Source organism: Amphibalanus amphitrite, unplaced genomic scaffold (genome assembly GCF_019059575.1).
Source record: "Amphibalanus amphitrite isolate SeventyFive unplaced genomic scaffold, NRLGWU_Aamphi_draft 000167F_arrow, whole genome shotgun sequence".
Classification (NCBI taxonomy): Eukaryota; Metazoa; Arthropoda; class Thecostraca; order Balanomorpha; family Balanidae; genus Amphibalanus; species Amphibalanus amphitrite.
In genome coordinates this window covers 656,071-908,996 of record NW_024881662.1, presented here as the reverse complement: position 1 = coordinate 908,996, position 252,926 = coordinate 656,071, and the positions used below count along the sequence as shown (strand labels likewise).

Below are 252,926 nucleotides of genomic sequence, written 5' to 3'. Positions count from 1 at the left end.
ACTGGGTGAGCCTCAGCAGTGCCAGTTGGCTACAATTACGAGTCATTTCAGACGGGAGATCTCGCCGCGCGTGCGGCCAGTCCAGGCACCGATTAGTACTGATGCAGGTGGACCACGGTGACCATATTGGTGATAAACGTGTAAAATTGGTGTGACAATATGTGATTCAAATTTGGAATGCCTATGTTTACAAATTTCTTAGCTACGGCGTTCAAAATGAAAATATGTATTTTGTCCCAATTTATCTGCCCAACCCTGTATACTCGTATTCCCAGCGTAATCCCTGTCCACGGTTGCAACGCTATAAAGTAAACAAATAAATGCATCAGTAGGCAATGTACGTGACAGCACTCTTTGTGGAAAGATAATTGATAACGTTTGATCATTTAACAATCGGCACAATTGAAAGGTACTTTTTAATGAACTACTTCGAAAAGTTATTGAGTGAGGAATGTTGCCCTGTATGAGTCACTGTCACGCATTAGACGAGTGACTGCATTGTGGATTGCATTGGTGCAATATGTGGCAGGAATGCAAGGCCGACAATCAATGACACCATTAAATTCCGTTGTCTCTTGAAAGGCCAACCAAAGGCATGACAGTCAGCAAAACTTTTTGGTAGTTGTTGCTTTTGTGCAAATACAAAGACCACAGCAGTGCTCAACTGCTCAATGCTCGTTGCCACTTTATATAGGACAACAGAGAGCTATCCTAACTTATTAACGAGGAGCATGCATGTCCCTCATGAATACATAGGGTGTATCATCCTTTAAGAATGAACACTGGATATGGGCGGCACAATTGCACATACCTAACATACGTGTAAAATTGGTGTGACAATATGTGATTCAAATTTGGAATGCCTATGTTTACAAATTTCTTAGCTACGGCGTTCAAAATGAAAATATGTATTTTGTCCCAATTTATCTGCCCAACCCTGTATACTCGTATTCCCAGCGTAATCCCTGTCCACGGTTGCAACGCTATAAAGTAAACAAATAAATGCATCAGTAGGCAATGTACGTGACAGCACTCTTTGTGGAAAGATAATTGATAACGTTTGATCATTTAACAATCGGCACAATTGAAAGGTACTTTTTAATGAACTACTTCGAAAAGTTATTGAGTGAGGAATGTTGCCCTGTATGAGTCACTGTCACGCATTAGACGAGTGACTGCATTGTGGATTGCATTGGTGCAATATGTGGCAAGAATGCAAGGCCGACAATCAATGACACCATTAAATTCCGTTGTCTCTTGAAAGGCCAACCAAAGGCATGACAGTCAGCAAAACTTTTTGGTAGTTGTTGCTTTTGTGCAAATACAAAGACCACAGCAGTGCTCAACTGCTCAATGCTCGTTGCCACTTTATATAGGACAACAGAGAGCTATCCTAACTTATTAACGAGGAGCATGCATGTCCCCTCATGAATACATAGGGTGTATCATCCTTTAAGAATGAACACTGGATATGGGCGGCACAATTGCACATACACCTAACATAAAATATAGTGCGTAGGACCGGGATTAATTGTTTGCGCATGTCTGTCTTGCATTGCGCATGCTCATCACTTAGACTGCTGGTCAGAAATACCCACGAATCAAGCAGCATCCATCCACAAGACAGCGGATCACCAGTACCACCCCTCACACCGAGTAAAAGCTGTAGTTACCGTAGTATACCGTGACGGGTAACGCTGCAAATAAATCCTCATTTTTTAACCCGCGAGTTGCTGGGGGTGGGGGGCGTTAAACGCCCCCACTTTTTTCGCCGGGCCATAGCATAAAAACGGGGCACCGCAGGCGCGCCAAATTTTGGGTACCTGTAGGGAATTGATTGAAGTTTATTGTGACAAAGTTTCAAAAAAATCGGTCGGAAATTTTTGAGATATCGAAGTTTTAGTGACGTCACGATTTCTGAGTTTTCGACCAAAAACGGCATATGTTCAAAAACTCATATAAAATCACAGAATAGACATACAGACATGCCGTAAACGCCATTAGACTGCCAATACCATGAACAATCAAATGGCTATCTTCGATTATGATTATCATTCCGCATTTTCCAAAATCTTGAATGAATCTTGGCAATTTCTCGTGACTTCTTCACGACCATGATACACGCATTTCTTAAATTGAACTTTTTTAGCCAAACACGTACACATATGGTAAAATGAATGTCACCATCGTGTTCTACGCCCCAAATTACCCATAAAACATGTGTCACAGGCTGGAATATCAGTTTTCATTTTCGGGGATATGTGCCTGCCCGGTTGACCTGACCTTGACCTGACCTATGCTTGACTGACCCCTATATGGAGCTGACACTCTTGCAGGCCTTATATGGTGATTGTGCACCGTTTTGACAGAGTTTATGACGAGAGGCGCCCATGCGAAGTCCTGAAGTCCATGCTACTGAAAGCCCGATTTCAGGTGTTTGACCTGACCTTGACCTGACCTGTGACCTCAAAATTCAACTTTAAAGTACTCATCTGAAGCGTCTCATCGCGTTCTTTCGTTTGCCGCCTCGTGCGTTTCGCTGCGCCTATTGGTTCTCGAGTTATCGGCTGGGGGCGTTTAACGCCCCCCCCCCCCCCCCAGCAAACGGTGGGTGGCGAAATACCCAGCAACTGCCGGGTTAAGAAACTGACCGTACAATAAGAAATGTATGTATGTAGAGAAGAGAGCAAAATAATATACAATCCGCTTCGAAAAAAGTTAAGCGCGCTCACCTACACTCACTCCCTCGACAGTCCATAGTCCACAGTCCACAGTCCTCAGTCCACAGTCCAGTCCACAGCCCACAGTCCACAGTACGCATGTCCACACTCCGCAGCGCCCCTCCTTTCCTCCCCCGCACCGACGACTTGTGCCGACCTCTCTACGTCCTTGCCTTGGGTAGGTTATCTAACAGGCTGATGGCAAAAGAGGTTAATGCATCTGCTTTACAGTATGCAAATGTTAATATAGCAATATGTAATGACGTTGAATTCACGGCCGCAGCTGTTATCAGCTACTGAGCATTCAGTTCCGGAATATCTTGACTTTGTAAAGCGCTCACTCTGGTTGTTTATGACGACACTCACCATTCAGCATCGCAAGGAGATATACCTGATCACCAGTAGGCATTTAAATTTCAATAAAAATGACAGCATTCAATTTATCACCGTTTTAAATCGAGTTAAAACATGTGAATGGGATTCGGATGACTCGAGGTAGATCGGAACATGCCGACGTAACAATTTGTCCGTGAAGCTGTACCGAGTGCGGCTGGGACTGAATATGTCATTACCTGTTAACATATTATGTAAGAGATAAGAAACGTATGCAAAGTGTCTACAAGGTTGTAGCTCTTCTTAGGACACGTCACATGCTGTATTAAGCGACGCGTATTTCAGGAGCGCAATACATGCATTGTTTCCTGCAGTGAAAGTAATATGTTTTGCTTTTCCACATAGTATCTTCGCTTTATGTCTAGCCGTCATTAAACAACATCGATCTAAAAACAAATCCTGCATTTTACGAGCAGCACAAAGCAAGCCAAGATCTCTCATGATTTAGGTATTTTGAATAGCGTCTACAAGACGTGATTTTGTCTAATAATTATTCGAGGAATCGCGTATGCATTAATCAGCAGTAGTATCATTCAGGTTCGTTCCATGCGGCGTACTTTCGGCCGCAATCCAGCCAACTATTGCTAATGTGAAATGTTTCGTGAACATGTCTCCGGTGGAGCAGTTTTCTTATAAAAGAACAGAGCTCCCGGACATCCCCTACGGGGCACTACCACTCCCCGGGAGTTAATTACATCTTTATTGACATCCGGCTCGTTGGCTGTATTGAACCCAGTCCGGCTGTGCGCGTCTCCCAGCGGACGCGCCGCCCTAGTGTGGCTCTCCTCCCCGTGAGCCCTCCCCGCGCCTTTCCTGAGTGTGAGTGCGCCTTATTGTGACCGAATGACTGAGACACAGAAGTGATCCAACCACCGTCGGTTAGTGAGCGAGAGTGAGCGAGTGCCGCTGCTTCATATTACTGTCACCATGCATCAGGACATCTTACGGTACGTGACGCTCCTCGCCGTGGTGCGGCTGCTGACCATCGTCGCCTGTCCGGCTCCGAACCCATGGACTAAACATCGCTCCGACAACCACCCGGCTCTGCAACCACCGGATGTTCAACTCTGCAGAGGCGTCCTGTCTCGTCCGTCGACACGACTAAGGGATGGCGGGGCGCGTGCAGCTGCACCCGGTGACCTTAACTGTGATCTGTTGTCTGACTCCCAGTCCAAACGGCGCTTGCTTGAGTTCATCTCTAGCTACTCTTTGAATCAGCCCATCACCACAGCGACTTTTAGATCTGGCTCGTTACTCGACGTTCTCATGTCAAACCGTGACTTTAAACACTCAGGTACCCGCGTTTGTCATTTTAGCACTCACCGTTTTATTCGTGCCGTTCTTTGTATACCTCGTCCGCGTTTTAAGCCATCAGTCATTACCTGCCGCTCTTTCAAACGTTTCGACCTACTTGGTTTCGAATCCGCGCTCTTAGCAACCGACTGGTCATCTGTGTTTTCCTCCACGAATGTGACTGATGCCTGGTCTGCCTTTCTGGAGCGCATGTCACCCATTGTTTCTAGATATGCTCCTGTGAAATCTGTCACTGTGCGAAATCCGTCAGCACCACCTATATCAGACAACACTCGACAACTCATCATGCAGCGTGCGCAGGCGCTCAGAATGTCAGGTCACGGATCGGAATCTTACCGTTCTGTGAATCGTCTCGCTCGAGCCGCTTTAGAGCTGACAGGCGACAGTACTTCGGCGCTCGCATACTCGAGAGCGGCCGTGCCAGCTGCTGGAAAACTACCAAGGACATTATCGGCAGTAAGCGTTCTTCCAGTGCTCAGGTGCTGCCTACAGTGTCACCGAACGATATAAATTTTTTCGTCAACGTCGGCTCGAGCGTCGCGAATGAACTGAGAGCGTTAGGTCAGCCCCTTCGCTCCCCACCGCCTACCGAGGGGGGTACATGTTCGTTTGCCCTGCACCCTATCAGCCTGAATGCTCTGCACCGCATCGTGTCAAGCATGCGAAACTCCCCGGCTCGTGGTGCGGACGGCCTTTGTATCCGCTCCTGAAGCTCTCCTTTAACTCCATAGGTCACGTTCTTTTATTCCTCGTCAACTCCTGCATCACATCCAACGAAATCCCTGCCTCCTGGAACATTCCCTCGTGTACCCCATTCACAAAACCGGTGATCCTAACAATCCTTCAAACTTCCGTCCCATCTCCATCGTCCCAGTCATCGCCAAAATAGTGGAGAGGCGGTCCAGCGCCAACTCTACTATTACCTATCATCCAACCATCTCCTTTCCCCCACCCAGCACGGCTCCGCCCGCGGCACTCTACGGAGACGGCGCTCACCCTCATCAGTGATCACTTGCTTTCGGCGATCGATTCCGGTAAAATCTCTCTCCTCTGTTTGATCGACCTCAGTAAATGCTTCGAGTAATTAACCATGGGAAACTTTTGGAAAAACTTCGGACTCTAATATCGACATCTCATGGTTTCAAAATTACTTGCGGTCACACACAGAGTGTCAGCTTCACTGGCTCTGATGGCAAGGTGAAAACTTCCACTCCACGTCCCTAAATCAAGGAGTCTTTCAAGGTTCTTCTCTCGGACCGATCCTTTTCTGCGCGTTTGCAAATGACCTGAGTCTTCATGCGGCGGATGCACTCGTCGTGCAATACGCCGATGATACTCAGGTCATGTTTCGGAACCAAAATCTGCTCTTTCAACACTTATCGTTCGCATGGAATCCGCTCTTGCCTCACTTGGAGATTATTTTCTTAGCACGGTTTTAAAAGTTAACGTAACCAAGTTTGAACTTCTTACCATTGGCTCACGACAAAATCTGCGCTCACTCCCAAAATTCACTGTCAAGTTTCGCGACACCTCCCTGACCCCTCGTCCTGAGGCGCGAAACTTGGGAGTTATCTTTGACCAACAACTGACCTGGGACGCTCACGTGTCTGCCGTCTCCCGAAAGTGCTGCGGTATCCTTGTCAGCCTTTCCCACATACGTCACTACCTCCCGCCTGAAATCCTTCCTCAAATCATCACATCCCTAGTGTTCTCGCACATCCGCTACTGCCTTGTCGTGTACGGTTCTGGCGCAGCCGGAAACCTGCACCGCCTTCAAAAACTCATCAACTTTGCGGCTCGGATTGTTTCCGGAAAACGTAAATTCGACCACGTTTCAAGTGTGCGGGAGGCGCTGGGATGGTTGACGCTCCTGACCTCTTCCTTTTCCAGACCCTCTGCCTTCTCCACAAAGTCCGCCGCACCAGTAGGCCGGAGAGTCTTGCCGACCTTTTTACCACAAACCGCGACATTCCCGATCGTTTGCGACACACCAGACAGGACAATCTTTTATCTCTACCAAGAGTCAGAACGGAAACCGGGAAGAGGCGTTTCGCGTACCGCGCAGCTCTGGAAATGAACAGACTTCCATACGACTGCGAGAATATGTCAGTCGGGAAGTTAAGAGACAGCTGCAGCGGCGGCTCCTCTCTCAGGTCACTTGAAGCTGATTTTAGTAGGAATAGGCGCGTATGTATGTTTTTTTTTTTGTATGTGTCGCGTTTTACCCTCGCTTTATGTACCTCATATGACTAAGAACTGTAAAAACCACATCCGTGTGGATAGTTCGTGCCTTTACAAATACAAATACAAATACAACCCGACGACATATTGATTTATATGGTGCTTGGTACGGGGACCCGCAGTTGCTGCTGTACAGCGACCCTGAGTAAATTTTCCCAGCACCCTCACAGGAACGACGATAAGCTGTCAGAGGGCACGCACAGAAAACCTCAGCTGCTCTTGTACAGGGACTGGCACTCGATATCAATGTTATCGGCTGTTACTGGACAGGACAGACGGTTAGACTTGGGGTTCGTATACGGCAACTGCGGGTCCCCGTACCGTGGTAGTTGTGGCGTTCCATATCCCGCGCCCCGCTGGGGGGGGGGCAGAATCTGCCCCCCTCCCGTTTTTCGCCAATAACTTCTAAACGCGTTACGCCAGCGACGTCAAACTTTCAGTACCTTATCATACATCAATTTGACACGCTTCCTGAAAATTTGAGCGAAATCCGTCGGACAATTTTTGAGAAATTGACGTTTTAGTGACGTCATGTTCGCCATTTTCGCCTCAAAAACGGCAAAATTTCAAACGCCGCTAACATCTTCATTTTTAAAGGAATCAAGACGTAACAAAAAAGGTTATACGTGATTCTACTTTGTCTATCAAATGGCTATCTCAGTTTTTTGAAAATTTTGGATTTTGGCCAAAAATTTTCCAAAAAACTGACTTTTTGGGAAAATATTTATAAAATCCAACATTTTGGGTTTATCGAAAAACCGGAATATATGTCAAAGAACTGGTCTATGTGCACCTACATACCAATTTTTAGAAGAATCGTTTCAAAAATGTGGGAGTTATTCAAAATTTTATGATGTCACGACACACAAATTTTTTGAAAAATAATTTTTTTGGAAGTTCTAGACCTCGTACGGAAACAAAAATAGCACCATTCGATTCGCCGTGAAAAACTGCATCGGATAGACAACTTTTTAGGCCTTAACAACCAACTTCAAAATTTGACCTCACTTGACCTGACCTTGACCTGACCTCGACCTGAAATTCATCCAGAGGTGGTCCATATCACTTATTGAGTGTGCCTATTGAATTCCATGAGTAAAATGACCCATAAAACATGTGTCGCACATGCCCTTTTCTATATTTTGTTTTTGGTGACCTGACCTGACCTGACCTGACCTTGACCTTGACCTTTGAATGACATTGTGTGCAACGAATATTGTCTTGGTAGTCTAAGAACACGTTTTGGGTAATCAGTCTCAGTCCATTCTTCGGCAACTACGGTGCAAGGCCGATACTGTAGAAACTTGCATTTTGTACCCTTGACCTGACCTTGACCTGACCTCTGACCTACTTAAGCAAAAAAATTTGGGCTCCTAAGATCCGCCTTGTTGAGAGCTTTCGATTGCCGTTTTCCCCGTCTTTCTACGACCATCGGTTCGGAAGTTAGACAGGGGGGGGGGGCAGAATCTGCCCCCCCCCCCCAGCAGGGCGCGTATGGCTGAATAGCCCAGCGGGGCGCGGGATATCATTCCGGTTTTTTATCCATCAAGAGGTGTGGTACCTTCATTTTAGAACTGAAAAAGGATTTTCACCCACATAGCTCCTAGAATATCAATCCACATCAACAATTGCAATGCAGAAGAAAACGCTAGAAGGAAACAAGCCTCACCCAGATCATAATAACCACCTCCTTTGGCCGAGCTCGACCTGACATAGTCATAGCTCAGTGACCTGACCTGGCTCATAAAATGCAAACGTTTCGCGGCATATGTCCGAAAAGTGAGCACAAAACTATGATAAATATTCTTGGCATGCTCATGCTTGCTTGCTTGCTGGGTTAGAACGCGCAGCCTTGAGACCCAGGCGTACAACTTCACTGTTCGTCTTGTTTTTTATCTTGTTCTTGTTTATAGCTTTTAACTTCAGTCTTGTTCTTGTTGATAGCGTTTGACTTTCTTAACTTCCAATGAATATTCGCAAAAAAAGGTGTCATACTGTGCATCAATCCCAAAGTGCCGGGAAATTTAAATCTCGTAAAAACTTGCCTTCCACTAACTTTAAGGATCTTCATAGAACTCAATGCATCCCATATGTTAACCCTCGCATGTGTGCGGCGTTTGCCAGCTTCTAATGTGTAGGGGAGGGGGGTCGGTTGGACCCCCCCTTGCCGTTTGGCCCCTGATTGAGCTAGAGCTTCGCGGAAAAAACGAGCGTGTTGCCCGTGACGAGAGAAAGCCGATGATACCCAATTTTAAGGTCCTAGGTCATTGGTTGACCTTCCAGGTCAGGTCAATGACCCAAAGTCGGGAAAATCGGGACCTGTTAGAAAGTCGTAAAGTGTGGCTGCTAAGGGGTTTTTTTCGGGGTGCTGATCACGAATATCGTGTTAGTTTTGATCACAGATGATGTCTTTAAGCATTTAGACCAAGTCGGGTCAGGTCAGGTCAGGTCAACCAGTAGGCGTCGTGACGGGTATTCGTAGTACGTGTCAACCGCCTCTGACAGCTTCGTAACATGTTACGAAGACACCAAAACTACTTCGTAAATGTTCAAATGGTTGCTAAATTCGAATTCAGCTCCAAAAACTAGCCTAGAAACATGTACAGCACGAAAAAGTGAACCGAGGTCACCCGAGGTCACCAAAGGTCAATGACCTGACCTGACCTTCAGGTGACCTTGACACCCACCCTAATGCATGGAAGCAACATCAAATCACATGTTTGAACGTTTGAAACCACGAAAAGCTTGCAAACGCGCGGCTAATGCGAGCCGACATACGCAGAATCGCGATTCCGGCCAAACATGGTCTCGGAAAAGAGGTCACAGGTCAAAGGTCATTTGGGTCAGGGTCATGAAATTTTCAGGGTAGGTGTAAAATTGATCAATGTGAGGGTACTGAAAGTTTCGTCGCAATCGGCCGCTTTTTACGCGAGTTATTTGCGAAAAACCATGGGGGTCCATCCGACCCCCCCTACACATGCGAGGGTTAACCCTATTAGTGGCAGGCTCCTGGCTACCCCTATTAGTGGCAGGGGGGCTGTTTACGACCCCCCTGCTATCTCGAGATCTAACGGGCCGATTTTCAACATTCAAACGGCATTCGATTTCGCTCAACGGGATCTACATTTCTAAAAAAAATTAAAAATTATAAAATGTCAATAGGGGGGTAGAGGGGGGAACGGGCAAATTGCAGATACATTTTAGACTGTTTATCACGGCCAGGTTTCTGAACCAATCTTAACGCAACTTTTGCCGATCGATAGAGAATGAACCAGGAATTCACATGGATCCTAAAAATATGCATTTTCAAAAATCATAGACGGATACAGATCATTGAGATTGGGGGTACACAAAAAGTATGGTAAATAAGGTTTTTGTTGGTACTGTTTCTAAAAAGGGTGGCAATGGTCTTGTTATGTTACAATTTTCTTATGAGAGAACGACTTCAATTGTATTGGTCATGCATAGGCGGTGACAGGTCACCTATGTTGGGAGGTAAAACATAACCCCCCTTTTTGGACGCCTGGATCCGCCTATTATAGCAAAAACGTGTCAAAAGAGGATGCACAATAACTTTGCATATGTTATCACACGATACCTTTCATTCACTGTTCGTAACACTGGTGCATACAGTTATAATACATCAGCATCGTGATCTTCGCCCAAATGACTCGCTTCATGAATAGGACCCCCTAATTCCCAGTGCTCTGGAGCCGCCCCTGGAAAAGTTATGAACTTGAAATTTTCAGGGAATGTGCCCAATTTAGTTTAAGGAAAAGTCAGAAAATTTCAGCATCGTAGCTTCAGCGGTTTCGGAGATATTCCCGAAAAACCCGAGGGGTGGATGAAAACAACTAATGCCACTAATGAAAACAACCCCCTGCCACTAATAGGGTTAAGGATATCCCTTTTTAGCAGCTTATAGGTAAGTGATGCTTTTTTCTTTTCAGCTTTATTCTTATAATACACAATCATTCATTTCTAGCGTCACGCTGAAGCGTTTTCTCCATCAGAAACCCCCGAATGCATCTATGGCAAATTTCATACCCAAAAGTGACCCACCGGGCACCGGTGACGGCTGTCCGGAGCGCGCGGCGCGCTCTGCCGCGGCCCTGGAGTCGCGCGGCGGCGCGGCGCGCGACCAGAGACTCGCACGCCCGACTGGCGACTAGCACCAGTCGCGCGCGGGACTGCGACGAGTGAGCGTGCAGCTAGCACCGCGCGGCGGGCGACGGCGGCGCGCAGAGTGGATGTCGCGCGCCCATGAACCCCGAGTTGAGGCGCAACTGTCATTCAGTAACAGGTGAGAATGTAGCTAGATAACTAGCAGTAGCAATGAACTGACGGTGGTTGTTAAAAATAGCTGCTCACTTCTTCCATTATTTGGAAAAATCTGCAATGTGTCAACATTCAACTGCTCACAAGTGACTGTTAAAGCCTCACTGAAATAATGTAGTTTTTTTTTTACAAAACTTGGCTTGAAGAGGATAATGATGTCTGTGTTTCATTTTTAATGTTTCCATTTTCACCAAAAGAGGTAACAATTTTGCTTTGACCAATGATGATCAAATAAAAGCTCGTTAACGGTTTAACTATGAACGGTTGCGTGCTGTTCATGCAAGGAGCGTCACTTTATTATTTATTTGGTGTCCGATAGGATCAAATAAACCATGGCCGCACATTGGAAACCGTCTGGTTCTTGGAAGGGAGTGTCTGTAAAGCCCTCATTATCCGCTGCATTCCTTCTCAATCCGCTGCTAACCCAGACTGGTTGCTGAATGCATGTCTGCCTCCGGACACCTGGGTCCACTGTGGGCACTCCTATGTTCGGAACGATATGGCTAGAGGCGAACTCCTTATCCCCATCCCTTCAAACCCATTCTGCCGCTCGACGAGTCACATTGAAAGGGCAGACAGCTTGGGAAATCTTTCACTATGTCTCTGCATCCGTCAAACCATCCAAATCGATCTCAACTTAGTGATCTCTCCCACACGAGAGCAACGAAAGCCATCGCACGGACTCCACTAGTCAGGTTCCCGCATTGAGCCGACAGTTCTTCCTCGGAGACCCGACCATGACCCTTCCCATAGACCCGGCTGATCTTCCTCAGACCTGACTAGTCTTCCCCAAAGACCTGATTGCTCTAGGGCGGGGCGGACATGTTCGTCTTGTACTCCGATGTAGGTGATCTCACTTTGGGAGGAGCGCAGTGCTCGTAGAAGGGCGTTTGAAAGATGAGCGGTGTGTTCCTCAAAGACATCGGTACTGATTTTGAATGGTATTGTTCTGTAGCCGGACAGGCGAGGGTACACTGTAATCCATTAGGATCGTTTAGTCAGTTGGCCGATTCATGTGAACATGAATGGTTTTCCGCCCGGACACAACGGAATGGTCAATAGCCGTATACGCTTTCCTCTAATAGCACTGTCCCAAGCCCGTGTATGAACACTGGCGCCTGTAGCGATTACGATTTTTGTGTCTTCATTCACCAGATTTGGCGCCATAACGTGTGAAGTTGTGCTAGTTTGTAGTGGCACAATCACACATTACATATTGGTCTGGTTTAGAAACGGTGAGTGAAACATCACAGCTGGCTGTAGCATGACATTCTTATCGCCAACGATGCAGCAATTTACCGTAGGTTGCACAGGTACCCAGGAGTAGACATCGATATGCAAAAAAGAAACGGATCGATTGGCGAGGCAGGGTTGATTTAATGCAAAATACCGGTTTCCGAGGGCTGCATTTGCACAAAGGAAATGATTTCCTAGGGTTAGGTAAGCATTAAACAATGCACCAAACATAAAAGAGCGGGAAGTGAAGCTTGTGAAGACATGTAAAACTAACGTTAAGTTGTGTGATCGTTCATATCCCATTCATTTATTAACAATCAAGACGCGCCATTGAGACGTGGTATTCAACCGATAAGTGTTTTTTTTCCAGGCACAGTTGTTTGTGATTTCTTATTTGTATTTTCATCCAACGATTCCTTTGAAATTTTGCCTTGCATGGTGCTCTACGAAGGCAAAGCGCATCGTTTATTTATTGCAATAGTTGGCTTTACTCCTTCCTACTAAATGCTGGACAGTAGCGGCGGAACACCTTCAAGGGGGGGGGAGGCACTGCCGCCTTTTGGTCCCATTCTTTCCATGCAACGCCCATAGGGCTAATGTTAAAATGCCAAAATCAAAGGGGGGCACGGTGCCCTCCCCGTTCCGCCGCCTATGATGCTGGATGCCATTGACATATATGAGAAACCACTAACGTTGTAGGGGAGAGTGGGACAAAGCGGCCACTCTAACGCTTGTCACGATGCCAACGCTTGATTTTTAAACTTGGAAAGATTCTTTCTATACCAATGTGATCCCCATTAAGTTGCCTTTTATTTCAACTGCGTTTTATTTCCAAAGGTGTTCACATATGGAAGATATTGACAAAACTTTAAACCTATGCATATTGGCCACTTTGCCCCATACCCTGGGGCAAAGCGGCCACCGGCGTCTTCTCAAGTCCCGATGTGAGAAACAAAATAGTTGCCTCATGTACGGCTAGGGTATTTGATGGTGGCAAGGTTTAAGCGAGGATGGATGTTTACTTTATCATCTTCCACCTGTAGGTAAACAAAGAAAGGATTTTCATGAAAAAACATTTAATTGCATTGTTTGGTAACTCATGCAACTGAAAAGTGGCCAAGATGAATGCATGACGACACATGTGAATATAAATAATGCTTTTTATCCAGATGGAAACAACTGATGGCCAATTGGGGGGTGGCCACTTTGCCCCGGCCACTTTGCCCCTCGTGTACCGTCCGAGACAAAAATATTCCAGCTTAGCTATTAGTGGGGTAAAAAACATTAAAATTGGTAGAATACATGTACGATAACCATGCAATGCATGGACAAGAACGCTTATAAAAATTTCAAACGGTTATGGAATAGCATAATATTTAAAAATTGTAAACATGGTTGGTAACCTGGCAAGAAATGCTTTTCCGTGTTTCACAGAACAATGGTGATGGGCCTGAAACCCCGGTCTGGCTCATTCGAACGACCGTGAAGAGAAGTATAAATGGAAACCATAAATTGGAACTGACGCCAGCTATGAAGGGCTAAAACGATGGGTGGCCGCTTTGCCCCGGGTGGCCGCTTTGCCCCACTCTCCCCTACTGTCGCCAGTGTAAGTACACCAACTCACTGTTATTCTAAAAATATACATCAGATCAGCAATCGAGTTCATAATTATAGCTATACGTGTTATGGGCTTACGAGTGAGTACTGGACCAAGAAGGCGTCCATTGTCTAACACCAGCGGCACCGGTCAACAACACCGGATACCAATTCATGAGGTAGAACAGCACTGCTTTGTGAAAAGACAATGCCGTGCAATGACCTTAAATAAGAAAATGGCATGCCCATTGCCCATTGCTCATGTACCATTCACATGGGTGTGTCACTGTTTTCGTGCAGGTTACATTATTCCGAACAAGAAATACAGGAAAGGACCATATTTGTAGGCAATAAAATGCATTTTCTCATTGCAACTAGAATAGCTCCATCCAAATATTCCTTAATCTAGATACCCAAAAGTTGAAGCAACTGGAAATGCAGTTTAGGAACAGTGGGGACAATACGAGAGTCGAGAGGCCGGAAGTTGAATCCTTCGGTATTCATTATAAAGGCCATTATAGCCAACAAGTTGTCTGCTGTAAAAACCTGACACCTGTTGCGCGATTTCTGTCAGATTCCTCACCAGTGACCAAAGAGAATCTATCACCAGTCATTGGATTCCTAGTGAGGATCGTGAAGCGGGTCTCCTCTTTTCTTACGTCACCGGAATGAGGGTTTCACATTCCTGACGATCCAGCGCGGGAGCTCCCTTCAGTCCCATGAGTTTAACACAAATTCCTCTAACTATGACATTGGTGAGGTTTTGCACTTTTGCAGGCTCTGGCTTACATTTACTCCCATCGTACTCACCACAAAACACGTAAAACACTGTGTATAATCTGTTATGGGCCATCAGGGATCACCCTGACAAAAATGTGCTAGTATGAAGATTGCAAAATCACATCCGTGTAGGAGTGGTGCTACCCGTTTTGCAAACACGCGCCGTTGCGCTGTGGAGTTTGTGGCACACCCTGAATCACAAATAATGATAATCAGCGGCTTAGGAATGTCGCTATAGTAAGCTTACAATCCATTGGTTCGAAAAAAGCACTGATGATGGTCGGACGTAGTTTATATACAAAAGAATTTCACACTCTAAAATAGCAGCTCAAAAACTTAAACTTAAACTTTGCTCTAAGAATGCAGCGTTCGAAAATGTTCGAGGTTTTACAGGATAATTTTTAGGCGAAGCATGAGCACCGGTGTTGCAAATGGTCAATACCCGTTATTTTGCTTATTGGGCAAACGAAACATTTCCGTTTCTCCGATAGCTCTATTCGATATCATCAAAACATCATCAATCTTCAAAATAAAGGATGACATTTTGATATGTTCACTTTGTTCTGATCATGTTTGCAAGCGTTCTTTTAGTGTCCAATCTATGAAGTTAGCGGCCGCATTTAGATGCATTGTAAGAGGATGCCTGGCTCTTGCAACATTTACAGATCCCGAATGAAAATTGTTTAAGCGCAAATACATGAGTATCTTAAATTGCTGACAACTATTTCTCCTTAAAGTTTCACCAAGCCTCGGACGCACCTTCTGCCATGCACAGTCACTTGTTATCGGCTTTGGAGATTAGCCCGTGCACGGGTCGTATAAGAGGTCGCCGGAGGTCACTTCGGGTCGTATCGTGGCAGTAGCGTGCAGGGCTGATAGCGGACGTCTACCACCTCTCAGGTCCGGCTGAAGGTTAAAGAGGGGTGAGCTATGAAGTAGGCAGAATGACGCCGAAATTGTTTCCTTCTGTTTAGCTAATAGACCAAATGGTCTGCGACTCTGCATATTGATGAGCAGCACAATGCTCAAGAAACCAGGAATAACGGCAGAGTGAATGTACGAACAGGCCCGTGTTTTTATAAAAAAAGTATGTTCATCTGGAAAAGATTCCGTTCGAAAAAAAAACTTTGAACGAAAAACATGGAATACATTTATTTAATAGAAATTATTGTATTTTATCAAAGTAACAGTACATCACCATAAAAAAAATGTTTGGCCACATCACGTTTATGTATTTTCAAACAGTATCATCACCCGTAGCAGACAATTTGATCTGCAATAACTCGTTGCAACACCTTCCCACCGTCCGCATCAAGTTCACCTCCTTCGTAATAGTCATCTCCCCAGACCTGCATGACATAACCCGAACTGCAGAGTTCACCACTGATAGCTAACCGACCGGCGGGCCCGGCTGCCGCGTGTCAGCCATCATCTCTGCCATCTCCGCCTGAGCGCCAATCCCTGTCAAGGCCGCGGCGGGCCGCCTCGCAGCCGCGGAAACCGAGCTAGGCCATTGCACCTGTGGGAGCCTTGAGAATGAGTCGGCTACGGTAGTGTTGCGACGCGATTGATGAGCGTCAATCCATCATCGGCGCGGCACGCACCTGTCAGTGCAAACGGGTTTGGTATTTAATTAAGAGTTCGCTCGCCATACCTAACGCACGTGACTTAGGCCTTGCACGTACAGACCTTCCTCAACCTGGACTGGCGCATTCAGCGCAATGCGGCCCCCTCCGCGTCACTGATTTCTTCTCCCCCCGTTCCTCCCTCCCCATTAGATATCGACCCGTGTTTGATATTGACATATAGATATTGACACTCTTCTTCTGCCGGTCAGACCTGACTTTTGTCCCACATCAGCCGAGGCTTGGCGGTGTCTGACATGTCAGTCGTGACTCGACGGTGCCTGACTACCTATTTCACCTATTTCAGCCGCGACTGGGCAATGTCTGACCCGTCAGACGTCTCCTACTATTGCAGCCGTGTCTGGACGATGTCTGACCGGTCTCCCACTATTTCAGCCGTGTCTGAACGATCTCTGACCGGTCTCCCACTATTTCAGCCGTGTCTGAGCGGTGCCATGCCGGCGGCCCACCTGCTGCACGCTGTCATTGACGGCGTGGTGGTGCTTCTGTTTCTGCTCGTGTTCCTCGTGGCCACCGTAGCCAACACGCTCATATTGGCCGTCCTCTACCGGCGACCCAGTCTGCGCTCAACATCCAACAGGTTTGTTAAGGTAGTAATGTGTCATGTGGGGGGATGCTCTTGTGCGCACTTGAATAGATGTTTTAGGCTTTTTACTTTGTTGTCTCTGTCAATTGTGTAATGTGTACTTGGTGTAACAGACAAAATCAAGCTAACAAATCAAGTATCAGCGCCGCATCTAGTTGGTGCATCTGCATTCGTAAAGCGCATCCCTTATGAGAATTATGCAACTGATAGGCGTACTTACCGCAGCATGCCTTGTGCCAGGGCAAAGGGTCCTAACTGGAATCAAAACATGCCTCTTCCCAGAAGCAGAAGCAGGACTGCATAGATTGCATCTCCTAGCAACTTCAGCATTCCTGAGACATTTCTTCACGAACACATAGCGAGATCAGCAGAAATTTTTGTTTCGGATTTAGCAAAAGCCGTCTTACCATTAGCATTTCCGCAATCGCGAATATCTAGCCTTGAATGGCGGGGCGCATTAGAATAAGCCCGCGGTACTTGTATGGCTAAGCCTCAGGTGCATGATGCCATGATTTAACTGCAGTCTGAGTTACAGTCATTCAGATAGTTGATCGCTCGCTTGCAGAGACTCAAAGTGAATGGAGACGCATCATTTAGCAATCATCGTTTGCAAGTAACCGGAGTCAAAATAAGGGTGATACATATAGATTAGCTTGACTGTTTTTTTAAGGACGTTACCTATTATAATTCCTCTTTTTACATGGCCATATTTAACTATTTAACCGATAATCCACTGCGTTCATTCGAGGTTTTCGTTAAGGCGTTTGCACCACCTACATCGGTGCCTGTTGGATTCACGAGGCGTAGACTGTGCAATGAGTTTGCAATAGGCTGTATTTTTAGGTGTACGACCCGCTGAGCTGCATGGAGTGGCTTTCACCGTGTTTTCCAGCCAGCAAAGCAGCTTTGGCAGCGCGGGAAGGAATGCGCCGGCCAAACACGCTGCCTCCAGCTCAAAGCGCAGCCGGGTTATGTGCTCCCAACCGCCCGGAGCCGGTCGAGACCGGGACCTCGATTTCAGATGCAACGAGGTCTCCTAATCAGCCTCGCGCCTTATATCTTATGTAGGTATCCAAATTTGATACAAATAGCCCGTGCCGGTGATGACTCAATAAGTAGGTCGATAGCACGCAGACATTGTCTAGTCATGAACGACATCTCGGCTATTAAAATACCGATCCCAGTGATGTGTCCTGCCCAGAATACATCCATCTCAATATGCGGCTGTCATCGTTGCTAGCTTATTTGCCATAATATAAGGCACCTCTGTTTAGTACGACGGGCACCTGCGGCCTGCGCTATAGATGACCCTTTTATAACAGTGGCTGACCAGCCAAATACAGAATGTGGCGCAATCAAACAAGGTTAATTTGTATGAAACCTATAGTTGACAGACCTTTTCTTAGTAGGTGATAATAGAACTAATGAAGAATGCAGATGTTGGTAACACCAGGAGAAAGAGCGATGGATGATACAATATCACGCGGAGGAGGCGAGTAACATTGATAATTCAAGCGCACCCTTGTCTGGAAGAGAAAGCAGCTAGATAAATTGAGAGGCGACGGAGCCTGAAGCCTGGTATTGAATATCATCGATATTACTTCTACCTATCCAGGAAATGCAGTGAGGAGTCATTCGTCTCTGCCCACGCGTTCCAGTGATAAGTTCAGTAGACGGGTGCCAAGCCAGACCCGCTGACCAGATTTGCCCAACACAAGCCTACCAGTCTCATGTCGTAAGTCGGGATATAATGAAGTTTTCATCGACAATAAAAATGAATGATAGGAGCTGAAGGAATGCAGCAATGGGATAAGGTCCAAGGATTTCAGCAGTAAAACAAGATGTACGATTTCAGAGACTCTACGCCGACTGTACTGAAAGAACTTGGCTGCGTTGCCAAGTAGGCACTCTTTTCTGAATTATCTGATTATAGTTCGTTTTTTCTAAGTTCGACCCTCACTGTAAACATCTTTTTGAACAAAGCACGAGAATTGCTAGCTGAATTACTTAAAAAACTAGTTAGCGCACATTGTACTGGAGATACAAATAATATTTTCCAAATAAGTTTTTAACACCGATAATATACCCTTCTGTTAAACGCCATACGATTTATTGACTAGTCAAATTATAATTTCTGACAAGTCGTCTTTCCCTGTGGGGTTGTAAATATAGGCAAATACGAGCTAGGAGTCTGGGAAGTAAGAGCCAGGAAGAAATACTTTTGAATGAAATTAATCGTCTGTGAAACCAATGTGCGTCAATCAGTTTTCTCAGTAATTCAGCTAGCGATTCTCGTGCTTTGTTCAAAGAGACGATTACAGTGAGGGTCGAACTTAAGAAAAACGAACTATATCTGAATCTGTTCGCTTTTTTCCTGAGTTCTCTGAATCTAAATACTTTTTTATGTCGCACAATTTGACCAGTCAATCGAAACACCACTACCAGTAAGATTCGTATTTAAAAACTCGCGTTTGGGAATCTGACTTCCAGTTCCATTTTGCATCTAATCGTCTTTCTTTTTGGTCTTTTCACGACCTTCAAAGCCTGACATTTGCAAGTGATGCGGTTCAGTTGATTTGAAGCGGGCGCGAAACTCGTGCAGCTTCAGTCAATGTAGGTAGTCTACTTTCTACGTAGGCAAGTGCGCAATCTGTGACGTAGCTGTCAATAAACAACCAATATGATGGTGTGTGCTGAACGTGCTTGACATTTCCCCTCGGATAAATTTAGCTGAATATAGGAGATACATAGGAGAACCTCATAGAATGAAGTTTTTTCTTGCCATGTGGCACTTGGATGTGGCACTTGGTCATTCACCGGACATTTTCCTCCATCATTCCACGACCCAGCACGATAGCACGACCTGGCACTGCTTTTAAGCGTGGAATAGTGTGGCTTACCCTACGGAGTTTCCATGTCCACATCGGGAGCTGACATGATACAAAATTCGTATAATGAAATAGCGGTAAGAGAGGCTCTTCGCTGAACTGATCACACAAAACTTCTGAATGCCGCTGTTATGGGAGACGAAAATAGACTGGCTCCCAGGGAAGTTGTTTGAACTGACCACACTTCACGCCCGGTGAAGAGGCGACCAGAACCTGTCGAGCCAGTTCATCAAACAATCGGGTGTCCAGCGGGGAGTGAAAAGCGTGCCGAATGACTAAAACCAGACACCGCTGTAACCACCATGCCCCTGCCGATGGCACGCAAGAAAGGAAAGCCGGTGTTGTGGCGGCATGTTTGTTCAATGTGATCCAAGGTAATCTGCTAGGACGATGTCCTTCATCGAGTCATCTGGGTGAGGCCCTGCGAGACAAATAGAGACGCAGTTGAGAGCCAGACGTTCTTTTCCACTGCGTTGTTGCAATGGATGGTATGAAAACGAAATAACATGGTATTTGAGCATTGGAAAACTGCAAAACCGCCAATGCTTTCGTTCCTAGCCCTTAGTCATGAATCATTCAAATATCTCCGACCCATCGTTCATAACATTTCCATGTTATCCGGCTGTATGCAATACGATCCCATATTTCGCAAAGCTAAGGACGTCGGCCTCATTTGCGCCTTCTCGGGACTGTGATATTCCCCGTCTCAGGTGATGCTGCGCCCGCTGCGGTGATATCCCAGACCGTAATGAGTACCGTCGTCGTAAAGCGTCCCACGAAATGTCTCATGACCGGCGCGGCATTTAAAGGGACCCTCCCACCTTCAAAAAAGTTAATGAATTGGCATGAAAGTGATGTCCCTTGGTTCAGAAAGAGCGAAAACGAATATCTACCAAATTTCACCAAAAAATATTCACTGGTTTTCAAGATATTAGACTTTTACTTTTGTTTACTTTTTGGGATCTCCCCTGTTACTAGCGACTTTAGTTGGAAGCAATAATTTGGCAGCCCTAAAGTGCGGCAGACGTTGCGCGCAAAGCAGCGTATACCACCACGTGTTAACGATGGTTTTAGTCTAAGATTTAAAAATCGTTAGATCTCCGCTGACGTCACAAATTCTAAGGGGGCATTCCAATGCATTAGCCCCTTAGAATCCGAAAACTGCAAGTTTGAAATTCCATATCTTCGAATTAAAGCATTTTTCGATGTTGTGAGTGCCCAAACCGGTATTTGCAGGCCATGGCCACCAATTTGGCTATCTCAACTCAAAACTAATGTTAAGGTGGGAGGGTCCCTTTAAGCCTAAATCACCATCATCAGCATCCATCCCACTCCGGGCAGGCGAGCGGAGAGCGGTGACGAACTGGTGATGGAAATGGACTTGGTCGGTTCGGGCAGCGGTGGAAGCTGTGCCTGGAGCCCGCGGGCTCCAGGCACAGCTTCCACCGCTCCCAGCGGTGACGGTGGTGGCCGTGGCTGGTGTCGTGCTCAGTGGTATGGCAGTGGCCTTGGCACGTCGTAACATGACCCGCCTGCCCAGCAGCGTCGTGCTTCGACTTTTACAGCAGCGCCCTGCCGTGGGTGGTAGGCCAGGCACGGAGACAAACAGGGTTCAGCCGGCCGCACAACATGTCTCGGTCGCCCTCACCGCCGTGAAGTCCGTCTGGAATTGTGGCGACTCAGTCTATCGCGCTTGATATACTTCGACTCCCCCCGCGTACAGAAGACGACCGGGGGGGGGGAGCGTTGTATCGCATCCTTTGCCAACAGATCTATACGCTGGCATCGATAGTACACATTAGCCTGGTGAATGGTGGCATTCGCAGGTAGCATTCAGGCGGGCGATATGCCAGCCAGAAGACAATCGAGCCGACCTCTATGAAGAATTGATTCACCACAACAACCCTGAAATGTTTATGGTATTCCTCCTAGCCATTACCTTACGCCACACGGTAACTGTCAATGCCTTATCGAAGCCTTTGGCCAGCCAGAGCCACACTACCTAATGCAATATTCATAGCGCGACAGTGCAGCGCCTATGTCCTTTGTGTTCCATTTGATGCTGCGTCGATGGGACGATGGGACCCGACACTGCACCGGTAAGAAATGCGCCCGCCGTCGCAGACATCAGGAAATCGGTACAGGCGACTGGACGTTTTCCTGGCGCTAACGCTGCATGGCCATTCCTGAGTCATGCAGCGATCGAGGAGCACGCAGCGGCAGTGTTGGCCATGCCAGCAGCGGGACGGACAGACGACTGCACGCGGAATGCACGGGGCTGCACGGAGTACACACTGGGCCTGTCAGCTGTACCCGTGCCGCTGCAGGTTGACCGTTACATTATATCAACCGTGCTTGTAACGCAGTCTGATGTAAGGAATCGTCATGGATCATCGGCTTGTGAGTTTTATGTGTCTGGGCTTGTCAATAAAGATATGATGTCAGTTGAAGTACGCTGGCACAAACGTGAGAAAATGCTGAAATGCTACCAGGAATGCTGACGTGATACATTCTGTTAGAAACAGCAGGGCAAGATACCAGAGAATGAAATATGGACACTTCACGATCTGGTGACAGTTTTCAGGCTATAGTAAACGGCTTATGAGTGATCCCATAACAGATGGATACTCCGGCGCATGAGGATTGTTGACAGCATCCTGGTTAATGGATGATTGTCCTTGAAACCAGGCCTTGAGATGTCGGTGCTCAACATTCACCAAACAAACAGCGCTGCGCGTTCCGAATACAATTGACGCAAACAAATGTTTACAGACTACAGATGGCCCGCTTTCTGTTGCCAGGCCATGATTGCATGTGAAATATTGGCGTATAAGTCGCTGAGCTTACGTAAGCGCTTGCTCAGATGCATGAAAGCATCTGCTAATCGCTCAAGTCATCGTTGGGTGCGCAGGGTCGCTGGCACACAGCTCTGGGTCCACTGAGAGGGGCGCAGGGACCACCCATCCGGCAGAGCGGCGCTCCATTGAGGAGCGGGCCGGTCGCGCTCCGCGCGCTGACCGCTCACGCCGCGGGGGTGTAATCCGTGAATTGATGGTCAGCTCTGCGGGCCAGGTGTGCGCCCGTCAGCGCTGACTGCCACCCCCGGCCTGCCGTCAGCGCTGACCATTGGGCTGCCACCCCCCCCCCCCCCCCCGCCCCGCCGGCGGCGCTCGGACGATGTCCCGGTCCGGTCCGGCCCGGGGTGCGCTGACGTCACTCACAGGCTCAGACAGCCCGCGCGACCACCGGTGACGTCAGAGCAGTGACGTCATGGTTAGTTGCTGGCCAACGTCAGCAGTAATGAGATGGTGGCGTTTGAGAAATCGGTGGTTGGATTTGTGAAGTTAATTAAAGTTTTTTTTTTCTTTACAAAAATTACGGTGCGCTGCCGAGAAAAGGCTTGCATGACGTAAATGGAAATCCAATATTAATTGCCTCTTGGTACTAAGTTTAGTTTCCCCTGGTTAATGGTACCCGTTGGCTGGAAATGCTCATTAGAATGTCGGCTACAGACAGCCAGCACAGATGTTATATCTGCAGACTGATCTTGCACGGATAACTGCAAATTAATTACGTCAAACATGTAGTAATTTCAGGAAGTTTTCCGACTACTTGCTAGCAAATGCAATGCATTTAGTTTATTGTATAAGCAATGTTTCCTGTCATTCTTTCTGGGGTGGAAATATGAGTAATCAATAAAGGTGCACTTCAGTAACAAAATATTGCTCGTAAGAAAGCGTCCGTTATATTGCATATCAATGTTTATGTTGTTACACTTTGTGCTCTTTCACCCGCACACAGGAAAGTCTAATCCTGGGATATCACCGCATGATGTTTATTGTTTTCCTGAACTCTGATAAATTTGGCTCAACTATATTTAGTGACCTGAGAAATCACAAAGTAATAACCCAAGGGTTGTTTACATTAGTAAATGTCAACTGGGACAAAACATTATTTCACAGACGAATGAGACCTGCCGTTCTATCGGTTACAACCAGGGTGGGATGGACAAATTGAGACAAGTTTCTACGCGGTTGTACGTCTCGGCTATAACCGCAATCTGATTGGTCGCATCGCTGGCACGGCCCTCAGATGCTATAAAAGCGAGGGTGACCCAAGGTCAGGTCAAATCATGTCTGGTCGCGGAGCCGAGTACGATCGCCGAGCCGCCGTGCTCCAGGCGCTGCGCGCAGGGAGGAGCCCGGCGGAGATCAGCGAGTTCCTGCGTGTCCCACGGAGCACGGTGTACCGCATTGCCAAGCGTGTGCGGGCACAGGAGGGCGGTGGAGATGGCGAGGATGAAGGAGAGGTGACTCCCGAGCGTAAAAAGCGTAAATCAGGGCCTGGGAAGAAGAGAACGCCGGCGTTTCTGCAGCAACTCCAGGCTCTGATCGAGGAGGAAGTCACGAGAGGAAGTCTCTCAGGATCAAGGAAGTCTCGTGACTTCCTTGATCCTGCCCTGGATCAAGGAAGGCACGAGAGGAGCTGGATATGTCTTCCAGCAAGACTCAGCACCCGCACACGCAGCAAAGAAGACGCAGGAGTGGTGCCGGCAGAACATGCACCTGACGTGGACCAAGGAGTTCTGGCCTCCCAACTCTCCGGACCTCAACCCCCTGGACTACTTTGTCTGGGGCGAAGTTGAGAGGGTCTCCAACAAGAACCCCCACCCCTCCAGGGAGGCTCTGAAGCGGACCATCGAGGAGACGATGGCGGCCATGGGCCGAGCTGTCGTGAAGCGCGCGTGCGGCAGGTTCAGGAGCCGGCTGGAGAGGATGGTGGCGGCAGAGGGAGGGTTTATCGAGTGAGAATGCTTTACAACGATGCCAGTGTCACGAAATAAATATATTTCTGACTGATTGTTTTTTCGTTAACCGGCAAACTGCATTTGAATTGATAAACACAATGTGTCTCAATTTGTCCATCCCACCCTGTAATAGGACGTCACCACATACTTTTTAGGTTGACAAAGATATGACAAACAAAACATCGCAAAGGGCACGTCCAGCAAACTATCAATCAGACTCAAAACCGCACAAAAAAAAACTTGCTAATTGATTGCGGCTGGATATGTCAACAATAGGTTCTCAAATGAAGGAATGAATGGAGAATGTATAGGTACATACATAATAAAGCATGGCTTTACACCAGTAAAATAGACTGAGACATGCCTGGAAACTGGCAACATGAGTGTGGCGTTAACGAAGACGGACAAAGCCAAACACACAAAATAAATGGGACTTTTTATTTGCATTACAAATTTCTAGGCTACCGATTTGGTAAGCCAAGACAGCCCCAAGCCGAGCTTATCTCTAATGGAGTCCAATCGCAGGTCACCCCTAAGTCGTCCCAAGGTGCACCTAAAATAGCCCCCCAAGACAAATAGCGCACTATCCATGGCCGCTCCGGCCTTCTCTAAAGCCGGTGCCGAGCGTGTAGCGTAATTCGAATGGCTTTATCTGCGACCAACGGGTCGTCAAGGCACATGTTTATTGCATCCGGGTTCGGGCAAGTCGCGGCGCTGACCACTCCCGCCTGGATACTGCTGCGCTTCGATCGCAGCTGTAGTCAACGCCTGATAGAGAGATGCAGCTCATGGCTCCTGACCATGAATGAGTATGACCGCATTTGGTCGGTCAGTTTTGTTGTGAATTCAGCTGAAAGTGTAGCCCCACTAATCACTATGTTCCATCATGAGACGTAGTACTGGTTCAGATAGTCCATCATTGTATCTGAGACGGACATAATTCTAGCTCCCTACATAGATGCGGTTCGGTTCGGTTGAGTGGATTGGAGAGAGCTCCGATGGACTGCTAAGGTGTCCGGCAGGCCCAGTGAGTTTTAGAGCCTCCTTCTCTCAGCGACAGGGTTGCGAGACTCCAGGGCGTATCTGAGAGAGAGATCAGTGTTGCAACTGCTGTCCATTGCTCAGATAACCAGTTGTGGGAGCGACTGGATGGTCCCAGGCAACGGAACGTAGAGACGGGCGCGGAACAGCGGGATTGAAAAGAACTGTTACCAGGCCGCCCCAGTAACTTAGTTATCTGATAGCTTATGTTCGTGAAATAACCAAGGTCTGACAAAGTATTTGATTAATATAAAACAAGAATATGATTGAATGTCACAATGGATTCTGCCGATGCCTATTTATCAAAAACGGTAATGAGCACACCAGCTTATCTTACATAATTACCATAATATGATTGTTCGACAAATCTGTTGGTTTTGCGGAAGCATGTATCCCAAATTCCTCAGCCTAATTCTCCTTCCGTGCACGATGATCCCTACATCTGGCAGCATGCTGCTATCCCGCGATCCGTTGTGAAGGTTTCGCCACACACGTCTGTCAAGATTTCACAGATCTCACGCGGCCCGTTCCTGTGTCTGTTGCAGTTTGATCTGCAGTCTGAGCGGCACCAACCTGCTCTCCGTCTCCGTGCTGCTGCCTCTGGTCGTCATCGACACTGCCAAGCCGGAGCTGCTCCACGATGACGTCTGCCGGCCCATGGACGCCGTCGCCATGTTTGTCATCACGTCATCCGTCATCGCCACCGTCATCATCGCCGTGGACAAGTTCTGCGCCATCGAGGAGCCACTGCGTTACCACTCGGTGATGACGCCGGGCCGCGCGGCGCTGCTGGCCGGCGTCGGCTGGACGGCCAGCCTGGCCTCGGCGGCGGCATCCACCATCGGCGAGCTTCGCACGCGCGGCTGGGCCGTCTGCCAGCCGCGCGAGCAGGCCGCCGACCCGCACGACCACAGCGACGAGTTCCGTGACAACCGCTCGTGGACCAGCCGCCGGCAGCTGGTCATCATCGTCCAGACGGCGGTCGTGTTCTTCCTGCCGCTGGTACTCCTCACCTGGATCTACTTCTGCATCTCGCGTGCGGCGCGCCGGAGCAGCGCTCGCGCCCGCTCGTGCGCGCAGCTGCCGCACCGGCCGCCGCCGGAGGCTCCGCAGGGCGAGGAGCTGCCTCCTCCCGAACAGGACCCGGTGACCAGCTGCCTGCGGCGGGTGCTGTCGCGGCTGGTGGCGCTGTGGAACAGCGAGGAGGCGCGCGCCGTCAAGGTATCCGTGATGGTGGTGGTGCTGTTCGCCTGCTGCTACGTGCCGTTCTTCGCGATCGAGCTGGTGCGCGTGTCGCTCGCACGCTCGCTACCGCCCGTCTACACGCACGTCAGTCTGATTTTCGTGGTGAGTAACGCGGCACTGGCTCCATTCCTCTACAGCCTGCGCTCGCAGACGATGCAGGCTGAGGTGCGACGACTGTTTCTCGGTCGGCTGGCCGACAATCGGCGCTCGGACGCGGCGGGGCGGCGCGCGCGAGCCCGGAGCACGCAGAGCGCCAGTGTAACGCCGTCGGGGGACGGCGAGGAGCCCCCGGAGCCGCCGGGGACTCCCCGGACACGATTCAACGTGCTAGGTCATCCGACCTATATCCGAGACTCGTCGATGGATTCGGACTCGTCGGGCATGACGGGCGTGACGGCCATCTCTGTGGAGAGCACAGAGCTCGAGGTGGCACCGATTCACCGTGTCTGAGCGAGGCGGCCGGCCCGGCGGCGCCGGCGCCGCACGCGCGCTGGAGCGCCTCCGACACAGACGCTGGCGCAGTGGTAGTCATGCTCGACTCAGAGAAGGAGATGTGCCTGGACTCGGAAAGGGAGGTGTGAGTCAATTGGCGTACAAAAGTGACTTACGGGGGTGATCGTGAACAAACGTGTGTGTTGTGCAGCTGTTTTTTTTTCTTAGATTGTTCGAATATGAGCGGCATGTAATCGTATCTCTCCCTAAACACAACTCATCATGCGTTGCAACTTCTGCTTTGTTTGATTCCTTGCATCCCTTTGTGTTCGCGTGCGTCGATATTGCTTCGTATTTATTTTGATCAAGTGTTTCACCTGATTTGTGTGCTCAACATTCGTGTCGCAGAGCTTCTACAAATGTTTGTGGGGCATAGGGAAGCCATATTGGATAAACGGACGGGTTATATCCGTACCTTTGAATATGATAGTGGTATTGTTCGCATTTCATTAACCATTTTCGCTGTGCTCATCGCTCTACAACCGACCATGTTTGTCTACAAAAATATGCTGTCGATGTAAATACATCGTTTTGTACTGCCATATACATCCATTCATGTATGAACGACATATTGGCCAACATAATGAAGAAAACACTTGGAAATGTTTTCTTTCCCGGTGAGTCCAACATGTCACTGTTCAAATGGCCAGCCTTAAGTCAGGTTCACTCACACCAAATAAGGGCTCCGAAGGCCACTGCTGGTCAGTGCCCAGTGCGCCGTGCAAAACCTCCGGATAAAGAGAGACACGCTCAATGGCCTCGCGAACCGTTGGCAAGGGATTCCAGTTAGAGAGACGGCTCAATTTACCTTTTATAGACGGCTCTTATACGGATCGCAGCGAATTTTACCCCTTAAATGGTAACAATTAGCGATGGCTAACAAGTGATTCTTCATATTCTTAGCGGAAGTTTGGTAGACAATCACTTAGTGGCATAGGTCAAGGCGCGGTACTGTTGGCCATTGGCTTTTCAATATCTGCACGGTACAATTTTGCTGTGGGACATGTGACTACCATACCTACATTGTGCGGCGTTAATAGCATACCCCCTTAATGTTCCTCCGCGCTTGAAACTGAAACGCATCTTATAATTAAGAGGATATATCCAAACGGTGAAAACATTCCATCAAGCATATTTTAGAAGTCATTTTACAGCCCATCTGTGTGCTAATTTTCAGTCGTCCCGGCCTTGAGTGCTTTCTGGTTAATGGCCTTAGGCCATAATTCATTGGTTGCCGTTTTATATATATAGTTCCCCAATCAATGGCTATATAGCATTTGTCATTTACACGTTAGCACAACAATAACCTTCAGATCTCATTCATATATCCAGCCGCGCTTGTACAATTCAGGTCCTCTTCACAGGATCAGAACATTCTGGGACCCGCATGTCACGTTGTACGTGTATCATTTAAAGAGGAGAACATTTTTCTCTGATAAGTTTAGCTTAATTACCGAGACCACTGAAACGATACACACTTAAAAAATTGATACAGCAAGTCAACCTAAGCCTTTCAATCGAAGACTTCACAACCAAGCACTAGCCGCAGTAGGTACGACCAATTCTGGAAAGCCCATTTGCAATATTAGTTAGATGAATACAGCAGGGGAGCTGTAAGGGTGGGTTTGGCCTTGTCGAGACATCACACACTCGTCAAACATGACGTTTTGGAAAGGATAAGCGTCTCATAGACACCATGGTCGATACAACGTGTATAAATCAAATACTGTTGAGCCGTCAGGCGTGTAACGCCAGGCTGAAGTTCATACTCGGTCCTTTTATTCATTGCGTATAAAACAGCAAACTCTCATACACATCTTATGCAAAGCATCTAATCCAGAGCAAGGGGTAAATAATGTAGATAATGATGAAAATAAGTGCTTAGTACAATTCTTTTCAAAGTTATAAAGTAAAATTCTCACACCCAAAGTCTACACATGGCCAAATCTAGGCAGCCGCATGACACTAGTAAGGACCAAAACCACACGCAGCTCTCATGCACAACCTCATCCCACCGACCAGGAAGCCAGCGCATAATCTTTGCCGCAACTTATCTCCCTCCTATATCTCACAGCAGCACGGCTTAGGGGCGAGTCCGGTTGGCGCACACGGTCCGGGGGTGCCGGGAGGACAGGCTGAGCCAGCGGCGGACTGAGCCGATCAGCCCGTCTGTGGCCTGATCCAGCGACCGGCTCACACCTGAGCACACCGCGGCGACCGGATCTCCTGAACCCTGAATGGCCCGCCGAGCTGCGCGTAGGTGTCACAGACAGGTGCCGAGCGCCGTAAAACGCGCATAATCAGTCCACAGAGTGACGACAAAGGTGAGAGCCGGGCCTTTGGCAGTCAAATCAGAGGTGCAGGACAAAGCTGCACTTGTACGGACTTGGGGAGGGAATGTGCGTACGCTTCCAGCATCCGGGAGAAGAGTCGTGGGGCGTACTTACATAGAGTCTCAGAGGTTGAGATAGGTCCTCAGGGTTTATTGCCTTTGAAACATCTGGGTCCGTGATTAATATCAAATGCATTGTTTTAGTTGCGCTCAATTTGACGTTCAAATTTGAGGAAAATTCAAAAAGCTCATTAAATTAAAAATGTCAAAGTAACTAACTGACAAAGGATGACATGCTTTGGAGTTCGTAAAATTGGGTACCTAACTACTCAATAGTCAATGGAGTAGTAATCAGGCACTGATGCAGATTGCAGGACAAATCGACTGCACCCAACAAAGAGGCTTAACCCGCGCCCCAGTGCAGTGGCGGTCTCAGCCAACTTCGCCCTAGTGGGGGGAGGCATATACCTATTACCACCCACCTCTAACTCAAAAACTAAGAGGGCTAGAAAGACGCAGTAAAAAGCAGTCGATAGCTCTCAATACGTACGTTTGAAAGTATTTCAGTCATTTTTCATCTTAGAGCAATATTGGGGTCACCAGAGGTCATTAAAGGTAAAAATTTGCGAATTGTCATTATACTTTTAAAGGAAGACTGCCACCTTCAAAAAGTTTTCTCAGATCGGCCTATGATTTATTCCCTGGACAAAACAAAATTTTAGAATTCACCTGACAAAGTATCATCACGTGAATCGCGAAAAAAATTGTCGATTTTCATACAATTATCAATCGGTTAATGTCTAGCGACAATGTTTACACATCACTAGACTTCAAGGTCATAAGATTATTACATTTTATTTGAAAAAGTAAGGTATTTTATAATTTACTAATATATGATTTCATGAGAAATTGGCCATGTTTAATTTATTTTGCATTTAAGTTCGTAAAACATTAAAAAAATAATGGCTCATTTGGAATGGGTCTGGCCCATGTTAAACCCCATTTCCCACACTTTTTTGGAAAAAATGAACTACTGAATATATAAGTTTAACTTTTATTTTGACACTCCAAAATTCTTCTCTGATCTTGAAACAATCAAAGTTTTGGCATATATTTACCAAAAGATAAGAAAATTCATGTTTCAAAGTTATCGATAAACAGTAGAGATGTCGGTTTTCTTGGACTAAAAAAAATGGCATCAAACTGAACTTTGGTCTCCGATTTCTCGCAAACGGGTTCGAATTTCGGAAAAGCGACTTCAGTCTGGGACATAGGTGGCTCAGCTCTAGTGAAAACCGTTTTGTGGAAAAAAGGTGGCAGTCTACCTTTAAGAAAACATGCCGTTTTCTCAGCAACTATGGTAGCTAGAAAAACGCATGGAAAAGCAATCGATAGCTTTTGAACTCTTCTTTTTTATAAGGTTATCACCAAAATTGACCTCAGGTCAACGGTTTAGCCTCCAGAGGGCAAAAACTTTAAAAATAGCTGATTTAGTACGGAAAGCGTTTTTCGACAATAACTTTCTACTTAAAAAATCCACAATTCTATTGCCAAAATCATGTTCCTCTCGCCGAGACGCATCGAATGAACTATAATTTGACCTTGAAAGGTCAACTTGAAAATTTGACCTCAGGTCAAGGTCATGACCTGACCGGAAAAGGTCATGTTGCATCTCAATCAATGCGCCTCAACAAGACAAACACAACGAGGTCATCCCCAGCGTTCTATCTCTTTCCAATCGCGAGTTATCTGCAAAAATCTGTTTGTAGCCTCAAATGACCTCGGATGACCTTTCTAGAGGCTATCAGCAAAACAGACACCTTGGTCGTCACGGGTGGTCCAAATCATTGTGATTCGGAAATATTTGGACTGTTCCTATGCGTACACACGGATCTAGAGGCATTTTCATTTTTCTCCATTGACTTATGATGGAAAGGTCACGCCACTGGCCTGACCTTAGGTCACGAATATAAAAAATCCGAGATATACAAATTGTAGCCTGTAGGAGCCCATAAAATCATGCAATCCACCAACTTTAAAACCCCTCTGACAACCACTGCAGGCTGGACATGATTGCAAACTTTTTTAGGCTTGGTCAGTAAACTTGACCTGGTGACCTGACCTGACATGACATGGGGTCAAAAATTTAACACATTGTCCAAAATTAATGTACGGAAAGCTACTCCAAGCAGCGCGGCGCTGCGCCGCGTTTATTTATTTACACGCAAAAAAACGCGACAGGTTGGTAACATGCTCCCACCCCCTGCACTGGGGCGAAGGTTAAGATTAGTAATCGAGTATAGTAGGTCAGTATAATGAGGAAGGTAATCTCTGAAAACCAGATCAAGATCCGACAAAGCAATCACTTCTCACTTACCTTGGATAGCTGAGCAGAGCATCGGTAACAATGATCGACATTTCAAAATTACGCGTCAACGTCACTCCGTCAGCGGTTCAGTGGTCAGCGGTCACCGTCACCACTGATTCACCGTCAACGCCTCACGGTCACCACTCCTAACCTCTTTAGGTTGCCTGTAAAACTGTGTATCACTGACCGACACTTCAACACTCGCGAAAACAAACAACCACCGCCCACCGTCCACCACGCGCCACCCCACGCACGACGCGAGCGACGCAGCTCGTAAACAGCTGACTGCCGTCTCGTTCCGCTCGGTCACGTGACCGGCACTCGGCACAGTCACGTGATACCCGTCTCGGTGGCAGCCAATCACAAAACAGAACACGGGACTGACGATCGCGATCGCCGTCTCGGTTCAAGGCCGTGGACCACATGGGAATGCAGCAACCGGCCGCCGGCGGTATGGGATGAAAAGTGTCGCTCTGTTTTGTCGTTTTTTTTCTGTTCAGTTGATTTAGTTGCAGGCTGCTCTGAGGCGATATTTCATTCGATAACTGCAGTTAGAATAAGAAAGTCGTATGCAGAAAAAAAAAAACAGAAAGAGCATTTCGTAGAATGGCGTAATCGTCAATTCTGTTACTGACTCGATCATTCACTTACTATGCCTATGGGCCCGAGGCCGCCAGAATATGGTGGTGCCGTTGAAGTTTCGTGTTGTGAGATCCACTCAGAACATTGGTAGCAGACACTAACCCTCCTCAGCTCTATGTAGGTAGGCAATCATATGTGACAGTCTGTGACGACATAAGCGTCCACGGCTCGGTAAACAATGTTAAGAAGTTAGAATCAACAGAGTTCGACTATATATACCTGGCGCTTTAAGATCGCATGCGCTCAAAACATCGAACAGAGCACCGATTGAACTGACATCATCGCGTGGGCCCCGGCTATTCTGAGGTTCCACAATATCCCGGTTTGTTGGGCTGGTAGCGTCTGATGACAATAAATGCCAGACTAAAGTGGCAATATATTACTGCCGCGTCGAGTGGTCGCCTGTGAAGACCCGGACGCGAATCATCGTCCTAAGTGATGCCTGAGATAGCCTAAGTCCCAGAAAATGGGCCTCCCTTCGTGATACGAGTTTTGAGGCCATGCGGCCAATTTCATTTTGCCTTGAAAGGAGATTGATATTTAGAGTAGTCTTCAAACACTTACATTATCTTCCTCTCCCATGTTTTTGTGCAATTACCTTGGAAGTGTTAGGTCATTATAATGCCTATATCGAATGAGCATCATTTGTCTTTCCGAAAAAAAAGATACACTTAGCCGTAATGTAAAATTCTTTTTTTTTAACCCGCGCACCGACGGGGGTCTGCGCCAACTTAGTACCGACGGGGGGGGGGGGGGCGGATGACCGCCCCCCCCCCCCCTGAGATCTCGAGAACGAAGCAAGATAGCGACAAGCGGTAAACGGCATCGGATACGCACGGTCAAGATCTACAATTTTTACTAAAGTCATTTTCAGGTCAGGTCAAAGATGACGTCACAGGGGTCGAAAAAGCCAAAATGGCGACGCTAAATATGGAGAGAGTTTTTCTCGAATAACTTTCGAATTAGTCAAGATAGGAACAAACTAAGGGCATCATCGTGATCCTCTCGTCAATCCGCATCGAATGATATATATGTTGACCTCGAAAGGTCAAGGTCAAAGGTTGACCTCAGGTCACGTGACCTCGAGGTCATCATGTATATCATTCGATGCGTCTTGACGAGCTGAACACAATGAGACCATCCACGCGTCTGTATCTTGTTCCTGTACGGAGTTATTGGCCAAAAACCTTTGGTGACCTTTGATGACGTCACATGACCTCACAGCTGCCCAACAGCAAAACAGACCTCAAGGTAGTGAAGGTTGATCGTATATGAAGTCATGTATGGTATATGGGGCCATTCCGACCCGTTTTAGTGGTAAAAACAGGGAGTTTATTTTTCCCCCATTGACTTATAATGGGGAGGTCGCGAAATTGACCTGACCTTAGGTCACCGATATCAAAATTCCGAGATATACAAATTGTAGCTACTAATGACCTAATAACATCCTGCGACTTTCAAAGGCCTCCGACATCTACTGTAGCTCTGGCACGGTGACAAAGTTGCAAAAAAGTGACTTGAGGTTGGGTCATTCAAAGTGACCTGGTGACCTGACCTTGAAAGGTAGGAGGTTCAAACTTGCACACCATGTGTGAAATTGATAAGGGAATAGTTATACCAAATTTTGCGGCGCTACGCGCCGCGGTTTTCCCGCTATTCGCGAAAAACCTCAGGGGGGGGCGGATATCCGCCCCCCGTCGGTGCGCGGGTTAAGTTGAATGGCAGCATCCTAGTAGTCGATGGCGGTGGCCGATCTCACTATATGTAGGTATATTGAGCATCAAAGGGGCTGTGAAGATTTTATTTTGGGTAAAAAAGAAATAAATTAATGGACTTCACCAACACATAGGGGAAGTTGGGGGAACGCCGAATACTTTTTTTTCTGACGCCCGTAGCACGCAAGGCAGACAACATAAGCTATTCTTGTTGGCGTCATTCGAGAGGCCAGTCTTTTGCCTTTCAAACATACCAGTCGCATTTGATGAATTCGCATACCGTTAAGCGCACAAACTAAAAATATCAAAGAAGTGACTTTTTCGGCGTTGCCCCGGACTGCGGGGAAAGCCGAAAATGGGAGAAATGATCTACGGGGAATGCCGACATTGATGTTTTGCCACTTTATCTCAAACTTTATCCAGAATTTATCAAAGCTGACACGCGTTTTAAGAGCTTGAGGACGCTTGGTGCACACTGGAAGTTATAATTGTGTGATATAATAAGAAAATGCCAGGTAAATAATTCCTTATAGGTAACAGGCCGTTGTGTCGGTTGAAAGTGTAATTTGTGTGACTAAAAATTCGCGTTGCTATTCTACAGCAGTAAAGTCCACGTAGCGTGCTTTAACGTGCGTAATTGCACGTTTTCGGCATTACCCCAGCCAGCCATACTTTCATTTGCAGGCCCATACAAGGGCGCACACAAGGGGGGGCACACGGGCCCGTGCCCCCCCCCCCCCATTCGAGTTGGGGGGCCCAACTCGAAGGAAGGGGCCCATTTGAGGCGGCCGAAGGCCGCCTCAAATGGGCCTCTAACTAATCCTTAGACCACCGAAGACCGTGTACAACGGGCCCTCAAACGGCCTTAAAGGGCCCTCAGATGGTCTCAAAAGGCCCTCAGATGGCCTCGAAGGGCCCTCAGTTAGCGTCATAGGGCCCTCAGATGGTGTCAAAGGGCCCTCAGATGGCCTTAAGGAGCCCTCAGATGACCTCAAAGGACTCTCAGATGGCCTTAAAGGGCCCTCAGATAGCCTCAAAGGGCCCTCAGCTAACGTCAAACGGACGTCAGAAGGCCTTAAAGGGTGTCAAAGGTCCCTGAGCTGGCGTCATAGGGCCATGCCCTTGCGTCAAATGGCTCTCCGAAGGCTCTAAAGGGTCCTTAGCTGGTGACAGAGGGCCCCCCAGCTAATGTCAGAGGGCCCTGAGCTAGCGTCAAACTTAAAGTGCCCTTAGCTGGTGTCAGAGGGCCCCAGTTGGTGTCAGAGGGTCATCCATTGGCGTCTAATGGCCATCAGAAGGCCCAAAAACGATCCTCAGCTGGCGTCCAACGGTCCTCAGCTGACGTCAAGAGACCCTCAAAAGGCCTCAAAGGCCCCTCGACTGCTCAAAGGGCCCTTAGAAGGCCTCAATGGGAACTCCAGTGACGTTAAACGGCCCTCAAAAGGCTTGAAAGGGCCCTCTGCTGATGGCAAAGGGCTCGCACCTGAGTCAATAAGAGCCTTGTCAAAAAACGGACCTGAGAAACTTTGCCGGCCCTGGTTATCTGCGGGACTCCTACACTTACCTGAGTGGCCCCCGTTTACTGAGGGGCCCTGGTTATTGATGGGGTCCCTGGTTACTTAACCCGCGCCCCGCTGGGCTATTCAACCATACGCGCCCTGCTGGGGGGGGGGGGGGGGCAGATTCTGCCCCCCCCCCCTGTCTAACTTCCGAACCGATGGTCGTAGAAAGACGGGGAAAACGGCAATCGAAAGCTCTCAACAAGGCGGATCTTAAGAGCCCAAATTTTTTTGCTTAAGTAGGTCAGAGGTCAGGTCAAGGTCAGGTCAAGGGTACAAAATGCAAGTTTCTACAGTATCGGCCTTGCACCGTAGTTGCCGAAGAATGGACTGAGACTGATTGCCCAAAACGTGTTCTTAGACTACCAAGACAATATTCGTTGCACACAATGTCATTCAAAGGTCAAGGTCAAGGTCAGGTCAGGTCAGGTCAGGTCACCAAAAACAAAATATAGAAAAGGGCATGTGCGACACATGTTTTATGGGTCATTTTACTCATGGAATTCAATAGGCACACTCAATAAGTGATATGGACCACCTCTGGATGAATTTTAGGTCGAGGTCAGGTCAAGGTCAGGTCAAGTGAGGTCAAATTTTGAAGTTGGTTGTTAAGGCCTAAAAAGGTGTCTATCCGATGCAGTTTTTCATGGCGAATCGAATGGTGCTATTTTTGTTTCCGTACGAGGTCTAGAACTTCCAAAAAAATCATTTTTCAAAAAAATTGTGTGTCGTGACGTCATAAAATTTTGAATAACTCCCACATTTTTGAACCGATTCTTCTAAAAATTGGTATGTAGGTGCACATAGACCACTTCTTTGACATATATTCCGTTTTTTTTTTCGATAAACTCAAAATTTTGGATTTTATAAATATTTTCCCAAAAAAGTCAGTTTTTTGGAAAAATTTTGGCCAAAATCCAAAATTTTCAAAAAACCGAGATAGCCATTTGATAGACAAAGAAGAATCACGTATAACCTTTTTGTTACGTCTTGATTCCTTTAAACATGAAGATATTAGCGGCGTTTGAAATTTTGCCGTTTTTGAGGCGAAAATGGCGAACATGACGTCACTAAAACGTCAATTTCTCAAAACTTTTCAGACGGATTTCGCTCAAATTTTCAGGGAACGTGTCAAATTGATGTATGATAAGGTACTGAAAGTTTGACGTCGCTGGCGTAACGCGTTTAGAAGTTATTGGCGAAAAACGGGAGGGGGGGCAGATTCTGCCCCCCCCCCAGCGGGGCGCGGGTTAAGGGGCGCCTGGTTACCAGAGGGGCCCATGGTCACCTGGTGGGCCCCTGATCAATTGAAAACCCCTGGTCATCTGAAACGCCCCTGATTACCTAAAGGGTCCCATCACTTGCATTCAGTGACATAGCAAGGGAGCGAGGGGGTACGTGCCCGTTCTCGGGTTTAGGGTTCCTTCGAAACCGAGGGGCCCTGCGGCGCCAGTTGGTAGCAGAGGGTTCGCGCTGGCCGCACTTCAACTCGGAAGGACACCACAGGACTTGTGGGGGGACGTTATTGGCTCCTATGTAGCCACAATTTTCTTCATAAAGGCCCAATGCCGGTTTCTGAGAGACCTCGCCGGCCGCTCAGGGCCCTAAGTAGTAACGGCCAACGAGGGATTGGCTGTTATGGCTCCACATCCGTCTGTGATAGACACACGGTCCACACCAGTGTTTCTAAAGGCACCCACAACGGCAACTGCGAGGCCCCTCGCCCCACCTCCAAGGGACCCCCACCAGCGCATCTTAAGGGCCTACATCGGCGGCTCTGAAAGTCCCCACACCGACGCCTCTGAGGGCCACGTACCAGTGACTCTGAGGGCCTCTTACCAGCCTCCGAGTGTCCTTGCCAGCCTATGACGGGCCACTTTCCACTTGCAGACCATTTTGCAGGGCCACACACATGCCAATGATGGCCCCACCAGTGTCTCTAAGCCCTAAGACCCCGCAACGGCGCCTGTGAGGACCCAACACCAGCGCATCTGACGGCCTTTCACTGGCACCTCTGAACGCGCCACACACCGGTGACTCTGAGGAGCTCGCTCGCTTCGCTCGCTCGTAAGATACCATGTAAACTAGGCATTAGTGTACATTAGGCACACTCCTCGGGCATAAATGATACTTTTGCTTGCCAATTTTCCACATTTTCTCATGCAAAGACCGTTTTAAAGAGACCCGTCTGCCAGTGAGACTGGACCCACCGTGCCTCCCTCCTCCCATCGAAAGGTCCTGGGTACATCCTTGCCTGAGCTGACCCCGGGCGCCCGGGTGACTCGCGGGCCCGGGGTCAGGTGACCAGCAGGTGACCTCCTCTTGGGCGAAATTCTGGGTACGTGTCCGACATGCATCGTACATAGTCCTGTTGATTTGATTCATTGGTTAAGCATTAAATATAAGTTATAAGCTGGATCTCTAGTCTGTGATCCCGCATCGTATCAGATATAATGACATTTCATGTCGATGTGCCTAAAAAATATGCGAATATACGTGAAAAAGGAGTGCTGCTCCCGCTCCTACACATCTGGGCCAAACAGTGACCGGCCCCTGCTTCTAGCCACCCGGGGCCGGTCGGCCGGCCGGCAGTCAGTCGCTGCCCGGGGCTGATTTCTGAGGGACCTGCAAAAATGTTTATTTATGAAATGTTTTACGTAATAAATTAGATGATTAGGTATATGTACCGGCTCTGAGTCGCATTTGAGAAAAAAACAGCCTAGCGTAAAAATATATATGTTTTGAAAACTAAGCTGGTACCGAAATAATTGTTTTACCATGCATTGACAAACCAATTGCTCAAGCTTCAAACCAACCGAAATATAGCCCGGTGGGCCGTATTTTTTTTTTTTTTTTTTGGGGGGGGCCCTTCGGCATGGGGGGCCCAGTTCGAAGGTCGTGCCCCCCCATTCAAAAATCCTGTGTGCGCGCCTGGGCCCATAACTTTTCAACTTGCCGTATAAATTTCAAATAGGCAGCACACTTATGCAAAGACATGCTGAAGATTAGGACCTACTTGACCGAATTGGCCAGACAAACGGTAGCATAATGAGTAAGAAATGCAGCTTCAAAGGCGCATGTAGTACAAGGAACGCGTACCTTGAAAACGCTCTTGGCGCCCTCACAGCCGAAGTATTCCGAATGACGACTCGCAACAAACATGCGATAATTGTAGTCACTTAAGCTTCAGAGAATCACTGACAGGTGGCATCCATGTCCTACGGTTTTCGAAATATCTCGAATTTCGGCTTTGCCCCAACTCCGGCATTGCCCCAACTTCCCCTAATGGAGATGTCAAAACTGGGTTATTAGAAACCGATGTCAAATCAATAAAAAGAAATAATTTGAATGTGCCAAAACGACCAAACTAACTTTAAAAATTTAGAAAACTAAACTTAAGACTACATTCAAAGAAACTCAAGACATGAATTCAAAAAATATGTGTTAAAATGTTTTGTTTTATGAAGCCAATACAATGAAAATACATTAAAGGTAGTGTGCCACCTTTGAAAGATTTCCCATTTTATTTTTCCTAGGATAAGAAGCTTCTGTTTTTACCTAATATCGCAAAAAAAAATCAAAAATGGGCCTGGAATAGTGCCTTTTTCGCCTAAAAGTTTTTCGGTTTTTAGATATGTATAACAACTGTAGTGGGCTCACCTGCAAACAGGCGTCGGGCAACAATCGCGAATGCGGCGCACTTGTGACAATAAGCAAAGGTCATTATCACAGGGGAGCAATGCCGCTTGAACCCTATTGGCCGTAGTGTCTGACGGTGGCGGCCATATTGCGCAGACCAAGAAACGGCTGCCGCCTGTGTTGAGGAATAGGGAATTCGGGACCTCGATTTACGTTTGCGGCCGCCGCATCCGTTACGTTCAAGTTACGCAGATACGGAACCCGGCATCTTACGCAGAATTGAGTGGGGAACACGATCGTATCTTCAGAATTCCTCAAATTCGCTCGCCGGACCTACATTTGCCCCGGCCGAGGGGGTTGATTGAACCCACCTCGCTAATGCGCCGCTAATTAAACTAGAATTAAGCGGTAAATTGGTCGTTTGCGACAAAAGATAATGCAGAGTGACTGGTAGGAACCCACTGTTAAGGTCCCGGGTCAACCGGTGACCTCTGAGGTCAGGTCAAGTGATCTAAGGCACGGGTTCGGTTTTTGGTAAATAACTTCGCCAAAAATGGCCGTAGAGCCGCGATTTTGACATCATCGTGTTCAGCTAGCTCAGGCGCATCGAGTGATATACTTTTTGTTCGGGTCAGGTCAACTTAGGGTGTTGACCTCAGGTCAAGGTCAGGTCAGCACCCCCAGGTCACGAAGTTGGTCGAAAGAGGTCATGTCGCATATCATTCGATTCGGCAGGTCTTCCTGAGTTCATTGGTGGCTTTCCCGACTCGCTAGCTCAATTTGATCGGGAGTTATTGAAGAAAAACTGTGACCCTTGTGACGTCACAAATGACGTCACGCAAGGGCAACAATGCAAATATGAAGCATAGAACCTTGCAAGGAGTGCATGAAATCATGATTTTATATGCTTGAGATAGTTTCAGATCATTCTCGGCGCCAAAATAGCAATTTTCATATTTCCCCATTGACTTATAAGGGCTTAACGTATTAGTTCCTTGTATCTGAGAAGTTTTTAGGATTTCATCTTATTCTCCACTCAATTCTGCGTAAGATGCCGGGTTCCGTGTCCACATAGCTTGAACGTAACGGATGCAGCGACCGCAAACGTAAATCGATGTCCCGAATTCCCTATTCCCCAACACAGGCGGCGGCCGCTTCCTGGTCTGCGCAACATGGCGGCACCGTTGGACACCATCTGGCGGCCGATGCGCATTCCACATTATATATCGGGGTTACATGAGCACAGTAAATACGTATTTAGCCGCTAATTCGAATTAGGAACGCATTACCGACTCATGTAGCCACCTGCTAGTACGAATCGGCGATCCGATCCGCGGTTACATGAGCAAAGCAAATACGTATCACGATCGGATTCACCGCTAATGCGAATCAGGAGCGTACTACCGACTCATGTATCCACCTGCTAATACGAATCGGCGGTCCGAACAAAATCCGCTGGGAAAGAGGCTTAGAAGCGAATAGGACCAAGATACGTATTACAGGAACTATTTCTTCGCAAAAAGAAACATTAAAATGCAAAATAATAGGTATTGTTTTCATTTTCTTCTTTTGAAATAATATTTAAAAAAATATTTCGGTATTTTGTCAAGTTTTCAACAATAAATATAGTGAAAACCAAATAGTAAATATCCACATAATTTCAGTTGAAACATTTTTCTGACAGCACTACAGACGAATTAAGAGAGGCAATTGCCCAATGAGTCAAAGCAAGACAACTTTATGTTCAACTTTTTTTTGTTAAGTTAATTGAGAATGTTTTTAGCAGATTAAATGCAAAAAAGACATAAGAAAATAAATTTTTAATTTAGTCACCTCTATTGCTACGGAAGTGCGCCACATTTGTATGCTATTCCGTTTGTAATGCGCATCGGGCCGAGAGCCAAACTAGATCCGTTTGACGTCACTGATACGAATTTGCTCATGTAGTCGGTGCACTGAATGCGTTCTTGGGGAGCTGATACGAATTAGCGTAGTGCGTATTTGGAACGGATCGCTCATGTAACCGAAACGTCCGAGGCACACGATTCGGGCCGTATTTCACAAGAACTATTCTTTGCTGACTGGAAGCGTCAAAATGCAAAATACTAAGCATTTTTTTTTTATTGGCTGCCTCGTAGAAAATAGCAAAAAAATGTTGGTATTTTGGTTTAGTCTTTGCATGTGAAATAAAATGAATGAAATATTTTGATAGATAATTTTTTCTGACCACCCTGCTGTCGCTGCATGGCGAATCAGTGCCCACTGACTTAAAACAAGAAAACTTTGTTTTCATTTTTTGATTTCATGTTAATTCTAAATGTTTTTGAGCCTATCAAATGATATAAGTATTTAAAATTTAGCTCAGTCGTCCCGGTAAATGCCGCAACTGCGCCATGACTGTACGCTAATCCTATTCCGTTTGTGATGCGAATTACCGGCCGTCGAGGAGTCAGCCCGGGTGAGCCAAACAAGATCCGTTTGACGTAGATAAAACGAATTAGTCTCATGTAACCGGTGCCGTAGATCCGTTTGTGGGGAGCTGATGCGCATTAGCGTAGTGCGTATTTGGAACGGATCGCTCATGTAACCCCGGTAATAGAGTTCAGTGGTCATTATAGTGTTACGACCATACGACGTACGGGAATGAGTTATCAGCTGTCTAATCGTAGACAACACAATGTCGAGCCTTAAACTGTAAGCCCGTATTGGTATTGTTTCTTTTATTTGGCTGTCGAACATTATTTATGGCTTAAAATATGATTTTATGTAAAATAATTGATATGAAAAAGCCGTCTTATAAGTTATGACCCCATTTCACCACACGCAAGTGGCAGAAATGACAATGATCAGCTGACGCATTTTTCTTGGCCGAAGTCAGAGCGCGCGGCCCGACGCACCACGCGTATTTGGAAATTCCGACCTCGACGAGCATCAGAAGCCACCTAACAGGCGTGTTCGAAACCGCAGGAGATGATGAATGAACGGGTTTATCGAAACTTGATTGGATGAGCATATCGGTAATAGCGATTTCAGTGTGTGCATTTATTGTTCATAGTGGTGTGAAATGTGGTTGGGGTACGACCGACAACCCGTCGGGGCGAATTTCGCACTGGGGTACTCAAAATTTGAAGAATTTAAGACGTTTCCATAAGTTTTGAAGGTATGGATAAGTTCTAAAAATCCGGTTCTCCTTATCTGGGCCATTAACTCCATACGGTCCAAGAAAGCTGGCACACTACCTTTAAACTTCAACGACCAAATACCTAATCGATATTAGTTAAGTATTAGTATGCCAAAGAGCAGCAAGTTAGCATCCAATTGATGTATCATCTTTAGCACCTCAGCCCTAGCTCAAAGAAATGCTGATAAATGAAATGGTGTGTTCAAAGTTGGTATAATTCAGAGCATACCGAAGCCTTCCTTCAGAACAGATCGATCATGAAAGGTCTGGAAAATCCAGACGTCTTGCTTCGGGGGCGCCGGCAGCCAAACTATGCATGGATTATTTCACAAATCGCGTGCAAGAATAGGACCAGGTAAGATTGCACGAGTGGTTCATGACATCCTAATTTGATTGATGCGTAATAAGACGGCATTGCTTTTGGGGCCCTTCATGCTGTAAACGCCATTTTTCATCAAGTACACATACCTCGACGAAAACCGGTTTTTGTAACAGCCTTAACTAGCGTTAGATCTTGACCAGTGCAAAACAACTGAGTTCGTATAATGCAGCATGTCAATACCGTGAACACTAGAAGCGTCTACTGAGGTCAGCCTTGATCCACCGTCATTAAACAGAAACATTTAACATGTGTTTTATGCTTGGCTGCTATTTTAGACAAAAATATACAAATATAGCCTATAGCATTTATTGAAATTCGTTAACTTTCCACTTAATAAAATTTGATCTTTTTAGGTGTATCGGACCGTGTCCGCCTTTGATGGGCACGGTAAACTTGCAGCTTCAGATTCTCTGGGGCCCATCCGACAGTGTCTGGCCGTCGATCGGACGATAGGGGTCGGAGTCAATGCAAGAAGTTCAGATTTGCGAGCTTCGGGTCTGTTAATCCGTCCATTCAAACAATTGCTCTTAATTTATCGGAAAAAATATAAACTAACGATTGACTAATGGCCTGAGAGATGTATGATTTATATTTGCTAATATGATGTTGCAAATGTAATATTGCAACTATTGGTAACAGCAGACCATCACATTTGAGCATCGCTGTTTATGGTGCGATATGTCAATTTCTTTTCATCTCCCTTTCAAAGCTTAGCAGGTATGAGAAAAAAGGTTGAAATATGTCCATCCACGCGTCACAGTAACAACAGATTTAGCGAAGAATACGCTCGAAGACAAATTCACCATTTTATTTTATTAATAAATAAAACACACTGCCGCCATCGCGCCGACTGGGCTGCGGTGATGCCAGACACGCAATCCAGCCGTGGCAGCTTGGTGCAGGCTCGATCACGGAACCAACACCACGCCAGCAGCAGTATCGTGGCCAGTGGTGCAGAACAGGACACCATGAACCAGCCCTGGCAGACTGCAGGGAGATGTCGCCCAGACGCGAGACAAAGGAAGAAGACTAGAAATTCCGGCTTTCCAGACACGTAAGACGTCACCCTAGCCCCTTCCCTTGCCTCCGAGACACTCGGAGACATCCCCAGCCTCCGAGACACGGGAGACATCCCCAGCCCCCGAGACATGGCCGTGAGACATCCCTAGCCTCCGAGACACGGGAGACATCCCCATCCCCCGAGACACGGGAAACATCACCCCCAGCCTCCGAGACACGGGAGACGTCACCCCCAGCCTCCGAGACACGGGAGACGTCACCCCTAGCCTCCGAGACACTCGGAGACATCCCCAGCCTTCGAGACACGGGAGATATCCCCCAGCCTCGGAGACACCTTTCCAAGAGTCGCCGACGGCACCGGACCTCGTCTCGGAGACGCGGCGACGGCAAAATTAATCGCCAGAGTTTATAAGTCACGCTGGCGGCCCGACGAGCGGAGACTGTTCCGGGAATGGGACCCGGAGGCGGTCGACTGGAACTGCTCCTGTGGACAGCGGAGGTGGCTCAGCCCGGGGACCTGTCTGAAGTGGGCGGTTCTGGTCACTGCCGCAGCGGCGGGGCGGCGTTCGAGGACTTCCTCTCCAGTATGGAGACCGGTCTTAGTGGTGGTAAGGTAGACGGAAGGGAACATATTGAATTGTGTGGGAGGATGAGTGGGATATTAATTTATGAATAGAAAGAAAACCGTGCATGCAGATTTGATGACTAATGACCTGTATCGACGGCCACATATGCACTTAAAACATGGCACCGTAGCGTTTTTAAACTTTTGTTTATCCAGGGTTTTATGCAAAGTCGGTTTTCACACCTGTGTCTACTAAATTCGAATTAGGATGTGTCATGGGACACTTGTCGCCTACTCACCGTTAATACAATCTACCTATGGAGCTTAACAGCATAATTCGTGATTGGCTTGGCTGCAGCAAGTGTTACCTGCCTGTACTCAGTGAATAGGCACCGCTATCACCGGCCCATCGGCGCCGCGGCCGGCTTTCGGCGAACGGCAGCCGCCCGACAAATAAGGAAGGCACGCAAACCAGGCCCTCTTGGTCCTGTGAAGATTCCCCAGGAGGGGCCAGCGGCGGCCGAAAAATGTCACTCAACCGCACGCGAGCCTGTGTTGACAGTGACGGGCCGTCTACTTTCGCTGCAGGCCCCGCTGAGTGAAGGACAAGCTGCCGGCGGTCCGATTAACAACTAACTGTGATCGTTTGCATACAGCGCGTATTTACCGCTGGGAAATACTGCCGGTCGCAGCTTTGTCTTCCTTAGATCAACGAACCCGTAATGCATCACAAGCTTTGTCATGATTTTGTCCTTTGTTTTGCGGATAATCACAGTGGCTTCTGATTCCAAACATGCATGAAGACCCTTCATGGAATCATTTGTATACGTGCAATCCCATGATGAGGTGGCAGCACGGATGCTCCCCGTCACAAACAAGAAAAATCAATTTGCGGAGACGACAATGAGCGGTCGGTAGTCGGGGCAGTCGTGGATGGATGTCGGCGACAGTCATCCCGCAGCCACACAGGCTTATCGTGGAGTGGCGCAGCATGGCCAATGTGGCAGCGGTGGCCCAAACAAGACGCCGGCCACTGGTAAGCTAGTGGCAGTCGCATCTCATCCGACTTCCAGCTCACGGATGAGCTCATCATCCCACGTTGGAGCCGGCGAGGTGGTGGCGGCTGTTTTTGGTGCAAGCCGAGTGGTCTCAGAGTCCAGAGACCCATGACAGAGTTGATCATCTGTACTACGGTCTATGGGGTCTATATACCTACTTCCTAACCGTACTTACATAAAGGAAGGGGTGCGAGTGCTTTTATTGTGCTTCCTTTTATCGGAGTAGACGAATGAGTGCTTATGTCCGTATTTGATTTTGAAGCACACAAAGAAAAGCTGTGAGTATGACCTATGTGACATCAATCAAGTTACTATCGGCTTGTGTTTAGCCTAATGATGCGGCTCGGCTTGTTTGGGGCCTTTTTCCTGTCGTATTTTCCTTCGCCCACCAATTCAGGTATCACGGTGTTTCGCTCTCTACCTTCCGGAGGATATCCGATATCGCCGTCCACAACGGGACTTGATCGCCTAACACACGGACAAATATTCATCACTCAATCCGGCAAACTGTTATATTTACGTTATTTATAGTCACCGTGATAATTAACTAATAAGCCGCCTCCAAACTTATAACACTTGTCCTGCCGGCGAAAATTATAAAATCTTACAACAAACCGGCAACCCTCAGTGCACTGTCATGGGACCTGCTGCACATTTGTTCCGCGGCGTTAGCTGGACAAATCACCTGCTAAAGGATCCCTCAGCGCCCCCCCTCCCCCTCCTAACGACCTCCCAGTGCCTCATCCCCCCCTGGTGACCCGAATCCGGTGACCTCCGCGTCTGCCACCTGCCTCAGGAAGTGCCGACGCCGCCCGTCACCGAGGCGCCTTGCAGACACCTTGAGGCGGCATTAGTGTCCTCAGTACGCCCGTCACACGGGAGGGATGGACGGCTCGGACCATTTCTCATGGCGCTCTCGTCACCCATGGAGCAGCTGAGTATATCCGGCAGATGTCCGAGAAATGTTAAACACACCTCCCACCGCCGCTGCCCAGACCTCTGGCAGTGGGATGTGCAGAGAAGGATGGTCTTCACCTCGAGTATTCACCGGGTTTGCCTTTTGAGAGTTAACCAGGTCAGCCGCGGCTTGCACTGCTACCTGCTTCGTGTGCCACCCACTTGGTGTGGCATTGTTCAATACAAGTGTCGTTAATCCACGACGGAAGGCACCATGGCCGTTTTTAGCATCTGCTAGCTTCCTCTGAGCTGAATAAAAGACACGGCACACGGCCTAGACCTGGCATTGGACTCCACCCCGGTACATGGCAGCGACGGTGGGCGTCGGTCGCCCCACGGCCCAAAACCTGCGCGCTCAGGGGCGGGTCGGGCAGGCTTCAACTGTCGGCCAGTTGAGGCGTAGCGGCGCCTTTGAAACTCGCCCCGCTGACACCGACTCCGATTACGGCATGCGCAGAGCAGCTGGAGAGATGTCCCTATCGCATTTGCATCCACCCTACCCTCCGCCCTCTGGGAATCCGCCCCCCCCCCCCTGTCCTGCCCCCGCCCCTGCCGACAGGACACGCAGGACTGTCCCAGGACAGGACATGACAGGGCCGCGTGACAGGCGCGTCGAGGTCGTCCATGACACCCCTTTTCCCTGCAGCCACGTCTGTCACACGCAACCACCCGTCTGAATATGGTGCTCGGCTGCTGATTTAGGACTGGAGCAGGCCATTGTGGCGAATTTTGCGTCCTATACCCAAGGCCGTATAGGTGGGAGGGGTAAATACCAGAGCATGAAATTGAGCAATGGTTATGCTTGTGAAACATGCATCGTATGTTGCTGATGAGCGGAATGAACGTTAACTAACGTTTTGCTCGGATTAATTCATAACTCCGAATGTCATGTTTAATTTGTTCAGGAAATCTCCCATGGGCCTGGCAACGGCCGTGCACCCACTGAGGAATCTCCCCAATGCTCTCACCGACGTGAAACGTGGACGACGGTGGACTGGGGTCGTGAATGGCCGCTGTGTCGACCACCTGCACCTGCGCGGACTATATGCAGCTGGACGTCCAGCGTCACGGGCGCTTACAGAAACATTCTTCAGGGACCGACGCTAGTCTGTATTGTGAATACAAATCGGCAAAACCAGCGGTGCTCGGTCTAGAGGATTATGCTGTCGCCTTTTGTGGGAGAAGGGAGTTTTTGATATGCATGTATTTATGCCGATACCATAAGTGAAGGTACTTTCTTTATTTTTCAACTAGTCTTCGATGATGAATGGTGGAAAAATTTAATTAAGGTTACTTGCTGCAGTCATCATTGACGTAACAGCGGTTAGTTGGCGGTAAATCAGTGTCTAGACAGCATTCTCGATAAAAACAGCCTACTTTTATCAACAATATTTTGTCTTATATGTAATCCTCATCGATGAATTTCAATTAACCAAATGATTACTTTAGCCTTGTCCCTGTCCAGTCCTGATGCCCACAACCACCCTATCTTTATTGATGAGCGCTGGTTGATCCGTCCTGTACTCTGCCATTTAGTGTTTACTAAAGGCTGCGCTATTCTATGCGGCGTCATTTTCGCAGAATTTCTGGAGAACCCCAGTGGCGGTCGCAGGGGGGGGGGGCCATCAGGGCCATGGCCCCCCCCAAAGGCAAATCAGGGGGGGCCATCATATCATTTGGCCCCCCCCCCAAACAACCGATGGGCCCCCATGGACGTATGGGGCCCTGGCCCGTATTCGATTGTCACGAGGCTCGAGAAACCCACGCCAGCTATTAACAGCTCCCATACCAGTTTTTGAGGGTCCTACACTGACCTCTGAGGGCCCTCCACTGGCCTTTGAGGGCCCCTAAACCGGCCTCAGGGGCCCAACCGGCGTCTGAGAGCCTCTCACCGGCCTCTGGTGGCCTCATTTCTGTCTCTCGAGTCCCAAGACTAGCCTTTAAATGCCTCTGAGGGCCCCGCACTGGATTCTGAAGACCCGATGTCGGCCTCTAAGAGCCCGCATCGGCCTCTGGGGGCCCAGCTTGGCCTTTGAGGGCCCTCCGCTGGTCTCTGGGGTCCAACGCCGGCCCATGCCGGTCTTTTAGGGCCCACACTGACCCCTAAGGGCCCCATGCTGGCCTGTAAGGACCCACATTAGCCTCTGAGGGCCCCGCACTGGATTCTGAAGACCCAATGCCGGCCTCTAAGGGCCCGCATCGGCCTCTGAGGGCCCATCTTGGCCTTTGAGGGCCCTCCACTGGCCTCTGGGGTCCAACGCCGGCCCATGCCGGTCTTTTAGGGCCCCACTCTGACCTCTGAGGGCCCCATGCTGGCCTGTAAGGACACACATTAGCCTCTATGGGCCCCGCACTGGATTCTGAAGACCCGATGCCGGCCTCTAAGGGCCCGCATCGGCCTCTGAGGGCCCATCTTGGCCTTTGAGGGCCCTCTGCTGGCCTCTGGGATCCAACACCGGCCAATGCCAGTCTTTTAGGGTCCCATTCTGACTTCTGAGGGCCCAGGCTGGCCTGTAAGGGCCCACATTAGCCTCTGAGGGACCCCGCACTGGATTTTGAAGACCCGATGCCGGCCTCTAAGGGTCAGCATCGGCTTCTGAGGGCCCATCTTGGCATTTGAGGGCCTTCTGTTGGTCTCTGGGGTCCAACGCCGGTCCATGCCGGTCTTTTAGGGCCCCACACTGATCTCTGAGGGCCCGTGCTGGCCTGTAAGGACCCACATTAGCCTCTGAGGGCCCCGCACGGGCTTCTGAAGACCTAATACCGGCCTCTAAGCCCCCGCATCGGCCTCTGAGGGTCCATCTTGGCCTTTGAGGGCCCTCTACTGGCCTCTGGGGTCCAGCGCCGGCCCATGCCGGTCTTTTAGGGCCCCACACTAACCTCTGAGGGCTCCATGCTGGCCTGTAAGGACCCACATCAGCCTCTGAGTGCCCAAGTCGGTCTCTGATGGTCTCAAACTGCCCTTTGCAGGCCCTGTACTGGTCTCTGAGGGCCCAAACCTGGCCTCTAAGGGCCCAAACCAGCCTCCTAAGGTCCCACACCGGCCTCTGATTGTCCCATTTCTGTCTCTGGGACCCAAACTGACCCTCATGTGCCTCTGGGGGCCCCGTACTAGCTTCTGAAGGATCGATGCCGGCTTCTGAGGACCCATAACGGTCTTTAAGGGCCTCATACCGACACCTGAGGCCCCACACTAGCCTCTGAGGGGGCCCCAAACTGGCCTATGAGGTCTCTACACCGGCCACTGATGGCCCTATTATGTTCTCTGGGGGCTCAATGACCTTTGGGCGTCACGCACTTGCCTCTGAGGGCCCACATCAGCCTCTGGGGCCCTATCTGGGGCCTTTGAGGCCCTTCGCTGACCCTTGGGTCCAACACCGACCCCTGGGGGGTCTGACACCGTACTCAAAGGGCCCCATTGCAGCCTCTACGCGATAAGTATCGCCGAAGCGCCATCGATGGGCCCATAAGTGTAGGTACCATGGGTGCAGTGGGCGCAGTTGCACCAACAATAATTCTGCAGTGGGTGCAGACAATGTATTCTGCATCCACAATAATCTGGAACAAAACCCCTTTTCTCAGCAACACTACTTTCCATGCAGCACGACAAATTTATGATATTTTGCCCACTATCCATCTTTCGAAGCATTTGCTGCTGTAATGGTCTTCAAAACTTACATTTGTGCTCCAGTAAAAAAAAAAGAGGAAACGGAACACATGTGATTGAACGAACACATACCGATGACCCACTGTCAAAAGTTTTAGCACGATATCTTCGAAAATGGCAAAGTTAGCCGCCGTTACTTTTGCGGTAGTCAGTTCACAGTTGCGTGAATTATTGACATTATCAATGCTTCAAAATGCACTTATCGGTACCTTTTCGACATGGTACACCCTCAAAGTTCGCATTGAGCCTCCACTCGGGTGTCGCTCCCTACCCCCCCCCCCCCCCGCTTCACCGGCCATGGCTGGATTTCTGCACCCGTGCACTACGCCCGTGGGCCCCTTTAAGCTAGCACCGGGCCCCCCGGGTCAGCGCAGGGGCCCCTTTGCCAAGTTGGCCCCCCCCCCAAACTCCAAGTCTGCGACCGCCCCTGGAGAACCCGGAGACAGTGACCACCTGTGTTGCTGTGAGAATGTCAGTTACCGCCGCGTCTCGGCTGTGATGGATGCCCTTTGGTCATCAGGATATTCACTGCGTACCTACATGAGAGTCTCTTAAAGGGACCCTCCCACCTTCAAAAAAGTTAATGAATTGGCATGAAAGTGATGTCGCTCGGTTCAGAAAGAGCAAAAACGAATATCTACCAAATTTCATCGAAAAATATTCACCGGTTTTCAAGATATTAGACTTTTACTTTTGTTTACTTTTTGGGATCTCCGCTGTTCCTATAAGCGACTTTATTTGAAAGTGCGGCATTTGTTGCGCGCAAAGCAGCATATAACACCGCGTGCTACAAAACGTTTTAGTCAAACATTTAACGGACGTTCGAAAGCCTGATGACGTCATCAGACTCCCGTAATGGTTAAGAGATAGGGACCACGCTGGTCCCACCCTGCAGGTAAAGGGAAGAAATTTCTTGAACACCATAAAGCTGCGGGGGTTGCGACCAGGATAAATGGTGGTTTCTGAGCCTGGCCGCAAACTTGGCTATCTCAACTCAAAACTAATGTTAAGGTGGGAGGTCCCTTTAAAGAATATCGTAAGCATTACAAATTACGACCGCATAAACGTAATACGTTACCTCAGCTAGAAATAGAAAACACGTTTGCTGATAAATCTACAAATGGATTGTTCAAATGGTATTGTTGTATTGCTTCAATGTAGCAAAGCTTACGAGTTGCATTTGTTGGAACAGTCGTTAAGTTTGTTTATATTTTGCATACAAAACGTGTATTACGTAAGTATGTTTCAGGTTTCATGCAGTGCGGTAAGTGCACAAAATTGGACAGTGATGTCTGCAAGGCAATGCTGCATAAAAATATACACTTCTTTTACAAAACGAAATGAACTGAGACTTTTTGTTGATGCCGTAGGCTTCGTTCCAACAGTAGATGAGACATTGAAACCGATTCTCGCAGTTTCTTCCATCATGACGTCAGTAACGTACTCCAGAACTCGGAACACACTGGAGCCGGCGTGACCTGACTTTCAGTGTGTGCCGACACGCCACCCCACGACATCGCGTATACGCCATCCGCGCCATCACGTATTCTAGACGTCACTCTCGCGTGTCTTCCGAGGTCCATGAGGACGCGGTAGAGGTTCACAGGAGCTGCGTCACAACTGTGCCCAAAAACGGCGAAACACTTGCTGTTTGACTCATTTCAGTTTTGCTTACCTTGCCTGATATCGGTACCATTAAGAGACTGAGAGAGTGGTGACATTTCCTGTACCCAAGCCAGTCTGGTGATGCTTGATATAAATGAAAATGTCTAGTGACGTCATTATGGCATGCTGTTATGATGAACTTGGTTTGTTGCGCCATTTATAAACTAAGTAGTTGATGCCAAAATGACCGGTATTTGACGATATAGTATTCTATCCGTGCGTAAAATGTTAATAGTTTGCACATGCCGCTGGTTAGAATCAATGCTAACCATAAAACAATCGCCTGGCTTTTCCGAACACTAAGTGCATATCTCTTCCTCGAACAACAAAAACCTACAATAATGGAAAGAGACAAATAAGGAAGTGTTGCAAAGAGGGTTCAGTATTTTCTCAATTGTAAACCTTACCTTTCATTAACCGCTTACTTTTGAAAACCAAAGCACGACATTTTGTGTTTACCGGATCATTAACAATTTCCTAAATTTGGTTAGTCCTTACTATACTACCGTCCAAATGAAGAATATCATCACTTATCATCACTCGTGAACATCATTTGAAAAAAAAAAACACAACTGGTAGGTATGTCTTGACAGGAATTCATCAAATATACGTAGAAGCAAAACTCGTTTATTTTTGTGCACCCAAAGACTTGTGTGAGGTGTGATGTCAATTGTGTGAACCCTACGACGTTTTATATTTTATTCGGACACTAACTCCACTGCTGTGAAAAACTCTTAATCGTTTGCGTGACGGTTATAAATATAAAAAGTAAGGACAAAAGTCAAAAGTAAGGTCAAAAGTAAGGACTGCACCTTAGAGGTGCAGTCCGCGAAAGGGATAGCGATTCTGTCTCCGCACTTCTGCCATTTTATCCTACAATTTGCTCTAAAGAACGCCTCTCGACCTAAACCGATCGACCTGATCCTAAATAGATAAGTGAATCATATAACGATAAAAGATATTTTCAAGGAAGCTTCGATTTATTTCACATTTCCACAGATTTCTGATTGATGGGATAACCGATCATTAGCACAGTAAGCTCACTCGTATTTTCTAATAAATTTGACTTCTGTCGCTCAAGCAATGCAGAATCCGCGGGCTTCAGGACCAGGCACCGAATACGGTCAATGTCCTTCCAGTCGCAATGTTTCCACATGCTTCACATTCCTGCCACCGGTTTTTGGACGTTTGACATTTGCTCCGTCACCCAGTGCATCATGAAAATTAATGACGTGGGCTGAAAACGGCATGGTTTATTCATGCAATGTGATGGTCCAATGATATTAATAGACTTGTTAAAATACCTATCGTATGCCAGTTAATTAACAAAAGGATGATTTGACCGAGCATAGATAACAGACGAAACGTATTTCCCGTATACTTTAAGCCGTCACAGATTATGAATTGTGCATTGGCATAGTCTGTCAATCGTATGTTCTGCTAGGCAAAATGAAACTAATGACTCTGATAGCTTGTAAAAAAGAATTGTTTTACATGATTCCACATATTTAGATTTAGAAATTAGTAGGTCCCTCAACACAAGTAGAGCCAAAGTATTGATTTCAGAACTTATTATGCCAGCCATTTGTCTGCTGCATGTGTTATCAATGTTCAAACACGACTAATGGAGTCAGTGACATTGGTACGTCATGCTACGCACACATCTTCACATGCATGCCTTCTTTTCTTCGATGGCGAAACATAATTGTTTCAGATTGTTCAGATCGCTTCGATACGGATGTGTGACGAAAGATATAACTGCAAACATGCGGAACTTACCGCGAAACTTGCAGCAGTGCACTGTGCGTGTGAGTGACAAGGTTACATAGTTGCATTGCATAGTTGCACGTGCAGCGCAATCCTGTGCGTATAGGGTGTGCGGCAACGGGTGTGTAATGACGTCAGTGCTCGCATAACGGACTCAGGTGTCAATGCTCGAAGCAAAGTGCATCTGTCACGTTCTCTCAACGGCGTGAAGGTAGAGACATGGCATTAGATGCCTACCATGGGAGCCTTTTTCCAATGTGGCCGTATTGGACGGAGTTCTAAGAACTTGTGCTGTGGATGCAAATTGAGATAACTTTCGTGGTTATATAAAACGTGGGTAAAATATAAAATACAGATACCCCATGACACATCAAACACTTCTATATTTCTCTATGTGCCACTACCCATAACTACTATTTCTATTAATCCGTCCCGACTTCCGAGTGAAATCTTGCGAGCTGATTGGATCTACATATTATCTCAGTTCCTTTTTCAACGTGTATTCAGTAATATATGTGTAAAAAAAAACATATCCTTGGCGCCCACCTAACTACAATTTAAAGACACTATCCCTTGCAAATTGCAATAGCTGAAAAAAATAGCTCTAGGTATAGACTTATGACCGGTATTGCTAAAAAACTGACTCAGCAGTGAGCAGCATCCCAAATATCATAAACGGTAAATAACTTATCGTGAAACGTGATAATCTGGTTGAGTAGTGAGTACGCTCGCAAGGTTGACAGCTGGCTCTGAACCGTATTGTCAATACGAGCACACCAGTAGTGTCGTGTGACCGCCGCCTGAATGGACTACTAAAGAACGTCAGCGTCGAAAACATCCGGAGCAAAAACAGACGTCCTTCACCCAAATATGTAACAGCGCGGAATGCCCCACCGAAGTGATTGACTCTCTGCAGCGATTGTCTGGTTTTGGACCGTAAAACGTCATTGTTCCACGTCATTCAGTTCAACTGGAGCCCCGAGTACCCAACAAATCAGGTCACAGTATCGACCGAGAAGCACAACAACAATGACCGTGAGAATCGCCGGGCAGAGTGACGGGTACGGAAGGCGCTCCAGCTATGCAGGGCGACGTTAGTCTGACCGCTGACGTTTGCGTTAGTCAAGAATCTGCCCGCTACCCTGCACGCACGGAGCACCTAATACGTTTATTCGACACAACTAGAAGCATCAAGTGGTTGATTTGCCAACAACGTATACAACATCAAGGATTTTTCGTTACAAGTAATGATCAATTTGCATTGAAACTAATAAGCATTGTCGCACGACTTGGCACCGACCTGGCCAATGCAGGGACGGTGCCCGTGTCCAGCCACCCCAGCCGGACCTTCCTTGGGTAATTTCCCAGCCTTACGGCATTCTTGGCTGGGCTGGATTGGGACAGAAAAAAGTGGATCTACTCGTTAACTTGTTTAGTGAATCGACGTGACCTTTTGCTCTTACACCTAGTGATACCATAGCAATCCGAATGTGTCTTGATTGTAAACAACAGCTAACAGTAAACATTCATCAAAAGCCTCGGATGAACGGGTCTGAATACTGGTAGATATGCATGTGAAATCAAGGTGACCCCAAGCAGCAAGCACGGCTCACCCCGGGCCGGAGTCCCCCAGCGCTTTTGAGTACCTATATCTATCGCCTGCCGGCCCACGCCTGTCATTCACCGCTGCATGCCCCAAACAGTTCCTCAGTTTCACATTTCATTCATGCCACACTCAGCTCAAGCTGTGTCATTATTCCGCGATACCCGTCCACGTCCTCTTTTTGTTTTCCGATCCAAATCATCCTAACCACAATTGTCACTTACCTTTAGACCACGGAGCAGTCATCGTCGCAGACCCCAGCGGGCGGCGTGAGCCTACCGATACCTCAGTCCCCAGACCCCGCTCTCTGCAGCGGCCGGCCGCCCGGCAGACGGTCTCCACGGCCGGTACGTGTGGCTCAAGCTCGACCACCGTGCAGATCCGGCTACTTACTGATTGATGGCCCTCTCCAGCCACCTCCGCACCTCACCGCCGACACCAGATTAACGATTTTTGTCCGCATGACGGATATTGAGTTGCATCAGACAGCTTAGCGGTTTCGTTCAAACCCGTTGTCGGCTATTTGGCGCTTTGGCTTCTGGTCGGCCGTGTTCCTCCATCACACTGAGTGATTTACGAGCGTTTTTTGTCAGAAGCGTGCTGACCATGGGTGAGAAGGGTGGCTATCAAAGCATACAAAATCTTAGCATACAATCATCAAAACATACAAAATCGTAACATACAACGCGCAAAACCTACAAAACAGGTCGGTAAGGGGCCAGTCAAAACATACAAAAGTGCAGCGTACAAAATCGTAGCGTACAAAAGTTTAACGTTCAATGTGTAAAGCGTACAAGGGCGAATCATACAATGATCTTAACGTACAAAATTAGAACGTACAATTCAGATCATACAAGCGCGCAGCATACAAAATTGCAACATACAAAAAGAGATGATCGTATCGTACAAAATCGCTTTGTCTAAAATCGCAAGGTACAAAATGCTTCTGGTTGACGCCGGTTGAACTGATATTTAACAAGTCAGCCGCTAGATGGGGTAGTGGTACTATGGCATTGTGTTTTTTGAAAGGCACCAGGAAGTACAGTGGAATACCACCAAGTCCCTAAGAAACACGATGCCTCTGGTCGCTGCACCGGCCGGCTATCGACGCTGCGGGTGGTCAGAGGGAGCCGAGGGGACCGACGTCGAGCAGGCGAAGAGGAGAGGCGGGCATTAACTCGCGCACCGACGTGGGTCTGCGCCAGCTTCGTACCGACGGGGGGCGGATGACCGCCCCTTGAGATCTCGAGAACAAAGCAAGATAGCGACAAGCGGTAAACAGCATCGGATACGCACGCATAAGGTCTACAATTTTTACAAGGGTCATTTTCAGGTCAGGTCAAAGATGACGTCACAGGGGTCAAAAAAGTCAAAATGGTGGCGCAAGATATGACGAGTTTTTCTCGAATAATTTTCGAATTCGTCAAGATAGGAACAAACAAAGGGCATCATCGTGATCCTCTCGTCAATCCGCATCGAAAGATATATGTTGACCTCAAAAGGTCAAGGTCAAAGGTTGACCTCAGGTCACGTGACCTCGAGGTCATCATGTATATCATTCGATGCGTCTTGACAAGCTGAACATAATGAGACCATCCGCGCGGCTGTATCTTGTTCCTGTACGGAGCTATTGGCAAAAAAACCTTTGGTGACCTTTGATGACGTCACATGACCTTACAGCTGCCCAACAGCAAAACAGACCTCAAGGTAGTGAAGGTTGATCGTATATGAAGTCATGTATGGCATATGGGGTCATTCCGACCCGTTTTAGTGGTAAAGACAGGGAGTTGATTTTTCCCCCATTGACTTATAATGGGGAGGTCGAGAAATTGACCTGACCTTAGGTCATCGATATCAAAATTCCGAGATAAACAAATTGTAGCTAATAATGACCTAATAACATCCTGCGACTTTCAAATGAGGCCTCCGACATCTACCTGTAGCTCTGGCACGGTGACAAAGTTGCAAAAAAGTGACTTGAGGTTGGGTCATTCAAAGTGACCTGGTGACCTGACCTTAAAAGTTAGGAGGATAAAACTTGCACACCATGTGTAAATTTTATAAGAAAATAGTCGTACTAAATTTCGTTGCGAAAAACCTCAGGGCGGGCGGATATCCGCCCCCCGTCGGTGCGCGTGCTAAGGCCATGTTTTTTCGCGATAGCTCGAGACACGCTGACGATAGAGAGCAGCTGAAACGTGGCATACCTACCCTTTGATTCAAGCCGGATCTAGTGACACCAACCGCATTTTCCGGTCAGGTCAGGTCACTGACCTATGACGTCATAAGTGAACCTCTGCACGGTCCTCAGATGCCGTAACTTTGCAACGCCCTCAGTGCCAGAGAAGCTTTCACAGGGAGATGAAACCTTCAGGACCTAGTATCCTCCAGAGGTTTCACAACTTGTTTATCTCGGATTTTTCCTAACGGTCACATGAGGTCAGGTCGGTCACTTTACCTCACCGCCTTTAAGTCAACAGGGAAAAATCAAAGCTGCTATTTTAGCGCCGGGAACGATTTCAAACTATATCAAGCACACGAAATCGCGATTTCATGCACTCCTCGCAAGGTCTGATGCTTCACTTTTGCATTCATTTATGACGTCACTTGGGTCATAAGAGTTTTTCGTCAATAACTCCCGATCAAATTGAGCTAGCGGGTCCGGAAAGCCACCAATGGACTCAGGAAGTCCTGCCGAATCGAGTGATATGCAACACGACCTCCTTCGACCAATTTCGTGACCTGGGGGGCGCTGACCTGACCTTGATCCGAGATCCACACCACAAGTTGTCCTCACCCGAACAAAAATTAGGTATACCATTCGACGTGCCTGAGCGAGGCGAACACGATGATGCCAAAATCGCGTCTCTGGTGGCCGTTTTTTGCGGTTATTTATGAAAAACTGAACCTGTGCCCTGGGTCACTTGAACTGACCTCAGAGGTCACCGGTTGACCTGAGACCTTAACCCTAGAACGCCTAGGGGGGGGGGGGGGTTGTATCAACCCCCCCCCCTGACGTTTTTCGGAAATAATGCAAAAACGGCGGCGCGCAGCGCCGCCAAATTTTGGGTACCTTATGGGGCAACCTTTGCGCATCTTTTGCCGAAAAAAAATTGATCGGGTCATGTCAGGTCACGGAGTTATGACGTCATAAGAGGTACAGCCTCCGGCCGGATTTTCACAAACTGAGTGCCAACGCCCGAGGTTTCCTGCCGGTGGTACGGACATCGGTTGATGGATCGTGATGAAACTTCCCATGCATGTTGGGGCAAGTATTGGCTATCATATGGTATAAGAAATTTGACCGGGTCAGGTCAGGTCACGGAGCTATGACGTCACAACAGGAACAGCGTCCGGTACTATTTTTGAAAAGCGCCCGAACCACTATTTTGCTAATTCTTGTCACCTCAATGGGAATATGCAGCAATATTAGCTTATACAGGGAGCAAATGGACCTCCCAAATCCAAAAATACAATCAGATTTCAAAAATTTAAATTTTGATTTTTCGAATTTCTGCCGCCGACTGTGACCTTGCCGACTTCCGGCGCTCCCAACGCGCCATTTTTAGAGCTAGGGAAACGAAATACATACCAAACGATAGAGAATTGATCAAGGAACACGATAGTGAAGGTTTCAAGTCGATATCTCCCACCGTTTTGCCGCAATCGCCGCCGAAAGTTGAAAAAAGTCTATTTTTCCGAAAATTTGACCTTTGACCGGTCAAAAGTAGGTCAAATGTTGACCTAGGACCAAAAAATATACCACCAATCGCGAGATCTCGGCGAGAGCAATCCGTTGGTCTTTTCCGCTAAGCTCTACGACCTTCCGTTTCGAAACGCCAGGGGGGGGGTCGTAACAACCCCCCCCTGGTCGTTCGTGTTATGAGAAATGGCCTGGTCGTGCGAGGGTTAACCCTCGCCCGTAAACGGCGATCTGCCACCTTCGCCCATGCAGGGGGGGGGGTTGGTGCGACCCCCCCCTTGGCGTTTGAAAACGGAGCGTCGTAGAGCTTAGCGGAAAAGACCAACGGATTGCTCTCGCCGAGATCTCGCGATTGGTGGTATATTTTTTGGTCCTAGGTCAACATTTGACCTACTTTTGACCGGTCAAAGGTCAAATTTTCGGAAAAATAGACTTTTTTCAACTTTCGGCGGCGATTGCGGCAAAATGGTGGGAGATATCGACTTGAAACCTTCACTATCGTGTTCCTTGATCAATTCTCTATCGTTTGGTATGTATTTCGTTTCCCTAGCTCTAAAAATGGCGCGTTGGGAGCGCCGGAAGTCGGCAAGGTCACAGTCGGCGGCAGAAATTCGAAAAATCAAAATTTAAATTTTTGAAATCTGATTGTATTTTTGGATTTGGGAGGTCCATTTGCTCCCTATAGAAGCTAATATTGCTGCATATTCCCATTGAGGTGACAAGAAATAGCAAAATAGTGGTACGGGCGCTTTTCAAAAATAGTACCGGACGCTGTTCCTCTTGTGACGTCATAGCTCCGTGACCTGACCTGACCCGGTCAAGTTTCTTATACCATATGATAGCCAATACTTGCCCCAACATGCATGGGAAGTTTCATCACGATCCATCACCCGATGTCCGTACCACCGGCAGGAAACCTCGGGCGTTGGCACTCAGTTTGTGAAAATCCGGCCGGAGGCTGTTCCCTTTGTGACGTCATAACTCCGTGACCTGACATGACCCGGTCAAATTTTTTTTATCAAAAGATGCGCAAGGTTTGCCCCATAAGGTACCCAAAATTTGGCGGCGCTGCGCGCCGCCGTTTTTGCACTATTTCCGAAAAACCTCAGGGGGGGGTTGCACCAACCCCCCCCCTACATGGGCGAGGGTTAAAATCGGGTACCAGTCGCTGTGTCGCGTAACGGCGCACAAACTCAACTCATAGCGGCGACGCGGCTATGGAAGGTTAGGACCCTGCCCGGGCGCCACTGAACGTGACCGGAGCAAAGGGAGACGGGGGTCGGAGACAGATAAATCACCCCGCCGACAGACGCGGGGCAGACCCTGACTAGGGGTGGTGCGAAGGGGAGTGTAGGAACGGGCGCGCCGCTGGCAGCAGAGCCGAGAGGCGCGAACGGCAGTCGTCGACTGCGACGGACGGCGAGTGGAGCAGAGAGTGGGCGAGAAGTGAGCTAAGGAATCCGTGCGGAGTGCCAACGGCTACGAGGATTATCCGATCACGCACTCCTTAACGCCGACATGGCCGCCGGCGAGTGGAGCGGAGAGCGAGCGAGAAGGGAGCCAGGGAAGCTGTGGGGAGTACCAACGGCTGCAAGGATTCTATGGTCAGGCACACTAACGCCGGCACGGCAGGTGAGGCGTATCGAGCACGGCTCGGGGGTACGTACAGCGGAGTGCGGTTCCTTGGCGGCGACACCACGAGGATGGTTGCCCGGCGACTGACGCGGCGCCACCATGAGGATGGTTCCCCGGCGACTGACGCGCATCTATTCAGAGGCATATTAAGCGCACACACAATCGTAAAGGAAACCGGGGAGCCTGGTAGGCACGCTTTGAAGGGTCGTGCAACGCGGCACCCCAACCTGCGACGCGATACACACAAAACACCTGGTTCCGGCCACCCTACAACTCATGCACACACATCAGGTCCGCCGCCGACCCCTCGGCTACTCTGCAACTGCAATGCGTCCGACGCCCCGGCTACTCCGCACTGCACATACATCAAGCCCGCTGCCGACGCCTCGGCTACTCTGCAACTCACGCACATACATACTCATGCACATGCATCAGGTCCGCCGCCGACGCCTCGGCACGCACATACATCAGGTCCGCCGCCGACGCCTCGGCACGCACATGCATCAGGTCCGCCGCCGACGCCTCGGCACGCACATGCATCAGGTCCGCCGCCGACGCCTCGGCACGCACATGCACCAGGTCCGCCGCCGACGCCTCGGCTACTCTGCAGTAGAGATGTCCTCGGATACAACTTTTCGGTATACCGATACCATACTGATACCAATTCGGTACTTGCTGTTTGATTCCTAATGTGTTCGGTATTTTGTTGGTATAATGCACCCTAGGTTGGTACTTGGTTTAGTATCGGTATTCCGATTTTCCGTAGTTGACGTCACTACTCTGCACCGCACATACATCAGGTCCGCCGCCGACGCCTCGGCACCCACATGCATCAGGTCCGCCGCCGACGCCTCGGCTACTCTGCAGTAGAGATGTCCTCGGATACAACTTTTCGGTATACCGATACCATACTGATACCAAATCGGTACTTGCTATTTGATTCCTAATGTGTTCGGTATTTTGTTGGTATAATGCACCCTAGGTTGGTACTTGGTTTTGTATCGGTATTCCGATTTTCCGTAGTCGACGTCCTACTCTGCACCGCACATACATCAGGTCCGCCGCCGACGCCTCGGCACCCACATGCATCAGGTCCGCCGCCGACGCCTCGGCTACTCTGCAGTAGAGATGTCCTCGGATACAACTTTTCGGTATACCGATACCATACTGATACCAACTCGGTACTTGCTATTTGATTCCTAATGTGTTCGGTATTTTGTTGGTATAATGTACCCTAGGTTGGTACTTGGTTTGGTATCGGTATTCCGATTTTCCGTAGTCGACGTCCTACTCTGCACCGCACATACATCAGGTCCGCCACCGACGCCTCGGCTACTCTGCAACCCACGCACACACATCAGGTTCGCCGACAACGCCCCGGCCACTCTGCAAATCACGCACATACATCAGGTCCGCCGCCGACGCCTCGGCTACTCTGCAAATCACGCACATACATCAGGTCCGCCGCCGACGCCTCGGCTACTCTGCAACTCATGCACATGCATCAGGTCCGCCGCCGACGCCTCGGCTCCTCTGCTACTCATGCACACACATCAGGCCCGCCGTCGTATAGCCTCAGCCACCCCATAAACTCTGCACTGGCATGGGTCGAGAATATGGTATGGCAGGCATGGCACGCGCCACACCAACTTAAATGATGGTATGGCAGCTACGAAATTTAAGGATTTCAGTTTGATAAGAATAAAACACGATAGTATTGTTTCAAGCAACTGGCGCCATACCAACTTGAAAACAATTCTCCACCCATGTTCGGACGTACATGAGGTCCGCCGCCGACGCCTCGGCTACTCTGCAACTCACACACATGCATCAGGTCCGCCCCCGACGCCTCGGTTACTCTGCAACGGCACATACATCAGGTCCGCCGCCGACGCCTCGGCTACTCTGCAACTGCACATGCATCAGGTCCGCCGCCGACGCCTCGGCTACTCTGCAACTCACGCACATGCATCAGGTCCGCCGCCGACGCCTCGGCTACTCTGCAACGGCACATACATCAGGCCCGCCGCCGACGCCTCGGCTACTCGGCAACTCACGCACACGCATCAGGTCCGCCACTGACGCCTCGGCTACGCTGCAACCCTTGCACGTAAGTACATCAGGACCGCCGCCGACGCCTCAGCTACTCTGCAACTTATGCACATACATCGGGCCCGCCGCCGACGCCTGGGCTGCACTGTAACCCCTGCACACATCGGGTCCGCCACCGGCGCCTCGGCTAATCTGCAACCCATGCACACGCATCAGGCCCGCCGCCGACGCCTCGGCAACTCTGCAACTTACAGGCGCCAGGTGCGCCGCCGTCACCTCGGCCCTCTGCAACACGGTAGGCACTTAGCTTACTAAAGCGCATTTTAGTGACATCAGAGCCTGAGTCGATCGCCGGCGACCTGGTCACTCGTGGAGACGTTCACCGCCGTACCGTACAACACGGAACGCAGACCATTTAGTCACGCCGGCGATTCGATCGGAGTCTGGCAGGCGTAGTTCAGACACGCTATTGTCATCGCATATAACATCTTGCTAAGCGTGACACGAAACCTGCCTGGGAGCCGCTTCAATAGCGAGATAAAGCAGCACTTGTTGACGAGGCAACGTGGGGGGCTGGTTAGATGTGTGCATGTGGGTGCATGTGTGTGTCTGTGTATGTATGCCGACCCAACTGATCGTCTGGTTTATATTAACGACTCCAGGGTACAGGAAAGCCTCAATTACGTGGATGTGCCCTATGACGTGAATACATACATACATACATACATACATACATACATACATACATACGTAGATACATATACAACAGGTTCGCCGCCGACGCCTCGGCTGCTCTGCAACTCGACATTCTTTTTTTTCTTCTTCGCCGGGACTGGAAAACAGCATCTCTTTTTTTGTCTCAAAGACCAGGTTTAGGATAATGCCCCTTGTCAAAACAGACCACGCATTTCGAGAAGCGCTTCCGAACGCAACTTGATGGACATACGCTGCCGCAAAAACACATCGTGGTTTCGGCCGCTGACAGCCAACTGAGGCGAACGCTTGGTGATAGTGGCGCGGGCAACGGGGGCCTAATCAACTCATAGCGGCGACGCGGCTATGGAAGGTTAGGACCCTGCCCGGGCGCCACTGAACGTGACCGGAGCAAAGGGAGACGGGGGTCGGAGACAGATAAATCACCCCGCCGACAGACGCGGGGCAGACCCTGACTAGGGGTGGTGCGAAGGGGAGTGTAGGAACGGGCGCGCCGCTGGCAGCAGAGCCGAGAGGCGCGAACGGCAGTCGTCGACTGCGACGGACGGCGAGTGGAGCAGAGAGTGGGCGAGAAGTTTCCCACCCACCCTCACCTATTTAATAGATGCGACTTCGAGATTCGTCAAACCTGCATATCCTTAATCCCGACCATATACCTCGTCGTTATCACTCCGTCCGCGTCGGTGCGTTTTTTAGGGGCCGTCCTACCCTACAAACGAGCCGACGCGAGTGGTTTCGGCCGCTGACAGCCAACTGAGGCGAACGCTTGGTGATAGTGGCGCGGGCAACGGGGGCCTAATCGTTCTTTCTGCGACGCTCTAGCTCCATCAGGGACGAAACGGCGAAGGGGGTCGTACCAATGACCCCCCTCCCCCCTCCTCGGCCGGCGCGTATGTAGAAAACTAATAGGTCCAGCGAGGGTTAATTTGAATCTCGGCCTGACCGCCGTACCCTCGCTTTTCTGGCTACATTTCGGTGAGTTGATAGCTTTCCCTGTTTCTGGTGTCAAGTGGCAGGCTGCGCGCCAAGTTAATGGGGCGTGGAGGTCCACGCCAGCCCATAAATCTGCAGCTAGCGGCAGCGGCGATCTTTGAAGCCGGCGTAACCGCAAAACTCCGCTCGGTGAGGGGCATGACTGGAAGGAGCCCTGACGCGGTGCTCTAGTTCACTGAGTCGCTTGAGCCGCCAGTTTGGCGGACGATGGACAGACATTCTTTTACCGTGTTTGGTAAAAGAATGTCTGTCAATTTATGACTATTACCAGGCATGATCTGATACAGTTACTGACCTAACAAACATTTAATCTAACTTGGACGGGGGTCGGCTCCACAGAGGTCATTATGAGTATAGGTGAGCGTACGGCATTTAGCTGTCATATACGAGGACTGCTCCGTTTGTTTTTCAAAAGAAAAACAATTCTATCGAATAGTGTTTCGTTTGTCTATTTCAAGCAGCCTTCGGTTATGTATGTAGGTATGTACAGTCTGTCTTAAAAGTACCGCGCAAAGTGACGGTGGATCCATCGAGCCTGACTGAAGAAGGGCCTACTAAATTTGGGTCACCGAAGCAATTAACATCCTCGTCCATTTCCTAGGTCAATTGGTCGGTGACTTTCAAATTAAAGCAGGCCCTTTCTCCGTCAGGCTTGGTGGATCCACCGTCACTTTGCGCGGTACTTTTAAGACAGACTGTACTATGTAGCGACTAGCCACTGTACTATGTAGTGTCGCATCGACCCCCCCCCCTGCCAGGGCGAGGATTAACCCTCGCCTGTGTGCGGCGTTTTCCAGCTTCTAATGTGTAGGGGGGAGGGGGTCGGTTGGACCCCCCCCCCTGCCGTTCGGCCCTGCCCTGCCGTTCGGTTTTTCACGAATAATTCGCGCAAAAGGCGACCGATCACAACGAAACTTTCAGTACCATCGATTTGATCAATGTTGCACATATTCTGAAAATTTCATGACCCTGACCCAAATGACCTTTGACCTCTAACCTGTTTCTCGAGACCATGTTTAGCTGGGAACGCGATTCAGCGCATGTCGGCTCACATTATCCGCGCACTTCCAGTCTTTTTTGTGGTTTTAAACGTTCAGACATGTGAAATGATGTTGGTCCCATGCAATATGGTTGGTTTCAAGGTCACGTGAAGGTCAGGTCAAGGTCATTGACCTTTGATGACCACGATTCACTGTTTTGAGTGTTACATGTTTCTAAGGCAGTTCTTTGAGCTTATTGCGAATCTGGCACCTACTTGAACATTTACGAAGTAGTTTTGATGCCTTCGTAACATGTTACGAAGCTGTCAGTGGTGATTGGGACCTACTATGGATAGCCGGCAGGGCGCCTACTGGTTGCCCTGACCTGACCTGACCCGATCTGGCTTAACCCTCGCCGGCCGAGGGGGGGCGGGTGCCGCCCCCCCCCATAGGTTTTTTTTCGGATAGCTCCGAACACGCTGGCGATAGAGAGCTGAAACTTGGCATACCTGACCTTTGATCCAAGCCGGATCTTTTGACACTAACCGCATTTTTGGGTCAGGTCAGATCACTGACCTATGACGTCATAAGTGAACCTCTGCACGGTCTTCAGATGTCGCAACTTCGCAACGCCCTCACTGCCAGAGGAGATGTCACAGGGAAATGAAACTTGCAGGATCTAGTATCCAGTATGAGTCCCACAACTTGTATATCTCGGATTTTTCCTAAAGGTCATATGAGGTCAGGTCATTTTCGTGACCTCACCATTATAAGTCAATGGGGAAACATGAAAACTGCTATTCTGGCGCCGGGAACGATCTCCAACTATCTCAAACACACAGAATCGTGATTTGATACACTCCTTGCAAGGTTAGATGCGTCACTTTTGCAATGTTGACCTTGCGTGACGTCATTTATGACGTCATCAAGGTCATATTAGTTTTTCGTCCATAACTCTTGATCAAATTGAGCTAGCGAGTCGGGAAAGCCACCAATGGATTCAGGAAGGCCTGCCGAATCGAATGCTATGCGACATGACCTCTTTCGACCAACTTCGTGACCTGGGGGTGCTGACCTGACCTTGACCTGAGGTCAACACCCCAAGTTGACCTGACCCGGACAAAAAGTATATCATTCGACGCGCCTGAGCGAGGCGAACACGATACTGCCAAAATCGGCGCTCTGCGGCCGTTTTTTTTTGCGAAGTTATTCACCAAAAACTGAACCGTACCTTGGGGCACTTGACCTGACCTCAGAGGTCACCGGTTGACCTAGGACCTTAAAATCGGGTACCAATCTCTGCGTCTCGTAACGGCGCACACGCTCGTTTTTTCCGCGACGCGCTAGCTCCACCAGGGGCGAAACGGCGAGGGGGGTCGTACCCGCCCCCCCCCCCTCGGCCGGCGCGTATGTAGAAAACCAATAGGTCCGGCGAGGGTTAAATGCATGAAGACATTATCTGTGATCAAAACTAACATGAAATTCGTGATAAGCACCCCGTAAAATCCCATAGCAACCTCACTTTACGAAATTATAACAAGTCCCCATTTTCCCGACTTTTGAGTCATTGACCTGAGGTCAAAACCAATGACCTAGAACCTTGAAACTGGGTATCATATCATCGGCTTCCTCTCGTCACGGGCAACACGCTCGTTTTTTTTTCGGCGAAGCTCTAGCTCAATCAGGGGCCGAACGGCAAGGGAGGGGGTCCAACGGACTCACTATACGTTAGACGCTGGCAAAACACCTATACGAGCGAGGGTTAAATCATCTGTGAACCAACCAGTTTCGAGTGGTTAACCCGCGCCAAGCCGGGGGGGGGGTGTTTGAACACATACACACCCTGCGGTTTTTCGCAGATATTTCAAAAACGGCGGCGCGGAGCGGCCGCCGTTTTTCGCACACCTGTTTGTGCATCGTTTCCGCACATGTTAAAATTTCAGACCCAGGTCGCCTTAGGTCAGGTCACCAGGTCACGCCAAGTGATCTAGCCTCAGAAAAAAAAGAATGCTCGTCATAGCTACACCGACTGATCAATTGCCTTCAAACTTTCAGCGATTGATTAGAGCAACATTAGGTATCTATAAATGTTTATCTCGGAATTTTGATATCGGTGACCTAACGTCAGGTCAATTTTGCGGCCTCTCCGTTATAAGTCAATGGGAGAAAATTGAAAAGCGTCTGTTTTGCACGAACGCTATTCTAGACACTCTCAAACATCGAGATGTAGGTAAAATTGACATACTGAACCGGAAAATGACAACTGTGACCCCTCGTTATGTCTCCGAGGTCATCTCAGGTCACGAACAGAATCTAACAGTTTTTCGCTAATAACTTCTGAAAGAGGCGTACTAGAGCGCTGAAAACGCCTTAGCCCTCGCCCCGTAGGGGGGGGGGGGGGTGAAACGCCCCCTGTCCTTTTCCGTCGATATCTCCTAAACCCACGGGGTGGCGGTGTTCCCCAATAAGTGATCACAAGCAAAAATCGCCAGCGGCAAGAATGTACTACACGGTTCAAGCAAACCTATCTTACTGGACAAAGCCGATCAGTTATTTTTCGATGTAATCAAGTAAATCAAAATGAGTCTCTACTTAAAGACATTCAGAAGTGCTCCCAACTCATCGAATGTTTATAAGAGAATGTGCATTTTTCTTTAAATGCCCACATTGAGCTTCGATTACACTGAAACACCGGAGCACAAATCAGAAGACGCTTACCTTCGTGCGGTTAATAGGAAATAACGTATTTTTACACTTCACATTTCATACTTTCGCCGCCAGATGAGGTGGCGGTGTTTCCCACAGTGGCGGTGTTCCCCCCGCCTCCCCTAAATGCTCAAATGGTTGCTAAATTCGAAATCAGCTCCTAAAACTAGCATAGAAACATGTAAAACTCGAAGAAGGGAACTAAGGTCATCAAAGGTCAGTGACCTGACCTGACTTTCAGGTGACCTTGACACCCACCATAATGCATGGGACCGGTATCATATCACATGGCTGAACGCTTGAAACCGCAAAAAGACTGCAAACGCGCGGTTAATACGAGCCGACATACGCCGGATCGCGATTCCGGCCAAACATGGTCCCGATAAATAGGCCACAGGTCAACGTTCATTTGGGAAAGGGTCATGAAATATTAAGGGTAGGTGTAAAATTGATTGACTCGAGGGTACTGAAAGTTTCATCGGTCCGTTCGATCCCCACCCCTCCCCCAATACGGGCGAGGGTTAAGTCATTCGAATTTCATTTGCAGTTATCAATTTGATTTACGAATTATGTTCCGGCAGCTATTGTCAAAATAAGCAGAATGCAACTCAATGTACCAAGCGCCACTTCGTTCCCCGGCCCGCAGGGAGCGGGGATGTAACTAGTCAGGCACGGCCTTGGCCGTTTCCTCTGGGGCCGCGCCGTCTGCCGAGAGAGGGGAGACCTTGCCCAGTCTGAGGGAGGGGGACGACGGCGCCACCGGGACGCCCCGTCGCTCCGAGACCAGCGCTCACTGTATAAACAAGCAAAAAACGCTGGCCGTGCAAAGCTTGTCTGTGCTTTGACAGAGGAGGCATCTAGCGGAATATTTCGTTAGTACAAAAACTTCTAACAAAGATGTCGCTTGAAGCGCAGTTGAGATTGTAGGTTTTGATCCAACTGAAAATTGACATCTCAAGGACGACGAAATAATAAAAACTTATATGAAATGGTTTTGTATGATGCGTACTTTGATTAATGCCATTAATTTTCCACTGCCTTTTGTGTGAAACAATTTTGTACCTTGCGATTTTGTATGCCACGATTTTGTATGCTGCGCTCTTGTATGTTTTGACTGTCCCCTACCCGGCCTGTTTTGTAGGTTTTGCGCGTTGTATGTTACGATTTTGTATGTTTGGATGATTGTATGATAAGATTTTGTATGCTTTGATATGGAGCCGGGTGAGAATCCGCACGCGTCGGTACTTTTCCGAATCCTGATGAGATGTGCCTGATAATGGCTGCTTAGGTTACGTTATACGAAGAGCGCGTCAAGCATGTGCTGGGAGGATATTATTGCATTCATGGGACAATGCACGCTGGTGGCGTCATCTATAGCAGTCATCATTTGGCACTGAGCCTTGTCAGCTCAAGCCTGTCCAACGCTGGGATCACTGGCTCCGTAACTAGCGCCATCAGGCACCTTGCGACTCAACTCTTGTAGCTATAGTTGCCAAAACACTCTCTAGGTGGCAGAACATGTATAACTCATTCCCACGCCGCCTGGGGGCACAGCTGCGGTGAGTCGGCCGGTGCGGCGGCGGCGGCGGCGGCGGCGGGGCCGCGGGCCGAGTACGGTTAGTATCGCAGCCGGTGGGATCGTAGGTGGGTGCGTGCGGCGCGTGGTGAAGGGGGACACGACGCGCCCGTCAGTGTTGATTGGACCGTCGTGGTAGACAGTGGGCGCGTGTCCTGTGAGAGCAGTGCTGTGTGACTGTGATTGTGATCGGGGTGTTTTGGTGGAGCGGTGGACGACAGACACACGCCAAGGTGACACAGGTGTGCCACGGAGCACGGTGCCGAGATACGCTGCCGCACCGGCCGCGCGCCGACAGAAGTGTGACCTTGACCTGTCTCGGCGGCCAGAACTGAGTCTCGCCTGCGTTCAGTCATCGTACGTGACATGACCTAATCGCCGGTCTCTCCGATAACATGGGCGACTCGAGTGAGCTGAGTTCGGTGCCGGGCCCGGCCGCCGAGCTCCCGGAGGCATGGGAGGAGGATTTGGAGGCGAATATTGCCAAGCATCGCGAGCGTGCCGAGCAGCTGAAGGCGCAGCTCAACAAGGAGAACGCCTACGTCCAGTCGCTGGAGAGGCTTCTGGCCGACGCCAAGAAGAGGAAGGCCAGCCGCGATGAGACGGTGGACTTTGCGGACAGCCCTGTGACGGCCGAGTCGCAGATGACTCTGGACTCTGAGTCGGCTTCGGATAGTGACTCGAGAGACTCTGACCCGGTCTCGCCGACTGAATCGACCGACGGTAAGCCGCCGGCGGAGACTAACAAACCTGGCTTCGTGACGGTAATTTCCGTGACGGCGGCTGTTACAGAGCAGCGTCGTGACGTGGCTCCTTCCGCGCCCGCCGCCGAGGAGTCCCCACAACCGGAACCGGACACAGCCGAGGACAGCGAACTGCCTACTAATGACAAACCCGAGTCAAAGTCACCTGAAGCCCATACGCCTGAAGCTGCAGCACCGGAGTCTGTAGCCTCAGATCCGTCTCCGCCGGAGGCTGACGCCGTGGACGACTCGTCCCTCATCCGTAAGAAGGTGCCGCCCAAGCCTCCGCCCAAGACTTTCCGTCCCCGGCCCCGCTCCTTCCAGCCGGAGCCACCGTCTGTTCCTCGGGTCGCCAAATCTCAGAGCTTCGGCTCCGGACCGGCGCGGCCAGAGTTGATTGTTGAGAAGCCTGAGAGGAAGAGTCACACGGCTCCAGGCGTGCCCAAGTACTGGCGCACGGCATCTCTGGCTGAGGCGCTGGAGGCTGTGGAAGGACCCGAGACACCATCACCGACCACGGAGAAGCCGTCACCAACCACGGAGAGGCCGAGCTTGCTTCAGAAGCTGCGGGAGGATCCTGAGACGTCCGCAGAGCCGCCAGCGCCGGCGGCAGGGGATGGGGTCGACTCTCCACCCTCGGCGTCGGCGGGGGCGGCGGCGCGAGAGGATGACGGCACAGACATTGACGCCGTGCCCGATGACGGGTACGGCAGCAAGGACCGGCCGACCCGTTCGAGCGACCGACGGCAGCGAGTGCCGCGGCGCATCGAGCCGCCCGTGGTGCCCGTGCAAAAGTCGTTCTCGCGCGATAGTATCGGCGTGCAGAAATCACACTCGCGAGAGAGTTTGGACCGCTTTGTGTCGACCAAGGACAATCTGGGCAAGTTCTCGTCTCGTGAGAGCCTCACCAACTTCCCCTCGAGGGAAAACCTGGGCAAGTATGCGTCCAAGGAGAGCCTCAAAGACTCGGGCACATCCAGTCCGAGGAACGCCAGTCCCAAGTTCTTCGAGACGAAGATCAGCAGGTCTGCGTCTCAGAGCTCGTCGGGATCGCTGCCCGCCGCTAGCACACCGCACCGGGATTACATGGAGGGTATTGAGGAGCCGCTGTATGACACGGTAGCTCCCGATCCTGACGGAGATGCTGATGCCGATGCTGATGCTGAACCGGACCTCAGCTCGGCCTCCGAGTATAACGGAGACACGTTCAAGTCTGCCAGCTCTGGCGAGTTAGAGCTGAAGTCGGCTGCCAACGACACGATGCGTTCGGAGATGTCCCTGCGCTCGCAGGTGTCGCAAACGTCGGTGGCGTCGGCGGCGTCTCTGGCGTCGGTGGGCAGCGTCGAGAGCGGCAGGGGCGAGGGCAAGTCAGCGCGCTTCCAGCCGGCCGGCCGGCCGCCCAACTATGTCAACATCGACTTCTTCATCAAGTGAGTACGGAGCTGAATGACATTTCACAATACACACACTGACGGCCGGCGCGCAGTTCGCCCGCAAATGTGCAGTTGCAGTTGTTCCTTCCTCCCCGCATTCCTAACTCAGTGGTCAGTCATCGGCCGGGTTGTGGTGTGGCCCCTGGAGCCCTGCGCTGCAGCCTCCGCCGCCGCGGTCAGCCTCAGTACAGTATAGCGGAGCTGGGTGTAGCGCCGACTGCGTGACCGCGGCCCGTGCATTACAATCGGTCGAGCCACAGCACAACGGGACCGAACCGGACCGAGACGGAGGCCGGACCGTGGGTGGTGGGTGGTGCGTGGCACGCTAGGCATGCCACCGCCCGTCTCGGCACCGAGCGCCCAGCCGCGGCCGCCTCCCCGATCAGAGGTCAACGGTCGGCGACTTTTTGTCCACTCCGATGGGGCGTAGCTCATCCCAAGTCGCGCCCCGTTTTTATAACGTCCCTCATCGACGCCGATCGCGACAGGAGAACGGTTTTAGAGCCGGTTAATTACGCCCAAAGTGTCCCGGTCACGACTGTGAGATCGCGGCGGTGTTCAGTTCTGTATCGGCGGCACGGCGTGAGAAGCGGTCGGTGAGATATTGACGTCACGCATTGCCGTGACCGTGCCAAAACTGACCAGAATGGCCGGCCAGATGACTTTCTCCCGATTTTTGTTGTGGAATCGAGGCATATCGGTTAGCAGATCACTCGACAGTGACAAAAATGATTGCGTTGGGGCGCTGGTGATGTAGAAATGAACCACACGGCGGTCGACTCGGTTTGCAGCAGCGTTGCAGCGCTGCGGTAAAATTCCCCGTGTGTCGCTGCGGCTGCGTCACGGTCGGGATTTCGGAGCTGTGACGGTCCGAGAGCTGGACGGTGCTGCCGAGCTACTGGCTAGTCACCCAGGAAACTGACTGACCAGTCTTGTGTCACACATCCTTCTCCGGTCATAGAGCGGGCTGTCCTGGATCCGTGTCTCAGCTGGAAACGGGACGGTCAGCTGTGTCAGACGTGTCATCAGCTGTGTTAGTCGTGATATCAACTGTGTCGTCATTGGGCTAGCCAAATTGGTTCAAACGCTTCACACGATCGTCTACGCTTCTAGCTATCTGATAGCACAGTTTCCAGTTCCTTTTATGCCTACCGCAATCCCATGTCGCTCGTGTCCCTCACCGTTGGCCGACTTCAGGCACCCCGCTCCTTCTTCACACCCTCTGTCATTCTACGACCTCCGCTCCTACATGCGAGTCTCCCCGCAGTCTCACGCAGCGAGGAAGTGGGGTCGTACGGTCGACCGAACGCCTAGCACCCAGAACCGAGGCCGCTCGCGCTGGGCTGGCCCAAGAAGGCCGCTTTGTCCCGGACACCAGAACGGCCGCGGGCTCTCAGCAGGGTGTGGGTGGACGAGGTCGTAGCGAGGTCGCCCCGACCGCCCCGGCCGCCCCTCTCGGCCACCTGGAGAGTGGGCGTGGCTGGTCGGAATTCCGGCCTGTCAGCGGCAGTTGAATCCGTGAGATTGGTATTCGTGATCCGTGATTTTACGATGCCTCACGGTAGTGAGTAGTCTGTATGCTGTGCGGTATAGTCTCTTGTCGATGCTGGTTTCTGCGAAAATGATATGATGCCTGTTCTCACCGTGATATTTACCAAGCTCTCATAAGCATAATAGCATTGGTGATGGCACATCATCACTAACTGTGACCCACCTACGATCAATCGCTCATTACCACTCGTCTGTCAGCTCGTTTGTCTTTCTGCAACGCTTCTCGACCCATTCCGTGAACAGCCGTCCGCGCGAAGCGCAGACAAACGTCACTGTTCTACGAACACGTTATATTTGCACTCTGATCTCTATCAGTCACTGCCCAGCAGGTAGCTACCAGTGGCGGCGGATTCGATTTTGGCGTGGGGGGGCAAGATCCCAGTCGAGATGATGTCATAGGCGGATCCAGAAAGGCGTTTTCGACACTGTAGGGGACATACCCCCCCCCCCAAAAAAAAATGTCCCAAATCCAAAAACTCCTCGGATTTCGATTCCTTACGGACCTGCTGCTGAACAGTATAAAGCAAAAAATTACTGATGAAAGTTTTATTATTAGGAAACATAAGGTACCTACGTTTTGTCTATTTCGGGCGATGCAGGGGGGGGGGGTATTTGCTTTAAATGCCCGCTCCCTGGATCCGCCAGTGGACTATGTAACGATTTTCGTATTGCTGTATTAGAAAAAAGCTCCAATGGGAAAAAATATGCCATAACCCGATCGCATATCAGATGTTGAAGAACGGTGCCAAACCTTTTGAAGTAGGCGAGCGCTATTCTTCAATGAGGTAACTCCTTACCTCATTGTTCGTTCCTCATTTCCTCTGCTCCTTTTACGTTCGATTTCCGTTTAACGTTCCCTTAAAAAGTATTTCTGAGACAGATATCAACTGAAACCTGCCCATGCCCCAATTAAGCGTGTGTCTATCCGTAACCCGACTGCTCCTCCCGTCTCCGTCGCCACTCGAGATCTCATGTCCCAACGTCGCGCTGCGCTCCGCCATTTAGGCCGCAACTCGAGCGAGTACAAAACCCTTAACCGCTCTGTCCGGGCGGCTTTGCGTCGCGACCGGCGGGTGGAACTACAGAGGGAAATCGGGGAACGGGGCCCCAACAAAGTTTGGCAATGTATCAGGTCGGTGGTTGCCGGTAAGAAGGATGGTCCTGATGTTCAGCCTGACCTATCTGCCAATGACTTAAATTCTTTCTTTGTATCCGTCGGTCCTCGTGTCGCTGCCGAGATCCGAGCCCAAAACGCACCTACCGATTTGAATGTACGTCTTACCCGTGTTGGCGCATGCAGTTTTCAACTTCGAGAAATCACACTTGCCGAGCTTGAGCGGACGATTTTCAGTATGCGTAGCTCGGGTGCTTGCGGTACCGACAGTGTCTGCGTTCGCATGCTGAAAGCCGGATTCCGAGCTATTGGTGGCGTCATCCTGCATATTATCAATACCTGCTTAATTCAATCCGACATCCCCGATTCATGGAAACATTCCATAGTTCACCCTCTGTTCAAATCCGGCAATCCTTCAGACCCCGCAAACTTCCGGCCCATTTCCCTGGTTCCTGTAATCATGAAAGTGGTTGAGCGCATTGTCCATCAGCAGCTCTACATCTACCTCTCTCACAATCACCTGCTGGCATCCTCACAGCACGGCTTCCGCCCCCGGCACTCTACTGAAACCGCGTTGTTGTCCGTCACTGAACGCATCCTGGCCGCCACCGACAGGGGGGAGATCTCAATGCTATGCCTTCTCGACCTTAGTAAATGTTTTGACGTGATAGACCACGAGCTTCTGATGCAAAAACTTATGCTGCACGGTATCGAAATTTCCTGGTTCGCCGCCTATCTTCATGGACACACCCAGAGCGTGTCGTTGAAAAATGGGTCCGGAAGTAGAGTGCTGTCTCGGCCTCTTCCTAATACCATGGGTGTCTTCCAGGGCTCTGCGTTAGGTCCGTTACTTTTCACCATCTTCTCTAACAACCTATCGCTGTACGCGGGTGATGCAGTAGTCTTTCAATATGCCGACGACACCCAAGTATTGGTTAGCGGTCCTGCCAGGGACCTTGGAGTTCTCATCTCGCGCATGGAGGTTTCGCTCGCGTCACTCAACGAATGGTTCTGCGCTAACGCCCTGAAGGTCAACGCCAGTAAAACACAGCTCATTGTCTTCGGCAGTCGTCAAAATTTACGCAAATTGCCAGATTTCAGGGTATCGTTCCGTGACGCAGCGTTGCAGCCGTGCGCGCAGGTGGGGAACCTGGGCGTCACTTTTGACAGTACTCTATCCTGGGACGCTCACGTCTCCGAACTCAGTCGCCGGTGTACGGGACTGTTGATCGGTCTCTCCCATGCGCGCCACAGTCTCCCGGATGGCATCATTAGAACGCTCGTGACAGCACTCGTTATCTCACGCATCCAGTACTGCCTCTCAGTTTATGGCAATGGGTCCCAAAAAAATTTCGATCGTCTCCAAAAAATTTTGAACTTCGCTGCTAGAGTCATTTTCGGTCGCCGTAAATTTGCCCATGTCTCTGACCTGCGAAAAAAGCTCGGGTGGCTGTCCCCGCGTCATATGGCTGATTACCAAACCCTTGTTATCGCCCACAAAGCCATTCAGCGCGGCGAACCCGAGGAATTGGCAACCATGTTCGTCACAAACAGCGCTGTCCGGGAGAGACACTCCAGGCAAGACCACCTCTTTCACCTTCCGCGACCACGGCTGGAAACGGGTAGGCGGCGGTTCGGCTATCGAGCCGCTGCTCTACTCAACAGTCTCCCAACTCAGCTGTCGCAGCTGTCTCCCGCCCGCTTTGCCCGATCTGTTAAAGCCGCGATAGTGGACGGGGCATCAACTGATCGTCGCTGACCAACGGGTTGGTGGGTGGGTGAGTTGTACCTGTGGCACTACGAAAGTGTCTCAGTCCGTGCTTTGACGTGAGTGAATGTGTGAATGCTGTGAATGTTTAGATTAGTAACCGCGGATACGGATTCTGAGCAGTAATCGCCACGCACTTTTAGAATGTGGATCGCTCATGATTGTTCAATACAATACAATACAATACAAAACCAGCTCACAGCGGGAGGAGACCGCTTACCAAACATTCAGAGACAGTCAGTCGCATCTAAACCTATTTGGACAGCGATCCGCCAGAAACCCACCCCAAGGCAGTAGTTCGCCAACTAAGCTCACCGAGACGGGCTGTCTCGATGGGTTTATACAGTAAGCCTACAGCAAGGCTTAACTAAGGCCCAAACGCCCGTCAAGCTGGGAACGGCGGGCTGAGGCTAGGGTGAAGGAACGGTGGACTGGAACGAGGATCCAGAAGCTCTGGGTGGGGCATTTCTTTAGTAGGGCTTTATAGGTGCGCTGACTGCGGTAAGGTCCAAATTATCACACCAAATTTTGCCACGACATCTGCCGGTTCTGGCACTCAAGAATCACTGGGCCTAATGTGGGCCTACAATGCCGAATGACCTCATCCATTGACTTTACAACCAGGACTTTGGTGTGACCCAGGGAAGATTGAAACCTATAGAGGGCGTCTGTTTGTCGCATGATCGCGGAACGGTGAGCGTTTGATCTACAGATTGCAATCTGTAGATCAAACTGAAGCATGCTTCAGGAAAAGCGATCACGAGATCCATTCGTGTTTCCGAATGAGAGGGAGACCCACTAATGATCAGTGCCCTAACCCTCCAAAGTTTCCAACTTTAATTTTTACTTATTTAATAGTGAAAACTGAAATAAATCGGATACTGAACTGTGAACATCCAGTTTTTACACTGGCCCCACACAAGCCTCCGAATGCCCAAAGCAGATCTCTGATGACTGGCCTTTGGGTGTCATACCCGTGCATTGGTCAATGTGGTCAATGTGTACGACCTCGGCGTTTACCATTTTATGCATTGGAAACTGTTGCGCTCGAAAAAAAAATCAGGGGTGTGGCTTATTATGAACGCTCATCAGTCCTAACTACCCGCAAGCGAATGGCTAGCCCTTCCGTCTCCGCTCGCTTGCGATTTGGCATTTATGTAGGTACAAAATCGCGGCAAACGACCAACTGAAGGTATGAGTTGGGTCTCTTGCACACTTAAAATATCTCTAAATCGAATCTGAAAAGACAAAAAAATGTTATAAAGCGGAAATGGTTAGCATTTACACATATTCAAAAGGCACCGTTGGACAAACTGTACGAGCGCATAGCTGCAATATCAGGTTATGAAAAAATTTCCCCATGTTTAGGGCACAAATTATGGAGGGGCAAGAATATACGTTTGCCCCTCCTCCAAAAGTTTATTAGGGGACGATGCCTCCTCTGCCGCCCCTGTAAGCGGTCACTGAAGGCCTGGGTTGCCGCTGCGTCACGTTGACGCTTATAATGCCTCCAAAACTAGGTTGAAGAGAGGAAAACTCCAATTGAACGCGAACGCTTGTCATTTAAGAAAGGCAACGTATGATAAAGTACATGGGCATCTGGTTACATCTTCAGATGATCGAACAGAATAATTAGGTATATGGTTTCTTGTCTAACTTTTATGTCACAAATTATGGGGGGCAAAAAGATACTTTTGCCCCCCCACGAGTTTGCCAGGGGGGGCAGCTGCCCCCCCTGCCCCCCCGAATCCGCCGCCCCTGAGCTAACCCGTGGTGTATGTGGTGTCAAGCGTCACTTTATAGCGGACTTCAGGAAATACCACGTGATATCCTGGGTCGGTTTAGTTAACAATCGATACAGCGTGCTTATTATTCTGCTTAATATTTCACAAGATTTTAACTATGTGATTTTTGTGTTTCAAAATTCCAGCTTACACTTCAAGTCATCCGACAGTGCAGCGTCACTCATTCCCCTCCTCGCCCTACCCCTCAGCCCCACCACCGTCATCTCACGTGGGGCCTCAGCCAGCGCGGCGCGGCGCGTCGGTCGTTGGCACGGTGCCTGTTTGACCAGTCCACAGCACGGTTCACCTGCGTCCGACCAGCACGGCCGTCCGGCCAGCGCGACTCGGCACGGCCCGACCCGGCCCGATCCAGTGACCTATATCGCCCAGCGCCGTCCTCCGGTGTGTCGTGGAGACATCTGCGAGACGGGTGACGCCGCGGAAGGGACGAGATGATAGAGTTGAGAGGAGGAGAGGGGAGGTAGCTGAGAGTGGACGAGAAGATGGGAGTCGTGGCTCGACTGGTACTGTTTGCTACATGGTGAATCGTTCCGTCGTTTTGTCGTTCCTCGCCGAATGTAAGCGCCTTCCCGTCAGCATTGTAAACCACCCTCTCTGCCTTATGCGGCTCTTTTGCCTGCCGTTTGCCATCCACCCGTCCATCGGCCAGTGGATGGTGGATGTGGTGGCCAGGCCACCATCCACCGCTCATCCCGCCGTCCACCGTCCACCGTCCACCGCCCATCACCCACCTCTCGTCCACCGCCCATCATCCACCATCCACCGCCCTCACCTCAGCGTCAGAAGCGGACCGACCGCTATCTCGCCCGTTCCTGAATGTAACACGGTCGGACATCTATTCACGCGTCGTCACCCAACATATGCCGTAGGGTTGTTCAAAAAAACCGAATTTTGGAAAAGTATATGGGCTCATGGCTCATGTGGTGCGATATTCTTTTCTGAGACCAATGATGCCCTTTTTACTGAAAAGTATTAACTGTTAGGGGCTCCTCAAACGGCTTAAAGAGGACCATGTTACGCCCGCCGACCGGCCGGTGTCAATAAGGGCGAGAGTTCGACGCCGCACGGCGGCGGCAGCGCCTTATCGGCACCGCGCGCCACGACATCTGCCGGGCGGCCGGCCGGGCGGTGGGAAGTTATAAGTGCGTGGTCTTATTGCACACGATCGGGGTGAGCTATCCCATGTTTTCGGGGCGGAAAGTTTCAGTGCAGCATCGGTGCGTCTGCCACGGTGGTCTGTGTCGATGGTATAGAAAATAACTCAAGCAGAGCTCAGAAAAGAATGAATGATTCCGGGTAGTTGCCTCGAAATAATCCGTTTCAAGAATACGCTGCCTTCTTAACGTACCGTATCACTTGTTAATTCTTCAAAAAGCAAACTCTGAGCAATTACACACCTCTTTGCATTGCTGTTGACAATTTACGTTAGTTTTTGACGGTGGCTCGCACCCCCAATATGCTGCCGCGCAACTTTATTCCAACGGCGAAACGGCAACTTCGCGAGAATCGAAAATTCACGATATACGTACAGCAGGGGCTGGCAATGCAGTATGCACAAGGACAGAATATGGAGGAGACCCGACAGTCATCGGCCCAAGTTTGGGGGTGGCTTTGACGAGCATATGCGTCACCAATGTCATTATTCAGATACGTTGATGTCAGATGCTGGGGCAACAGAATCGACGCCAGGTGTAACTTAGATTAGCGGGTCGAAAGAAAACATAACATGTTTGGGGATGACAGAGTGGCCACCCTGACAGTGTGACGAAGTGAGACATGAGTAGAGACATTAGCCGGAGTACCTACTCATATAAATCAAGCGCCGTTTATCCAATCCTTCGAGCATAAGCGACGCCGGCAGTCCGGCCAGGGCGGCCGTGCCCACCGATGCCGATCAAGACCCGAATCCAGACCCGGCATAGAACACAGCTCTGCCCTGACGTGACACATTACCCCGGTGTGTCACTCATGACGGATAGACCAATGCAGGAGCCTTGCCAGCTCCTGTTGTACCTACTTCGTTAAATTTTCGATTCTCGCTAAGTTGCCGTTTCGTCGTTGGAATAGAGTTACGCGGCAGCATATTGGGGCTGCGAGCCACCGTCCAAAAGCAACTTAAATGGTCAACAGCAATGCAAAGAGGTCTGTTATTGCTCAGAGCTTGCTTTTTGAAGAATCAACAAGTGATACAGTACGTTAAGAGGGCAGCTGTATTCTTGAAACGGGTTATTTCGAGGCAACTACCCGGAATCATTCATTCTTTTCTGAGTTCTGCTTGAGTTATTTTCTATACCATCGACACAGACCACCGTAGCAGACGCACCGATGCTGCACTGAAACTTTCCGCCCCGAAAACATGGGATAGCTCACCCCGATCGTGTGCAATAAGACCACGCACTTATAACTTCCCACCGCCCAGCCGGCCGCCCGGCAGATGTCGTGGCGCGCGGTGCCGATAAGGCGCTGCCGCCGCCGTGCGGCGTCGAATTCTCGCCCTTATTGACACCGGCCGGTCGGCGGGCGTAACATGGTCCTCTTTAAGCCGTTTGAGCAGCGCCTAGCAGTAATACTTTTCGGAAAAAAGGGTATCATTGGACTCAGAAAAGAATACCGCACCACATGAGCCATGAGCCCATATACTTTTCCGAAATTCGGTTTTTTTGAACAACCCTAATATGCCGGCATATGGCCGCGCTGACCACCAGTCCCGCTATGCTGATGGCACTCGTGTGGCGAATACAGCGGATCCGCCGCCGCATAGCGGCTAGTCGCAGCGGTTCTGCGGTAGGGCTAACCAGCTCGGTTCTAAGGATAACTCGCCGATATATGCGCCGATCGATTGCGAATTAGGAGGGTGGTGGTTTTGCGGAGTACCGCTGTCACGACGATTTTGCCATGATGTTGTCAGTGGTCAGTAGTTGGCGACCGATGGTCAGTAGGCAGTGGTCACTGGTCAGCGCACACTGCACACTGGACACTGGTCAGTGGTTAGCGCTAAGTGTTCAGTGGTCATTGACCGATGGTCCGTGGGCGGCGGTCAGTAGCTGGTAGTCACTGGACGGTCATCAGCGCCGCGCTGGTCAGTTGGTCAGTAGTCAGCACCACATGACTCTCAGCCGTTTATGCTTGTCACCCCATTCCATTCCATCCGCATCCCATCTGCTCCACCACCCGTTCCTCCGAGCGGCCGCCGGGCGATCCAGCCTACTTTTCACGCCGGCCGCCCGGCCCGACCCGGCACTGGTGCATAAAGGAAGCATGCGCCGGCCTCCTCGTACGTAACGGCCCGGCCGCCGCTCGGCTCTGCAGCGCCAGCGCTACCGCTGCTGCTGTGCCCGTCACCCTGTCCAACCTGGGGCCCGTCTCACACAGACCGATCGACAAAAGTACGCGGCCGAAATGGATGTGGTGGCGTTTCGCGCACGGGATTGCATGTGGTGATGTGTAGATTCTAAAGAGTGGAAGATTCGTATGCGATACACGGTTTCAGGTCGACGGATTTCATATTTCGTGTATTTGTTGATCCAGCTTTATTAGACTGACTCGCCTCCGTATGACAAATGGGCTGTCTGAGCACTCAGTGGTCGTGCAACTCGGACGGCTTTTGGCAGGACGCGCAATCTGACATCTCCGCCCTTAGACCTGTCATCCAGACGGGTACGCCTGCCGAGACTGCCGCCCTGCAAATATACTACTTCTCAGATGCGTGAACAAACCGGTATTTCGGGTGGGGGTCGGCACCTGTCGTGTGGCGTTTTGGTCTTCAGTGTCGAGGAGTAGAACGCTGTTGTTTTATCGGTGATTTGAGTTGAACGGACTCCACCTACGATGGCAGGGTTCCAGGAGTTGCTGCTGTCATAACTCCAGTTTTGGCGATGGTTTTCCTAAATAAACCCTTCCTTCTTCCCTGGGTGATTCAGTGAATGTCGAAAGTGAGTGGAGAAAGGAACCTTGTGTCACTTTACATAGGAATTAAAACGCAACTGTGAGCATTACGCACCATTTCATTTGAACGGCAAAGTACAATCGTGCATTCAAACATTTGAAAGTGCATCGTAGTGCCCAGAGATAAGATACGACATAGACCACTATATATATAGTGGTCTATGGATACGAGTATCTACGCTACAGGGCTACTTATGAGCCTTTCGAGTGAGTTACCGCTATCAAAACTAGGGACATTTACTCACCGCTTTTCTGTTGAAGGCATTACGTAATAGGAAATATGAGCGATGAATGTCATGCTTCCATTGAATGCTGTCACATTTTGTTTTATAGTCCTATATTTCAGGATTGAATATTCATTGTTCAACTCCGAGCTCATCATAAGTATTTCGATACCACGACCAGCACTGCACCATACAAATTGCAAACCGTATCGGTAATCTTTTTCTTTCTTTCTTTTTTTTTGCTGTAGGTAATCTGCTGTTTCCTAGAGCCAGCTCCTCTCTCCTCTCTCCCTTCGTCTCGTCTCGTCTCGACTCAAGTCATCTCGCCTCCTCCCCTCTCCTCTCCTTTCCTCTCCCCTCCTCTCCTCTCCTCGCCTCTCCTCTCCTCTCCTCTCCACTCCTCTCCTCTCCTCTCCTCTCCTCTCCTCTCCTCTCCCTTTCCCTCCCCTCCCCTCCCCTCCCCTCCCCTCCCCTCCCTCTCCTCTCCTCTCCTCTCCTCGCCTCTCCTCCCATCTCCTCTCCTCTCCTCTCCGTCGCCCGGCAGTCGCTCCGACAGCACCCTGCGCGACTCGGTCGGGGAGCCATCAGTCGTCTCAGACATGTTTGTCACATGGACCGACTGTAAATAAACACCCGGCATCCATTGTGTTTTCGTTGCACCAATACTGGCGAGGCTGGCCGGTGCCATTGTTGCCTCAGCTCACCCCAACAGATTCTTCTTCTTTCATCTTGGCTGTTGTGAATGTAAGCGTTTCTTATTTTTGCATCCCTGCACTGTGCATGTTGCGATTGGTGCTGAACAAGCTTTGCAGCCCTCTGGGCTTGTCTTCCTGCGAAGCTCTCCGAGTGTTGAGTTGTTGACACAGGTGCCCACCCGACCAGTCTCCTTGACCGGCTGGTCTGACCGTTCTGACCGTCTGACCGTTCGCTGGGCCGGCGGGCTGTGGTGACTGGGCCGGCCCAGACCGCAACCAGCCTCAAACACAAACAATGGAACATCGCCAGCGCTGCAGCGTTGACCGCAAAGCTGCCACCGAGGCATTCGTCGGACTGCAGAGGTCGCTAAGACAGTCGGTGTGGGCGCCGAGGCGGGTTCTGAACGGGCTGTCTAGGCTGTCGAGCTGTCGGGTGTCGAGGCTGTCGAGCTATGGAGCTGTCGAGGCTGCCGAGTGTCGAGTCTGAGGTTCAGGGGGTAGGGTTTGATGTGGGCGGGGGCTGACAGCTTGACGGGGCACTATGCCGGCGAACGCTGCCACGCACGCCGGCCGCATGACAGCGGGCCGGGCGGTATGCAATCTCAGGGTCACCGGTGGCAGGTGAAGCCGCGGCGGCGTGGCAAAAGTGCCCAACTGCAGTGCGCGGCAGCGGGCAGCTTGGCGTCGTGTTTTCCTCGCCGGCCGCCGACCGGTCCGACGGGGCGAGCAGCAACGCACCGAGGAAATGTCGCCACTAACTGGCGCAGAGGCGGCGTCAGTGGCGCAGAGCCGGCCTGCCGACTCGGTACGGGTTTGTTGTTCCAAACGGATGACTGATGGCGTGTGTGGTGGGTGACGAGCGCTGTGTTTAAGCACCTGTCGGTTAGCGTGTCGAGGGTGACGGCTGACGGCCGAGCCGGCGCTGACAGTGGCGGGCTCATGGCCTGACGCATGACTCGGTACACCATTTCCTTGTTTCTCTCGCGGTGATAAGGTTGCCTCGTTAAGCGGCTTACCGAGTGCTCGAGATTCGATCTGCAGTCTTGGCAGCCTGTCTTGGCAGCCGACCTCCCCGTGGCATTGTCTGTGGCCGCCGCTGGCCGTCCAAAAGTCCAGCGCGGCGGAGGCCCAGTGACTCAGTGCCGCCGCCGGCGCCACGCCGCCCGCAGTGCGATGACGCCCGGTGACGCTCGGCGCCTGCACCTCACCGGCGTCATCACACCGCCTCGACCGCCCGACGGCTTCCTCGACGAGCTCCGGTCAGTGTCAGCCCTCTCCCTGTCCCCACACCGCCCCTGCCCCGCCGCCGCGCCCCGCCCCGGCTCGGCCCGGCTCCGTCCGCCGCCCCGTGCCGTCGGCTGGATCCCAGTGCTCTGAATCAGCGATACCCCGTATCCGCGTCCGCCGCTGGCACAGGAAATCCACAGCGCCTCGAGTGGCGCCACTGCTCGCGGTCGGCTGGCAGTCCTGGCGTCAGCGCTGGCGAGTAATCCAGTGCACGTCGCGCCCTCCGCGCCTTCGTCGTTCGTGGAGCTGCGTGTGTGCGTGTCGTTCTCAGTACTGATCTCTCCGAGTCTGCGGACTGTGTTTGATGGTGTTCCGGCGCGCCGCCATGTCCGAGGGCTCGTCAGCCTCTGTGAGTGCGCCGCTGCGCCACTCGCTTGGCTCCGTGGTGGACGTTACGGTGCGTCCTCTGTTCGTGGCCAGCCAGTCGTCGGTGGAGGACCATGGGGAGGAGGAGGTGGCGCTCTGGCTGGACGCCATCATCAGCCCCACCAGCAGGTAGACGGCGTACAGGCTCTTATCTATTCTTCTCCTTTCTCTTGTCGCTTTATTCCCTCTTTCATCCTTGGCTAGCCGGATTGACGCTCTTTCCCACTTCCTTTCCCAATTCACGTATTTCCCCTCACTTCTCATCAAAAGGTAGGCAGTGCGGCGTTTTGCGCCCCTCCCCTCCCTTTGAAGTAGCTTCTCCCTTTTCCCTTTCCTCCCTTGCTAGCCTGCACGGCGCCTCCCGACCTCCCCTCCCGACTTCCCTGGAGCGCTCTGCCGCTCCAGAGAGAGAGGCACGACAGCCCGAGTACTGGAGCGTGCAGCGGCCGGACGGCCCTCGGAGCCCGGCACGGTCTTGTTGACGTGATCAGGTCAAATGTCCGTGTCGAACAGAGCACGGGCCGGCTCGACTGTCGGCCGACCGGCCTGGAGTCTGGTGTGATTGACTGACACGCCCCGCTGGAGATTCAAAGCAGGAACGTAGTTTGTATGCCGGCCTGGCAGATCGGTGATAGGTGCATTAACATGCATTTGTATCGGGTTTTACATGGATAATAAGGTTTGGTCATGATTACCATCTGGCCGCAATTCGGGGCCGAATGGTCAATCATGCTAATTATTTGACTTGAGTTCAGTACGCGTGTCATTGCTTCGTTTGTTTGCATACAGGATGTGCCTCAAGGTTTTCAACGCAGCGGTTTTGTTCACGTTTCCAGTGTGTGTGGGAGTTGGCCAGTCAATGCCACGGGAGTATGAGTTAATTACGTATTGTCCGCAATGCCGGTGAAGGCTGCCGAACAAGTGAACCTGATTCGTCAAGTCTGCCGTGACCTAGCTTTTTCCTCTCACGCGTTGTCACCAAAGCGTTCCGTCTATACCCCAACTGCGACCTTGCTCTTATTTTAACCCCGACTCTGTGGACCTAGACGGTGCCGAGTTCACAAACTTTCCGGAGTTTTGGTATAGCCCGACCGCAGTTGCTCCCCGCGGAGTGAACTCTGACGCGCTGCAGCTCTGTGCCCTGCCTGACCCTGGTCGTCCGGGCTGCACGGAGAAGGAAGCTCCGAGTGCGATAATCTCGCATCCGGGTGGCAGGGCGAGCGAATTTGCCGTGTGCATGGTGGTGAGATGTTTCCGTGACAGTCAAGAGTTTTTGGAAGAGCTTAATTTCATGCCGTGAACTTTTTTTTGTCCGATGCGAATGTGCTGGTAGATGACATACGCATTCAGTAGCAGATTGGTATACTCGTAATCAGCCTCACACACATGCACTGTCGTTAACCTTGAGCGGTTGTTTCACAACCCGAGTTGTGACGTCATGGCGGGCACTCGCTCCTGCTTTGTTCACCAGTGCCGGCTGGTACCACCCGTGGCTCCATACAGTCATTCCGCCTTGTCGAGCATTCCACCCCTGGTGATGTGGTCACAGGTCCTTGGTGCTGAATCAGCGCGTCGGAGCGCTGCCTTACCATCAGTGGCGTCACGGTACGACCCGAACCTGTGGCCGTTTTCCTGCGAAACAGCTCGGCGCTAGGCCATGGCCTAGCGCCGAGCTAGGCCATGGCCTAGCTCGGCTAGCTGGGCCGCCCAGCTGGCCGGCCCAGCTGGCCGGCCAGCTGGGCGGGCGGGCGCTACGCGCTACGCGCTGAGTTGCTGGTGTGCCTGAGTTAGGCATGCATGACAGGTGCACTTTCCTGGTAGTCAGGAAGACTTACCTACTATGTGGAGTCTCTGTCTCAAGATATGAGTGTAGATATTGGATACTATCATACTACCACTGCATTTGCGTGTGTATAATCATCAGTGGTTTATTTTTATCACATACTTTTTATGACATCTATCCTCCTTTGCTTTATTTCGTCTCTGTTGTGTCCGTCTCTTCTCGCCTCCTCGCTTTTCCTCCTCCCTCTCGCCCTCCTCTTCCGTCTCCCCTCCTCTGCCGTGCCTGACGCCGCCTATTCCCAGCCTTACGCAGAGAGCGGACAATGACTCTGGCAGACAGTGCGTATCGCCCGCTGTCTCTGCAATGTGTCTCCTGCTGTCAACACTGCCGGCTGTCACTGTCAGCATCGCTCCGCTGTCCGTCGCAGCAGGCACACAGACGTACCAGCCAGCCACGCCCGCATAAACACTGCGAGGCAGTTGGTCTGGAAATAATGACCCGCATTGGGCTGGTGTGGATGACAGGACCCGTAGTACCTTGCAATGACGCTTATTCAAAAGCTCTCAGTCTCAGCTCGCCATTCGCTCGGTGTATTCTGTCCTTGACCTCTATCGATCAGTTCTCACATGCCCCTCAGTTTAACAGTTTCATCGCTGCCGTCTAGTGTGCCTGAAAGTGTATCAGATTCTCTTGAAGTTCTGTTGCAACGATCACTCAGTCTCTCAGCATCTTATCTCGTAGTAACCGTCATCCCTCAGCCCGAAGTCTGGATACTGATGAGTCGGAACCATCTCCAGCCCTCCAGTCAATTCACACCCTACTGCACGATCCCTAATCACCTCAGTCCCTGAATCCCTCAGCCCCTAACTCCCTCAGACCTACATGGAAGGGTATCACATAACCCGTGCCGTCTCGTCGGATGGGCGGTGCTGACGGCTGCGTCCCAGTGGACTGGGAAGACACGCGGCCCCGGCGCCGCGCCTGTCAACATCACTGGCAGGGAGACACGCAGACAGAAGCGGTACGCGGGGATGACTCCCAAGAGACCTCTCCTTCTCCTGCCTTTGTGTGGGCGGACTTGAAGTGCTTTGTTATGTGTGTTTTCTAGACAAGTGATGAGCTTTCGTTTGAATGTGATTCCTGCTTCTGAGCCAGGCTTCTTTAAATCTGAAGCGTCGCTATTCCTTTCTAGAAAATCGCGTTAAGTAATTATTCTTGTTTCCTCGCGCGTGTCAGCCTCATTCACGGTATTAAGCCTTGCGGCACAGCATACCTTACGGCGCGTACTACTTGTGTCATCTACCGGATAAAAGTTGAATGCTGCCTTTGCCCCCAAGCCAGCGCTCACAGGTCGTTGCGCGCGGAGTGCGAACAGAGCAGGCTGTGTTTCTGTTCTGTGCACCCCTACACCAGCGCCCGCATGTGTTGCAGGCTGCAGTGGGATGTGTGCTTCGCAAATCCACGAGTTGTCGATTGACGACTGTACTGGACTGCTGCTGTGGATTGATGACGGTCCTGCTTCCGTCGGTGACATTCGTCTGTCCTCAGCCGTGATAGTAGCCTCCAAATATCACATCTGGCTGGTGACAGATTGGGGTTCTTTTATCATGTATGTTAACTTCACCGTCTGATCCTGGTCTCTTATTACAAGCGCCGTTTGGAATGGTATACCATCCATCCTAAGCCTCTCAAACCAGGATTTTGTCCAGATGTTTTTTTGGGAGCGTTGCAGCTTGGAAACCCCTTGTTGCATGTCGGCTGCTTTTCTCCCCTTCTGAATCCCAAAGCTGCTGGAGCAGGGGCGAGATCTCTCAACCACAGCTTGACAGCAGATACAGCTGCCCTGTTGGTCACCCTAGAGCTGGCGTCTCCCCGTCCCCATCTCTGGCTCCCCAGTTCCCAGCTCTTCCCCTGCCCCAGTGTCGCTGGCGGAGACGGATGTCATAGTCGCCACCCCAGCTCTGGCGTCTCTCCCTGTCCCCGGCCCGCGGGGTCGCCGGATATGGCATACGTCCGGTGCGACGTCTGTGGCGCGCTGCTGACGCCTGCGGCGCAGGTGGCGACAAACGCGGCGCAGTGGCGGTGCCGGCCGGGGAGTGGAGTTCAGGGGTCAGGCCCGGAGGCGGGTGCCGCCGCTGACGACTCACCTGCACGGGCTCAAGTGCGCCCGGTGAGTGGCAGAGGGTGTTTGACGTTATGGCCGGCCATCACGCAGCGCTGAGGCGGGCCATCGCGGAAACGAAACTGAGCCGTGCGGCACAGATTGCCTCGCGGAACTGGAGGCAAGGTCAATGGGCCAACTTTTACTATGGCAAAGAGAGACGTGAATTGGTCCGGTTGTAAACGCATTTTATGTGCGTGATAGCCTCTAACAAACCACAACGAGGAGGCTTCAGCCATTAGTTCGTTACTGAGGAAAGAAAACTTGTCAAGTCACCGTCTTACCTGACTTACTTAATGAAATGAAGGATATTTGAGCTTCCGCTAGTAATTACTAATTAGGTCTAAATTACATATTATTTAACGACATCCTATAGAAAGCTGGCCACAAGCCTTTGACTCTGACGTTGTTATGTCTAGCTGGCTTCAGCTAGGCAGGACGCTACAATTCAAGCTGCTAGTCAGATTTTACGTACCGAGGCAGTTATGATTCATCCAGCACAATCCGGCCTCCGGGCTAACTTGCCTATCGACGAAGGATCATGGGATGACCTCAGCACCAGTAGCCGGGTGTTGCTTTACTCGCTAGTGACGTCATTTTATTCATATCCGTTAAAGAACATGCGATAGCGTGCCTCCCTTATTGAAGCTTGTGTATTCCCGTTAGGGAAGTCATATCAGTTATCTTTTCCAGGCTGATAGCTAAAAATGTGCTCCTCAGTAGCGGCGGAAAACCTTTAATTAAGGGGGGCACTGGCGACTTTTGGTCCCATTCTTTCCATGCAACGTCCATAGGGCTAATGTTAAAATGCCCAAATCAAAGGTGGGCACGGTGCCCCGGTGCCCTCCCCATTCCGCCGCCTATGGTGCTCCTGATTTTATTTATTCAAAGAAGTATCGGCATTCTGTATGCGTGGGACTTTCTGTGTTTCTTCGTCATCAATCAGTCTCGATTACATCGCCATCTGGTGGCGTCGTGTCTCCGCCCTGCGGCAGGAACTGTGCGTTCCGGTGCTACCATTTGTGACACCACCCCTCCTATCTCCCCCTCTCCCCTCCCCTCCATGCACGGTGGTCTGACTCAGCCCTTTGGCACGTGCGGCGTCCCCCTCCCCTCCCTCATAAATCAGTTGCTGGCAGATGCGTGCCCCGACGCACCGCCGGAGGGGGATGGGGGGGGGTCTGGTGGTGACGGGGTCGCACCTTCTCCCCTCCCCACTCCCACTTCCCGTCACAGTGGTGCCAGCTGTCGCTTCAGAAAGTCATATGACAGCGCGCAGTCGCTTCCTTTCAAGCTCACTCACACGCGCGTGTGCTGTCGTATCTCGCTGCCACTGCCGCGGGGCATGACATCAGCTGATTGCGGGTCGCCCGATCAGCTGATCGTACTGGACCCGCTGACCCATTGAAGCGGACATGACCCGGATCGTGTCCGGATGTGAAAGGCGTGAGCGGGGCTGCGTGGCGACATGCAATCAGAGACTAGGAGGGATTTATGGCGCTAGTTATGACATAATGAATCACCACGGCTGTGTGTTGGGGGTAAAGGTCTCGCTAGTGCTCTATTTATAGATCTTGTCATCGGTGAAACGTTGAAGGCTGATGGATGTCTCGTGCGTAGGATGTGCCATAGCAATTAGATCTGAACGCTGCACGCTAATGTTGGGGTTAATTCCATTGCGAAGCTACCCCAAGTTTCTTTGGAAGGCTTTGCTTGGAACTTGGAAGGCTCATTGTGTTTGGTGTCTGGCAGAATGTAGATGACAGGCCTCTTACCACCGGCCTTCGCTGTAACGTATTGCGTGTAATTACACGTTAATTGTCCGCTATATGCGGGTTCGTATCTAGGTCGGCAGCGGCCCTCCCGGGCCACTGTATGGCCTGTCACGCCCATACCAGCATTGGCGTTGTTTTCCGGCTCCGGCTGCGGCTCCGTTTTCAATTAGAGCTGCGTCGGCCGGCCTCCGGCGCTAGCGGCGGTGGCTGCGTCTCGTTAGGCTGGACCGCGTGCTGCGCGCGCTGCGCTGAGGCACGCGGCTGGCCCCGCCCTCTGCTCGGCTGCTGATGACTGACTGACCCTTCGTTACCCCCCCCCCCCCCCCACCTGACCTGGCCCCGGCTGCCACCCCACTGACCGGGCCAGCTCTGGCCGATCCGACCCGGCAGTTGCCGCTCGACTGTTTGGAGCCCGACGTCATGTTTAATTCAGTGGGGTCGTAGCCGGGGTTTGGAGGGTGTTAGTCTAGCGGCTGCCGGAGGAGCAGAGTCTGGGCGGTTCCTGGCACCCTCGGTTGGCTGGAGGGTGGGGACTGGGGAGGGTGGAATGGGGACATAGGATGTTCCAGGAATTTGTGGAGCTCCAGGGCGTTATGCTTTCCTCCATTTTACTGCATATTTGTGGCTCCCCGGAACGTCCTTGTTCGTCCTTCAGCGTGTCCTTTGCCGACCTCCTCAGTATTCTGTTTCCCATCCTCCATTTTTCACTGTCTTCCCTCCGATCCGCCGCCCGCTCTGTCCCTCCTGTCCCTGCCATGTGTCGTCCCATGTCTCATGGTTGGTTAGCCGCCAGCCACGTGTCCCGCTGTCAGGGGAGGCGAGGAACTGATGAGCTTGGTGGGACCGACGGATCTGGGACAGAGGGAGACAGTTGATATCAGCTCCTCGCGCTGTGATGATAGATGACGTCTCCAATCTTTTGTCGTGAGCTAGGACCTGTTGGACTCGTTCTGCAGCTGGTGGGAACCCAAGGACCCATTTCTCATGACTTTATTTTATATTACTACTACCATCAGGCTGCTTTCTCTTTCTCAAGAGGCTTCCTTTGGTTTGATTGTGGTCATCTATGAACAATAAGAGTGTGTTGACTTTCACGACGGCGTTCACGGCTCACGGTTTGATTGGGACGTGACCGTGACTCTGTGGGCTCGCCGTGCCGTCGCCGCCGGGGTGTGCGGAGTACAATCGGTCGGGACGGCGCCGCCGGATCCGGCCCGGCGACTGGGCGGGTGTTTTCTCTTCCTGCGCTCACGGACTTCCGTTGCCGGCACCGTCTGGTACCGCCGCGCCGCCCCTGTGCCGGCCGGGGTTCCCACGCCGGTTAGGTGCGTGGTAGCGGGTCACTGCGGGTCAGCACTAACGGCAGTCCTGAGCCGACCTTCACCGGAATCCAGCGGCGCCGGCCTAGTTCTCCCGGCCGGACGTGCCCCGCTCTGCCGAGAAATGTCCGCCTCAGTCCGAACTGTGGCATTGTTAGCTCCCAGCCGACTCACAGAGGCATGGGTACGGTTGACGAATGAATGGATGCCTGATGTGGGTGATGTCGGCAAGGTTGTTCCCCTTCTTGATCATCCGTTTTATCGCTATCTAACGCTACGATGCATCAGTACTGTACGTCGAAGAAGCACTTAATCACTATCTTACCCTCTTGATTGCCTCGTTGCCTATGACATCATGAATTTCATGGCAATAGTGCCTACCGGCATCCTTCACTGCGTGGAATCGGTTGAATAACAGGAGGTCTGACGTCACGAACTCGGCTTCTGGTCTATTCCCATGGCGCTCAACACAAGAGCAATGATGTTTTCCTCGTCCGTGAACGTTCTGAGTAGGTATCCCTCCCGTATCGGTGGATTGAATATCCAGCTTGGGTCAGAGTCAATCAGAGGACATGTGATGTCATGAGTCAAAAATAGACATAACTGCGTATATTATTCATCAGTTGAGTTTAACCCTCGCCGGACCTATTGGTTTTCTACATACGCGCCGGCCGAGGGGGGGGGGGGGGCGGGTACGACCCCCCTCGCCGTTTCGCCCCTGGTGGAGCTAGCGCGTCGCGGAAAAAACGAGCGTGTGCGCCGTTACGAGAGGCAGAGATTGGTACCCGATTTTAAGGTCCTAGGTCAACCGGTGACCTCTGAGGTCAGGTCAAGTGCCCCAAGGTACGGTTCAGTTTTTGGTGAATAACTTCGCAAAAAACGGCCGCAGAGCGCCGATTTTGGCAGCATCGTGTTCGTCTCGCTCAGGCGCGTCGAATGATATACTTTTTGTCCGGGTCAGGTCAACTTGGGGTGTTGACCTCAGGTCAAGGTCAGGTCAGCACCCCCAGGTCACGAAGTTGGTCGAAAGAGGTCATGTCGCATATCATTCGATTCGGCAGGTCTTCCTGAGTCCATTGGTGGCTTTCCCGACCCGCTAGCTCAATTTCATCAAGAGTTATTGACGAAAAACTAATATGACCTTGATGACGTCATAAATGACGTCACGCAAGGTCAACATTGCAAAAGTGACGCATCTAACCTTGCAAGGAGTGCATCAAATCACGATTCTGTGTGCTTGAGATAGTTGGAGATCGTTCCCGGTGCCAGAATAGCAGTTTGAATTTTTCCCCATTGACTTATAATGGTGAGGTCACGAAAATGACCTGACCTCATATGACCTTTAGGAAAAATCCGAGATATACAAATTGTGGGACTCATAATGGATACTAGATCCTGCAAGTTTCATTTCCCTGTGACATCTCCTCTGGCAGTGAGGGCGTTGTGAAGTTGCGACATCTGAAGACCGTGCAGAGGTTCACTTATGACGTCATAGGTCAGTGACCTGACCTGACCCAAAAATGCGGTTGGTGTCAAAAGATCCGGCTTGGATCAAAGGTCAGGTATGCCAAGTTTCAGCTCTCTATCGCCAGCGTGTTCGGAGCTATCGCGAAAAAACCCTATGGGGGGGCGGCACCCGCCCCCCCCCCCCCTCGGCCGGCGAGGGTTAAGTAGTTCCATTGTATAGTGGATAACGTTGAACTAACGCACGCATAACTTTGGCCTTGGTTATATTGAATAGCCACATGCCTACGTATGTCTCCGATTTCGGTAAACATGTACTCTTACTTTGTCATTCATTGATTGTTGCTCTCGCTGGGTGGATCCGATCCATATCGCCCCTCCCATCTCCGACTTCTTTGAATCGTCCGGAAGTGCCCGGCGAAATGATATCAGCAGTCTTTCCGGATGGCTGCTGTCGGTCTCGAGTCTCGACGCCACCTTGCTATCGCCCTGGTGTGTTATCGATCGTTTCTAGGACGTACCGAGCTCGCTGGCGGAGCTGCGCAGGTGACTCTCCGTCTGCAGGCTCGGTGTTCGCTCCCTCCATGTGTTTACAGTTCGGACACGGCAGGTTTGTTTGAGCTGTACCCAGAAGGTCGGGTTTATTTTCGGCCACAGAGCTTTGTCTAACAAGTCACCGTCATATCTAGGATTGAGGTGTGCCGCGGGGATTTCACTGCCATGGTGGAAATGCATGTGAAACTGCCCAGATGTCATGTTTCTAATAAGGATCGTGGGGAACATGCTCCACCGTCGTTGAAAAATTTCGCACTGGTTTTCTGATTGTGGTGCGCTGTGACAGACAGCTGACTGAACAGAGTATTCCTGAAGTTGTTCTGAGCATACTCTCTAAGTTAACTCCTGGGACTTGGGGCTGAATTTCCCTGGCATTAAGAACTTCGAATCAGCTAATGCATCTGCCAGTTCAATTTATGTGATGGCTTAGTGCTAACAAGCTTCTGTCAGAGAAATCCATTTTACCACCGCGCCCTGCCTCATCACTTTAACTTTGTCTATTTTTATCAATCAACCTCTCCCCAAATCCCGATGCAGTCGCCATGGTAGCGCATATTTCCCGCGTCAATACGCCGTATGTTCGATCGGTCCTTCCGTCCTTCCGTCACTTTTTGCCGCCGCAGCGGCGCGTCATTGTGCGTCGGTCGCCGCGCGTGCGCTGTGCTTGTCACGCCCGTCACGCCTGACCCGGCGTCACGCTGAATCACGCTCTGTGACCCTCTTCTGCGCGCGCTGCGCCTGCCTACCTCTAACGGGAGGCGGGCCGAGTCACTGGTATATCCGCTTCGCTTCCTCGGTTGTGAAATGGATAGGATACCCGAGTGCGTGGCCGATGCTGACTGGTCTGCCGTGTGGTTTGCGGGAGTTTGCGGGAGTGTGGCGGCTGTCACGGACCGACTGTGCCACAAAATAACGGGAGCTTTTTGTTGTGCAGTGACGGGCCGTTTTCCTGATTTTTGGCTTGTGGTGTCAGAGGAAGCTGAATAACTCGCTAATCGCGTAATCACGGATTGATTCATCCACCGAGTAGCGTCGTGCGTCTCGTTCGCATTGTTCTTTTGTCAGTTTATTTATCTTCATCATATCGGCTAACGGGAATGTCTTTAAAAATGATCAATGATCATTGATCAATGATCATCCTTATTTGAAAACAACATCTTAAGATATATTTTGGTCACTTTTCACCCATTACCCCTGATCTAACCGGTGATTATCCTCTCCGCAGACGGAAGACCCGTGAGAAGACTCGCGAGTCGTCGGGCGGCGACTCGGACGAAGATGTGGTGCCCCTGCTACGCACCATCTCTGTCGACGACACCCCTGAGCGTGAGCTCGACCCGCGGGCTCGCACCAACAGCATCGATCCAGACGAGGTGTTCACGGCCAGCTCAGGTCAGTTCCAGGGCGGGGATACCAGCAAAACAGGGGAAGCATTGCGCACATGGCACATAAACAGGCATAGATAGTCCGTTATGGAGAGGTTGTAAGCTAGTTATATGCATACCTACATTGCACCCTAACCATGTGGACGATTGAATGATACAGGTGCGCCTGCAACGCAAGTGCGGCCCATGTGCTACAATCGTCGCATTCTAACGCAGTTTGATTGTTCGTGGTATGTCATGGTTGATCAGTACGGTATTTTAAAGATGCTAATTGTTTAGCCTGACTTGATGATCAAAATTGTCAATGTCTGTCGTTCCAAAAGACCGACATCGAAATCGAGAACTTTGTTTAGTGCCTGAACGGACACTTAAAATGTTCTGCGTAGGATAGATTTCAACGCCAGTTAATTATCGTGAGAGAAACTCGAGCTGCGGTTTTCTGTGGCGCGTTAATGGCTCTCTACCTGTCCTGTCGTGCCGTGCCGTAGCCATTACCGCGTTGTTTAGGGATGTCGACGTCCTCTCCAATGAGCTATGTGGACCAAAACGCGATCATTACGTAATGGAGAGATAATTCGTTTTTAGAAATGTGCCCCTTGGTGAGTAAATATCTTGGTAACACAGATACCGTAGTAACGCAAGATGACCCAACCGTCCAAAGTCTCCTTCTGCTCCGTTTCGTCAGACTTCGACCGTTGTTTCCGTCGCCTTCGCTTCCCTTCTGAGGACTTATCTCCCTTGCGGTCTTTTCCAACTCAGCAGCATCCCACTCCCCGTGGTAATCCCTGGCCATACCCGTCATCGTTCACCCCCCCCCCCCCCCCCCCGACACACTACATCCACTGATAGCAGCCTCAGTACACAGATGACTGTCGCACAGTGACGTCACGATGACGTCACTGAGTCGGCTGCTGTGCGGGCGCCAGCTGCTGTTCCCCGATGTTTCCCGTCACGAGGCCAGATTAGATATAGACAGACAGACCGCAGCTCTGTGGAGAGGCAGCTGACGGTGGACTCGCTGTATGGGAGAGGCAGTAGATGGTCGCTTTGGCTTTCGGCATATAGTTAGTTTTAGAAAAAGTCAGGGATTGGTTTTTAAAGATCACTTTGTGGTAGTCAGAGGATATTTTCCTGAGGATATGCTAGTACGCCTATTCATGGTATGAGATGACGGAAAGTGTTAGATATAGGGAACTACATAGAACGGAAAGAAAGGTCAACGTCATAGATACTTATCACCGCGATACGACATAATTCTAGTGATTTGGAGTTATTGTATGTGGGTGTGGAATGCTGGTTAAGCCTTTAGGCTCTCGGATTAGGAGGAAATGACCAGAAGTTTACTCGGCTCGAAGTTCACGGCCATTAGATAACAAGAGAACACGTCCAGTAGGTTGCTGCCACATGCTGGCTAGTAATCAATGGCCTGCGCCCTTTATCCCATACAATGGAGCTGATTGCTTCAGTGCACTCCTGGCATGCCAGCCTGCATGGACTGTGCACTGTGCGGTGCACGCACCTTGCACGCTCGCCGCTCCAAGCACCGGGCAGTCGTGCACGGCATATCGTGCGGATAAGTGGATTACATAAGGTCACGACGCAAGAGCCGGCTCAACACTCGATCCCGGCCGCCGCACCCCTTCGCTTCTTCGGCTGCCGGCTACCATTCGGTGATCTCATCTCGTGCAACTCCCAGCCCATCCCACGCCCCAATCGCACCGACCGTTCTTCCTCGTGGGCTCATCGCTCGTGCCGCGCCCTTCCCAATTGGTCCGTCTCGACCGCCGCTGGGTCCAAAATCAGTCCTTATTTGCGGAGCACGCCGGTCCGCCTTGCACAATGCTGTTTTGGTCGGCGTTGGCTGGTGCTGAGTTGCCGGTGTTGTCGGTCGGTGTTTGTCGCTGTTTTTGCCTGCCAGCCGTCACTTCCCTGTTGACGGGTCTCATTTGCACGCTAATTTGGCTCTCGGTCGGGTGCCTGGTAGACTGTGTGCACGTGCGGACCTTGGCGGCCGGTGAGTGTGGGGGTGGTACAGGGCGGAGGACCTGCGGTCTGCCCGGCCGGTCGGCGCTGTCGGACGCCCCAGGTGCTCGCTGCTGGGCAAGGCTTGGGAGCAGCTGTCCGCCAGTCCGTGCCCCGCGCGTGCTCGCCGGTCACCACCTGCACACCATGGTGCAGTGTGCACGGTGCGCGGTGCAGAGAGTGCAGAGAGTGCAGCCACCCGCTGCCCGGTGACCGGCTGAGGCGGACCTTGGGCGGCGGCTCGTCAGCCATGCGTTACCTCCGGCGCCCCCGGCCTCGCCGCTGTCAGCCCCCTCTGCCCCCGCCCCGTCTTGCTCAACTGGACAGCTTGACCGCGATCCGACCCCGGCCCCGTCCCGACGGCGGCGGCGGGCTGGAGTACTTTCACAAGTGTTGGTCAGCTCGCCGGCTCGCTCGGCCCGCGGCACACTGGGTCGCAGCCCCTGACCTTGGCTCGGGTGTCGGTGTGGGCGCTCGGCGCCGCTGGGAGTCATCCACCACTCGAGTCCCGCCCACGATCGCGCCCACGGAGGGAGGATCGGAGAGATGATGGACCCCATGTGGGCTTCAGGCGAATGCCGTATAGGGGCACGGCGTGTTAAATGGCTGCTTGCTGGAGCCTCCAGTAAGGCTGGTTGGGAAACAATGCGTTCTGTCGTTCGAATGCTGTGTGAAATTGGCTGTTTGCATGCAGGGCGGCCACTAGTGTTGAATAATGGAGTATGCGGGGCCGTTTTGACCCGACTCAGGAAGAGAAGGGCGTGATTTTTACCCGGTCGCGTGTTTCGGTCACGGGCGATTGGACCGACCCCCGACTCTGACTCCTTTCACTTCCCAAAGCGGGAGAGCGTGGCGACCAACGAGCTGGTTATCAGCTGATCGAAAACGCTCGAAATGCGAGGCACGGCGGACCGGACAAATGCCCAAAGACATATATTTCTCAATTCTCCCTAGTGCCGCAATAGGCACGCCACTAGGCAGGTCTGAAGCACCGTTATCTTTGTGGGATTTGTCAGTGGGCGGACCCATTCAAGCTGTATTGAGAGTGGATAGGTTCTCGTTTGATATAATCTTCCCCGTTTATTAGTGGATGTTTAAGGTTTATCCATTCCACGCACGGCTTCGATCAGTGTCATAGGCAGGTCGTCTTTCGGAAATAGGAAACATCAGCGGAACGAGCTGCAATTCCCTATCCTGCCTTCATTGCTACTCAAGAGCGATTGAAATCGCGCCTCGAATGCGATCATCACAATTGCAAAGCTGCGGTATCTGATCCTAGGTAAAGCGGGCGTTAGAGCCATTTGCCTTGGTATTGTGCTATGGTTTGGTCGAACTTGTCCATGACAATACCGGTAGTTTTGGCGTCAAATGGTTTCAAGGAATAGTCTGCTCAATCGGATGGCGAAGGTCGAATGCATACGTGCTATGAAGCGTAGGCCGATTCGTAATGCGATTTGTAGTTTGTTCACTTGATCTTTCGAAGTTCGCGTGCTTAGGTGATAAATATGTACATATGTGTGCTGTTTAATATCTGCTGAAATCATGGGTCATTTTCAATGGTGGGTTCGAGTTGACGTATTTTTCCAGGCATTGCATGTTTTCAAGTATCGGGTATTATTAATAATTCACCTGCGAAGGACATGCTGATTTTTTCTTAAGGATAAGGTATAGCTGGCTTTAATTTATGATCCACGGCGTATCAGCCACCGCCACCAGATCAAAATGCAAATGAACCAGATGCTCCGTATACCTTACCTCTGGAGCTGATTTGCAGTGGACGAGCCGTGCTTTAATGTGAGTGGATCTCGGCTTTAATCAAACCAGTAAGGCGTTATCATTTTCCTGGGAAGGCTGGATTAACCCGGGCGGCGCGGCGGTCTGACAGCTCTCAGCTGCCAGAGCCGCTGCTCAGGCGTCCGAGCTCGCTGCTAGGGAGTCCTAGGCGCTGCCGGGTAGTTCGCTGACACGACGGCACTCGTCACTGAAAAGGGGTCAGAACGGCAGAGCACCATTCTGAGTGTGAAAAAATGTGCTCAGCAGAGGGCTATCTACCCTTCGACATCCGATGCAGGCATAAGACGCGGGGGCATGGTAACAGTTATCGCACGGAGACGCTGTCACCGTTCATCGATGCCACCTCGCTGGCCGCCTAGCCGCTGATAGTCCATCTGTCGGGCCAGCCGGCGCGGCGTCTCCGGTACCGTCACCGTTACGTGACGTTCACGTGACGTGATGTGACGTGACGTGACGCCATGTCCGACGCGAGTAACGCTGATAAACAAAACGCCGCGCTGTTGGTGTTCGTCACATACCTACAGGATCAGCGGCACCGGCAGCGCACGGCTGGTATTGGAACGTGTGACTTGTCAAACTCAGACAGCCGGTGTTCATACAGGTAGCTACGTGTCAGCTGGTTGATTTTGGCTCTGAATCAGAGTCACCGCACAGGCTCAGATGCCCGCAGTTCAGCAAGCGTCACTCCTGGCGTCCGTATCTTGCTCTGGCTGGACCTGGCAGGACATTTGTTCGGTGTTTGACTGTGGGCAGACGGCTGGCCGGCCGGCTGGCGAGCTCCAGCCGCCAGCCGCCGCCGCCTCAGCCGCGTTACCAGCACATTCCAGCGTGGTGCTCCCGGCGGTGGTGCGGTGGTGACCGAGCACCAGCCTCCGATAGTCGGTCGGCCGGCGCCGTGGGAGCAGTCACGATTCTGACCGACTGGGGTCAGCGAGCGTCGAGCGGGCCAGCGGGCTGGTCGGTGGGTGGGGCTGGTCGGCATGGCGGGCTTGGTGAGAAGGAATTCGTCGCCGAACTCGTAGCTGACTGAACACTTAAATTTGGCTGCACTGGGCGGGTTCGCTTGAACTCTGCGATGCATGGTTGTCCGTCGTTCCGTCCGTCCCGAGGTCCCAGGCTCCGTATGATCATTTCTCCCATGCCTATCAAGCATGTGGGAGATGGGCGGGAGAAGGGACGGAGTACGAGAGCTGAGAAAATTAGGGCTGTCGGTCTGACAAGCGAGGGGGTTATAGAGCGTCCCTCCCGAACAAACACCTCACCTTCTCACCAACCGGCCGCAGTGACGTCACCAACAACATGACGTCACCCGCCAGCTGACGGCGATGGATGTGTTGTGGTCGCCTCAGCCGCCCGCGGGGTGCACTGTGTGTCCCTGCTGACGGCTGAGGTGGATCGGTGACAGCGCGAGCTACCCTCCTCCAGTGCATCGCTCAGCTGAGAGGGACGGGTGACACGGGTCGGGTCAGGTGTCGGAGGGGAGAGGATGGGTCGGAAGATGGTGTGAGAAAGAGTTACGGTGTTCCGCACGCTGCGCTATGAAAAATGTGGAACTATGAATGGCGCTTAAAAAAATGGGCTTACTGAATTGCAAGCAATCTGTACATATCTTATGATCAAAAGCATGCCTGCCAAGCATCTGCCTTTTATCTTAGTGTCGTGGTTAGTGCGTATGCGGTCTTACTCTTCAGCTTTCCATTTCCTTTCTGTCCAAACAATATAATTCGCTGTTTGGATGCTATGCCCGCCCAACTTACCATCTACTATATGATCATTACTGTACCATCATCCGCATACATTTCGGGATAGCATTCCGGGCTCAGTTGAGTCAGAACTCGAGTCACGCACGGGTCGTTAGTGCCGTGGGCTCACCTCCGAAGCTCGCCGGGGGCCGGGCCGAACGGGGACGCCCTGCTGAACTCTCACGGGGGATCGGGACAGCGACGAAAACAGTAATTTAGCGGTAATGAGAGCGTGGGCCGAATTCAGCGGATGGAGGGCAGAATGCTGCCTCTGGTACTCGAACGAAGAAGGGTTAAGCTGTGCTACTGAGAGTCAGCGAGAATCGACAGATGAATGACAAGCTGAACGAAATGTTGCATTAGGTAGGCCAATCCGCTCGTTTGGTACTCTAATAGGATTGCTCGTGAAGTGGTGCTGTTTTGAAGGCTTAAAACTCTTTTCAGCTGCAGTCGTTGGATTGTAGGCGATTTGGTGTTCGCTTAGCAGGAAGGTGACTGTTGACGTAAGCTGCTCATCGACCATTTCCCTCAATATTAAATAATGCTACTATTAATAACATAATGGTCTGTGTACATTGACCTCAATGGTGCGGACGATCGAAGATGGGCTTTGAACACCGTTTGTCGCTGGAATGGATCGGTAATGGTTACTTAGTCGCTAATGGAGCCGTTCCTTTAATGGCAATCGATGTGTACTTTGAAATCGTTTGAGCGTCGCTCGTGTCGAAATGAACTGCTCTTCGTGTGGCCTAATTTCAATGGAGCGCGCGCGACTCTGTTCGACTCTGTTAGGCAACGCATGCGAAGTCTTGGGGACTCTTTTTTGTCATTTTCGCAACGCGTGATGGCTCGCAAGGACGCACTCGACGGTCTTGCTTTGTGTTTGATTTCTCATCGTCACCTTCGTTCACCTTTCGCTCATGGCTCAAAATCCATTCTCAATGGCTTTTTGTCACCAGGCCTGAGGTTTATTGGCTCCAAGGCTACTTGGAGCCTGTTTAACCTCTTAGCAAGCTGGAAAGTTCAATGATGATCCGATAGCTTTTTAATCCTGGGAACCCTAGAAACAATATTCTCATGTAATATTTCTGTCCCTTGATTTCATTGTGATAGGCTTGGACTTCTCAAAGCCCACACCCATCATTGTTTCGCCTTTCTTTTCGGAACATGCATTTTATCTCGCTTTCTTTAGTTGTGTGCATCGAACTGCCCATTATTCCGTAAAAGAAACATGCTATACCACTTGTAATTTGCATATCAGCCTGCTAAGGTAAAAGCGTGACTGCTGACGAGGTGGAATACCAACACAAAGACAGCGACTATTTTCACTTTCGGATCCCTCTTGAAATGTGCCTGTCAGCCTCGGTGTGACAGTTCATAAAATTCCAGAGGCATTGGGAATTATCTTGGGGCGACGCATTTCGATTTACCAATCAATCCTGGCGCGCTGAAGCGTATCATTATGGGACATGTCTTCTCGCTTTCATCCCGGGTCTAGTTCGGGGCGACTTTCCCGCCTGACCGGGTCTGTTGGGACGGGGTACAAGTCACCTAGCGATACGGGAGAGAGAGAGAGGACCAAAGGCCGCAGAGGCGTCACGGTTCGGGGAATAAGTGAGAGTAAGCTGCACCCAGCGGTGGCTGCGGTCAAATGCTCTTACGTGGTCCTGTCGAACCCAAGCTTTAGCGCTGGTCTGCTGCACGTGACCGGAACGATCTCTCGTCCGCGACCCGACACCTTTGCGCTGCATCAACCCGGGACTGACGGCGGGTCGACCGCAACAGCACCGCGTCACATGCACTCGGTGTCACACTGTCACCGGCCGGGCGTCACGGCGCCCGTCACACTGTCAGTTGTCACCGACCGGGCGTCACGGGACCGCGTCACACCGAGATCCGCGCTGCCAGAGCGTCACAGTGTTACGCTGGGCCGTCATAGTGGCCTGCCGAGCCGTCACAGCGTTACGTCGATGGTCACGATCCGTTACGCGGTGGTGTAACAGAAGCCCGGCCAGAAAGCTGTCCGATTTCAAGCTGTCTTCATGACCTGCTCGATCGCTCACCAAGCTGACGGTCGGGACGAGGTGGTGGAGAAAAGAACCGAAACAAAGCCTCTTCATTTACGGTGGAATATTTAACTATAGCTAAGTGGCTTTCACCGTACTTCATTGCCTGTTGACCTATTTCGGCGCTACCTGGCTTGTTAGCCGGTCGCGGACATGTTCTTATGGAAGCCTCCACCTGCTCCAAACACTGATCCAGCCTGTTTTGTCTTCGGTCGGCTCCTCGCAAGGCGTTGATCGGCCGGGTGCAGAGGAGAGCGCGGCGTTTTTGCCTTGGAGCTGGGAGCGCCGCCCGCATCCTTGGCATATGCTAAACGAGCGGCCGGGTCTGTTTGCTGGCCCAGGCTCGGGACGGATGATGGGATGAAAAATGGAAATTCTCGGATGTTTGGGATGGCCGACTGGGACTGTACGCATAAGAGTCAGCTCTGGCATCGCGTCGGGTGGACGACCTTCGAAGTGCGGCTGTAGAAAAACCAACAAATTGATATGCGTTCCATGTTATGGAAGCGCATCAAGACTTCTTCAGACGGGCATGGCTTCACTGAAAGGCATGTTACCATGGGTTACAAGGCCATGCGTTGTTTTGTCAGTCCACAGTTCTGTGATTTGCCCTGCGTCGTGACGGTCCCATTGCTGTGATTTGACTGGGCTTGGACAGAGAATCGTGACTCTGTTATGCTAGTGTAGCTCGGATATAACCTGGAACCTGCAGAGCTGAGTCGGAGCTCTGCCATCTGCCTGGTTTCACCCAGAGCTACTGTGTGCTGAGTAGACTCACAACTCGTGGTTCAGGTTCATTACGACGAAAAGATGCCGGTCTCACGCTATGCGAACTGGTATCAGCTGTGGTTGGGAAACATGAGACTGAGAGGAATGTGCGGCCTCTAGACCAGTTCTTAGCGTAGGAATGAACAATGTGAAAACGATTTCGGTGGCGACTTTGTGCTGCTATTGGTCCACAAGAAGTTGTTACATACGAACACCGTTCTAATTGTAGCGTGGAATAATACGCTCGGCTCGAGCCCGGGCGATTTCTCAGCTACATTTGGGTGCGCACGCTGATGGTCGTGGTCCCCATTTTATTGGTAATTTATTCAGTTCCGTGTGAGTTTGCGGCTCACCACAGGAAGTCGTTGCGGTCAGTCGGGCAAGTCGAACCGAGTGTCGGCCTCAGCGCTGAACGACGGAAGCAAAAACCGGTAATCGCCCCTCAGTTTATTTGTAACCAGTTATAATGTAATTGCTTATGGGCTATCGTGTGTTGTTCCATAGCAAAAACGAATGCTAGCTTAATTGATGTTAAATGAGCTATCGCTTTATGTTTCTGAAAGCGTGATACCTTTTTTTACAGTCATCAACTCACCTTTTTTTGCCATTGCAATGCCCAAAGCTCTTGACAACCACACTTCTCGAGTATGCTCCTAAATAAGCACAGCTCTATTACCGCATACATTCCCGTCGCTTGACGGACGAGCAATTATGGTCCTACGATCAGTCTCTGAGACAGTTTGCCCGGTGACCGGTCACCTCAGCCTAGAGCTGCCATTAATTTCGCCCCACGAGCACGCCGTCGCGCGCAGAGCTCGGAGCTAGACAGTCACCTCTAGCCAGCGGGCCGGGGTGCGACCTGTGACCCCAGAACAGGAACTGTTGGCCGCATAATTAATGACGTGCCCTGCCAGTAGGCTTCTTCGGGTCATTGCGCTAGATGGTCGGATGGACGGAGGGTGGAATGGAGGTGGCGGTGACGGTAACGTAAGTGACGGTAATGTTGATGGTGACAGTAAATGATAGTATGGATGGCTGTGGTCGCCGTGAATTCCTGGATGATGAATGAAGACCGCACCATTTAAATACAAAGCTCCACTGTTACGTCTTGGTCTGTGTCGGCTCGGCCCGCGGCCGTAGGGTCCCGTTCCTCCACTGCACGTCAGCATGGCAGATGGCTCCGTATGCGAGTCGTGTTCAGTGACTGTGGTCGCGCCCCTCATTCCTCCATCTCTCCATGGACCGGTCACGAGCGCTTACATCTTCTTTCCACGCGTCGTACTCGTGAGCACTTCTCCGACCTCTCCACGCACGCCACCGAGCGCTTTGTGTGGAAAGGTGAGAAATTGAAGGGCCCTGGAACACCCTCTTCCATGTCGGATTATCTTGATGGGCTACTTGTTACCGGCGGTTGTGTTGTGAGGCGGCAGATGGTCTGAATAGAAGCGGCGAGTGTCTGTAAGTACGCAGCAGGCCAGACTGGGGATTGAGGCAGACGAACTACGTGTAATCTTCTGACCCATCGCGGACGGTGAACTGTGCTAAAGGCTTTCATGACGTGGCCTAAAATGTGTCAGAGATTGTGGCCTTCTTTTAGGGTGAATTGATGGATATTATTTTGACGGCGTCAGTCACCAACAATTGTGACCCCGCCACGCTGTGTGTAGCTGTCTCGGCAGCTCATGTCTGTAGTAGTCTGACTCGACCCGCTCTGGTCTGTCGCCAGCTGATCCCTCCCGCTCTGATCTGTCACTATCTGACCTTCCCCCTCTCAACTGTCGGCGCCTGTCAGCTGATCCTACCGCCCCTGCAGTCAGCAGCAAGCCGAGTACCGAACACTGAGCAGGTTAGCACAGCACTAGCTGAATCAGCTCCTCAGCAGCTCAGCACTCAGCAGCCCCTGCACGCTGCCGGCGCGTCCCTCCCCGGCCCTCCAGATTTGGCCGACCTCAGCGCCGTACAATGCTCCCTAATGGCGCCTGTCATCAGCGCTGTAGCACTGCAACTGGCTCGATGCAGCGTTGCAGAGAGCTCCGCCGGCTCGGAGGGCTACCGAGCGTACCGAGCGTGCGTCATGTGCACCGTGATCCTTGCAACAACGGTAGGCCGTCCTTGCAACAACTGGTGGTGTTTGGAAGTCGGGTGTCGATCCCAGACTTCCTGGGACTCGAAATAGACTCAGTTGTACTCGGGTGATGAGACTAGTAAATAAATTCAGACACAGACTCCGGATGGCGACCCTTTCCCAGCTTGAATACCATGCTTCCTGCACTTCCGAGCGTCGAGGAAAACAAACGGCGCTATTGAGGTCATTGAGCTATGGGCCGGGGTCACTGAGCCTTCGAGCCGAGGTTGAGACTCAGACGTGGCGACCCGGCGCCACTCGTGTGACCTTTGGTGGCATGCCGAGAATGTTTGTCCCAGCGCGACTTGTGCCACTTGACACGCTGCAGCGATTGGAGAACGCGTGTGTTCGTGTGTTTGCGTGTGTTTTTTCACCCTCCAGCTGTTAGCTTCCTTCGCTCACTTCCGTTTTGAGTAGGACGAATAGTTAAAGGTTGAACGTCCCGAACGCCCTTTGATTGGGATTGGCTCGATCGAATCGTTCCCGATAAGTCATTCGAGTCTTGTACTGTGTCGATCGAATGGAGGCTAGCCGACAGAACTTTTTCAGTGAAATCGTAAGCTTCTTCCGAATTAATGAAACACTTATTAAGATTTATATTGTTCCTATGCTAAACGGAACATGAAAATGATATATTGATACGGCTCTCACATAAAAACACGAAACTATTTTGTTGTTTCCTTTGAGATGCGGAGCATATTCCTCGACCGCGAAGCTCGGCGGGTGCGCTCCATAAGCTTCTGTTAGCTCCTATCTTGTGGTTCGTGCTTACCAGACGTCTATCGCTCTCACACTATCTCTTTTCGGCAGAATGTGGCTGTTTGTGGATTATGAACGTTGTGTGTGAGTAGTGACTCATTCCGACCACACTACGTTCTTGCTGGTGATGTGCCCATGACGAGGCCTCGCGCGGTTATTGCTCAATGCTCATGATAAGGTATAAGGAAATGTGAAGTTGCCTGTGCTTTATAACGAGTGACTCCTACGAAAGATAAGATCCATTTTATGAAGGATTTCTACAAGAAAGGCTTTCGTTACGTATCATGCTCTATGTTATCGATCAGCCATTTTGATGATGATCAAAGCCTTGGACTCGTCAGACGTAATAGTCCTCAGTCGAACCTACTGTCATGTTCCTCGAAGTCAAGTCATTGGTAGCTTCAGTTATTATAACTTATAGGTCAACACCGCTGATGTTCTTCGCTCCAGCACTACTCTTACGCTGGCATAGATAACGACAACGTCATACCCTACCGAGGTCAATTCAGACCACATCAGGCGGCGATGTGATCCATTCAGGTCACATTTAGCAGTGATACGGCCGTCTGAGGTCACGCCAGGCGGGTCTGTCGGCTCGGGTGACGCCGGATCGTGACCGGTGCTCTACCGCTGGTCAATGTAGTAAGGTTCGTGATTCAGGTAGTCACCGCTCTGACTAATGTGTGATTGATGACGTGAAAGCGTGCCGTGACATAATACATGGCTCGTGTTCCGGGCATGGCCGATCAACTGACTCAGCCAGGACGGAAGATGGATGGCGGGGCTAGGTTTGTGAGGCTTTTGGTGCAAGAGTATGTGGAATAAAAGGCTCACTAAATCCACATGGGTCAGAAAGTACACACTGAAGCCGTTAGAGCTATCGTGCGAGTGATAATCAACAGCAGAGCTGAGTTCTTTCTCCCCATCTAACTATCGCAAAAAGTCGGGCTACCTGTGCATAGTGCCTGCAGTTGTTTGACTTCGGAAGCCGAAGTGTTATCGTGTATGCTGGATTGTCAAAGTTTGACGACCGGTTGACGGGCGGGCGGACATTGCCCCGTGGGCGGCGATATGTATTATTATTGCGTGACTGGGCGCTGGCGTGTGTGTTTGCGGACCGCTCTGCCTGTCGGCGGTATCTATAGTGGTGTTATCGCGGTGGACAAACGGCCTCTGTTCGTGTGGCCCCGCAGCAACACCCGACCATATGGCTCCCCGAGTGTGCTGTGTGCAGAACAAGGGTCACGTCACACCGAGCGGGGAACGCTGCAAGGGGAAGCTGCAGCCCCCTCACAGTGACGCTGCAGCCTCCCCCTCCAGTGAGGCCGCAGGATGTGTCCGGAAACTCCGGAGACACACAACTGGCAGTTGGAACAAGATGTTCGTACAGACACAGACAGCTGTCGAGGCATCCTGCAAGTCTGATTGGGTATGTCTGAGTTTGAGTTGTTAGCTCCAGTTGTTTAGTAAGTTGGTACCTCCGTGGAGATCTTGAGATGTCATTGGGTGGCTACTAGCTGCTGGTGCCTGGTTCAGTTAGATTAAGATACCTGGGTGGGAGTTATTGGATGCAAATAGTCACGTAGCTCGCTGTCCGTACCTGACAGGGCCTTCAGTCGACCGGCAGCGGCCTCCACCGCCCCTAAAATCGATTGCCAGGTGCATTCAACTGTGCTGGACAGAGATCACCCGAGATAAGGCACGGGCTACTGGGGTAGCACCTGGTTTGCACAGCGCCAAACTAATATGCATCGCCACTCTGGACTTCCCACGTTCGACGAAACCCTCTGTGAATGAAGACAGATTGAAGGGAAACATCGCTGCCGCTAAAATGCAAGAGTGAACTGGCAAACTGAATGGACCTTTCCCATCGTCGTTGGCACCTGAGCGTTTCTTGTCACCAGCAGGCGAGGCGCCCATGAAGCCAGTTACGATCAGGCACGCGACAACCAGGAAGTGGTTGTCGGGACGTCGGTGGTTTTCAGCATATTAGCTAACATTTGCTGGTGGTTACTCTGGTGGTAACCAGTGGCCACTGGTGGTTTCTCAAGATGAGCCACCTGTCGTCGCCGTGTGCAGTCGCCGACCACCTCCCCAGCCACCACGGCATCCAGCACGTTTTCCTCCTCCTCTCGGCTTCCGTGCGGCGGCGCAGACCACGTCCTGACGCTTTTTGGCGTGTTTTTGGACACAGTGCGGCTGTCCGTTTTTCTTCTTCACACGCGGTAGCGGGTTTCCGCCACCATGAAACGGAGAACGTGCGAGTGTGCAGGCTGGGCACCCCGCAGCCGCCGTGGGAACGTCTCCCTGTCGCCGGCTAACCGACCGCGGCGCGTTGCATCACGGCTCTGCGAGTTAGGCGCCTGTCCGTGACGAACGAGCACGTCACATTAGTCCCATTCACTGGGCGCAACTTGCTGACTGCGGGTGGACTTGGGGTCCCACGGATGGACAAAGATCGAGGAGGGATTCGCGAACGGGCGAACAGTTGGATGGACTAGCGGTGGTCGTGGTGGCGATGTGAAGTTCAGTGAAGACGATTTCTTTGTCGTGGACTCGGGGGGCTGAATGTGTTGTGCTGCTGTTACTTGATTGCGGTACGTCAGTGGTAGCGCCCAGTAGAGTTGTGAATGGCTGTATCAGTATTTGGCTGTGTGAGGTACGGACAGGTGATGGTGCCAGGCATGTTATGCTTCGCCGACCAGGGGCCCGGCTGTGTTACAACCGGTGTCAATGAATGCGGTGTGTCAAACGGTGTGACAGGGTGTGTCTGAGAGCCCATTATGTTGCAAAACTCTGCCGGAACTCTCGCACTCTTCGCCACTCGTGATTGCAGCAGCACGGTAGAGCTCCTCTGCAATCACGGCGCGTTTTTAGAGCGCCCTGTGACAGTCACGACTGTGGCCCGGCGACGCCGGGGGTCGGCACTTTATGGCGACGACGCCTCCTGCTAGTGTCGTCAGTGCACGGTGCGCCCTGGAGGGTCGGAGGGGAGACGTTTGAAGGATACTGCAGCAGATGTCGGCAGTGGAGGGAAGGTTTTGTTTGTTAGTTCAGTAGCGGGATTCTCCAAGGCATGGTGTTGTCTTGTAATAGCGTCTTAGAGGATGTCGCGGTCGCGAAACTTTACGAGTGGTAGGAGCATAGCTGCTTTGTTCTCCGATGCCGATAGGTGTTAGTACTTTGCAACTGATTGGTTTTGCACCTCTTATTCCAATGTCGCCCCTCAAACGTAGTTCTGATGACGGCACGCTCATCGGCCCCCAAGCCACCCTCGTTTCTGGTCTGAAACTAGAGGGCTGATGGCAGCTGCTCGCCCTCCGTCGGAAGTCTTCTCATATGCTAATGAAGTGCAAATATTGGGGAAGAACCGCTTGAATGACTACTGTTGGCTTTCCCCTTTTCTTTGGTAGTCTTTAACCTTGAAGATTTGAAATACCGCAGCGGATGCTCTTTCGTTTGCCTTTTTCTCGGTAGGTACTACAGAGTCTCCCTCGTTGGAGGGCGATCCCAAGCGACGTATAATCGCCCCAAGTTCTCGATGCACTTGTCGGAACTAACAGATACGTTAGTAAACCATGAACTCTGCGTAGGAGGAGTAAATTGGATGTGTGTTTGCACACATTTCATAACTTCGGTTCGTTAGTTATTCATGACTGAAATTACCTCCCTGTCACTCCAAACTGTTGAGATAATAACTCCTGTTTCGCAAGCCGTCTGTTCCCATGACAGTTTGCACGAAGTTAAAGCACCGTTCCACTTTTCTCCACGGCATTGTCACGAGATGGACGCGCAGGTTTGCGTCATCGTTTCATTTGGACCTAAGTGGTTAAGTTATCAGCCTTTTCTTGATCGAGGCTAAAGGGTGCAGTTAACCATCTTATGTGCTCAGGCGCTGGCCTGCGGCAGTGCGTTGCTTCGTTGCGTTGATCATAAGAGCCTGATTTGGAGCGGTGCAGTGTTTTTTTTTCCGCATATGTTTCTATTGTGCCGGTCCGGCCGGCTGAAGAAGTGCGCTGAGCCGTGGGGTGGCCTAATTCTGCCCATCAGCTTTCGCGGTAGTGATGTTTTCATGCTCACGCACTATATCCCCCGAAAGTGAACACGCTGCATTACACGCCACCGTGATGACCGGGTGTGCGGCGGTGTTCTACGTAAATGCCGTGAACATGATGACATAATGGGAGGCGAGAATAGTGGCCTTTACTCAATCGGTCATTAGTCGCAATCGTGACCGTTGTCATAACGTTTGTAAGTGATAATGTTATGAAACACCGGAAAATTATATTGTTTTCTTTTTTATTACACAATGTGATGTGACGCAAGCCAATCACAAAAAGGAAAAAGACTTGCATGCGGCTTCAGTTGGTTGTTAGGTATAACTTATATGGAAGCATATATATGTACTTTCTCGTCGTAATCATAGCAGTTTCCTAATGCTGATGCTTTCGATTAATGTTTTGTGACTGATGTGAAAATTTCAGGACCGGCAAGTTGTATCCATACAAGGAGTTAGTTCAACCGAATGATATTTGCGGTAACGGATGGACAGAATAAAATTCTTATGAATCATCGCATTCGAGAAGCAGCGTTCATGTACGGTCACTTCTCCGAAATGTTAACATACAATAACAATCAAAGCCGGTTGTATGACACCGCCTGAACCTAGTAGTGGTGTAATCTTGGCCTGAACCCTCCGTCCCCTGGCATGGACACTGAAGGCGAATCCGTAACGAGTTCTCGGTACACCGTTTTAGTACCGGCCAGGTGTCACCTCTCTCCCTGCCGGCCTCGTGTGTAGCCACAAATCACAACGGCCGCCTTTTCATCTGGCGCAGTCCCGTCATCATCATTCTGACCACGTCCCGTCTCTGCGTCCTGCCCTCCCTCCGGCGGCCTGCCCTCGTCTGGGCCAGTCACTGGGGACAGTGGACACCTGCCCCCTTGGCGACATCTGGCGTCGCCCCACACGCGCTGCGAAACCCGAGCCGCGTACGGTGCGCGCCGCTCGGCTTTATTGTCCAATTAGAGAGGTGGCAGTTGTAGGCGGGTGCCCCGCGGCGGTGGCGTATATGCTGGGGGCAGCTGGAAGGCAGCCGGTGGGGAAAGAGAGAGAGAGAGAGAGAGAGAGAGAGAGAGAGAGAGAGAGAGAGAGAGAGAGAGAGAGAGAGAGAGAGAGAGAGAGAGAGAGAGAGAGAGAGAAGAGAGAGAGAGAGAGAGAGAGAGAGAGAGAGAGAGAGAGAGAAGAGAGAGAGAGAGAGAGAGAGAGAGAGAGAGAGAGAGAGAGAGAGAGAGAGGGGTGCCGAGAGCTTCCGTCACAGCTGTGTCTTGCCACCCCTTCAGGGACGGTCTGGTTCCGGCCCTCACACGGGCCCGTCGCACGCTCAGTGGCAGCGCTGGTGTCACCTTACGGAGGGCCTGTCGGTGGGAATATTTACACCGGAGATGGTCGGCAGGGGGACGGGTGTGCCGCCCTCCGTGCCGGTCCGCCCTTCCCTCTCGGTCGAACGCTCGCCGAGGTGCGTCCTCAGAGCGATCCGGCGACCCGACGGTGGTTTTTGCGCCGTGGGACGATCGTTTTTGCGCCGGTAAAGATACGCCCGACAGCGGGACGGACGATGGCGGCGGACGCTGGCTAGAGAGTCCCTGAGATACCAACCTTCAGACTGCACGTCCGGCCCGCCCAGTTAGTGGACAGACTCGTGAGTCAGGCGAGTCATGGCTCTGACTCTGCGACGCCTTGGACAAATGACGCCCACGCCCAGACCAGGTGGCAAGGGAGCGTATCCGCTCACGTCTGTTACATGAACTGTAACATGGAGGAAAATCCGGGAGGGCACTGGAGGCGTGGGCGCTGAAACCGGTGATGGTGCGCCGGTGATGGTGCGCCGCTCCAGCTCAGGGCGTGCCTGCGTTTGGGGAGTGTTGCGTGCGTGCTGGGTGGTTTCCGGAAGCGTGCAGCAATGTTGCAGGAACTGGTGGCGTGAGGCTACGTTGACAGGTGCAGGCAGTCGCATCAGCTCGCAGGAGCATGGGCGACAGGGCCATCGTCACCGCACACCATCGTCATGTAGATTTGTGAGTTTTTCTCGCCCAGCACTCCTCAGTGGCACGCTGGGACACATTCCTGTTCGGCCCATCCTCCCCCTCCGACGTTCTCGGCAGGCTCGGTCTCCACCGTCCCATGGTCCGCCCGACCGTCCTACACGCGTCCTCCCCTGTCTGGCGCCGACTGCTCAGTAATGGCCCGTGAAATGGACAGCTCCGGCGACCCAGCGGATCGCTCACCGTCCTCCTGGAACAGATCGGACCAGATCTACCCGTCCTAGCCGTCTGATCCCGGTCGGATGGGGACGGGGGACGGCAAACAATAGCCTTGGAGAGACGCGAAGAATCCAGCGGTGATCGAGAAGCCCACTTGATAGTTCAGTCTGCGTGGCGGTTAGAAAATGGATGAGGGAAGTGTCTCCACGTTTCTTGCGGGGACGCTCGTGACCTTTTCGACTTTTTGATGAATACTGAGTTCTGTCTTATTTTTTGTGGAATAAAATAGGGTGTCTCACAATTTCCAGTGATTTTCCAAAGTGACCACCGGCCGGTGATTTCTAGCGATCCCGTTATGGTTTCATGATGATGGTGATATAAGTCTATTTTCCTCTGCTCAGTCTCGGTAGCAGTGGACGTCAGTTCCGCTCCGTGACTTCTGATAAGGGCGTGTGGTTTCTGCACCCATGTGGGTTTCGGTACGGTAATATACCGCCAACGCCTGGTCCATGGAGTTTCCGTCATTCACACTGATTCACACCATCACTGATAACTGTCCCACACTCGCCTATCTGCTGGAAATAGTACCTATCTCAAACCTGACCAGTCTCGCTGCGATGGGTTTCTCCCACCGTTTGGAAGTTTGTGCGGAACCAGACTCATTCAACCGGGCTTGCTTCTGGCCTTCTGGGCATGGATGGCGATTAGCTGAAGCCTTACCACACATGGAACGAAATGGATCGGATTCAGACGAAGATAAGTTCGCCATTTGTCCATGATATACCTGTCTGTCTGCCTCGATACGCAGGTCACGCCAACCGCTCGTCTGTTCTGATACAGAAGTCACGTCATGAATCCGGCATCAACGCAGAGTCGCGACATGAATTTCTTCACTACTCGTCCTTGCCTGTAGTTCAGGCCGCGTCTGTCCCTCCCCGTCCCCCTTCTGTCGCGTCTCTTCCCATCTCACCCCCATTACCACTCCGAGCCAGCGTCGTCGGCCGGGTGGTGACGCCAGCTGGAACTCGGTCACCGGTGGAGGCCGTCGTGTCTGGTGTGCGGGGAGTGGGACACAGCTGTGCGCCGCGGACACCTCTCAGCGGACACTCAGCGGACACACTGGCGTCCACCGCCTGCTGTCCGGCTCTCAGAAATGGATGGACTGGCGCAGGGTGTCATTAGGAGGCCCAGATGGAACTCTAGAGGCGGTGAATTGAATCGGCACCGCGCCCTGAGCGACTGCTTTGGCGGAGAGACGATGTGTTTTGGTGTGTGGAGCTCCTGTGTCGCGATCGATCAGATTTCTTTTCAACGCTCTGGAGATTGTCCTTAGTATTCGGAGACGTACGCTCGTCAGAGCGGCGACGCTCGGAACGTTCTGAAGGTAACGAGAAAATGGTGGAGGCGAATTGGGAATTTAGGACCAATAACGCATCGAAGCGAGGGGGAATTTGTTGGCTTTTGATCGCTTTGTGTTTTGAAACGCCTTGTGAATTTTTCTTTGTTTATGCATGAAGGTTTGCTTAAAAAAAAAACAGAACGCTTTCTGTGGATATTTTGTTTTTCAATTTCGAATCGCAGACGGTGCAGCGTAGAAGAAAGATGCTACGCTACCGGAAAGTTCCTCCGAGTACATGGGTATTGGGCACTAAACATCGGCGCTGTCGGACCAGGAGTGGATATAGCAACTAGCAAGCGCCCTCCACAATCGTCCCGGCGCCTTCTCAGCATTATTTGCTGCGGTCTAATCAGCAACAATCAGTGACACGGCTATGGCGGCCCTGGGGAGCGGCAATCTACACTCGTCGATAAATGCCGTCCATACGTGATCTCAGACCGGAAATAGGGTGGTGCTGGATCAGATGGACCGAGGCGTGAGGTGACGGGAAAGGACAGGACAGGATGGGGTGGGGTGAGTGGTTCTGCAGGGCCTGATCGGTTCGATGGAGAAACGAGAGGGCTCTTGGGACGAATAGGCTTAGCGCTAAAGAAGCATCAGCACTGCTTGTGCCTGCGTCCAGTGGCGATGTGATTGGGACGAAAGAGTGCTTGCGAGTGGGATTAGACCGGGTGAAGTGCGGCACCAATCTATTGGGAGCGTGGAGAACCCAATCATGCGTGCTCGTCACCTCATTAGACCTCTCTCTCCCTCCCACGGCTGCCACGCTCCGTCGCCCTGGTCGCACCGTCACGCTGCAGTCACACCGTCACATCGTCACGCCGGGCCAGCTGAGCCGACAGCCGACACCGTCTCCTCGCCGCAGAACGGTCTCCGCGCCTTCTGTCGCATGGAGAGTAGCGCTGGGTGGCTGTCTGAAAGCCACAAACGGTCGGCTCGCAGCTGCCGGCCGGTCTTGGAGGAATGAAGTCGGTCGTTCGGTGGGCGTGGACGGAGCTTCTGTTTCTCCTCATTCTCGTGTTTCTCGGCCTCAATATTCCGGCGGTAGAGGCTGCGGGGGCAGCGGTGCGGGGGTGGGGGACTGTTCCTTTGTGCGGGCTGATCAGTAACGGGACCGGTCCGCTCCGACCGTCCTGCCATGGCTCAGCTGCGCGCGCGCGTTGACTGATGAGCGACAAATGTGGCGCTGCGGCACGCCAACCGCGACGGGCGCACACCTGGGCCGTCGGTGCAGATAAAGGAAAACCCGGCCCGGCCCGGCTCGGCCAGCGGTGGAGGTTCTGGTCGGCTTTGTTCTGAGACCGGTCGGCCAGGACCGGGCGCCGGATGGCCGCCGGCCCGCTACCGGGTCCTGGCAGCGGCTTCTGACGCCGCCGGCGCCGCGACCACCGCCTGCGCCGGAACACTGCGCCAGATTCGCCGCCATTAGTGCGTCGTTTTGGACGTCATTGAGGCCGCACAGATCGTACGCCCACTTTCCTCTTGTTACGCAGGTTACATGCTGTCGTTAGCGGCACAGACGGGTCGCGATGTCACGACTGAACAGGGGTGATGGTACACGCATGAACCCATCGAGGGCCGAGCTGGGGTGTGTGCTTCCTTCCTGTTGTCTCTATGATTGACAGAAAGCGTTAATTGAGGTCTAAAATGACCCAGCCCGGCGTAATACGGTCAGTAGCTGCTTGTTTTTCTTGTCATGTCGCCTGCCTCTGGCTTGTGTCGCGGCGGTGAGGCTGAGCTCTTATCTCACGACAAATTGGCCTCCTGTTGGGCAATGGCCGCGGTCGCACGTGCGGTAAACACTAAACAGGCACCTGCTCTCACCGCCCGCTGGAGGTCTCTATCGGATCGGCTGCGGTCGCGGACGGCGGGCTCTGTCGTGACGGCGGCGGTGGGAGCTGCGTTCACGCGGTGTGACAAATGACTGGTCAGTCAGCCACTGTGTCTGTCTGTCGACTCACGGTGCCTGTCCGTGTCTGACAGCCACTCGCTGCAGTGGCGGCCTTGGCGGCCCGTCAGCGGCTCTGATCTGGCAGTGATCGCATGACAATGGTCGGCTGGGACGACTGCTGAGCAGAGCTGCAGCCAGACTTGTGGCTGCTGTCAGCCAGAGACTATCATCTGGGCTGCGTCTATCCCGCTGGGGTAGCATGTGAGGCTCCTAGTCTGTCAGGAACATCGGGCTTCAGCGCAGAGTGATACGGTAACTGGTAATGTACGGTCGCGGTCGCAGGAGAAAGATAATCTGTTCAGTGAGCGGTGACCGCGTCGAATTTTTAGTCACGAACGACTGGGTTGAGCTGCGCTCAGTCAGGATTCTGGCAGTAGCGGATGGATCGGAACAACCGCCAGACATAGTGAAAGCGACAGTGACGCGCTGCTCACGCGAGTGACGGAACCGTAACGCGAACCTGACCCGGATGCTGACCGCGGCTCTCGTCGTGTTCGGCGCAGGTGTCGGCTGAGCTCCGCCCCAGTTCCTGCATGTGGATGTATGTAGCAGGCAGTTTCCGGTTGGGTTCTGGGATAGGCTTACATCGATAGCGTAGGTGTCTTCTTCCATACATTGTCCCACCTATCCTCACCACTCCTCTTCCTGATGTTGGCGTCTGACGCCTCTCTAGCCTGTCCGCTACCAGCCGGCAATGGGTGGTGCTGGTGGCGACTCCTCTATTTGGCTCAGATTGACGTCATTGTGCCCGGTATAGCGGGCTCACCACTCCGCCCCGACCGGTCCAGGCCGGTCCAACTTCAGTTCAGCCGAGCACGGCTCAGCACTGAGCAGCCAGAGTTGGGTCGCTGCGCCTCGTCCCGACCTGCCGTGTACCGTTTCAGACGACCGCAGCGCGGGCCCGGCTAGGGCCAGTCCAAAAATGGGCTAGTCGTGGGTGCAGAGATTACTGTATGAGGGATTGAAGATGCAGGACGTAGCGGAGCTTGTCTAACTGATATTTGGATACGGATGTTATTAACGTCTCGTTTGAAAAGCTCATTGCAATGCGATGGAAATACGAACGTCGCTTCTTTTACCCGGACGCTGGCTATGGCGATGGTAGCCTCCATTGCCTTGCTATTACCCTGCATGTTCCATCAGAACGGATGCTAATCAAGCCACCCCTTCTCGGGGGACGCGGCCCGCCCTTTCCTCCCTCCGCTGCACCTCCGGTTCTGACCGCCAGTCACCTCTGCGGCGGCCTCTGAGGATCGGTGAGTCGAGGTGTGGCCATTGTGGCGCTCCGGACCGGTTCTGCAGCGCGCCGGAAGCCCGGCCTGCCGCCCCATCTGGGAGTGGTACGGCCGGTATAGCTGTGGTGCCGGTGAGGGTCCGTCCAAGGCTCTAGACTAGGCGGGGTAGCGGGGTGTCTCGACAGGTTCTACATAGATGGAGCTGTGGATGGTCTGATTGCAGTTGCACGCAGAAGTGTGAGGCGATAGATGATGGATTTGGTGAGCATACTGCTCACTCCTCGTGCATGAGTGAGCAAGATTGAGGAGAGGCTGTCTTGTTGTTTGTATTTGAAACTGATGATAACCTCTCGTTCGTGCTGCGCTCTGCAGCACGGATTGCATGAATCACTGACGTCAGTCATGCACATCGTAGTCACTATTGTTACCTCCGGAAGGTTTTTAGATTCTTTTCCAGACAAGCCGTCTGGACAAACACACCGCAAGCCAAACACGGGACATTGTGTTCTCGGAATGCAGCGCCATTCAGTCGGCTACATCTCTGTTTGGTCGCCGGTGGCATTTCCTGCGCGGAACGTAAACACGGCTGCCGTACACAGTCAATGTCAGACGGCATACACCATATCTCGGAGCCGCTCCTAGAGCACTAACACTGAAGCTCGGCGCCACTGCTAGAGCATCTACTAACACAGAACTGCGCCGCGCCATGCCGGTGGATGGTGCGGACAGGCTCGGTGGTCTCTACGGCACGCCAGGCGGCGCCTCGCAAGCTCTGTTTATCCACTGTCACCTTGAGATGCACGGAGGAAATAGACCTGTGTTGTCGCTCTGCCTCTGGGGAGGTTAGCCCCGGGAGGCGTGTGTGCTCGCGGGGAGGTGGTGGGCCGAGCTGGCACGGCTAGGTGCCAGATCTGGTGCAAAAACTGTGCGTTGGGTGTGGACTGAAGGAGCTGCAGTGAATGTGTACACTGTTCGTTGTTGATGTAGCACTGAGGTTCCAAGGTCTATTGAAAAGACTGAAATCGCCGAGTGTCTCTCATGTATGCGTGTGTGTTCACTGTTCAGTGACGGCGAGCCGACCCGGTTCGATCCGCCGGCCGACAGTGAACCGTTAGCTGAAGGAGGATCGGTCTGATGGGTGATAAACGCACCGCAGCCCAGTGACGAACACATGTGCTACAAATGGTGATGAGATGTTGATGATGCTCTTCACGTTAAAGGGACACTCCCACCTTAACATTAGTTTTGAGTTGAGATAGCCAAATTGGTGGCCATGGCCTGCAAATACCGGTTTGGGCACTCACAACATCGACAAATGCTTTAATTCGGAGATATGGAATTTCAAACTTGCAGTTTTCGGATTCTAAGGGGCTAGTGCATTGGTATGCCCCCTTAGAATTTGTGACGTCAGCGGAGATCTAACGATTTTTAAATCTTTTACTAAAACGTTTGGTAGCACGCGGTGGTATATGCTGCTTTGCGCGCAACAAATGCCGCACTTTCAAATAAAGTCGCTAGGAACAGCGGAGATCCCAAAAAGTAAACAAAAGTAAAAGTCTAATATCTTGAAAACCGGTGAATATTTTTCGATGAAATTTGGTAGATATTCGTTTTCGCTCTTTCTGAACCGAGCGACATCACTTTCGTGCCAATTCATTAACTTTTTTGAAGGTGGGAGGGTCCCTTTAAGTAATGGCCGGTCAGGATGACGAAAGTCTCGCAGAACATCGCTGTTCAGACCGCTAGCAGCCATCGGAGCGATCTGAACCGGCGCTGGTCTGTATAGATTCAGGACCGGCGGAGGTGATCTATCATCGTAATGACAGGAATCTTACCGGGTCCATCACGACACCGTCGACCGCGGGCAGTGCAGTCTAGCCTAACCGTTATAAATGTTTGATCGGGTCGAGCCCGTGCGTGGATTCCTTGAACGTGATACCCGATCAGCCGGTCTTGATGCCCAAGTTACGCGTATCTATAGAAACTGGTGAGCCTGCTGATGATGCTGATTCTAATCACCTCAACTTGCTAATGTCTTAGCCTGAGCTGGTCCCGCTGGCATCACGTCATGGCGTGACTGCTGTCTACCGTTCCCCTTCCAGTCCCCTGTGCGCTGCACGTGTCGTCTGCGGGTCCCAGGCGATCAGACCCACCCTGCATTGTTCCTTAGCTCCCATCATCGACCGCGCCGTACCCCGCACCCCGCTCTAATCATCACCCCGCATCCCGCTCAACTGAACTGGTCGGGAGGGGATGTGTGCGACCCTGTGCCCCATCTCCCGTAATCAGACTCGTGAGGCCCGTCCGCGCTACTCTCCCGAGAGGAGCTGCTGCCGGTGGAAAGGGGAGTGCAGATTGTCTATCTCGGGTGGAAGTCGTTTGCTCTGAATGTTGGCGTTTACGATGTTGCCCTGGCGGCGCGCGGGCACCACGCGGCGCGGTTCATTGTAACTCTTTGTGGGGGCCGCCCCGCGCCGTGCTCCCCGCTGTAGCGTCATCTCCGCGGTCGGGATGGCCGAGTCACGTACGCCGGGCACGCCCACCTCTGCCGGGCAGGGCTGCCGATCGTCGACCCGTGGATAGACCTCTGGTATCGAAGGTCTCGCCAAGGTCAGAGCGAGCGCGACGAATCGTCGACAGCGCCGTACCCCGTATTCAGCCGGTGATTACGTGCGCTTTGATTTAGCGGCGGCGTCTCTCCGATCTACCCCGGGAGCCCCGGTGCCAGTTAACTCGCTGATGACTCGCAGAATAGCGGTGTGGGGGAGCATAAGCGTAGGAACCATGGGTGCAAGGGTGCAGCTGCACCCACAATATTTATCCAGTGGGTGCAGACAATGTATTCTGCACCCACAATAATCTGAACCAAAAACCCCTTTTTCATCAACACTACTTCCCATGCAGCACGGCAAATTCAGGATATGTTGCCTACTATCCATCTTTCGAAGCATTTGCTACTGTGATCAGTGATGGTCTTCAAAATTTACATTTGTGCTGAAAAAAGGGAAATGGAGCATGTGATTGAACACATACCGAACCGATGACCCACTGTCAAAAATGTTAGCCCGATATCTTCGAAAATGGCTAAGTTGGCCGCTTTTACTTTTTGCGGTAGTCAATATTGACAATATAAGCCCTCGAATGTGTGCAGCGTTTTCCAGCTTCTAATGTGTAGGGGGAGGGGGAGGGGGGTCGGTCGGACCCCCTGCCGTTCGGCCCCTGATCGAGCTAGAGCTTCGCGGAAAAAACGAGTGTGTTGCCCGTGACGAGAGGAAGCCGATGATACCCAATTTTAAGGTCCTACTTCATTGGTTGACCTTCCAGGTCAGGTCAATATTCCAAAAGTCGGGAAAATCGGGACCTGCTAGAACTGCGTAAAGTGAAGCTGTTATCGGGTTTTTCGGGGTGCTGATCACAAATATCTGATGTTAGTTTTGATCACAGATGATTTCTTCATGCATTTAGGCCAGATCGGGTCAGGTCAGGTCAGGTCAACCATTAGGCGTCCTACCGGCTATCCATAGTAGGTGTCAACTACCACTGACGGCGTCGTAGCACGTCACGAAAGCACTAAAACTACTTCGTAAACGTTCAAATGGATGCTAAATTTGAAATCAGCCCTATAAACTACCCTAGAAACATGTGAAACTCGAAAAAGTGAACCGATGTCATCAAAGGTCAATGACCTGACCTGACCTTCAGGTTATCTTCACACCCACCGTGATGCATGGGAAGAACATCATTTCACATGTTTGGACGTCTACAATCACAAAAAGACTGGAAACGCGCGGATAATGTGAGCTGACATACGCCAAATCGCGATTCCTGCCGAACATGGTCTCGAGAATCAGGTCACAGGTCAAAGGTCTTTTGGGCCAGGGTCATGAAATTTTTAGAGTAGGTGTAAAACTGATCAACTCGAGGGTACTAAAAGTTTCGTCGCGATCGGCCGCTTTTTGCGCGAGTTATTTGCGAACAACCATGGGGGGGGGGTTCATCCGACCCCCCTACACATGCGAGGGTCAATTCTTCCAAATGCACTTATCGGTTGGTACCTAAACCTTTTCGACATGGTACACCCTCAAGCTCGTAACGAGCCTTCGCTCGGGTGTCGCCCCCCCCCCCCCCCCGCTTCACCGGCCATGGCTGGATTTCTGCACCCATGCACCCACAATGTTCCAGCCGTTCCTACGCCCATGTGGAGGAGGGTGAGTCGGGTACTCCTCAATCTTACCTTCCGCCCGACGACCGTTTGCCCAGAGTGCTGAACCTTGTCCCTGAATGTCGGGGTTGTAATACACCCATGTCTTCCAAATCAAGAGAAGATGTGCAAGCGATACAGGGCCGTCAGTGCACGCAGCTGGACACGTGAAAAGCGCGGCGTGACCCGTGGCTCGGGTCAGCCGAGGCAGGGATGCTCTAAATGCACCGTCAATGAGGACTGAATGCGGGTCGCATACGGAATGAGTCGAGTTTGCCGACACGACCGCGTCCAAGCGGTGCGCGGTGGGCCAGCTGGTCGGCCGGTACCCAATACCAGTCCGGTGACCTTGTTTAGTTTGTTTGCCAGTCGGAGAGAGAGGTCTTTCTGCCGGACGTATCCTAATGCTGTCCTCTCTGCTTTGCATTTGTCTTTGGGAACGGCGAGCAGCCAATGATAATTCTGTTCTCTACAGAATCAATAAATTCGGTAGACTGTTGGGTACCTCCAAGGGACACAGCTTCCTTTTTACGGGCACTAGCCTAGACTCTGCTCGGTCCCGGGACAGCTGTGCTCCGTTATGTCTTCATTTAGGAGTTACGACCCCGTTTTACCCCATGACCTGTCGTTTTTAGTGCCGCGCTGGTGACCTTGTTCTGGGGACAGGCTAGTCGGACGGTCTGACTGTCCAGCGATCGTTACGTCTGAAAATGACTGGAACAAAACTCGGTGGCCCCTCAAGCTGTCAAATAGTGTGTGAAATACTTGGATTGATGTGAGAGTTGTGTATGGGAATTTCGTGACGGGCTTGGAAGCTTGTAATTCCTGCCGGTCAGAAAACTTACACATCATACAGGTCGTATTCCCTTAGCCTAGCGGCCGTCTGGATATTTAGCTGTGTCGTTATACGAGCTTTTAGACTGGTTTGTTTGGGCTGTGACCTGTCGCTGAGTCGCTAATTTTTGTCTTCCTGTGTCCGTTATACTGACCCAGTTTCTCCTCTCTGTGTTTCCAGGTGTTTATAGGAGCCCGTCGGACAGTCCCTCTGCGCCGCCGCTACCGTCGCCGTCACGGCGAGAGTCGAACGTCGGTCAGGGACAGGTGAGAATGCGCCGACGTCGGAAGCATTGTCACGGATCACGGATCACGGTCACGGACCACATGGTTAGGTGTTATATATCATTGGTCACAGGAGACGTTCATGGATCAAACTCCCGCCCTGGGTCACAAATCACGAATTATAGTCCTGGGTCCTGGGTCACGTGTCACGCTTATGGAACAGAAATCACGGCTCACGAATTATGGATTACGAGTCACGGATCTCTGTTTCGCATGGTTTGGCTCCTCCCAGACGGGTAGAATCCCATGGCGCAGCGCTACGACCGCCCCAAGCCGCTCTGCAGTGACATTTGAGTCGCAGTGGTGCAGTGCGGCGCTAGAGCTGACACTCGGTCAATGTGAGACTACTGCGGGCCGAGGCGGGCGGGGTCGTCCGCGCGGCAGCAGCGGCGGGGTCACTGGCCCCGTGAGCGGCCGGCGAGCGACTCAGAGCCGTCAGTGCCGGCGGGCGACGTCGCCAGAGCTGACGTCGTGTCCAGAGATAGCATCAGACCGACTGGACGCCCAGTGAAGTTATTCAGTCCGCCTGCAACACTGTGCACTGTTCAGCTTCATAATAACAGCGATAAATAGGGTCGCTACCCAAAACAATGTCTTACCTGCTCGCCGGATAGGATTTCAGGAAAAATACTTATCTCCCATAATATTTCCCCTTTTTGTCACCCGCTGTGCTCAACTCCAAGCGACCAACACACTAAACCGGACCAACCCCCTCCCACCTCTCCCGCCCCACCCCCACTCACCCCGCGGTCGGCCTCATGAGATAGCTGCTATTGTCGGTCAGTGAGGGCCTGTCAGACGGGTTGTCCTCCTGGAGTCGTGTCTGGGCACCTGGTGGTGCAGCCGGACCAGCCCGTCAAGGTGCACCGAGGCGCGGGCGGGACACTCGAGCTGGTGATGGTGTCCGCATCGGATCCGATGAGTTTACTGGCGAAGGTGAAATCTGATTCTTATTAAATATGAACATTTTTTAGGCGAAAAGTAGCTATGCTAATTACTCTTTCGGTACGAAATAATGATTTTTCTTTAATTGCGCACTCCCATATTATCGCACATGGGCTGATCTAACCACTCTGCACGTTTAGCAACAACCGGTAATCGACGCTTCCATTCGGGGAACCCTTATAAGCATGACCAATATTTGAACAGCGATATGCGCGGATTACGTAGAACTGCGTCCGGTGACGTTGTCCCTATTGACAATGCATGGTTATCAGCGGATACTCGACTAGACTTTGTCACACTGACGCGGGTTACAGCCGACCCTGGGGCCACCCCATCACCCATGTGTGCTTTCACGGGAGAGCTGGGCCGAAATGAAATCGACCACAAACAGGCGGGCTTCCCCGGCAGTCTTTGGTCGGGTGGCGTTCGTTTAGCTGCGGTTAATCGTGGGTATCGCGTGTCCTGCTGTCCCATTTCAAAATCACAATTAAAGGGACAGTATCACCATTTTGATGAAATTTGACATTGCATAGGCCCCACCTTTCTGGTCCGGGAACTGAAGACCGATCATCGAAGCTCCACACCGTTATCCCACTATCGCCGCTCAAAGTACGAAAGGTGTACCACACTTTGAATCGTGCTTCACTATCTTCACTGTTTAAATGTTTGCGCCGTTTTGAATTGACCGCCAGTAATAAAACTTTTACCCTGGTCATTTCATCAAATTTTATAAAGCCAAAACGTTTTTCGCACTTATTCATCACCGTTAAATTCATTAAATAGTCGTAGGCAATTTCCGCTGTTTCCTTCGGATTCTAGCGGCTCAACAAAGGAATTCCTCTAGCTTGAATCACAATCTCCCTCCAATGTATGACGTTTATCACGTGATTGTCACGTGATATTTTCTCCCATTGTCAATTGTCACGTCCAATTGTCACTCCCTCCAATTGTCACGTAATATTTTTATAGGCAATACTTAAGGCTACCTCTCCCTAAGGACAACTCAATCAGAACTTGAACTTGAACTTGACGGTTTTGAGGAATTGCCTTTGCAACGGCTCCTCCTTTTCTTTTTAAACTTTAACTTAAACTATCGCGCTATGAGTTGGTACGGGGTGCTTAACAAGTATTGAGCTCTTTTTGCCTTTTAGTTCTTAGGGTCCACATGCTGTACAAAATCTGTTTCTTTTCTTCCATATTCCTTCTTTCCTTATCAAATAGAAATCTCATTATAACTTCTTCTTTTTGTCTTCCAAGTATGGCTGTTGTAATTCACGATGCTTCACCCTAACTTCATTTAATATTGGACATTCTAGTAAGAAATGATTAATATCTTCATTTTCCGCTTCACACAAGGCACAGTTCGTTCTTTCTTTTGTAAACTTCTTCCTTGCGTTCAGAGGGAGAGTATCCGTCCTCGCTTGAAAGAGGATTCTTGATTGCGGGGTGTTGTCATAAACATCATCCTCTTTTATCTTCAGCTTCCATCTCTTGTATACCTTCAAACTTGTTTTAGTCTCTACTTCCTCTTTCCATCTTTTATCGTCCCAACTAATCATCTTCTTATTTAGTTCTTCTTTCTTCATGTTTCTAAGGTCGCCTTGGTTTAGATTTAGGGTTTCTAAGTGTGTGATAATCATCCTCGCCCATTTCGTACCCTTTTCTTCCAATTGAGTTTCTATCACTTCCTTCAATAGTTGGTTATTTCCTTGTAGAGTGCTTCTTACATACTGTAGATGTCCTTTGATTACTCTTGTTTTCATCGCCGAAGCTCCAATTTCACCTCGGAGGGCACAGTTGGCTGTGTATTTCGGTGCACCAAGTATCTGCCGATATACTCCGTTTTCTATAACTTCCAGCTTCTTGACCTCTTCTTCTGTTACGTGGAATATATTGACACCATATAATATGGATGGCAGAGCAAGGCTCTTCCAGAAAGTTTTCCCTATCAGCAGTTTGTTGCAGCTTCTTGCGACCACCCCATACGTCATATTTGCCATTCTTTGAGCTTTTTGTATCATCTGCCTTTTCTGCTCTTTGAACATATTCCTCTGATTTCCGATCTTCACACCAAGATACTTCAACTTGTCTGCCGTGGGTATTCCTTCTACTTCCTCCGGCTGTTCTTTACAGTTAAATATCAATACAGCACTTTTGTCTTTGTTTATATCTAGACCACACTTCTTACTCACTTCATTTAAAACTTTTATCAGTAGCTGTGTTTCTTGCAGTGAAGCTGCCAGTATCAATCCATCATCCGCAAAGAACAGTATTGGAATGTAAAACTTCTCGTTTCTGAAACCAAGAGTTGTCTTTTGTATTTCTCTGGTGATTATATATGTGACAATCTTGAATAAGGCTGTGGAGCCGGTACACCCTTGTCGGATTCCGCTTGTCACGTCCAACTTTTCTGTTGTGTCATCATTCAAGCTGATAAGTGTTGAGTCGCCTTGGTAAATATCTGCTACGGCATCGATAACTTTAGGATGAATCTTATATGTCATCAAAGCACTTATCATCTCACTTCTTTTCACTGAATCGAATGCTTTTCTGTAATCGATAGATGTAACATAGAGTGGAGTCTTTCTTTTGTAGCTTTCTTCTACACAATAGTTCAGTATGAAGAGGTTGTCTTCAATCTTTCCCCCTTTCGTGAATCCAGCTTGGGTTTCAATTACAGCATCATTTTCTCTCAAGTGTTCTTCAATTTCATTCTTCATCAGGGTCATGAACATTTTGTACGCTACATTTGTAAGTGCTATGGGCCTTAAATCCTTCGCTGTTGGGCGTGGCACCTTCTTTATCATTCTTGTCTTTGATGTCTTCCAATCACTCATTTTCCTGTTTTCTCCCACTTCTCTCTTCAGACAGCTTGTTAGTATCTTCACTCCATTCCTTGTTTTAAGGAGTGCTTTGTACATCTCTGTTTTCAGTCCATCTGGGCCTGCTGATGTCTTGCCTTTCATGTTTTGCACACATCTCTGAACTTTTTCTTCACTTATGATTGGTTCAGTCATTGGCTCCAGGCCTCTGGTAGCAGTTTGGGCCATCTCTTCATGATCTTGTAGTGGTCTTCTGACATTGCTAGATTGCTCCTCATTCTCTAATGCTCTGATATATTCATTTTTGCTTTCTTCATTCCATATCTGACTTGTATCATTTGCATGCTTTTGGTATACAGTCTTCCAATATCTTATAAGTTCTTCCTTTTCTGCTTCTTTCCCCAGCTTTTGTCCATCTGAGGTGAACAGGTTTGTTTCCTCATTCTTTTTTAAATCCCTTCTCCTTAGGCTATCAATGTTCTTCCATAGAGCTTTGCTTTTGTTTGTGCTGCATTTTATTTCATTGGTTATCTTCTTCTCATGTATACCCATCTGCTCCTTGATCAGGGATTGTACATGTCTTTTCTGTTTCAGATACACTATTTCCAATGCCTCGACTTCTTCCTGAGATTGGGCATTTCGCTTTTTCCTGTTTATTTCTTTTCTTTTCTTGATTTCTTTTTTTTATTTCTTTTGTTATCCATGGAGGTTCTTTCACTTGTACTTGTGAGTTCAGAACTCTCCTTATATATCTGGCTTTTAGCTTGTCTTCTGCAGTATTTTGCATAGTTCTATTTAACATCTCCATTGTTTGCATCTCTTCATCTTGTACCCTTCTGCATACTTCCTCTGCAAACTCTTTCAGTGCCTCTTCATCAGTCTTGTAGTATTCTACTGTCTTTTCTTTCCCCTGGGAGAAATTGAGATTCTTACCATCTGGTAGCCTCATGCTCACAGTGATCATATTGTGATCTGAGAGATCAAACTTTTCTCTGTCTTCATCTATGTTCATTTCTTCAAACCATTTGTAACATTTATCATTTACTATTACAAAATCAATCACACTTTGCTGTTCTTTTCTCTGCCATGTTATCTGTCCCTTGCATCTTTCATCCATGTTTAGTAAAATTAGTGCATGATCATTCATCCATTCAAGAACTGTTTTTCCATTGTCATCTTCTTTTTGCTTTCCCAGTCCACTAATGTGTCCGTTGAAGTCACCTAGTATCATAAGTGCTTCCTGCTCTTCTCTGGTTTTCATAATTATTTTCTCCACTTCCTTTTTCATTCTGTCATTTCGTACTTTATCTTCGTGTTTGCTAACAACAGAGAAATAAACTATCACTATATACATTGTTTCTCTAGCTATATCCACCTTTGCACAGAGAATATCACTGCTTGTAGTTTGTACCTTCGTTACATTGAAGAGATCTTTGGATTTGTACATAAGGAGCAAACCGCCTCCTTTCTTGTCTTTCATGTCTCGCATACTATCAACTTTATTTATGCCCTTTGATAATTGGACTTTTTCATATTTTTGTTGAGTTTCCGTAAGGCATATGAAATCACAGTCTGTTTGTAGGAGCTGTTCTAGCTCTATCACCTTTGGTTTTGTTAAACCTTGCACATTGACTAAATTTATAATGATCCTTTTCACATCTCTATCTTCTTACTCTTTTGATCTATCTGTTTTTTTTTATCTATCAGAAGAACGACCGCGTAAGCGTAGCGTCAATAATGTATTATCTGCGCCAGTTCTGTAGTAATTTTGCATGCTTCCAAACTGGCGGCCATGCTTGTATAGTGGTGGTTCGCTCATGAAAATGAATCATGAAAATGAAATGTGGTTGCAATATTTTTCACCGAGTTCGGTCCTCAAACTATGTTTTTCTGATTTAGAAAAATAAGAAATGCTAGTAAAAAAAAATCAGCTCCATACATGGATTTTTTTTCGATGATACTGTCCCTTTAAGTTACCTGGAAGATGCAACTTGCCTATGCGATACAGATTCATTGGAATTTGTTGTTTTAAATATGTCTGAACGTTCAGTCTTCAACTACCATGGTTTAGCTTCGTTTACTTTAACTTAAATATTATCGTATCTTTCAAGGATGAACGTTGAATGCTGGCACGGCACATGTCGCGCGCCGAGTCGCCAACCACTGTGGTATCTCGGGCTTTTCCGATTTTCGTCACTAGATGTCACTACGAACAAACGCCTGGATGTATGCTGTACCGCAAGACGCTCGATTACCTTGTGCGCTTGTATTGATGATATAGGATATTGATTGCGGTACATGAAACCTTGAAAAGTGCTTACTAAAGACTAGAGAAAAGAACTCGAGTAGAAATAATGTGTGACTGCGTGATTTTACGGGTAAAGTGCTGGGCTTGAGGTTATTTAAATCTACAGAAAGCGTTTCTATTCAGTTCATAAATGGCTTCGTTGATAACCCATTTTAGGGAATATCCGAGAGTTTTGTGGCTTAGCATGTTGATTGTTAATGGAATGAAATATCAGAATGTTATTTGTTTTTTATCATAGGCGAAAGCTCATTCCCAGTATAAACGCCAGATGGTAATCATTAGACTGTCAACGTTTCTATGCATAAAATAGGCACATATGTGCTACCAGCTGCGTTCCAGTGGACCTTTCATCGGCCTATTTCGCTTCTTGCGCGGCAACTTCAGTGAAAGGAGGGATTATCTTTTAGCTTTGAGCAGAGGATTGTGACATTGATTTGCATATTGGTTCGGTCTAAAAGTGAGCGGTGTTAAATCCATAGGTCAGTAAGTACGTAACCTTGAGTGTAACAAAAGGTGTGCTATTTTAATATTATTTCGCTGCATAAATGGGCTCGTGTTCCAAATGACTGTAGCGAAATATACCATTTTCTAAGGTTATCAGTTATTAAGTTCACGGCAGCATCCGTTTTTAGTTTTGTGATTGAGCTTTGCTACTCAGGAAAGTCAGGACTGGGGCCCGGCACGTGCCTCCCCTTCCCCCACACACAAACATCCACCTTTATCACTATTCGTCCCCCAGTGAGACCTTCTCACCCATTCCGTGCACGACCCAGTGCACTCCGGCCGATCACCGTCGAGTGCCTGAGTGCACAGCGCACGGCGCACGCACAGTCAAACCGTGCACAGTACAGTTAGACCGGTACCTAGTTATAAAACCGGCCGGCACGGCGGCGACCTAGCCGCGCAGCTTCCGGCTTACCCACGCGCGGCGGTGCGTCGTTTGATCTCTCCGGGTAGGGGCGTCACTCCGGGGGGAGGGGGAGTGTGCTCAGAGCTGAGTTTGCAGTCAGAAGAGTGCTGATCTGAGGGGTGAGTCACTGAATCGACCGCCTCGGGTCGCAGCAGAGAGGCTCCGGTTCTGGGCCCCTGCCTTTGTGGCGGCCGCAAATCTGTGACTTCCCGACCACTCCTGAAGCTTAGCTCTGCTTAGTGATGTGGCTAAACCGACTATTGTTTTGTGAGAATAAAATTAATCACTGGACTGCTCTGAGGAGGCTTGAAAGTAGAAGTGAACTGTTGGTAATGTTTCTACTTGCCTCCGGCGCGAAACCAGCTTCATAACATTTTCCCAGTGCATTTACTTCATACATTGTGAAGTGCATTCTCACATATCTTTGCCTCTTATCACCTGTAACAAAGGTCGGACTAATCACATTGGTCACATTGTTGTTGGGCCCAAATGAATTGTTCTGCCTCACCAGCCGTGAAATGGCGGCTGCTCCGATGATTGCCTCACTGTCGGCACGCATGTTTCGTAATAAATGCCTCGGCCACGCCCTCTCCCTGCTGACCTGATTACCCTTTCTCCTTCCCCTCGTACCTATGAGTCGTGCGCGTCAGTAATAACTCCCGATGACGTCACTGTAGTGCCCAGGCGATGACGTCACTGTACGTTATGTTTGCAGTCGGAGAGTCAGAGGATCAGCACGTACAGGCGGGTGGTGAAGAACGTGCTGGACTCGGAAACCATGTACGTCGAGTGCCTCAACGTCACAACGCAGGTAAGACCTCAACATATCCCTCAGAGCTGGGTCTGGATAAAAAAGGTCAGTATTTGATGTTGCGAAGTACCTTTGCACTGTACCAAGGCGTAATATGGGGCGTTCCACGACAAATCGACAAGTGCCCTGCACCCTCATATTTTATTTTTTGCTTAAAATTGGTCTAATGGGTTGTGATGGGCGGGGAAGCCAGCTGTGGCAAGGATTTTTGTCTTCGAACAACGGTTTCCGAGATATAGCCTCGGGCAATTCTTGGAGTTTGCGCTGCAGCCCTATGTTTGGCGGCCTATAACTCAGAAACTATTAGTTTTTTCATGATAAAACTTCATGTGGCTCAGCTCACAATCAACCAACAAACATTTTGGCTATCTCGGATTTTCAATTTTTGAAAATTTTGATCACGTGACCTTTTGTCCTATTTTTCAAAGAGTGACCTTGATATTTTCCCCACTGAAAGTTGCAATTTTGTCTGATGACGATTAAAGCCTTATCAATTGTCATTCATATGCGATAATAAAAAAAGTGGTTATCGCCCTGCGTTGACCTCAGGTCAGGTCATTTTTATGACCTGTCCATTATTACGAGCGGGAGCGACAGCAAGATCTCGAGAATAAAGCAAGATAGCGACAAGCGGTAAACGGTAAAGGGTACACACGGATAAGGTCTATAACTTTTACTGAGGTCATTTTCAGGTCAGGTCAAAGATGACGTCACAGGAGCTATAAGGAAGTCAAAATAGCGGCACTATACATATATATGAAGCTTTTCTCGAGTAACTTTCAAGGTATCCCAGCTAGGAACAAACTAATAGCACCATCGTGATCCTCTCGTCGATCCGCATCGAAACATATGTATGTTGACCACGAAAGGTCGAAAGGTCAAAAGTTGACCCTAGGTCACGTGATCTAAGGTCAACTTTTGACCTTTCGACCTTTTGAGGTCAACATACATATGTTTCGATGCGGATCGACGAGAGGATCACGATGGTGCTATTAGTTTGTTCCTAGCTGGGATACCTGGAAAGTTATTCGAGAAAAACTTCATATATATGTATAGTGCCGCTATTTTGACTTCCTTTTAGCTCCTGTGACGTCATCTTTGACCTGACCTGAAAATGACCTCAGTAAAAATTATAGACCTTATCCGTGTGTACCCTTTACCGTTTACCGCTTGTCGCTATCTTGCTTTATTCTCGAGATCTCGCTGTCGCTCCAGCTCGTAATAATGGACAGGTCATAAAAATGACCTGACCTGAGGTCAATGCAGGGCGATAACCACTTTTTTTATTATCGCATATGAATGACAATCGATAAGGCTTTAATCGTCATCAGACAAAATTGCAACATTCAGTGGGGAAAATATCAAGGTCACTCTTCGAAAAATAGGACAAAAGGTCACGTGATCAACATTTTCAAAAATTGAAAATCCGAGATAGCCAAAATGTTTGTTGGTTGATTGTGAGTTGAACCATATAAAGTTTTTATCGTAAAAAACCAATAGTTTCTGAGTTATAGGCCGCCAAACATAGGGCTGCAGCGCGAACTCCAGGAATTGCCCGAGGCTATATCTCGGAAACTGTTGTTCGAAGAAAAAAATCCTTGCCACAGCTGGCTTCCCCGCCCATCACAACCCCTTACACCAGTTTTCAACGAATAATAAAATATGAGGGTGCAAATTTAATTTTTTATTTGTCGATTTGTCGTGGAACGCCCCATATGCGGGTATGTTTACTATGTCAAATAGTTTGTGCAAATTTAACGGTATTAGTTTTTTTAAATACTTTACATGATACATAGTATAGTTATAAAATTGGTAATAATATAATACTTGATTATAATAGTTTCATATTTTTTTGTCATATACTTGCTATAAATGGTCTCACAATCGATTCGAAGTACCAGTACTTGCCGCTTATACCCTGATATTTGAAGACAAACGTCATATTCGAAGGTGCCCAATGACCATTGCCCATTGCCCATTGCCGATGTCAATGTGATTCCCAGGCCATGAACACTTTCCCTTGCAATGTCGCACTCGCCGGCGTCATATGATCGTTGCGTGCAGATTACCTCGACACCGTTACGCCGTAGATTGGTCGGTGATATCATAATGACTTCCCATTCTGCTGTGATTACGTCCTAAGATATCCGCTTTTTTATCGGTTACGATGCAAGCAGGGCAGCGTTTTTCACTCCGGATCCTCAATTCAGACTTGATTTTTCCTGGTCGATCTCAAAGTGTGTTATTGTGTCTAGCCTTCCCATTACCGACATATCCGCGTAATTTTCAGTGTTTTGTTTTATCATAACCTTCAGCACTAAGCAGTTAATCCAACTGATGGGCGACATGCTGGGATTACCGTTCTGACCCTTAACCGTGTCCTGTCCGCAGTATATGAAGGTGCTGAATGCGACGATTGGCACATCGCGGCCGGTCATATCCCAGGACGACTTCAACTCCATCTTCTTCAAGATCCCCGAGCTGTACAAACTCCATTCGGACTTCCTGGATGGTCTCAGGGCGGCCACGACCAACTGGGACGGATACGCACCCATTGGACCACGGTTCAAACAACTGGTAAATATCGTAACGGAGAGATCAGGACGGTCCATGTGGGTAAACGGCGGGTTGCGTGATGCGGCTGTACTAAATACCAGTTAGTATTCTTGAAAGGAGAGCGATTGCAATGCATTGTGTGTGATACTTGAACGGGAGAAAGAAAGAGAAGAGAAGGGACAGAGAAAGTCGATTATTCCGAAGGACAGAAAGTGAGATACGATTATGGAAAATGGAAAGAGACAGGAGAGGAGAGGCGATTATTCCGGACTATGAGTTATTGTCGGCTTCTGCCTTTGGTTCCCTATTTAAGCCGTTCGAGTGTCATCCACGTCACTATCCGGCTCTCAGCTGGGATCGGGCGCCGCCCACTGGGCCTCGGCCTCCTCTGTAGTCGAGTGGAGACCTCTCATCACCACCCCAGACTGACGGAGAAGACTCTTTAGATCAAAGACCGTCTGTGAGCGAAGGATGGCCTTCAGTCACCGGTGGGCAGCTCTCGGCGCAGATTAAAGCCGCCCCTGAGCTTCACTGAGGAACGGATTAGAGCCGCGGCAGCTGTGTACACATCACAGCCCTGGGAAAGGAAAGGCTGTGGTGGATGAACATTCAACTCGCGGTTGGAACTGCAAGACTTGCATTTGAGAAAAAACTGTCAGCCTGATGGTCGCCTTTAATCGCCGATGGCACAATGGCGTCTGATGTTTGCTGGCGAAAATGCGGTTTGTTGTCGTGGTGATCACATCATGCTGCGACTGAGGTCCATTTGTGGAATTTAGGTTAGCTGGCATTAGTAAATGACATTCCCTTTCACATTTTGCGACAAGGTCAATTCGGAAATGTTTCGCATTTGAACGACAAAGCCATTCGGAACTCGTTCCTACGATCTAGTCCATCGTGTTCTTGGCTTTTGGTGGATTCGAGCACGTGCCACTCCCGCGCTGCCTTTTCCACAAAGGAGCACTTCTCTGTTTCCGCTCTCCTCATCTTTCTCCCGCTGAACCGAGAAATAACTTACCGACGCCGTCGACCTCGTCCATTTCTGCGTACTCGTGTCGGCTACGAACGGCCGATGTCGACCTAGCCCGAGCAGCTCAGACCATCACAGTGCCTCGACTCAGCATAGCCACTGCCCATCTCTGGCCTCGGTAGCTCGGCATGGTGAAGGACCGGTTTATCGTGCCGCCCTGTCGACCATTGGTGGCGGCGGCGGCGGCGGCGCGTGCGGGGCTGGGGTAACGAACGCGACGAGCCGCCTCGGGATCGATCTCTCCTTGTCCGCGCGCTGCGATGGAGCTGTTTGTCCCCCAGCCGAGGACAAGGGACGCTGGCCCAGTCGGATGCGTGGTGTTTGAATTGACCGCTGGGTTGAGAAATTAGAGGATACTGTGAAGAGATAAATTTCTTCAGCTGGGTTTGTTTTGGTCTGTTTGGATTTTGATATAATGGTATCAGTTGCACACACGTGTGTACTTGTTCAATTAATTGCACGGTGATCGTGGTGTGCAAACCCACCCCTCTGTGAGCATTGCAGGCTTTGTAGATCGTTCGGTTCCATATTGCCCTCCCGGACCGGCCGAGGAGAACCTCCACTGCGCTGGCGTCCGTCCAGGCCGGTCCGAGTGACCCCCTCCCGAGCCGCGCGTGCCGTCCGGTGTGGCAAAAACGGCCGGCGACACAGCGGGGGTGCGCTGGACCGCCCGCGGCGGGGGTGTGCCGAGGACTGTGTGAACGGGCCTCTGAGCGCTTTACCCCGAACCGGAGACAGGGTGAACCATCAGTGCATGGCTGGCCCTGAGGAGCGCTGCTGCGGTTTGCGCTGATTGTCAAGACGTGACTGGCATCTGAGCGACCACGAGCATGGTGCTTCAGCGAGTAACGACCCCACCATGAGCTGACTGCTAGCTGCTCGTGGAGGCCACTGTCGAGCCGCGCCGCTTGGTATTTGAGTTTAGATCGTAGTCCTTTACCGACGACTGGGTGGGCAATCAGCATATCGTCAATCGTGTGGACTTTGGTGTTGATTGCAATCTACTCACCGTAACTCAACCACTTCGACAAACCAGTCGCGGCATTCAACGCCCAAGCAATCACCGGTCAGTGATAAATGCGCATTGCGATGGACGAACATATATGTGACGGCTTGATTTGTTTATCTAGCCCCGTGTTGTCATTTCACGGCGTCTGTCACTCGGCACATCTCTCTGCACACTGGACCGTAGTTGTTTCGCAGTGTCCCCGCGGGGCGGCGCTGGCGGCTGCTTTTGATCTGGATGCGCGAAATGCCACAAAGCTGCGCTATGACAAATCGTATAGCGCCCGTTATAAACAGAGGGCGACGGGTCGTGCCGTGTGAAGGCACCGCAGCGGCCGTCTTTAGTGTCGGCGGTGCAATCTTTCCGAGAGGAGCGTTTGTGACCGCGGCACTGGTCGAAGGGGTGTTCGTGCCGCGAGTATGGCACGCTGGTGTAAACGGCCTGGTTAGCAGTCCTATACTCATATCTAGATCCATCTTAGGGATTGGAGGTCAGTCGTAACCCCAACCGCTTAATAACGGAAGTGGTGCTTACAAGATGAGACGCAATTGGAGGCAAGTACTGAAAGTATCCAGGCTAAGAGAGGAAGAAGCGGTTCCCAGGTCGAGGAAGGTCATGCGCTTGTGTTTTCGGCTGCTGGATAACTGTATGGACAAGAATGTGGTTCAGTTAGTTGGTCATATCAGTCCATCGCAACTGTATACTTTGCTCTTGGCTACACTGCGTAGTGCGTACAGCCGCCACGAATTCCTGTCTGGCATTGTCTTCCCGGGAACAATTAGATTGTTCACGGTAGCCGCAGCAATGCGTGTAAAAACTGTCCGGTGTACAGCGGGGCGGTCCAGGGGCAGGGGACCAGTGGCCATCGCTCCTCCAACTCACCCTCTGAGAACAATGGCTGCCTGACACTGAGAGGACGCTAACGACTGGTGTCGGGTACCTGGGGGCCGGCGGCCGCGCGAGCCACCCCGGTGGTCACTGAGTCACCGCTGAGTCACCGAGTCACTGGCCGGGAGTCACTGGATCCGTGAGTCACCGGCCGCTGTAGGACCGGGCCGAGTCGCCGGTCTGGCGAGGGTGACCAGAGTGGCGTGACGGTCGGGTGCAGGGACCGTGTCGCCGTGGGCACTCGGGGCCCGCGTCGCGCGGCTCAGGGGTCCGGTCGTGCTTCACTGAGTGTGTCGCCTGGCCGTGACGGTAAACGGACATGGAACAGTGAGGCGTGAGCTACAGGAAGGGGGGGGCTGACTGACATGGACTGTCACAGTCTACTGATGTGGTTAACAGTCACGGTATGCCGATATACAACTGTGACAGAGTGTGTTGTGTTTGGTTATGAAAATGCAGATTTTTCTAGTTTTCTCTTCCAAGTGTGCCGAGTGGAGTAGGTATATTCACGGCGCTGCTTGTGCATTGCTTCTGTTCTCTGCGAGTATGGCGCATGGTTGGCAATCTCTTTTCACTCGTATGTTCTTGTACTCTCATGTCCCATTTTCTCAAAACAGTGCACACCTACAACCCACCAACTCTTCTGACCCCACCGTCTCCCTTTCAGGCGGAGAACATGGGTGTGTACGGCGCCTACCTCCAAAACTACCAGCACGCACTGGAGACGGTGCGCCGGTGTTCGGCCAACAGTGCCGAGTTTGCCGAGATCACGCGCTGCATCAAACTGCGCTCGCTGCAGGGACAGACGCCCTCGCTCGAGGAGCTGTTGCACAAACCAGTGGCGCGCGTACAGCAGAATGCGCCCGTGCTACATGTGAGTAGGGAGACTGTGGGGTGCCTACATCCTGGTGTTTTAGATGTAAAGTTGATGATTTGTTGTTAGAGTTTGCTACGATTTGTGAGTGTAAATGCTTAAAAGCTGAGACTGGTTTTTGGTTCTAGTAAGGGTTAAAATACAGCAAGGCCTATAGGTTGCAATTGCTGATAGTACCGATTCACTGCCCTTATCTTCCGCATTACCTAGATCTTTTTGAATTGACCTCAAACTGCTATGACATTACACATTCACTGTAGTATTTCTGATTGCACTGGTGTGATAACTGAAGCGGAACTGATGGTCGGCATTGCAGGCACTTTCCGCCGAGTAAGGAAGCCCCGACTGCTATCACTAATGTCCTGCCGGTTGAGAGGCCTCCTGCTCAGGATGATAAACTGCCTCACGGTACCCGACTTTTGAGTGCTATCGTATCATTATAGTGGGTCTGAGTCGTGCGGAGCGCTCGTTAAGAGCCGTCACCGGCGGCACGACGGGAGATCAGGGCATGGTTCGGCTGCAGCGCGGCGTTATTAATGTCTCCGTGGCCTTGTGTCGTTGCAGGATTTGCTCAAATACCTGCCGCCCAGCCATCCGGACCACCGCACCATGGGGCTGGCGCACGCGCTCACTATGACTCAGTCGTTCATCAGCAAGTACAACGTGGCCGCCTCCAACCAGCCGGTGAGCCGGGAGATCTTCTCACTTTTTCCATAATCCATATATCGTCTGTTCCCTCCAGCTCACCAATCCGCGACGGTGCTGACCGCTGTCGCCCTGCTTAATGCTGTATCAACTCCCCGTTTTCTTACATTCCCACTTCTTTTGAGAACTGTCCTGAGATGCAATAGAAGTCTGAGGGTGCTCGAGGTCGTTTTAGTGGTATGGTTGGCAGTCAGGCCTCTTCTGAGTATCCTAGTCCACCTTGCTAACTCTTTCGGTCTCCTACCACGTCATATGTCGGTCACGTACCTGAGTGAGGTACCGTATGTTGACCGGACGTGCCTGCTGCCGTCCGTCAACACAACTACTGAGTGACAGCTCGTGTCAGCTCGTGTCAGCTTTTGTAGTTGCCCTGTGTGGGTCTGTGCAGCCCGGTGGCTTGTGTCAGCCCGTGTCCCTCCGTAGCCGAGCTATAGTGACTATAGTTCCTAGTCCGATAGTGAGCTATGTCGGACTAGGAATCCGCTATGTGCTGATTTCTGTTGTTTCCCGACCTGCCCACCACCTAATGAAGCCTCTGTAATGCCTCAGCGCGTCTCTGCGCTGACACCCGCACTAATACTTCCCCCTCCCTCCCCTCCCTCCGCGGGCGAGGTCGGACTAGCGGTCAGGAGGGAGAACCGAGAGGAGCCCGCAGTGTGACCGACCGCTCTGTGTCGTTTCAGCGTGCTGACAGGATGCAGCGACACGTGGTCAAAAACTCCTTCATCGTCGAGCTGGTGGATAATCACAGGAAGCTGCGACACCTGTTTCTGTTCAATGATGTCATAGTGTGCGCGAAGTATAAGGTGAGTCATACGCGGTAATAGTGGCTTATCGGTAGGTTTGATGATAATGCGTCAACAGAGTGGAATGTGGATAGCCAACGTTCATGGTTTAGGTGCTATTCGCTAGTCACATATCTGTAGTTGCTTTTGAGATTTTTTTCATGAATGAGCTCCGGTTTTTTTTTTTGCAAAGACACAACCTATAACACAATCAGTACCACTACCCAACCCTGTCAGTTACTACTTCTGTTCATCTAAACTGTGATCGCAAGCATGCACTGAACGCAATGCGACACACTGCTCTACAGTACTGTTCTTAGACTCACCCGCATAGCTTTAGAGTTTTACCCTCACTTCTCATCCCCTATCCCTTCCAGGCGTCGGGCCGGGGCGACAAATTCACATTCGAAGTCAAGTGGCTGATCCCGCTGGCGGAAATAGTGTGCAGCTGTGACGACCTTCCGGCCGACCCGCGCGCCGACCCGGCCGGCAACTCCAGCCTTGTGACGCTGAAGTCACAGGCCAGCACCGTGAGGGACCAGATCCGGGCACAGGAGCGCTACTACGGCCTCCAGGGGGTGAGTGAGCGGGCGTGCTGACCGGGCGGTGGGGAAAGACGAGCCTGGGCTGGTACTGTGACACGTGAGCAGCGTGTACCACTATGCAAAAGCGTGTACCGGCGAGTGCAAGCGTGTACCAGCTGGCGCAGAAGGTGTAGTGGGTAGTGCAACTGAATTGTGATCTTAGAATGGTTATAGTTAGGTCAATGCATGTGGTAAGATCAAGGATACGGCTGGTCCTTATCAAATGAGATTGCTATGCTTGTAATGCGTATGTGGCGATTCCTGTAAGACCGTAGACTGATGAATCACGGGTGTATTTATAGCTCTTCGTGTGATCCGTATATGTTGTGGTGCAGCTTGTCGAAAGTCACCTCCTCCCTGACCCTGATTGGCGGCGAATTTCATGAGCTGAGTCACGTGTTGTGTCGCACCAAACTGGTTTGCGGAGACAGTGCTGCCTCGCGTGACTGTTCAAGGTTCGACTTTACATACGGTCATCGTCTGCAAGTCAACAGCATGTTATCTGAGAACCATTTGCCTATCGAGCATCGGCTGCCCGCCAATGTAGGTCGTAAAGCTGCATTTGCAAATAGGTTATCGGATAGCAGCATTGCAGTATTTTTCACAGACTTCAGACTAGTTTGCTGGCCTGTTGGCGCTGATCTCACGATGCAAAATGAAACCAGTTCACGTATAGATGAGTGCACTAAGAGGACACTTTTATCGGAAATGTACTTAGTCTGAAATCTTAGTCATCGTCTTTCTGATGTGGTCCACTCCTTGTAACGGTTTGTGGCTAGAGAAGCATATGTCTGTAGCGGTTCACATTCAGCCTGGATAGATGATGTTGCGCTGTGCAGTCCATTCATAATGTGAGACCGGCATTAGACCAATGGCATTTCCTGGCCATCCAGTTCCGATTTTAATTATCATGTCTTTCGGCTCACTCATGGGATCAGAGCGCAGCGTTGCTATGCATGAAATGCGTTTGAATGTATCTGAATGTGTCTCTAACCACGCCCCGCTCATGATGTTTATTAGATAACTGTGGGAAGAACTGAATGTTGTCAGTTCTTGGCAGTAACAATTTCTTAGGAAAAGAGTTGTCCTTCTACATTACTGTTTGGTATCTCTGCCGCACTCTCAGCTGCTGCTGAAGCTGAGTCACCTACTTCTTCTCCACCTCGGTTCATTCAGTTGACAAGAATCATTTCCTTGACACTCCACCCTCTGATCTCGGTTCCCTCAGAAGCGGTCCGACCAGAAGACGGAGAAGCAGCGGAAGAAGCTGGCAGAGCTGGAGTCGCAGCTGGTGACGGCCTCGCCGAACCTGCCGTTCCGCGTCTACAGCAGGAACGGCAAGCAGAACGCGCTCTTCTTCCTCTCCTCGGACTTTGACCGCACCCAGTGGCAGGAGGCCATCCACGTCCTGCAGGTATGGAATAGGGAGAGAGGGAGAAAGAGAGAGAGAGAGAGAGAGAGAGAGAGAGAGAGAGAGAGAGAGAGAGAGAGAGAGGGAGGGAGGGAAGGGAGCCACGCTCTCTAGAGTACCAACTTGAACCGTGTGGACTCACTGACACGAAGCTTTGGGCACTAGCACAAAAGCTCTGCTTGTTCACCGTTGTAGTTACTCGAAGGCTGTCATAACCCAGTGGCCGCCATTTTTTACTGACATTTACGGATCCAGCTACCGTTGTGCCATTCGATCTATTGGTCAAAAACGGTAATAGTCTCGCTCAGTTTTGTGTCTGTGCGGCGGTGCTAGGTCTGGCCTCGGTATAATGTCTGACACTGAGTGTCCCTAATTGGCCGCCGTAAATACTTGGTGGGGCCCCGCGGCGGGTTTCTATTCTCGGTGTGGCCATCGTTACCTGGAATTAATGGTCCGAGCTGTGAGAGAGCCGAGTGGTCGACTCGTTAGCAGGTGTGGTGTTAAGGGAGAGGCGACGATGGTTGGGGGCGAGGGGAGTGTTTTGCTGGTGCGGTGGGGTTAATGAGGTAGATGCGGTTGTCTGTCTCGGCTAATGATGTTTGTCCTTGTAATGTAAATGAGAATTACCTTTCAGAATCGAGACCATTTATTGTCATTTTGCTCCCCTGTTGTATGTTATATAATACTGTTTATGTATTTATAACGTCATATTCTCCCCAAAAAATGTCCCAAATTACCACCGTTACACACTCCGCCGTTATGCTGTCCCCCTTATGACGTCACGGCCTCCCACCTCTGACGTCACGCGGTATCTCCGTTCACAGACGAACACTCCGCCGAGTCTGCAGGCGCAGCCAGTGTCGTTTGACGAGGTTCAGTCGTGGATCACGACATGCAGGAAGGACCTGCAGACCAACATGGGCTCGTACCTGATGCGAACCGGGAGGGATGAATCCCTTCTGGTGGGCGATCTGCACATCAAGGTGCAGCAGCTGAGCGGGCTCGCGGAGGAGGCAGGTCAGTGATCTGGGAGGACTGGTCAGGTGCGGTAGACGAAGAAATCGGTGAAAGTCGGGTCCGATCACCCTGATAACATGGTAATATTGACTGTTAAGTCAGGTAACTAGTAGCGGCAGCGCGCTGAGTTGATGGTGTTAGTTGGGCTGCAAACGCATATATTGTGACCCTTTTAAAGGGACCCTCCCACCTTCAAAAAAGTTTAGGAATTGGCATGAAAGTGATGTCGCTCGGTTCAGAAAGAGCGAAAACGAATATCTACCAAATTTCACCGAAAAATATTCACCGGTTTTCAAGATATTAGACTTTTACTTTTGTTTACTTTTTTGGGATCTCCGCTGTTTCTAGCGACTTTATTTTAGAAGTGCGGCGTTTGCGGCAGATGTTGCGCGCAAATAGCATATACCACCGCGTGCTACAAAACGTTTTAGTCAAACATTTAAAAATCGCTAGATATTTCCGCTGACGTCACACATTCAGAGGGGTATTCCTAAGCATTAGCCCCTCTGAATCAAAATGCTGCAATTTTGAAGTTCAATATTTCCGATTTAAGGCATTTCTCGATGTTGTGAGTGCCGAAACCGGTAATTGTGAGCCAGGGACCCCATTTTGGCTATCTCAACTCAAATCTAATGTTAAGGTGGGAGGGTCCCTTTAATACTCGCGGCTCGTATGAGGTGGACGTATATAAAAATGGTAGCGCGGTCGAGCTCACTTCCAGGCTAGGTATACTATCTAACCGTGCAAATAGCGATTGTCACGGTATTATAACTGAACACCTCCGGTTTAACTACAACACTAACAAATGCTGCAACGGAAATCATTGTTTCATTGTTCTGAAAATCCGGACATTCTTCTCTTAACCTTGACTGGGCATTGTGCACAATCGCTTCCATTCACGTATTCTGAGCACGGTTTTGCCGGAACAAGTGCGCCTTTAAAAATATCACTGATGTTCGCTGTGATGTCATGTTATGCAAACGACCATTATGCATTCACGCGAACACGTTTTCGACAAACGATACCATTGTTATGGTATCCATCACGTCATGATTGTCACCAAATATGTATCATAATACAAGCCCACCGCACGCTCCCTGCTACTCGGCTTAGCTCATCCCATAACTTTCCTGCTCCGCCTTTTTTCAGATATGTTCATCTGCTTCGAGATCGACTCGTACGGCCACTTCTTCCGCAAGGCCAAGACGAAGCCGATGCGCGGCATAGCACCGCAGTGGAACGAGGACTTTATTCTGGAGCTGGATGGATCTCACAGCCTGCGGATTCTCTGCTACGAAAACTGCCCGAGGGACGGACCCGTTCTGCGAGGGAGATCCCGAACAGAGGTGAGAGGGAGAGAGAGGGAGAGAGGGAGGGAGGGAAGGAGAGAGAGAGAGAGAGAGAGAGAGAGAGAGAGAGAGAGAGAGAGAGAGAGAGAGAGAGAGAGAGAGAGAGAGAGAGAGAGAGAGAGAGAGAGAGAGAGAGAGAGTCGTGCCGTGACCTCGAGTTAGCTCGAGTTACATTGCGTGGATTTGTAATGTCCTCTGCATGCTGTGCTTATCACCGACCCGTGTCAATTTGTCTCTCCAGGCTTTCTCACTTCGATTCCCACCTCTGACGACTATTCTTTACATCCGCAGCTGAGCCGGACCTGGCTGACGACCAGTATGCAGGAGCGGACCATCAGTCTGGAGGGCCTCAGCCTCACCGTCTCCGTCAAATACGCCTCCTACGAGATGACCAAGCGGCGGCCGCCGGCTGGGAAGAGCAACCGGCTCTTCGGCAGCAAAATCCAGGACGTGTGCAGGTGAGACGCTTCATCCCTCTGCGGCTCGTCACCTCAGGCGTGCTTTTCTTTAGTGTTGCTATTCACACGTGTAGGGTATGTATGCTTTATTGGAGCACGTTAATCAACTTCCATTCGATCTTGTGTATATTCTTTGACCTGTGGTAGGATGATACCTATCCCTCAAGACTCCGTCCAGCTCCACTTCACCGTGTCACCTAACCCCTCACCACAGACGAGGGGCCGCTCGGTGTGGCTCTGTACTCTCTACCCTCCCTGTAACTCTCTCACCCCTCGCCCGCAGACGGGAGGACCGCTCTGTGCCGTTCATCATCACCAGCTGTCTGCGGGAGGTGGAGCGGCGCGGCACCAACGAAACGGGCGTCTATCGGGTCTCCGGGTCGGCCACCGACATCAACCGGCTCAAAAAGCTGTATGAGACCAGTGAGTGTCCACTGCGGCTAGTGATGAATCAGGTGACTCATTGACATTTCAAGAGATCAGCTGTGTCTGCCTTCATTACTTCAGAACACAGACTGCTACAAGCGTGATGTATCCCGATAAAAAGCCTGAGATTGAACGAAACACTTTTTTCTTGTAGGTATTCTTGTCGAATACGGATCAAATACATGTATTCTCAAAAAGCAGCTTTCACGATCACGTTCCTTGTAATTATACGTGTTTCACGCTATGTATGTACCTTGAAGGTCCCTAACGTTTCTTCTGTTTGTGTCCTGCAGACATCTACGAGGCCGAGCAGCTGATCAAAGAGGTGGACATCCACTCGGTGACCGGACTGCTGAAGCTCTACCTGCGCGAGCTCCCAGAGGCGCTCTTCACCGACGGGCTCTACGGCATGTTTTTCGACGCGTTCAGCAGCCCGGACCTGCCTCTGCGCCGGCGGCGGCTGCTGCAGCTGTTCTCGCAGCTGCCGCAGCTTAACCAGAGCATCATTGTCTACCTGATTGAGCACCTCATCAAGTGAGTGCGGAAAAGACAGCCTTTGTTTGGGGTGGAGATTGGAGTGAATGAAACGGTTTCAACCCTATGGACATAACGTCGAGATGTTTTGTAGAATGATGTATGTAATGAGGTAAATTTTTAGGAGAGGGATGAAGCCCTGTCTCGCTAACCTTTCCGTGTTATGAGGCTTGAGAGTGAGGAGTCCTCACTCTCAAGCCTCATAACTAAACTCCTCTCAGACCAGGTTAACACGCTTCCCTTTCGTCGCCCACACTCTGATTATCCCCCCCCCCTCCCCTCTCCTCCCTGGTCCCATGACCGCCACTATCGGCGACTGGCTCGTTATCGCAGTCGGACTGGCGCCAGCACCGGCGCCGCCGGACGGAACACAACAGCCCTGACCTTGGCCGTCGGCGCTGCGTCCGGCGAGTGAAATCGCCGGAACAAACTCCCGGCCCCCTTCGTGTGGGCCGTGGGAGCGGGGTAGTGTTGCGAGCAGTATCAATGGGGTGCGGTGTGGGAGCGATTGGCTGGGACCTGCTATTGAATGCGGAGTGCACACCACACACTGCACATTTTTGGCAAAAAGCGAAAAGGAGCCATTTAGTCGTTCATTAGGGGAGAAGGGAGCTGGTTATGTCTGAGTCAGCTCCCTGGAGCGGTTACATAGCATGGTTTATACTGAAAGCTAGCGAAGCGAGGTGGCATATCGACTTTTGTCATTTTTTTCCAAACATTGCCAGCTCGTTTGTCCCCTATCTTTTATCTGTCACTGACCGACCGTTCCTTCTGCAGGGTGAACAAGGCCGAGGTGTTCAACAAGATGTCCCTGCACAACCTGGCCACGGTGTTCGGTCCAACTCTGCTGCGGCCGGGTCCGCAGGCCGACTCTGCCGTCCAGCCGGACCTCCTGGCTGCCGGCACGGTGGACGTCATGGCTCAGGCCGGCATCCTCTACTTCTTCCTGCAGCGCCGCAGTAACGGCGAGCCCATCCAAGTGGGGGTGGATGGAGCAGACAGCTGACTGCAGCCGGAGCAGGACAGAGGGTGGGAGGGACGGGGAGAGGGTGGGAGCGCGCCAGGGACCAACACCGGCCGCCAGAGGGCCCGGCAAATGTGAAACTGCGAGTGAAAACGGCCCGAGAGTATTTTGAATGGACGAGTGTGTGTGTGATGATGCCAATTGAAGAAAATGTCGCAATTTGAGCTGAGGGTTGAACCAAGAGTCGATTGGAGTACCGTATCTGTTGCGCTGGTGTCTGTAGTGTATAGATGGCTCGTGTCGAGCGCTGCTCCGATCACGCAAACAGCGGCCCAGCGATCGACGTCACCTGGCGCTTCCTCTGCGGCTGGCCAGCCGGCTTCCCGAGTGTTTATTTTCTACGTTTGTGTTTGCAATGTGACTCTCCCGCTGGGATTCGCTGGGGTCTGTCGAGGAGCTCCTGGGGCCCTGGTAGGGGGAGCACGGGCCGTGCGTCCCTCCGGGGGGATTCTTGGCGTACTCCGTGCTGCCGGAGCTGGGTCTAAGACGGGACCACGCGGGCAGGGGTGGGCCAGCGAACAACGAGGGCGGACTGCCGCCGCCGGCCGGCCGGCCTGCTCGGTCGGATTGGTTTAAGCGTTTAAACTAGTCACCGCTTGTGATGGGGGTCACCAAGATGTCGGCCCGCATAATGTGTATCAATTGCATTTGTTACCCGTGTGCCAAGTGTATACCGATCAGTGTGTACTGTGCTCTGTGCGGTTCGTGAGTACAGTGTGAACTGTGTTCTACGTGGCTTGAGCTCAGAAAGCCCGAGAGGAGCCGTGTTGCGTCTCTCCTCGTTTTACATACGAATTGCGATGATGAAGAATAGGTTGTGTATTTCGAACAGGATTCGTTTGAAAGTGCTTCTGTGCGCATTGTTGTGCATACGTTAGCCATGCTACGGTTATCCGCAAATAAACCTTTGCATGGCACTGTTATTTTTTCGTGGAATGAAAAGAAACCAAAGGCACTTTTCTGTTGCACCAACGTAGCTTGTTAGCTTTGTGAGCAGACGCCCACACATTGCTTTTAAGGGGGAGGGGGTGACATTCGGCTTCTTTGCCAATGTCCCAGATGGAAAGGGCTCTCAGCGCTGTTAAATTTTGCTCCGTCCGAGCTTTTGTTTATAAATGCTATGAAATGACAAACACTGATTTACGTTCAAGGTCTCTGCGTAGAGACCCTCAAAAACGGTGAGGGGCTCCAGGATATGGAGACCCATGAATCGAGGGGACAGGAGCTACTGTGAGAACCTTCAAGAGGCCAGCGTAGGGGCCTCAAATTTCAGGGTGAGGACTGTCACTGTTAAGCAGATGTTGAGCCCAGGAGCCTGCTTGTCAGCTCAGATAACCCTGCATAAGGGGCGGGTCTTAAGAGCTTAGGTGGGGTCCTCCGAGGCCCCTTTGACCCTATAAGATGGTATTGAGCACTAGGAATCTGCGCGATGCCACCAAAGGCCGGCTTGGGGCCCCTAAGAGCCGGTGTAGGTTCCCAATTTCCTGGGTGGGGCCTTCTGATGTCGGCGAGGGGCCTTAAGATGTCGACGAGGGAACCCCAGGAGCAGGTTGGTGCATCGTGTAGCCGGCGTGGGGGCCCAGGAGTCCGCATGGGACCCTCTGTTATCTGTGGGTCCCTCAGAGACCGCCGCGAGGGTTGCCAGAGGCCGTCGTGAGGACCTTCAGAAGCCAGGGTGGGCCACTGGTGCCGGCGAGGGGCCCTTAGCGATCAACGAGTGGGCTCCAACAACAGACAATAGACATGGTGCATCGAGAAGCCTGAGTGGAGAGGGCCCAAGAAACTGTGGGCCCCAGGAGCATGCATGGGCCAAGATAGATCTGCGTGGGTCCGCAGAGGTCATCGCGAGGGGCCTCAAAAGCCGGCATGTCCCTCAAGCTTCTTGTTGCACGGACCCGTCTGCCCCATCCCCACCCCTTTCCGTGTGCGTCTTGGCTGCGAGATAAGTTCGCAGGAGCTCCCAACCCTGTGCAACTCATTCCCTCACAGTCACACTAGAACGTCCACATATATTCGTTAATTCAAAGCACTCCTAGTTTAAGTACAACGGCAATATATGGCCAAGCTGTTTTGGGAGCCGTCACAACTGCCCGACAGTCAACAAAACCGCCGTGAGGGGTCTGGCCGGTCCCGGGCAGACGTCCTGTCCCCTGGCGGCGACACTGACATCAATACAGCGCCGCCGCCCTCCGTTCGGCACATTGCACACGAAAAGCTACTCACCTAGCACGACCTAACACGGAAAGCTGGGAGGGTCGCCGGCCGACTGACCGTCGCCAGCGGTCTGCACAGTACAAATGGATGACGGCGACCACGCAGCGATGCCACGTCGAGCGTTGAACACAGATGACTGTTGAAGGATGGGTGCGCGAGCGACCGTGAGAAGATGACGTGTGACGTCGGACGCACAGTAACGCCTCAGAGTGGCGTCAATGAGCGTAGAGAACGAGATGAGATTGGCCTCGGCGGCGCCGGGGGGCCGGGCAGCCGCCGGTGCCGGCACACAGTAAACGCACACATGCATAGACACGATAGCGCGCGGATCCGCCACGCACGCCAAATGACCCGAGAATGACACGATTAAGAATCTCGAAGTGACGCGCGACGACGCGTTGAACAGTCAACACTTCTGTCATGAACGTTGTCTTGGGGCCACCGCCACCACCGCCGCCGCCGCCGCCGTTTGACGTCGATGAGATGTAATGCCCAGTGTGGCGGCCGGGCTGAGTGGGGCGGCGCCTGGATTTCTACTCTACAGCAGGTAACAAACGGAGTCCTAGAGTGGCCGGCCTCAATCGCCGCTGGGTGCTGACTTGACTACGACCGGCTTCACGTCCTGGGAGCACGCCTCCTCCGCCACGTGGACCGGGGAGCACCCGGAGGACACCTGCCGGCGAACGGAGAGACGTTAGTTTTACGAGCTGCACGCTGGGGGCAGACAGGAGTGATGAGCTGGGACTAGCAGGTTTAATAGCAGGACTAAGAGCAGGACTAGCAGGTTTAATGGGACATGAGACACCAGTCAGAGACTTCAGCAGTCATTAGAGAGCAATCCCCCGCGCCAATTACACATGATAAGCGGCGATTAGATGATAGTTCTGGTAAATTGTGTCCTGCAACAGTTTTAGCTTCTAACATCAACACCTGAACTTCTTTCCACATATCTTCGGCGACCTACATGCAGTGTGAAGAATAATTACAAAATGCACATTCGGTGAAACACTCTGGGGCCGGGCGTCGCCGGCATTTTCAAACATTTAGGAAGGGCTTCGTCAAGTGCTTGCATAAAATGAATCAACACCGAAGATTTTACGAAAACAGCCTGTAGCGACGAACTGTGAAAAGTAGACGAATTCTGAACATAAAACATTGAAGAACAAAACACGATGAAAGTGCAAATAAGATACAGGCAGTACAGCTGAATGCGAAACGCGTAAACTCAGACATGAGAAATGATGGTTTGATTACGATGGCTTGCGCAGCATCGTACACAAGAGTATGACAAAACGAAGTAAACAATATGCTGTAAACAAAACGGTGATCAACCAATAAATCAACACCATACAATATGACGAAACGGACAAACGTGAAACAACCATGCATGACGAAGTTGCCGCCACTTCTGAACATCTGAAGCTTTCCTGAAAAATGAAAACACCAGCCTCTGCGGCATGCCTGGACTGCGACCACTACCTTGCCGCAAACCACAGCAGCCATCACAGCTCGACATCGAAAGCATGCAGTGGCGGCGTGAGCCGGGCGGGCGGGCGGCCGCAGCGGTGCCAGGGGCGGGGGCGGCAGACAGGCAGCTCACTGCCGCCTGACCTGACTGATCTCGTCGATTTCATCCGACTCGGCGATCATTTCGACCGTGATGGGCTCGGCATCGCCCTCCTCGGCCTCGGCCGTCTCAGAGGTCTCGTCTGACTCCAGTTTTGGTAGGTGCACCACTGGATGCACCACCTAGCAGCGGTGGTGGTGGGCGGTAGCGGAGGGCTGGTTAGTCCCATCCCTCTGGTACCCGAGGGTGCAGGAGAGAGGGTCGGACCGGCCGCGCACGGGTCACCCAAGGCCATCACCGAGACACTAACACACGGCAGCGAGGAAACGGAAGAGACTGGCCACACTGCTCATTATAGTTGATTAGGCATCAAATTTCTGAAAATTGTTCCCTAATTCACCTGGGTGAGGCGGCACGCTGACTAGTGACCAGCCATTTTTATCTTCCACCAAGAGAGCATATAGCCAGTTTCTCAGTGTTTCATTGCCTCCCAAACAAAACCACCACAAACATAAGGAAAAAGTTAACAACCCAAAGCACCAACGGCAGCAACCGGCTTCTGGTTAGTGTAGGAAACGCCACCGTGCGGTGTGCTACCCCACAAACACACACCCGCAAAAGCCAGCGTTCCACTGGAACTGGCACTGGTTCTGTTAGTGAAGGCAGACGTTCCATGGTAACTAATGCACGTCCCATTAGAAGACACACGCGTCCCGTTAGTAAACAAGCAACAGGTTAGTAAACAATAAACATAACACCAGAACCCACCACTACTATCAGCCGCGCAGTTTTCATCACCGGACTCTGGCTGGTAGCCTGTCAAGTAAAGGACCGGGTCAGGTCAGGTCAGGGTGGCGGGTCGGCGAGCCGTCCTACCTGCAGAGTCTGGCCGTCGGCGCTCTGAACGTGTTGTACGTTGGCCACCACCGTGTGGTACATGGACGAGCTGATCGGGATCGTCACCATGTTGCCCGCCGAGAACGCTGCCAAAGGGGAAACATGAGGGGTCAGCAAGCACACGGGCAAACGACTAGCTGGTCTGTGAAAACAAACAGGCAAGTCTCGAAAAGGAATACCCACGCATTTCCGTAAAGACGCAGCCAACGAAGCAACGATCATGCTACTAATGAACTGAAGCATGTTGACGGGAAATGGCTCTAGTACACAATCAGACATAGGCCAGTAAAATTGGCTTCACTTATTCCACACCCAACCAAACCTGCACCCTGCAACAACCACCAAACGAGCTTCACTGTCCCTCACACGTCCACTCCTACGTCCCGTCGTCCACCACACCCTTCGTCATCCACACGCTTCCGTGTCCCCTCCCTTCACTCCATCCCCATCCATCCGTACCACTCCTCTCACCTGCGTCATCTCCGACACCGTTGAGTACCAGATGTCCCTCGGCATTGATGGTAGCCTCGGTGACAGAGCTCAGGTCGATGTTCATCGTCTGGCCACCGTCTCCGTCCAGGCCGTCCGCCTGAAGCATAGACGAAGGCTAGACACGGCCCGCGCAGCCGGTCAGGGTCAGGTCGGGGTGGGGTCAGACGTGGACACGGGAGTGTGACCCGCAGTTGCGGTACAGGTGACGCACTGATGCCGGGTAATCTGTGAAGGAAATGCGCTAAAAACCAAAACACTCAAATAAAGCGTCGTCTTATGATGACTTCCTCCTGGAGATCAGAGCGAAAGTTTGGTGGGGGCCTACGAATACATTGTTGCACACAACACATTTTAATCGACCTTGACAACAGTATCTGGTCATTGGGCGGCTGGTGGCGGTCTGACGTGAATTTCAAACGATGGTTAGCGAGGCGTCTGCTCGACGAAAGTTCGAAGACAACAGCCGAGGATTACATGACGAAGCATCTGGTATTCTACGGACTGGCCAACAGTCATCTCATGTGGGACTAGCTGCAGCCAACTACACTCTAGCTTTCAACATATAATTCTCTCTATATTCTAGCCATTCTGTAGTCTAGTTCTAGCAGCACCAACTAAACCACCTCACTACCGTCCCCTACCCCTACCTCCCCAAAATCGAGTCATACGACCCAAGATAACTATTATGCCAGCAAGACAGCGCCGCTGGCAGCTGTTCCCTCACCGTGGTGACGCCCTGCACGTGCGCCTGTGTTCCGTCTGGCAGTGTGATGACAGGGTTGTTGGGGTCCACGTGGATGATGCTGACGGTGCCGTCGGGGTTGCTGATGGTCTGTACCACCGTATGGGAGTACTGGGAGGGCACGTTCTGCGGCAGACAGGTCAGCGAGCGAGTTGATAGTGTGGTCAGCGGGAGAGGTGGTGGTCGCAGCGACTGGCGGATGTCCTTCTGGGACAGCAATCAAAGGCAGGTTAGATACATGACAGTGGTTGGCATGAGAGAGCGTCTAGATAAGCTTATGTCAACACAGGATAGACAACTCGGCGGTTATTAGATAGAACTCTACCAATCGGCAATATTCATCGACAGAAGCAAGCGCTTGCGAGGTTCTTCCCCAGAACAGCAGGACGTAGTGGCTGACTACACTACTGCAAACTTTCATCACTACTCACTACTCCTATTACTGAACTACAGCTGCGCCACTCACCAGTCCCTGCAGGTTGAGTTTGGGCGGCGCGGTGCGTATGACGCCTCCCGGCGCGCCGCCTCCCCCTCCTCCCGCACTGCCGCCGGTGCCGCTGCCACTCCCCGGCAGTGATTTGACCTCGTCATCGTCAGAGAAGGCCGGCAGCAAGTCGTCCCGGCCGTGGTACCGGTAGCAGTTGATGACGATCTGCCGCAGCGCGTGCGTCCACGACACCTGGTGTCCGCAGAGACGGGGTGGCGCTGGGTCAGCGGTGGCAGGGCTGAGAGCTGGGAGAGGGAGCGAAACAGGGGAGGAGAGGAGGGGAGATGAGAGATGAGAGGAGAGGAGAGGAGAGGAGAGGAGAGGAGAGGAGAGGAGAGGAGAGGAGAGGAGAGGAGAGGAGAGAAGAGGAGAGGAGAGCAGAGGAGAGGAGAGCAGAGCAGAGGAGAGCAGAGGAAAGGAAAGGAGAGAAGAGGCGAGAAGAGGTAAGCAGAGGACAGGGAAAAGGGAAAGTGATAAAGAGTGGAGGACACTGATCAAGAAGATGGAGAGGGAGATGTCATTACCTACGATGGACTGCTAAAGGGATTACACGGACAGAAAATCAAAACAGAAGGGAGATTTGAAGCAGAGGTAAAGAGTGGTCACGTAAAGGGGAACACATAAACTGGAATAACACCAATTATTGTACCAAACCGATGAGGGCTTACTCTCTCTTTGGCCCGAAGTTGGCACGTTTAACGGATTAATTGAGTGAAGGACAATCAAAGCGACATCACATTAAGGCGGACATATATAATGGCGTTGCAGTAGAGTTAATGAGGCCGGCTGAACTGAATGCAGAACTATGTAAATGTAACGGTAACCGCTGCATGCCGGTAGAACGATAAACATCACGCTAAGTGCACGTCACAACAACCAGACTAGTCAAAGGCAAACGGCAACGCTAAAACCAACAAAGCGCGGCGCAAAACCAAAGAAACAAAAAAGGGGTGCGTACTTTGGCCTTATCCTCCTCGTTGCGGTTGTCCATTCTGACATTAGCCCACGGCACGCCTTTGGGCCACCAGTCGGGACGCGCCGACAGCTTGCCCCAGCCGGGCTTACCCTTGCCTAATGGGAACACATGCAAACGTAAGCCAATAAGTACAGAGAACGACACAGAGCCATGCGCGGTGCGCCGCCCCGGTCGGGGCCGGTGGGCCGGTCGTCCGGCCGGGGCGGGTGAGTGAGTGATGCCGCCTCCCGCCGGCCCGTCACCTTCTGCTTCTGTTCGTCAGTGCGCGCGTCCATGCGCACATTGGCCCAGGGCACGTCCTTGGGCCACCAGGGCGGCCGCGTGGCGTCCTTACCCCAGCCGGGCTTGCCGCGGCCTGGGGGTGAGCGGCGGCGGCCGCCGTGAGCCCGAGACAACACGACACGACATGGTGCTAACAGAGGAACATCCTTCGGAAAGGTGGGATAATACGTCGCAAACAACCAGCACGGCATAGCATAACAAGCCACAGCCACGGCACAGCTGCTCAGTGCATGTACCATACGAGAGACGTGACTGAAGGGTATGGCACAGCACAGCCTGCAGGGCACGGCACGAATGGACTGACGTCACGGTGGATACTAGGCACAAATGATGGAAAAGTGTGTCTTCTGCGACATTAGGAACGATACGGCCGGGACGCATATCTCGGACACGCGCTGTATGATACCAGGCACCAGACACTGCACAGACGCGTACAAATAGAGCACGATATCAGATATGGTCCTCAGTCTATGCACACGACAGTGCAGTCCCCCAAACAGAGCGTAGAGCCAGGCACACCAGTAAAGACGCGCACAACAGCTGGTGCACGGCATTACACACAGCCTCTCCCCACCCGCACTGCATAATACAGGACACAGAACCAGATACACTGGAGCTGCACCGTTCACCACCCCTACATCACCAACGCATTCCCACGCAGGACACAGTGAATTTGGTAACGAAAAAGGGCTTTAATGGAGCAGCCAAAGTGTGAACAATCTTCAGACCACGAACCACGAACGTGGGAAAGCGAACAAGGTACTGACTGCATGGCCCAGACTGGGGCCAACGGCTGTCGGACGCAACATCCATCCATGAAAACTGGCCTCCCCTTACGTAAAATACACCAACACATTTTTGATTAGACAGCAGACAAGCGACGGCAGCGGTTTTCCTGTAGCGTTACCCACACAGACTAAACCTGGCACCCCTCCTTCGCCACACGCACGTCGGGGACCCAGGGCAACGAGGGCTCAGCCGTGCACGCAACTGGCTCTCCCCCCCCCCCCCCTCCGTTTAGCGGGATCGTTACGTTAAAACACCCACTTCCCCTCTCCCCTCCCCCCGAATACGATCGACATATTCAATACCACAATTACCCTAATTCCCCGGCCCTGTAACATGTAGCACGATCAATATCCACGCACGTCGCACACTAACTAAATCCGCGTCCCGACCACATGCCGGCCCTGCCCGTACCGGCCTCCCTGTCCCCTTCCACTCGTCCGACTACGGCATTTTGTAACATATTCCGCGAGTCATGCACGGCACGAGTTATAGAGCCAATCAGTGTTTCTATCTTGTCAACACAGAGCAGGCCCGGCAAGCTTACACAATACACGGGGCAGGGTACGGTGAGAATAGAAACAGGCCTGCCATCATTGGCAGTCGTCTGGCACGGAATATATAGTCTGTCGTAGACTATATATTCCGTGCGTCTGGTCAGAGACTCAAAAGTCACCATCAACAAAGCGTCAGTACGAAAAGTACTTCGTTTCAATTACGGTAAGTGGTGATGGAAATATGTAGAGCTTAATTCGCTAAAACACCTCTCAACACACAGGGTGCGCACTGATAAGGTTTGAAATCAAACACAGCTTTTTTCTTGTTTTTGAATGGCCAATAGGTGGCTACATAAGTAAAGATAGTGAATCTGCCTATGAGATGCAATGACTTGAAGTTCGATTTATACAACCGAATCAACAAAACCTATTCGAACACTGAGTTGAGCAACACCATACCTTGTCTGGACTGAGGGTAAAAATTTAACTTAACTGCAGCTGATCTATTTCACAGCACAGGGGGGGGGGGGGGGGTGGCATCTCCACATCCAGTGTCGACCTACCTGTCGAATACTTTAGCATGAGTGGTATGAACGCCCTCAGTTGTGCCTGGGTCATCTTTTCGACCGGCGTGGGGATGCCATCGATGACGAGAGGAGGCAGCTCGTGCCGCGACGGGTCGTCCTGGACGGGCGGCGGCGCGTGCCTCGACAGCGCCGCCTCCAGCTCCTGCATTACCGGTACACGCAGCGCGCGCATCTGAAAGGGGACGGAGAGGGGGAGGAGATCAGCCTGGTGGGAGAGAGGGGACCAGAAACACAGGCAGTTCTTCACTAGATCTTTAACTCTGATCAGATGTTGTTCGTCGGATCTATCCAGTAGTTAAGTGCGCATATGCTTATTGATTAACAGTAGCTCATGTTATCAGATGATATTTACGCTTAGATTCGCAGCTTCAGTAGATTTAACAGAGGGCGCCAACAAGCCCACAGCCGAGCTGCTTCACGCATATCGCTCGCCGTAATTCAATTCCGCCACTTCCCCAGTGACCAGTCACTCACCACATCTTCCAGCGGTTTGGCACCGAACACCTTGTAGCTGTTGTTGGGTTTTCCGGGCGTGACAAACATGACCACTGCCTGCTGGCCGACCCGTGTCGTGTACTCGTCGATCGTTTGCTGCGGCACGACGGGCGGTCAGCGGTCAGGGGGAGGCACGACGAGAGGTCATTGGTAGGGGGTCGGGGGGGGGGGCACGACGGAAGGGGGTCAACAAAGATCGGAAAGGGGATACGGCGAGCGATCACCGGTCAGGGGGGGGGGCATGACGAGAGGTCTTTGATAGAGGGTCGACGGGGGGGGGGGGGCACGACGGAGAGGTCAACAATCGGGGAGAGGGGTCACGGCGAGCGGTCACCGGTCGGGGGGAGGCACGATGGACGGTCACTGATAGGGGAGCGAAGGAGCGTCCAAGGGGACACAGTGGTGATTGGCGACGAAAGTGCGGCGGTTGGGTCAGGGACATTAGGTCAGACGGTACATGGCAATCGAACACAGGGCTGAATAGTTGTTCACAAGCATCGGACTCGTGCCCATTCGTGATTTCCAACAGATTGAGGAAAAGTGAGAGAAGCTCTACGAAAAAAAAAAATACAGTCGAAGTTCAGGTGTTGCAAATTTAACTTTTTGACGGCAAACGCCACTTCAGCCTCCACCAGTCGATAAGTAAGGGTTTATGGAGCCTTCAGCGCAAAGCGCCGTTTCTATTTTTCACATACAGTTGTCCGACTACCACACTACGATAAACAATATCGTCCTTGACAGAGAATTAAAACAGCATTCGAGCATTTGTAATAACATAAAAATGCCTACATCAAAAACGTCGCACTAAACTGCATCATCAGGTAACCAGCCCACCTTCAATTTTCGAATCAGCCGCGTCTGCTGTCGTTTTCGTATTGACGGATTAGTCTCGAAGGCGTGCGGCCGTTTCCGTTTTTTCGCCGACGCGATGGCGGCGGCTGCGGCCACCCCGACGGGGCCTGCGGCAGGGCGGGGCGGGGCGGGGCGGGGTATGTTATTGGCCGTGAGCCAGAGCGCGGAGGAGTCGCAACCGGATACCAGCCGGCCGCCGGGGGACGGGTCTCGCGACTTCCTGCCGCTCGGAGAGGGTCACTGCGGGGCAGCGCCGGAGGCACCCGAGGCGGCAGAGGGTGACCTTGAATCGGACACCAGTCACTCAGAGGATGTCACAGCTGTTGTCGGGGCGTCCGAGCGAGCCAGGCCGGGGCCTGCGCGGCGCAGAATCTCTGACAGGGGCACGCGTCCAGTGCACATTGCACATTATACCTATACCACTTCACAGCTCCGACAGCAGTGCAGCATCGTCGGCTTACATCAATCCCCCCCCCCCCCACACACACACACACCGATCAGCCGTCAACGCACACGTGCGCATCTGCACGACACAGTTGGCGGCTGGCCAGCGGGGATGATCCACCCCTCCCCCCTCCCACGAGCCCCACCTGCGGCGGCCAGCTGCGCCGTGACCTCGTCCTGGGTCATGCCCGAGGTCATCAGGCCGTCGTCGTCGTCGTACGATCCTGCCGATGAGAGCATGTCGTCGTCGTCGTCCTCGGAATCCATCCTGATGTCCTGGTGAATCGTCTCGGCAGCAATGTTCAGCGGGTTGTCAGAGTTCATGGCGATGCGCGGCCCGCCGCACGCCGCCGATCTGAAACGGTCAGAGCGATACAGTTAGACTGGACGATTCAAATTGTACACTGACTTGTCCTCCAAGCGGGCACATGCGGTCAGACGAGTTGTAATGTTGGACAAAGGGCTTATCTGACACCCCACGTGATGACATAAGATACCCTCAGACGTCATGTACCGGAGAGGGCTCACTGAGCGGCACACGCGCGCACACAGCTCACCCACTCCAGACCGCCGCACACAAGTGAAACGGATCTCCGCAGCTGGCTGAGAACTCCTCCCCCCCCCCCCCCCCGAGCAGTCAGTCCAACAACACCGATGGGGGTACGCGCCGACTGATACCCCCTTCCCTCCCCCCGCCCAGCCGTGGTGTGGAACCGTCGTGCGGCCGACCTAGAGAAATGCCCCTCTCCTCAACAGCCAGTCGGGCGTCACACGACCCCCCCCCCACACACACACACACACAAGGTCCAGCATGTTCCAGAACCGTCATCTGATCTGATCCATGCCGACAGAGGTCAGCCTGGAACCCTTCCCCCACCACACAAACATACATTTGTCCGATCCGAAGACCGAAGAATGTGTTCCGATCCGAGCAGACTGAGACGGTCAAACCGAATCACCGGAGCTAAGCCATCCGACGGTACCTACGACTCAAGTTCCAAATGTCCCAAATCTCTAATCTTTTAAATAAAACTAGGCTCCGCTCCGGTTCTCTGCACCAAATGACAACAAAAACGAGTGACGTGAGCTCCATACGAACTGATCCGCTATCCCCCCCCCCCCCCCAAATGCACTATTTTTACCCTCCCAAATACTACGAGTACCGCATCTTATGGTTGGAACTTCTCATCGACCCGTTACCATAGTAACGAGAACGGCCCACGATTGGTGGCGGAGATGTCTGGAAAATCAATAATTCCAGCCAGTTTCCTTCACCGTGCGTTCAACCGTCGTAAACCATATGCTAAAATTGTGTCCTGAACATAAATGGATTATATGCATCGAAACCCTCGTCAAATGTTGGATGAACTCCGATCACATCTTAAGACCATCAGGAATTGCCCAAAGAGCTCTACGTCCACATCGTATCTCCGCCGACTGCGGCGGACAACAAAACCGGGGACGAGATTCGTCGCCCTCCCAACCCCGAAGGGCATCGGGGCCCACTGGTCAGCAGGCCGCCCCCGACGGCGCCCCCGGATCGGGCACGGTTCCTCACATGCGTAGTACGATTTGCCGAGGAACGCAGGCCCAGCGAATTTTGGCTGTGTACGGCTGCGTGTGCACCTGCGTCCCGTCCTCATTTTGGTTCAGTTGGTGACCGACAGTCGCCCAGTGATCACTGTGACTTTGGTGGCAAAAGTAGCTCACTTTGACTTAATAACGCAGCAGTGCCCATTTGAAAACTTGTGCAACCACTCTGAGCAAGAAGATGTCCCGAAATTCCATAAAAATCGGTTCCGGGCGCGCGGACGCCATCAATCGCCCGAGGCGTTATGGCGGCCTGACACCATTTTTACTGAGTCTGCGCAGTAGAGTTCAGCAGAAGGCTTTACAAAAGCGACCACCGTGCGGAACGAAGACATCCAGGTATGGGCCCATACTGTATGCTATTCCAGTAACAACTATTCTACTTACCAACTTAATAGCTCCAGGCAGCCCCAGCACGTTTTCACCACTCGGTACCAAACTCCCAACGCAAATAAAGGCAATTGTCGACCGTGTTTTATCTGCTGCCATCTATCGGGATTCCGAATAACTGAGTGATACAGCAAAGAATCTAAAATATTGCTTGATAAGATTAACAAAACTGTTATGTCTCTTACTGATACGTAATAAATTTGAAAACTGTATTATAAAATTTCAGTTTTATTGCCTATTTTGACCTTTTTAGTAAATAGTAAACCATAAAGTTGTCACCGTCATGTACGGTTTATTTTGTACTCGACTGCGACCGCATTCCGTTTTCGCCGGTGGAGAAAGGCAAGGTGGGCGGTGGGCGATTTTTGTTTTGTTTATTCAATATTTTTGTTGCAATTATTGACTGTGCTGCTATAATTCGTTTTCCGCGCCTTTTGGTGTTCTTGCCGTTGTCTGTTCCACTGCTTCTTGCTGCTTTTTGTGACTTTGATATGACTGGGGAATTTTATATTTATATATTTATAATTTTATATTACAGTGTACTATACATAATTAATTATAACTCTTTTATAATTGTTTTCATGTGTATCAGTTTTACCCAGGGCTGTGGAGTCAATAGGTTTTTGGTGGTTCGGACTCTCACTCCATCTCCGTCTTTTAAAAATCAACTCTGACTCAACTCCTGTCCTGGCTGAACTGTATACTGTGACCAACTCCAACCCTGACTCCACAGCCCTGCCACAATAGATTTTCAGTTATTTACTCTGGAGTCTGGCTCCAGTTTCTAACATTGATGACTGTGACTATTATTTTTGACTCCAACCAACTGTTGACTCTGCAGTCCTGGTTTATGCCCTATGCCTTTTTGGATTTTTGTATTTGTTTTGATTGTCAAAATTTTAAAGCTTTCTTGCCACCCTGGCAGATCCAGAGGGGGGCTTTGGAGCTGGAGATGGGTGTAGGCATAGTCCCTCAGGCCTGAAGTGGTCCAATTTGTAGAACTTTTCATGTTTTAGGCACTTAATGTGTGGCTGTACCACAGTAAAAAGCTAGCTTTTTTGCATAAAGTTCATTCGATTTTCTTTTCAGGTAAAAAACTGTACATATGCTATATTTATCAATTTTGGACCAATTGCAAGAGGGGAAAATCCCTATAGGTACCACCTTGACCTTGGCTTTGAGTGTCAGTAAATTTACAGGAACCAAAATATGTGCAGCCCATAACATTTACCATGATGTGAGGATGCACTAAGCCTGAAAAGGTAGGTGCCTACCTGCTACAATTGGATTGCCAAACACTGTTTAAGCTGATTGATGAAGCTATCAATTTTCCCATTTCATGCTTAGTTTTGTGTTTATTGGCAGGGTAGGTGTCTGAATTTGATATCATATAAGTTCTGACTCCCCACCTCGATGGCTTCCTTACCTATTTGCATTGCAGCTCAATTCCCATGCATTAGATGAGTTTAGTTAGGGTCTTAGTGCTCACTGCTCATCTTGAAGGGCAACTCCTACATTAATCCTTGCTTGAGGTTGGGCTTTGTTGATTTGTGTTCTCATTACTTTTGAACTAACTCCAAAATTTCCCTTTTAGGAATTAGGGTCTCATGGAATGCATAGAGTCATATGAATTGACGGTGTCAACACAGCATTTACTCATATCACAGTGTGAGAGGCATGTGCCATGTGTGGTTTAATATCAAATCTTCAGGCTTCCTATTCGATAACTAGCTAGGATCTTCTCTGCATCATAGGTAGGTACTAAGTGACTGCCTGTGAGCGGCAGCTGAGCAGTAATTAGTCATCCCTCCCCGTGTCTCCCCATCAGCGTCCATGGTAATGGCCGACAAATGGCTACTTGTCGACGATCAGGGTGTCGCCAGGTGCGCGTGCCGTATCGCTCGGCACACTTGTCCGGCTCTGATGGCCGCGTTAGGGACATATCCTCCGCCGGTGAGGCTGCTGGGCGGTGCTGTGGACTGTGGACTCCACGACAGACGGCAGGAAGCGGCCGGTGTGTGAACCTCGTGTGCTCTGTCGCAGGTACTACCATCGGTGGAGGACTGAGAGCGGCGAACAGCGACTGTTCGGAGGGACGACCGGGTGCCGATCGTGCGGCCGACGCCCGGTGGGGTCTGCTCAGTGGTCGACACAGCTGTGTTAAGGGTAAGTTGTTGTCTCAGTTGCATCGGGCTGGTGGTGGGTGAGTGGTGCATGATGCACCAGGCTGAGTGGTATTCAACTCTTCAGTACTATGTTAGACTGTGAGGTGTTGTCCGTGCTGATCTGAATTCCCTAGCTGTGCGAGACTGAGTGCATACTCGACCTGCCGATAGGCCTCTGTCTGCCTCTGTATATCGAGGTCTATACAGCTTACGCCGGTATACAGAGGTCTATGCCATGACATATTGATGGTATTTGGTCGCCGCTAGGTTACGTTAGACGGTGAGGAACATTTATCGTTGATGAACTGTCACCGAGTGGCATTCGTGGCTTGTCTCGTCTGTTGTTGCGAGGTCGACCTATGTAGGTTTTTGTGGGCTTGGTAACAACACTTCGACCGGACTGCACGGGATATCGACCTGCAGCTTCTGAAATGTTAACGACTTTTGACCGTCAACGATTTAGTATGTATATTTTCCCGCGTCGCTTTTCTATTACGTTCCCAAATTCAATAGATCTGAATTCTTCAGCAGCTTTGCGTGTAAAATGTTGCATCTCTAGTGTCAACTTTGGCCTGTTTGCTGCACCACGGTAATTGGACCCAGTTGAGACCAGTTAGTAGGGCTGTAAATGCGCCGGCCGACGTACCGTCTCGGCGGCCCGACTCGTCAGTGTGGGGCAGAGTTCGTCTCTCCACGGAGCTGGGCTCGTCTCTCCGATCGGTGGGTGTGGAAGAATAGTGACAGAACTTATATAATAGGGTGTCTCGAAAGTGGGGTCAAAAAAAATAATTCACTTCCTATAGCAAAAACCACTTGCATCTAGCCTTATTATGACATGAAATGATGATTAAAAAATTCTCATTTAATGTTAAGAACCAGCGCACCTCGTCTATCGTAACCCTTTCCTGACAATTTCAGGCGTTGCAGTCTCCATAGACTTTCTTCGGTGTTATTTTCACGTAAACCGTATAAATGCGTTCTCGCTTCAGCTTGCGATCTTTCAACGAATCAATACATTTGTTGCATAAACATTTACTAAAACACTTTCCTAGCGCAACATATCCAAAAATTGCTACCTGAGTGATACTCATCCTGCTGACAGTAGGTTATGCTAAAAGCTAATATCCATGTCGCTGACTAGGTAAAATGCAGTAAAAATGCCAACACACATGATATACGGCGTTTTCTACGTTTCTGTCTTGCTCTTGAGCGCACTCCATTCCATTTTTTTTTTTTTTTTTGTCCGGATAAGTGGGAGGTCGAGCCTTGACTTCGCACGGCTGACATTGATATCGGCCGTCATGGCCGACACGCTTCTGCGACACTATTTTGCGCTAGCAGCATTCCTCTGCTTCAGGAATCATCGGAGAACATCGCTTCTCCACGGAAGCTGCGTGCGAGGAAGACTAGCAAATCCGGATTTGCGTTTTTTGGGGGGCAACTCATGCAGGAGCCAAACCTACGTACCCCCAAATCCTATTTTCTCATCGGATTTAGGCCACTTATTTTTCGTCACAGCCCTGACACGATGAGCATTTTTTTTAACTAAAAAGAAAAAATATAGAAATGGTAACCCACCCGACCATTGCCTTTATATATCACTTTGTAAACACTTCACATTGCTTTTGTCGACCAGTTAACCCGCTCCGGGTCGGTGCTTGGCGCAACCTTTGCGGGCCGGGAGGTGGTAAAACATCCCCTGTTTAACTCGGCTCCTGGGCCACGCACTGATTGAACTATGTTTCATTATCGTTTGGGGGGGGGGGGCAAATAGGCCACTTTACCTTTGAGGGGGCATAGCCCAAAATGCCCCCTCCCTGCAGATCCGCCAGTGTAAGAGACCATTGGAGCTGGAGGAAGGTCTGCTAGGTGGACATTCAGGACCAGGACCACGGTCTGGTTACGGGTACTTGGACCGGGCTTTGCCATGGCCACCACCAATGCATACATCGACAGTCGACACCATCACGAGAGTTCAATCCACTGCAGGGGGCCCCAGCCCCTCGAGGTAAAACTCGTCAAGCCTCCAGGCGGCAGCGGGCGTCGTTCTCGTCCTCGCCAAGTGGCAAGTAGGCTCTGGACACGAGACGGCTCACAGTTGTGGCTTGGGTACTATGATTATGGTTAGAGCAGACGAAAGTTATCACTGTGCTGCTACCGCGGTTGGGCTCGAGGGGCTCGAGTGTCGACTAGGCGTCTGTGGCGCTAGCGTGTCTGGTCCGAGTTCCGACTGAGATTATGGGCTGGTGCCGGACGTGGTTTGTCCAGAGTTTAGCTGCGCTGAAGCGAAGTTCGCATTACAGACGTGACTTTAAAAAGTGTATCGACAACGTCTACACTATGTAAATAAAGTCAATTAACTACCGACCTGAAACTACGCTTAAACTCTTCGCCCACGAACTCTGCCTGAGACTTTCGTGAAAACCACCGTACTATTACTGCCACTAACACCAAGCAAAACCAATGGAGACTGCAACGCCCGAAAAGTAGGTGCAAGCTTTTGGAAATCGCGACTGCGCTTGTTGAAGACAATGGCTCATAATTTTTTTATTGCGATTTTCGAAACCAGCAGACTCGATTGCAAATGTTTTGGACTATAGGCATGTCAACTTTATTTTTCGAGACACCCTATTATATAATTCTGGCGTTAATTTTTGTCATTTTGTCCTGGAACTTTTTGTGCTTTGCTCTTAGCCAGTTGTTCGTGATTTTGTTGAGCGAAGCTCATAATAAGCCGAGTTTTCAAAACTCGGCTTATTATGCGTTTGACAACCATTTCACCTACTAGGTTGACTGTATGTTCTAGGCTAGCATGCACGTTAGGTCGTATATGGTGTTTCTGATTGTTGCTTACATATGTTGATCCCCTCCAGGTCCAACGGTCTCCCTTGAAGATTGCTGAGCTGAGCTCCAAAATATGGTGAGTTCGATATGCGTTGCAAATTGTGCAATGCTGTCACAACTCCAAACCTAAACATTCAGACTGTTTTGCATGATATCAGACGTTCAATACGTCAAGTTTTATCTTGATATCGGTTGATCTGATGGCTCGTTTCCATCCCAGTTTTCCCTCATTCCGCCTCTCACCCCTTCACGCTCGCCTCTCTTCCTTTTCATATTTCTCTATTCTCCTCGCCCTTTCCCGTTCTCCTTCCTATTCCTCATTCTCACTCACCCTCACCATCTCTCCTCTTCTCCCTCTCTCCCTTCCTCTCTTTCCCGCCCTCATCTATCCGCTCACTCTCGCCATCCACCACCGTCAACTGTCCCTTACTCCCTTATCTCTCGCCAGGACTCTGACGTCCGTCGGCGCGCCGGCCGGCGGGCGCCCGCCGACAGTGGCGCCTCTCGCGGCGCGGCGGAGAAGCAGTCTCGCTCGGCGGCCGGCGGCGGCGGCGGGTCGGCGCGACCTTACGGCTGGGGTCTGGCGCTGCTGCTGGCGGCGCTGTTCGCCGGTCTGTACGTGCTCGGCCACCAGGTGGAGGAGCGGCACCCGGAGCCGGCGGAACTGGAGGTGAACGCGCGCCGCTTCCTGCGCCGCCTGGTGGCGCTCGGGCCGCGCATCTGCGGGTCGGAGGAGAATGAGAGACATGCTGTGAAGGTGAGCCTGGGAGGGGTCCGGAAAGGAAAGCGAGGTCCCAGTCCTGGGGTGAGAAGAAGTGCTTATTACTCAGCCAACACAGAACGCAGCCCTGGGATCACATGTATAGCGAGGGTTCTTCGAGTCGCATTGATAGACTAGATCATCATTCAAGATAGAATTGCCACAGTCTTTAAGTGCATTGCCTTTCATCAACTGGTCACATGCTACCCAGCAGGTGTTTGCGCCGCGGAGTATCCAAGGCCCTCCTCCCCCTAACCACTTCAATTGTGGATCGAGCTGACTGACACTCCCTGTTCGACGTCACCGGCAGATTCTGTTGGACGAGCTAGAGGCGATCCAAAAGACAGTGCCGAGCCATCACCAGCTCACCATTGACCGTCAGGTGAGACTGAGCGCGGGCAGAGCGATGAATCAGCTGTGACTGGGTGCTGATTAAGCCCTGGCTTGGTAGGTACTAAAGAAGTGCTGACTAATCGCTGACTGAGCACTGAATGAATGAGCGGATACTAAGCGCTGACTGAATGCCAACTGAATCTGGTCGCTGGATGAAAATACAATGTGCCACGCGTGGACTTCTTAGCCCGGATGATTGTGGTCTGTTATCATTGGTTTTGTTTGACTTTAAAAACCGCGTGACCATCCGAGCATATACTCAGCTAGAATTGACCCAAACTGTTGTTTTCCTCGTGGTCTGATAGCCTCTGGTCACTGTCAATATTATCAAAACAGAATGTACCTGATCACACACCCTATTTCTCGTTTATTAGTACCGTGCGACCTCCACAACCTCAAACGATCCCTCCCCCTTTCTTCCACAGGTGGTGTCCGGCTCGTTCAAGATGCAAAGTCTAGACGGGGTGACCAGCGAGTACGCTAACGTACAGAACATTGTGGCCCGCCTGGGGCCGGCCGAGCCGTCCGAACACAGCGTGCTAGTCAACTGTCACTTTGACACGGCCATCGGCAGCCCAGGTGGGTGACATAAAAACCCTGTCACTTTGACACAGCCATCAGTGGTCCAGATGGGTGACACAGTGGTCAACTGTCACTTTGACACGGCCATCGGCAGCCCAGGTGGGTGACATATTACAAAATCCTACGTCACTTTGACACAGCCATCAGTGGTCCAGATGGGTGACACAGTGGTCAAACTGTCACTTTGACACGGCCATCGGCAGCCCAGGTACGTATTATAACTGAACTCCTGGCAAGGCAGCTAACATCCCTGATATACAGTGGTCAAACTGTCACTTTGACACGGCCATCGGCAGCCCAGGTGGGTGACATAAAAAACTGCTGTCACTTTGACACAGCCGTCAGTAGTCCAGATGGCTGACACAGTGGTCAACTGCCACTTTGATACGGCCATCGGTAGTCCAGGTAAGTGACTTCGATTTTTCAAACAGCCTTGTGCACATGTCTGGACGTGTTTTCACGTTGCACCAAGTGATGCCTGTCGGAATTAGCACCGTCGTGAAGCTGAATCAGTGAGTCCATAAATCAGTAAATGAAAAGGGCATTGCCGAAGTTCCCTGGATATTGTCAGTAAGATCAATAAGTACTAGATGATAAGTACTAGACAATAAGTACTAGACTAACCTCACTGGCGTCGGTTTATGTTCATCACAGGCGCCAGCGACGACGGCGTCAGTTGCGCCGTCATGATGGAGGTCCTGCGACGTATCGCGCGGAGTGACGTCAAACTGCAGCACAACATCATCTTCCTCTTCAATGGAGCAGAGGAGAACATGCTACAGGTAGGAACTAGGAGCATCCTGACGCTGTTCGGCGTTCGCATCTCAGCTGACGTTTTAATCGGGGCTACTTAATTACTCTTATCGACTATTCAAAACACATATCCTAGCGTCATAACATCGGTGCGTCTCATCTCTGCTATAACGCGCTCATCACCGGCTGACTTTGTCCCTCACCCGTTACCTGGCCAGGCCGCTCACGGGTTCATCACGCAGCACAGCTGGGCGTGGTCGGTACGAGCCCACGTCAACCTGGAGGCGTGTGGCGCCGGCGGCCGCGAGATCGTCTTTCAGACCGGGCCCGGCCACCCCTGGCTAGTCAAGGTGGGTCACAGAGAGTGGCTGGTAGGGGTCGCTATAGCAGCCTGGGGGGGGGGAGGGGGAGGCCGCTTATTATTATGGATGGCTTGTGGAGGACGATATTTCAGTCATCAGTTAACACTTACATCTGTGTGTCATAAGAATCTAAATACGGGTTGACGTTCTAAGGTTTCGTTTCAAAAGTGTTCATTTGTCATTGGCCGCTTTAATAAGGCGTGCCAGGATTCTGCCGATATTTTAGCCGATATTTTATATATTTAGTCTGTGCATCTGACAGACCTCTTCTGTCTCGCTGACTGGCCACTGTATCCATCAGACTGTGTCCACCGTAATTCTTGCCAGTCTGCCCATCTGCGTGACCATTTCTCTCACCTACCTGACAACGCTCCGCCCGCCCCCACCAGGCGTACGCCGAGTCTGTGCCCCACCCGTTCGCTCACATCATTGGCCAGGAGGTGTTCCAGTCGGGCATTATACCGTCCGACACCGACTTCCGCATCTTCAGGGACTACGGACGCATACCAGGTACTGTGATGGCGAGCTGAAAATGGGAAAAGGCTCGAACGTTGTGAACGTGGCAGCGTTCTTAGGTGGAAGTTAATGCCATTTTTAGCCTGCTATTCGCTTGCATTCTATGTTGCGTACAAGTGATGTGTTCGCGTAAGAAAATGCTATGTTTTTAACCGTCATTTTTCATATGATAAGCTGTGAATTGCTGCATGGACTATATGGGGTAGCATGCGTCCTGACTAGCACCAGTGTGATTCATGTCCTTGCCCCTCGATGCCTATTTCCCCAAATTTGCCCCTCCCTCCACCCATCTTACCCCCATCATTTTGCCCATCACTGTCTTCAGATATGCCCATGCCCCCATGCCACGCACATTCTCACTTCCCACCCCGCTCTCCATCCGCCAGGTCTGGACACTGCCTTTATCCGTAACGGGTACGTGTACCACACACCATATGACGACGAGAGACAGATCACGGCCGGCAGCGTGCAGCGGGCCGGGGAGAACGTGGAGGCCATTCTGCTGCGGCTAGCCACGGAGAATGACATCATCGACGCGCATGTGAGGCCCTGGGAGTGGAGGGGTGGGAGGTGGGATCAGGCGGCGGGAGGGTGGTTGTTGGCTGTATGCTTGCACTCTCAGGCAGTCGCTGAGATAGTTGATGATTATTATTCATCATTTCCTGGACTCACTAATCTAATCATTCAGTGTGGCTCTTAGATGCGCAATGAAAGGCAAAAATGGCTTGATTGGAAGACGTGACATGTGACTTGAAGGAACGTACCTATACTGGATCGGAACTGACCTATTGCGATGATCTGTTGAACTCGGCACGTGGAATCGTCCCCAATCCGCCCTACATTTCTGTCCACTGACTGAACTGTCGCTGTCTCTTCAGAAACAAGAGGTGGGCACAATGGTGTTCCTCGACTACATGGGTCTGTTCATGCTCATCTACCCGGACTGGCTGAGTGAGCTGATCTGCCTGGCCGTCGCCCTGCTGGCCGGATACACCATCTTCGACACGCTCAGGATCAGAGGTGGGTAGCTGCTAACGTGTTAGACATGTTCTATACCGACCGCTGGTGATTGGTGAACAATGTTCACCAATCAATGATGTTCACTGAACATAATATCAAAGCCGATGTCACTGTTTCTGTTCCCCTGCTTGGCATTGCATGATGTCACTGGCATCACTGATTGGTCGGCAGCTGGTGTGACATCATCTGCAATACCTAATTATCATGTTATTGGCAGGTCTGAGGTCACTGTCACGCTCTGTCATTATGTCCGGTGTCTCCGACGCGCTGTCGGCAGGCCTGACGGTGTCCCAGACTCCAGTGCTGCTCTCTATCGATAGGTTTGACATTACTGACCCGCTGTCGGCAGGTCTGACAGTGTCCCAGTGCTGCCCTCTGTCGGCAGGTCTGCCACTCTGTCGGCAGGTCTTACGTCACTACTATATTCTCTATGTCGCCAGGTCTGATGATATCTCAGCTGCTGCTCTACTGGCATGTCTGGTGTCACTGCCCTGTTTGTCGGCAAGCCTGATGGCGTCTCAGCTGGGGCATTCCACGATAGATCGTACCACTTTTTTTCCAATTTGACACCCTCATCTCTCGGATTTTAACGATAATTGGTCTAAGGGGCTCTGAATCCTCCTGTAACAATTTCAGGCTTATCAGATGAGTGGTTTTTGAGTTATAGTGTATAACATGTTTTGGATCTTGCGTTGCAGCCCTAAGTTTGGCGGGCTGTAACTCTAAGACGGATAATCCAAATGCCAAATGCTATACGGCATTGAACTTGCATTGAAACAAAGAATAATATGCATTTTTAAAATTTTGAAATTTATATTATTTTTGATATATAACACCTCGAGTTTCCTTTCATTTGCATTCTTATGCCTTTGGGACCAAATTTTTTTGAATTTTTATTTACCTAAAAACATTTTTGGATCATTTTTAAGTAGTATGCAAAAAATTAGGAAGGTGTTCTTTCTATAAATGTACTTATTTTGCGTCACCGTAATGGTCTCGAATTGTGATTTCGAAAGAGAGCCTACAAATGGTCTGATAAAGCTGCCTAGTGACATCACTGGTTACTGAAAGTTCAATTGAAGTCATTTTTGCCTCACTTTTGCATTGTTGGCCTTGCGTGACGTCATTCGGACGTCACTAGGGTCATAAGAGTTTTTCGTCAATAACTCTCGATCAAATTGAGCTAGAGAGACGGGAAAGCTACCACTGGACTCGGGAAGACGTTGCGAATCGAATGATGTGCAATATGATCTCATTCACCCAGCTTCGTGACCTGACCGGACTGTTAACCATCTCTGTAGCGGCGCTGTTTGTCCAGCGCTGCGCTGGTTGGCTTTGCCGCGGACTCGGGGCGGTCACGTGATGCCCGGCGGCTGGCTGCCGGCTGGGCCGCCCGGTCGGGGAGCGGAGCCAAATACACGGCAGTGTGCTGACCCGAGGTCAGCGACTTAAGCTGACCTCACCAGAACAAACAGTATACCATTCGACGCGCCGGAGCTAGGCAAACACAAAGATGCTAAAATCGCGGCTCTGCGACCATTTGTTGCGAAGTTATCTATCAAAAACCGGACCCGTAATTTGGGTCACTTGAAATGACCTCAGGGGTCACCAATGAACCCGAGACCTTAAAATGTGGTATCATTCGATGCATCTTGTAACGGCGCACATGCTCGTTTTTTCCGCAAGGTTCTAGCTCCATTAGAGGCGAAACGGCGAGCTGGGGTCGTACCGAACCCCCGGAAACCCATTTTGTATACATTTAAATGAGGAACTTATAGAAAGAACACCTTTCTAATTTTTTGCATGTCGATTTTAAAGGACCTGAGGTTTATTTTGAAGAAATAAAAATGGCAAAAATTTTGGTCCCAAGGGCCATTATAGACAATCTAAAAAAATACTACGACTTTTTTTAATATGTAAAGCTTTTCTTTCCAATTTTAAAAATACTGTAGTAATCTTTGATTCATCGTTAGTTCAAAGCTGTTTACCGTTTGTTGCTTGCTTAGCTCGTTTTTGAGTTATAGCTCATCAAACTCACCCTTACAATCTGAAGTTTAGAAAATATTTTGCAATGTAACTCAAAAAGTGTTCATCTGAGAAGTCTGATATTTTGGCAGGTGTTTTTGGAGCCTATGATTACCCCTTGTACCAATTTTCATTCAAATCTGAGAGATGAGGGTGACGGGCCTGGTACGATCTATCGTGGAATGCCCCAGCTGCTACTCTCCGCCGGCAGGTCTGACGGTTCTAACTCTGTCGCCAGGTCTGACGGTGTCCCAGCTGCTGCTCTCCGCCGGCGTCCAGCTGTTCTCGTGGCTGGTGGCCGCGGCCGTGGTGGCTGTCATAGCCATCGGGCTGGACTCGTGGAATGCCACCATGTCATGGTAAGGGAATGCTACCATGACAGAGACGAAATCGTTAACTGATGTTACCGTGTTCATGGAGCTAACTGATAAGTCCTGTTATGGCCGACGATTCTCCTCCCTCCGCTTTCATATCCGTCTCATTCTAGCACGGATCTCTGAATGCTGAATACTCTAATACTGGAAGACCCATTGGCTGCAGCTTGATATCATTGTCATTTGAATGCCTCAGTTTGTCATATTTTCTACATTGAACCATAAATGAATACGCTCCAGGCTCCCATCCCCTCCCATCTCAATGAGCTACCAACTGGATGCTCATCTCCCGCCTATCCACGGCAGGTACGCTGCCCGGGGCTAGATCGTCGACCTGTACACTCTCTAGACTCATATGTCCTCCTTCCCTTGGCAGGTACGCTGCCCGGGGATGGATCGTCGGGCTGTACACGGCGCCCGTGCTGGGCACCCTCATCTTGGTGCAGCAGGGCCTCTCCGGTCTCCTCTTTCCCAAGGTAGGTGGCAGGTAATTCTCCACCAGCGGTAGTGCCGCAGTGGAAGCTAGCAGTCGAATGGTGGTCTTGGCAGCATTCTGGAATGAACTGGGTGTAATGCTTGGGGATGCTCGATTAGATAAATTATCAGCGCTGCCATCCATACAGGTGAGGAGGATGGAAGAGTGAGAGGCAGACACGCACAGGCAGACAGGCAGACCGACCGAGAGAGTTTACTTTAATGTGTGTATCCAAAGGTTGGGAGATTTCAATTAAGAACAATCACTATTCTTTAGAATTGTGATTTTCTATTGAAAATCCCAACCTTTAGGAAGCTTTGAATTGTAGTTTGTATTTCTGGAAATTTTGCAGCTTCCCTCTTCGTCTCTTGTCTTACCTCCCCCCCCCCCCCCCCCATCCACACACACATACACACACTGACCGGATTCGTTCCCCTCTTACGCCTCGGTGACCTCTGATCGTTGCTCTCCCGTCAGCTGCGCGCTGACCCGGCGCGCCTCGAGGCGCTGCTGTACGAGTCGCAGCGTCTGCTGCTGTCTGCGCTGATGATCGGACTGGCGCTGGTCCGACTCTACTCGTCTGTGGCGTTCATGCTGCTGCTGCTGGTTCCCACGCTGTTGCGGAGTGTCGTCACGGAGAGGGTTTGTGGAGTCTCCTCAGGTGGGCGGCCGTTGGAGGAACGGGGCTGGTCTAGTAGACGTGATCACTGATCAGGGTATGTGTCTAAACAGCTGAGAAGAGGCCTGGAGCTAGCATCTAAGCTGCAGTAACGAGGTTCGCAAAATACCAACCAAATTTAGATAATTTAAAGTCCGAGTAATGTGCGCTGATGACCTCTGAAGTCCCCCGGACGCCCTTAAATCACAGGTCACCGACATTATACGTCCCCAATAAACATAAACGCAGTCTTAGTCGCCCCAGCAGCTCCCTCTGTGCCTCTGTGGTATCCGTCTTATCGATAGACCCTAACCACCCTTCTCTCTCCTGTGTGTCCCTCGCAGGTCCGGTGCACCTGGCCACCTACGTTCTCAGTCAGCTGGCGCCGGCTGGCTTCCTGCTTAACTTGGTGGCCATCTCTCTGGAGCTCTTCATTCCAATCACTGGTCGGATGGGCAACTCACTCAACCCAGAGCTGATCATAGGCGTTCTGATGACCGGCTACACGATACTCTGCAGTCTGTATGCGGTGAGTCCGCTTCCCTTCCCCGCTGTCAGTTACCAGGCTGTGAGGTTTGGTCAGTGCTTGTCTTGGCAAGCACTGAAATCGTTGATTTGGCTATCCATGATCAGTTTTGTAGGTGGTTGGCGAGGGTTATGAATAATTTCACCGATTTTCTGTATGCGCTTTAATTCATGCATAGTTTGTTCTTTCCATTATAAAGGACGTGTATGTGTGCATTTCTGCCTGTCTGCCGAGACTGTCATCCCATGTGTGCTGAGCTGACCGCCGCGGCTCTCCCTCCCCACCGCCAGATGACCTCTCTGTCCCTGCTGGGCTGCTACCGCTGACCGGCCGTGGGTGCTGAGCTAACCGCTGATCAGCCGCGAGAGTTGACCGCCCCTCCCGTCCCCAGATGACCTCTCTGTCGCTGGTGGGCTGCCACCGTCAGCTGTCTCGCCTTCTGCTGCTCGTCGGCCTCCTCTCGGTGACACTGGTGACGCTGACACCGCTGGGCTTCCCCTACAGCTCAGACCGGCCCCACATCCGTGCTCAGCGCGTCTGGGTTCAGGTGAGTCATCCAGGGAGTCCCGTCTGACTCAGATAACAGCCGTCGAGCGCGGTCTGACCGCCCAGGCCCGACCGCTGGTTTGAGTTCCTATTGCCTATGCCATCGCCTGCCGTGTAACAACTCACTGTTTTCGGTGCACTGCGTAGTGGGCTCAGGGCTGTTAACAAAATTTTCTGAGTGTGACCCTTGGCAGATCAGGTTGCGGTGAACCCGTTACATAGAAACGACTCAGTTTGTATACAGTTAACGGTACGGACTGAGTCGGTAACTAACGGCACAGTAAATGTTTGTTCATTGCTCATTTATATATTTTATTTTGGTCGCACGCAGGTCTCAAGTTGCCTGAGATGCGCCTTTGTCGCGGAATTATCCTCTCTTAGGTCTTCCTATCTGCATTAACGCTTACACTTGTGCGGGCAGACGGTCGATCCCAGCGCCTCCACTCTGAGACATTCCCCGTCTTCCCCCAGCACGTGGATCGCACATTCCGGGAGACGGACGGGTCGGTGCGCCGACACGACTCTGGCTTCATGTTGATGAACATGGACCGTAACAGCCCCCGCTCGCTGTCGGACGCGCTGCCGGAGCTGGCCACGGCCGCTAACACGGGCGACGACTGTGATAAAGAGCTCTACTGCGGCGCGCCCTACTACTACCCGTTCCGGCGCCGAGTCTAGTGAGTGACGGACAGACGTCCTGATTAGCCGGGGTGTAGGGGGGAAAGGACTTTGGTGGGGCGAGAACCTCATTGTTACTCGTCTCTTTTGATAAACATCGAGACTAGGGATGAATTGCGCTGAGGGTATGCTACATGCTACACAGCTTATTCAGTTTCCTGTTTTTTTCAGGTTTGATAGTTATGTAAGAAAATATGTTTGGTCGCTGGCCTGTTTCTCACCACTCACCAGCGTCTTCAAATTGCGTTGCTGTGAAAGTGACATACATACTCTGAAAGTGACTAAATGATGCTGACTGGATTGAACAATGGATGTGTCTACTACCGGTACAACCGTATATGAATACAGAGTGCGACTGTGTGCGAATTCAGTTCCCCGGTCTGCGGCCCTGTCGGTGTCCCAGTGTGATACGGCTGCCCTTGTGTATAACACCGGGACTGACTGTGTGTGTCCCCGACTGACTGGCTGTTTATTTATGACCGCAGTGAAAACAGCTACATCGCCGGGCCGGCGCCGGAGCTGGCCGTCCCGCTCGAGTACCGAACCGGAGTCGAGAAGCGGCCGGACGGCGTGCGTCGGGTTCACTTCAACATCACAGGTGGGCCCCCACCCATCGCACCCCCACCTGAACCCCCCTGAGGGATAAGTGCGCCGTAAGTGCAGACCTGAGGCTGCTACTTGACTCTATCTGTGGGGGCTCACGGGACTCGAGAGAAGCTTTCTGAAGTAGAATGTTTTCGATTGGACGGGTGAAATCACACAGCAGCTCATCTGTTAATGTCATGTGACGTTTCGATAGCTACGCCCGCGTTCTCTGGTCGACCGGGGAACCCGTATCAACACGTTTCCCGGTGCCGACTCCGGCAGGTCCCGATCACATGACCATGCAGCTGTCACCGCGACCCGGTGTGCAGCTGCTTGGCTGGAACCTGGCCGACGGCGTGCCTCTGACGGGCCAGGAATTCCAGGGCCGGCCCACCTACTTTCTGTACTTCTCCTGGGGCCGCAGCAGCGCCCCCTGGACCATCTGGGCTGACTTCAAGGTACGGTCCGCGCTTCGCGGTTTGGAGTTGTGACGCTGAAACGAACGAATCGATCGTGTTTGTTTGCGAGGAATTTCGCCAAAATTGTTAATTGCTACCGCTCATGGGCTCGGTCCACGTAGGTAGTGTCAAGATTATTAGGTAGTGTCTTATGAATGAATATCGCCTGTTCACGGTTCACAACCATCGGCCTCTTCTGAATAAACCTCCGTCGAACTAACACCCCCCCCCCCCCCCTCCCCGTCAGGTCTCTGAGCAGCACGAGACGAACGACTACCTGACCGACGCTGTGATAAACGGTCACCACATCCACGGGCCGGCGATGAAGAGCGCCTCACTGCGCGAGTTTCTCGCCCGGCTGCCCGACTGGACGGTGGCGGTCGGGTTTAGCTCGGCTCTGGAGGCCATTCGAGTGTAGCAGTGAGTCTCCTATCCAATGCTCATGCCAGGCCGTATCTGCAGGCCGGGGGTGCCTGGCGCGGGTCCACAGGGTGTGTGTTTGCTAGTCCACAGTCCACGCATCTCAGAATGTGGGGACTGGTAGCGTCAGCGTTTCGTTAAAATTAGACCTGCCAAGTCTCCAATGTTGTTGATGTCAATAGCTGCTAGGCACCTCCAGACCAAGGATAGGCACAGATTGAATTGGATGATAGTGTGCTGTTTTAGCGGCGGAACGTCGTGGTTTTAGGTCTGCTGTATGCGAGTCACGTCATCCTAGAAGCGCTCCACACGTCTCGGCTTGTGCCCATTTCCTTGGGCAGCTTCGGCCCAGCTCAGGGCGGGTCCGTAGTCTTGGGCGCCTCTTGGTGGTCGGCTGACGGTTGCAGTGCGCTGCGCGATGTTGGGCCAGTCTCGGCCCGATTCGTGCGCTTTGGGTACACGCTCAGGTACGCAACGGCGACTTCGTGTGGTCAGTTTGCAACTCTGCAGCTCAATGGGAGTGGTGCCAGGGGTCGGGTGTTAGAACAACACTGCGTTGGGGACTTCGCATTGCCGTCAGTCGAGTACCAGCTTATGCAAACAAGCATTTTCTCACGTATGTGTCAGATGGATTGGTTGTTGTTTATTTTTAGCTAGCCAAGTGAGTTTTTAGGTATGCTAGCTCAATTTGCATCATCCCGTTCCAAACAGAGTGTGATTTTAATTTTGGTGTGTGCACGGTAAGGTCAGGCTACTGTTAACAGACTGGACTTGTGTGAAACACCAGGTACATTTAATTCTGGTCACCATCTGAAGCGTATGTATTGCCTCCCTTGCCATCTATTTTTTAGTTTCCGTTTCGTTGATGAGTTCGCCGTTGTGATGATTGAGGCAGCTGATATTCTCCTATATATGTCTCAATAATGTCAGTGACTGCCCAGTTAAAGCGTATGTTGCCAAAACTCGGAGAAAACATTCCTCGATAATGTTGCGTCATATTCTGCGTTGTATTCTTAACCCTCGCCGGCACAGGCCATTTTGCGTCCTTCGACGGCACAAGGGGGGGGGGGGGGCCCTCGCGTTTGGCCCCTGATCGAGCTAGAGGTTCGCGGAAAAAACGAGCGTGTTGCCCGTCACGAGAGGAAGCCGATGATACCCAATTTTAAGGTCCTAGGTCATCGGGTGACCTTCCAGGTCAGGTCAATGACCCGAAAACCGGGAAAATCGGGACCTGTTAGAAAGTCGTAAAGTGTGGCTGCTATGTGGTTTTCGGGGGTGCTGATCACGAATATCGTGTTAGTTTTGATCAGAGATGATGTCTTAAGCATTTAGATCAGGTCAGGTCAGGTCAACCGGTACCTAGGCCCTAGGGGTTGTGACGGGTATTCGTAATACGTGTCAACCGCCTCTGACAGCTTCGTAACATGTTACGAAGGCACCAAAACTACTTCGTAAATGTTCAAATGGTTGCTAAATTCGAATTCAGCTCCAAAAACTAGCCTAGAAACATGTAAAACTCGAAAAGGTGAACCGAGGTCACCCGAGGTCACCAAAGGCCAATGACCTGACCTGAACTTCAGGTGACCTTGACACCCACCTTAATGTATGGGAGCAACATCAAATCACATGTTTGAACGTTTGAAACCACGAAAAGCTTGCAAACGCGCGGCTAATGCGAGCCGACATACGCCGAATCGCGATTCCGGCCAAACATGGTCTCGGAAAAGAGGTCACAGGTCAAAGGTCATTTGGGTCAGGGTCATGAAATTTTCAGGGTAGGTGTAAAATTGATCAATGCGAGGGTACTGAAAGTTTCGTCGCGATCGGCCGCTTTTTACGCGAGTTATTCGCGAAAAACCTTAGCCCCCCCGTGCCGGCGAGGGCTAAGGAGCCCAGAGCATCAGTAAGCTCGTTCGGAGACGTTGATGTTTTGTTTATTGATCTTATCTACTTTGTTTCCTTTTGTACGTCGTTACTTCTTTGTTCTTTTGTCAAAAAATCAAACTCACTGCTTAACTAGAACGCAAGGATAAATGATAACAATAACAGGTCAAATGTATATTGCAACACACAAAGCTTTCAATGTGAAAATGCCTTTATCACTGTGTTAAACAGAAATTTCTGTTTCATACAGTCATTTCTGTTTAACACAATGATCAAGGTATTTTCATACCGAAAGCTTTGTGTGTTTCAATATACATTTGACCTGTTATTGTTATCATTTATCCTAACTGTCTTGGATATTTTACTAGAACGCAAGGTTCTTGCTCCCTGTTCTACATTACGTGGTTGGGAGACACAAAACTTTGAAAGTAAGCTGCAGTGGGGAAGCTTCTGCCCTTCGTAGGAAATGCCAAGTAGCTCGGTTGTTGTTCGTAGGATCATTAGCCAATGCTGACTCATATGCTCTATCTAAAAGGCAGTCGTGCTTGGTGCGCCTCTCACAGAGGACATAACAGGGACGTAACTAATTAGTAGACGTATGTGATCCTTAGACCAACGAACCAACGAAGCACTTTGAGCTTATGCGTCGCGGTCCCTTAACCGTACCCCTTCCAAAAGTAGGCTGTGGTGTCTGAAAAACGCGGTAATGGATGCAAAAGCCTGTCCCTTCAACTAACTAACATTGAATTCGACACCTTGTGAAAATATGCATGCGAATGTGATAAGCCCGTATCAAGTGCAATGTTGTTTGGTCATTTTAGCCTCCCGAGTATTTATGTGGAGTGTCGTGCACCGTGCACCAATTGTGTAGTAAGTTCGTGATACCTCGTAATTTGTCCAGTGTTGAGATTAGACGTCATGCTGATATCTTTTGTTGCTGCTCTGCACTCCAATATGCATCGTTTGACAAATACAGATATGCGATAGTGCAAACTGAGATATTTTACTTCTTGGTGTAAGGAGCCTAAACCAAGTTAAATGAAGGGTACCCAGAATGTGGTGTGCGTTGAAATTGACCTTGACGCTCGCACACTTATGGGAGTTTACACCGTATTGGCCATATGAATATTTTTATGCGCAATAGTTTACCGATGTCGTTTTTACTGTCATGACTTGAAACGTAAACATCCTCATTACTACCATAGTGTCACACACAGTAACTACACACACAATAATAAAACTACATAGTGGTAAATACTTCGGATGAAGTGGGGCTTTTTGGCGCGTATGGTTTAGCTTCCTCGACTATGACCTGATACGATAGAAGCTTGTTTGAAGTACTACCTAGAAGGACAGAAGTAGGTACCTTATGGAGCTGATGAAATGGAGCTGTATGGCCTGTGGGAGCCTATCTTGTGCGGGGGTTCACGCCGGTCGTGATATCTAGCAATTGACTGAAGCACTTTCTTCAGAGGTTACTGATAGAGGAACTCAGATTTGCAAGCTTACTCGGCAATCTCGGAGCATTTGCCCCTTGCCATCGAAAAGAGGTGCATTGATTTGACACGAATTTTAGCCACCCGTTCTAGTCACTGATTTTTTACAGCATAGCGGTGCTGAGCCGGGACGAAACTGCCTAGCGACGAAACTGGTAGCTAGCCGTTTGATCGTGGCTTTGTTTGTTTTGTAGAGTTAGCCCGCGCCCCACTGGGGTCTGTGTATAACACGCCCTACTGGGGGGGGGGGGCTATTCATAGCCCCCCCTCCTAACTCCGAAACTACTGGGCCGATCGTCAAAATTCAAACGGCGTCTGATAGCCCCGGAAAAACTGTCGAGCGAAACCTAATTTCATTGACCTCGAGGTCACCAATGACGTCACAGGTCAGGTCAAAGTAAAAATTATTAGCACTTTGGCTTGTTCACATTTTGGGCTCTGGCCGCCGTCTTACAAGTCAGATCAGGCTCATTTTTGGTTTCCACACTCGTGAACAGATGCTCTAGATACCTTGAGGGTACCAAACTTGTACTTTGATTTTCAGGTCAGGGTCAGGTCATCACAGGTCACGAAAATATTATATCATGCGTCGGTCACGTGACACATGTTTTATGGTACATTTAGGCCATATATTTCGAATTTGATGTCGTCTATGTCATTCGAGGTCATTTTGAGTCGAATTTAGCTTAGGTCAGGTCACTTTCAGGTCAAAAAAGGTCAAATTTTGAAGTTGAAATTTTTCAACAGAAAAGGTGTCTATTGGATGCAGTTTGAGCTCAGGAACACGATGGTGCCATTTATATTGGTGTACGATGCCAAATACGTACTGAAAAATTGATTTGAAAAATTAATAATTGTGAATTTTTTGCAATAATGCGTATAACTTGGCCATTTTTGAAGATATTTAGCTAAAACTTGCTAGAGTTAGTCATAATCATGCGTTCTGTCACATATATTCCGGTTTTTGCGAAAAGTCAAAAACCTTTTGAAAAAAATATAAAAATATAAATTTTGAATATTATTATATAAAATTTTCCGAATTTTCAAAATTTTGAAAATCCGAGATAGCAGTTTGATAGCGCGATCAATTCTGAGTTCTTTCATGCAAAGAAATTGGATCTAGCTTAAAAACTGAGCTCTTGGGAGCGATTGCCGTGGTTCAATGTTTTGCGTCGAAATCGGACGAACATGACGTCACTCTGACGTCATTTCCGGCCGACCTATGGTAGCTACGAAGTTCAAATTTTGACACAAGGTGTCAAATTGATGCAGCCGAAGGTACTGAAAGTTTGGCGTCGATCCGTCAAGCGGTTTGGAAGTTATTGCAGAAAAACGGGAGGGGGGGCTATAAATAGCCCCCCCCCCCCAGTGGGGCGCGGGTTAGGCCATTTCGGTCTGACAAGACTTTTCGAGAGCCGGAAGAATGCAAGGAGTTAAGGGGAGACATTGCACACTGCCGCTATCAGGGTTTGGATGTGGCCAAAATGAAATAGCTCGCTAACCAATGGACATATTTTTATGAAATTTTCAGGGTATGTGAAGGCATCTATAAGGCAGATTTTGTAAGCGTATGAGCTTACATGAAAGTCCAGTATTTCTATAATTTAACAATTATCAATATCTCTTGTTGCCAGGGGGGTTGAGGCAAAATGGTTTTGTAAATAGTTGTGAATTACGCTTGTGGATAAGGCTAAAACGTGGCCTACATTTGTATGCATGCCTCTTAAACATCCCCTAAAATTTTTAGCTCCCTGTCAGGTAAGATAGCTGAGTTGTGACGTCATATATATTAGGTCTGACTCGATCCAAATCAGTACAATTTTGTCAACTCTTATATCGATGTTAGCTGTTTGGCTTTCGAATACATATTTCTGCATTGAAAGCTAGATAAATTAATTTTCCTAAGTCACCCGTGATGAGGTCTGTCACGTGACCTCACTATTATAAGTCAATGGGGGAAATATGGAAATTATTATTTTGCCACCGGTAATGATCTGAAGCTAGCTTAAGCACACACAATCGTGAGTTCATGCATTCCTTGCAAGGTCCGATGCTTCACTTTGGCATTGTTGGCCTTGCGTGACGTCATTTATGACGTCATCAGGGTCATAACAGTTTTTCGGCAATTACTCCCGATCCATTTGAGCTAGCGAATAGAAAAAGCCACCACTGGACTCGGGAAGACCTGCCAAATCGAATGATGTGCAATATGACATCCTTCGACCAACTTCGTGACCTGGAGGGCTCTGACCTGACCTTGTCCGGAGATCAATACCTTACGTTGACCTCTTAACACCTTACTGCTCATCCGAACAAAAAGTATACATTCGACACGCCTGAGCTAGGCAAAGGGGATGGTGCCAAAAATTGCGACTCTGTGACCATTTTTGACGAAGTTATTAACCAGCAACCAAACCCGTACCTTGGAGCACTTGACCTGCCCTCAGAGGTCATCGGTTGACCTTTGAAATTGATTACCAAATACTGCGTCTGTAACGGCGCATACGATCTTTTTTTCCGCGATGCTCTAGCTCAATTAGCAGCGAAACGGTGATCTTTCTATAGAAGAACCTGGCAGAAAATCCCCTCAAATTTACTCAAAAATACCATTATAGTTTTGGTCTCGCTGAACATGACAACACGACGAACTTCGAAAGCTCTCCCAGCTACATCAGAATGTCAAATATTTTTTTTGAAATATTGTTCCGTGTGGCATCATCAATTTATGACACGGAAAGTAAAGTCAAAGAAAAACACGTTTTAAAAAATGTCGGAAAATATGGTATTGGCCAGGGCCACTTCTCAACCCAGATAACGGCTGTGTGCATTGGTCTGGGCGGGCGCCGGGCTGCGCCGCCGGGGCTGAGCCCGTCCAGTGCAATGGACTGGCCGCCCAGCCCCGCTAACGTTCACCCCACCACACGATGAGCCTGCACAGTCATGAGGAGCTACCTATTTCCATTCCAGTGTTGTGGCCGAAGCTGTGGTATTCTGGCCACTCTAATGACCCGGCAGTATACCGGCCGACCCAGGTGACTGCAGCGACCCGAGGACCAAATACAGTTGTCTGAGACTTGAACTAGAGTGTGGTCTGCAGTCCGAGTGCGATCCAAACACTACCCACGTCGGATACAGGTGACCGTCACCGTTCCGTGCTTCTATCCTCAGGATACTGAAATCCTTCTCCTCCACGCCGCAACCCCCCTCCGGGCTGGACAGGCAACTTTATCTCATGCGGGCTGCTCCCTTGGAGCGGCACCGCTGCTCCCGAGGGGGCGCACCCCGTAGCCGGGTGCAGTGAGTGCCTTGGGGCTGGGTGGCCTGTCCTCTGGACGGGCTCAGCCCCGGCGACTCACTAGGATGCCTGCCCAGACCAATGTCTCCCCCTATATCCTATCATCCTCCCGGCTCTGCAATGATCTCATTGGACCGAAAGGGCCTAACCCAACAAAACAAAACAAACAAACAAACAAAGGTGACCGTCCAGACGGGATCAGGGGATTTGAGGCGTGAAGCATTTTGCTGCTTTGGGGATGCAAAATGACGGAACGTTCGGATCCTGGCTTAATTTCGGCCCAACCTCGCGATCCGCTTATGGCATCGGGTCTGGTAGGTTGTTGCAAAGGCCTGAAAAGAAATCGCTTACCTAAGCTACAGATAACAGTAGTACTGTTCTGTTGTAGGTGCTGTTTTCTGTGCCTAAGCTAATGTCGGGTAAACCGATGATGGACTCGTTAGAAATTCGTCCTGCTGGGAGATAAGCGTTTTAGTGCGCTTTTGGGTGCTGGTGGGTGGGTGTAGACTGATGGGTGCCTGCATCGGTGCGTCGTGCGTGTGTGAGTGAACAGTTGCGTGTGTGTATGTATGTGGGGGCGGGTGTGCGCGCGTATGTGTCCCTTACGGTCATCTGAGGTCATCCAAGTTTTTGCGAATAGTTTATAAATCAGCTAGGGAGTAGTGAAAGGTACTAATTAATTCAGAATGAGCTGCTGAATCGAATGATGTGCAGTATGACCTCCTTTGACCTTGACATGACCCGCAACATGACTTTAACTTACGGACGTATGCGGCCTTGACCTGACCTTGATCTAAGGTAAACACTCAGTTTCAGTTCGATACTCGTACAAAAAGTATGTGATTCGAAGCGGCTGGAAAACAGAAACGCTATTGTGTAAAAGTCGTTGTAAGACCATTTTTGCAAAGTTATTTACCGAGAACAATAAACATGTAAACAAAAACCTAAGTTTGCTCTCTGATGTCACCGGTTGACGCTGGACCTTAAAAATGCATGCAACACTGTTCCGCATTCTGTAACCTGGGGATGTCAGCCGCTGTGTCTCGTAACGGCGCACGCATACTCTTACTGTCTTTGTTTTTATTATATTTCAGCTTATAACATAAGTACCTACATCTGCATCATATCATACCTATAGATCGCCTGCGGTAATCACAGCCCGATTTCGTACCAACCTGCACTAATGCATAGCGCACAAGAAAGCATGGACACATTTTCTTGGACGTGTATTACAGTGAATGTCAGCTTGTTGTACTTACCTACTTGTACCTATTTCTGTATCACATACAGTGACGAAACTGCATTGCATTGCCTGCATTGCCTGCAGTTGACACGCATCATATTACCCCGCAAGCACATCAAATCAAGCTCCATACGCATCAACTTTACCTATTTTACGATAAATGCACTGAATCAAATCAATATGAAAACGTCTGAAGTTAATATCGTAACCCTTTAGCGTAAGTAATCTTAGACGGGTAAAATCTATGTAACTATAAGTTATAAGTTATAGTTAGGATTTTCACGAAACACAGCTGTTTTCCGTATTATTTATGCAAATGAACATCAGCTTTACGCTAACCGGCTGGAAATTAAACGGATTACGAGTGAAGGTTATCCCGGGTAGGTCAGATTCGGTATCATTCATTCTGCAAATAATGTCATTGCTACATCTCCCTGGGCGTCAACTGAGGCCTGAGATCTAGGCTGATTCATAAAGTAGGTAACATTAAATGACGGCGACGGCCAGATGAGACGTTAACGTCACCAGACGATGATCACAAGCCCTTGCACGTCCGACACAAAGGAGCCACCCGTTGATTGCTGGTGCCGCTGGCAGAGAGAAGCCTGCAGGTCTGCGACGTCTTCCACTCGACCATCCCACGGGTCAACGCTCAGGCCAACTTAGCAACATGCATTCCTCCCAGAAGTGCAGCTGCGTTGAATGGTATCCAGCCCTTGATCCAGCCCGGAACTACATCCAGGGCTTTGATGATGACATCCTTCGCCGCGCTGATCCCGTGTTTGACGAGCTCACAAAATTCATGAAAACAGTATTTGATGGCATCGCAGGGAAGGCCGACTACTTGAACAACACCGTCTTTCAGAAGTTGCACAGTGCACACAGCGCCGCCCACTGCTACCTTAAAGGCAGATACGCAGGCATTTAACCTATCAGCATCCAGACTAAATAACCATGTCTGAAGGTCCATGTTTCTTCAATACAGAACCTGGAAAAGAATTTCGAGTGTCAGATCCTCTCACGAACTAAACTTAATTAGGATAGGGTGTCTTGCTAAAACCTCTGTTAGGTACCTAGGAAGATGATGCTAGTTGGTGCCTTGGGAATGTTGGGACGGAAGGTATATTTCCAACACAAACTTCCGACAGATGCCAATCAGTAAGTGCCATAAGTCATAACACAACACATGTCAGGTAGGTATGTACCTACTAGGCAGCGTCTTCGTCTGCACAACTAAATTATCAGACTTGGCTTAAGCCCCTAGTCGCTAGAATTATTTGGGTAGGTTTTGCAAGTGTTTATTTTACCTTCCTTTACAAATATTTTCTTCCAACTCCTAATGTCACTTGTTATTTATAATGGAAGCAGTGTGAATTCTTCGGCTCAAGAACGTTTATGGTATTAAGAATAGTTGGCAGTTGGCACTGCTACTCATACCATATAGGGGAGACCCGGGAAGTATGGGCCCCCTGGGCCCGATTTCACCAAGTGAATATATTCTATTACGGCGGCGTACATATTCACTTTTGGCATATTATGACATATTCAGTTTCACCAAACTCCGTACAGGGATACTTATTCAAGACAAAGACAAAGTATGACTGCAGAAGTCCGTCGTTTTTTGGCATACTATTACGTTTGAGGTACTTCTGGTACGCCGATCTGCTTTTTCAACAGCTGTTTGCCGAGTTTGCTGGCATTGAAAGTATGCTACTTTTTGTGGCATACTTTGAGAAAACAGCTTGGCATACATCAATTTTTTTGTATGATAATGTTACAAATTTAATGACTTCATCGATGCAACGTATGATAAAAACATGCCACTGGCTACGCAAAAAGTTTTAGAGGTCATAATGGTTATTTCTTGCTGGATATATAGGGTATCGTGTGTCAGGGCTTATATTGAAATTAAACCCCAGAACAGCTATTTTTATAAGGCTTATCTCATCGTGGCATCACTGCGATTAAAGTCACCCCATCATGCAGAAACACAACAGGGAATTCCCTTTTTCATTCGCATTCCCGATTACCTACATTATTGAGTTTTCCACTTAAAAAAAACGACAGTTCACATTGTATTTTGATACCACAAAAGGCCAAAAGCGTTTCAAATCTTTCTCACCGTGATTATTACACCGTGCTCTTTATACAGCGTTTTACCGAAGAGAAAGTAAATAGCTGGCGAGGGCGAGAGGAAGAACTGAAGTCCAGTCTAGCAACGCCTTGATTGACATGCCCAGCATGTTGCATCACAAGTCACAACGCTTCATTACATTCGTTTTCATCGCCCACTTTTACTATTTCTTTGCAGTATCCATATGCTGTCCAATGTCCATATTTCTCTTGTGTTGTGGCCAAATGATTCAATTTATCACCGGCTTCCCGCTTCCGTTTAGGTTCAGAGAATGATTCCGAAATATTCTCCATATTTGAAGTCGTCGGTAGACCCTTCGATTATTTAAAAACTTGATTCAGGTAATATTTCAGATAACTTGTCGGCTAGTCGGCCGTGCTCCTTGCTACCATCAGTGATTGGTAGTTAGATAGGTGCCTCAAGTAATGTCATTTCTTGTTCGGCTTTATTTATATTTGCTCTAAACCACTCCAGAATTGCGTAGAAGATGTGAGCAAATATTAAAGCAATATTTAATGAGAAGTCACTTGGAAGAAAAAATTAATATTAATTCAAAATCCAATAAAACCCACACACGCCAGTAACTCCACCCAACTCCACCTGTGCTTCGCGGCTTGCTGCCGATTGTTTACATTTTGGCTTTGGAATGTCATGCTCCGAGCAAAAATCAAGAGCATTATTAGCAATATTTCCTTAGGCACTTCCTCTTGTATGATCAGCAAATTTAATTCTTATTAGCGTAGCCAGAATTTTTCATAATATTGTATATCTGAGCATTTAAGCTCGTCGACTTTAAATACGGAAAAATATACATAGTGAATGCATGTCCCCGACAAGATGTATGCATGCGCGCCGGTGGCTCTCAAACTACGTGAAGCGGGCGTAGTGAATATATTCCTGTGGTGAAACAGAATAGTATTGTCGTCGTACTTTGTCGGTGTACTTTTCCAAAGTACACCAAGAATATATTCACTTGGTGAAATCGGGCCGAGGTATGGGCCATCGCAGTTTTGAAGAAGTGTTGCGTGTTTTTACACATTTGACCGCGTAAACTGGTAGCAGCCATTCCGTTATACAACCCACGTGATTTTCAAAATTGTCCTCAATCTTCTTTGGCAATGAGCGGTGATAAAGCGTTTTTGCCCTCTTCGAGTAAACTACTGTACATACAGGAAATTCGTGATGAATTTGAACCAGGCTCGTTATATGATGTCAGACCAATGCTAACATTAAGTTTAAAGCATGCAAATTAAGGCTGGATAGACAATTTGAAGCTTTCTTGCAAGATTATGAGCTGAGATGCTACGCAAATTCTGGCGTCCTAACCGGGAGGTTCGGGCCATCCACCCCCGTTGATCATAAATCAATAAAAAGATGCTTTCATTGAGTGTCATCTTCAATGAGTTTTATTTTTGTCGCGCAAGGTTGAAAATTTAGCTTCAAATTTCATTCGAACAGAAAAATATTATATATTTTATTTCATGGTGCATGATTGAGTTTACCAAAATACCTACATACGTGCCCAAGTGACCTCCATGAAGTAAGCTGTTCGCCGCTTATGCGGTTCCTGGGCTCTAAGAGAGATCAAGGTAGATACCAGCTACGAGTATTGTTCTCATTGTCGAGAAAAGGATATGAAACATGGCACCGGCCCATACCTCCCGGGCCATGGCCCATACCTCCCGGTGTATTTTGATGGATCGAAAAAGCGCATGATTTATTAAAAGTTATCTTGAGACAAAATAGTTGATCCCTGATGCCTAATATCAGGCACACTTTGCAGGCGAAAGGCAATTTCACGTGCACAGAGTGAAAAACCGGATGCAGCCACTGCCCACTGGAAGAAAATTGCCTTTTCACAAAACCGGCCCATACCTCCCGGGTCTCCCCTACGGCCTTGCTCATACCTAAACAATACGCAACTTGTAGAAAACCAGCTTTGGGTTGGCAAGACTGCAAATTTGATTGAGGCAAGAATGCATGACAAGGTGATCTTAGGCGTCCTAACTTATTAGGATAAGTTTGGAAACGGGATGCGTCATTCGATGCGTTTTGGGCTTTACCAAGTTTCGCGGCGTTACGTGCCTCGATTTTTTTTTCATACACGATCAGTAACTACTTGTGGGGTTTTCGGTCAGTCGATCCGTCCCCCCCCCCCCCGGCTATCAAAAACCCGTGGCGCCGCCCCTGGATATGATTGTGCGAAAGGCTTGTACCTAACTGGTACCAAACTGTTTGCCTGGTCAGGACGCGTTGATTGGTATATCTAGCGTGACCCTCTTGGGTCATCTTATGAATTCCTAGGTCAATTTTTTAAGTTGACCTGACCTGTTACCCTAAGTTACTATTTTCAAAACATTTTATTTTTTATGACCTCTGATGGCCTCAATATTGACCTGAACCAGAAAATTGTGTGTAAAAGTTGTAGGTCTTTCAGCGAAATATCAAACGCATTTTACCGTTTGTCGCTCCGATTCCTGGTTTTCGAGATCTGAGGGAGGGGGGGGGGGCAAAAAGGCCCCTGCCCGATTCCGAATCTTTCAGAGCCCGCCCGGAATAGGGTTAAGTGAACTTGAAACTTCACTAAAAATTAAGTGAACTTAAATTAATTAATTAAGCTCATAAGTTCATAAGTTCTTCAACATGCATCATATCGCATACCAGTAAAACGCCTTTTGGGCGAAGGACGAGCGAGCGAGATAGTGTGCCCTGCACGTGCGGAAGGGCGAGAGGAATTTGAACGCAATCGGCCCAGCCGTTCCTGAGATCTGGAAGCGGCATTCTGCACGTGCGCACGTGCAAACGGGGTCCAAACTGACTTTTGCACTGCAGCCTACTAACCAGTCCCCAACCGTGTACCAAATTTGAGCGCAATCGGCCCAGCCGTTCTCGAGATCTGGAAGCGCCCCGCACGTGCAGTAGCACCCTAACCGCAACACATGGGAATGAATTGCCTGGTGGGTGCCTACATGTATGCCAAGTTTCAGCTAAATCGCCCGAGTAATTACCGAGTTATTGAAATGGGAACAAATTTGGCACCTCTTCGTTTTGTATTTTGCACGTGCAGTAGGGGTCACTCACATAGATCAAGAGTATCCTACCTTTGGTAGAAGGGATGCAGCTACCCTACAAAAATTACCGCAAGACCATCGCCCTAGCGGCTGCTGAGATATGAGCCTCTCAAAATCACTACTTTTGCAAAACAGCTTGAACACCCTTGACTTTTCACGTGGCACGTGCCACGACGGTCACTGAGATGTGTCAAAAGTAGTCAATAACGGGGTAGAAAGGATGGGGCTACTCAGCAAAAAAGACCGCAGGCCAATCGGTCCAGCGGTTGCTGAGATATAAGCCTCTCAAAAGCGTTACAGGCCGGGCCGGGCCGCTCATACTGAGATTTTTCCGTTATATTGAAAAGACTTCGCTTCGCTCGCTGCGCTCGCTCGCTCGTAATCATTCGACTCGGCTGATCAGCAACACAATGCCACCATTTTTGGAGCTCTAGTCATATTGTGTGCCACCTTATTAGCAAAAACGTAGTTTGACCTCATTGGACCTCAGCTGACCCGATCCTAGCGTTCTTGCAGCATGCAAGCACCAATTATATGTAAACTAAGGTAGTACAACACAAAAACGTTGAAATGGAGCATATGTATATCTCTCATACTTTTACAATTGGAGCCATTTGGGCAAATGTCCTTAGAAGTTATCATGACCTCTAGATGATCTCAGGTCAACCGAACTTGAAAAACCGGGTTGCATGTCATGGCACTCGGCGGCAAGCTTAGCATATTCCATGCAAGTTTGTATCAAATCGATAAGCAACTCTAGATCTCATGGAAAAATAGTGTATTATTAGTGCTCTTTTGACAATGTACCGGTTTTTGTGACCTGGTGAATGAGGTCACTGGAACTGCCTGAGGTCACTGGAACTGAAAACTCCTAGGACATGTGTCAAATGAATGCCCTAAGTTGTGCCTGAAATTTGGTGGTGCTACATGTCACGGTACTACGCTATTAACCCGCGCCCTGCTGGGGGGTGTCCCCCCTTGTGTTTTTTTTTTGCAATTATCTCAAAAACAGCGGCGCGGAGCGCCGCCGTTTTTGGTACGCCTTATCATACATCAATTCTACACATGTTGTGAAAATTTCAGACCAAAGTCATTCAAGGTCAGGTCACCAGGTCACTTGAAGTGACCTCACCTCATAAAAAGTGTCAATGTCTGTCATAGCTACACCGAGTTAGGTGTAGCTATGACAGATATCGCTTTGAAAGTTTCAGCGATTGCTAAGAGCAATAGCATGTACAAAATGTATATCTCAGAATTTTGATATCGATGACCTAAGGTCAGGTCAATTTTGCGACCACCCCATTATAAGTCAATGGGAGAAAATTGAAATGCGCCTGTTTTGGACGAAAGACATTATAAACACTCCCAAACACCGAATTACAAGTGTTTTAGACACACTGAACATGAAAATGGTGTCCGTGACCCTTATTTATGCCCTGAGGTCATCTTAGGTCACGAATGGTATCTAACAGTTTTTCGCAAATAACTTTTGATAGAGGCATGCTAGAGCGATGAAAACGCCTTAGATGTGTTCAGCTCGACGATACGGATCGACTGATATGCAACATGACCCTTTCCGGTCAGGTCATGACCTTGACCTGAGGTCAAATTTTCAAGCTGACCTTTCAAGGTCAAGTTATAGTTCATTCGATGCGTCTTAACGAGAGGAACACGATGCCAGTGAAAGTAAGCTCGTACAAGGCTTGGGTCAAAAGTTATTGCAGACAAACTGTTTCCGAAAAAATCGGCTATTTTTGCAGTTTTTGCCCCCTGCAGGCAAAACCGTTGAAGTTAGGTCAAATCTGAGAGCATTAATCAGAAAGAGCGTTAATAGGGGTATCAAATGCGCTTTTCCGCGGCGCTGTAGCTCTATTGGTTCCCGAGTTATGCGTTGGCTTCTTGGAAAATTTCGACATTCGACCTGGAAATCGGCGAAATTTTGCCTTCAATGACCTCTGGTGACCTGACCTTTGACCTGACCAAAAAATTGACCGAAGTGATTTCGTCATTATTTTTGACGCTCTTTCGAACGCCGCCTTCCGCGTATCGCTACGTGGCCCAGGAGCCGAGTTACAAGGGGGGGGGGTGTTCAAACACCCCCCCCAGCAGGGCGTGGAAATCCAGGACCCCCAGCCGGGCGCGGGTTAACAAAAAAAACTTGTCATTCCGTTGACGCTAAACTAGTCCAATGTTACCCTGACCTTGTTCCGCTTTTTGTGGCCTGGTGACCTGACCTGAAATAACTGAGACCTGAAATTTTCAGAAAAGGTGTCAAAAGGTCGCTCCAGAGGGTATGCCAAATTTGGCGGTGCTACGCGCCTCCGTTTTTACGCCATTTGCGAAAAAAACCTCAGGGGGAGGGTTGTATCAACTCGCCGGGCGAGGTTTATTTTACGCATGTTTCAAAAGTTTCATGACCCTGACCCAGATGAATTTTGACCTGTGGCCTGTTTTTTTTTTTCGAGACCATGTCAGGCCCGAATTGCGATTCGCCATGTGCCCAGCACTCAGCACACATCTGTGCATTTCCAGAGTCCCAGACTTTTTGTGATTGGAAACTTGCCAACATGTCTTATGTTTGTCCCATGCATTATGGTGGGTGTCAAGGTCACTTGAAGGTCAGATTAAGGTCATCAACCTTATATGAGCTTGGCTTACTTCTATGAATTAAAAAGTTTCTGAGGTAGTTTTGGAGCTGATTTCAAATTTAGCACCTTTTTGATTATGTGTAAGTATAGTTTTAGCTTTCATGCAACATGTCCCGAAGCTGTCAGTGGTGATCAACGCCTACTCTGGATAGCCGACCGGTCGCCTACTGGTTGACCGGACCTGACCTGACCCGACCTACCCCGAATGCATGAATACATCATCTTTGATCAAAATAAATGTGAAAATTTAAAATCAGGGCCTATAAACCACCATAACAACCACATTTTAAGAAGTTCTAGCAGGTCTCGATTTTCTCGACCTTTGGGTCATTGACCTTACCTGGACGGTCAATACCTATCAACGGCTTTCTTTCATCACTGGCAGCACGCCCATCTTTTCCGCGAAGCTCTGACTTGATCAGGGGCCGAATGACTGGGGGGGGGGGGCAACGGACCTCCCCCCCCTCTATACGTTAGCTGCCATGGGAAAACGTTACTACGGCAAGGGCTAATTGGCCATTAGTAACGTTCGCATTTAGGTACATACCTTTACCAGCGTCTGCAAGCAGCGGGTTCTCAGCGATGCTGCTTGCGGTGATCAATGCGAGCGCCGAGTGAAGTGACAGCGATGATTCGTGAACGGCTTCGCTGATAAGAAAGTCGGTGACAGATGGCAGCACCAAACGCTGCACTTAGGTCGAAAAAAGGGCTGGTTCACGCCAGCATGACGTCATATACAGTAACCAGTGACGATTACTACCAAGACAGTAAGCGATTGCGAGCAAATACCTCTCGATCTTCTCCATACGCTCGATATATGTACCTAATTTTGTATTAGGTGCCTACTAGCGGCCCTTACCGGGCCGGTAAAGGGGTGGAGGTTTGGGGGGGGGGAGACGGAGCAGTTGCCAAAGGAGGACCCAACCGATGGTCGGGTGCTTGGTTGCGATGGTTGGGCACTGTTCAGTGTTCAGCCCAGTGCAGTGGGAGTAAAATCGCTAAGGCTTATTACTCCCACTGCACTGGGCTGAACACTGAACAGTGATCAGGGTCTCCGACACAGTTTTTGGTCTGCAGGAGACCGACACAAATATGCATAACTGCGTACCCAATGCATAAAGAACCTGGATCTTGAGGCTAGCGCATCAGTAAGCGATAAGCATGCTCCTTATAGCGAGCATACCGTGCCCGGTGTTGCGCCCCCCTCAGAACCCTCGCAGCACATACCAGTACACACACAATGCACATACCATCGTACACATGCCGCACACAGCTCGCCGCCGCCGCCGCCGTCCCCCGGTCGACCTCGTTAGACCGGTGCAGTGGCAGACCGGACCTGTTCGGGTCCCAGTCGGTCGGTGCTGCCAGCCGCTCTCCACGAGAGGAGGTGCGGACGGCAGCAGTCACCAGGCGGCCCCCGAGCCAGCCGCCCAGCCGCCGGGACGCACCGCGGGTGCCGAGAAGCTCCACCGTCACCGGGAAGCTCTGCAGTCGCCGGAAAGCTCCGTCGTCACCGAGACGCTCCATCACGGCGACGATGACGAACCGTCTCCCCGCCCCGCCGCCGATGACGTCGAAGATGCTGTTGATGTTGTTCCTGGTGATCGCACAGGTGAGCTAAGAGATGGTGTTTGCTGGAATACTCGTGTCAGATGTGCAATACAATGTCATGGTTTCATTTATAATGGCATAGGTTTCATTTGATAACGTTTCGTTGCAATCCGCCGCTTTTCACGCCAGTTGTTCGTGAAAAACTGGTGTTTATCCGATTTCACCTTCCACGTGTGTGCGAGGGTTCACTGCACGTTGTAGCTGGTATTACCAGATGAATTTTTATTCAATCATCGAATTCCCCAGTTGCCCTAAGTCAAACATCATGATAATGACGTTCGGCATTACGTCTGATGGTGATGCCATTAACTGCCGATAAATATCGTCCGTCCGGCGTCCACTGACTATGGTTTGGTCGGTTTGGATGGCCGATTAACAGTTTATATCACAGGTAACAATAGCAGCCCATTAGCATAGTCATAACTCGACAATCAACAGTCACTACCACTGCAGTGGTAGTGATTACGTCAATTACGTCAGTGCACTGACGTAATTGCCGACCGATGTGCTGGTGAGGAGAATGTTCAGTTATCGATGAGTTTTATTTATATTCAACAGGCAACCTCAGGTGACGTGTGATGACACGGCTGTCTGTTTATAATGCAGCTGGTTATCTTGTATAGGATAATGGATAATGCACAATGCGAGTATATGCCCAGTGCACCTGTACGTGGAGGGCAAGAAAATAATCGGAATGCATAGTTAGGTATAATCATGCATCAAAGCATACCTCATCGTGCGTATGTACATGGTACTTACGTACATGGGTGTACACACTATGATTAAACATTTCCACATACCTAACACGGGAATAGCGCTTAACCCGCGCCCCACTGGGGGGGGCTATTCATAGCCCCCTCCCGTTTTTCTGCAATAACTTCCAAACCGCTTGACGTTTCGACGCCAAACTTTCAGTGCCTTCGGCTGCATCAGTTTGACACCTTGTTTCAAAATATGAACTTCGTAGCTACCATAGGTCGGCCGGAAATGATGTCAGAGTGACGTCATGTTCGGCCGATTTCGACGTAAAACATTGAACTACGGCAATCGTTCCCAAGAGCTCAGTTTTTAAGCTAGATCCAATTTCTTTGCATGAGAACACCCAAAATAGACTGTGCTATCAAATTGCTATCTCGGATTCTCAAAGGTTTGAAAATTTTGAAAATTATGTATAATACAATTCAAAATTTATATTTTTATCTTTTTTCAAAAAACTTTTGATTTTTCGAGAAAAAAAATGGAATAGGTATATGAGATAGAACACATGCTTATGACTTAGGTACTCTAGCAAGTTTTAGCTAAACATCTTCAAAAATGGCCAAGTTATACCTACGCATTACCTATGTATAGCAAAAGATTCACAATTATAAATTTTTCAAATCAATTTTTTTGGCACGTATTTGACGTACACCAATATAAAGAGCACCATTGTGTTCCTGAGCTCAAAGTGCATCCGATAGACACTTTTTTGGTTGAACAATTTTAACCTTAAAATTTGACCTTTTTTGACCTGATAGTGGCCTGACCTCAGCTATATTCAACTCAAAATGACCTCAAATGACACAAAGGACATTGAATTCGAAATCTATGACCTAAATTGACCATAAAACATGTGTCACGTGACCGACGTATTCCCGTGACCTGTGATGACCTGACCCTGACCTGAAAATCAAAGTACAAGTTTGGTACCCTCAGGGTATATCTAAAGCATCTGTTCACGAGTGTGTAAAACAAAAATGAGCCTGATCTGACTTGTAAGACGGCGGCTAGAGCCCAAAAGGTGAACAGGCCAAACATCGACAATTTTTACTTTGACCTGACCTGTGATGTCATCGGTGACCTCGAGGTCAATGAAATTAGGTTCCGTTCGACAGTTTTTCCGGAGCTATCAGAAGCCGCTTGAATTTTTACGATCGGCCCAGTAGTTTCGGAGTTAGGAGGGGGGGCTATGAACTGAAGAGCCCCCCCCCCCCCCGTAGGTCTTGATTCTTGTCATCCATCAGTGTCATATTATTGTTGCAGCATTGGCCTTTCTGCATCCTTTGACGGGAAATGGGGCCCGCATTTGACCCAGGTTAATCAAAGGCTTCGCTGAAAAAAGCAGGACGATGTAATCCACGAGGTGAAGCCCATGGCACCCAATTTAAGGTTTAAGGTTAAATGGTGGCCTTACAGGTCAGATAAATGACCCATAGATCCCAACATAGCCAATCCAATAACTCGTTCTAGCTGTAGCATAGGTGGAACTTTGTGCCGAGCTGGGGGTGCCCGGGCGCAGCAAAGCCTCCGCCGCCTTAGCGGTGACCTTGACCTCCGCCGTCTATTGCGGCCCCAAAGCCAAGCCAGCGTGGAATTGGGACAGCTCGGGCACCTAGCTCGGCACAAACCTCCACCTATGTGTTCTAGAGATATTCGCCCAAATCCTAAATGCGACTTATGGGATGCATTAGCTTCAATTTTGCTGGTGAGGGCTAACGACACAAAAAAAAACAGGGCCAAAAAAATGATAACGGTTCATTGGTTAGTTGTAGGACAGAAACAGTGGGTTCTTTTTAATAATACCTGCAGTGATAAGATCCATCGGCCATCCAAGTGGATAGTCTCTTAAAAGGCATAGTTTTCATTCCCAGCTTGATTGATGTCCTTGAGTCGGAGCATGATTTGGTGGCATCATGTGAATTGTGATCATCGTTTTGCAAGAATCTGGTTGATCGGTGCGCTATGATTCTAAAATTCACAGCCTTAACCGTCTCAGAAGTTAATCCGTGATCCGGGATCAGCAATCCTTCAAGACAAGATTAAAGCGTAATTTGTTGTAAAAATACGCGTCCTGTAGGATTGATGTTCCCAGTTCGGGAAATGGCGTTCAACTTGTTCTTTGTTTTAGGCCCTTATAATAACACCATTCCAGGGCGAAGGGAGGCGAGAGTAGAATAGAGACATTTGACTGAGTCGACTGCTGACTGGTGCGCCGCAATGGCTAGGCACATATCGCCTGGACGATAGTGATCTGGTTAGTTGTTGATTTTCGCATTTTTCTCTTACTGAACTATGTCTGTAATAGCGATTAAAACTTATCGCCGAATTATATACTAGTGCGGATTACAATAGCGTGGGTTATATTCGAGGCACATGGTCCATCCGTTTGTTCGACAACCACCGAACTATTCACGTAATGACGAACTCGTGCGCGTTTAATTCGACGTGCACGTTTAACCCTCGCCGGACCTATTGGTTTTCTACCTACGCGCTGGCCGAGGGGGGGGGGGCGGGTACGACCCCCTCGCCGTTTCGCCCCTGGTGTAGCTAGCGCGTCGCGGAAAAAACGAGCGTGTTTGCGAGACTCATAATGGATACTAGATCCTGTAAGTTTCATTTCCCTGTGACATCTCCTCTGGCAGTTGCGAAGTTGCGACATCTGAAGACCGTGCAGAGGTTCACTTATGACGTCATAGGTCAGTGACCTGACCAGACTCAAAAATGCGGTTGGTGTCAAAAAAGATCCAGCTTGAGTCAAAGGTCAGGTATACCAAGTTTCAGCTCTCTATCGCCAGCGTGTTCGGAGCTATCGCGAAAAAAAAAAACTATCCTCGGCCGGTGAGGGTTAAATATATGTAGATAAAATACGTTGCAGATTAAATAGGTTGCGCCTTTTTTTTGGCTTGTGGCTGCTTGTTTCTTGCCTTTACCTATGGCGTTTTTGCTTCCCCAACAACGTATATTTTCGCTATTGTCACTTCTTATCCTTATCCACTTCTTATCCTTATCCTCCTTATCCTTCTTTTATGCTTCTTTTTCCACTTCTCATCACTTCTTATCCTTACAGCGCCAATCGGATTCTCCTTATTTTGACCACGATCGCTTGTTCTACTACTGTACCTAACCTATAGCACTTGTAAGCTTGTTTTGTTCTTTTCATTCAACACCTAAGCCAATTGTAGGAAGCCCAGCGAACATTGGGCTGAAGTACTGCTCTGGTTTTCGGTTGTTGTTTTTGTTTTTATTGGTAGGTGGGTCGTGTACACTGTACACTTTGCAGCAACACAAGTGGAGACAGGGACGATAAATAGTGCTACTATGAGATAATCACACATATGGATTGTGGGTGTAGGCAATCCGCTTTTATCGTGCTAAATTCCCGCCCTTCCTGACGGCGACGTTCATGGGCTATTTACGTAATATGCTGTAGACCACGTACGAGCATGCATCCCTATTGTATGATATGCATATTGCATACGGCACTGAGTACGTACGACATGGACCAGTCTCACACCCACTCCGCTCCAGTAAGTCAATCCCTCGAGCCGTCCTAATCCCAGGTCGATGCCCCACGTTACAAGATTCCCCCGAGTCTCCCAGCTGGGTCTCTGCGTTACGACACCGGCTTTGTTCCGTGTGTGACCGGTGACGGGGCGCTCCGGTCGCGGGTAAGCTGGATTTGTGGTCAACGCTGTGCTCCTCCGGCGGTTGGTTAGAATGAAGGTATGCGGTTGGGTGATTTGACCCGGGGGGTTGGCGATGTTTGGCGGAGAAGTGGAAGAAGGCTTCCTGGTTGGCCCGACGTATGTAATGTGCTCCCTGCTTAGGCTGGGACATTTGCATATCTGGTTCGAGTTTTTGACCGAGTTATCAGTCGCATGTTTTGCGTGGTTTTATCTTTGGTTTAGCGGGGTTATGTCGATGTTTCGAATCGATTTTTTTCTCGTTGGCCTCGGCATACTCAGCAATTGACCCACGACATAGCCGTCGCGCTTGATATTCAGAATAGCACGCAGTGCTAACGGTCAATTTCGCTGGTTTGGCCCGGGCAGCTGTCTGGTTCGGTCTGGGTAGCATAGCACACATTTCGGTTAAAATGCTCCGCTGCATTGAGTGGGGGCGCGGGACGTCTCGCTGGCACGGTTGGGTCGGCCGCGCTGGCCGCAGTTGGGCCGGCGCGGCTCGCGGGGTGGACTGGATAGGGTGATGAGGTTGACAAATTCCACGCCATCCTGCGCCATTGTCGAGATGGATAAAACCTCGCGGCTTTCACCACGGCGCGGCTAAGCTCAGACAAACTCTCTCCGCGACGTCCGCCGCGTCGGTGCACTCGACCCCAAACGGTGACCTGGCCCGGAACCGGTCACGGCGGGGCGGGGAGGCGGTCCGTCGCCACCGCAGGGCCCCTGGCCTCGGCGCCGTCCGACCGGGCCCCGATACCGCTGCAGTGTGGACAGCAGGACGTCAACCTCACCAGCCGGCACCGGTTCTCCCGGTCACGGAGATAGGCCTCCTCAGCCGCGCGCCGGTCACGGTCAATGTCAGAAGCTGAGAACCACTTGCGACACGGAATGCTGCGCGCATCTCGTACGCACGTTGCTGTAAATTATTGTTGAGACAGCTCGTTTGTTCGCTGTTCGGGTTTGCTGCGCTGTGCTCGGTGATATCCGATTACCGGGCCAGCTGCAGTGCATAATAATTCAGCAGCTCGGTGCGGACTGCGGATCTGCGGTTACACAAAGTGGGGGTGTACTGGAGAAAGAGGACGAGGGGACAAAGAGTCCGGTCTTCTTTGTCGTCGTCTCGACTCGTCCCTGTCCTGGAACATCGATGAGACCCATCTACCGCAGATCGTTCCAATTTATCAGCCGCGCATCCGGGCTAGTCTCAACCGTCTGTGATAATATCGGTCTATCGACAGGCACTGCTCATTGCTCACCACAGCACTGCGGTTAGCAGGGGAGGGGGTGGTGGGGAACTGGGTGGCCTCGCTCGGTGTGTGTGCACCGTTAGCAGAGAAATTTTATTTGTGCAAACTCACTATTGAAGGACATAGCCTTGATAGCCGGTGATGCAGCCAGTAGATAAGCTATGCTTCTCAGAAAAAGGTTGGGGCTTTATTCGGTTGTCTCGTAAACAGAATGCACGTTACGTAGAAAACAGCATACGACGCACATTGTGCATATCATGACAGTGAGGGGATTACTGAACCTCCATGCCTCCTGGCCATTAAATACAAGACTCTCAATGTCATTAATTCGTTAACTACATGGTTATAGAGCCTATTGAATCGGCCTTGATTCAAAACAGTTAACCCGCGCCCCGCTGGGCTATTCAGCCATACGCGCCCTGCTGGGGGGGGGGGCAGATTCTGCCCCCCCCCCCTGTCTAACTTCCGAACCGATGGTCGTAGAAAGACGGGGAAAACGGCAATCGAAAGCTCTCAACAAGGCGAATCTTAAGAGCCCATTTTTTTGCTTAAGTAGGTCAGAGGTCAGGTCAAGGTCAGGTCAAGGGTACAAAATGCAAGTTTCTACAGTATCGGCCTTGCACCGTAGTTGCCGCAGAATGGACTGAGACTGATTGCCCAAAACGTGTTCTTAGACTACCAAGACAATATTCGTTGCATACAATATCATTCAAAGGTCAAGGTTAAGGTCAGGTCAGGCCAGGTCAGGTCACCAAAAACAAAATATAGAAAAGGGCATGTGCGACACATGTTTTATGGGTCATTTTACCCATAGAATTCAATAAGCACACTCAATAAGTGATATGGACCACCTCTGGATGAATTTCAGGTCGAGGTCAGGTCAAGGTCAGGTCAAGTGAGGTCAAATTTTGAAGTTGGTTGTTAAGGCCTAAAAAGGTGTCTATCTGATGCAGTTTTTCACGGCGAATCGAACGGTGCTATGTTTGTTTCCGTGCAAGGTCTAGAACTTCCAAAAAATCATTTTTCAAAAAAATTGTGTGTCGTGACGTCATAAAATTTTGAATAACTCCCACATTTTTGAACTGATTCTTCTAAAAATTGGTATGTAGGTGCACATAGACTACTTCTCTGACATATATTCCGGTTTTTTTCGATACACTCAAAATTTTGGATTTTATAACTATTTTTCTTTATTTTTTTTTTATTTATCAGGATTTTATATCAGTTTTTTTGAAAAAAAATTTAGGCCAAAATCCAAAATTTTCAAAAAAGCGAGATAGCCATTTGATAGACAAAGTAGAATCACGTATAACCTTTTTTGTTACGTCTTGATTGCTTTAAAACTGAAGATGTTAGCGGCGTTTGAAATTTTGCCGTTTTTGAGGCGAAAATGGGGAATATGACGTCACTAAAACGTCAATTTCTCAAAAATTTCCAACAGATTTCGCTCAAATTTTCAGGGAACGTGTCAAATTAATGTATGATAAGGTACCGTAAGTTTGACGTCGCTGGCGTAACGCGTTTAGAAGTTATTGGCGAAAAACGGGAGGGGGGCAGATTCTGCCCCCCCCCCTCCCCAGCGGGGCGCGGGTTAAGCATTATTTCGTTTACCTCACCACACGACAACTACTACTGGCCAATCGATCCTTCTTCCAACCACATCTGACCAGCATCTCCCCCTCCACAGCTCCTGGGCCAGACGTCGGGCCAGCTCGCGGACGTCTCGCGGTGGGACGACCACACGTTCGATGCTCAGGCGACGGTGGCGGTCGCGCGGTCGCTGCGCCCGCAGCTCTCTGCCAAGGAGGCGCGGCCGTCGCCGCTGTTCGAGCCCCAGGACGACGGGAGCCCGTGGGAGAGGTCGGCATCCACCCCACGCCGCTACGTGTCGCCGTTCCAGGTGGCGCGCCTCGTGCTGCAGACCCTCGACACAGACACGGACGGTCAGTATATAAAACTCGTAAAGGGTTTGAACTCTCAGACACTGACGGTAACCGGCTACTGTCGCATGCGCTATTGCGATCTTAAACCGCTAAACGTGTTACGCGTGCTTTTGGATGACAGTAGGGATGAGTTTGTCTGAGGCGTGATGCTGATTGGCCTGCAACTTCATACATCTCTGCAATGGGTAGATCGAACTTTATGGACTCATCAGACTTGATGGTTAGGGCACTGGGAAGATCTGGTGAGTCTCCGTCTCTGGGGATCACCCATGTGCCTCCTCTGACACATTGCTGACCGGTTCAGCTCTGAATCACTGACGGACCACCCTGAGACCTGTTGGCCTGGGGAGGGACACCTTTCTGACCGGGTATGCCCTGCCCGCAGTGGGAGCGTACGGACGGTTCGAGCTGGTCACCGGAGTGACCGCCACGCTCTCATCGCTCTATTTCCCGGGCCTTTACCCGCCGTACCAGTGGAAAACCTGGCAACTGACGGTAAGCAGAAGGGGCATAGGGTCAGGTGTATCGGGGTGGGGGACCGACTGCCTCCCTGTCGATGTGAGACGTGAGTACAGAGTGTCGACCCATGGCGGTCGCTCCTGTCTGTCGAACAGATCGTGTCTATCGAGATCGCTTAGAGATGACACATGCTTTACGATACCATACGGAATCGGACCATCACCCCACAATGACACCTTCCACCACCATCTCTCACCAGTACACCACTCCGTTTCAGGCGGAGGACGAGCAGGCCACGCTGCGGATGACCTGCGACACCTACGAGCTCGGCAAGGGTGACCGACTGGTGCTGCGCGACTCAGTCCGCGGCCGGCGCACCTACTACAGTCCCGGCGACCCGCCGCCAGATGTCACCCAGCCCTTCATCCTGCTCGAGCTGCGCTCCCGCTCCGAGGGTCGGCTCCGCTGCTCGGTGAAGGCAGTGCGGGTGGAAGGAGGGTCACAGCTGGGTCAGGTCACCCCGGTCAGCCGGCCGGAGTCGGCTCAGCCGCAGCCTGGTGTCAAACCGGAGCTGGCTGAGACGAAACCGTCTGTGCCGCCCAAGCTTGTGACCCCCCAACCCAAACCATCGACACCAGCCCCGGTTGTGACCACTCAGAAACCCCAACCGGCGGCTAAACCGCAAACTCCCTTCTCTCAGAAACCCCAGAAACCCAAGCCAGCGGCCAAGCCCCGACCTCCACTCTCATCACAGAGACCAGTGGTGCCATTTGAGGTCGGAGTGGCCCTCAACCAAACCCGCCAGGTCGACCGGCCGGTGGACCTCAACGACCCGATCTGCGGAAAAGTCCAAACGAACGTCCGAATCGTCGGCGGGGAGGTGGTGCCTCGCAAGGCTCTCCCATGGATGGTAGGTGAATCAGTAAGGCACAGTTCGCAGATAGTTCGCAATAAAGATTGATCGTGATACAGACACTGATCATGCAGAACTACTGACACACTTATAGGATCAGATATCAATGTCACTTTAATGACATGTTCTTACATTGAATACGCAAAGTTATAGACTTCTGCCATTTATGTTTGTTTTCATTAAGTTTCATGTTTTGATTATGATACATTTTAGACGGCGTGAATAGTCCATCCTGACGTAGCACCTGACCGATTGCCAGGTGGGCATCACCAGCCTGATCGGTCGAGGCCCGTACTGTGGCGGCAGTATCATCAACGAGCGCTTCATCCTGACAGCCGCCCACTGCGTCAAAAAGTGAGTAACGTCCTGACAGCCGCCCACTGCGTCAAAAAGTGAGTAACGTCCTGACCACCGCCCACTGCGTCAAAAAGTGAGTAACGTCCTGACTGCCGCCCACTGCGTCAAAAAGTGGGCGACATCCTGTCATGCCAGATGGGCGATGCGATACAGTCTTTTCTAGTCGACCTATATATTCCAGTAAAGTCATTAGTTATGTCCACTTTTATCTTGGTTATACCTTTAAAGTGTGTATAAAATGTTTGTAAGCATGTTGTCGCCAACATTTTACGCAAAGCTTATATGCTGCCTTCTTTTGACAGATATTTTACATTTGCCTTTCAGCCGAGAAGCAAGTCGTATTTCCGTACTGGTTAGAAAGTACAAACGATACAGGGACGAAGATCAAATTCGATTCTACGTCAAGCAAATCATCAAACATCCCGACTACAACAAGATCCGCTCCGACAGCGACATCGCAATCTTGGAGTGAGTGTTGATGTGCAGCGCGTGGTAAATAGTTGTTACCGTATGCTTAAAAGTCCAAGGGGTAATCGCCAGGGAAGAAGCCGTATAAACTGGAAGGAGAATACGATGGGTAAACGAACGTTTACTAGTTATTACCGTGCAGAATGCTTTTTTGTAAAAGGAGATCGAATATGGCTAAAAAATGCACATTTGCGCTGTGTGTTACTAAATGCACATAGCACGAATAATTAAACTGAGAAGAAGCAATTTGCAATCGAAAGAGGCAAATGATCTCACATGAAACGGATCGAACGATTGCACCCAATCACTAATGTCAAAATGAACCACCCTGCACTCATTCTAACCCACCACCACTCCCCGCAGGCTGAGGGACACCCTTCGAGAGCTGATCTCCAGCGAGGACGGCCGTGTGCGACCCATCTGTCTGCCCTCAGCGGCCTGCGGTGGCGGCAGCGGACCGGCGGAGGCCTGTCTGACCGGTCGAACCTCGCTGATCGCCGGCTGGGGTCTGCTGCGCCAGGACTCGCTCGATTACCCGGACGTAGCGCTGCAGGTCGAGCTGCCGGTGCTCTCCAACGACAAGTGCGCGGAGGATTACGCCAACGAGCCGTTTGTCATCACCAGTAACATGGTGTGCGCTGGTCTGCCAGAAGGCGGCAAGGATACGTGTCAGGTTAGTGGCATGTGTCAAATGGGAGAGTGTCCAGTCAGGTGACCAGAAGTGTCAGGCTAGTGGCCTGTGTCAGAGACCAGAGTGTCAGGATGTAAGGTCAAAGCCAAAGGGCCCAGTCATGTCAGGTGAGCACTGAGCAGGACGTCAGGTCAGCAGGTCGTGTCAGGTCAACAGGCCAAGATGTGTCACGTCGGCAGGTCCCAGCCTATCATACGTGACACGCAGAAAGTGGACGTCAAGAAGCCTGAAATCAAATCACGTGATATCCGGTATGCATTTGCGCACTTGCTGCTTGCTAGAAGACAGGTTATTAAGTCTCCAAATTTAGGTAAGGAACCGGCAATTACTCGCAAGTCGCGAACTTCAAGGCTCAGAATTACAGTCGTTATAACTTCTAAAATTGTCTTTTCATCTCGGGTGTTACACTGGGAAGCGGAAACAATCAGACGTAATGTCTCTTTTCTCTCTCTCTCTCTCTCTCTCTCTCTCTCTCTCTCTCTCTCTCTCTCTCTCTCTCTCTCTCTCTCTCTCTCTCTCTCTCTCTCTCTCTCTCTCTCTCTCTCTCTCTCTCTCTCTCTCTCTCTCTCTCTCTCTCTTTCTCTCTCCCTCTCTCCCACAGGGTGACAGCGGAGGACCGATGATGCTCAGAGACTCTGCTACCAAGGTCCACACCCTGGTGGGTGTCGTCAGTTTCGGCAAAGGATGTGCGCAACGTGGCTTCCCCGGAGTGTATGCGCGTGTATCGGGTGAGTACGCAGCGAAACAGTATATGAATACTGCATGGGGTAGCGGACAATAGTAAAAGATATTGCCCGATGACGTGACGTCACTGTAGCCCGGGGTGAAGACCAAAGACATTCTTTATTGTCCGAGGCATAGCTGAGAGTAATAATGCTTGTTGAGGCCTTCTCCCGAGGGCCAAGAAATGTTCGCATCTGAAAACGTAAGAATTGTTCGCACATAATGGCATACCTACTATTGCGTATGTATAGCAGTGACCTCATCTCAGATGTGCAGCGAGCGGCAACATCAATAACAAAACAATTTAAAGCTGTGTTTAGCTGATTGCTGATCACTTAGATGGCAAAAGATTGTGTTTATATACCGTAATACCTGCGATAGCAATGAAAACGTTTCTGTATCGCCATTCTTACATTTGTTTGTACACTGTCACTGTTGTGTTTCCTAGAACGTGATTTCTGAGGAGCGGTAACCCAATGTCATTGTTTTCAGAATATCTTCCCTGGATTCGTGAGAACACCGTTCTTTGATGGAAGTCTATAGGAGCGTAACGAAGTCGGTTCACGAAGACAGCGACACCTCCTAAACTATGTCGAGGGACACAGTCGTCCTTCAAATGAGGCGCGGTAATTGGAAACCGTGAACGTCTCAAAGGAAATGCATCAGCGGCGAGTTCGTCCCAAAAGTAGTGCATTGCAGACTGAGACTGATGTAAGTGCGCTGTGCAGTGTATGGATTAAATTATTCAACTGTACTGCTCTCAATGGTTATGTAAGCACATTTCGCAAACACGATCTGTGATATGCCAAACTACCGGGACAACCTTTTCTGAGTAAGGCATCCCGATTTATAAATGACTTAGCAAGAATCTCAGTGCACTGGCTCTAACAGGGCTCGACGGAGAAGTATTCTACGCTGGTTTATTGAGTCGGTTCACTCAATTTATGGGTGTGCACTGTGCAATAGTGCACCCGTACGCCTTTATGGTGTCAAGAAAAGTGAGCGAATTTGGCAACGGCAGGATTTGAGACGTGCTTGCCTCTAATCCTGACCATCTGATTGTTGTTGGAACAATGCTATGGTGTAATACAGTTGTCATTGTATGTGGAATAAACACCAAATGAATCGATTTTGTTCGCTCACGATTTTATTTGAGTCGAAAACGTAAAACACAAAGCCGTATCTGACAACTCTTCGACTAAAGATTATCACCATTTGTATTTAGAATGAGTAGGAAACGACGTTTGACTTTTCCGTATGCTTATTCAGTCTGGGATATCGCATAACTGGATCACAAAGTAACTATGAATTGTGAACACCATTAAGACACGAAACTCACTTACTTTATTCGATATTATATATGTGCCTAAGCTATTAAACAATTGAACTGCCACAGCTTCAGAACTCACTTTGTATGTGTTCACATTTGTGCCAGGCGAAAATGGTAAGATTGCAAGATGACGTTTTTTTTTATTATTCGCCAGTGACTTTTCTCGGTCACATCTAAACGGCTGTGTGATTCCATGCCGCAAGTTTCATGTTGCTGCACATCCCCATGTATTTGTTGAGTTTCCAAACACGAATGCAGAATGAAAGCCAAGTCAACGGTTTGACCTAAGACTATAATTTGCATAATCGGATTTGTCGCGCGGCTTCAGACCCGTCCACCTTCGCTTGCTGCAGCCTTCCAACATAAGAAATACGAATCCTCTGAGGGCTGCATACTCCTGGCTCCTACTGCTCAACTACTGCCAACCATCGTCAGAAGTATATGGCGCTTCGATCTCCATCGGATTTAATCAGTGAGATTATTCGATCCTAAGTCTGTGCAAAACTATTTCAAATATGCCAAAAAACATATTTCTATACTTCACTCAACCTAATTTCAACTCCGCACCGATATTCAATTTGATTTTGTACATCGTCAATTGATCGGCATGCCTACGACGTGACGTTTTGTTCTTCCGGGCAGTCAAGCCCCATGCGATTAGCTTTAATCGTTTCTATTATAATTTGCATTTGAAATTGAAATGCTTTGACTTGTTAAGTTAACCAAATAAAAATTAATCAGACTCTTGTATCACAACCTTTGCCGCAGGGGTGTCGATTTTTCAAAATGGTTGGGGGTGCTCAACCCCTGCACCGGGTGAAAGATTGCAGCTTTGCCATGGGGCACAACCGTACATACAAGGCATGGTTGGGTATCCTCATAAGGTACCTACTGATAATCCCGGGATTTCCACTAATATTTCCCAAAGGTTGAACGTTCTTCAGCATCATTCTGCTCGTCCTAGTAGGTACTTGGCTACCTTATTACATAAATATGTCTCCGAAAAAGTCGTACATTTGCCGGCAGCTGGTTGCAGCCCCAGCACCTCGGTAATAAGGCGACAGTAACCGATGACGGCGATTAGCACCGGTGCAGCAGCCCCTGCGGTCCGCAGGAGCGGATATTGCGCGGAGGGAACGGTAGCTACGAAGCTCTGGCGGTAATCAGACGATCACAATAATCTCTGATAATGACAGGTGATCGCATTTCGATATTTATGGGTTTACGATTTTCCAGTCAGTGGCGTAGCCAGTTGGGCCCGTGAGGCACATGCCCCCCCCCCCATCAGGTTCAGGGGCCCCTCGGGTTATTCGGGCCTGAGGGGCCCTGCGGCGCCAATTGGCCGCTGAGGGTCCACGTTGGCCATATTTGGACTAAGTAGGGCCCCACAGGGCTCGTAAGAACACCTCATGGGCCCACAAGTACCAACATTAAGATCTCCATAAGGGCCCCAAGCCAGCCTCTGAGGCCCACTTGCCGGCCTCTGGGGGTCCTAACCGGCCTATAGGGGGCCAGCTCTAGGAGCTGCACACCCGCCTGTAATGGCCCCACACCCATTTCTCTGAGGGCCCCTATAACGGCGACTGTGAGGGCCCTCACCGGCGCCCCTGAGCGCCACACCGGCGTCTCTAAGGGCCACACACCCCTAACTCTGAGGCCCTACACCATTGGCTTTAAAAACCCTACATGGGCGGTTCTGAGGGCCCTTGTCAGTTACCAGCGACCCTGACGATCCCACACAGGTGACTCGGAGGATCCCAGCGGCGTCTGAGCGCACCATACCAGTCTCTGAGAACCCCACAAGGCTCCTGGAGGCACCGGTGGCCTTTTAATATCTTCTTGTCGGCCTATGAAGGGTCCGTTCCGTAACAGCAGTTCTGAGGGCCCCACGCGCGCCTGTGATGGCCCTAAACCAGTGTCTCTGAGAGCCCCCACAACGGCGCCTGTGAGGGCCGTCACCGGCGACTGTGAACCCTCCACACCGGCGGCTCCGAGGGCCCCACATTGCCATATCTGAGGGCCCCACACTAGTGCCTCTTAAGGCCCTATATCGGCGGCTCTGGGGGCCCAAAATCGTAGCTTCTAAAGGCCCCACAAGTGCGCATGTGACGGCCACCCACCGGTGACATTTGAAGGCCCCACACCGGCTACTCTGAGGGCCCCATCGGCGCTGAGTCCGAACCGGTCTCTAAAGACGACCCCACAGGGTTTCTTAAGGTACCACCGGCCTTTGATGGCCCTTTGTCGGCCTCTGAGGGCCCGTCGCCGGTCTCTGGAGCCCCCTGCCGGCTTGTAAAGGGTACGCGCCAGCAGCTCTAAGGCTCCGACATCCGTGTACGACGGACCCACACCAGTGTCTTTGCAACTTACCGTTTTTTCGCCCTTCTTCTTAAAACTAACTTTTCTTTTCTTTACACCTTTATTTCATGCATTCCAAGTTGTGTAATTGTTTTAGTTTTAGTAGTGAAAGACTGCAGAACCAATTATTTTCTTCAAGCAGAGTTAGTGGGAGTTATTGAGGGACAAAATCATTGGGCGTGCTAACTGGAACATTCGGGGGTGCCCGGAAAACCATTGGGGGTGCTCATTTGAGCATTGGGGGTGCTGCAGCACCCCCAAAGGTATACAAATCGACACCCATGCTTTGCCGGTTTCTAGCTAGGCACCGAAAAACACTGGCGGCTCCAGGCGGGGCTGGAAAAGGAGGGGGAACCGCCAACGAAGATCTCAACTGACGTATGGGCCCGTCGGGTGTCTATTGAATTTTATTGTACGTAAAAAAAATCGGGGGCCGGCACCTATGGAGTGCGCAAAGACAATTAACTTAACCCTCGCCCGCACATGCCATTTTCCCATCCTAGAACGCACATGGGGGGGGGGGGTTGCCACCCCCCCCCCCCGCGCCATTTCGTTCCTGTTGGAGATAGAGCTTAGCAGTAAAGACCAAAAAGATTCTTTGGGAAGAGACAAATCCAATGATACCCAGTTTTACCTTCTCAGGTCAGTCATTGACCTTCCAGGTCAGGTCAAACTAAAAAATGTTGCTGTTTTGGGTCACCGTTGGATATCAAGTGTGCTGCTTATCAAATACCGATGACGATGCTGTTTTCTGGTGCCAAGCCAGCTAGAACCTCTTTGTCACACTACCCGACCAGAATTTTGCTGCTGAGGTCATTTCAGGTAAAGTTAGGTCAAGGTCAATTATATGTGTTTGTATGTCTGTGTGTGTCTGTGTGTATACTGATGTGTGCACCGATTGTTTTTGGGTCCATATTACATGAAATCATGATCTGAGAAGCTTTTACCAACAATGCAGTCAAAAAACTTCAAAAAAAGTAAATTCAGCTTGCCTAAAACGCAATTATCTTAGATGACCTAGGTTGACCTTGACCCTGACCTTGACCCCTGTACATCGTCGAACAACATGTTCCATGATAGGTGGGAGGTAAGACTGGCAAAAAAAGCCGAAATCAGGGTGTCAAAAGCTCATAAGGCCCATGGCAAACGCAAGATGTTGAGAATTGGCCATTTGGGTCATGACATGACCTGAAAAACAAGGTCATATCTCCGAAACCAAAAATCACAGAAACTTGAAATTTTCAGTGGACATCAAGAAAGGATAGAGGAGCAGCTATACGAAAAATCAGCCGTCTAGCTCAAAAAATGTTGAGTGCAGAGCAGAAAGACTACCTGGGGGGGGGGGTGGCAACCCCCCCCCCCCCATGTGCGGGCGAGGGTTAACATTAGTGTGACAAACGTGGCCAGGTCTCTATCCCACGCCCAACCTTCTGCGACCGCCGGCCGCCAGAACCCAGAACCAAGGTAGTCCCGTGTCTTCAACGCCAATCGTTCTTAGAACCTCATGCCAACCCGTGTGAGCTGTAAAGTTTGACGTCGAGCCTCCGTCGTCCGGAGTCCGGTGTCGTCAACCCCGGCCGGCCGGCCGACCCTGACTCCCGAGTCCGGTACGGCACGGCTGCGGTCACTGTGAGGGTCACCTGTCTCGGCGGGAAGGCGGAGACGGCCGCCGGCGACGGAGACGCTCACCGCAGCTCACTGCAGCTCACTGTCGCGCCGCCACTGCTCTGCCGGGCTGCAGAATGGCTCGACTGCTCTGCACAGCGCTCCTCGCTACCGTCCTGCTTCGGACCACCGCGCAGGTGAGGCTGTAACAGCGACCCGGCCGACCGCTGTAAGGTGGTGCAGGTTCCATGAAACGAGCCGACGGACGTCAATATTACATAATCAATGCTCAAATCCTTTACTATCTTTTCCCGTCATTTTTTTCAAAGAACTATTAGTTTTAAATTACCGGCGACAGCCGCTTAACCCGGCAGTTGCTGGGGTATTTCGCCACCCACCGTTTGCTGGGGGGGGGGGGCGTTAAACGCCCCCAGCCGATAACTCGAGAACCAATAGGCGCAGCGAAACGCACGAGGCGGCAAACGAAAGAACGCGACGAGACGCTTCAGATGAGTACTTTAAAGTTGAATTTTGAGGTCACAGGTCGGGTCAAGGTCAGGTCAAACACCTGAAATCGGGCTTTCAGTAGCATGGAGTTCAGGACTTCGCAATGGGCGCCTCTCGTCAGAAACTCTGTCAAAACGGAGCACAATCCATCATATAAGGCCTACAAGAGTGTCAGTTTCATGTAGGGGTCAGTCAAGCATAGGTCAGGGTCAAGGTCAGGTCAACCGGGTAGGCACATATCCCCGAAAATCAAAACTGTTATTCGCAGCCTATGACACATGTTTTATGGGTAATTTGGGCCGTAGAACACGATGGTGACATTCATTTTATCATATGTGTACGTGTTTGGCTCAAAAAGTTCAATTTAAGAAATTCATGTATCATGGTCGTGAAGTAGTCACGAGAAATTGTCAAGATTCAGTTCAAGATTTTGGAAAATGCGGAACGATAATCAATAATCGAAGATAGCCATTTGATTGTTCATGGTATTGGCATTCTAATGGCGTTTACGACATGTCTGTATGTCTATTCTGTGATTTTATATGATTTTTTGAACATATGCCGTTTTTGGTCGAAAACCCAGAAATCATGACGTCACTAAAACCTCGATATCTCAAAAATTTTCCGACCGATTTTTTTGAAACTTTGTCACAATAAACTTCAATCAATTCCCTACAGGTACCCAAAATTTGGCGCGCCTGCGGCGCGCCATTTTTATGCTATGGCCCGGCGAAAAAAGTGGGGGCGTTTAACGCCCCCCCCCCAGCAACTCGCGGGTTAAAAAGTGCCTCGAAGTTTTTTTTTATAAAAATGAAGGCATAGATAACATGATTCATGTTAACATGAATGTAATAGGAGAAATTATTAATTACGGAGCGAGCGAAGCGAGCGGAGTCTTACGTAGAATAACGGAAATTTCTGAGTATGAGCGGCCGGCCGGCCGGCCGGCCGGCCGGCCGGCCGGCCGGCCGGCCGTGCGGACGCTTTTGCGAGGCTTATATCTCAGCAACCACTTGACCGATTTACATGCGGTAATTTTTGTAGGGTAGCTTCATTCCTTCTACCAAGTATTGGACTATTCCCGATGCATGTGGGTGACCCCTTATGCACGTGCCACGTGCAAAACGAAGAGGTGTCACTTTTGTAATTGTTGCAATATTTCGGTAACTACTTGGCCGATTGCGCTGAAAGTTGGCATGTAGGTAGGCACCCACTAGGCACTGCATATCCATGTGCCAGAGTTGGGGTGCCGCTGCACGTGCGCACGTGCAGGGGTCGTTTCCAGATCTCGAGAACGGCTCGACCGATTGCGCTCAAATTTGGTACACAGTTAGGGACCGGTTACTAGGGTGCCGTGCACAAGTCAGTTGGGACCCATTTTGCACGTGCGCACGTGCAGGGTGCCGCTTCCAGATCTCGAGAACGGCTGGGCCGATTGTGCCCAAATTTGGCACATCGCTAGAGACCAGTCAGTAGGGTGCCCTGCACAAGTCAGTTGGAGGTACCCCCTCGAAATTTCGCACGTGCAAGACTCACCCGCTCGCTCGCTCCGTTAGTCGCCCCAAAAGGCGCTATACTGGTCATTTAGATATTTGAATTCCGTGTAGGACTATATATTCCCGACCGGGGCTGGGAAAACCAATACTAAATGGCGATAAACTTACAAGCGCGCTTTTCATATTATGGCGAATGATTCGGAACAGAGCGACTAAAGGGACTGGAAAATTCAAGGCGAAGTGAGTTCGCCCTTCTCCTATCCATGAAATCATGGTGCCACAAATACGTTATATGTATAGCGTGTGCACGATGAGGAGCCACTAACCTCTTGAGCTATAAGAGTCAACAGCTTATGCACCAGACACATGACCGCGGCTTGTTGACGAATTAATTCATTCGCTGTGAAAGAAACATCAACCATTCCGCACCAATGAAGTGAAAAATGGAATCCTGCTAGCTGCTAAGTATTTTTGTAATAAGCTTCCTGTTCATTGATGAGGATAATGTTTGTTCTGATGCATTAGGAACATGCCATTCCGGAAGAGCGTCGGAACGTCCGGGTGCCCTGTCCGTCCGACGCACGCCCTGGGCCTCGTTTCATAAAGCGAGTCCGTAACTTACACCGGTTTTTGGGCTTGTACGAGTATTGCAAGCGCATGTGAGGCGATAAATTTTTTCCCCTTCTCCCTTCTGTTCTTGCTTGCAAGATAAATAAATTCAACGATTCAAACTATCGTCATCGCTTCACATGCATTTGCAATACAAGACCAAAAACCGGCGTAAGTTACGGACTCGCTTTATGAAGCGAGGCCCACAGGTCCTAACTTCTCTGTCGCTGCGACGCACTATCAGATATGGTTGGATCTTCCCCATGATCCCAACGACTTATCCTCGGCCTCTTCCGATCTTAGCCCCCTACCTTCCCATATCTCATCCCAACTTTACCCTCTCAGCTGAGTCCTGCAATGGTCGGCTTGAACCGAAAGACCATACCTACCTACCAAATAAAAGTAAGAGGATTTCAATGGATCCTTTTTACCCCACATGGACAGAAAACCCTTATTAAACATTCACAAATCAATCTTACAGATTCACGATACAGCAACCGGTAATTTGTACTTTCACCGTGTCCTTTCCCGAGCTTTCGTGACCTTGGGGACAAGTCATGTACGTGACCGAGGAGCGGCTGGAGGCCGGACGCGGAGTGTAATGACACTGCGGTCCCCGCCGTGCCAGACAGGGGCCGGTCGATCACGAGTACCGAGATTGGCTCCCCAGATCCTCTCCAATGGCCGTGTGGAATAATGCCGGGAGATGGAATGGAAACTGGACTGGGAGCAGATTTGCGGCTACAGATGGAATTATTAGATGGTGATTTGGCTTTATGAATGGAACCCAAACCATTATGAAATGAGAGGAATATATAATACAAATATTGTATCCATATGGTACATTTTGACGGGAAAAGCATGTTGATTATAACAACAAAATTTAAAATGCGAGGGTCAAATTCACATGGATCACATCACATCACAACACCCCACATTACCTCACATCACATCACATCACATCACATCACGTCACATAGCTATAAAAATCAAATCTTAAATACTCCTAAGACTTGGGATATTGATGCATCGCTTTACGTACTACACGTCTACCCACGGTTACTCTATCCAATATCAACTAGGTACATATCGTGCCCTATTGCTGCAGTGCCCCAAGTACGATACATGATGTGCTCTGTTTCATACTATACACACAGAAAAATATTGACACCGTTAGCGGTGTAATTGCACAGTACGTATCTGAGCACTTGAGGAAAGTTAATTTAGTCCCTTCCCCGCTTAAATTACTCGCGCTTCTAAATGAACACCAGGAAGAAGGTAATAGAACACTGTTAGGAGGGTTGGGTGTTTTGCTACATGTAGTAAAACACCCAACCCTCCTAACAGTGTTCTATTACCTTCTTCCTGGTGTTCATTTAGAAGCGCGAGTAATTTAAGCGGGGAAGGGACTAAATTAACTTTCCTCAAGTGCTCAGATATGTACTGTGCAATTACACCGCTAACGGTGTCAATATTTTTCTGTGTGTACCGCATCCCCTATAAACTATACGTCTGTTGCCTGTCCTGCAGGGCACCCGAGTAAGGCAGGAGCCACCGTCTGCTAGCACACAGGGCCGGAGTGCACTGCTGAATGACCTCAGTGCCGTGCCAATCGAGGACTCCCACGATGGTAAGGACTCTCTGCAACGTCGAAACTTTCTTGTGTTTAGGACTGAGGAATGAATTAACAGAAAGTTATCCATCAATCGTCAATTGATAACTTTCATGGTTAACCTTTTCGTTTTTACTATTCTGTGAAATTAATCAGAAATGTTATTAAAGGGGTAGGACAATAAGTCGATTCGCAATGCAATATTTAAGCATCAAAACGTAATAATCTAACCGAAATAAAGGGCCTTTGTCTATTGTGCCATGCAGATCAAGCATGTCGCTTACTTGAGGCATCCATCAGGATTATTCATGCAAAATCTGTCGATGGATTTACAGATTTGTCAACGTCGTTACTGACCTGCATAGCGATGCACCATCTGAAAATTCTAACCGCAATGACCTTGAACGTGCAACCACTTCACATTTAAAAGTGAGCGACAGGACAGGCCATTCTTTGAGCTACCGCGTTGCGTTGCGACTTCTAATGAGACAGACTGTGACTCATCTTCCGATCCGGCAGCTTTCGAGTCGGACCTGAGGACTGCTGAGGAGCTCGGAATCGATGAGCTCACTCAGACTCGTGGCTCTCTGACTCGGATCACATTCGGACTCGACGCCGCTCCCGGAGAAATTCCCTGGATCGTGAGTTCACTGCATTATTGGAGAACTATAATATATGTACAATGCATTTGTTAGATGCCATTAAATGTTGTCAATAAATAACAAGGACAAATGACAAAAATAACTAATGGGTCAGCAACTGCATGGCAAAGAGGCACGGGAAGTTTTTCTTAGCATATGAGCTCAACGATTCAAAATCACAATGGTAAATGCATTTTCCCAGAATTTGCCTCGCTATCTTACCGGTATTAATTGGAAAACGTTTGCCCTCTGCAAAGATCGGTCAAGATGCGTCGATCATAGAACTCTGCATATGCACCTTTGCATGACCTCTGTATACAGAGGTCTATGGTCTGATCGATGACCGGAGACAAATAAAATACCAAAGTCTGCGCTGTTGTAATCAAACGAGGCTATTTAACACTGAAACATGCAGCGTACATTTGACATGTCAGCACTCTTGCAAAAATAAAACAGAAGAGGGACGGTAAAATTCATCCTCACCTTTTTTAGCAGAGGAGTGTGCAGTGTGTGCTGTTGTAGTACGTGCGTGCGCGTATTGTGATATGCTTATTGGATTCAGCGCCGTGATTTGTAGTCTGTCTCGTGCCTAAATTATCATATCTGATGAGTCTCTATCTCTCCTCTATCGCTCTCTCTCTCTCTCTCTCTCTCTCTCTCTCTCTCTCTCTCTCTCTCTCTCTCTCTCTCTCTCTCTCTCGCTCTCTCTCTCTCTCTCTCTCTTCTCGCTCTCTATCTCTCTCCTCTCTCTCTCACTCTCCCTCCCTCTCTCTCTCTCTCTCCCTCTCCCTCTCTCTCTCTCTCTCTCTCTCTCTCTCTCTCTCTCTCTCTCTCTCTCTTTCTTCGTCGCTACAGGCAGCCATCGTGTTGCGCGACCAGGACTTCGTGTTCTGTTCAGCCACGGTGATCTCCGAGTTCTGGCTGCTTACGGCTGCTCACTGCATCAGACCGTAAGTATGTCATTTGATGGTGGTCACATAATATGCTCAGCACACATCGATCGTCATATCAGACTGGCTTGCAAGAGCTTGTCTTTCTCAACGTCCTATCGTTTTCCGTGCGATAATATTGACATGCAATAAGCGTAATGGTTTCTTTCAGATGCATTGATTTGTACGGTAGCGTTAATAGCTCATTGAGAATTAACAGTATCGCTTTCAATGTCAAAGGCAAAAATAAATGCAATTAAATCACTTTAATCCTATTGTAAGAACATGCATGCCATATTGTACCGTCGTTGCCAACCTCCCTCTCCTTCTCCTTCTTGAATAGTTGTACTTCAAAGCAATCTAAACATCGAGGTGGATACCATAATTTAGCCAATGCCCTATATGCAAGCTTTCATTTTTTTCTTCATTTAGCCCAGCAGCAAGATCCATGTCCTTTCTTGGTGGACAGTTTAACCCGCGCCCCGCTGGGGGGGCAGAATCTGCCCCCCCTCCCGTTTTTCGCCAATAACTTCTAAACGCGTTACGCCAGCGACGTCAAACTTTCGGTACCTTATCATACATCAATTTGACACGTTCCCTGAAAATTTTAGCGAAATCCGTCGGAAAATTTTTGAGAAATTGACGTTTTAGTGACGTCATGTTCGCCATTTTCGCCTCAAAAACGGCAAAATTTCAAACGCCGCTAACATCTTCATTTTTAAAGGAATCAAGACGTAACAAAAAAGGTTATGCGTGATTCCACTTTGTCTATCAAATGGCTATCTCGGTTTTTTGAAAATTTTGGACTTTGGCCCAAATTTTTTTTTCAAAAAACTGACTTTTTTGGGAAAATAATTATAAAATCCAAAATTTTGAGTGTATCGAAAAAACCGGAATATATGTCAGAGAAGTGGTCTATGTGCACCTACATACCAATTTTGAGAAGAATCGGTTCAAAAATGTGGGAGTTATTCAAAATTTTATGACGTCACGACACACAATTTTTTTTTTGAAAAATGACTTTTTTTGAAGTTCTAGACCTCGTACGGAAACAAAAATAGCACCATTCGATTCGCCGTGAAAAACTGCATCAGATAGACACCTTTTTAGGCCTTAAAAACCAACTTCAAAATTTGACCTCACTTGACCTGACCTTGACCTGACCTCGACCTGAAATTCATCCAGAGGTGGTCCATATCACTTATTGAGTGTGCCTATTGAATTCTATGAGTAAAATGACCCATAAAACATGTGTCGCACATGCCCTTTACTATATTTTGTTTTTGGTGACCTGACCTGACCTGACCTGACCTTGACCTTGACCTTTGAATGACATTGTATGCAACGAATATTGTCTTGGTAGTCTAAGAACACGTTTTGGGCAATCAGTCTCAGTCCATTCTTCGGCAACTACGGTGCAAGGCCGATACTGTAGAAACTTGCATTTTGTACCCTTGACCTGACCTTGACCTGACCTCTGACCTACTTAAGCAAAAAAATTTGGGCTCTTGAGATCCGCCTTGTTGAGAGCTTTCGATTGCCGTTTTCCCCGTCTTTCTACGACCATCGGTTCGGAAGTTAGACAGGGGGGGGGGCAGAATCTGCCCCCCCCCCCAGCAGGGCGCGTATGGCTGAATAGCCCAGCGGGGCGCGGGTTAACAGTTAACGCCCACCTCCTCAGGTATAAAGCCAGCGAGCTGGACGTCCTCGTTGGGAAGTACAGCCGAGATGCCGACCCGAACGAGGTACGACGTCAGGTCACCGACATCAGGATACACCCGCAAAACGTGCCCTTCATCTATCTGTATGACGTGGCACTACTCAGGTAAGTCAACTTGCGAGAGGGAGAGAGAAAGAGAGACAGAGACAGAGACAGAGACAGAGAGAGAGAGAGAGAGAGAGAGAGAGAGAGAGAGAGAGAGAGAGAGAGAGAGAGAGGGAGAGGGAGGAGAGGAAAAAAGAGCGAGAGAGAACAGACACCTACCTATATACAAGCACAACTAAAAAAGACGATTAAAATAGCCAGGAAGCATTTGCCAGTTGTGTAGATAAGTATAAAAATCAGGCACATAAAGAACAAAACCATCGAAGTACCTATCCACACGTTTGATGAACACATTAAGCTTGCAGAGAGCCGGCGCTCCAACCATTGGTTACAGGGCGTGTCACAATGTCGAGCCATAACCGGCCGTTTCCGGCTTCCGCGTCACTACCGCATATGACTATAAAGCGCCGCGGATAGTTCAGAGATGCATGCTCGTAGCTACCGGGTGCCGACAGCTCTGTATAACCATGCCGTCCCAAGGATCCCCCTTCCCCCCTGCCCCTCTGATCAGCCCACAGAGTGCAGCATTCACTGGCATGAGCCGGTGTCTGACCATCAACCGCCGTCCACGAATGCACATGTATTCGCCCCTACATATGTATGTGTTTACCGAGTACAATCAGCCGCTCTGTGGCTTTCCTGCAGAGTGCAGCAGTCGCTGGTTCCAGCTGCTCAGATCGTCGACCTGCCTGTCTCTGGGTGCACTATCACTGATCCGGCGACCTGTCTGGTGGGCCGAACAGGACTGGTGGCCGGGTGGGGCCTTCTGCAGGGAGACAGTGAGTCGGGAGGAGGGGGGGGGGCGCTACAGGGAGACAGTGAGTTGGGGGGAGGGGTAGTGAGATTAGGGGGCTGTCTGGTGGGCCGAACAGGACTGGTGGCCGGCTGGGGCCTCCTGCAGGGAGACAGTGAGTTTGGGGGGAGTGAGATTAGGGGGCTGTCTGGTGGGCCGAACAGGACTGGTGGCCGGCTGGGGCCTCCTGCAGGGAGACAGTGAGTTGGGGGGGGGGGGGTAGGGAGTTTAGGGGCTGTCTGGTCGGTCGAACAGGACTGGTGGCCGGCTGGGGCCTCCTACAGGGAGACAGTGAGTTGGGGGGTAGTGAGTTTAGGGGGCTGTCTGGTGGGTCGAACAGGACTGGTGGCCGGCTGGGGCCTTCTGCAGGGGGACAGTGAGTTGGGGGGAGGGGGGCGCTACAGGGAGACAGTGAGTTGGGGGGAGGGGTAGTGAGTTTAGGGGCTGTCTGGTGGGTCGAACAGGGCTGGTGGCCGGCTGGGGCCTTCTGCAGGGGGACAGTGAGTTGGAGAGAGAGAGAGAGAGAGAGAGAGAGAGAGAGAGAGAGAGAGAGAGAGAGAGAGAGAGAGAGAGAGAGAGAGAGAGAAAGACAGAGACAGAGACAGAGACAGCCGGGACCCGGTGAGGCGCGCTCGTGTAGGCGATAAAAAAGCCGAATAAATAAAGGAGGTGTCATGAGAGTATTTGCTAGCCGGCATCAAATCATGCAATGTTTGAAGACGCGGAATGTCAGAATGACGAAGCTTTGAAATCATCATTTTTTCAGCTTGGAAGCCTCAATATTGTTGGATGGTTTTCTTGCCTTCCAAATTGCTATTATGCATCAAACGCTTCGACGCTTCGTCATTCTTAAATTAAGTGTTCATCGCCTGTGTGTGGTTAGTAATAATCACCATGCCCTTTTCATGTCTCTTGCAGCCTTTGAACTGCCTACCGTGCTTCAGAAGGGAGAAATACCGATAATTGACAACCGGAACTGCGCCCGGCGCTTTGGCCGTCTGCAGCCACCACCACAGATTTACGACTCCATGTTGTGCGCTGGAGACGAGTTCGACAGTGTCGACACCTGCCAGGCATGGATGATATAACACTGGATTGGTGTCTCGTGGAAATTAACATTGGGATCCGCGACATTGGGATCAGGCCTGCCATCTAGCGAGAGAATTATCGTAAGTTAGGAGCAAGCCGAGTGAACGCCATCTCTCACCATTATGACACACGTGGGTGTGGTGTGTTAGTTGGCTTGAAGTGCATATTTCCACGAGTTGGAGGTAATCTTACTGGACCCGAGGCGACAAAAATGTATTAAATGCTTGAAAGCCAAAAACGTCAAACAGCCTTTAGGTAATAACGAAAATAAAATGCGTAAGACGGTGTGTATTGAAACGCCCAGTCCCACCGGCTTGTACAAGACCTTTTATATGGTCATTTACTCGCAATGGTACGGCAGTTTGGCAATATGTCATGCACATTTGGTAGGCTTATTCCTTCTTCTCCGAATTTCGCCCGATTTTCTTCATCTTAGTTAATGTTACGGCACGTGCCACGTGCCAACTTAGGGGTGTCGAAATTGCTCCACATAAAGTAACTCCGCAATGACTGGGCCCATTACAGTAAAGCTTCGTCAATAGTTAGGCACCCAGTGGCCAATGCATTTCCATGTGTCACCATGGGGGTGCTACTGCACGTGCGCACGTGCGGGGTGCCGCTTCCATATCTCAAGAACGGCTGGGCGGATAACACTCAAACTTGGCAAACAAATGTCACATCGATGCTGCACTGCATTGATCATTACTTACATTGGTGCAGAGTCGTTAGGAAAACGATGAAATGAGATGCGTGGTGTTTATGCCTTTTTGTTCCAGCAGTTGATTGATCCACAACAGGAGATCCTTGCTTGAGAAGGGCGAAGGCTTCGTCTCCCTTTTCCACTCCTTGTTTAAAATAACATTAACAATGTACGAAGATCACACATCAAAGTTGTTTTAGGCGGCTATCTTGGGCCAGGGCTGCGGAGTTGTAGTCAGAGCCAGCGGTTCTGTTCCGACTCGGAGTCGGTTGATTTTTAAAAGCTGTAGTCGGAGTATGAGTCGAACGTCACCGAAAAGTCATCGACTCCACAGACTTACCAGGGCTACAGAGTCGGAGTCAGAGTCGGAGTATGTGTGAATCGACAATTCTGCCCGGAGGAGTCGGAGTCGATATTTGGATACCGGAATCGGAGTTGGAGCCAGTCACTGAAATTTCATCGACTACGCAGCACTGGTTGGGTCCTTTTCATAGAGCGTCTTGAATGACATATTGAGCGGCAATGACGTTAGCAATTCCGTTTAACTTTTTCATTAGACTTATAGATTAGTACTTAAGTTAGTTTTGTTCTTTGATCGGACAATTTGTTTGATTGAGGCCAAGTAAAGACTCATGTGAAAAATAGCGAAAACGACACGTGCTGGCGAAGCCTCCAATAACTCCCTGTTTCACGATTTAATGAAGAAATAACATGGAACTGCTTATCTTATTACTGACCCTGCACATATATCTATTAATTTCTTCGCTTTTACTGACATATAAAGACATAACCTTTTGAAAAATTGCACAACAAGCCTGCTACTACACCACACTCCCGTGTGTCACAATGCTAATCAGCGGCGTTCACTCGGCTTGCTCCTAACTTACGACAATTCTCCCGCTAGATGGCAGGCCTGAGCTCAATGTCGCCAAAAACTGCGGAGACACCAATCCATTATTATCTCATCCATGTGCCAGGTAAGGATGGTATTGGTGACAGGCTGAATACATTTAGATAAATACGTAAAATAACACGTAGTTGCCTTTTTTATGCATTTATGCATAAAAAGGCAACTACGAGTGATACAACATGCATTTTATGCATTTGTATCACTCTTGTAAATGTACATTGTACATCTTGCCTCCAATGTCTCCTTCCTTCCTTCCTTCCTCTCTCTCTCTCTCTCTCTCTCTCTCTCTCTCTCTCTCTCTCTCTCTCTCTCTCTCTCTCTCTCTCTCTCTCTCTCTCTCTCTCTCTCTCTCCCTCTCTCCCTCTCTCTCTCTCTCTCTCTCTCTCTCTCTCTCTCTCTCTCTCTCTCTCTCTCTCTCCCTCTCTTCCACCGATCGATGCCTGACCATGTCCTTCGATATCGACGGCGCTCCGAGTAATTGCCTTCGGATCGGCACAGCCACTTGCCCTATCTCGCGAACAATGAACATCTCTCGGCCTCGAATACCGGTCCGGCGCCTGCGAATGGCGTTCACTCCAGCAGCCAATTCTCCACACACATCGTATACCTAGCGACTGATGAGTGCTGATGCTGCAGATGGCAGCATCATGGGTTTGTATGTTTACGATGAGTATCAAAGTCACAGTGTCAAAGTGTGGACGTCAAAACTGAGAGCGATCTCTGAGTAGGATACTAGGTATTGACAATCGTGAACTTACTTTTACCTATCGAGGGTGGGTTTCCACAATTGATTTCAAACTTGTTTAAACAATAGTTATTACATATGCGTATATCATACGAAGCTTCTTCTTAAGACCAGATTGGCTAGACTTTATCGGTTTATGACCATTTACCAAACCGTATTTATTCATAACCACAGCAGACTGATCCGTCACCAGACTGAGTTAATTCAGCCGGTTCTGATTCTCCGCCTACTGGCGCTGACCTGTGGGTTGCCGACTATTCCAGGGTGACAGTGGCGGGCCCCTGCTGGTGGCCTCTGACAGTGGCTCCTACACGCTCGAGGGTGTCGTCAGCTTCGGCTACGGCTGCGGCAGGCCCGGATACTACGGCGTCTATCAGCGCGTCGCCTGTGAGTATTCAGACAAAATTCCCGTCGTCCGCTGTTTCGTGGCGTAGTCGTCATTACATAGCAGAGAACGAATGTGGCCGTCATGACTGATTTTAAGACTCATCTGATGTACTGCGAACAAAAGGAATAATTCAGCAATCATTGATCAGGTTCGCCCGCGAATAGCACACGAGTTTTCTAGGCTAACCAATGTATGAGGGAAGCAGGAGGCATGCAAACCCAAGGTGCGATTAAAATATAAGCCCTCGCGGGCCGAGGGGGGGAGGCGGGTGCCGTCCCCCCCCCCCCCCGATAGTGGTTTTTCGCGATAGCTCCGAACACGCTGACGATAGAGCTGAAACTTGACATGCCTGACCTTTAATTCAAGCCAGATCTTCTGACACCAACCGCATTTTCGAGTCAAGTCAGGTCACTGACCTATGACGTCATAAGTGAATCTCTGCACGGTCTTCAGATGTGGCAACTTCGCAACGCCCTCACTGCCAGAGGAGCTTACACAGGAAGATGAAACTTTCAGGACCTAGTATCCATTAGGAGTATCACAACTTGTGTGTCTCGGATTTTTCCTAAAGTCTCATATGAGGTCAGGTCATTTTCGTGACCACACCACTACCTATAAGTCAATGGGGAAAATGAAAACTGCTATTTTAGCGCCGAGAACGATCTCAAACTACCTAAACCACACGGAATCGTGATTTCATGCCATCCTTGCAAGTTTCGATGCTTCATCTTTGCACTTTTGACCTTGCATGAGGTCATTTATGACGTCACTAGGGTCATAAGAGTTTTTCGTCGATAACTCCTGGTCAAATTGAGCTAGCGAGTCGGAAGAGCCACCAATGGACTCGGAAAGACCTGCTGAATCGAATGATATGCAACATGACCTCATTCAACCAAGTTCGTGACCTGGGGGGTTCTGACCTGACCGTGACCCAAGATCAACACCAAAATTTGACCTCACCCAAACAAAAAATATACTCCATTCGACGTGCCTGAGCAAGGCGAAAACGATGCTGTCAAAATCGCGGCTCTGCGATCATTTTTTTGCGAAGTTATTCGCCAAAAAACCGAACCTGTAACCTGGGCCACATGACCTGACCTCAGAGGTCTCTGGTTGACCTGAGACCTTAAAATCGGGCACACGCTCGTTTCCTTCCGCGATGCTATAGCTCCATTAGGGGCGAAACGACGGGGGGAGGGTCGTTTCCGCCCCCTCCCCTCGGCTGGCACGTATGTAGAAAATCAATAGGTCCGGCGAGGATTAAGCATCCAACGACAATTCAGATCACTTGAGTTTTTGGTGAGTTATCATGATAAAAGGCACGAATATTGAATGACAGTCTTTGAATTGCTAAGTTAACATGTATTAGATATACGTACCTACCTAATAAATCAAAAGGTACCTATGTAAACGGTAATGTGTTGACGTTTAAACACAACAGCGATATTTTCACATATTGGCTTCTGGATGTATCATCGGAATTCGGAGCCATTATCCAACAAAATGGCAGGCTACAGAAATCGTTTCAAAACAACTTCTGAAAACTCTTCCGCTCATCTATGTAGTTTTGATCAGTCACACGAAAGACCCCATTAGCCTCTCGAACTTCCCACTAGATGTCACTGCGGTCGGCGCCGCGGCTGCCGCCGGTCGTGGTCGGCCGGTGCAGCGGACAGCAGCGGAGGCAGGTGCCGGAGCCCACGTATTGAGCCGAGACCAGGTGGTAGCGGCTCTTCCCTCTCTCCCTTTGATCTCGACCGCCGACCTTCTCCGGAAAGCATGCGTGGCGACCGATCGGAGTCGGCGCTGCCAAGGTCCCGCCTGGAGTGAAATGGGCTTCAAGGGTGCACGACTGCGCGAGGAGTGATGAATTGATGAAAACACAAATCCGCATTTGTGTCTATTTCCATATCATTGCCCTTATGTCTGTGTCTCGCCTGTTGCAGTCTTTTCTCATCTTCTTCCCCAAGCCGTGCCGTATAAGTACAGTAGCTCTTCCGTCTTCCTGCACTATCACCCATCTCGTTTCGTTGCAGCCGTCACTTCCTGGATCGCGGCTGAGATGGCCTCGTAGACCCGTGGCCCGGCGGTACTTCACGGTGGAACACTGCCCACCGGCTGCACCGTCCAATCGAAGCACCGCCACGCACCCTGATACGGATGGAGAACGTCAGAGCTTGACGGGCCGACTCCGTCAGACGGCTACGGTGGGCCTCAGCGGTGCTGGACAGCCGAAATTGGCGGTCTGAAGCCGCTCGAGGAAGAGTTGCTCCAGTTAGTGGTTAGAGCGGAGCGGAAGGAAGTACTGGTTGGTGATGTGAGACAAGGGTCAGTTGTAAGTGGCGCCTGGCGGCATGATGGTCTTTATTTCTGTACACTGTTATAGGTATTCTCTGTACTGCCAAAATGGTGTGATGGTATACGCTGCGCTACGTTTAGATAGTCAATCATTAATCCAGTCGACGTAGCTCGTTGTGATAAATGATAGGTAACATCAGTTTATTTTACTGTCGCATTTGTATAGCACCGCATTCGATGTAACTGTGTTTAAGGGCATAACAGAACTAACTCGGAGCAGACATTGTATAATGTGCCTTAAGAGCTCCTGAGTGATGAACCTATTGCTTTTAATGAATGCAGTTTTTACTGAAAGGCTAACCCAGTCTGTCAAGGCATTCGTCTCATATGCTTTTAAGATCGAACTAATGTAAGACACTGCAAACTTCGGTATCAACAGCAAAACGCCGTGACGTCGAGAGCCTATTCAGTCGGCATTCTCGTATTGCCACTACTTTTAGAAACATCTCGGTAGCTAAATGTAAAATAACTAAAGCAACCTACATGCGTCATCGCGTGGCGGCTATATAACATTTTGATATAGCTATTGGCTTGTGTATGGAATAAAAACATTCATATAAAATCTTCCAGAGTGGCATGGACATCTTATATAACCTTGGTACGACGGGTCGGCTTTTAGGAGATCCGTATCACAAGTTTTCTGGCATTGACCACGACGTAGGTATAGCATACAAAAACAGGTGAATATGGACCATGGACGCCCGAGTGGCTTATATAAAAGGTTTGATTGAATGTCTGTGCGATTCGATATCGGGTTCGAGCTGAAGTGCACGCTATATGGGCAGCTACCATGCATCTCATCGTCTGAACACTTCAGTACAAGACAAGTGCACTGATGAGTGATGAGTGATGACAAACTATTTTTTTTTTTTTGCAAAATGACAGCGCATAATTTTTTATTAGGACTTGAGACTTCGGTTATAAATTATTATCGAATAGTTCACTGTCTTTCTCGGCGGAAAATAAACAGGAAAGCTGGTTTCAGAAAAATATACCTTACCATCTCATATATGTTTGTTCACATTTTTAAAATAAATTAGATAAGTAAAATAACATAGATATTGAATATTGATACCCTAATGTCATTCACAGTAACAGATTGACATCGATTAGATATTATTCCAGTGAAAGCAATGATAACTAATTAAGGCCTCGAGATCTCAACATGCACTGTATAGCAACGCAAAGACATGCTCGCCCTCTGGCAGCATTTGGAGGAGTGCTGAAACTCCCTGCCATAAGGAGGAAAATATAATATGTAAGTCACGATTTATCGAAACCTTTTCATCTAGAATGAAAAGCAAATGACAATCACCACAAGTTAAAATGAATAGTTTATCGTTGAATGAAGTCAAAAAGAATACTGAATTCCATGGAGAGCTATGATATTCTATCGATCAAAATTTCAAATTTGACTTGATGCAATTATTAGAAATGTCCGCAGTCTAACAAATGAAGCATTCCAGTTAGTTCAAAGCCTGTCAAATATCTAACAATCCTGTAGCCTGTATTAGTGAGACGATTATCACCAGTAGCATATAGAAACACTAAAAATGGATCACAAGGCAGAAGACCAACTGACCAAGCTGCTTGACATTGAAGTTTCAAAGGACACGAAAAGGAGCAGATATCTAAATGCAGGTAAGTTTTATGGTGGTGTTTAGTTAGTAATGCTACATAATTCATGTGTTCATATTTGGGAACTTAAAAAGGACCTCTGATTCTATCTAAGACCTCTAACCTCTGCGCTCAACACAGCCGAGGTCAAACTGCACAACAAACCGACCGACATCTGGGTGTCCTTCCTCGGTCGGGTCTATGACGTCACAAAAATGGTGTACAAAAACCGAGCCGACCCGCGGATCAAGCCGCTGCTGGCCTACGCCGGCAAGGACATCTCCCACTGGTTCGACCCCAAGACGCGTGACGTAAGCAGCTGGGAGCAGAGGTGGCGGCCTCCGCGGCGAGGGGGGGGGCGGGGTCAGCAAGGTGCTGGCGGAAGGGGAGGGGCCAGGTGAAAGATCGCTGACTGATGGGCTGTTCAACACTTTACCGCGGAGGCACACACTGAGGCCATGTGCAAACACACGCCATCACCCGGCCGACGCTGTAAAGTGTTGTTCACTGTTGATGGTAAACTCAAACTTTCAAGGGGCAGATCCGCATAGTTCAGTCAGTAACATCTTGACGGGACGGTCGAATGGTATTAGGGACGCATTTTTACACTGAATGGCATTTCTTGGAGTAAGACAGGTAATCTTCATAAATTTAGTAATGTAATGTAGCTATGTAATACATTACCTTCATAAATAATCAGCTTGAAAGCAAAATGACCATGCTCTACAGTTTCAACACACAACGATTCGGACTCACTCTCATTATACTATCAACTGACGCCCTTCCTTCCTCCTCCGTCCTGCAGCTGAAGCGGCACGTGGACCCGACGACCCAGGTGCAGTGCCCCTACCTGCCGCACGGCCAGCTGCTGGGCACGCCGCCGCCCTTCCCCTCCGCCACCTGGGCCAACGACACGGGCCGGCCCTGGTGGCGAGACGAGGCGCTCTACTTTGTCGGCCTTCTGTCGGCCAGGTAGGATAGACGGTTTCGCCAAGTATAGGATAGACCGTCTGTCTCTGGGCAGGAAGACGGGCCGGTTCGACCAGGTAGGATGGATGGACGGTCGTCTCTGCAGCCAGGTAGACGGGCGGCTTTGCCAGGTATGATAGACGGTCTGTCTCTGGGCAATATAGACGGGCGGTTCCGCCATGTGGGATTGGTGGTCTCAGCCGGCGACTTTCAGACAGGTGCGACAGGGTGTTTTAGAAGGTCACGACAGGTGGCGTCTTAGAAGTCGGTAGGGCAGCTCAGCTGTACTCATCCTCAGGAATAGGATGTATCAAAAGGGCAGAGTATGAGTGCAGTCAGATGCACAGCTTAACGAACGGTGATGTATGACCCATAAAATGTGGTGTATGGGCGATACATCACGATCTTTGCTAGTAGAAAAGTGTTTTTTTTTTGTGGCCCTGGCTTTCATTCAAGACGACACGGCCTGAAACACGTAGTCTCCAGCCGCATCGGACGTGGAAGCTCTGTTCCTAGATCTAGCCATCATGCCATGCGGCACAGCATGATAGTAGGCGCTATGCTTCTTTTGTTCCTAGATGGCAGCACCAGTATAACGCCTGCGGATAGGCTGTGCCGCATAGCATGGACGTGCTATGCGGCACAGCATACCGGTAGGCGTTATACATACTTCTGTTCCTAGATGGCAGCACTAGTATGACGCCTGCGGGTAGGCTGTACCGCGTAGCATGATGGGTTGGTGGGCGACGGGCTTCCGCTTGGTGGAGGCGGAAAACGTTAATACATGCATAGGGGCCGAACGGGGGGGGGGGAGGCACCGGGGCACCGTGCTCCCTTTGATTTTGGCATTTTAATATTAGCCCTATGGGCGTTGCACGGAAAGAATGGGACCAAAAGTCGGCAGTGCCTCCCCCCCTTAATTGAATGTGTTCCGCCGCTACTGGCTACATGGTCTTCATAGTCTACAATTACAAAGTCTTCAACTGCGAGCAGAAAATCGCTATAAACTAGAGGGTGAGACAGCACCGAATAAGTAATTCTTATATAAGTGATACTTGACGACAACAAATGTGTTGATTTTGCTTACGGAGGCAGGTGCAAAGCTCTCAGAGTTCAGAGATTTATCCGCTTTAGCCGTGTAGATGTATGCATGCCTCCGGGAGTTCAGTTCGGCTACGACTGAGTCTTTTACGTCAACAAACGTATCTTGCTAAGAGATCAGCTCTGAGCTATATCACTCCCACGGCATAAAATCGCGGCTTTCTGGCACGGTGGACGTAAACAGGTCTCCTGGAGCGGCGCGGCCTCCATTTCTGCCGAGATCCGAGTCCGACACGCACAGCGCCGCCCTGTAAACGACCTGCGGCGCTCACACAGCAAAACAGACCGCCAGGTGTGCCATGTCGGCGGCGTAAACACGACCTGGCCATGGCCGCCGCGTCGGGAGTCGTTTTTTTCTGCGGCACATTGGCAGATTCCAAACAGACGCGGCACACGGACAGTGGTAAGTTTGTGCACGCTGAGAGCCGTGGCTAGAAGCGAGACTCGACCAATAAACACACTGGGGAGAGTTTGTGAGAACGCAGAATTAATTAAAGAACTAATCACAAGAGAATTAACATGCAGCAGAATAAATGTCAATTTCTGTAAAAGTTTATCCTTTCTTTAGGTGAAATGTCTGTTCATAATGCGAAATAAATTACGGCACGAGTTGGATATGAATAAACATAATATACGATAAAGTAATACCAATTTTTAAAGGAAAACGTTAACTAAGCCCAATGTACTAACCATATCATTTACACCACTCCTTTAAATTTACATAATAAACATACTCGTAATTAAATAAATTTATAAATATTCAGAGTATTTGAAAATATATTAAAAATGTCCTTTGTCTTAAAGGCCTTATAAATTAGCTGTTGCAAAAATATTTAACTTTTGTCCATTTGTTTCGCACCTATAACCACCATACCAAACTTTGGTCAGTGACCTTAGCTTTACTCCTTTCGTACGACTACCGATGATCGTACGATACCTCCCACGCCGAGCAAAGTTCAGTGAGTTATATCGCTTCAACTACCGGCCGTCGACGTCCGCCCTTTGAACCTCACCACAGGTCAGAGTTGATCCAGCTCGTAAAACTGTCGCCACCCCACCACCTCCCCAACTCCGTGGGCCCCGCTCTGACAGCCTTCCGGGGATCTGATGTCGCAGGACGCGTCGTATCCGGCTGGTGAACATGCTGACCCGCACGGAGACCACGCTGGCCGTGCCGGAGGAGTGCACCATGTGGGAGATCCTACAGCGACACCTGCCGCACAACTCACACGCCGCTAGCTATGTGTGGAAGTATGGTGATCGACTCCTGGACATGGATAAGACGTTGGAGCAGAACGGGGTGAGCTCAGAAAGAGACAGGGAGGGAGTGGATACAACTGAATTCACGGGAAACGTGAAAAAGATACATGTATGCTCAGCAACAGGAGAGAGCTGCAACTGTACTGGCATATATTGAAGGAACTGAGACGTGATTTAACTCTGACGCATCATACAAGTATTTTAAATCGATGTTAAGCATGATGGCATGATGGCATACTGATGTTCCATGGTGGTCACGTTTCTCCAATAACACATCGTACCAAAATTCCTCACCTTTTACTGGCTCGGAAGTGATCGCGACCAGCCGAGCGAGCACATTTCGTTTGCCGGTTATTAAACTCGCGAAATTCGAAGCACGCCCTTCGATTTAATAGCCGAGTGCAGTATTGTTCGCCGGCATACCACGGATAAGTCACTGATGAACCGAATGTGATTCGTTTTAGATCCCGGACCAGTACCAGGAGTTTTATAAGCTGGACATGGACGAGGACAGCTATCTGCCGGCCATCTTTCTCCACTACTCGGACGATCTCACCGAGGTCTAACAGCGGTGTCCAGAGCTTGATGACACATGTTCAGTGTCAGCTGACAACCGTCTCACAAGAACGAAAAAAGCGAACGACATGCTTTGCTGATCGACTATCATGGGAAGATTGTGTCATGAAAGTACAATTAAGTCATCGGTCAAAATAAGTATAAGTTTTTTTTTCAGCAGTTCGTATGAGCGTTTGTAAATCTTGGTGCGCCTTGCTCACATGTGGAAATAACGAAATAAAGTAAAATGATGATGCTAAATCTGAAACTATGCCGGGAATTCATGGAATTTCGTTTTTAATAAATCAGCTTAACATTGTCTGGAAAGCAATAAATACCCTGCATGTGACTGCTACCGACTTAATTCACCCCCACCCTGAGCCTGTTTCGGTTATCTGCCGGGAGAGCTGATGACGCCAAATGACGGATGGCGTCATTGCGCCGGGGACGTGACAATCACCTCGTCCGTGATGAAAGACATCGATCACTGCTATCCGCGGCCAGTGAGCCTCTGGACTCTTCACCGGGTGTTCCCCGCAACAGCCACCCACGGCCACTAACCTCTGCACTCTTCACTGCAGGTGTCCCCGGGACCGCACATCATGAGGCGGTGCTGTTTCATGCTTTAAAACCAGATCAACAGCCGCCAAACAAGCATATTAAATGATGTGTAACGAGTGTTTTTATTCCACAATAGTTTGTCTGGTATTTCAATAATCACTGATATACGCTAGTCGCTAACTACACAGTGCCACGTTCCTTTCCAACATATTGGTTGAGGAGCATTAAGCATCTTGTCTTATCTCAAGATGTTTTGTTATCTTTGGGCTTGTCGTTGGGCAGCCATCATCAGCATAAATTATACGTAAAAAGATGAGGAAAGCTGTCAAACACCACCTATGTATGTATACCACTCCTTGTCACTTCTCAATGAATTGAAGTTAGCAGCGTGTTTTATTATCATGCAGCTTGATCGTCTAGCATCTGAGCGGCACTGCAGTGTTCGGAGCTGCAGTAATCATTGTTGTCCAATGTGCTCTTTCAGTAACCTCGTCTTGAACTGGGGCGCAATCTCTTTTGACAGCATCGAAGTGATAGCACTAACGTTGGTAATTCATCGTCAAACTGTGCGACCGAGGCAGTGAAACTGCCTGAGGGCCAGAATGGTAATGCAATTATCAAATATTCTAATTCTGAAACTTGCCGTCACATTTCTCGGAATGCCCCCAGGGGCTTCTGGTCCGTCCAGCCACGCAATCTGGGTTCATCCGAGTCATCCCGGGCCATTAGTTACACAAACTAGACCGATGTGAGACCGAACTGCGCCATTCTCACTGCCTGAGGTGCTGGTAGTTTCTGTGGACCGCATAGCTGGATACACTGCGGAAAGGAATTCTAAACATCGGCTACGCTCCGGCCCGGCGGGAGGGCACGCGAACTGCTTCAATATCAGTCTGTGCTGACACACAGACCCACACAAACGCACACGCACAGCAGGACACCGAACAGAGGCCTCTTGCACCAAACTACCTAGCTAGGTAAAATCGAAAAACCAGTTTCAGAATAAGCTAATCTAACGGTGGTAAATTTGTTTGCAATAGCCCAATACATAATCCTACATGTGTTTGCAAAATTTTGCATGCAAATTGTTACATTTGAGACTTGGACTGGGTATACGATGCAAAATAATCCAAGCATTGGTGCAAGAGGATTTTGGTGCAAGAGGCCTCAGGATGAGACCAGAGGCCTCTTGCACCAAAATCCTCTTGCACCAATGCTTGGATTATTTTGCATCGTGTACCCAATCCAAGACTCAAGTGTGACAATTTGCGTGTAAAATCTACCATGCACCTCTAGGATTATGTATTGGGCTATTGCAAACAAATTTACCACCGTCAGCTTACCTTATTCTGAAACCGGCTTTTCGATTTTACCTAGCTAGGTAGTTTGGTGCAAGAGGCCTCGGCTCTGGCAATGACTGCAATAAGCTAATAAACGTAAATGAACAACAACAAAAAAATGGACATTAAAAAGGCAAAGCAGCATCTGAAAAAAAACAGCGTACCAGAGAGCTAGCATCGCCATGTTGAATACGCACCATAAATAAAACAAATGGCAAATGCAGAAGTAGAGTCATTTAGTCCCTAAAATTGATTAATAAAGCGACGTACTGACGTAATGATATTGCTTGTTTGTAATAATCAGCTCAGTAGCGCCTTTACCAGAGCACCATTCGTCGACGTGGAAACCAGTTATCAACATGTTGGAGCCACTTGAACGAGCACCGAACTGCGTCGATCGAGTTTATCAGCAGTCTACACCATGCTGTCGGCGGGCTTCAGAGGCGGCAGTGCAGCTGACGGAATGATTTGATTGGCCCGCGGCCCATCGGTTTGGCGGACGATGAACACGAACAGGTACGGACTAGTATGTTCTCACTCAGTTCAGTTCTCAGCTCAGCGCGGGCTCTGTTTGAGCAGTGAGCAGGGCTCCGTCTCTGCAGACTCAAGTCCATGTAGACTCGGATCCGACTTAGACCGTGATGTGATAGACCCATCTCTTAACCGTCTCAAACCCATTTTCAAGCCCCGTCTCACGAACGCTCCCTCTCAAGCAAGCCCTGGTTCAGTCCCGTCTCAAACCCAGTCTCAAGCCCAATCTCACCCCTGGTTCAGATCCTGGCTTAGACAGAGAAACGCATCATTCCGATCAGGAGCCCGATGGAGACGGAAATAATACACCATTCGGGCCGGCCAGGGTTGTGTTCCGTCGGCCTGATCCTGTTATATTGAACGGAAGATGTGCCCAGGACACAGCGCCCGTATTTCCTTTTCTTGATGTTTGAGATGTTGTCGTCACACGGTCGGAACTCGGATCGCATGCTGGATATAATAGGTCATTTTACTTCATTGGATATCACCAGTAACAAGAAACGATTTAACCTTGAGGAGGATCTCTTAGTTCACCGGGATCGGATATCATTCTCGAGGCAGCTTTAATTACCTGCCGCCTCATAACAATCACGATTACTGTTTGGCCCTTATTGAACACTTGCGACTTACATGACGCTAGCTCGGCAAGTATCACGTGACATTTCCCGATATTCGTCCCAGCAATCACGTAGCAGTTCACACTCGGATGACCAAGAGATCAGGTGTTCCCGATTGGGGCGACAGCCGCGGCGCCAGTCAGGCGGGTCCACAGCTGACTGTCATCAGGGAACATTGACACGGACACGGACACCATGGCACTGACACCATGACATCATGACAATCCGTCCAACTGACCATATCACAGGTGCTGTCGGCAACAGGTCAGATACGTTCTGGGCTCGGTCTTGTTTGATTTGATGGCCATATGTTTCAGTTACCCAGACGGGGGGCATGAGCGATAGATATCTCACTGGCACGCTGGAGCTCGAGGCTTGTCAGTCGCAACATCGCCATGGGAGTGCTGGTGGCTGCAAGGTGCATTTGGGGAGCACTGTCGAATGTCGATGTCTTCGAGAGAGAGAGAGAGAGAAAGAGAGAGAGAGAGAGAGAGAGAGAGGGAGAGAGAGAGAGAAAGAGAGAAGGAGGGAGGGAGGGAGGGAGGGAGAGAGAGAGAGAGGGAGAGAGAGAGAGAGAGAGAGAGAGAGAGAGAGAGAGAGAGAGAGAGAGAGAGAGAGAGAGAGAGAGAGAGAGAGAGAGAGAGAGAGAGAGAGAGAGATGAGTGGGAAAAAAAACAAAGCAATTTTCAGAGAGGGGATGGTTAGAGCCTGGAATGCTTAGAATATGGCGATGTTTTGCCGTCAATTCACATGACTCTGACACAGTCGTAACCCCGTAGAGACACCCACCAACTGCGTCGGAGCCGTAAGTCGGAGCCGCCGGCGCCGCGGTCGGTGTGGCGCCGGAGGTCGCACGAGCCGAGTATGTCACCTGTGGCCGACTGGCGCGAGATTAGCCGAAATTAGGCCCCACTCTGACTCTGACAGACGACCCGGCCGAGCGGGCCGGCGCGGAAAATGGACGCCCGGGTGGATTTAGACCGTCCAACTGGCTGCAACTTAAGACCGGTGTGACTTGAAGCCACATGCAGGATGAGACGATGAAAGTAGGTTTTCGTAACTCGGAGCTGTAAATAATTGACATGTTGTTTGCGTGTGGCTTATTTATCAGCAATATACATAGTTTGGCCAATAGCCATCACCGCTCAATGCAAGTTCAGAAGCTGTCAAGAAGAAACAGCAGATGCCACATGGCCCCACAAAACCATTAACGAGCTTTGTGACATCTACTATAGTTAGCACGAAGCCCGCACAGCAACAGCACATCGGGATCGAAGACCGACGGGCGACGACCGATCCCAGCAGGACCGACGGTCACGGTCAGCGCTCTCTCGGCCGTCGGCGACGGACGCGACGCTAACTATCGGAGCTCAGCCGACGACCGTGACTGATTGGCCATGGCCTTCCTCGGCCGGCCGTCGGCAGCGACGAACCTGCCCGTCGGCAACGACGACCTGCCCGTCGGCCGAGGGCGGAGCCGACGCGACGCCCAGGTGAGCCGAGAGCGCGCCGTCGAGACCGACGCCACTCGCCGTGCGAGCCGGCCGCCGCGCTGGTGTCCGGCGCACGGGGCCGAGGACACAGGTGGAGCGAGGCTGAGGAACTCGGCGGTGCTGGGGCTCGCTGGACGCTAGGGTGGCCGAGCGGGATAGCTGGGAGAGCGGGTAATACGAGCGGTGAGCCGCCGGGACGGTGCGGCTGTGACGGACACGACTGAAGCAACAAGTGAGTGAGAGACTGGCGATGGGCGGTGAATTTTAAGGGTCCCAGTTCTGACCTGTGAGAATCCACACCAGTCCTCTTTTTACCTCTCTCTCTCTCTCTCTCTCTCTCTCTCTCTCTCTCTCTCTCTCTCTCTCTCTCTCTCTCTCTCTCTCTCTCTCTCTCTCTCTCTCTCTCTCTCTCTCTCTCTCTCTCTCTCTCTCTCTCTCTCTCTCTCTCTCTCTCTCTCTCTCTCTCTCTCTCTTACCTCACCCGCTGTCGTTCATCCTAGGTGTCTCCTCTGGAGCATCGCGTCTTCCTCGCCCCTCCCATCGCCTCCGTCGCGATGCATCGTAACGTGTCGGTGACGACCCACCTGCTCCATCCCGTGTCGCCGCCGCTCTGGTTCCGGGCCGTGTTCTACGCGGCGTTCGCAGCCTGGGTGGCACTGCAGGCGGCCACCGAGTACTTCACCATCACGTCCCTCTACACCTACACGCACCTGCCGCTCTTCGAGTCCGAGAAGCAGGTCAACTCGGCCTTCCTCAACATCGTCGCCGTCGGCCTGCTCACCGTGTTTGTGGTGCTGACGTTCATTTATGGCGTGGTCGCCAAGAGCAAGCTGGCCGTGCTAGCCAGCGCCGCCTTCCTCGCCAGCCTCATCATCCTGAACGTGCTGGCCGTCGGCATACTTATGTCCAGCAAGGTGAGACACTGGCCGACGAACCATCAATGGGAGTGGAGGGATGGAAGTCTTATGTGACTTTGGGTGGAGGCGAGACAAGAGATCAGGGACACTAGGGAGTGGGAACCTGAAATTTAGGATATTGCATCGCTCTTGTGACTTTTGGCTGAGCAGATGTGGTTTTTAGGCGCCTGGACTACATACAGTGGTCATCGGCGGGCTACGCAGAGGTTACATAAATGTTACATATAATTGTTCAACAACTTTGCAGTTTGTTTCGCTCGCGACTGTAGACAAATTGAATGTCGTTTATCGTATCCCCCACTGAATTGGTAATTGTTTGCAACAAACAAAATATGTGAAGTAACGTGCAAATGTAACAGCTACTATGTAAACATTAAGCAATTTGTAGCTTTAAGTATGCCTGACGTTTTAAAAGATGCCCTCAGTCGTTTAATTTATTCCGACATTCAATATAAATTTTGGAGAAAGAAGTCATTCAGCCTATCTCTTAACCCTTGGAATTTGATTAACCATTTACTTAGTTCAAAGTTTAAAAAACGTCTAAGGTCTAACTATTTCGTTATTCAGATTCTATATCGTTGCATATGTATATATAGTAACAATAATAGCAAAACTGACCCATCCATATGACAACTTAACGATATGATCATTAGGCACGTAAAAGAAAAAAAAAATGTGTCGGTACGAGATAAAAATAGTCAACCGCCCGCTGGTAAAAAAGATGTCCTTTGTCAATTGTCAATACCAACTGTCGTTAAATTGCTGAACTACTTGTTTAAAAATGCATGAATTGAGCCGACTATTTTTTATTATTATTGAAGTGTTTGATGAAGACCTCATATACAGAAAAAGTTGATAAAAACTCCCGATCTATTGAGCATCCGTCATTTCTCATATTGAACATTTTTAACCGGTAGCTTCGTATTATGGTTTGGCCTCTTTGTTTACCCAAGGCTTGAAATGGGAACGTATTGTATCATATGTATTTACGATCATGGGCGATCCACACATGGCATGGTGATTACTGCCCGAGATTGATAACAACATAACAAGATTGACCATCTTTAAATCACTCATGTAGACTTAAAATAAAGCAGTACAGCCCGCCGTAACTACATCGTAGTGCAGAAATATATGTAGAGCAGGGGTGGGTACATCGCTGGCATGAGGATCTCGGATCAAAGCCAACGTGGCCGTAGCAACACAGAAAGTTCGGTCACGAAGAACTAATGCATTACATGAGATTAACAAGACCAATGTCCGCCTGAAATCACGTTTTGCCATTGGATGTATATGAAAATCGATACGTATGTAAGATCCATAATTTAGTCATAGTTATTACAATTAAGAATAGTCAACAACGTATTTTTCTTTTCAATAACCTTCAGTAGATTGGTAGGAATTTTTAAGCGCTTTAGCGTAAGTGCTTCAGAATCAACGTATTGTCGATTCTTTCCATTTTGCATTTATCTCTTTTCATACGTCTGGTTCTTTCTATAATGTCGTTGGAGAGAATAGCAGCATTCCTTAGTGCCGATAGGGACGTTAGGTTTCTATTCAGATCACAATGCTATATCTGAACTGTCTTTCTCCAATGTCCGAGTTCAAAGAAAGGCGATATAGCCTGCTGACATTAGAAACTTATGCCGGTCCCGTAGCTCAGTTGGTTAGAGCGTTGGACTCCGCGTGGTGGGAGCACGCGTTCCCGGTTATGACAGTCCGGGTTCGAAGCGCGACGGGCGCTCGACATTTATGGGCCTCCTGACAGGTATGGTTGCGGTTGGTGGCAGGCCGTAGCCAGGCGAAGTCAGCGAGGGGACCGGCCGTGCGCGGCTTTGTGCGCACGTTAAAGGGACCCTCCCACCTTCAAAAAAGTTAATGAATTGGCATGAAAGTGATGTCCCTTGGTTCAGAAAGAGCGAAAACGAATATCTACCAAATTTCACCGAAAAATATTCACTGGTTTTCAAGATATTAGGCTTTTACTTTTGTTTACTTTTTGGGATCTCCCCTGTTACTAGCGACTTTATTTGGAAGCAATAATTTGGCAGCCTTAAAGTGCGGCAGACGTTGCGCGCAAAGCAGCGTATACCACCACGTGTTAACGATGGTTTTAGTCTAAGATTTAAAAATCGTTAGATCTCCGCTGACGTCACAAATTCTAATGGGGCATTCCAATGCATTAGCCCCTTAGAATCCGAAAACTGCAAGTTTGAAATTCCATATCTTCGAATTAAAGCATTTTTCGATGTTGTGAGTGCCCAAACCGGTATTTGCAGGCCATGGCCACCAATTTGGCTATCTCAACTCAAAACTAATGTTAAGGTGGGAGTGTCCCTTTAAACTTTGGACTCTAAATTCTGCCATAGAATCGGAATTGCGCGATCGGAGGGTAGAGGGCAGGGTCATCGCAACAAGCTTAGCTTCGCTTAGCGGTGGCTCTGTCCTTGTGAATCCTTCCCATCAAAAGGTTTGGACTAAATTTATTAAAAAAAAACTCGTGTCCTGGAAATCTAATTACATTGTTATTCCGTTCAATGATATGTCTGTGTAGTTGTCTCTCTGTCTCATAACAACGACAGATGTGTAGGAAGGTGCTGAGTCTGACATACCATGTTCCTGTCCCAGCTGGGTGCATGTAATAATTTGAATGATGCGCGGATGACGTACAAAATGAAAGATACGAAAATGCAATAACTGCTGGCAAGAAGGCAACAACAATAGTTGCTTAGATATTTACATTGTTCCGAATCCAAGGAAACAAAAATTTAGTAAAATTCAGGAATGAAGGGAATTATCGAGACAGGATGTAAATAAACTTAATGTATTTCTCACTTAGGTACACTTATCACCTGACAACCGGGCTAGACTCATCCAGATAAATGATAATCTAAAATGCCTCCCGCTCGCGTGGTCTCATATAATGAGCTACAGTGACGGGTTAGCGTCAATATGCCGGGCTATCAGTGCAGCTAGTAGTAGTAGTAGTAGTTTATTAAAGAGCCATCCACAAGACAAGTGGCTATTATGGCCTTCACGTCAATAAAATCGGATCATAACATGCAGGGTAAAATACACACTCACGATGTTACACAACCTAAAATATACATATAGCTCAGGATAAAAAAACATCACCTGCACGGCATCATGATTAAAAACGCGTTCATCACGTGTCTCGTCTCGAGAGTAGGTGGGCCTTCAGGGCTCGCCTGAACCGCGGACCTCGCTGGTTCCGCACCGACATGGGCAGATCGTTCATGAGGTGGGGAGAGCGGTATACAAACCGTCGCCGGCCCGCCTCCGAACGGATGGGTGGCACGTGCAGGAGATCGTCCTGTCTGGTGTGCCGGACATGGCCATGATGGTCCCGGTTGAGGCAGACCTGACGGGCGATGCATTCGGGCTGGCTAGAGGAGAGGACTTTGTCAAGGAGGCAGAGGGATTGGTATTGGAAGAGTTGAGACGAGTCGAGCCACCCCAGCCTGTCTCGCACAGCTGACACGCGGTCAAACTTTCGTTTTCCCGCGATCACGCGAGCCGCAAAGTTGAGCAGCTTCTGGATGGTTGCGAGGTTGCCAGCGCTGCCGCTGCCGTAAACAGAGAGGCAATAGCGGATGTGCGAGACGGCCAGGGCGGTGACTATCTCGGGAAGGGTGTCAGGAGGAAGGAAGTGGCGGAGGTGGGATAGTGTTGCGAGGATGCCGCAGCATCTACGCGAGACAGCCCTCACATGCGCGTCCCATGACAGGTGCTGGTCGAAGACCACACCAAGATTTTTGACCTCAGTGCTGGGCGTCAGGCACGTGTCCTGATATCTGATTTTAATCGTCGGGAGGTTGCGCAAATTTTGTCTAGAACCAAAAGTGATGAGCTCGAATTTGTTTACGTTAACCTTTAAGCCGTTCGCAAGGAAGTAGTTGCCAAGAGAGGAAAGGGTGCTTTCCATGCGCGATGCAAGCGCTGGAAGAGCAGATTTAGGGCCGGAAACCAAGACCTGGGTGTCATCGGCGTACTGGATAACCAGTCCATCGGAGACGTACAAACTCAGGTCGTTGGCAAACGCGCAGAAGAGGACAGGGCCGAGGCTAGAACCTTGAAAAACGCCCTGGTTGATGGGTAGAGGAGGTGAGATTTTGACGCGGCCATCAGAGGAAGTGAGGCTTACACTCTGCGAATGACCGGAGAGATAATTTTGAAACCAGGATGTGTCGACGCCCAGCAGCTGGAGTTTTTCGAGCAATTTAGCATGACTGATGTGATAACATCGAAACACTTGCTAAGGTCAATGAGACAAAGAATGGAGAGAAGGCCAGAATCTGTAGCAGCAAGGATGCTGTCGGTGACGCACGTGAGGGCGGTCTCGGTAGAGTGCTGCGGACGGAAGCCATGTTGGGTTGGGGAGAGGAGATGGTTGGAGGAAAGGTAGTAGTAGAGTTGGCGCTGAACTGCCCGCTCCACTATTTTGGCAAGGACTGGGATGATAGAAATAGGACGGTAGTTGGAAGGATCGGCAGGATCACCGGACTTGTGGATGGGATGGACGAGGGAATGCTTCCAGGATTCCGGGAAGATATTGGAGATGAGGGAGAGGTTGACGATATGGAGGAGGACGTGACTGATGGCGTTGAAGGATAGCTTGATGGTCCGAATGCAAAGTCCGTCAGATCCGCGGGACGGGGAGTTGCTCATGGAGCTGATGATGGCATGTAGGGTGCTGAGCGTGATCGGATGTAGCCGGAAGGCGCAGGCTCCCACCCTGGGCAGTCGCGGGGGAAGTGAGGGGGGCGGACCCTGCGCGGCGAGCTCGGCGGCAACGCGTGGGCCGACATGGACAAAAAATTCGTTCATCTGTTCGGCGGAGATGGTAGGTGGTATCGTGCACGCTGTCTTTTTACTGCCCAAGATGTCAGCCGCGCAGCGCCAGACAGACCCACGTCCCTGCTGAGACACGCGGTGTCCGATATGGCGCCGCTTGTCCGCTCTGAAGGCAGCGCGGGCCAAACGGTTCGCCTCCCGGTATCTATCAGACCCGCGACCCCACAGGCGCAGCGCTCGGGCGCGGTCAGCCAGAAGCTGACGCGTGTCGTCCGAGATGGGGGGAGCGGAGGGGTTGCGCAGCTTCACAGTTCGGACAGGGGCGTGACGCTGAACAATGGGGGCGAAAAGACGAATAAAATGAGACCATGCATCAGAAATGTTTGAGGCTGCAAAGACGCAGGACCAGTCGACAGCTAGTAAATCCGCATCAAAAGACTGCATGTTGAAGCGTTTAAAAGAACGACATTGCACGACGCGTGGCTTGAGACGAAAACGAGGGACACTGATCAGTACACGAGTAAAAAGGTGAGGGCTAAAATGGCAAAAACGAGTTCCCCTTCGAGCTACGATCTCTCGGTTAGTGATGATGACGTCTATGGCAGAGCCGGATGAGAATGTCGGTTCGTTGATGTGGTGAAACATAGAATATTTAGATACAAAGTCGCTGAGAGCTCGCTTCGAGGGTCCAGCCGCAAGCCAATCACAGTTTAAATCTCCGGCAAGCACTACGTCACACTCTGGGCAATGAATCAGAGCATGCTGATACTGCTGCTCTAAAAGAGTGAAGTCGGCATCAAGTGCAGCGACGGTGCGACGAGGCGGGCGGTACAAAGCGGCAATGATTAATCTACGATTTTTATCCCAGGTAAACAGTGACCAGAGCGATTCTAGCTTACAGTTTGGATCGTCAGAGAGAGGGACTTTGATCGGTTTCTGCACATATGAATCACGGAACAGAATGGCGACACCACCGTGACCGAGTGGCGCATATGAGCGGTCAGAACGCTTCAAAGAGTATCGCACGCTATCGCACGGCCGTCTGACACAATTTGCACCGGCTCCGTCATAAACATGTCGCCCCTCTATCATGCACCTCCGAATATGGCCACACTGTTATTGCATCACCACAATGCAGTCGCTTCGCTTGCACATGCACAACCGCGGCCGCCAGTCATGTCGCAGAGACATTCTTGTTCTGGTGCGTCATTTGCCGCTGACTACGTCAGGTCGTCCAGTTGTACGTACATCATTCTACGAGTGTATTTTAGAAATCCTCTGTGGTCTTGCAAAGCAAGATTTCGCATATCGCTACCAAAGATGGCTATTGTTTATTTCAAAAAGAACATGAGGTACCAGTAGTTAAAAACAGATTTAGCTCTAAAAAATTTCACGTATTTTGAAAACCATGTGTTGGGTATTGTGTTGGGTTAGGTACAATATAAATTTCGAATGCTTTTAATTACTTTATCACTTGGAATACTGCTGAGACAGCTTTGCCGAACTTTTGACCCACGCACTCTTCTAAATGTAGAAACATAGGTATCTGATTTTCAAAGGGAATTTATTGCCTACATAGTTGCTTCTAGAACTCATGTGATGATACGACCTCCATCGCAGAAATGATATGAAGGCTCGATTCATGCTCGACTGATGCTAATCCTGGTCCCAGGTTCCTTTTGAACAGGTCGTGATCCATCATCAGATCAAAACTGGCAACCGTGACGTGTTGCATTGAGGCTTTCTCAGTCGCCTGCAGCGCCAAGACCAATATTGCAAATGCACACGCTGATGTTTCCGCCTAAGCGATGACGACTAGCACGTGCGACCACCGATACCTTACACCAAGTGAACTGCTGACGCGCTGTTTTTGCATTTTGATTGTGTGGTCATAATCGGGCGAGCGGGAAATGCTGCAAATTTTCACTGTCAAGTCTCGAAATTGGGCCATGAGTGCACAAGGCCATAGTGCACACTGCACAATCTTCTAAGTTTGGTCGTGTACACAGCTTGCACCAAAACATCAACAAACAAAAACGACACAGAGTAGGTAGGGGAAAGTTGGGTAATATCGGCCAGTAGGTATAATATCGGATAGGCAGTTATCTTCTGAACTCTCCCCCAGGTGCATACGCAAATATTTTATTTGGAAGAAAGGTAGCGCTGGATTTCCTTTGTCACCACCTCCTCTCGCAGGCAGTTTGCCGCCATGCTGTCATAATTGTTTTACGATAATCGCCATTTGTCCTTCCATCCATACAACTTATTAATTACCTGTTATCGCAGAGATAAAGAAGTTGTAACTGCCAAGTTGTACCTTTTCCACTTACCTGAACACTTTTGTTATCGATTATGGGCCAACTATCTGTGTTCAATGTGTTTGTTGCTCCCATTTTGCCGCATTTTGAACGGCCTACGTGTTTGTTATTATCGCACACCCATCCGATATTACCCCATGGGGGAAGGTGTTTGAACCCCCTCCGCCCCCCCCCCCACCTCTTCTAACTCGGCTCCTGGGCCACGGAGCGACACGCGGAAGGTGGCGTTCGAAAGAGCAAGAAGCCAACGCATAACTCGGGAACCAATATCAACATCAAGACTCTTGGGATCCAATTGGACGCCCGTCCGTAATTTGCTGCTGCTGTCCGATAATACCCAAGAAATTTTTTTTCTTTAAAAAATCGCTGCGCTCCAACGCAACACCGGAACCTCAGCAGACTTTCTAAAAACAAAGTTTTGGGCTTTCTACATATATTTAAATGACTCCCAGTTACATAAAAATGATAACCTTCATGTTACGATGGCTTGAAGTTACCCGTCCGATAATACCCAAGTTTTCCCTACAAGAAACCACGTTTATACGGCCCATTCCCTTTGGCCTGATTCACCTTTCATCTTAGTATCACACTGACATCGAAAGCTTCGGGTCAAATTGGGTTTATTTGCAAATCAAGCGAAGAATTATGAGGATTACCTATGTATTTGTGTATCTACTTGTGCTTGTGTGCAGTTCTGTCAATGTTCGTGCGTCTTTGAGAGTTTACAAAATGGAGGGAGAGAGAGAGAGAGAGAGAGAGAGAGAGAGAGAGAGAGAGAGAGAGAGAGAGAGAGAGAGAGAGAGAGAGAGAGAGAGAGAGAGAGAGAGAGAGAGAGAGAGAGAGAGAGAGAGAGAGAGAGAGAGAGAGAGAGAGAGAGAGAGAGAGAGAGAGAGAGTCGATTCCCTGGCGGCAAAGGTCACGACCTCCTGCTCTGTTTTGTATTGATTCCCGCACGATCCAGCTCCATGAGGAGCGTGGGGCCGGGCGACGCGTGCTTCGGCAGGAGTAGCCGCATGGCCGATAATGCCGGCCTTCCCAGCCGGGCGTCCAGCCCGAGACACGGCACCGGGGTATATTGAGACACGGCATCGCCAGCTCAGTGCTCAGCGCCCATCTTCGACCAGAGCTCCTGTGAGCTGCCGACCGGCACACGGACTCTGCGTTCAGACATTTCGAGGAGGCCATGAAATCGGACGACGGAGGCTTTGGCTCGCACGTTTACACGTTCATAAATTATAGCTTTATCCCAATGCTCACAATCGACACGCTTAATTGCGCCGACAAACGGCACAACTTAGCGCTCCAGTCAACTGATACTTCTGAGGAGTGGAAACATCATTCTGTAGTCGACTATACAGAGGCGAATATTCATAATCGAGTTTTTAACGACCAAAACGTCTTAATCGCTTTGCATAGCATTGGCGAAGTGTTACTTCTTTGCAAATATGAAAAGGCCGCACCTTTTCTCGGAAACACGATGATTCAATGGTGAAAAACGCCGTAGACAGCTGACAGCTAAGCAAATCATAACGGAATAGACCGATTAAATAAAGAAAGCTGTAGACTGGTAGTGGTCAGCTGTCATTTTCAAGTCCAGAGGAGATGGGGTAACTACTAACTACCTCCTTTGCTAGTCAGAGTGCCCATACAATAAAGGCTACAGCCATGATTTACCAAATACCGTGTATAACTTGTTACATATTTTGTTGTTTTCTTACCCTCTGGACTATTTGGGTTGGATTTCTGTAGGCACGAACTCTGCTCAGCCCTGCAGGCTACTTGAATCGGGATCGGAAACTTCCGCTTAGCACCTGATGCACAACATATATTGTTTATTATTCTACATTTAACCAACCACTTTGTAACGTTGTTTACCGTCCCGTAATCGGTTTCCCAGTTGATTGGGCTTTCAAGTAGCCCCGTTCCGTACACATGAGGTGTGAAACGGGCTCTCCTGGGTCGGCGAGGCACCCTGTTTACATTCATTTCTGCCCGGTGTGTGTTTTCGCCAGGAGTTCTCATCTGTGCTCGGAAGATCAATATGTCCCGGCTCGTCCCAACTGCCGCTCTCACTCGAGCGGAAGTGGGTACTAATGATCTTTCAGCACAGGGATGACTTGGCAAAGCATAAACAAAGTTAACTGACTGTTGGCTCACGTACCTAAGAAATTCATATATGCTGCAGTAAACGGGTTAGGGGATAAAATAATGGGTTAGAAGTAGAGTTGCAAAGTTTTCCCAATGGGCTGCTACCGGCACCGCCCCGCCCCACAAAAATTTTCTGGGATACCGGCATGCTACCACGCCCCAAGCAAAAAAAACCGCCAAATTACCGGCATCTGTCTCAAGGCCAGTTTCCAAACAAAGTGTTTTGTGTTGTTTTGATTCTGGCTCATTCTGCCTTTTGCCTAGGGAATGTTGTCATGAACATTTATTTATTTTAGTTATTGTATTATGTCCATTACCTACCATTAGACTTACTGAGTATTCTTTGTCTTCCTTTGATAGACCACATAGTAGATTCTTGACAATTCTAATTAGAGCCAAACCTGTGAAATGCTGAGGTTCATGTGTTACCCCTGTCCCCTACCCTTAGCAATGGAACTTCTACCACAAAATGTATTTTGCAGTGGCTAAGATTGCTGTTATTACAATTCAATAGCCTCTTAGTGTCCAAAGTTTGAATCATATGCTGACAATTTTATTGTGTGCAAAATCAAAAATACCGGCATGCTACCGGCAAGACATGCCAGATACCACGAAAAAACCTGCGGTAGTGAAAAATTACCGGCATGCCGGTAGTGCGGTAGGGAAATTTTGCAACTCTAGTTAGAAGTAATGTTTATTATTCAGCCAAAACAAAAGAACCATATATCAAGCCCGTTTCCGATGCGTTACAGCCCCTGACGTTGCCTCTCTGTGCCGCCAGTTCTCACTGAACACGGGACCGAGTAAGTTCGGCCAGCGGGTGCTCACCATCTACCACCCGAACGTGTCGGCGGCGCACTGGTCCTCCGAGCTCGACCAGTGGGCGGCGGCGTACCCGGCGCGGCCCGAGCCGCCCCCGGCCGACCCGCAGGCCGGCCAGCAGCGGCTGCTGCACCTGCTCGACTACTTCCAGCAGCAGGGCGGCTGCTGCGGAGTGCTCTCGTACCGCGACTACGCGGCGCGCGGCGCCCTCCTGGCCACCTCGTGTCGCTGCCTGCCCTCCGGCCACGGCCGGCTGCGGCCACAGTGCACCGGCAGCGCGCACCTGCTGGCGGACGGCTCGCGCGCGCCGCTCTGGTCGCGGGGCTGCCAGCTCGTCACTGACGACTTTCTGCGCGACCTGTTCTACCTGCGCGACCTGCTCATCTCGACAGTGGTGTTCCAGGTGCTCGTGCTGCTGCTCGGCATCGTGCTCGGTCTGAACACACCCATCAAGGCGGAGCTGGACGATGCTGACCACGACTCGGACGGCTAGCGCGAGGACTCGGGTGACGTCACCAAACATATCGGTGACGTCACCAAACACTCCAGTGACGTCACCAAACACATGGGTGATGTCACCGCTGCCGGTCGCCGCCCGACGAGCGCCGGCGCCGGTACGGCATCAGTGCCGGCGACCAGACGTGATGACGTCACTCGTGTTGACGTCATACGCAACGAACCGGAGCTAAAAGTGAATGGTGCCGACGCCGGGACCTTTGAGGCCGCCAAGCAGACGCAGCGGCCGCTTCCGGAGGTGGCGGTCTCTGAGTAATGATTGCCAAACTGGCTGGAGTCTCAGGAATAGACCAGCAGTGCCAACGGCCGTGGGAGAGCCACTGCTAATGTGGGGACTAGCTTCCGACTCTGAAATCCGCAGGCTTGGACCGTCGTATGAAAATATGCCCGTTTGTGTAGTGAATGCACCGGTCTCCTTGGCCAGCAAAGTGTTCGTACACCCTAGTCACTCTGCAGTAAAACTGTGTGCGATGACTGGCGCACTTCCTCAGGTCAATTAGTCAAGGCCTTTCTACATTGAGGTTCTGCCCGGGATTCTGCACTATTCAAAACAGCAGCTCAGCCGTCTATGGTAAGTATTGTTCAATTATACTTGCTTCTCTGTTCCTTTTAGCCAAAGCCCATTAACTTCTAAGCCCGCTCGGTAAATTCGTTAAATAACCAAACACTCAGTCGCGCGGTGGGAATCCGTATCTCGGCCTACTCAGGCCGCTCGAATCACGCGGCGGTTAGGGGAAAATATTTGTGGCTTTAAGTAAAGGTCTGGTCAAAGAAGCTCAGGTCACAAAATTGTTTGAATGAGCTACCTTATTCCATATAATCAATCAATTTTACAAGTTTTTCTGAGTCAACTGGTGACTGTCCCCAGACACTAGATCATTTTCACCAGTGCGTCATATATACAACTAGTGACGTCATATATGACCTCAGTGACGTCACATATGTCCTCAGTGACGTCATATATGCCCCCACTAATATATGCATGACCTAAGTGACGTCATACGTGCTCCAAGTGACGCATGTATGCACTCAGTGACGCCATATCGACACTTTTTCAAACTGTTTTCTCATAAATATCCAGGAAACGCGAAAGATTCCTTTTAAAAAGTGCCCAATCAACCGATCTTGATTAAATTTGAGTGTTCGTAGGCTTGTTCTGGCATTGCTTCATCTGCCAACACAGACAAACTTGAGAAAAATCGGGTGACTGCACATTTTTAGAAAGCTTCTATGCAACTTGTCGGAAAATCACGAGAGAACAGCTGAAGGGTTGAAAAAAGGTGTCGATATATGCGTTCACTAAATATATGTTGGCTCACTGCGGAGTGTCGAGTGCAGGCTGATTTGTGATCTTGTGGGCTGTTATCTACCCTCTGCACAGATGAGCACCAACACAGTATCTGTAAACTTTCTCTTTTTTTGCCAAAATGTCCAAGTTAACACAAAGAAGAAGAAAAAAACATTAAAGAATGTCAAAGGAAGGGGCATTATTCTTTTTACTGTACACATTTACGTTAGGCGCTGACGGTCACCTCACAGGCAGCCCGTGGCCGGAGGTCGGCTCCGATTGGAGCATGTCACTAGGGTGAGCGGCTGGGCGGGCTGTCCCACCGGAACACTTCCGTCCCTACGGCTACGGGATGGGCCCCCAACCAAACCGCTGCGGAGCAGCTGTCGGTAATTGTTAACCCCAACCCTCTCCAATACCAAGTGACTAAGGAGCGGTACAAAAATTCGAGATCCATTTCATCTGTTTCTGGTTAAAATAATTTACTAAGAATGTCTGCTATATCAATTGAAAAATAAATTAAGGCCAGGATGAGTATGTGTAGGTTTTTTCTGAATTCGTAAGTCATCGATGCGGGAGATATGCGCAGGTGGATATGAATAGCCTTCTACATTGTACGTTAAAGGGACAGTATCACCATTTTGATGAAATTTGACATTGCATAGGCCCCACCTTTCTGGTCCGGGAACTGAGGACCGATCCTCGAAGCTCCACACCGTTATCCCGCTATCGCCGCGCAAAGTACGAAAGGTGTACTACACTTTGAATCGTGCTTCACTATCTTCACTGTTTAAATGTTAGCGCCGTTTTGAATTGACCGCCAGTAATAAAACTTTTACCCTGGTCATTTCATCAAATTTTATAAAGCCAAAACGTTTTTCGCACTTATTCATCACCGTTAAATTCATTAAATAGTCGTAGGCAATTTCCGCTGTTTCCTTCGGATTCTAGCGGCTCAACAAAGGAATTCCTCCAGCTTGAATCACAATCTCCCTCCAATGTATGACGTATATGTATGACGTCATCTGATCTGCTAAAAGTACTTCACATTTGCTTCAAGTACGAAAATATTGTCACGTGATATCTTCTGGGCAATACCTAATGCTGCCTTTCCCTAACGACAACTCAATCAGAAGAGCGGCCGCGTAAGCGTAGCGTCAATAATGTATTATCTGCGCCAGTTCTGTAGTAATTTCGCAGGCTTCCAAAGTGGCGGCCATGCTTGTAGTGGTGGTTCGCTCATGAAAATGACTCGCTCATGAAAAAATATTTTTCACCGAGTTCGGTCCTCAAACTATGTTTTTCTGATTCAGAAAAATAAGAAATGCTAGTAAAAAAAAAATCAGCTCCATACATTGATTTTTTTTTTTCGATGATACTGTCCCTTTAACATAAATTACTTTTATTTTTAGGACACTGAAGTCAACGTTTACTTTTATGTTCGTCTTTTTCCAATTACATCTATTCCTGCTTTGGAAACGAGACGGCTTCAATTGCAACTGACTCTTCTCTCTCTCCCTCTCTCCTTCTCTATCTCTCCCTCTCTCTTTATCTCTCCCCCCTTCTCTCTCTCTCTTCCTCTCTCTTTCCATCCCCTTCCTCCATCTCAGACACACATACCAGCTCGCTCTCAGTCTCAGAGACTAATTGCCGCTGCTCGTCGGACACCCGCCCGCTGCGGAGTGCGGAGTGGAGGTGCGCCCGGCTGCGGAGTGCGGAGTGTGCGGAGGTGCGCCCGCCGAGGAGCCGTGACTTCCTCCCGGGCCGCCGAACGGCCCGCGGCCGCGCTGCAATCAATAGGCACCAGCTGCGATCAATGTAACGCCGCTGTAAGACATCCCGGCCGGCCGGCGGCCGCCGCGCCGGCACACAGGCTGCATTATCCAGCGGTCGGCGCGCCGGCCAGGTAGAGAGGAGGTCCACTCACGGTGTCCCCAGGCAGCGCCCAGACGGGAACTCCCCACACGGACTCCGTCCGACGGAGCGCGGTAATCATGAAATAGAGCGCATACCCGGCTCCGTACGACAAGGATGAACGGGGGACAAATGTGGTCCGAGGTGAAAGGGTAGGGGTCAGGCCAGAGGTTTAAATCTCACATTAGTGGGGTTGAATGGCTTCTGGTCGGTCAAACAGATAAGCCCCTGGGCAGTTTCGCTGGTCTGGTAAAAGATGTCAGTCCTGCTTTCTTCTTTCCTTTTTTATTTTGTGATGTCCCGTCCCGAGGCAAAGTGAATTTAGCGGGTGATTTGCTGTCTTGCTGAAGACTTAATGATTGCCGTTGACTTCGAAAACATTCGAATCTTGGTTCGAATACTGTTGATAAATAAATTGCCTGTATTAAAATCATCGGAAGACAATTCCGATGGTCGGGCTCAAATAAATGCTAGGCCGAAACCAGTCGGTACCATTGTCCAATGTTTCATTATTCTATAATAAAATATAATCATATTTGGTCAAACATTTAGCTTTCACAATTACTTACGTTGACGAAGAATGCCGATAATCATGAAGTTTCGCCTCTTGCCCAGCTGATGTGGCCACTGGCCAGGCTTTAGCGTGCAACCATAATGCCTTGCCGCACTTGGGTTCACTTAAAATCCGTGAAATATGTCCACAAAAATACAATGTCCAAAAATGTCCACAAAGATCTACAAATCACCTTTACGCTCTCACACGAGACACGCCACGGGCAGCACCGCCTCGTTGATGCGTTCCCGCGCTCGATCTCAGAGACACTACTGAAAGTCGAGGCCTTGTCAGAAATATGACACGGATACGGAAAATGACGCGACGCGCGTTACCCGATAGGCCGATCGTCGCCTCGCAGACAGTGTGATTAAATGATGGCCGAGAGCTCACAAACGATGACCGAGCTCTGACAAACGATCGCAATGGCCGATAACTCACAGATGTTCACCAATTAGGCTCATAAATATAAACGATAACCGGGAGTTATAACAAACTTGTACCGTGTCCGTGAGACATCCAAGCTACCAGAACTCAGTGAAGCATACGAATGCGACAAACGAATTATGATCAGTCATGCTGAGGCGATACCTATAACATAAATGATACCACTCGCAAAAAAAAAAAAAACAGATGAACTGGACGAAAATCTACCAAACGGAAGGCATTTGCATTATTGCGCATAGGTCCCACCCTTTTTCACTATCCTGCATAATGGCCCCATGCCCTCTCTCTCTCTCTCTCTCTCTCTCTCTCTCTCTCTCTCTCTCTCTCTCTCTCTCTCTCTCTCTCTCTCTCTCTCTCTCCCCCTCCCTCCTTCCCTCCCGACCTCACTCTGTCCAATACAAGTCGCCTGTACGCCTCAGGCAGCTCTGGTTTAATTACAGGTTGGCGACGGGCGACAACCAAGCGGGACGGAGCAGCTCACCGTGGTCTCGACAGGACAGCACAGCACAGCAGCCGTGCGGGAAAATGCGACATCCCCAGACTGCCTGGTCGGGAACAGCCGGACAGGACAGGACAGGACAGGACAGGACAGGACAGGGCGCTGTCACCAACCAATTGTGGACACTGGACAGCCCGAGCGCTGCCTTCACCCGCCCGGTGTAGGCGGTCGGGAGAAATAAGGAACGCGTCACTGGACACGGGATGGGAGGCACTATGCTGTGTCTGCCACATGCAGAGAAGTCGTCGCTTGGACAGAATTTCGATACGTGATTGTCAGTCGGGCTTCAAGTATGAGGTACTGTCAGGCTGTTGTAATGTTACGTAGAAGCCCTAGATATACCGCCGGGGCTGCTCTTGGGCCTGCACTGAAAAAAATCCTGACTCCGCATGACACCCCCAGGGGGAGTTCACCAAAACGACACCCAAAAACTCCCAGGTGGTACTCCTTATTACACCGCCTCCAAAACTCTCCATTACACCCCAAAACTTCCCTCGAGAAACTCTCTGCAACTCTCCCTACCGTTTTAGAAAACTCTTCATTTCTCTCCTTTACCCTATCAAAACAAACAACATACTCCCTGAAACTCCCTTCCATTACTCTCAATGACTCTCTTACTGCCTCATAATTACTCCCAATTACTCCATTCCATTATTCCCCAAAACTCCGTTTACAGCTTCATGGTATACCTCTAGTTACTCCCAATCAAACTCACCCAAACTTCCCATCACTCCACTCTAGCCCTTCCCCCTCGAAAATAAATATTGGACGAATAGCGTAACCACCCAAAGCTCGTGTACCGAAGCACAGATAAAAAAATATTTCAAGAAATGTGTATTCATAGTCCGGGGCGGTGGGAGGCTCAAAAAATTGACAAACGCTTTCGACATTCCGCCGCGGCACGCTCTCCGGGGATCTCACTCCATATGCTATACACGGTGGCGAGTTCTGACGTTAAAGATCCAAAAGGCGGCCTACCACAGCAGGAATGCTTGGTCTGGTGGTGCCGCTACCACCTCCTGGGCCTCGACGAATACTGCGTCTTCTTCGTCCGGCTCTCCTTTCACGATGGTGGGATGGATATTTTGCGGGCCTCCGTTGGCTTCCGACGTGTCTTGCGGGATGCGATGCAGGCTCTCCAGCTCATCCCCTGCAAAATGTTAATAACCATGAAATTATAGGTACACTTAACATTGCGTGGGAGGAAATAGAGGAGAAAGAAAAAAGAGAAGGAGGGAAATAATGAAGGAGGGAGGGAGGGAAGGAGGGGAGGGATGAAGGAAGGAAGGAAGGAAGGAAGGAAGGAAGGAAGGAAGGAAGGAAGGAAGGAAGGAAGGAAGGAAGGAAGGAAGGAAGGAAGGAAGGAAGGAAGGAAGGAAGGAAGGAAGGAAGGAAGGAAGGAAGGAAGGGAGGGAGGGAGGGAGAGAGGGAGAAAGAAAGGGAGAGAGAGGGGAGGGGAAGGAGGGAGTGAGGAAGGAAGCGAGGAAAGATGGAAGGAAAAATGAGGGAGGAGACTGAGAGGTAGGCGAACGAGACGAGACACACGCGACCTGACATGTCGAGGGAAATTATGTATGATATTTGCTAATTCCTAGAAACTCAGAGCATGATTTTTCCGATCTTTATCTCACTCAGGAACGAAACAAATCGATTACCCTTACAAAGACCATTCCAGCCAATCAAGAACATGGGGTTACCATATGTTCTCATCACAGCATTATAACACTTTGCACTATAAAAGCATGATGAGAAATATAGCTAAGCTTACCTTTAAATCCAAAGTAAGGTCCAATTATCCGTCACTGTAGAGGTCAGGTCCGTCTAAGTCAACACGCTCTTCACTAACACCTCGCCCGCCGCCCCGCACAACGTGCTGTATACTACGCGCAAAAGATGGCGGCCACCGGCAGCCTCGCGACGTATGATAAAACCGCTTCGTAACTCCCCTTTTACTCCTGTCGGAACGTTCGGGAAAGGTTTTTCGGGAGTAATGGAGAGTTGCGTCACAGAGTTATGGGGTGTCACACATGGAGTCATCGCCATCCATTAAGAACTCTTGAAAACTCTTTCGCAAAATGAGGAAGGCTCAAAGTTACCCTAGAACACACTCAATATCTCTGCTGTAAAGGGTGTTATCGATGGTTTTCAGGAGTTATCAGGGGAGCATTTTCAAGAGTTTTGACCCATATGGAGTCAATTTTTTTCTCAGTGTGGAGGTTATGGGCGTGTTTTTATTCACGGTTAAATATACCTGTGATATTGTTGTAGGATGGGTGAGCGGGGCGAGGACATGGTGTTAGGAATAATGTTGAGCATCGGCGGTCGATGTAAATGTGTCATGAATAGCTAGATTTCCCACCGACAATTTACGCGTAAGCTGCGGCTATCCCAAATTAACACCAACCAACTGATTAAACTATTTGTTAAGGTACCCAGACGGCACACTCAACAGCCATTAAAAGAGCAACCATTGGCTCACGGACTCACAACAGTAAACTGTGCTACTCCTTGTCGGGAAAACGTGCGGCGCAGATAAAAGCAAGTCAGAGTGCAGGCTAGGCATTTGTTACGATCACATCCATCCATTGAATATGACACCACTGATCACAGATTATGATAGTCTTATAAGCTTCTACGTAGGACAAGTGGTTAAAAACGGACCCTTGGAGCTTCGTTTCGGCCACCGCCATAGGCGCGGGAGCCGGGGGGGGGGGGGCAGTGGGGGCAGCTTGCCCCACCAACTCTGGGGCCGTGGGGGCGGTGCCCCCACAGCTTTGAGACGGAATACCACACTTTTTTTTGCAAATGTTTTCTTTTCTGTTGAAAAAGCCGAGGGGTGAAAAATAAGTGGCCTAAAACCGGTGAGAAAACTAGATTTGGGGGTACCCTAGGTTAATCTCTATTATGGTGTGCCCCCCCCCCCCCCCCCAGTCGGAAAGTAGTTCCCGCGCCCCTGGCCACCGCACCAGTATTGAACAAACGTGGTCAACTTCAAAAGCCTTTTACTCACTCCACGGCAAATGCCAGCACTCGGCACCCTAGTTCAGGATCAGTGAGTTCTGATGGATAGGACCTTTACCTAGTCATGTCACAAAGCAGGCCGCACTCAGGTCTCAGCACCAGTCTGCAAAGCGCCTCTTTCCAGGCTGTTTCATCGCATTTTACTGCATTCTGCCCCGACCCGAGTCACGCCATATCCCCACACATTGGTTTGGCAAAGTGGAAACAGCCGACTTTAGCAACAGGTGTGTCAGGAAGAACCAGCTTTACGCTTCTGAATAGCCGCAAGGCCCCTACATTAGATTTGATGAACGAGCCAACGCTCGATTCGGCACTCAACTCCCTGGCGAGTAACCCATCATTCGAGCATGATTAAACAATCAGGGTTAACTTTGCGGTGGGTTGAAGGAGAAAAATGTCTACGAATGCGAAAACATGCAACAGAATCCGACCTTATTGAGATTTATTACCCAGAGCGTACGCTCGGAATATTGTGAGCAGTGAGGACTCTAGTTGAATTTCTTATTGTTGATAGGCTGAGACGTGAGTCCATCTCTGGCGTTCCGCGTTGAGCGGTCGTTTTAGGCCGTATTCCGTGATAGACTTTAGGACACTGGTGTTTGT

The 252,926-nt window shown here is 50.1% G+C and overlaps 7 protein-coding genes and 1 long non-coding RNA gene across 27 annotated transcripts; 6 read left to right on the top strand and 2 right to left on the bottom strand.

Moving 5' to 3' along the window:
- Positions 1 to 10,752: 10,752 nt before the first annotated feature.
- LOC122383547 (beta-1 adrenergic receptor-like) lies at positions 10,753 to 27,478 on the top strand. The gene is made up of 3 exons (XM_043370060.1): positions 10,753 to 10,971; positions 16,681 to 16,844; positions 26,132 to 27,478. The coding sequence occupies exons 2-3, from the start codon at positions 16,699 to 16,701 to the stop codon at positions 27,279 to 27,281; spliced, it is 1,296 nt and encodes a 431-aa protein (XP_043225995.1). The 5' UTR covers positions 10,753 to 10,971; positions 16,681 to 16,698; the 3' UTR covers positions 27,282 to 27,478.
- A 42,294-nt stretch (positions 27,479 to 69,772) lies between these two features.
- On the top strand, positions 69,773 to 145,980 carry LOC122383571 (active breakpoint cluster region-related protein-like). The gene is made up of 16 exons (XM_043370121.1): positions 69,773 to 71,975; positions 95,016 to 95,182; positions 122,517 to 122,602; positions 130,321 to 130,416; positions 132,808 to 132,993; positions 136,564 to 136,770; positions 137,335 to 137,454; positions 138,159 to 138,281; positions 138,638 to 138,838; positions 140,073 to 140,258; positions 141,080 to 141,272; positions 142,422 to 142,618; positions 142,913 to 143,079; positions 143,363 to 143,502; positions 143,799 to 144,039; positions 144,817 to 145,980. Exons 1-16 carry the CDS (start codon positions 70,198 to 70,200, stop codon positions 145,043 to 145,045), a joined length of 4,317 nt encoding a protein of 1,438 aa, XP_043226056.1. The 5' UTR covers positions 69,773 to 70,197; the 3' UTR covers positions 145,046 to 145,980.
- Positions 145,981 to 147,058: 1,078 nt separating this feature from the next.
- Positions 147,059 to 158,488, bottom strand: LOC122383568 (DNA-binding protein Ewg-like). Of its 19 annotated transcripts, none has more exons than XM_043370110.1 (11): positions 158,359 to 158,488; positions 156,528 to 156,736; positions 155,920 to 156,044; positions 155,065 to 155,181; positions 154,567 to 154,762; positions 152,681 to 152,793; positions 151,442 to 151,654; positions 150,958 to 151,101; positions 150,213 to 150,348; positions 149,721 to 149,827; positions 147,059 to 147,950 (listed from the first exon to the last, which is right to left on the bottom strand). In XM_043370110.1, exons 2-11 carry the CDS (start codon positions 156,703 to 156,705, stop codon positions 147,855 to 147,857), a joined length of 1,425 nt encoding a protein of 474 aa, XP_043226045.1. In that variant the 5' UTR covers positions 156,706 to 156,736; positions 158,359 to 158,488; the 3' UTR covers positions 147,059 to 147,854. The 19 variants fall into 19 exon arrangements, with proteins under 19 accessions (XP_043226045.1, XP_043226043.1, XP_043226051.1 ...); XM_043370108.1 differs by lacking the exon at positions 152,681 to 152,793 and adding an exon at positions 152,421 to 152,533 and having other exon boundaries at positions 158,359 to 158,485; XM_043370116.1 differs by lacking the exon at positions 152,681 to 152,793 and adding an exon at positions 152,421 to 152,533 and having other exon boundaries at positions 150,213 to 150,330; positions 158,359 to 158,485.
- Positions 158,489 to 158,528: 40 nt separating this feature from the next.
- LOC122383567 (endoplasmic reticulum metallopeptidase 1-like) lies at positions 158,529 to 175,487 on the top strand. 2 transcript variants are annotated; one of them, XM_043370101.1, is made up of 20 exons: positions 158,529 to 158,708; positions 160,405 to 160,527; positions 163,400 to 163,446; positions 163,819 to 164,127; positions 164,441 to 164,512; positions 164,949 to 165,102; positions 165,760 to 165,887; positions 166,077 to 166,208; positions 166,610 to 166,730; positions 167,123 to 167,277; positions 167,615 to 167,756; positions 170,020 to 170,140; positions 170,532 to 170,631; positions 171,108 to 171,291; positions 171,633 to 171,817; positions 172,206 to 172,361; positions 172,832 to 173,037; positions 173,524 to 173,636; positions 173,906 to 174,081; positions 174,329 to 175,487. In XM_043370101.1, exons 3-20 carry the CDS (start codon positions 163,444 to 163,446, stop codon positions 174,497 to 174,499), a joined length of 2,628 nt encoding a protein of 875 aa, XP_043226036.1. In that variant the 5' UTR covers positions 158,529 to 158,708; positions 160,405 to 160,527; positions 163,400 to 163,443; the 3' UTR covers positions 174,500 to 175,487. The 2 variants fall into 2 exon arrangements, with proteins under 2 accessions (XP_043226036.1, XP_043226034.1); XM_043370099.1 differs by lacking the exon at positions 158,529 to 158,708 and adding an exon at positions 159,456 to 159,623.
- A 6,898-nt stretch (positions 175,488 to 182,385) lies between these two features.
- On the bottom strand, positions 182,386 to 190,934 carry LOC122383566. The gene is made up of 2 exons (XR_006256861.1): positions 190,820 to 190,934; positions 182,386 to 183,407 (listed from the first exon to the last, which is right to left on the bottom strand). It is a non-coding gene; the product is annotated as an uncharacterized LOC122383566 (long non-coding RNA).
- A 578-nt stretch (positions 190,935 to 191,512) lies between these two features.
- Positions 191,513 to 204,255, top strand: LOC122383577. The gene is made up of 9 exons (XM_043370127.1): positions 191,513 to 191,884; positions 199,260 to 199,515; positions 199,901 to 200,010; positions 200,252 to 200,884; positions 201,147 to 201,241; positions 201,569 to 201,712; positions 202,076 to 202,385; positions 203,005 to 203,131; positions 203,619 to 204,255. The coding sequence occupies exons 1-9, from the start codon at positions 191,513 to 191,515 to the stop codon at positions 203,654 to 203,656; spliced, it is 2,085 nt and encodes a 694-aa protein (XP_043226062.1). The 3' UTR covers positions 203,657 to 204,255.
- Positions 204,256 to 208,366: 4,111 nt separating this feature from the next.
- Positions 208,367 to 224,028, top strand: LOC122383565 (transmembrane protease serine 9-like). The gene is made up of 9 exons (XM_043370098.1): positions 208,367 to 208,616; positions 212,562 to 212,661; positions 213,163 to 213,284; positions 214,140 to 214,234; positions 215,895 to 216,038; positions 216,684 to 216,817; positions 217,750 to 217,904; positions 220,539 to 220,662; positions 222,700 to 224,028. Exons 1-9 carry the CDS (start codon positions 208,557 to 208,559, stop codon positions 222,735 to 222,737), a joined length of 972 nt encoding a protein of 323 aa, XP_043226033.1. The 5' UTR covers positions 208,367 to 208,556; the 3' UTR covers positions 222,738 to 224,028.
- A 308-nt stretch (positions 224,029 to 224,336) lies between these two features.
- Positions 224,337 to 228,872, top strand: LOC122383564 (cytochrome b5 domain-containing protein 1-like). Its single transcript, XM_043370097.1, has 5 exons — positions 224,337 to 224,662; positions 224,780 to 224,949; positions 225,444 to 225,610; positions 227,825 to 228,008; positions 228,433 to 228,872. Exons 1-5 carry the CDS (start codon positions 224,575 to 224,577, stop codon positions 228,532 to 228,534), a joined length of 711 nt encoding a protein of 236 aa, XP_043226032.1. The 5' UTR covers positions 224,337 to 224,574; the 3' UTR covers positions 228,535 to 228,872.
- Positions 228,873 to 252,926: the final 24,054 nt, after the last annotated feature.

Excerpts from the sequence above, each read along its gene's own strand:
- LOC122383565 (XM_043370098.1), top strand. The coding sequence starts at position 208,557 with ATGGCTCGACTGCTCTGCACAGCGCTCCTCGCTACCGTCCTGCTTCGG. Across the intron at positions 214,235-215,894 it reads GCTGCTCACTGCATCAGACC|GTATAAAGCCAGCGAGCTGG; the intron begins GTAAGTATGTCA and ends CCACCTCCTCAG. Across the intron at positions 217,905-220,538 it reads ACAGTGTCGACACCTGCCAG|GGTGACAGTGGCGGGCCCCT; the intron begins GCATGGATGATA and ends CGACTATTCCAG.
- LOC122383571 (XM_043370121.1), top strand. The coding sequence starts at position 70,198 with ATGGGCGACTCGAGTGAGCTGAGTTCGGTGCCGGGCCCGGCCGCCGAG. Across the intron at positions 122,603-130,320 it reads CGAACGTCGGTCAGGGACAG|TCGGAGAGTCAGAGGATCAG; the intron begins GTGAGAATGCGC and ends TTATGTTTGCAG. Across the intron at positions 138,839-140,072 it reads GCTACTACGGCCTCCAGGGG|AAGCGGTCCGACCAGAAGAC; the intron begins GTGAGTGAGCGG and ends CGGTTCCCTCAG.
- LOC122383564 (XM_043370097.1), top strand. The coding sequence starts at position 224,575 with ATGGATCACAAGGCAGAAGACCAACTGACCAAGCTGCTTGACATTGAA. Across the intron at positions 225,611-227,824 it reads GTCGGCCTTCTGTCGGCCAG|GACGCGTCGTATCCGGCTGG; the intron begins GTAGGATAGACG and ends CTGATGTCGCAG. Across the intron at positions 228,009-228,432 it reads AGACGTTGGAGCAGAACGGG|ATCCCGGACCAGTACCAGGA; the intron begins GTGAGCTCAGAA and ends GATTCGTTTTAG.
- LOC122383547 (XM_043370060.1), top strand. The coding sequence starts at position 16,699 with ATGCCGGCGGCCCACCTGCTGCACGCTGTCATTGACGGCGTGGTGGTG. Across the intron at positions 16,845-26,131 it reads CTGCGCTCAACATCCAACAG|TTTGATCTGCAGTCTGAGCG; the intron begins GTTTGTTAAGGT and ends TGTCTGTTGCAG.
- LOC122383567 (XM_043370101.1), top strand. Across the intron at positions 166,209-166,609 it reads GCCACCCCTGGCTAGTCAAG|GCGTACGCCGAGTCTGTGCC; the intron begins GTGGGTCACAGA and ends CGCCCCCACCAG. Across the intron at positions 173,038-173,523 it reads CCGTTCCGGCGCCGAGTCTA|TGAAAACAGCTACATCGCCG; the intron begins GTGAGTGACGGA and ends TTATGACCGCAG.
- LOC122383577 (XM_043370127.1), top strand. The coding sequence starts at position 191,513 with ATGCACATACCATCGTACACATGCCGCACACAGCTCGCCGCCGCCGCC. Across the intron at positions 200,011-200,251 it reads GGAAAACCTGGCAACTGACG|GCGGAGGACGAGCAGGCCAC; the intron begins GTAAGCAGAAGG and ends ACTCCGTTTCAG. Across the intron at positions 200,885-201,146 it reads GCAAGGCTCTCCCATGGATG|GTGGGCATCACCAGCCTGAT; the intron begins GTAGGTGAATCA and ends ACCGATTGCCAG.
- LOC122383568 (XM_043370110.1), bottom strand. The coding sequence starts at position 156,705 with ATGAACTCTGACAACCCGCTGAACATTGCTGCCGAGACGATTCACCAG. Across the intron at positions 156,045-156,527 it reads GGCGCAGCTGGCCGCCGCAG|GCCCCGTCGGGGTGGCCGCA; the intron begins GTGGGGCTCGTG and ends GCCCTGCCGCAG. Across the intron at positions 152,794-154,566 it reads CATGCTAAAGTATTCGACAG|GCCGCGGCAAGCCCGGCTGG; the intron begins GTAGGTCGACAC and ends GCTCACCCCCAG.